This window comes from Phyllostomus hastatus, unplaced genomic scaffold (genome assembly GCF_019186645.2).
Source record: "Phyllostomus hastatus isolate PE091 unplaced genomic scaffold, TTU_PhHast_1.1 phas_contig_80, whole genome shotgun sequence".
NCBI classification, from domain to species: domain Eukaryota; kingdom Metazoa; phylum Chordata; class Mammalia; order Chiroptera; family Phyllostomidae; genus Phyllostomus; species Phyllostomus hastatus.
The window spans coordinates 48,736,223-49,024,580 of NW_025333960.1; the positions used below are offsets into that span (position 1 = coordinate 48,736,223).

Genomic DNA, 288,358 nt, shown 5'->3' on the forward strand with positions numbered 1-288,358 from the left:
AAGCTCAGCAAAGGCACCCCTGGAGCACCTGCAGCTGGCCTGGTGGGGCTGGGAGGCTGGGAACGGAGAGATCAAGTTGAAGACCAAACAGAAGCAGCTGTTGGCTGTGTTGGCCAGCCCTGGGGTGAGGCTCATGCACATTCAGGGGAACAATTACATTCCATCCACCCGCAGGCAAGAATCATTGCTTCCTTCACTCCATAAGCGCTTGAAATTATTGTTTGCCTGTTCAAGTTTTACACTTACTAGGGCTGCCTACGGCCATCAGCCCGAACTTGTATGACAGCCAGCATCAGTACGTGCAGGGACACAGTGTTACTGACCACCCGTTACTCCAGGAATTTCAGTTTTCTGTGGCCCACCATAGACTCATACCCTGTGCCAGGCCCGGGGCTGGGTGCATGGCTTGTTGTATCACTTGTCTTCATGATGACCTTCACATGGTTGCAGGGGTTTTTTTTTTTTCATCTTTTTTCCTCTCTTTTTATTTTATTTTAATCGTTGTTCAAGTACAGTTTTCTGTCCTTTACTCCCAGCCCAGCCCACCCACCCATCCCTCCCTCCCTCCCATTTCCATTCCCCCCCTTAGTTTTTGTCCATATGTCCTTTATACTTGTTCCTGTACATTGTTGCAGTTTTAAAGGCATGAAACCTGGGGCTCCAGAGGGAGCAGTCCTTTCTCCAGGGCCTCACAGACTGTCGGTGGCAGGGCCAAAGTTCAAGTCCGTGTCTGCCAGCCTGATTCGCAATATCAGAATCACACCTGATTCCGGTGTGCTTGTAATAAAAGTCCCTACGTGTTGCCTTGGAACCAGACACACACACACACACACACACACACACACACACACACACACAGGGCCCAGAGGTGTCGGGGACCTGTCCCAGGCTGACAGTCACCAACGGCACAGTGGAGCCCTGCCCAGCCTCCGAGCCCTTCTCCCCGCTTCTTTGACACGAACGGCGCCTGCGTGACAGATGTCCGGCGCGCTGCGGCAGCTAAGCTCCACTTGTCGTCAGAGATGGGCACTGTGTGCTAACGCTGACGGGCGAGACATGTCATCAACCACATTCAGGTTTTTACTTTCAGATGAAGAAACGAACAGCTTTGTAAATACTCCCGCCATCTTTGTAAATGCGAGGAGTTGGGGGAGCTCGGCAGGACCCGGCTCCAGACACACTCCGTGTCACGAGTTTGCTGAAAACCCAACGCAAGGGAACGTGTCTTTAAATCCATCCTCACAGGCTTTCTCCTGCTTCTCGGAGGAACCAGTCAGGAGGCCAGGGACCCACTCCTCTGCCGCCTGTCCCCGCCGTTGTCATCTGTCCCGCAGGGAAGCCTTCTCTGACCCGCCTCTCGCAAGGAGATGCCTGCCCCAGCACAACTGGGGTCGGCCTCGGTGTGGCAGGCCAACTGGGACAGGACCCGCCCTCCGGCAGCGCACAGCTGGAACGCTGGACAAAGCACATGAAATCACTGTTCAGAAGTCGGGCAAAAGGCAGCACGAGACGGTGATCCCCAAGAGATGGGTCTCACGATGCGCTTTCTGACCTTGGCTCTTTGCAGACCGTGGCTAGGGGGGCAGGCAGCACAGAGAGGGTTCAGGGTCCCTGCTGAGCTGGCGAGGCAGAAATGGGGAGTTTGGGCCCAGATCACTGTCCCAACGAGACCGACGTCAAATATCACATCTGTGAGATGTCCCCAACCCCGCCACCGTGTCGGAGCCACCGGTTTCCCTTCTGAGCTGCTCTGCCCCATGGGGCACAGGCGTCGAGCACACGCACCACAGCAGCCCGATCATCCGCCTGTGTGTCTCCGTCATTCCGTCCGCGTGAGCGGCGCACAGTGAGAATGCAGTCAACCTTTGGGAAAGGAACCAACGAAAGAATTACGCAGCCTCCTCAGAGCATCAGGAAGAGCACTCCAGGCTCCAGAAACGTGAATATGAAGACGTACATGACAGAATAAGATTGATGTTATTATGTCCTTTTTCAGTAGACAATTTAAAAGTAGGCAGAGAAATAAAACACAATAAAACTAAAGGTCTGAGCAGCCCATCTGCACAGACCCGGGACGACCGATCCCAAAGAACAGCTCACGCCGAAGGGATGCCAGCCCTCCCGGAATTTCAGGAGCAGTGGGAGGTTCCCCTGTGTCTCATCACTACAGGCGCGGTGGCCCCAAGAACGAACCAATGACTTTATACGGACCCTGGCACAAGAGCAAAGATGAAAACCAAACCTTTCCCGCTGGAGAGGAACCTGCTTTTAAAATGTCTTGGGTAACAGTTACATCAAGTTGATTGCCTTCAATGCCTGTTATGACTTGAAAATGTGGCGAACAAGCTTTGCTCACATGGCGACTCCCAACGACTCCATAGCCCTGGGTCTGTCATGGCCACTGTCAAAGACCTTCTGGGAGGCGTCTGCCCCACCTGGGGACAGGGCAGGCACGTCTGAAGTTGCCAGAGAAGTAGGAAGGAGATGACCCTTTGCCATCACAGACCACCACGGGACCCTCGCTGTTGTAAATGTGCTGACCAGTGTGGCCTGAGAAGGAACTTCCCCCAAGGGATGAGCTTTTAAAAAGACAGGAAGATGATAAATGGCGGTTTCTATTTAAATAGACCCCCCACCACCCCCCACCCCTGCCGGCAGCACAAGTCTCATTCCAGTGGCATCACTTGATCTGCTCTGCAGGCTGCGGCTCCCAGGGGACTCCCCGACCCATGGAGGGATCCTGCTGGACAGCTGGGAGTCACTTCCAACTCTTGCCCCTTGCTCCTAGCTGTGACAATGACGGCGATGACAACAATACCGGACAGGTTTTAGGTGCTGCATGCCTGTGTGTCCCTGGTCCTCCTGGGGGAGGGGGGTCTCTCTTGGCCAGTTGTGACAGCAGAGATTCACGGCAGCGCCGGGCCAGCAGAGGCAGGGCCCTGACTGCATCCTCCTCCTGAGGTGTCAGCAGCTCTGGAAGAGTAAGTCAAACCACCTTAGGGACAGGCTTAGAACAGCCGGGCCTTCTGCTCTAGAAAGAAATGGAAGGAATTCAAGGACTTGACATTATTTGGGTGGTAGTAGCCGGCAAAAAAATAGCCTTGACAAAGCTTCAGATATTTTCTGCTTAGAAGTTTTAGAAGCAAGTCATGATTCTAAAGATTCAAACGGAAAAGCATTGTGCAGGAAAGGACAACAATTCTGAACAACAGGCCATTTTGAAAACGAGCTCCATGAAAACCTATCAAGTCACTGGCATTGTCACTGTCCCTTTTACAGCCACTGCCTGATCCTGTTCTCTTAGCTCCTTAGAATACGGAGCAGGCAAGGCCAAGGTCTCAGGTTTGCTCCCCGAGTAAGGCAGGGACCCCCAGAGGGAGAGGGGAGAACTGTCTTTGTTGACTGCAGCGTACCTCGTTCCTGAAAAAGCAAGCCCACGTGCTTGCCTCTGGACCAAGGGACCAGCTCCCTCATCTCTCTCCAGGCGACAGCAGCACAGATGTGACTCAGCTCTGTGACTCGGTCGCCGGAGGCAAGGGCCATGAAGAAAGAGCTCAGGCACCGCAGGCAGGGACAAGCCACAGAGGGGGCCCATGGGGGCTGCCGGTGGCCCAGCCAAGGTCACGTCCATGGGCCGCCTGCATGTTTGTATCATTCCCCCATGGTGTGTTCCCCCGCGGTGTGCTCCCCCGCGGTCCCTCCTTGTTGACCGGACAGGAAGGGGCAGTAGGAAGCGCCTGAGGGAGGAGAGGAATGTTTTGCTCTCCTGGTGGCCTGAGGCCATTTTTCCTTTTTCTCTGGCCCTTTTGAGTAAACGGATCCAGAGCAGCCTTCGGACTCAAGCATGTTTTCCTTCTTTCTCCCCATACCCTCACTGCCCTCTCTGCCCACCTGCCAAGCCCAAGGAGGTGACTGTAAATGGAGGGGGGGGGGGGGTAGGATCTCTAGCATTTCAGGTTCCTTAAACTAGCCTCGGGGAGGACACGCAAGGGCTCAGCGAAGGCAGAAGGAGAGGGAGGGGGGAGGGGAGGATGGTTGGGTAGATAAATGCATGAAAGGAAGTGACTTTTCTAGAAGGAAAATGCACGTGCTTTGTGGACAGCCAGTTGAACTGGCTCTGTCTGGAAAAGGTGAATGTGATGAGGTGGGAAATGGGGTGTTACCTTTGGGGACTGCTGCACCCCTGGACATTATCAAGAGCAAGGCCAGAGCCTCAAAGTCCCGGTCAAAGCTGAGTGGTGAGAAGGGGTGGGGGCAACCAGGACTGGGAAGGGAGCAGCGTCCTCTGCAGGAAATGTACTGGCTGGCGTTTCATTAAACATCCAACACAACGACAGTGCAGGTCACCGCACGGGGCCGAACTCATGAAGCCGGATCCCAGCCTCAGCAGCCTGGGGGACAACTTGGCAGCCCCCTGGGGGAGTGGGTCCACTAGATGAATGAAGGGGGCCCGTGAACCTCCAGCCACACAAGCTCTCAAATGCAGGGGACCCAGGGGATGGCCAAAGGCTCCCACCTCATTATTCTTCCGCCTCTGACCCCAGGGAGCGTGGTCGGCACCGAGGTCCTGGACAGCAGCTCCGCCATCAGACTGGCCGGGGAGAAGACCTCGGAAAGCACCAAGTCCGCCAACATGATACAAGACTCGTGGCTTCACCGGGAAGCCTTGACCCTGGGTTCCCTGGGACGGGGCCAGGCCCTGCCAGGGGCACGTGGCGGCATGTCTCGTTTATGTCAAGTCTGGACCAAGACAAGCGTGGATGTGGGTGGGGGGCTCCTGTGGGGGATCCCCCCCCATTCAGCATCTGGCCACAGGCCCCTCGGGACAACACTTAAAGGACAGCCAGACTTAACACAAGCTTTCGGCTTTCTCATTTCCATCCAGTCCCTTCACATAAACACCAAAAACATTCAAGGGAAAAAGAAAGTCTGAGGATCTCCTTACCACTTCCAAAAAACCCCCAATAAAGCATGGCAGGAATGTTTCAGAAAAGCCAAAGCATCAGCAATCTTGGCATTAAAGAGAAATTAATGCCACCTCCAGGGTTACGTGCTAGTGTCTGTCTGTTCATAGCGGGGTGGACTACGGTCCTCAGACTCGTGACCTGGTAAGTTACGGGTTAGCCACGCAGTCAGAAACGTCGCTGATGATTCTGTAGAATTCCCCTCCCCAGATGGATGTCTCCTAGAAGTGTCGTAACAAGTGATCACGAACGGGATATCTACAACGGAAGTTCAGCTTCTCACGGTGCTGGAGGACAGAAGTCCTAAGTCGAGGTGTTGGCAGGGCCGTGTTCCTGGGGGAGGATCCTTCTGGCCTCTTCCGGTTTCTGGAGGCTCCAGATTCCTTGGCAACTTGTGGCCGCACCACTCCCCCTGTGCCTCTGCCTTCACCTGGCCTCCTCCTCCTCCCGTCTCTTCTAAGGACACCTGCCACTGAGCGTATGGCTCCCTGGACACTCCAGGACAATCTCATGTCAAGATCTTTAACTTACTTATATCATCTGCAATGACCCTTTTCCCAAATAAGGTCAAGTTCACAGGTTCTGGGGTGAGGGTGTGGACATACCCTTTGGAAGCCACAATTCAACCCACTATACTAAGAGTACTCTAGACTTCTAGGTCTTTATGACACTTCAAGGGCTTAAAGAATCGACAGCTGATATTCACTTCCTTCCTTTGAAAAGGGAGGAAACTCTTTTTGCTTTACACACCATTTGGGAGAGAGCTGACACATGCCTCCAAGTGAATGTTGTGGATCTGGTGCCAGCGTGCCCCATGCCATTTGCACACGCGTAGGCAACCACAAAAGCATATTTTCCTAATCATACGATTTACACTGGTTATCTATCTGCACACCACTGAAAAGGCTAGTGTTCACATCAGATGCTTAGGCAAAGTGACTACACTTTCAGAAGCAAAAATCTACAAATGTTTTTATGTACCTTTCAGAATAGTGTTTAGGGGGAAACTATCCATGTATAAAAAGAAAAAAATCTCATGCTAGTGGTGGGGTCTTGGGCAAGTTCTTTAAAATTATTCTGTGATTCAGTCTTCCCATCTGCAAAATGGTATAACCTGCCTCACAGGTTCGTTAGGAGGATTGAATCGGTTAGTACTGGCTAAGCATTCAGAACAATGCCTGGCACATCATGAGGTCTGTATGTGTTATCACAAATACTTAAAACCAGAATGAGAAATTGCAGTAAACATCGAAGTGATGTATTTACACATTCAAAGTGTGCACATTAAGTAAAGGTCTTGATGGCAAGTAATGGAGATGCTGACCAAATTTTTTAGGGAATGCATTCATTCCCTAAATGAATGGAATGACTTGTGGAATACCTGGGGAGGGGTACAGACAAGTGGGAAGGAACCAAGGGAAAATGGGCAACAGAGGAGGTGGCCACGGGACCTGCAAGGAACGTCCTGAGCCGTTCTGTCCCGCTGATTCCAATTTAAAAGCATACACGACAAACATTTTCAGTTGAGCTCTGGGCTCGTCGTTGTCCTGTGGTCTTAGACATACCAATGAAATGAACCCTCTCTTTATTGGCCAAGTATGTGATGGAAGGGGACTGGAGTATCTCAATCTAACTGAGTCATCAATGGCTCCTCCATCTCAGAAATTTTTTGTTCCAGCTTGAAAATCTTGCCAAGATCTCCGGCTGGACAGGGTTGGGTCAGATGTGCACCCCTCAACTAGTCAGCGGTTGTGAGGGACCCAATGAAACACCCGTGGGCACCCGTCAGAGACACGGCATGGGCCTGCAGAACCGACCCCACGCAGACGCTGGCCCAGCTGAACGCCATGCACTCACACCGTCCCAGCCCTGAACTTGAGAACTGACGGTGCCTGCTTCATGAAGACGAAGACATTCACCTACGGACCAGTTCTAGCATGGCTAAGGGGGAGGAGGGACCCGAGGGGGAGGAAACAGGGGCAGAGAGAAGTGAGTGAAACAGAGAACCAAGGGATGCACAAAAACTCAACTGGGAATCCCCATCTCTAGAAGCGAGTCACGAGAAAACAAGGCAATACTGGTTGTGAATTTACTTTTCTGGTGAAGGGTGTAGAAGTATGAAGACAGCCCCCACTCTGACGGGGCTGCGGCTGCTGTGTGATGCCAGGGATGACCACCGGGTAGCATCGGAGGTCCCCGCGGGAATGACCGAAGGATGACAGGCGTCGTGTATAACGGAGGCAAGGAAAATTGCTGGTGCATATTCAAGTTTTCCCACATTAAGGGTAAAGATGAAAATGGTTTTCCAGCTCTCGGGAAAACAAGATTCAGTCAAGCACCCAACACCCTCTTCCCGTGACAGAGTGAGGAGTTACGTGCAAAAGTACGCGGGGACATCTCTGAAGTATGCTGACCTTTCAGGAGGGAGACTCTGAGACAGGTCCTGTGGTCAGGCCAGTGGACATTTCCAGCACCCTGCTACCTACCTCCCTCCCTCCACAACGCCCATACCAAGCTAAACTCCTAAGTACTGCGATAAATACACCTGTTGAACTTTGACGAGGTGCGGCTCCAATGTTTGACCGGGAAACCCTTCGTACTATGACAACTATTTGGTAAATTACAGACAGGCTGCAGTTACTTCCCTAAGTCCTGAGGGTTTTGTTCGTCCAAGGTTTATTCCCGGTCCATGTGGCATAACAAGGCTTTTTTTTTTTTTGTTTTCTTAACTTGACATGCCAGATGCCCACTTCAGTTATTACAGCAATTCCTATTTTAAACCATGTGATTCAGTGAATGTGCTAAGTCTTCATTTGGAAATCTGGTATTCATAGTCAGGATGACAAAGTAAATGCCTTAAACAGAAATGTTTTACTTAAATCCTCTTTATTTTTTTTTTCTGTTACTCAATACAAAAACAAGCATTTTAAAACACTGTAAGGTGTTTGGTGAGCTGAGCAACAGGGAAGGCCCCCGAGCCGTCCAGGTGACTCTGCGGGGCCCGGGCGCAGCGGCAAGGCCGGCCCCCAGCTGCAGGCGCTGACCCGTTGGTTCCGTAAACGCGCACGGACTCAGAACAACATCTGCGGAGCAAAGTAAGGATAAAGCACCGGGCACCTTTGACAGCGCTGTAATGAAATATCCATCAGTTCTTCTGGGTGAAAATTTGGGAAACGATGAAAGGCAAAACTGATCTAAAGGGAGTTAAAAAAGCATTCCTAAAGTCATTGTCTCTGGCTTGTGAAAAAAACTGACCCCAAATCCTTTGAGGCGATGAGCAGGGTCAAGGGTTCTCCGCCAGTGTCCCTGCCCGCCACAGCAGCCTCTCGGCGGCCCACCTGTTTCGTGTCGCAGACTGCTGCGTGAGGTCTCACACTGAGATGGATACGTCTTTCTTTTTTTTTCATACCATAATGCTTTTGCTGGTATACCACAAAGAACTATTACAAGTGAATTATAATTATATTTCATCATAAATAGAAATTTAAAAAGTCCATACTGCCAAATTGATTTTTGAATCTTGTAAATTGTATTTGTTGCAGGGTAAGAGGGGAAAACATGGGGGACATCTGTAATAGTGTCAACAATACATACATACATACATACATAAAAAGCAAAGAAAAGAAATTGCATTTGTTCACTACCCTGACAATCTGAAAAATGTAGTCATTTGCAGAGGGCTTCCATGTCATTAACATGAGTTAGAAATACTATAACCTAATTCAAAAGCAATTGTTTTTTTTTTGCAGTGGGACTCAGACCAGTGCGGCTGAGCATCAGTCACAGTCCACGGGCACGCCCCGGGCACAAGGCCAATGCTATAGTGACGGTAAAGGTCACTTGATGAAAAAGTCAAAGAAAAGTTACTTTCCAAATATTCTGCCCATATGAATTAGTTTACAAATAGGAATGAAATTTCATGAGAGGACTTCAGGCCTTCGGGCTGCCTGAGCCCACACAGCTCAGCGGGCTCACTTCTATTACCTCTGTAACTTTCTAAATAAACTCTGGTTTCTAAAAAATAAATAAAAAAATAAAGAACTATGTAAAAACAATGCCTAATAGAAGCTATGGAGGTTACAGAAACTGAATGTACAATTTAAACACATTTGCAGCTCTCGGGAAGGTAAGATTCAATGACGCACCCAACACCCTCCTCCCGTGACAGAGTGAGGAGTTACGTGGAAAAGTACGTGAGGACATCTCTGAAGTATGCTGACCTTTCAGGAGGCAGGTTCTCAAAGTCCTTTTAAAACGAATCCTTTTAATTTGTTTTTCTTCTGCTCCCAGACAAGATACCAAGCTTTTTTTACTTTTGTATTCCCAGAAATTTCATGAGAATCCAGAAATGAAAAAAGGAAAGGTCAAACCTGCATGTAGGTGGCCGGCCACGAAAACCCTAGAAACAGCACTGAGATACATGTTGCGGCCTGAAGATGACCAGCAACTGCAAACATGTGTCTCTCCAGGGGCCTCTGTGAACCTGAACAACGCCTCCTGGGGGGCTTTCTAGTGAGTGTTTAGTGGTCCGAACCTCTGGCAAAACCAGTCCTGAGACTTGGTAAGGATTTACGGTGCCACCTGGGGACGTCCCTCCAGTTCAGCTGGTCACTTGACTTTGAACGTGACCAGAAATGCCCCCAGGAGCCTTCTGCTCTGCGCACACAGGGAGCCGCGCAGTTGGGGGTGATTGTGGCAGGTGCTCAGAAACGTCAGGGAGGAGGGCTGCCAGCTCAGGGCAAAATGAAAACGGAGAGAGCTTTCCCGCAGACACCATCACTCCCCGGTGCACGCAGAAGCGAAAGAAAACGGAAGCTCCTTTATTCCAGACAACCCGTGAGCTCCTGCTTCCACATGCGATTGTCTTTGCAGGAGCGGAGCACGGCGCACGGCAGTTCCCGTCCTGCTGCTGCGTCCTCGGCGAGCCTCCAGCGGGAGAGGACACGGACAGGCAGGGTCCAGATGCTGGAGGGCGGCTTCAGCGCCATCAGATGAGGTGGCTTTTGGGTTTGCCACACAGTCTGAGTTTTCTGGTCGTGAGCTGCTGGGCCAGGGCGTTGAGGAACATGAGGACAGTGGTCATGGACATGACAATCACGTAGTGGCTGATGCTGCGAAGGAGAGACAAAGGTTATGGGCAGACAGGACACACCTGAGGGCAAGCCTAAGGTCCCTCTAAACGTTTCTCAATGTGCATGCAAAGGCACAGACTTCCAAAGGATGCCAGTGACCTTGAAAGAGGTATTGAAATGTTAAAAACACGTTTGTTAAAGAAACAGTGATGAACATAAGTAAAACTGTAGCATGTTATGAGAATGTCTGATTGGTATGAGCAGTGACTGTGTCTTTGTGACCAATAGAACTGAATTTCAAAATCCAGCTTTTAGAAAAACAAAGAAAAGTTTCCCTAAGTCCTGGGCCCTGAGTCACGTCCAGACTCGACATGCCCACAGGCGAGGCACTCTGACATTTCGGAGCGTGCCGTTCCGCACGCTGACGTCAGTGAGAAGAACGCCGGCAGCACCGCCGGCGTCGCCAAGGAAGAATGTTGCTCAAACTCAAGTTCAGCAAAGTCAAAGGCTTTAGTCAAAGAATCTACGCAAAGGGGGAAGAAGAGCCCACATCTCTTTATTAATCTCAGAGTCAAAGAGACTGTCTCCCTGCCCTTTGGAAACAGACAGGAGAATAATGAATAGTCCGAAAGCTACCCCGCCGCGTTTCTTGTCTATCAGCGACGGTAAACGTTCAGTCGGTCTCTTTAAACACAGAAACTGTACTGTCTGCACACAACATGGTCTGATGATAAACGGAGAAGCCTTGGGAGAAACTGAGGGTGCAGAGCTGACAGACACATAATAAAGCAGCCGCTTCCCGCACCGACACTGGTGCAGACTGGCGCGTTGTTTATTTACAGTGCTGCCCAGAGTTACATTTAGCTGTCTGCCTTTGTGACAGGTTCGCCTGCTTGACACCTTCGGGGAAGGAGGGACAACGAGTGAGCAGGCCTGGAGCCGGGCCGGCTGGCTGGAGGGGGCCCCATTTGCTTCCCTCTCCTGGCCTCCCCCCGCAGCAGACAGCCATGGTGCTGGCGACAGAAGCCTCTTCCCAGGAGTGGCCCCCGGGTCAGGCCCCAGGGGACGTGTCTTCCCACAGGTGACAGGGTGATTGCTGGGTGCCAGTTAAACAGGCTGACTACCTAGAGCCCCTGGGAGACTAAGGGAAAAGGGAGAGGAGGCTAGCAGGTCCCCCTCCCGCCTTTTCAGTAGCTCCAACCCAAACGTCAGTGGCTGGCCCAGGCCCGACCAAGCTGCGCTCTGCGCGCTGTCGGGTGGCGGCCCACAGGCAGACCCCCGCCGCTGGGCCCCCTCCGCGTCCTGGGCCAGGAGAGAGGGCCCCTCACTCCGAGCAGGTTTGGTGTTTGTGTCTGGTGCCGTTACAGTCTTTAAGCCAGAGCCCCAACGGGAAAGTGCTGGTTTGCTCAGCTCGCCCTTGGGAAGGCGCCGGTTAGGTTTGCTTATCTGGGATGTTTCCCTAGGTTCATCTTATAAAGAAAAGTCAAAGGAGATAGGAAGAGTCGGCTAATAAAAACCAGAAACCAGAGCTAGTTATGTCACAAATCGGGGTCTGGTCTAGGGCAGGACTCCTGACCTAAAAAGAAAACAATGAAATCCGATCCTTAATTGCTAAACAAGTAGTAACATTAAGAAAGATTTTTGAAACTTCTGCTTTCACTATAAAAGTAAGGCAACAGGATCCCGGACTTGTGCCCTCTGCCCCCGACCGCCAGGGCCAGGGACGGGGTGACCATCTGTCTTTCCCTCCCCACGGCGCCGCTCGGGGCCACTGCAAGGCCTGGCAGGCCTTCAATTAATATTTGTTAAATGAACTATTAAAGCCAGTCAGGTATAATGAGAGGAAATCAGAGAAACTTCTCTGTTATGTTATCTTGGCAGATTAAATCAGGACTAAAATCAGACTCCCCTAAAACAGAAACCATAAACATATAATCAAAATTAAATGCTTAAAAAAATCCCGAAATGGTTAAAGAAACTGGGAGTCTCTACCACCATGAAGTACAACCAGCCTACAGGACATGGAGGCAGGAGGACGGCTGTCGTGCTGGCATCGGGAGTGGCGGCCGGACCCGTGGGAGGGACAGGAGGCCCCGGCCACATGGACGTGCAGGGACCACCACAGGCGGCTGCTGCTCTGGGGTGGGGGGGGCTCACTTCACACTCGGGCGCAGATGCAACTCGCTTCCTGTCGACCCGTCGGCCCTGACCGCACACCCGCGAGTTAGGGTGCTCTGTCTCCCGGTCAGAGCACGTCCAGTCCTGCCTTCTCCAGGTTCTGTCGTCTTCCTCCCCTCTGCGGAGGTGACCTGACTGGTTTTACTGAGAAAACACTGAGAGAGCAGAGAGAGAGACCCTCTCGCCTCACACCGGCTAACGCGCCCACGTCCAGGTCCAGACCTGCCCCCCCCAACCCCGCCTGCACCCGACACCGCCTCACACAAACCCCTCCCCTTCCGTTCCGGGTCCCACTCCCACTTTCCCACTCAGGGCTTTCCTTCTGCAGCTACCCCCTCCCTCTCCAGAGGGGGCATCTCTTCCACCACACAGGCGCGCCATGTCTCTCATCCTACAGCCAAAAAACTTCCCCAAGCTCCCATGGAACCAGCCGAATGTGAGGCACTTTAAATTTGTCACGTCCAAGCCGAGCTCCTAATCTCCCATGCCTTCTTCCACCCTGGAACCCCCTCCATCTCTGGAAATGGCTTCGCCATCCACCTGGTTATTCAACATACAGAAAACCTGGAGTCGCCCTTGATTGTTTCTGTCTCCCAGCACATCCGGTCCACCGACAAATCCTAGGGACCCTTTTCAGAATGCTTTCACACCCAGCCTCTCGTCACCATTTTGAAAGGTGCCCCCAGGCCCAGCTGCCATCGCCTCTGGCCCAGACACGACCACAGCCTCTGAGCCAGCCTCCCCGCCCCCTCTCTCGGTCCCCGCGACACCTGCGCTACGGTCTTCACGCTAGGGCCGGAGCGCAGCCTCAAAACGCACGGCGCGCCAAACACTTCCCCGCTCAGGGGTCTAACGCTGTCCCTTACGCTTGGAATCAATTCCCAGTTCCTCACAATGGCCTTTGCGGCCGTAAGCGACACCGAAGGCCTGTCTTTCTGAACTCCCCACCACGTTTCCCTCACGCCACCTCTGTGTGTTCAGAAGTGTTGGTGACATGGTGGAAATGGGCATTACAGAAAGCGACCTTAACAAAGAAACCCAAGAAACCCAAACCCCGTACCGTGTGCGTCTGCACATAAATTAGGGCTAGGAGGATGCACACCAACACGCTGGACAGAGGTTCCGAGACACAGAGTCACGGGTGACTTACTTTTCCCCACATGCTTGTGTATTTTCTGTAAGAAGCTTTTAGGCACATTCCTATGTATGTGCTGTTTACAGATTACGGTTGGCTTAGCCAGAGAACTCTTAGGCTGCGTTCATAAATATTCAACTCCGTTCCATTTCTGTTTCTCGCAGGGTATTTCAAAACCTATACTGGTTCCCGAAATCAAAATCCTTAATCCAATAAGCTGGACTCGTGGTCACGACTTCATATTCTAAGAAGGCTCACTCCCCACCCCAGGGGCTGACGCTTGGAGTCCCTGAGGTGTGATGGGTGAGGACGTGCAAGTGGCCCCATCCGGAGCCTGGAGGATCAAATCCAGGAAAGCCACCTGACCTGGGGGAAGACCAGGCCGGGGGTCAGGGGCGGGGTGGATGCAGCGAAGCCATGAGCACTGTGAAAGATCACACGACAGAAAGTAATCAAAACGTGGCAGATCCATATGCTGGGATGCCGTTCGGCAGTGAAAAGGAAGAAGGCACTGATAGATGCGGCACTCAAAATAAATGCCCGAACTCACTACGCTAAGTGAAGCGGCAGCCAGGTGCGAAGGCCTAGGAACCGGCAGACCTGCTGCAGGGACAGAGCGCAGCCCGGCGGGCACCTGGGCGGGGAGTGAGAGCGAGGGGGGGGCAGTGTTCCGGCACGGGGGCATTTTCTGGGGAGATGCAAACGCTCCAGCACTAACTTGCACAACTCCAGAAATTTGCTGAAAATCACTGAATTGATTTTTAAAAATCAGCTAAATCATTCATAACCTTAAAATGATGCATTTTGATAGGTAAATTATACCTCAATAAAGCTTTAAAAAAAAAGACTGTATTCTGCAGATTTTTATTGTTAAATTTGATATTGCTTTTAGGCCTTTTACCACTTTTACTATTTTCAGTTATTTCAGAATATTAAATATCATGATCGCTCAACAAATCAAGTTTTGTAGCACCCGGAGGAGACACGTCCTCAAACCCAGGGGAAGTGTGTTTATCAAAGACACGGTCCCTCGCCTCCTCCGTACACCGGCCTGCAGTGACGGTTCCGGGCTCATTCGTTTACGCCAGCACCGTTGGCAGGGACAGCGGTGAAGCTCGTCATCATCTTCGTGCAACTGAGCCGTGCGGCGTTCAGCTCGTCCTGATTCCCATCAGTCAAGTCCGGTGTCACCTCAGCACGGCCGAGTTGAAGGGGCACCGCATTTCAACTTGAAGTGCGCTCAGCGGTTCCCACGCTCCCCCCCCGCCCCTCCCCCCCGTGACTATCTCACGTCCTTTAAATCAGCAGTTCTCACGGTGCCCACGTGTGACGGCACAGAGACGGGGTGGGCTGTGGAGGGGCCCACGGAGTCACCAGGCGGGCCCTTGGGACCTGCACAACGTGACGAAAGGCTGAGTGCATGTGTGGCCCCCAGTCAGGGGACGGGGCAGCAGAAGCAGCTCGTATTTGTCAGAGCTACTGGGGAAGAAAAGGTTGGGAATCACTGGTTTTAATAAAGCTTAGTATTCACTCTGAGAGTACAGATATTTTATGGTACTTAGTAGTTACGTTTAGGAGGACATCAACATATTACTGAGCACAGCCCTAAGTTTTCATTATGTCTAAAGAGAAGAGACGTTTTAGCTGTCATTTCTATTCTAATAAGGCGTAACAACAGCGACTGTGGAGAACGGGTGAAGTCCAAATCAGCACTGCTACCCATTGAACTGCAGTTCACCTCCTAACAGATGCATTTAGAACACAAATTTAAATATTTTTATAGTTATGAAAATTACCTCAAAGACTTTTTTCCCTAGGTTAAAAAATGCACTTCCCTCAGTGTGCCACATAAAAGGCACGACTCTGTCAAGTTTATGACCTGCTATGAATGAAGACAGTGTAAGATCAAAAGAAAAAAAAACACTCCATTGTAACTCCCTCAGCCCAAGGCGGCTTCGAGGCCTGCCGTTACAAGACGACCCGGGGCCACAGGCTTCTCCAGGGAGCACCGAACCTGCACCCCCGTTTCGGCTGAGCACACCGACTTGCAGACACCGGTTACGAGTCTCAGGTTCATTCTGGAGAAGTCTGCTCTAAGGATGCGTTTGAAGTCTACTGCACTACACCCCTAAAGAGATACGCTGTCTCCTGCCCGGCACTGTGGTCTTTATTTGTAAAGAAACTGCTATTTATAGCTGAAACTAATAGCTGACGGGAGGTGGCGACGCTGCATAGCAACGTGAATGCACTGCCGCTGCGCTGTACATTTTAGAAAGGTTACATTTTAAAGTTTGTATTATGACTATTTCACCACAATTAAAAATAAAAATGTCTCACATGCAAAAACGCTCTATTTTACTAGGTCACTTTCCAAACAAAATTCTGACCTGTGTTTCAAGTGAATATAAATGAAGCCAATTATGGAAAGAGTAAGGAGAGGTATGGCAAGTGCAAGAAACACTATGAAGGACAAAAATAGAACCAGAGAATGATGCCAATAATAGCTTCCATTTATTGAAGCTTATTAAATGCCAAGCACTGTGCTAAGTGCTTTACATGGATTAATTCATTCACAGTGACTACGAGAAGCAGGGGAGAGATTAGAGAGATGAAATCATTTGCTGACGGCCTCGCAGCTCAAGAACAGAAATAGTTCAGTCCCAGGTGCTGGGGTCTAACGCCCACGCCCTGACCCACTACCTGCGTGGACACTGGGATCGGGGCCTGGTGAGGAGACATCAAACCTTGGGAGTAATGAAACCAAAATCTATGACCTACGGAGCACCTTTCAGGTGCCTCACACGTACGGAACGGAAGGGATTCGAGTCAGGCGGGGGCGGCGGACACGGACGTGAATGACACGGCGGTGCAAGCCGAGAGCTTCCCACGAGGTGGGGGGAGACCACGGAGCGTCCAGCGCTGAGGGTCTCCCTCAGACCCACACAGTTCCCGGCAACACAGGCCCTGAATACATACTGACTAAAGGAAGTAAAACGAGTCTACAGAAACATATTCTGTCTTCCAGTGCATCTGAAAACCGAGCGGCGGCAGAACCAGCTGTGCTTTCCTCTCCTTACAGAGAAGACGTGTGTGCCAGGCTGCGGCAGCCGCTGGCATTCACACCACAGCGAAGAGGAACCTGGCTGTGTGTTCCGACCGCCCCGCGCACACACACCCCGTGCACACACCCCGCGCACACAGCGACCGCACGGGCGTCCGTGCTGCAGTGCTCCCACGTCCCGGGCTCTAGGAGGCGGACAAGGGGCACGTGCAACCTGAACAACCGCCACATAAAATTCCCACTGTCACCTGCGTGGTTTCGTTTCTCTACAGCGAGATGGAGAGACGGCGAGGACACAGACTGTGGAGTCCTGTCCTCCGAGCGCCGGGATTCGGGCAACGTCCCTTCCCCCTGTCCTGCAGGCCTCTCCACTAACTAACACCCGGGAACACACCACCCCAAGAAAACACTGGCTAGCGGGTCCATGCCAAGAACTGGAGAGATGGGTCTCGCTGCCAGGGCCTTAAAATAATTGCCACTTGCTAGGCTTACCTCAAAATTCAAACTGGCGTCTTCTTTACTGAGGCATCTATTTACTTTTTTCCTGCACGCTTAAGAATTTCTGGGTGAATATATACTATACCTTGTTCCAATATCAAGCCAGCTGCCATAATCCTTGACCAAGAAGAAAAAATGCTGTAAAAATAAAACAAAATATGGTTCCATGAAAAACAAAGGCTGTTCAGATTCAGTTGAAAAACAATGCTGTTTTAGGGTTACGTTTCAGATTTCTGACCCTCAGAACCACTGTAGTACTGGAATCAGTCAGAATATGCCTTCTAATGAAATTTTTCCTTGGGCTAAAGTGTGCCATAGTCTCAACGCCGGAAATAGCATTACCATTCAATCAAATCAACACACAAGTGAAATTTGTGAATAACTAGAAATAAAGAAAACCAACTTTAAAACAAGGTGTTATACAATGCAAAGGCCTCAGTGAAAAGAAGCCACAGCATCCATTCGTTAGCCAGTGTCTACTGACCTCCCATTGCGTGTCAGTCACTGTGTTAGGTCCTGGTTTCAGGACGTTACAGTCTAACAGACGATCCGTCAAGGTACCAGGCGCACACGCACATGTGTGTCATGAGTGTGCCCCCAGCACACGCCAGCCATTGTGGGGGCCCAGAGGCAGGGGCTCACACCCCGCCTGGATTGTAAGGGAAGGCTGCCCCAATGAAAAGTCTAAAAATCCAAGTGAAAAGCGCGAGTCTGACGAAAGAGCAGACTGGGGAGCTGTGAGAAGTCTGTTTCTGACAGAGGGAGTAAAACTTTATAAACATCGACGGTCCAGGTAGAGCCTGGCAGGCCCCAGGTGTGGCTGGGTAGAGAAACAGGAGGGACAGGTGAGAGATGATGCCAGGCACAGATCACTTTCTAAGTTAAATGAAGCCACCGGACTCTGTACACCAGCTTTGAAATCAGATAATTTAAATTCCCTTCTATTGACATCTTGCCTGTTTGCCACTTTGTGACCAAAACTGAAAGCTGATTTGTCCTAATGTTATGTGTGGTCAATTTCTGAAATATACAGGCATGCCTTGTTTTATTACACTTGGCTTTACTGTGCTTTATCTGTTTATTCACAGATAGTGTGTGTGTTCTTTTCTTACATAAACTGAGGACAAGGGGGCCTCCGCCTGCAAGAGGACTATGACCCACTTGATCGTAATGCTCGCCTTGCGGTGGTGGTCTGGACCGGAACCAACCTGCAGCATGGCTGAGGTCTGCCTGTATTGAACGCCCAGCTCCGTACAACACACAAACGCTCTCATCTAAATCGAACGACTGGGAGCTGGATGTGAGAAGTTGCCATAATTGCTGTCTCTAATTAGTTCTCGCACAGGCTGCTGTGCAGTGAAGAATGAACGGTACCCCCAGAGGGGTCGGTCTTTTGCCCTCAGCTGCTGAGAGGTGATTTCTGGGCCCTTGGACTGCCATGGCTGATAAGGAATGTTCTGCCCAAGGGGCGGTGGTCACTGAACAGTCTAATAATGTGACTTTTGGGGGGGTTTGGACCACACGATATCAGTTCTACCTCTATAAGGACTGGAGATTAAAGGTCAGCCATGGGAATGATATGCTACTGAGCCCCAGTAACGTCTGGACCCCAAGGGCCTGGGGACCCGGGCTGGCAGTACTCTGTCTTGTCACGCGCAGATCCTGGAAGGGTAATGCTGCCCTGGCTCTACAGGGGGAGGTCGACCAGAATTCCGCATCGGGGCCCCTCCTGGCCTCTGCCCTCTAAGTCTCTTCCCATGATGGATCTTAGTCTGCTTCCCTTCTCTGGGAGACACCATATCTGTGAGTGTCACAGTCTCCAGTGAGTTCTGTGAGTGCATCTAGTGAGTTATCAAGCCCAAGGGTGGTTCCGGGAACCCCCTGAACTTGCAGGTATAAAGTTAACATCTTCCCACTTGAAAAGCTCTCCTTCCTCTTTCCTTCTGCCCCTCCTTCCCTACCTTTGTTCCTTCCTTTTTCAATCTGAGAAAAGGGTTCTAAAAAAATTTCAAGTAGGAAAATAATGTATTGCCTAAATCTAAAGTTAGCTTTTCTGTTAACTTCCTATGGAAGTTCATTCCTGAGCCATGCACCACGGAGGACTAGGTATAAAATGACAGATTCAAATAAACCAAGGAAGACGACTTTTGATACCTTAACAAGAGCACTCTTACTGCCCAAGTCCTATAGAAGAAACTCACGTGTATAAATGATTCTAGCACATACAGCTCAATATCTAAAGATTTCACATATAGAAATGTCCTCTTATTTATCTTGATTAAATTAACTCAGCACCTAGCTTCTCAATCTTATTTATACTGAATATCCAAGAATGTCTTACCAAAGCCATGATGTCTGATATGACGAGAACCATGAGAAAAAGACTGGAAAAAGGTAAACAAAAATTACATATGTAATACAACAGGCATATTTTAAAACCACATTAAAATCAAAATGAGCCCTGGCTGGGCAGCTCAGTTGGTTAGGGCACGGTCCCAATACACCAAGGTTGTGGGCTCAACCTCCAGTCAGCGCACATACAAGAAGCAAACAGTGAGTATATAAATAAGTGGAACAGCAAATCGATTTCTCTCTCTTTCTCTCTCTCTCTGTCTCTCTCTCTCTCCTGGAGGCTAAGTCTAAGGTCAAGGCATTGGCATGTACACACACACACACACACACACACACATAAGTACATGTATACATACACAGACACATTTTGATGAGCCTTCTACTCCTCATTCCATATGTCCCCAGCTCTGTTCATTTAAACATTAATTAAAATCTCTTCTAAAAATGCAACCATTAATAAGTGCGAAAGCACCATTAGTTACCAGATTTTTATTGCATCTAGGTATCTTTTATGTGATACTGACAATGTACAAATGCTTTCAATGTTAAATTTATGTAAATATCCTGAACAATACACAAAATTAAACTAAAAGCCAGATTTCTACTATTTTTAAACTGGGAAAAAATCTGTTCCTTATTATGGCACATGCATAATAACATGCTAAACCCAGTTCAAGCTTAAACTCATCAAGAACATGCAAATTTATGATAATATTAGTTACTTTCGGCATTGAATATGCCATTTTGATTCAATTATAACTGAACTTCTAAGAAATTTCATATTTTTCTCAAGTATCTTTCAGAGAGGCTGGTAAGTCCAGTGCTGATGAGGCAGTTTTTTCAGCAGAGGCAACTCTACTAAAAAAAAACAGTAGAGTTGACAGCTTCTCTTCGAGAGGCGCCACTGATTCGGACTGCTCCAGAAATTCCCCCGAACCCAGAAAAAATACTTTCCATTCCATTTGTCAAATGTGTAGAAATCACGACTGGGAAACTACATATATTATTGACATTTAGAATAGCTGATTTTAAACATGCAAAACGAAATAATCTTAACACATTCATCTGATGCATGTTTAGGAAATAAGCCCCCCCGCAACAGTGGGGACGACAGCGCCCGTTTGCTGTGCAGGTGCCAAGGTATCTGCACACGGGAGCTGTTCACTGCGACACTGAATGTCTGTGTTCCACTGTTCTGTAAGGAGCTCGTCACTAGCCTGAATGGCAGTCTGATGACATGTCGAGGTTGGGAAAGCACATTTGTCTCCTAGAGGCCCCGACCGAGTGACTTCCTCCAGTGAAACTGCACCCCGATCAAAGGGTGAAGTATTTTTTCCTAATTTTTATTAACAAACAATCTGTGTAACAGTGCCTTAACGGCAATCACACGAAATGCCCTCAAATGCTTACTCTCATTTCCAAAAAGTGGCCACCCCGATGGTTCTCCCACACTCCTCGTACCTTTTCGACGATAACTGGGTGGTCAGCTGAACAGCTTCCAACGCGCACATCACAAAAACAAAGGGGATTAAAATCTGTCCAAAAGAACAACAAATGATGCCGCGCTGAAGCACTTGAAAAGCCTTTTGAAGTATCATTTCTGTCTGTAGAAATGTGTCAGTTCCTCAAATGAACCTTCCCTCTGCCAGGGAAGAGTAAGTGCTGGAACACAGCCACGACGCCTGTGACGGGTGGAACGGCGCAGCTGCCTCTGGAACCCACAGCATCAGAGCACAGGCAGCATGAGCAGTAAGGCGCATCGACGCCCATTCCAAGTGACACCTATTACAAACCTTTGTCCCTCTAACTCACACTGCTGGCCACGCTCAAATGAGTCCAAGAGGGTGTGAAAGGCACAGAATGCCCAAATCAAATAAATTATGGAGCCTGGCAATTTGATTCACAGAGCCCTGAACCCATCTGGTTATTTGATACTATAACCCCATAAACATGATTTAGCTGCTTTACCATTGCTTTTGGTAGACTTATGCTAATACTAATTTGTTTATAAAATTCATACTCATTGTAAAAATAATTTGTAAAAAAACCCACAAAAAATAAAATAAAATTTATAGTGGTTGAAAATCCATAATCCAGAGCTAACACTGACAATATTTTGCAATACTGCTTTCCAATGACCAATTTAAAAATATATATATATATATATGCTTGAAATTTTTAAAAAGAGGAGAGTGAGAAGACACAGAAGAGAAATGTTCAAGACTGCACAAGGTGCTGGCCCGCGTGGCTCAGTGGGTTGGAGCATCCTCCCGCAAACTGAAAGGCTGCCGGTTCAATTCTTGTTCGCGGCGCAGGCCTGGGGTGCGGGCCGGGCCCCTGGTCTGGAACGTGCGAGAGGCAACTGACCGATGTTTCTCTCCCTGTGTCTCCCTTCCTTCCCCTCTCTCTAAAAATAACTAAGTAAGAATTTTTAAAAAGACCGTGTAAGATTCATCTTCAAGTGAAGGCTACACGACCAGAATCAAGTTCAGGGGGACCCCCACTTCCAGCCACATCAGGCAAAGAAGCATCAAGTATATTGTCAGGAAAGCTCACTGAATTAGGAGAGAGGTTAAAGATCTAGCATTCTAATCAAAACCTTTGTTTTTCTTCCTTTTTTTCTTGTTTTTCATTAAAGACCCACAGTCTTTAATAGACTGAGAAAAAAACTACCACTACAAAAAATGTAAATTGAGATTAAGGAAGCAACACATGTTCTACAATGACCCATTAGCGAATGTAACATGAGATAATAAACATCTTTTTAACATTTCTTAAAATTACATTTATGTCAGTGCAGTAACAAAAAAAGTGGCATGAATCCTATGAAGAGATACATACTTTGAACATCACTTCTGTGATTGGAAGGAAATGCAATCAGTTTTCCGGCAGATACTAGTTACTTTATTCAACAAATACATTCCGCTGGCCCTCTGTACCCCATTTTCAACCAACCCTGGGCTGAAACTACTCTGGGAAAAAAGTTCTGTTATTGCTGATGTGTGCTATGCAGTTGGGCCTACAATGGTGACATCTGTGCAGAAAATGTAGACTTTTTTCTTGTCGTCATTGCCTAAAGAAAACATTAGAACAACATATTGCATAGCATTTCCACTGTATTAGGTGCTATAAATAATCGAGAGATAAATTAATCAAGACGCTGTGTGTGGGCTATACGCAAATATCACACCACGGTCCACACTGCACAAGGGCCGTGGACTTTGGTATCCGCGGTGGGAGGCGGGGGTGTCCTGGAGCCACTCCCCCTCGGATTCCAAGGCAGGACTGAACTGACTACGTAAAATGTGCCAGGCGCTGTGGTGGAGGGGCTAAGACAAGCGTAATGACCCTTGAGAAGAAGGGAAAGCACATGAATTAAATTCCACCGGAGAGTATGAACCACTGATAAGCCGATCATTGGTCCCTGTACTGGTACCCTTAGCACCTAGCTGGTAACTGGCATGTCACTGAATGTAGGCGGTTGACATACTTATTGAATGAATGAGTCAATTCTAGGTACACGGATTATGACAAGAGATGACAGCATGTGCACAGTCTCGTGGCTGGGAACGTGGGTTGGGGGACCTTCACGCAGTTCTGATCGGTACTGCACGCCCCCACAGGCTTCGATCCCCTCTGACAGCACTTCCTGGGGCTGACACAGAACCCCTGCTCTTCTGAAGTCAGTGAGCTTACGAGTAAAGCAAACAGTTTATATTATAGAATAAAGGCTAGACGGTCCCACCTCCCATTCCGCAGTGTCTGAGAAGCTATCTTCTTTCCATGCTATTTGACTTTGTCACCAAGACTATATATAATCTTAATGTCACATAATGTTACATAATCTTAATGCTACAGCGAGTTCATCACATTACCCAGCATCTTAAGAAAATAAGGAAACTGACCTTCCACAACATCAGAGCTCCCATAATGAAAGGATTGAACACGGTCAGAAAACAGTAGACAGAGGCAAGATCAAAGCTAAGGAAGCAACATAAAGAAAAAATTTTAGAATTCACACTAACTTAAAGAGAATGTCTCATAAAAGGGATGTTTACATGAATTTCCTGAAATCTATATTTACCAAAACACAAAGCGTACATTGTATCAAGGAACATTATAAAGCAACTAAAATGAATGAGGTAAGCCCTGGCTGGTGTGGCTCAAGTTGGTTGGAGCGTTGTCCCATAAACCCAAAGGTTGCAGTTCGATTCCTGGTCAGGGCGCATGTCTGTGTTTTATAGGCATGTACCAGAGCAACCGATCGATGTTTCTCTTCCTCTTCCTCTTCCTCCCTCCCCATCTAAGCATGCTCTTGGGTGAGAATAAAAAAAAATAATTAAAGAATAAATAAAATGAAGAGGTAGGTGTATATGTGCCAATACATACCAATCTCCAAAATAAATCCTTCAGAATAAAAAACAAGTACAGAGCCCTGGCTGACGTAGCTCAGTGGATTGAGCATGGGCTGCGAACCAAAGTGTAGCAGGTCTGATTCCCAGTCAGAGTACATGCCTGGGTTGCAGGCCATGAACCCCAGCAACCGCACATTGATGTTTCTCTCTCTATCTCCCTCCCTTCCCTCTCTAAAAATAAATAAATAAAAAACCAACACAAAACAAAAAACAAGTACAAAAATCCCAATTGCATTACTTTTTGGAGAGATATACATACATACATACATACATACATACACTGTTTTTATTTAAAATTACCTGTTAATAGAAGCTATATTTCCAGTTCCAAAAAATGCTGTCACTAAGAAGAAAACCTAAAGAGTTAAGGAAATGCCAAAACAGGACAGAATTTATATAAACTTCTTTTTCACTTAGAAAAGATATGCCTACTCTGCTATGAGGGTGATTTGCTTTCTGACTTGTACGTCTGACCATAAACTGCTATAAATGAATGCCCCATTTATCTCCTTGGAAATGCATCTGGAGAGAACCTGGCTGAGGAAGCAAGGTCCTAAGAACAATGAGGCCTGGGAGGTCATCCGCACTTGCCACCGGTAACTTCGGGAAGACTACTGCCCCCCACTCTCTGACATAATGATGTACCTGGAGTTGGCCGCTAGTGATTTCTGCAAACGGAGAAAGTGGGCCCAGTTCGCGTGGTAGACACTTTCAGTTCACACGTGCTTGCTGTCTGCCCCCACACGAAGAACTACGGTATCGTGTTTTACAGTAACTCAGTAGAGACTGAGACACGAGAAAACGGTGACTGTCTTTTTGACACTTCCTGAATTTCCATTTGTATTAGTACAGAAATAAAAAGTAGCTATGAAGCCTATTGGTGGCCGAGAACTCACTGCTAGTAAAGTACTTACACAGTGCCTGGCCCATGAAAGGGCTTGATAAACGCTAGCTATTTTACTCTTACAGACACATACGCAAAAGTGGTGTGAAGCACTAGAGAGGAAGTATGAACCATGACAACTTTCACTGAAATAGTGGTATTCCAGGTGGTGACTTGAGCCTTAAATGTACCCATGGTTTCATCCATTCAACCAACCAACTACCCAACCAACACTCACTGGCGGGTGTTTGTCAGAGGCGGGGCTTGGCACTAAGAGTGTGCACAGTCTCCAAGAGCCCAGATGGTGACTGAGACTGTGCTGACGGGCAGAAGCGTGTGAGAGGCGCTGTAAGATAAACAGTGGGGAAGTGAATGACATACTCAGGAATTGTAAATAGATGTGATAAAAGCTCAGGGTTCGTTGAAGAATATTCACCGAAAGATGATGAAGCAGGACATATAGACTGGTGGCAAATTTATTAAAAGCCTTGAACGTCATTGTGGAGACCAAGAAGAGCTAGCAAACATTTTAGGTGAATGCTACAGAAATAGTACCAGTGACAGCGTTATCTGCAGCGGAGAGACGGATAATTAAGAGGCAGGGAGTCCAATGAGGAAGCCACTGCAGCGGTCCACGGCAGGGACAGCGAAGGCTGAACGGAACGGTGGGAGTGGACATGGAGAATGAGGAGAGCCAGTGGGACTTCCGAACCGGACAAGGAGCCATTAAAAATGATAGTGAGCTGAATGGCTTGGGTGGTGGGGACCGTGGCAATGCAGGTAGCAGTGAGGCCTGCCAGAGAGCAATGCTGGAAAGGGGGACGGTTATTAGTCAGCGTGGGACACAGATCCGGTGACACCTAGCAGAATGCTGGAAGTATGGCTCTGGAGGTCAGGAGAGGGGTCAAGGCTGGGAAAGTAACAGACCTCAGAGCTGTGTTCACAGGAGCAGCGGTCAAAGTTGGGGAGAGGAGGACGCTATCCAGGCACAGCAGAAGGACAGGGCTGATGATGGAGCTTGGGGAAGAGCATCGTTCAAGGTCAGACAAAGGAAGAGTGAGTTTAAGTGAAGGAGACCAGAGACGATATGAAAAGCTACGAAGAGAACCTGGGTCACGTCCTGGAAGCCAAGGGAAAAGGGAGCGAGAAATCAGTGGAGGGGAACGGCATCGAGTGGTTAAGTGAGACTGAACAGACTAGAGCGCGTGCCCTCGGGGAGCCCTGCCCCCGCTGAGAGGACAGCCTGCGCAGAGACGCCTGACAAACACTCAGAGCGCTAACCTGTGCCACGCCGCCGTGCTCCGGCACCCTGCCGGGCCTGAGGGTACACCCTAGTGCACGAACGGGGAGGACACCCCAGCAGCAGGTACAGATGTTTCTTTCAAGGAGCTTGGAAAGAAACAGAAAAGACAAGATGAAGTGACCATCTAGGGGGATGCAGGGTTCAAGGAAAGAAGCATTCTATTCATATATGCTGAGTGGAGGGAGCCTGCAAAACAAGAGAGTGAGACGGTAACACGGAGAGGGAAAGCCAGAGGCAGGGCAGGGCACGGGCTCACTCATTTTCCGGCCCTGCAGGGTCCGCTCCCGCACCTGCTAGGTCCAAGGGGGACACCTGCCTGTGAGTGCTCAAAGCGGGTCGGCCAGCCTTCCCGGAGAGAGACTTCGCTCTGCCTCACCGTCTCTCAAACTGCTAGTTCCGACAACTCCCACACGGTGCCCCTGAGAAGTGACCCACGCCCTGTGACGCAGCCGCTGCGGCAGGGGTGCAGGGTACGTTCACACACACGAAGGGCGCAACCCGAACCCCCGGCAGCGGTCTCTTCCGGGCGAGGGTGACCAGGCAGGTGCCGGGAGCTGAGACTCTGGCTTTAGCTGAAACGTTCTAATTTTTTTTTTTAAAGTATGACATGCATGACGAAATACTAACTGTTAATATTCTGGATGGTAGAAACATACATATATATTTATGTCGTTATTTATATCATTCTTTATGCTTTTCAGTAGTTTCAAAGTTTTTTACAAATGTGAACTATGAGAAAATTACGGTTGGGGGGGGGTTACATGTCCTCCGAGGAAACACCACTCGCTACTAGGTGACGGGCAGAAACCCCTTCCCCGTGCTCCTACTCCACGAGGGGGGAGGCCGCACGAAGGATACGAGGAAAAAGGCCCTGCGGATGTCGTCCAGACGGAGCTGCCGACACTGGGCCACGTCCGCGCTGCCACAGAACCGGAGGCTGCTGACCTGCGGGCAACAGAAGCACGAGGGTGTGTGTGCTGGCAGCTCACGCGCGCCTGCCCCCGAAGGCAGCCTCCCGTCTATGCTACAACTGCTGGAAAGACACCTTGTGTGTGTTAACCACCACAAAGTCAGCAGTGCGTCTTCTCCTACAGCTTCATCACACCTTGATCAAGTCTGCCAAAAAATAAAATGTGCTGCTAATGAGACACTGAAGTGGGAGTTGAGCTTTTTCTCAGTCTATATAAGTGCCTCACTTTTAAATCCCCGCATCATTCTTCAGTTTCCTAAGGCCTGACCTCTTGGAGGGTCCCGACCTTCTCAAACCCAGGTATGGCAGGAGACTAAAAAGCACGATGAATCTGAATATTCATCTGTTTCTTTGTTCTTCTGCTAGTTCTATTTGTAGAGAATCCTTTCCTCTTTATAAAAAAGCAAAATATTTCTGTCTTTGGTAAAATAGAAAGTCACTCAATTCCAAGATGGGTGCACTCTTGCTTGAACCACCCCCACCCCCAAATGTCATGGGTAAGTTTAAAGGGAGACTGTCCCCACACCCTCTCCCTGTGTGATTCAAGTGTTCAGTGAGTTCTTAGGGCGCTTTAATGCTCTTTTCTAGAAAAAGGAAGACCTGTTTTCAGTTAAAATATAAAACTTAAAAAATGACCTGATGAACCTTACTTTTAAATTTAATATTAAAGTTTTTAATATTTATTTAATGTTAAAGTTTTTAATATTTAATATTGAGGACAGTCTGACCACTTATTTAAATCTGATCAAAATATATTCTTTCAATATTCCAGGAGTGAACATTAAAAACCAGTAATTACTCAATATACTTCAATAAAGTTTCTTTTTATCGAAATACATTATTCCAAATTATCAATTACTCTCTTTAAACTCAACTGGAACCAGTTAAGGACAGATCAATTATGAAAGAGTTTTTCTGTTCATCTTATCTGACCTCAATACAACTGTAAATAGTCTATCACCAGTTTCTCATGATGACCTTGGCCCTGAAACAAAGGCAGGAGACACCCACTTAACTCTGTCTCGGGGTAACGAAGGCATGCTTCCACCGGACTGGCTTTCGGGGTCACGCCGTGGCGACCGGACAGGCCGCGACCTGCTCTGAGGCCACAGTCGCCGAGGTGACAGGACAAGCACTTTGGATTTGGGTGACAACACAGAGGACAGAAATGTCGCCTTATAATCACGTTCACTAACTGACCTGTGACAACATAAATATTCTCAGATGTAAACATAGAGGAAAGTAAAGTGGAGAGCACTCCTTCTCCTCCAGTCCTTCACCTGCAGTGACCTTTTCTACAGCAGCGGCTCTCAAACCATTTCTAAGAAATGCCCATCCCGTACAATGCCTATAAAACAATAAATTGTGCTTTTCTGTTGTAAGTTGAAAAATTCCCCACAAACTGTTTAGCTTAATTATTAACTGAATTACTAATGATTTAAATAGCATAAAATTTTAAGTAGAAGTTTTAATGAAATAACAATGCAGCTTCCTTATGGAATGGAGAATATTTTAATATTCTCAAGTAAATTTTGACAAGCTACCTTCGGCTTACAGGCAACACCAGATTGTTGTAGGCTTTCTTGTTCCATGTGTATCCAGACAAACATCAAACACGACAACACCAATGGGAAGAGAGCTTCATACCTATGGGGAGCATGGGGGTGGGGTGAAAGTGGGAAGGCAGAAATGAAAGGGAAAAACATAAACAAATTAAAAGGCAAATTTACACTGAGAGGGCTTTTTCAAAATTAAAACAATCCTGATAATACTTCTAAGGCACAATATCACAAAATTTAAATTTTCTATGCTTTCCAGAAGAAGAAAGGAGGAAAGAAAAGTAACATTTAAATATCAACTCCAACACCATTTTTTTGAGATGTATAAGGTCTTGAGATCATGATGTGTTTAAGATAGTAGAGATACTTAAAAGTAACACATGAAGTAGATGACAACACACAGAAAGAAAGTATTACGGCGAAGGTAAGAGGGCAGCTCCCAAGTTAAAATCATCACTACGAGCACCAAAACAACAAGGGTCCCAAACTTTTTAAAAAGTGGCTGCCATACAGGAACATAAAACTCTCAAAAACAACAGAAAAAGAGCCAATAGATACAAAAAATTATGTTTGACCTTACTGATAACCAATACAGAAATTAAAACCATAGGGAGATACTATATTCGCTTATCATATTTATCGAAAGTTTAAAAAAAATGACAACAGTGTGCTGAAAGGAGAAACCTCACCGTTTCCGTTTCCGTATAGGCAGAAAACACCTTCTGGGAGGCGATCAAACACCGTGCATTGAGAATCTCAAAAACAGTCATACACTGCAACCCAGTGCTGTCACCTCCAGAAACTCCCTGGGAATGTAACTGGACTCCGCACTACAATCCCCACACGAGTGAGTGCCGAGTGCCGCAGTCCTGTGGCCTGCAGGGAGGGACAGAAGCCACCTCCTCTCCGCAGAGGGGTGTGGAGCACACACCTCTGTCTGCGCTGGGGTGTGACGTGGACTAAGGAGACGTGCTCGGGCCCTAACCCAGTGACAGAAGCCTTTCTCGTCCTTTCCGCCTCCGTCTGGGGCAAGGGTCCCACCTCTGTAATCCCCCAAACACTCCAGGCAGTGCGCACCGCCCAGTTTAATCCCGTTTCATCCTGTTCCCTCTGGTGCACTCCCTGCGGTTCTGTCCGATCTCGGTGTCAGTCCGGCCAAGCCGCAGGCCCAGCTCACAGGCCTTGGTTGAGTGAGTGAGTTACTTACCCAGCTGGAAGTTACAAAACAGTCAAACAAACCAACCCAAACCCAAAAACCTCTATTTCTCTTCCAACTTTTTCAAATGTTAAACTGTATTCCTTCCATATGGTTCCATTTCCCTAACTCAAGAAAGAAAAGAAACAAAATGCTTTAAACTCTACTGTAGGTCACAAAATGAAAACACTCAAGACCGGGCAGAAGGAAAGGTTTAGGTTTGAGAAAGCAACACAATCACTTGTGATATAAGATTCAGAATGCAAGCCCTAGCTGGCGTAGCTCAGTGGATTGAGCGCGGGCTGCGAACCAAAGCATCACAGGTTCGATTCCCAGTCAGGGCACATTCCTGGGTTGCAGGCCACGGCCCCCAGCAACCGCACATTGATGTTTCTCTCTCTCTCTCTTTCTCCCTCCCTTCCCTCTCTAAAAATAAATAAATAATAAATCTTAAAAAAAAAAAAAAAGAACTGAAACTAGTGAACTGATTAAAAAAAAAAAAGATTCAGAATGCCCAAGGATGGAGAGACAATGCACTCATGAGAAAATATCATCAGGTTGACAAGCGCAGAAAGTCATACAAAGCGATAGCGTTTCTGACCTGTTTAAAACAGCACTTGGTATTCCTGTTTTACAACGCGAACACCAAACACCGTGCAGACTGTGCTGCGGCAGGGCCCCGAGCCGGCCATCGGGCGGGTGTCAACTGGCACTGCTCTGAGGACAAGAGTCATCAACGACCCCACGGCCCAGGCTCTACAGCCGGCCTGCACTGCACTAGAGACGCGAACAAAGCGATCCAACGGAGAAAGCTTATGCATGAAACATAATTCAAAATACTATTTATGATAAAAAGTGGAAATAAAAAAATGATAAAAAATAGAGGAATGGCTAGGTAAATCAAGGGGCAACCCCATCACAGAATATTAAATATACATTGAAATGGTTAGGAAGCCTATGAGCCCCATGGGAAAATGTTTCTAAAATCATGTTAAATGGAAAAAAAAAGTTGCAAAATTGCCTATGAACTATGATCAATAGTATGTGAAAAAGACAAATACAGAGTAAGACTGGAAGGAAACATACCAGAGCATTGACAGGAGGAGCAGGAGTAATAAATGATTTTCCCTTTTATCCCTACCTCCAAAATGTAATTATGCTATTTTTACAATGCTTTTTAAAAAATAGTTGAACGACAAAGATTTGGAACACCTGTACCCTAGCCACTCTTTAAACCCGGGCTCAAGTCCCCTCTGAGTCCTCGAAGGCACCAGTGTAGCCCCCCTGCTGTAACCCTTCCTCCGCTCACGATTTACGCCACACGACTCACAGCTGGACTCACAGCCACGTCCCTGCTGCATTCTGTAATTGCCTGACCCTGTGCAATGAGGAGCTTGCTCTGCAGCGGCTTAGGCCTCTCTGGCCCGCCTGGGGGGCCGTCCTCGTGCCGCCCGGAGGTCTGTCTAGTGCTCAGGCCCGGGCCCGGGTGTGAGAGAAAACGACTGCTGAGGAGCGGAATCCAGAAGGTGCAGCCTCCAAGGAAAAGAGGACTCTGCACTTTTACATAGTGGCAGTTACGTGTGCATTTATTCTTCCCCAGTACACAAAAACCTAAATTCCAGAGTTCTAGAAATTGTGCTACAGACTTCTTTCCTCTCAAGAACTATAAACCATGATTACTTCCTTTTGTAAGATGCAGATGAATAAATCCAATGAAGACAACCTTCCCATGGGACTTTATTTCCTCAGACAATTAGTATCTTGTGTATAAAGTCTGCATATCTGAACTAATAAACTGGAACACCAGTAAACTGGCATTGTGGGCTCACGGTGTCCATAATAAAACGACACTGAAGTGGCATCTCCTAGTCCGGTCTCTGTGCAGATGGAACAGGGCTGAAAAGGCATTAGTTTTGTATTATAGCGTGCGTAGGGATGATACAAACAAAACGTCAGAGGGAAATTTTAACCGACTTAGACCTGTTTTCAAGTATTGCAATAGCTTCTATTTGCATAAAAATAATTAAAAATAAATCTTGTTTGTTCATAAAATCAAGGATGCATTGTTAGTAAGAGTTTAGGATTACTTAACTGTATTGCTGTAAAGTAATAAAACTGCATTTCTTTAAAATATCCTATAATTCTGACCATGCACTGGTTTCCACAGAGAACCCGCCAGGCTGCCTAAGGCAGTGACGTGAAATGATGACATGTGGACTATGTTTTGCAAAACTCATTTGACAATAATGAAAAAATGTATTAATTGGAATTATTGGACTGTGCCGTTTTGGGCTGCCTCTGTTGAATGTTTTTGCAAAAGTAAATACACTTTCTAATGCTGAAAATATATTTACTAATAATTCAGTAAGGTCACACTCAGTATTCTGATTTTAGGTGTGAGTTTTCACTTTTTATATTTTCTTAAAATAAATCAAATGTACTTAGTATAATCTGTTTTGGTATCTGTGATGACAATTAAATTGATCACTTAAAACACTAAAATGTTTATCCCTCATGTTAGCTATGTGACTAGCTCACTCTACATTATGAAATACTTTTTCACTCAAAATTCAACTTTAATCATCGATTTTCCCCTCCTTTCTTAACTTTTAATCCAGCAAACCAGATCCATGTTTACGTTTACTTGTATTTTTTAATCTATTACACGTTCCTTTAAATCTATCTAGTGCTTTAAAACTTACGAAGTGACTGCGTAGAATATGCACACATTTCTGAGCTATCTCGAACACCGACTTCCCAAGGCAACCTCTGGGTGAGGTCTCTTAATGAAACTTACGTGTCATCCCAAAATGCCGGGTTAGAATAGAAATGGTTTTACATTCAGATTTCTCATCTAGACTGAAAACTCTGCATGTTCTAACTCATATATACATGTATACACTGATAGATTCTGATCATAAGTAAATTATTTATTCTATAATTTCACCAATAAGTGGAAAATGGTAAAGAGTTTTAAGGTCTCGTTACATTTGTCGCTCTTGAGTAAGAAGAATAAGCCGATAGGCTTCAAGTTTTATTTGGACTTGCAAAATTCTGAGTCAGAAAGCAAGCCCACCCGAAGGCCTTATTATTAGGTAACTGGTGCACTGTGCACGTGGCTCCTACGACCTCTTCGCTGCTGGGTGCCCGGACTGGTGTGCGCAGAGAGAGAGGAAAGGACCGGAGGAGTGGGGAGCTCCGGTCAGAGAAGGAGGTTTCGCACCCACTGGATCGTCTCCCACCTGGGGAGTCTAGGAACTCCTGGCATGTGAGGGTCCACCATGCAGATTTGAGAACATCCCTCTATTTCTGAAAGGGAACCCAAGTCCTGGACCCAAAGTAGCTTTACAAAGTGATCCAACGTGGGAATGATCCGCTGGCAGCACCATGGTCAGCCCCTAGGTTTAGTCTGATTAAAACCAAATCCTCCCTTTGGGCCGAACTACGAGCAGCGGGTACTCGTTTGTCCGTTCTGTTTGGTGTCTGTCACAATGTGCATCTCTCACCCTCATAGGGATTCAAGTACGGACGAGGTGAAACTCAGGAAGAGTGAAGCATTTTCTTCCTCTAAGGGGACAGGAGGACACATGTCACTGTTTCACTGAGTTCAGGGAACGCTTCAGGGCCCACACCAAGTCAGCTGCTGGTTTTTGTTTTTCTTCTGCGAGAAAATTTCAATCTTAAAAATGCATCCTCTGACTTTGGGAAAATAGGCTACAAGTCTTCTGAATCAAAAGGAATATTTGGACTAGGATATAGGTAAGAGAGAAAATAAAAGGAAAATTTTAAATTCAAAGAAGAATGAATAAATCAAAGCATAAAAGAAATGCAACAAAACCTAAAATTCTTCTTGAAAGGGTCAGGTCAGCTCCCCAACCCGCCAGCCTGCTAAGACCCAGTCGGGCCAGTTTTCCACCCGCCGGACTGCCCATGACTCAGTTGTCCTGACTTGCCTGGCAGCCCGAGGCTCCATCGAAACTCTCCCCCACCTCCCACAACAGACAGACACCTGGCACCAGCCACCACGGCCGGTGGTCAGACTGACTGACCCTCCTGTGCCTGGGAACAGCCCGGCCCTTGGCCTGACGCGCTGTCCCGGCTCGCATCCCGGAACCCTGAGGCCCCCGCCTGGAAGTACAAGAGACTAACGCCTCCCCTAGCCCCTCACAAAGCCCGTGCTTTTTCTTTTAAAAACCCCACCCTTGCCTCCCTTCACGGATCAAATAAAGGCACTTGGATCAGATCACTTGGTTCCTCCTGCCCCTATTTCTCGTGCATTTCTAACACTTCTGAGCCATTGTTTTAGACTTAAAATACCTTCATAATCAGAATTTTCTAATACTGAAATAAAATGACATTTTAGCAACTTCATGAAATAAACACAAAGACAAAGACAATAGGTAATTATGAGAAAAGAATAAGATAAAAAACTGAAGATTATGATTCAAGTTATACAGTTCTTATAGAACAGAAAATATTTATGATTTAGTCCTCAAGATTTACACAACATTTTCATTTCCAGAGGTTAAATACTTATGGAGAAATGTCAATACGTCCTTTAAAACTCGCTACTGCAAACGAAATGTTAAAAACAGCGCGTACCCCGTGCTCAGGAGGAGGTAGGTCGACATCCAGGAGAGGAGTATGCTGAACAACCGCTCTGGGAGGCCCCTGGGGCTCAGCAGGGGCAGGACGAAGGAGGAGGCTGCGAGGAGACAGACAGGCAGGCGGGGAGGTCAGTCCGAGGCACCTGGCATTGGTGGGTCTCCCCCAGCTCTAAACAATCCACAGTCCCAAGTGCCCCCGATTGTTTAGCAGAAGGCTATATTCGCTCTCATTATTTCTGCAAGAAACTCCCAATTTCATAGTCTTAATTAAAATTACATTTCATTGTTTTAACCAGATATGGGCTCAGATCTTCTCAACTTATATTCAGCCTCACTCACTGTAATATTAACTCCTAAATGGGTCACTTATGTCCTCATATAAATAATAAAAAGTGTTATTCAAGTTTCATCAACTCTTCTCTTACTTAGGCATTTAGTTCAAAAACCACTCACTCCTCAGAAATTCGTTTTTTCCCTAACCCCTGCCTCCTCCAAGCTTTCCCACAGCAAAACCTCCGCTGAGAGCTGCAGTGCGCTCCTTAGGAAGTCAGAGACTGAGAGTTGTAATGGGGAGCATCCTGACAAACGGGGCAATCGTTCCCTGCAGCGTAAGAAAGCAGGCACTTCAGGGAGAGAAGGACAGGTGAGGGGGAGGGGAATGGAAATGCACGCGGCTCCCTAATCCACTAGTTAGGATGGCCGTGCACCTGGTGTTCAGTTCTCCCAAAAAGGGAGACAGGTGATGGGGGGGGGGCGGCGGTGAGGGGTGGAATCCTGCTGGAACCACTTATTAAGTGTTTGACTTTGGGGCAAGTTCATTAACATGTAAGCAGCACTTCCATCTGTGGAGCAGAGATAGCATAGAAAGGTGGTGGGTGAGGTTTGAAGCAACTTCACCTACACAACGCTCTCTGAGCACAGTGCCCTGGGCACCGTGGGTGCTTGGTAACTGTTAGCTGCTGTTACTGTTACTAGTCAGCATCTACTAAGTTAAATGTGAAGACACTCTCACTCCAAGTCAAGTCACTGCAAAATTTAAGACCATGCAAGTTATATGTATAATACCCTTGCCACAAACAGCTTCTAATATTTTCAGATATGTGGTTCTAATGATACATGTTTTAACACAAAGAAATAACATAATATTTCTTACTTTAAAACCCAGTTCAAATGAGACCTCTTCTGTAAAACTGTATTTTCTATCCTCGTTTTATACTTTTGTCTAAAGGACTGATGAGATGCTAGAAGAGAAATAAGAGTCTCCATTCTGAATGACGAAAGTCAGGACCAGCTTCATAGCACAGAACCTACTTGTGGGTCGGAGCATGTTGGGAAAAATGCTCATCGGAGCTAGCGCTGATGAAACAGCGCCTGCAGGAGGCCTCTGGAAACACTGCTGGCCTACCTGCGAGTCAACGATTTCAGGCCTTGTACCATGCGGTAGGCATCCTCTCGTGCCCAGATCTCCTGATCCCAGGGAGGAAATAGCGTGTTTAAAATACTGTATGTCCAGCCTACAGGAGGAGACCCACTTCAGATCTGAGGACATACATAGGCTCAAAGTAAAGGATGGAAAGAGATGGTCCTTGCAAGTGAAAACCAAAGAAAGCAAAAGGCAGCGAGAGTTTGATCAAATAAAACAGATTATAAGCCAAGAATGGTAAAAAGGTACAAAGAAGGGCATTATGTAATGATAAAGGGGTCAATCAGTAAGATACAACAATCATACATACATATGCACCAAAATATATTAAGCAAATGCTAACAGATCTGAAGGGAAAAACAAACGATACAACAGTAGGAGGAGGAGACTTGAATACACCACTTGCAGCAATGGACAGATTACCCAGAGAGAAAACCCCCGAGGAAACATTAGACTCAACCACATGCCGAAAGATCACCCAGAGAACACTCCACCCACAGCCACAGAACACACGCTCTTCTCAGAGGCGCCTGCAGCGCTCTCCAGGACAGAGCGCTCGTACGACAGGCCACAAACCAAGTCCTAGCAAATTTAAGGTGACTGCTAAAATCACACCAAGTACCTTCACTGATGACAGTGTTATAAAGCTAGAAATCACAACATGAGGAAAGCTGGAAAATCTACAAATGTGTAGACATTAAATAACACACTCCTGAAGAGTCCCTGGGTCATTGAAGAAATCAGGAGAAATTTTTAAAAACTCTCAAAACAAAAGTAGAAACCCAATATACCCAAACCTGTGGGATTCTGTGGAAGCAGCTCTGAAAGGGAAGTTTACAGTGATAAATGCATGCACCAAGATAACAGAAAGATCTCAAGTAAACAACCTAATTCTGTGTATCTCTTGTATTACAGCAATACACAGGGTCCCAAGAGACAACTGAACAATCACATGCCACCATGCTGGACAACCCAAAATAAATGGGTGCATTCCTGGAAACACACAACCTACCAAGGCTGAATCAGTAAGAAATTAAAAAATCTGAACACACTAATAATAAATATGGAGATTGAATCAGTAATCACAAACCTCCCAACACAGAACAGCCTGAGACCAGATGGCTCCATTGGTGAATTCTACCAAACATTTAAAAAATAGTTAATGCCACCCTGGCTGGTATGGCTAAGTGGACTGAGCAACATCCTGCAAACCAAAAAGTCACAGGTTCGATTTCTGACCAGGGCACATGCCTGGTTTGCAGGCCGGATCCCTAGATGTGGGCACGCGAGAGGCAACAGATCGATGTTTCTCTCGCACATTGATGTTTCCCTTCCTCTCTTTCTCCCTCCTTTCCCCTCTCCCTAAAAAATAAATAAAAGAATCTTTAGCCCTGGCTGGCGTAGCTCAGTGGATTGAGCGTGGGCTGTGAACCAGGCATCGCAGGTTCGATTCCCAGTCAGGGTACATGCCTAGGTTGCAGGCCATGGCCCCCAGCAACTGCACACTGATGTCTCTCTCTCTCTCTCTCCCTTCTCTCTCTAAAAGTAAATAAATAAAATCTTTAAAAAAAAAGAATCTTTAAAAGAAATAAAAAACAATTAATGCCAATCCTTCTCAAACTCTTCCAAGAAGAACTGAATAGTAGAGAACAATTCCGAAATGATTCTGGGAGGCCTGCATCACCCTGCCACCAAAGCCAGAGGCCACCATGAGAAAGAAACTGTAGAACAACGTCCCCTTCAACAGAACAACGAAGACAGATGTATACATGCTCCACAAAATAACAGCAGACCAAATTTAACAGCACGCAAAAAGAATCATACACCATAGCAGGGAGGATATAAAGTAAGGCTTATAAAGTATACATCTTCTTAATGCCAGAAGATAAAAAAGTGCTTAAAAAATTGGGGGGCCTATTTACCAGCTAGCCTCCAGGGGCTCTCTCTGACCAAGTCTGGGACAGTTGGAACACCAAAGTATCAACAGTGATGAATTATAAATCTTTGAAAAAACAGGAGCTCATGAGTCCACCATCACAAATAGATGAATGAATGAATGAATGAATGAATGAGTGAAGGAGGACTCTTATGGCAGAATGTCAAGTCTTTCCGTAAATGCGGCAGGAATGCTACAGCTAGAACATCATTTCGTAGCCATCACGACAGAGATGGCACCAGTGAACTTTTACAAATGAACGCCAAGTCTAGGGAGACATTTCAGTGAGAAAGATACTTGATGGTCTTAAGAGTGTCTCTGTAGGGATGGCTTATTATTTGCATGGGAGGGGGAAAACAAAATATAATTTTCTATTCTGGAGACACTTAGATTTTCATCAGATGTTAATAAATGTACAGATTTATTATCAGGTCATACATATTTTAACAAGTAATTCTTATAAATACATGAATGTTCATAAAAGTTCTAATTTTCTTGGTCAAGTGCCAGCAAGAGATAGAAATAATAGCTGATTATTATTATTTTCCTGAAACAAAACTATGTTTTTCAATAATAATTATAAGAATAAGAATAGCAGTAATAATAATAATAATAATAAAAGATGTAAATGGGTCACTTGGAACTAGGACTTGATGTAGTCACCTCACTCGGTCCGACTGTCCGCTCACCTAATATCGCCCAGCTGGCAACCTGGTTGGCGAGAGGAAGTCCTTGTTTCTGCAGCAGACTATTGTAGGTGCTGTACACAACGTACATGGCGAGCGCCGTGCTCAGCATCTGGAGACAAACACACACCGTGCGGATAAGAGAGGAGGTTGGCGAGAGACTGACTCACGTAAGAATACTTCACAAAGTGCTTGAACGGCTGCCATCTGGCAAAACTGCCATTGAAATGGGACCAGCTCACCTTCTCGTGGCAAGGATGGGAGCTAGGACTCGCGTACTAGGCAAAGGTCATTCTTTACAAGCATAAAATGGGGCATTTTACACTTTTAGGGTGTTTTGGCATATGTTATCACGTGGTTTCTACCTGGAAACATTCGTCATTAACCTTGACCTTTTCCTAAGTCGCGGAAATGCAGGGGTGAGGGGTGTGTACAGTTCAGTGCATTGGTTCATGTCTCCCACCTCTGGCCCTCGCCGCCGTCCTACCCACTAATTCAGTCAACACGGGCCTGTGGCCTGAGTACTCCCATGGTGCCGGGAACACAGAGAGCACAGTGTTCTTCAGGGACCACACGTGAACTAGCGGGCAAACGACCGCTTACAGGCCCAGGGCCTGGTTTTTGAAACACTGTCCAGCTGGATCCCAGGCACTCCCGCTCACCTTCGTGTTGTCTGTAGCTCCCTTTGCACCGCAATGGCAGAGATGCAAATTCACAACAGACTCTGCATGGCCCTAAAGCCTAAAACGTTCACAGTCTGACTTTGTGGAGAAATGTCTGCTGACCCCTGGACCAGTGGATTAATTGCCATTTTAAGAAATGAGCTAAGTTGAAGAAATGCCATTTTAAGAAATGGCTGTGGACAAAGTAAAGTTCTTAGAGACCAAATTAGCAACCTCACCACCAAATCCTAGAGCTATATTTAATTTACTCTTACATTTTTGTGTGAATTCGGAAAGAAAAAATGCTATCAATAAAGCTACGACACAATCCTAACTCCTTTCGCATGTAAGACACATTTTGATCTCAGAGATGTTAAAACGTAAAAAGATACGGCCTTGGCATCAACGGAAAATGTAGCATGCAGTACCGGAACCGACAGAAATGAAGGAAGTCAACGCAGAAAGGAACTTTGCAGCAGGTTTACCTCTCGCTGAGGGCATTTCTAACAGAGCCCACGAGAATGTTCGCGCGACACTCCCGGCTCCCGCGGAGCGGGCTCCAGAGGGGCCCACCGTCCCAGTGTGCATCGTCGCGGGTGGGCTCGGGCACAGCGGCGGCGGGCAGCCCTGGAAAGCCCGCCCCGTGCCCTCTCACGTGAAAGACACGCCCCGGCGGCTTCACGGGACCCTCAACAAAAGGTTTCTTCTCCTTTCTTATGCCCCCAGTGGGATCTTAAACCGAAAACTGTCTTCTTAGCTAGTGGGTACCAGGTAGCTTACGCACGGTGGCATCTTAAGAACAGCCTAGTTCAATGCGACCGTAACAGACATTCTGGCATGTCATCAGTGTAAGACAGGGCTGACGACCTGTAACTAACCTGTGATAGATGTAACCACAGCTTTTCATTCACAAAACCGTCTTTCCTCTTTATGAGAGATGTTCCGACAAACAGGGACAGCAGCAGCAGCAGCAGGCCGGCGCACATCCTGTTGGAGAACACAGTCACAACTTCAGGCTTTCTCCAGAGGCTTCCTGGGCACACAGCAGGTGGAAACACCCTGCTCGGGTGGGGCAGCTCTCGGTCGCTCGGTTAGATCAAGAGGAGGTGGTAAAATGCATACACGGGAATAAAAATCTTAGCATAGAGGCACTGTACGGGTAGTGTTATTTGTAACTTCTTACACCTTTTAGATATTTTTACTTTATTTCTAGAATTTGATTTTTAAAACTTTTGTGCAGACCACCTACCACAGCTGTTATCCTGACTTGGACAAATTTGTAGAAAACAATGTAAAGCAGTATTTAAAACACACGTATTTTAACTACGAGCCCTCATACTAAAAGGACCTGCATTTTTAACTCATGGTCGTCCTGGCAGGACAGACCGCTGCTTTACATCACCAACCCGGTGGCTGTCCCGGGCCGTTCCCGGCTACGGTCACGAAGGCAGCACACAGGGGACGCATTGGGACAGTGATGAAACGACAGATTGTGCATCTCCGGGAACATCAGGCACAGGATGGTTCCGGAAGTTGAGGGAAATGTGTCAAGGAAATGGGGCACTGATGTTGAGCTCTATTTCTCACCTCCCAAAAATCTGAGTGACATGGGACAACCAAAATCACGTTGAGGACAGGAGCTGGAGCCTAGCAGTGTAGCAGAACTGAGAGAAAATGAGCAAAAAGGCCATGCTCAGGAGAACGCGGAGCAAGGACTCCCAGGAAAGTGCTTCTTTGTTTTTGGTTTTGCTTTCATTTTCTAACACTCTCTTTGAGAATCATAAGGGAAAAAAGGAGTAATACATTCAACATGAATTACATTCAAACTTGGGAAAAATAGCCATGTATAATCAAGATGATTTGTTTGTTTTTGGTTTTCCTTTCCCTTTTTAAAAAATAATTTGATATTTTAATGCATTGGCAAACATGTGTTTACTGGAGACAACTGGAGTAATGGGGGTATTACAGCTGTGTGTGTACAGTTTTGCTTTTCCCTTTCGTTTTAACCTAAAATGTCTGCATGCCTATCCTAGCATTGTAATTTTCTCAGGAAGTGAGCTGACGTGAGACATCCAGTGGAGAGCAGAAATCTCTCCTCGGACCAGGAGTGGAGGGAGACAAAGGGGCTGCAAACACAGCTGCGAGGAGACCAGCGCCACCTCCATCAGGGGAGTGTGAACGAAGACGTAAACGCAGAGGGAAACACCACGGTCTTTAAAAACACGAGGTCGGGTTCTCATGCTTTAACCACCTGACCTCGTCCGTACTAGAATGTGCAGGTGGGAAATTCCAAGGGAGACCGTTTATACAGTATCTTTTCCTTGCAGCATATGATAAATCCTGCTCACCTGCGTCAGTATTTTTTGAGCAAGACAGGTCGGCAGAGGCTGGTGAGAGGAGGGAACGGGGCTTTAGAGACAACAGAAGGGCTCACGGAGCAAAAGGAAGCAAGGGGTAAATGAAAACATTTTAATTCATCTTCTCACTATAGTTTATGACAGCTGCAAAATGTTCTTACTTTGTAACACTAATAAAGTAAGTCTTAGTATGGTCTTAGAATGCAATACAATTATTTTGGACTTGGCTAATAAACTGACTTCCTAAAATAATTCCTGAACTATTCCATATTTGTATTCTCACAGAAATGAGATTACTGTGTTAATTCATACATATTTTAAAATTAACACGGTACTTAAAAATATCATTTAGTTAATCTTCCTTCAACTAAAAAAAGACATCACCTAGTCTATTAAAGATTATGTTAAAATGCTAAAAATATTGCTTGTACAGAATTCTAAAGAAAGTAACAAAGATGATTACATATTTAGAGAACGAGAGGAAATGTTACAAGAAATAACGATCTTTCAGCTTGCCAGCACACACACGCACACACACAGAGTCAGTCAGATTACTTGATAATAATTTAAAAGGAAACTTTAAAGGAAAGGTAACCAATTACTTCACAGATTTTTTGGGTCTACTGAGAAGAAATAAACATGGCAGCCTCCTGGAGCACTCAGGGCCGGTATACGGGACCTGCTAACAGATACAGCACTAAATGAGGGAAGGCTGCGAAGGGATCCGAAGCTTCCTCCCTCAGAGACCTTGACCTTCGGGTGAGAGGGGGAATCTCCCTTCTCTAGGGCTGAAAGTGTGGACCTGCACCAAGGCAAAGACAGAGACTGCACCAAAGGCTTTTTAACCTTTTTGTTGTGGCAACAGAACATCTTTTCCTATGAAAGCTTTTCCCGATCCCCCAGGAGACGAAGGACAGGGATGCTTCTGCACCTTTGGGGGGGTGCACTGGGGCGGGGCTGGAGGCGGCAGTGTGAGTTACCACTGTTGGGCACAGTGTCCTTCTGGTGAGGGCCCAGAAGCAGCGCCAGGGACGTGAGTGCCTCTCGGGGCCTGGGGCGGAATTATGACCGACGGCTTGATATTAATGTTTTCACCTTCAGTGTGCTCATGCGATTTTAAACTCAGGGTCAGGATTAGGTTCCTATTTCACAGTGCTGATTGAGAAGAACAACTGTATTGAAGAGAAAAGAAGTTAAAACACCGTTCGTACACGAGAAAGACGTCTGGCTCCCGCCCTACCACAGGCATCAGCGGGAACACTGCCAGGAGCAGGCAGAAGAAAATCCAGCTCAGCGAGATGCTCTGAAACGTGAAAACAAGGTATCGTCAGGCAAACATGGAGAAAACGGTCTTCAGCGTTTCACGGACTACGTGGCTGTGAACCAAAAAGGAAAACGCAAAGGCTTGTACCCGTTTACTTTAAAAAGTAATGGAGCTACTATCTGTGAAGGATCAGCTAAGTCGCAGGGAGTTTATTAGGTATGAGCATTATTCAATTCTCACAAACCCGGGAGACAGGCTATATTGTTCACAGGTTTGGATGAGGGAAGTGAGCTCAGACATGTTCCAGGCCAGGAAGCATCAGCCCACGATCAGTAACCGAACAGCCCGCGCTTTAGCCGGGGCCTGAGGTTCCGCAGCAAGTGCTCCTTCCCTTCCTGTTGGGCTGTGTGTGGACTACACCTAGAAGCAATCTGGCCTGCAATCATAAGCAAATGACTGAGCTCGGGAGGAAAATGAGCAAAAATGCTTTTGTAATTAGATTAAACAAAAAATATCAGCAGTCCCATTGAGGAATTTTACAAGTTTTCAGGGTGGGAAGAAAATATTTCTCTCTTCTTGCTACCTCCATCAAAAAGTATCAAAATGGAATGGAAACGTGAATGTATTCCTTGTGGAAGCACACTGTAATTCCCTATCTAGCTGAAAGGAAAAAATCAGGAGTAATTATATTTAAAAGGAATTTATCATGAGTAGACACTTCTCCAGAAAAGAACAGAGGTGGCTCAGGACCAGGGGTGAGGTGGTGCTTCTGCTCAGAGCTCCGGGCATGGCCCTCTGGCCACTGCGCCGCTCGGGGCCTTCCCCTGCTGCTCCACGCTCCACGCTCCGCCGCCACTCAGATACTCGAGGCCAGAGCCATCTGGCGAGAGCTTCAGAGAGGACGCAGCAGCGCTGCTTCCTGAATGTTTCGGCCGCCAAGTGACAGGCTCATTCTGAGACGAGAGTCTACGTGAACCACTGAGACCTTAGAGCAGCCCGGGCCCCCCTGTCCACAGGGCCAGGCTCCCTGGGAGGGCACATTCCACCCTTCTCTTTGAAAATGAACACTTCCCTGATGTAAAGACAGACCAAAACAAAGCAGCGACTGAAGTGTCCGAGGTCAGAATGCGCACTCATACCTTTGCTCGAGTCCACAGCGGAGAGATAAACGGCCAACCCGCAAACACGAGAAGTCCGACGGTAAGCATGTGGCGGTAGAAAAAACTGAGCACCTAGCATTGCATTCCAAAGGAGAAATAAAAGGTGAGGTCATTTCAGAGGAGTTATGTATCTGTGGAAGACACATGAATATGTTGTGACGTGGGAAGTTACTTACTAATACTTCAATTCCCAGGGTACAGGCTAACAGGTATCCAACGAGGTGACTCAGGGGCAAGGTCAACAGTGCTGTGACAAAGTCTTGAATAACTTGGTATCTGTTTAGCAAGATTATTTATAAAAAAATTATTTATACTCTACATTGAACTTAAAATGTAGGCCATATATAGTAAAAAATAAAAACTTTGTACAATATTATAAAATCTGGAAATTTTCAATTCATAGATTACTTTAAAATGAAGGGACTCTCTAATAAATTTGTTTTAATGGCTTTACTGACCTAAATCTTTTTATGAAACCTATAAGTATTTTAGGAAAAGATGTAATTTCTGATAATAATCACAAAAATTTTCTTGTTTTCTAAATTATTAATGATAATAAGTGAGCTTGTTTGATCTTAGTTTAACCATACCTATGTTTATATAATTACGGATAGAATATCAGAAATAAAATATGATGAAACCAAATTAACAAAAACTGAAAAACAATTTTTAGTTCACCAAGGTTAATCTTTTATTGAAATCTCAACTGTCTTAATGAAATAAAGGTAGGTTTTCCCTATCTGAGTAGACTAAACTCCCCCTCCCTTTTTTTTAAAGAGAGGGAGAGAAACATCGATGTGCAAGAGAAACATCAATCAGTTGCCTCAGGCACAGCCCCAACCGGGGACCTAGCCGCAAACCAGGCACGTGCCCTGACTGGGAATCGAACCAGCAACCTTTTGGCTCACAAGCCAATATTCAATCCACTGAACTACACCAGCCAGGGCCGGGGAAAATAAATCTTAATTGCACTTTTTTACTGAGCTAAATAACCTTTTCCAAACCCAATTTAAGATGTCACTAATTATAGTGATTATAATTAAATATGAATTCATAACAATTTAAAATGTATTACATACTTGAGTACATTTTATATTTCACTACTGGAAAAATTTTTTTAGCATTTGGAGTGCATTATTAAGTAGGTAATTATAAAATGTCAGTATCACTGGATTTATGACCTTTTTCCCCGTTTTGAAACAATGGCTGTATAATATCAAAACTATTACAGTGCAGGCAGGAAACAAAGCTAACGCCAGGCAAGAGCAGAATGTTTCTTTTGTTCATAATCGTGAGCAAGCACAGAGAAACAAGAGATTATTTCATAAAATCAGGTAGGAGATCGTTTTTAGTGTCATTTACTCGGTTTAGAAATTTTTAAGATAAAAGGTTTTATTCTCGCAGAACCACTCAGGGTTCTGTAGTAGAACAGAATTTTCTGAGGATAAAAACTTTCATTCTAACAATTTTAAAACACAGTAAATGACACTAAAAAAAATCTGATTTAAATATATATGTCCAGCAGCCCCCTTCCGTTCAGGGGAAGAACTAACAGTACACTCTTTTGCCAGTGCACCCTTGTCTTATCTTCTAAAGTGTGCATGCTTTAAACTCCTTAGTTTTTATGTCTGATAGTTTTGATGTTTGAATATTTTGCACGCCGACTCTCTGTAAAGGATGGAAGGGGCGGTCAGGCCGGAGCCGACCGAAGTGAGAGCGAGAGTGCGCACGGCCTGTGGCAGGACACACGTGCCGGCCGCCCCGGAAACACCCTCGCTCTGGGCTCTCGCTCCCCGTCGGCCCCGTGCGGGGCTGACTCGCTCCGAGGGTGCTCAGGCGCCCGAGACCGAGTTTACATTCCAAATCGCTGTGCAGATACAGAAGTTGTCAGGACCTACAGCTCGGCTCCGGCTGCCGGCGAACGTGAACCAGCCCAGTGGCAGCGGTGAGAACCCCCTGGAGCACAGCTCGTGAGCAGCCACTTAAAGGTGGAACCATAGCACACGTGAACAACACACACTGACCACGTGTGCACACACAGACCTGATGTAATACAAACTTTCCTTTATCTAGGTTTACACGATAGCTGGGAAAGGAGGGGTAAAATGTATGGGAAAACGTGCCAATTTCTTTGTGAAACATGGCCGGACACTAGAAACTGAGATAAGTTCAAAATGTGAGCTACTCCTGGCGTAGCACAACAGACGTTAATTACTTTATTTTTACTCCAGATGTTTCTTATGAAAGATACAGGGAAGGAAACAAGGTGAATGCTTCCCTAAGGAAATAAAGATGAAGTCGCAGGAGAAAGGTAAAACAAAAGAGATACTTACATGCAGCGTTTATGCGGCTACAAATGAAGTGAGAGGATTCGGAAGTCTGAGGGTATTAGAAATATCATTGCTGGCTCACGCTGCAGAAATCCCATGCATTTTAAACACAGACATGTCTGACAGTGAAGTGAAAAACAAGACCGCAAGATGCGTTACTCACTCTCTCGCAACCGCATACCAGATGGGCACTGGCAGCAGGCAGTACACGTAGTAAGTCCACGGGCAGGCTTGGACCAGCAGGAAAAACGCCATTAAAATGCCAACAGCCACAAAACCACATGGCAGGAGACAGCCTGGTTTCTGGAAATCAAACGGAACATCGAAACACTTCCAAACCCATGCTAATTGACAGGCTTTTAGGAGATTTTGTAAAGTGAAGAAAATGCATTTCTTTCAATGGCTCTACAACTAGAGGATTAATCTACAAACGCATTAAACACGTTTGCCATTGGAGCAGCACAGCTCAGAAGAGAAAGCTGGACAGCACGGGGTGGCTTGCCATAAGGCAAGTCTCCATTTGAAAACGACTGTGCTCCCGATGTTTGTTTGCAAGTAAGTTGCTCGGGACTCGGAACACATTTCTCCTGAGTAACAACTTAGTAAGTGTTGGCTGAGTTCTGTGACTAGCTCACGAAAGCCCACCTGACCCACGGTAAGCTGTGGGAACCACTCATTTGGAACCATGCTCCTGTGTGCTCAAGCCCCAACCTGACAGGCTGCCCACGCTTCTCCCTCCGGCCCATCCACAGTGGTTCCTCCAGTCACTTCTCCCCCCCGAACCCCTGCCGAACGAGGAGTGTCTCGGTGTGGGTCACCAGTGAGGGCCCGTGGGGGCTGCCACTCGCTCACTGCATGACTACGGGAGTGAGCAAAGTACACAACTCTTCTGAGGCTTCATTTCACCCCATCTGTGAAACGGGAGCAGCAATTCCATATGTATTTGTCAAGGCAGGCAGTGCTTAAACGAGATTACGTAAAGAGCTCAACCAAATGCCTGGAATGTCACTACTGCTGACTAAATAGTGGGTGCCACTGTTCCCTCCGCTTCCATTCTCTCCTCCTCCACTGCTTCACGGCCGTCCCGCCGTCACCACAGAAACGCATCAGTAACAGCAGCAGAAGTGGAGACGGCACTGGGGGATGGCACTGGGGGTGCCAGTGCAAGGGGGTGGGAGAAGAAGGGGCAACTCTCAGGCAGATGTGGACGGGCAGGGTCGTAAGGCTGCAGCTGGCTGAGGCAGGTGCTCCTCAAGACAGAGCTAGGGCCTGGTTCACATCATTTCGAAACAGTGAAATAATGAGAGAAGGTTAAGAGAGTACCTAAAAAACACTTAAGGGACTTTTCCAGCATCAGTACAATGTGACGTAATTATTTCAGCCGTTGCTGCATAATGTACAATGACAGACAGTACAAATGACAGCTCCATCCAGGAAACTAGAATGCGTGGAATTTGGTTCAGCTGAAGTAAAAAGTGAAAGGATTTTCAATAACAAGAGTGAGGACATTTTCTGCTTCGCCGTGAACTGACAAAGCGTGCCGTGTGCCCTGTGGTCACTCCTTCAGCCAGCAGACATTTCTCCCGTAGCACCCTCTGTTATAGCCTTCATGGGGTATGAACCCTGTGGGCAGAGACTGAGCGTGGGACTTGGCGTGGGGGTTTAATATTTTAGGGTTTTACTAGGTGAGAAAACAAGGGAAAGGCATGGAGCAAGTACGGACAGTTAGTTCTAAAGCGAAAGACACTGGGAGTGGCAAAAGCAAAGGACGGGAGTACAGAGCAACTAAACGCCAAGTTCAGTCAAGGGGAGCGGTGGCAACTTCTGTTCAAACAGAACATTCGAAACAGACCTGCCTGCACTGGTGATGAAGGAGGAACCACCTGTGTAACCCCGGGGACGCTGTCATGCAGAAGTGACACACACTTTGGAGTCAGACCTACCCTTAATCCCAGTGCTGCCATTCTACCTGCCAGGCCAGGTGACTCAGCCATTCGGCTCGTCTGAAGCTGGTTCGCCGCCTGGCCCTGGAGGGTGCTCTCCGTGGCAAGCTCACCCCCACGCCCCACCCCCCGGCAGCCCACTCGCCCGACTGCGGCCAGAGCGGTGACTTCGGCTCTGGCAGGAAGCCGGGCTCCCCCACTCCCCACTGGCCCGTGCTGCCCCCTCGGCACGTCCTCCTCCTTTTCTCCACTGGGCTGTCCTACTCGCCCACCCTCGGGGGTTCCGCTCGCTGGGGCAGAGATCTCTGCAAGGCCTCCCGACACCCACCCGCAAGCAACCCGCCGACGTGCACGGCTGCCACCGCCATGCCCCGACCTACGCCCCGTGCCGCCCTCGGCAATTCTGCAGCCTGCCCGGCGGCACCTCCATCTGCCCTCGGCACTGTTCGCGGGCGGTCCCGGCACTAGGCGGCCACGTTGCGGAAGAGGAGCCAGGGAGCTTTTTGCAAATAGAGACAAGGGGTTCAAAGTCCTTTAGTGACCTCCACTATCGTGGTCAGTTCTATGCATCCACTTGGTAGGCCACGGTCTCCAGTTACTCGGCCCAGTCGAGGTGCTGCTGTGAAAGAACCTTGCAGACGTGATTCGAGTCTACAGTCGGTTGACCTTAAGGAGGGGACAGTACCCTAGACAATCTGATCTGGGGGAGCCTGCCCCAACCAGCTGCGGGGTCAGGAGCAGCAAGGAGGCCTCGCTGCAGAAGACGCTGCACCTGTCGAGGAGGCTCCTGCGTCCAAGTGCCAGTCTGCCCTTCCCCGTGGCCGGCCCTCCCGGCCCCACCGCCCACAGCTGCGTCAGCCCCGGCCTTATCCTGCATCTCCTCGTGGGTGGCCCCGCCGGCTCTGCTTCCCTGGCTCAAACTCAACTGACCACCAGCTCTTCACTAGATAAAGTTCTATCGTCCAGCATTGGAAGCCTTTGATTACTTCAGCCTCCTCTGCACTGTCAGTGCTAGCCCTTGAACAAAGTGAACTGTTCTCCCCAAACTGAACTGTTCATTTTAAAGGCAGCATGGGCACCGAAAGAGCATGGATTTAAAAAACATTAGTTCTGCCACTACACATGGGTGTATCCCTGAAGAGAACACGTCTCTCTCTGAGCCCAAATTCCCCCACAATAATAAAATCCACGTGATGAGAATCATCACCACCAAATTTTGGGCAGTGTTGACCTTAACACGTGTAAAGCACCCAGGACGACCCTGGAACACTGGGGCTCCATAAATACTACTGTTATCCAGCTTAGCCCCTGTGTATACCTTTAATTTGCTTTTTTAAAAAATCCTCACCTGAGGACATGCTTATTGATTGGGCGGGGTGGGGGATGGTAGTAAGGGAGAGAAATATTGATGAGGAGAGAGAAATATCTATCAGTTGCCTCCTGTATGCTCCCTGACCAGGACCAAACCTTCAGCCTAGACTTGTGCCCTGACTGGGAACTGAACCCACTAGGGCCGCTTAGTCTGCTTTAATTCTCATCCTCTCCCTGCAGTCTGACTGTAAAACTCCAACCGAGAGGTACATTTTTCGGTTACCCTCGCCCTGGCTGCAGCGAGCTCTCCCTTATTTAAACTGTGACAGTCTTTGTGTCACACTCAAACACTTAAAACGTGCTGAAGCTGTTAAATGTTCAAGTTGCCTTCCGTGATGCAGCGTAGCGACCTACATCTGACAAGGCAGTCGTGTGTGTGCACGTATTACCTCCTCTGTCTAATTCTAAGCTCTCGAGGGCAGAATCTGAATTTTATACTTCTTTGCATAACCTATGCAGCACAACTAGCATTGTTCTGCACACTCAGTGAAATACTTGCTGCATGATCAGGTGAATGAATGAGGAACTATCAGCCATGAACCCTGCTGACACGCCAATCTAAGGACATGTCGTCTCTCAGCAACCTGAACATCAGGGTAAACGTGAAAAGCAAGTGTGTGCACGAGATTGCTCCAGATTCAAACCTCAGTTCCTCCCCATCCTAGCTGGGTGTCCTTTTGGAAGTGACGTACACAGCCTCAGTTTCCTCTTTTGTAAAGAGGAATTATAATGCTGACTTCTAGCACCATGACAAGTTTAAAGTGGCAAAGTAAATTTCACAGACCCAGCAGAACGCCTAGATATGGTCATTACTAAAACACGGCTGCTTCTGTCTCCCTTCCTACCATATAAGAAACGATTCCTGCTCTAGCCAACTTCATACACATTCAGATAATGAATGCATTGAGGAAATTATTTAAGATGCACTAAAGCACTGTAAGAAACTGGAATCAACACTACTGCTCTTCCTTCCAATACAGAAAAATGTAATGTAAAGTTGGGAAGAGTTACCACTGGAAATCTTGCAGTGCCACTATTACTAATACTCCGTCTGGACACATTACTTTGTAGAAAAGATGCGGTAACAATCATCAGAGGATGAAAAGGAGAAGGAAGTGGCTTATTCTTCCCGCTAAATGACAATTAGCGATACAGTTTAAAAGAATAAAGTGTTTTAACGCAGTAAAATCATATAGGCAGTGTTACATTTTCTCAGTTAATGGGAAGTATTATTAAAAAGGTTTTTTTGGTATTGAAATTATAGTAAACTGGGGATTCATTCTTAAAATGAGGATAAACAGAAAGTTCTGGCTGAAAGTTCAAAAAGCTGAAAGGAGGTAAAAACAGTTCCAGGAAAACATATACTTAAGAAGGGGGCATTCTGAATAAGTGATTTTATTGCTTTCTAGCTCCTAAACTTTAAATGTCACATCAAGTTAAATATATTGCTTCGAAGTAGTTTTCTGGCCACCAGTATTAGAAAGATATGGAATAATTATGACATACTAAATAATTATAAAAGAAGAGAAAATTAACAGTTAATGCCATAGGAGAATTTAAATTATACAGCTATCTTTATAGCCCTCTTAAGTTAGAGAGCTGTTATTACTAATATACCCTTTTCCCACCTAAAGACATAGATAACCCAGGGAACGAAGACCTAGTACAACAAAAGCAAACGAAAGCTAAGTGTTAGCTTAGCACAAAAACTTGCCCATTGCATGAACTCGTTACAGGCGAGGTGACCCGATTTCCCCCCTCAGCCTTAGTGACTTTACACCACCACTCGCACCGGCACGGCACTGTCTAAACGTACCTTCACGGGTGTACCAGCACGCCCGGTAAGGCCGGAGTGAGACTTGACGGTCAACAGGCACGCGTAAGACGCCCATCCCACAAAACCAAGCAGCACATTGGTGCCCAAAAAAAATCTGTCGTAAGTGTGATAGTAAGACAATCCTTTCAATGCGAGATCAATCAGCTCCTTGCAAAGCAAGACCTAAGGAGAAAGAAATATATAACTTGCCACGTGGAATGAATAAGAAACCTAAGACTCAAAGGAAAAAAGTTATTAAAACTGAGTAACTGTAGATAATGGGTCAAAAATAGATTTTAATTGTTTGAGGATCTTCCTGCAAAGTATAAGAAAAATTCTTGAATAAAATAGATTTTTAAATCTTGATAAGAGATGGCATCTTAAACACAAACTATGAGATGTGTAGTGATTCAAAATGATTCAGTTTGTGGAAATTATCTTCAGATAACACTAAAAAAAGGAATAAAGACTCTCTAATTTAGGTCCCAAATAATGGAGACACCAATGTGTACATAATTTTTGACTTTCTCATATCAGATTACCTGAATCAGTGATAAAACATCATTAAAATAGCTTACTATTTCAGAGGAGAAAAGCTGATCATTTTAAAACCATGACAAAAATAAGTATTAGAAATACATGGTATTACTTAGGCAATTTTAGAAACAAAACAGAATTCTTCCCTACTTTAAAGCTATATGACCACCTAACAAAGAGACAATAAATGAAAAGCATGGTGGGGCAGGAGGAGGTGGGAAAAGGCCAGGCTCCCTCATGCGTCAGCAGACCTCTGAGGGTGTGCTGGTGGTCCCAAATGTGCAAACAGATCTCACTCTAAGACACCGTGCACAGGCAGGGAGACAGAAACTGGGATTACACCTTGTCATGGCAGAAAATAGCAACTGCTCATTTCCGACCCTAAGCCCAGAAAGGTCTGCCCACAATGCCGTCTGCAGTGAGACAAGCGTGTCCGTGGCCGAGGCAGCCACTCAGGGAAGTCACCCCTTCCTGGAGGGTTCGGGAAAGCCCCCTGGCCGGCCCACCTGGCCTCGCCCCACACCCAACACAGTGACCAGCTATTTGTATACGCAAGGCCTGCATACTTACAGCTTCATCAAACTCTCTCTGTTTTATGTAAGATCTTGCTTTTCTTAAAATGTCAAACTGTTTAGAATCAGAAAGCAACCTACAAAAGAGAAAATAAAGGTTAGGTTTAAAGTGTTTCCTTCATTTCAATGATATTTTTTTAAATTGAAAATTAAAGGATGGTGAAAATTGAGAAAATAAAAAAAAACAAAGCAAAAAAAGAAAGAAATGAATAACCTTGAGCTACATTGTATTTATTGCTGGTTATCTGAACTCTTCCATGAAACAGCTTAGAGTTAAATTCGGTTTTCTCGACTCCAAGGTTGGACTGCCACACTACACTTAGGGCAGTCGGATGATACATCATTTTGGAGAAGAGGAATACTCTGGCTGACAGAGGACTTCTGACTGACTGAGTAATGAACGGCACAGCAAACAGTGATTGAGTCCCACCACTCAGCCCTCCAGGGCTTGAGGCAGAAACGACGGCGGAGCCAGAGCCATGCCAGCACCTGGGACCTGAGCAGACAGGCGGGCGGGCAGGCGGCGAGTGCACTAATGCAGAGCCCCGGGCAGAGCCTGACCCACGGGGGAAGCCAGTGAACAGGGGGCACCTACTGGCCGTTCTTCTCCTGCACTCACACCTCTCTCAGCCCCCCTGCCTTCCACTTCTCCTCCCATCATTTCCCTGCCCTGCTTTTACACAAGAGAAATACTCCCAATGCTGCATAAACTGGAAGAATCTATAGCTAAAGACGTTAAGTGCGTGGAATGTAGAAACTGAGAAAATATCACCAGAACTCAATGGCCCTACTGAAATAAACACATTTCAACACAAAACCCAACACATTTTCCTTAACTAAAACCTATACTCCTAAACTGAATACCTTTACATTTAAGTACAAAGAAGTTATTTAAGGATACAGCAGGTTAGATCATGTAAAATTGGTACTTTTCTATGTCAGAAGCTACCAAACTAAATCTTGGCGACTTCATACGGTGCAACATAATGGAAACACGCACCTGTCCACCTGGCCCGCGCAGTCTCTGAAGAGGTAAAGTGGAGACTTGCAGGAAGTCAAACTTCCAAGCCATACTATTAATTTGGGTGGGGTCACAGACTGCTTCCAGAAATGGAAGCTGTCCAGAAAATGCTTACAATCTGAAACCTTACATAAAATTTCAGAAAATTCACGAACCCCAGAGGCTCAGCCACCAACCGTCCCGAGTTCTCCAGGAGGCCCCGGGGAAGGCTGTGCCGACATCCCGGGCCCCCAGAGCCCTCAGCCCGGGTGTGCACCGCTCAGCTCTCCGCTCCAGACACCGCTCGCTGGGGGATGTTGTCCTCGGGGTCTTAGACGTGGGATGACTTTTCTTAGACGCAGGACAGAGGACACAGGCTTTCAGTGCTGTATCTAAGTTAAGTTTTCCCAATTTGGATAAAACCCTTCTAGTTACTCTCCTTCCCCGTGTTCCGATCCACTTGGCCTCCGAGCACATGGACCGCATCTTCTAGCTTACATGAAACTGATACAGGCACCTTGCCGTCCACCTCACAGGCTCTCAACTTCCTGGACGCTGGGTGACCATCCCCCTCTCTCCTACTCAACCCCCTGCCCCAGACCTACGCCCCCAGTTACACAAACTCCTCCTCCATCACCAATCTTGCATTTGCATCTGAGTTCTCCTTCATCAAGACCCTCCCCTCGCTGCTTTCCAAAGTCCAATCCTCATCGCCCTTTATGGTCCGCACCAAACCCCACCTCGCTCCATTAGCACTTCGGTGTGGTCTAACGGGCAATTTATCCATCTTCCCTTGACTTTTAACCTCCGTGTGGGCCACTGATTATTTCCGTTAATATCCACAATACTTAGCAAAGTGCTAAGCACATAAAACGAACCAATAAATCTTAATTGATTAAAATGCTATCAAAATATTGCAGGCCTAAAAAAGGAAGAAGAGTAATACACAGTGCCGTTTCTTAACACACCTAATGATTTGCTAAATTAAACAAAAACATGAAAAGAAACCTGGTCCAGAACTAAAGTCCTTTTTAGGACTCAGGGGTCCTAAAAAGAATGAGAGAAAAAAATATTTTAAATGAGAAATACTTGTTACATTAATTATATGACAGTGTATTATATATAAAATGTATTCCATGTGGAGTACTTAAGTAAGGAGACCAGAGTCAGGCTAATTTATATTTTCCTAAATGGACTATTTATAAACTTGGGGACATACCAAGCGTTCAGAATATGTCTGGAATTCAGCATAATGTTCTGTATGAAATGAACAAAATCAAAGAGAAATCTGGTGTATTAGGAGGGGACAGAGGTCAGTAAAATATCCCTTGTGTGAACATGGAGAGCTGAAAGAACTGAAAAGACCATTAAAAAACTCAAGTCATTGTGTGAACAGGATACATTCCAATACATATTCTCCCAGGAGAGAGAATTTGGCAGTAGCATTTTATGATAATGGCAACACATTATCTGCAGAACATTTCTACAGAAATGTAAAAAATTCCTTTATTGACTAAATCTCTTATATTGAAAATATCAGATTTTAAACAAATCTGTTAGCAACACGTTATAGTTAAGTAAAGAAGAACTGAGAAATGAGTATGGGTTGTACACACTTCTTTGCCGTGATTGCTATTAGTCCACCCATTTCCCAGGGTTACTTGAACTTGGTAGAAGAGTAAGCCATTTCTTAAGATTATCAAAAATTTCATCATCAATTATTTAGGGTGACTTAGTGTTTGGAGGACAAAATCTCCTTTAAAATGACATCATTTAAAGTATCATATCTTCTTACTCAGATTATTATTACAAAAATAATTTGCTTGCATAATATTTTAAAGATACTTAGTGATATATATAGTCCATTTCTTTTTAGAATATCTTACATTAAAAAAAGTATTTCAAGAAGATAAAGACAGAGAAAGCAGGATAAAAAATTACTTCTAGACTAACTTGCATTCTTTAGACTGACCAATGATGTACAATCATGTCATTTTTCATGTAGAACTGAGTACATGAGTATTTTTCCATATATGCATGTATGTGATGTGTGAAGTTAACCTGTTTAAGTTTCAAGGCAGTTTTAGGTCAGGAAACTACATTTCTAGCAAACAACCAGTAAATCAGATAGGTGAAGTAGTGGGAAGATTGACATTAAAACCAGTACTTAAATGTGGACCAAGGGAGGAACTTTTAATCACGACAGCCTACACGAAGCAAGTATATTACAAAGAACCAAAGTATTTTTTGCCATTTTAGTAGAAAACAGATTTGTATATTTTGTTAAAGGTTAAATTCTCTGAATTACACAGTGAGGTTTAAATAAAAAACATGTTTTAAATAAAAATATGTTTTTGTTTCTATTGGCAAGGTACAATAATCTTCTTCCCATTTTTTTTCTAAAATCTTTCTTAAGAGACCTTTCTTGTTCCTCTCCCATCTCATGAATTTTTTTCTTCTGAAATTTTTCTTGTCTTCCTTTGACCTCTTTAGTACACACTTCAAAGTGTTTTTCCTCCGTTTTAAGGTGCTTTCACATAGAAGCATTTCATGCTTCTCCTAGTCATGTGGCTCCACCTGCTGGTCATTCCTGGGCATTGCAAGGGGGTCTAACTGGACCCAGTTTTAGCTTTGAGTTTCTTTCTCTTCAGCAGTTCCATTTGTGGGAATGGCTGCTTTGTGAGTTTTGTTCTTTCTCATGGGGTCTTTAAAATATCAAAAATAAAGTGTACTTATTTTTTAAAGAGTAGGGTGAAACAGGGTATACAATTACCATATGCATCCACTGGACCCTTTTATGAGGCTAAGAAACTTCAGCAGTCTTATTTCTCCATTTGACATTTTATCACCCTAGAAATTATTATTCATGAATTATGAATTCTGGAAAAGACTAAGACAACGGAGGGATGGTGGAGAGATACCATTAAACAGATCTAGTAATGCTGGTGAAGTTGATCATGTAGGTAAAATCTCAAGATTATGAATTTTAAGGTGTCAATATCCTAGGTAAATTTTCTCAGACTTAAGAATTGGTGACTGAACAATGTATTTCTAAGAAGAAAAAAAATATAGTGCTTATTCAAAAGGGAAGGGGGTCCTCACACTGTTATTTGTAACAGGAACCTGAGCTGTTTGCAAAAAGGTGTGCAACAACTGTATCCTTTCATCTTCTCTAGTCTTTGTGTGTCAGTGCCTGCCAGCTGCAGTCTCCAAGCAGACAGTGCTCGCATTAGGTGCACCAGTGCCTGCCGGCTGTGGTCTCCAAGCGGACAGTGCTCACATTAGGTGCACATACATAATGGTGACGGAAAGGAAACAGATGGTATAGAAGTGAAAAAAATTCACTGGACTAGAAAAAAGGAAAGAGACCATTGTACTCAGAGAGTAAATGGTGAGAACTGTGTTTTTCTGGTACACTGAGCACATGTAACAGGAAAAAAAAGGATACTACACAAGAACAGAAATAAAATACCCGGGAATAAAACAATGAGAAATGGGTATTGTGGGGAAAACTAAAATCCTACTGAAGGACATAACAGAAGATATAAATAAATACATGTTAGACGGTAATGTTAAAATATTGAGACAATGTCAATTCCCTCCAAATTACTTCCTAAATGGTGTATAATAATGAAAGAACCCTTCATATAACTCAAGATGATGATGATTCTAAAATTTACATGAAAAAATGAATTTTTATTCATGCCCATGATTTTTTATGATTTTTGATTCATGCCAATGATTCAAATACTTTTTGTTTCTTGAAAAATGTTTTTATCAAAGTATATACACATATAATTTTTAAAAGTCAAAAGTAACCCAGGAGGGCATAACGACAACCAACAAATCCCTGCCCCACTCTCCTCATCTCTCGAGTCCCGGAGCCAGGCACAAACACGCTTCAAGGGTCTGTTTTCAGTTACTCCGGTAGTTAGCTCCGTTGGTCTTAACAATACGCTTCCGTCACTACTGCCTGACTTGACGGCCAAGGCACTTTCTGCTGCCTCTCCCCCTTCAGCATGGTGACGTCACTCTTTCCACCTCCTCTGTTGGCCACGCAGTCGCTTCACCCACCTGTCCTCCTCTCTCGGCCCCCACCACTCTGCACATTCTGTCTCGTGAGGACAACTGCCCACCACCATCCTCCGTGCAGTCCTTTCCCCTCTGCCTTCCAACCTGCAATCCCGCACGCTGTCAAGGCTGGTAACGCTTGTATTCTAGTCTGCAATTTTAAGTCGTCCTTACTTTGCCTACCGTTTGACCGTAAAAACTGAAAACCAAGATTTACATCATGATTATTTAAATTCTGTTCACTGAGTAGCAAAGTTCTATGCTATAATTAGATTTCCTTGATCCATGTGCCAATGTTCAAATGAATTCCCTTTCTCTCTCTTTAAAGATTTTTTTTATTTTTAGATAGAGGGGGAGGGAGGGAGAAAGAGGGAAAGAAACATCAATAAACTATAGTCAGTTGCCCCTCACATGCCCCCACCTGGGCCCAGCCTCAACCCAGGCACGTGCTCTGACCCCATACAGGGGATCAAACTGGTGACTTTTTGGTTTGCAGGACAATGCCCAACCCACTGAGCCACACCAGTCAGAGCTGAATTGCCTTTCTCATGCTTGAAGCAACTATTCAAAATCATGTCACTTCTCAGGTTGTTTCATAATCAAAGCATGCCTTCTTGTATACTTTAAAATGTTTTTGTTTCCCTGAAGTTTCTCATTGTCATTGTTTGGGAGGATGAAGAAAGGTATGCCTCCTACGTAAGTCACTGTGCTTCTCCCAGCTCCTTTCTCAATCCATACGTATCACAAAATTCATTTCACTTCATTGAGGTCTACTCACTGCCCACTATGTTCTGTAGGACTTGCCTCCCATTTGGACCATTCTTGCACGGCTTAGCCTTCCCTAAGTTTTTAGATGCATTGTTCTTTTTTTTAAAATGCATCCTGTACTCTTTCTCATTTTGTAAAGCAACTTTATGTTGCTTTTGATTTTATGGATCCAATAATGTCTCAGATATTTCTGAGGTGTTTAATATTTTTAAGTTCTTTCCTGTTCCTTAAATTACCTATTTCCTCAGGAGTCAATCCTTCATGTGACCTTAGCTTTTGTGGTTACATGCAGGCTTCCAACAAATGGTGACTTTCAAGTGCAGGCAGAGCTGGCAGCTTTGCTCCAGGGTGGGTGAGCCAGCGGGTGGGAGTCAACCACCCTGCTGAGCCCCGGGGTGACACAGAGCTAGCAGGCGCTCTGCAGGCAGACACTGAGCGTCAAAGCAGAGCAAGTTCATGGTACATCAGGAGGCCAAGTAAAAGGAGGTGGGCAGCGTGCACCCAGCCCCTTACAGAAGAGTGCTTCCCTGACCAGTCTTTCTGCTGAGTTGGCCAAAGCATTTATTTAGTTTTTTCTGTACAATGGCTCCAACAGTGCTTAGTTGTCTTTAACTTCATTCAAAACAGTTGTTAGGTTGTATTGTTGGCTGTCGTATCAGTGTGCATTTATGAAAAAATTATCAAAATTGGTGAATTTTTGTGCAGCCATTTTAATATTGAAGATGAAAGAAAAATTGCAACATTTTCAGCATATTATGATTTATTATTTCAAGAAAGGTAAAAATGCAACTGAAACACAAGAAAAGATTTGTGCAGTGTATGGAGATTGAACGTGTCAAAAGTGGTTTGCAAAGTTTCTTGATGCTACTGACAATTTGACCAAATAATCCTTTGTTGTGCAGCTGTCTTAGGCATTGGTAATTAACTGTATATGATCGTAATTTACTTTGACTCTTCTCCCCTGCACACACACACAGGGGGAGGTGTTCAGTCACAGTGTTCCCTGCACACACACACGGGGAGGTGTGCCGTCAGTGTTCCCTGCACACACACACAGAGGGAGGTGTGCAGTCACAGTGTTCCCTGCACACACACACAGAGGGAGGCATGCCGTCAGTGTTCCCTGCACAAACACACAGAGAGGGAGGCGTGCAGTCACAGTGTTCCCTGCACACACACACAGAGAGGGAGGCGTGCAGTCACAGTGTTCCCTGCACACACACACAGAGAGGGAGGCGTGCAGTCACAGTGTTCCCTGCACACACACACAGGGGGAGGTGTGCAGTCACAGTGTTCCCTGCACACACACACGGGGAGGTGTGCCGTCAGTGTTCCCTGCACACACACAGAGAGGGAGGCGTGCAGTCACAGTGTTCACAGGGAAATGCAGTATTTAAGCCTTTCTAGTTCATGAACACCACACCCACGTTACATAAGTTGTCAAATGTAATGCCAAGAAGACATTCAATCATGTCCCCAACATCTGGATTTCAAATGATTTCTATTTGTTTTGGTCAAGAGCACAATTCTTCCTAATTAAATGTGAATCCTTGCTAGCCAAAGATGCGTTTCAAGGAGGCTGAATAACCCCGCCCACGTCAGTGCTGCAGAGCCGGGTTTGCGATGCAAACCTCCCCATTCCAGAGTCGGAGCACCACACCTTTCTGGGACGCACGCACGAGAGCAAAGTTGGCTGCCCACCGCAGTCTGCTCCCCTCTCATGCTCCCCGCCCCCCCCCCCGCCATAGGTGTCAGAGCTTCCCAGAACTGTACCATCGACCTTCTCCTGTCACTTCCTACCTTCTGCCTACCTGAGCCTCCAATACCTGTGTCTTCGTCTTCACTGCCATCTTTACGCCGATGGCTCCGAAACCTTCACGATCAACTCTCATCTCTATCTTGAGATCCCTACTTCTAACCAATTCATGATGTCTTCAGTTTTAAGTTGAAATTCATCCTCGCCTCTCAAACCAGCTCTTCTTTCTTTCTTTCTATGACCCTTATGGTACCAGAACCTTCCCCGTCAGCCAAGCCAAGAGCCCTGTTGAATTTATCTCCTTAAAGTGTTCCATTATCTCTCTGCACCCAATACTTCCTCTGCCAGTCACTCCACGACCTCTAGCTTGCATCTGGCTCATTACTTACGAAAACCAGAAATGAGACTTGCATCCTGAAGTTTGCACGGATGCATACAAAAAAGACAAAGTTTCTAAGTAACTAATTTATCCTGTCAGCATTCAAACTCATTGAAAAATTATTTCCTATAAGCTAATAAATAAAAAAATACTTACTTAAATGGTGTAAACAAAAATGGTAAAGTCACTTCTTTTTTCTGAGACATTTTCACCTGGGAATCAAGTAGGAAAATATTTAATTATATTAGAAATGAGGAAAAAATCAACTAATCTCATTTTGAAATACAAACATGCATTAAAATGGGTCTTCAGGGATGGTTAGCTACTTTGAAAATAAATGGAATTTTGTGTTACTACATTATTTCATAAATATTTAAAGAGAAATTTACCACGACCATTCTATTGCAATAAACTGAGAATTAAGGATATCAAATCTGCAGAAGAACATTCTGTAACATAATCAAACTGTACTTTAACTCTTAGAAAACAAAAGCAGCCAGGCTGCGTCAGCCTCATTAGTAACAACAGACTTTCAGTCCAGCGGTCCCCGTTTTAACTCTCGACTGCGCACGCCAGCATGCGTGGGCCGCCAGCGTGCGTGGGACCACACGGAGCGCTGCATCGCCCTTGTGGCCGCTGTGGGGGTGTGGTCTTTAAGCCCCGGAGTCTTACAGTCGGGGAGGCCCCTCAAAGGGAGCGCTGCGCCCTCACACTGACTCACGGGACCTCAGAAATGCGAGACACTCTACGACGCTAGTCAAATACGCAAGCTTTAAGGACACGGATTTATAGGAAATAATTTCTTAAAACAAAACCCAATGTCTTCACGGAGTATACTGAATTTTAGCGCTGCGTGTCGTCTTTTACCTTGAACTGCTCCAGGATCTGCACTGCGTTCGTGAACATGCTCTCGGCTCTGAAGGCGCCCGTGCTGTTGAGGTAGCCCACGGGGAGGACGCCCTGTGTGCGGTAAAGGCTGGTTAGCGTTCGTGTGGACAAGCTCGGGCTGGCCTTACGGCACAAACCAGACTGACAAGGGACGCAGTGAGGAGAAGACACGGGGACAAATAAATCACTGGAATAACAAAGGAATCTTTCCTTAAAGCATAACTGAAGGATGTTCCTTTATTTTTCTCACCAATAAATAGTAAGTAAAGTAAATAAAGCAACAGAAATGAATTAAGTTCAATACAACCGAACACTTACTGAAAATTACCGCGTGCTAGGCAGTGAACTAAGTGCTTTGCTTTGCACACGTGAAACCCCCATGGTGGGCCACAACTAACATGCTTAAAGGGAAAAAACAAGACGGGAAGAAATGTGAGAGTGCACCGTGCGTGTAAGAGTGAGGGTTACTTTGTGGGACTTCTGTGTCGGTGACACAGACACACACACACTCGACTGTGGGCTCACAGTCCTCAGCACTCTGAGTGAGATTTTCGTATTTGTTGGATTTGAAGAACTAATAAAAATAGCTGGGTGGAGTGATTTTTTTATTTGTGTGTTTTTTGGCTTTTCTGGATCCATTTTCCATTCTTCGCGGCCCTGCCGTGCCACGTGGAGAACTCTCCCCGCCCATGGACAGAGGTGCGGGGTCTCTAAGGGGGCCCCGCCTTCCCCTGCTGAAGGGCAGTCAGGTGGCCCAGGCTGGACCACCCAAACGGTCAGCACTGGACTCTGACTGCCAAGGACGAGGGAACAAAGCACATGAGGGGGCAACGCTGCTCCCCTCAGCGCAGACCGCGCTCTGGCCTTCCTCCCGGGTCTGCAGAGCGCTCCTGGTTCCTGCGCACGGCCAGACCTGGATTCGAACACGCCTTTTAGTCAACAAACCACCAATATCTTTGAAATAAATTTCCTTTAGATGGGTTCAGTTTCAACTGCTCGTAAACAAAAATTATGCTTGTTTCCTCAATTGTAACTAAAATACAAATATAAATCTGTATACATTTTGGAAAATTAAAAAAAAAATAAAGAAAAGCTATTAGGCCTGTTCTCCATGTTGTAGGTAACACTATATATGCAGTTATAAGGTATTACAGATTTAGGAAAAATGCGAAGGAAAATACAGTTTTAAATGTAGCCAAAGGTTACTCAGAAACATAAAAAGTGAATTTTACTGCACAACACATACTGTTTCATTCTGAGAGCTGGTGAGAGAATTCTGCTGCTTACCACTGAATTCAGGGGGAAGGGGACCCCGATGAGAGAGGCCATCAGCGGCGCTACGTCGGCCTGCAAGGAGAACGAGTCCGGCTTTACAGAGTCTACAGACATGGACAAAGCTCACTCAACGCAACTATATTCTGTAATCTAAGCAGCATGTTTGTTACCGTCCACTATCTTCAAACATTTATTTAATACACATCAGATACTGATCTCGAAAAATGTCATTTGCTGGAGGTACATGACCTTATGAAAAAAAAATTTGAAAAGAAACCATTAAGAGCTCCAAATGTAAAACATATTAAAACAAAAAGTTACTTATCCTGGCAGCTAAGAACTTGACCACTTCATGTAACAGATTTTCAGTATTAAGAAAAGGATGCCTTCACCAGACAAAAAGATACACACAATGGTAGACTTGACCTGGAGAGATGTGTATGTGAACTAAAGAAAGAATGTGCCGGGAGGAGGGGTGGCCAGACGACAGGCCCTTTCGCGGGAAGACCCCAGACACCCTTTCGGGTAGCTCCTCCTCAAGTGCATTTCCCAGAGCGCTCTCCCTAAGAGGACCGGCAACTTTCGTTTTCCTAAATATCACTGCCTGCTTTTGTATTAGGCCTTCTCATTTTTTAGGCAGTCAAGTACCTGGATGCCAGAACGCCCAGTTTCAAATCCTTGCTTGTGCCCTCTGAGACCTTGCTAGGTCAGTTAACCCCTCCAATGCCTCAGCCTTCTTACCAGCAGTTGAAACCCTCTCAGGGCTTCAGGGCCTGTCTGTGGTCCTCACCACAGCTCTGGCTTCACGCCTGTTTGCGTAATTATTCGATTGGTATCCGTTCTCCCCCCTAAAGAATAAGCTTCCCTGGGCGGGGGCTGCGTCTGCTTTTCCTCACCATCACACCCCCGACACAGTGTTGAATGGTGATGTTTGCGCGGTGTTTAAACAATATTGCAGACACATAATGATGCTGATGGAAGAAACGAATAAAGAAATTCTCATCTAACATAGACCTGAAGTAGGATTGCTGAGAGCGATAGCCGAACCTATATTCAGTTTTTTATTATAACCCAGTCTGGCTATAAACAGAACATGCTTCTGTTTTATGGTCTTCGAGTTATTCCTATCCCACTGACAGGCATCTTTACTGCGAATGAGCACGTTGTTATTCTGATTGTATACACCAGCACTTCACTTATTTGGTAATACACATCCATCCTGAGGAGAGAGCATTCTCGGGGTGCTGAGAAAGACCGGGCTCCCGCGAGTGCAGGCCTGTGAAGGGGAGCCCGGACCTGGGGTCGCCCCCCCCAGGGAGGGTGCCGGCCGGGAGCTGGCCGGAGAAGGCGAGAGATGCCTGCCCCTTCGGACGCCGTGTGTCAGTGCTGCCCCGCTTTCTGCAAACAGTGAAGGTGGCCCTTCACACAGCACATTCTCAGGGATGGGCGTTCTGGGCTTCCCGTTCACAGATGACGTCACCAGCCTCGCGAGAGGAGGCTGGCCACGCATTTTCCTGTAATAATGCAAGCTTCCTAGCTGGGAAATTTATGCTCTTGTCACTGTTCCCCCATTGCATTTGTAAGGGTCCTGGATAGAGTTAAAGATAGACTATGTGTTGACAAAGAGATGGTAACGGGCACACTGCAGGAAAGAAACCTACAATGAGGTTTTAATAGATCTGTGCTTAGAGCACTCAGCAAGGCAACCATGACAAGGAAGCACAGAAATTTAACAGACAGGCAAATGGCAATTTACATATAATTATTTAATTAGCCATTGTTATTTGGAGGGAGTCTTTTCCTTGGAGTTTTACTCGAGGCTCTTAATATTTTGTCAAAAGAAAGATTAGCTGGGTTGAAATATTTGCATTGACAGGACTTCCCTTGGTAACTGAAATGTTCTGAAAGATCATGTATCATCATCATTATTAATGTGTGCTTTTTTCAGGGGTTTTTTTTGTCTGAACGTCTCACGGGAGGTGAAAGTAAATTCGAACGTGATGACATCGAGATGAGTACCTGATTGATGTCTTGCCTCTTGTAGTGTTCCAGCTTCCACTCTGAAAGACAGAAGGCGACACCAAGGCGGATGCTGGGGTTAAAGAGGAGTGGGCCGTTTCATTATCACGAGTGCTCGATGCTTAGTGAAGCACAAACGTCCTGGAAAAGTCTACTTTAAGTCAGTACAAACTCAAAGGATGCTTCAAAGGCAGAGCTGTGTGTTTTAAAAATGAGAATTTTAAAAGAACGGCTAAAAAGCATGTGGTGTTTTCTGCGATGACTTATTAAACTTTCCAAATGCTCATGTGGAGGTAACGGTTTCAAGCACCGGAAAGCTAGCAGATGAACGGGCAGCGGAACTGAAGGCACAACCGTCACCACTGTCAGCAGGACTCCAGCCCAGCCCAACCCTGTTCCAGGGCCCTGTCCGGGCATTTCTCAGCAACGCCAGTGGCTCGCAAAACACCTAAAATTGTAGCTGTGACGGCACCTACCTTCAATAATCCCAAAAGTTCAAAGAGTATAAGAGGTTACTATTGAAACTGCCTTCCAAGAGAACCTCATTCCTCTCTTTCTATAAACTCAGAAAATTTCAATAAACAGTAACCAAAATAATTGAGAACGTGTCTTTAAAAAAAAAGATTTTATTTATTTATTTTTAGAGAGAGAGGAAGGGAGGGAGAAAGAGAGGAAGAGAAACATCAATGTGTGGTTGCCTCTCATACACCCCCAACCGGGGACCTGGCCCTCGACCCAGGCATGTGACCTGACTGGGAATCGAACCTGCGACCTTTTGGTCCACAGGCCAGCACTCAATCCACTAAGCCACATCAACCAGGGCCCATGTCTTGATTTAATGACTTTAAGATATATTACTGAAAGGCTTCTAAGATATTTTATGATGAAATTTCCTTTAATAAGCTAATAAAGTTTAAAATATGTTCCTGCTTCTATTAGTTAGCTACTATACAATTCACGTTAATCACCTGTTGAGGAAAAGAATGTTTCCTTTCTCTGTAACTTATAATATTTAATATTCACATATTCACATAAGAAAAACTACATTCTTTCTGTCATGATTCTCGAAGGCATGCATGTGATTCTAAAACATTAATTCACTGAAAAAAATCAAATGCCAAAATACAGTTCTATCTCCTAACTATAAACATACTATTTAACCGAGCTTCTATTTAGATCTAATCTAATCCATCTACCACAGGGCATAGGAACATAAAATGATGCACCTGCACTGGAAAACAGTTTGGAATTCTGCAAAAATTAAACATAGTTTCATATAACCCATTTAGTCCATTTCTATGAATCCAGACAAGGGAAACTAAAACATATGCCCACACAAAAACTTTCACACAGATCTTCACGGCAATATTATCATAACAGTCACAAATGTGAAAACAACCCAAATGTCTGTAAGATGGCTGTATAAAAAAATGTGGCATATGCGGCAATGAAACATTATTTGACTATAAGAAATAAACTAATACGCGCTACAACCTGGATGAACCGTGAAAACATATTGCCACGTGGGAGAAGGCAGACGTGGCAGACAGTGAATAATCCCATTTGCATGGAAGGTCCAGAACAGGCAAATCCATGGAGACACAAAGTAGATTAATTGCTGCCAGGTGATGGGGAGAGGGAGACACAGGAGTAACTGCTAATAGGTTTTTTGGGGGGAGGGGGGCTGTGAAATACTTTATAAATAGTAGAGGTGATTACACATTCTTGTTAATGTACTCGAAAGGATAAATTGTACAATTTTAAAATGTGAATTTTATGGTATGAGAATTACATCTCCACTAAAAAAAATCCACAAACAGAAAGAAAGCATCTAAAGAAATTTAACACACAAGCCAAACAGAGTCTTCTATGGTGAAAAAACAACTGAATACAACTTGAGTTTGAATCCCTGGAGGAGGATTTTAAAAAAATTCTAGGCCTCACCCAGACTCTGGAATCTAGTCACAAGATCTGGAAATCTGCATTCCTCAAATATCTTTATTTTTAGAAAATAAAGCTTTGGATGAGTCTGATGAAACTAACTCAGAGTAAAGCGTTTGAAAGGAATCTGTTCTGTCTAATCAGGAAAAACTTTGGTGGAACTCTGCAAAAGAACCCTACCTTAATTCTTTCTCTCCAGGGACTGAGAGGCAAGGAAGGCTGGGGCCACACAGAGAGCCTTCAAAAGTACTGGGGTCAGGGCAAAGTCTGGCTGGTTGTGAAACAGCAGCTCCCACACGTGGGAGGTTTATCTGATAATCTCTGCAGATAGGATTTGACTCAGGGCTTAATCTACAGCCCCGTAAAAATAAGGAATGTGAAGGGAAAAAACCCAACAGTATAATTCATACTTGAACCTCCATAAGACAAATGATTAAGACCATATATGCTGAATATTATAAATCAAGTAATAGGAACTATATAAAAGTAATACATAGAAACAGTAATGGCACAATATCAAAAGGAAAACTATTACTTGAAAGGGATTATTTATTTATTTTTAGAGAGAGGGGAAGGGAGGAGGAAAGGGAGGGAGAGAAGGATCCATCGGTTGCCTCTGGCACACACCCCTATCCGGGGACCTGGCCCATCCGTGGCCCAGGCCTGTGCCCTGACTGGGAATCAACCCACTGAGCCACACCAGTCAGGGCTTGGAAAGGATTTTTTAAGATTAAACTTTGGTTTTATTTTAAAATGTGATATTTGTAAAGGCAATGAAGGTAAGTGTTCGTACCTTTCAGAAGTGTGTCATTAAACCGCTGAGCCGCCACTCTTTGGGGAGACTTAATTCCAGCCCCCCACGCGACGAAAGGAGTCAAGGTCTCTGAAGGGTGGCCAGCCCCATGGGAACCTACAAAGAGGACACCAAGAGGAATGAGGCAAGTCCACATGAACTAACTCACACCTAAATGTTTCCTTTTTACATACTGAAAGTGACTCCACCTGCAGCTAATTCTAGCCCCCACACTCCCAAACGCTTGCAACTCTGCATAACCTTTAGTTTTAGAACGTCCCCAGAGCCAGTCCGAGCAGCAACAACCAACAGGCACGAACGAACGAACGGGCAAACAAGAAAGGCGGAATGTCTGCTGAGTGACTCCGGCTGAAAGAGGGACGAGGACACTGACGAGGAGACGCGGAGAAGATGCCGCGGGAGGCAGCACCTCCGAAGGCGGGAAGGACAGGGACAGCTCTGCTGGGGACGGGCCAGCCAGGTCTGGGGAGGCCCAGGCTGCTCTGGAGCGGATGGCGAAGTCTCTAGACGTTTTCCTTCCAGGCCTGTCTGGCCGGTGCAGCCGAAGCCCCTCACAAAGTGGGATGGGCTCACTAGAATTCTAGGTCCGACCTCATCTCTGCCTCACTGCGTTCTCCGGGCACACACGGTGTTTTCGTGGGGACTCCCGCGGGGAGGACGGGATGGCCGAGGGTTGATCTCCAGGAGTAACCCCCTCATCCTCGCCCCCTTTGCCCTCACGCACAGCTAACAACCCTAGGCAGGTACGTCCTGGTGGTTTTTGTTTTCTCCTCCCTACTCTTCCCTAAGTTACATTTTGAGAATACAGTCCTCCTATAGTATAAGATCAGGATTTTCACACTAACATTTTAAGCATACAATTACGTGCTAGGCACTCTGCGTGCCCTAAGACACGGAACCCTCCTCAGCAGGGCGTCTAGAAGCTTTGTTTGCCGCCCTCACTGCAAAGTGCGCACTGCCTGGGGACGACAAACCCACCCCAGTCTGTCATTCCGTGGTCCGAGGTGAAGATAAATGCCGTTTTCTCATCGTTTCCATAAAACTCTTTAAACAGGGACACAAGCTCTTTGACTCCTTCATCAACTATTTTAATATTGTCCTTATATTCCCTGTTTAAAAAGAAACAGAAGAACACGCTAAGTTCCATTAATTTGGAAAAATCAAATTTATTCAAGATGAACTCACAACATTCGAAGTCAGTAACTCCTGAGATACTTTCAGATTTCAACTTCAATATTTTAAAATCGGAGCTCTTTAGATTGTTCAGAATAATGTTTCCTCTGTTTAAAGAAGCCACGGAATGTGGAACAGTTCTCCAAAGTGATTTAAGAGGAGGGTACTCATTAGCGCACACGCTTTAATGAATGCCTTTTAAGTCTCAAATGCAACAGCGACGCCTTTCCGTCCGAGTCTCTCGTAATGCAGACCACACTGTCCTCGCCACTTTGACAGGGAAGTATAACTGTTTCAGGCACAGAACGTTTTCATCCCTGAGACTGTGCGTGGTGCACACCATTATAATGTGATATCATGTCAGGTATGTTCCGCACAAATTACATTCAAGCTTTCTACACCCGCACACTTAAAACCTGCGGGGGCAGCCAGGCTGGCTGAGGAAGGCTGGCTCAGTCGGAACTCCCTGCCCGGTTGGAACTCCCTGCCCGGTAAAACAGTGAGTCACGTGGAAGAAGGGGATGCGGAGCCCGTCGCTGGCAGCTAACCAACAGGCTTGACGGTTAGGCTAATCTAAACCAAATTCGAAATAAATCCAAAGGTATGACATAGAGTCTTCCTCTTTGTTATGGTCTACGAAAGTGAGAGAAATATTTGCCATTCTATATGAGGAATGCTACTGAAGTACAGAATATAAAACTTTATACATCGATTTGCCAGATATAACACTGAATAAATAGAATTAGGTATTTTGTGATATAACACCTTAAAAATGCTTTTTATCTCTAGATTTACTGGATTTCTGAAATATGTAAGTTGCTTCCTTTCCTTGACAAATGAGGAATGCAGGATGGATGTTATTTACATTAATCTGCAGTCTGGCCACAGCACATGTAGCTTTAGCTTCTATATCAATCTACAGTTCATATAATTGAGAATTTACTCTACTTTAGAGTTATTTAAAATATAAATATAAATATAACACTACTTTAGAGTTATTTAAAATACTGTTGTGATAATCACAAAAAAAACCACTATAATACCTCAAAAGTTCAAACAGAATGGTTGTTTCCCACAAATACAAGAAACTAAACACAGAATTAAAATTACCTTGATGTTGGTCGGTGAGCATGTCCATTTGTATCTAATCCTAGTAAGTGTAAGAAAAAAACGACTTTCTCTTCGTTTAGTTGAGAATACAAAGATTGGTTGTTTCTGGCAGCATGAAAGAATTCCTATATGTAACAAATCAGTTAAAAAATTTTAGTGCATTTCTTTTATTTAGAAAATAATTCTGACGAACACATTCAATTAAATTTATACATAATTGTAACATTATCTTATTTTTTAAAGATTTGCCCTTGAGCCTACCCACACAAGGTCCCTGTCGTCACCTGAGACCTCTGTGCTGACCAGGGAGGGAGCTATTTTCTGTGGCAAAAAAAAGGTTATAGGAAGGAGATCTGATTTCATAAAGATCTCATAGTATTGAGTAAAAATAGGAGATCGAGGAAATATTTTGACAAGAGCCAAAAATAAAGCAGTACTAGGGCCTTAAGGGCACACAGAAGAGGGTGACCACCGAGTCGGGTGGGGAGTGGGGCGAAGCAAGGGGAAATCAGGGAAGCCCTCATGGAGAAGGCGATGCATAAGCTGAGTCTTAGAAAGGAAAGAGAGTCAACATGGATGAACCTCAAGGGTATTATGAGAAGTGAAATACACCAGTCAGAAAGAGACAAATACGGTATGAATTCATTTCTATGAGGTAACTGGAGTGATCAAATGCTCAGAAACGGAAAGTAGAATGGTGGCTGCCAGGGGCTGGGGAGCAGGCTGGGGGTGGCGGGGCGGGGGGTTGGGAGGGGTGGCATGAGTAGCTGCTGTTTAATGGGTGTGGAGTTTGTTTGGCCAGAGGAAGACGATGCTCTGGAGACTGGTTGCACGACACCATGAACGTACCTAACCCTACTGAACCTGTACACTTAAAAATGGCTAGGACGGCACATTTTATGTTATACGTATTTTACCCCAGTTTAAAAAAAAGTGAGTAGAACTTTGCATGGATCTGTGAACTGTTTGGCTTAAGCATGAGCCTCTGGCAGGGTGCAGGGTCTGGGTAAAACCCTCGACTTCCTCCCTCTCCACCCTCATCTCGAACACCACTCCCAGCTGGCCAGCCTGCCACTCTAACCTCCCCTGCCTCAGACTTCCTCGGGTCCAGGCTGGCCCTTCCTCCAGGGCCCGAGAGGGGCAGAATGCCACGGGCAAACCAGACCCACGCTTTCCTGTCTCCCGTTTTTCCTGCGAGGTCACCTTGAGATTCTCAGGAAAGCCTTCCCCTAACCGTTCAGTCGAGATCAGAGCGTTCTAAAGACATATTCTCAGTCCCTGCATTTTTCCTTCACACTGTCTACCTCTGCTGAAGGTTTCACATTTTTGTTGCTATGTATACATTTTATGAAGTCACAGGCAAATCTTTTCTTTCTGTTCACCAACACTAGCAATGTTGAAATAAAGAAGGGGGAAAGGCATAAAGTCAGGTCAGCCACCAGCTATATATGCCCGTCTACAAGAAACCAAATCCATGATTTTCAAGCATTTTCAGCTGTGTCAGCCAAGGGCCTTTAAGCAGTGGCTAACATAAGTAGGTAGATTATATTAAACACGATCATTAGCAAAGAAATTCACTAACTATTTTCTTAAAGAAGTTTCATTTAACTTGAAAGTTTTCCCCATTGACAAAAGTCTATGTCACTTGAAAAAAGAAAATTTCAAGGAGAAAGAGCCTGGTAAAAGAAAGTGTTTATCAGAGAAGGCAGAGCACTGAATTCCTGCCGAGTAAACGCAGGGACAAACACAAACACACACCGAGGAATCTGTTGCAAACACGTGAGTAAAAAAGGCTACATCACCGAGAATCGAACACGTACTAAAGAGTCTATCACAAACAAATGAACAAAAACTGACTACATTATGGAGACGTTCACAATGTCAGTTCAAAAGACGTAAGTGGTAAAAAGAAGAACCATTAACGGTTCAATCAATGGAAGCCTTTCAACACATGAATTATAAGTTATAATTTGAAAATGAGAAGCAATGGATTGATAGAAAGGAGAGAGCCAAGAGCCACAATTGAGATTTTCCCACAATTTTTGATAAATTTTAATTGGATGCCTGGTGAAACTGTGATAATTGCTACTATCAAATAGTGAAATAACTCTTAAATGCATAAATATTTTATTGACTAATTTGCTAATTTGTTTTTACTTACCCTAATTTTTACTTAAAGTACAATTTTTAAAAAAAATGTACTTTCTGTGCTACAACTGCATCACATTTAAACAGCGTTTTCAGAAGGCACCCCCCCACCTCACGTGGGCCGCTGAGGCGACAGGGCGGGCAGGTCACACCTGGGACGGTGCGGGTCACACCTGGGACAGCCCACGAGGAACGAGACTCAGGCCGACCCGAGTCCAGCCCAGGGCTTGTTCACGCTCAGAAACGGGTATCACAAAAAGGTTATCTTTTTAGAATTATTTCTTAAACTTCTCTTTAACTGGTTATTGTAGAATGTACAGTTTCTAAGTAGCCAGTCTTTTAAAAAACAGTGTGCTACAACATAGAATTTTTATGCTCAAGTAAGTAGAAAACCACTTAACACGCATTTACTAACAAATCAGTCTCTAGCACTTGAGGTAGAAATACGTGGGCTGCATGTTAACCACTGCACGCACCTTAACATGATCAAAAACCCACGTATCCAGTTTTGATATATCCTGGGCACCAAAATCCTCACTGTCAGCGTCATAACTATATGTAAAAACATGGTTTCCTGTAGCACCTGAAAAGGAAATGTGGGGGGAAAATTTTTACCATCTTTTAAACTGTTATAATAATGAAGTAGTCATTAAAGATTTTTGTGAGTACCCAAAATTTTTCACAAAGCTTTTGTATTATGATGGGGAAGATAAAGATGGGAAGAATAATTAACGTTTATTTCACGTATCCATGGACCATGCTTTGCACACATGCTGTTGCATTTTGCTCTCACAATAACACGTTCTAGTTTTGCAGACACACTACATGTAAGTCAATTACCTTGCCAAAGTGACAATGCTGGCATACAAAACTAAACACCAAAGTTTGTCTCCCTATAAGGATTAGAGTACTCAAAAAAATTTTGTGTATATGTTAGGAGGTTACAACCTAAAACAAATGAAGTAATTTAGTTTAAAAAACTTCCTAAAGCAAGAAAAAAATTCAAATATTCGTTTCTCTTACTCATAGAACATGTGTAAAAGGTCGGGGGGGGGGCAAAAAACCCAGAATTTATTTATTGCAAATTGTGTATTTATTCTTGCATGTTTAAACTTCAGTCACCTTCAAAGTACTCTCCATTTGATGCAATACACCTATTGAGATGTTCTTCCCATGCTCAAAACAGTTTTTGTCGATTTTGAACTTGTCGATTTTCATGCCTTTTAGTGCTTCTGCCATTTATTATTTCACCTCCCACAGTAACAAAATGTTTCCCTTTGAGGACTATTTTCATCCAGGGAAACAAAAAGCAGTTTCTAGGGGAAAGATCAGGTGAGTAGGAAGGGTGGGGCATGGGGTCCTGCTGTTTTTTTGTCAGAAACCACTGAACACTCAGCGCAGTGTGGGCAGGTGTGCTTGTGAATCGCCCACCATGAAATGGGCACATTAAGAGTCTTTGAAAAAACTCCCTGCAGCTGAACACAGCCTCTCACAACAATGCCAGCTGGTGCACTGCCACAGATGGGGTCCTGGAACACTCACCTAGCCAGGGAAGCCTGTACTACAAGGGGCTTGCCCTCTAGAAGATAATTCCATTTTGGGGCAGGGGGTTCCCCCTCATATATTTCTCAATATTAAGGGAATAAATATTGCTTACTGCTAAACAGTTTGACAGAGTAAACAAATATATTAATCTTACACATTTGCAATATTTTACCAAGAATCCAATCAACTTAGTAAATTTCTGAGTTTGACAGGCTCTGCCAGATCATAGGGAAGAGATAAAATAATGATAATCTCTTGCGACATCAGTGTAGCTCTACTAATGCTGGCCGTTCCACTGCTCAGCCATTCTAATCCCCAGGTCCCGAGTACAGATCCGAGTGGGTCTGCTGGTTGCCGCAAGAACCGGAGCACTCCTGTGGAACTGCCCGCGGTCCAGGCGCTGGCCCTGTCCTGTCAACCACAGCCAGAAGCAGGACGCTGTAAACCATAGCAGCTTAACCCATGCTCACCACCGCTGGCACCCCCGAAGCCAAACTGCTGTCCCAAGAAGGGAGTATGTAAATGGAAAGGAGTTTGCAGGTTTTTGGGGGGATTTTTTTTTTGGCATGCCCTACATAATAATGTTCTCTGAATAACATACGTAAAATCCTGAATATGTATTTGCTTTGAAGACATATTAATCTTCAATAATTCCAATTAATTATAATTATACCTGTGGCTAAGTGTCATGTTACAAAACCTTTTCATTAAGTGAGGTGACCATTCTCCCCCACTAAAAGGCATTTAATGACATAAAATTGAAATAAAATCCTAGTGATTTTAGGAAGTAATATTAATTTTGTAATCAAAAGATGTTCTAATAATTGCAGATTCGTACACAGAAACAAACATAACAAATCCAAATGGCAAGATCTTGAATATATAAAAACAGGAATCATAAATATAAATTTTAGTGTTTAAATCTTTATGTGACTATGTACTAACCTCTATTTAAAATTTTTTACCAATGTCTTAATTTACCAACCTAAAATAAACCAGGTATCAACAGCTTCATCATGGGGAGTAATATAGGCACTTTGCTAAATGTTTCATAAGAATCATCTAATTTAATCCTAAAAACCAACCTATGAGATAAAAACTACCATATTTACAAAAAGGCAAACTTAAGTTCAGAGAAGTTCTTTAACTTGCCCAAGATTATAAATAAATGATACGTGGTTAGTGCCACGTATCATTTCACTGAGTCCAAAACACTGACAACTATGTGGTGTGCCGATATTTCAAGTGCGACCCAGAAGGAAAAATCAGGTTGACGTGTCTATTCCCTGCAACACACATCCCTAGTTCAGGAATGTTAGCTATGTTAAAATGTATCTCAAAGTCAGTAAGGCCTAGTATATAAAAAATTACCCACTGGCTTGTTAACCTATTTATTCTCTGAGAACGTGTCGCCGACGACTCTCACCTTTGGCAAACATAGACAGGATATCCGGGCTTCCCCAGCTCCACGTGTACCTGCTCTCATTGAAGAGAGAGTCAAATTCTACAGGGTTTTCTTTCCATCCTTCAGAGGGTTGAGAAAAAAAGGAGCGAATAACAACAACCATAACATATACGTGGTGAGATATTACTATAGCCCCTAAAGAAGTGTTTTTCAAATAATACCAATGAGGACTAATCACACAACTAATGCAAAAGTAAAAACGGATTTTGTTACATATACCATGCTATAATTTTTTTTAAAGCTTACAGCAGATAATTTACTTTTTACTAAAATACGTAATTATTTTGAACTTTTGAAAGTTAATGTCTAGGAAAACCACAGATCCACCTAATCACATTCTTTTATTTATTTTTTTCAATCACATTCCTTTAACAGCACAGGATAATACAAGACTAAAAGCTGAATGCTTGAACTAATACCAGTGTGTGTTTACGTAAGGTCTGCTAAAATATTTATGAAAAGTATCTAGAAACATGCTTCACCCTGTGTCCTGAGTCAGGGTAAACAAGCACTACTGACATAACAAGTTCTCCCGCGCTAGAACTGCCTGAACAGGCGATACCTTTGGCAACTGCGCTGACATCTTCATAAAACCCAGCTATCACGGCCACATGGCCCGGCCGAGACTCCGTTGGTACGCGCGTGTGAGAGACGCCCCAGCTGCCTTCCTGCATCACGACATTCCTGAAAGACACCACCGATGAACAGTTAACGCAGACTGCAAGTACTGCTCTGGGAAGGTCTGGGAAAAATAAGGTGATTACAGAAGGAATCAAAACCAAAAAGGTCAGTCAAAATTTAGGGATGAAAGAAATCCTTTTAACCCCCGCTGAGCCCAGCCCCAGCCCTCGTACCAGTGGATGGACAGAGTACCACCCACCTACCGCATGGAATCGGGACAAAATACACCACTGTTGTTTTAAGCCACGAAGTACTGAAATGGTTTGTTACATAATTAATAATCGACATACACAAGAAAATTCTATCACTGCTCAATTTTTATTAGGTGCGATGATGGTATTATGGTCACGTAGGAGAAAGTCCTTGTTCTTAACAGATACACACTGAAGTGTTTAGGGATGGTGTTGTGTAATATTTTTACAAATTTTTATTCTTTTAAAAAATTTTCCAGCCCTGGTTGGTGTAGCTCAGTGGATTGAGCTTGGGCTGCGAACCAAAGTGTCACAGGTTCAATTCCCAGTCAGGGCACATGCCTAGGTTGCAGGCCATGACCCCCAGCAACCGCACATTGATGTTTCTCTCTCTCTCTTTCTCCCTCCCTTCCCTCTCTAAAAAAAATAAAATCTTTAAAAAAATGAAAAAAAATTTTCCATTATAATTGACATTCCATATTATTTTATATGAGTTTTAAGCGTATGGCACCATGATTAGACATTCATATAGTTCACGAAGGGATCCTCCCCCCGGTAAGTCTAGCGCGCATCTGCCAGCAGCCCCACTGACCACATTCCCTACGCTGTACTCTACAGCCCTGGTTGTAACCACCAATTCGTGCTTCTTAATCCCTTCGGTTTTTCCACCCAGTCCCACACCCCCACTGTATCTGACAGGCATCGGTTTGTTCTCTATATTTAGGAGAATCTGATGTCTTGCCTTCAAATTATTCAGGAAAAAAAAATTAAGCCTCTGTGTGTATGTGTGTGTGTGTGTGTGTGTGTGTGTGTGTGTGTACTGAGAGGATGCAAATATGAAAAAAAGTTAAAAATTGTTATATCTAGGTTATAGGTATACGAATGCTTATTACATACCATATTTTTTGGACTATAAGATGCACGTAGGTTTTAGAGAAAAATAGGAAAAAATTTTGAAGCAAAAAATGTGGTAAAATATTTAATAACATAAATAACATAATATTTCACCAATGTAAATGTAAACAGAACTCAACAGCAGCAATAACAACCATTATTCCTCCCAAATTTGGTGGGGGGGCAGGTAGTGCATCTTATAGTACAAAAAACACAGTAATCTTTCCAAATTTTCCTGTACTTGAAAAATTCTTTAAAAATTAAGGGAAGGGGGAACGACTACACTCCCAAGTAGAAGTTAAAGTATATCTCTAAATTGGAGATTAAAACAGGCAAAAATGTATCAATATTCTTTAAATTGTATCATAGTGATTTGAAAAATTTTGTAAAGCAACGCCCCCAGTAATGCCTTTGCAGGGGAAAGGTCAGCAGAGCAACTAGTTACAGAACACTGCACTGGAACACGTTTCAGGAGATGTGCTTGGCTCTCCGAACCGTCTGTATGAAAGTACCTGTAAGATAGCGGTGCGGTGACAGCCAGAGGGAAAGGGGGCGGGGAAGGGGGTGGTGGAGGGGGGCAAAAGGGGCAAAAATGGGGACAGAAAGAGACTTTTCTCGGAGTGGTGGGTGCACAATGCGGTGTACCCGTGATGTTCTGTTGAGTCACGCACTTGAAATCTGCATGGGTTTGCGAACCAACAGCACCCTAATCTATTCCATTAAAAAAAAAAGTTTAAGTACTGGTTTAGACACTTTTAGTACTGACTTACCTCATAATGAAACAAATTTTGGAAAAAATACACACATAATAAGTAAAAGGCTTGAAAACCACTGAACCACATATTCAGAGAGAAATATTTTTTTTAACTTCTTCAGTTATATAACGAAAACTGAACCTAGAAAGATGAAGGCATAAAGAGATTTGGATACCTCTGCTTAAAAACACTTTGATCAGATCAGATCATCCTTTTTTCCAAGGATGTCTTTGTCTGAGGTGACACGCTCACCTAATAAATGGTGCTCTCGGACTTCCGTCCTCATCGAATTCGTGAAGTGTGTCTGCGCGCAGCCCATCGGCGATGATGAGCACCAGTCTCCGCGCTGGAGGGGGCAGCGGCGTGAACTGGGGGGTCATCCCATGGACCAGAGGAGACGTAAAGTAAATGTCGAAGATGGAGGCGAAGAACACGATATGGACAAACAGTCCCACAACGAAGAAGAGCAGCATATCCAGGGCACCTAATTAACCCTCAAGAAAAGCTGAAAGAGGGAACAAAATTAAATTGGGTAGACCTTAATGCAGTTATACACTTTCACAAAGCTTGATGACCTCGTGGAGTAGAGATATATATCTTACAATACTGCATATCTCACATCTTAATTTGTGGTGGTAACAGTAAACCTTTTTTAATAATGAGGTGACACTGAAATAAAATGCATGATAATATATACTCAAGGAAAAATAAAATGTTCAATAAGCAATTAGCTCCAGTGAACTATTTATAATAAAATTAAATGTATACTAGACTCCTAAAAACTAGTATACAGTAGGATAAAAAAAATAAACAAAGAACTAAATGGGCCCTAAAATGAATTGGGGTACAATTAAATCCAATCCTATATGAAATAGAAAATATAACTCCCGGTGCTCTTGGCTGCCCATATGACAACCACTGCTACTCCCAGAATTTTCACATCATCTATATGTGTGAGAATTTATTTCAATGTTCGCTTATCGGCCCAGGAGACTTCTAGCTTTTCTCCACTGTCACCGAGTTGAGTAGACAACACCCATTTTTGTCCAGTTAGCTAAATTATAGGAAGGAAAAAGTAGTTAAATTTCATCTTTGCTTCAGAAAATGTGTACTCATTAAGGGAACACAGTTTTTTAGTTCCCTGAAGAGCAAAGAAGAAAGCAGAAAGTTACATTTATTCAGTCAATAAAAATGTCCTGTACACATATTAAGGGCATAATTGTGTGCAGGGGTACTATGGAGACCAGAAGAAGGCACAGTCACAGACCTGACAATCTGACGGGCTTACAAGTACTTAGCAAGGGAAAACTAAGCAATGTGAAATGAAACATTTAAATAATTCTGTGAGACAGCATGCAATTGACTGCCAAGGTCAACCTGTCCACGGAAGTGTGTTTCAAGTCAGTCTAAAATTTGCTTTTGTGGATGAGTCTCTGGAGGTTAAGAACAACAAAGCACTCTAACATGTCTTTTTTATAGTGTAAAAAAGGGGTCACATACAGTGACCCTTGGGTGAAAACCCAAGATGAAATAATTTTGATTATAGATACATGTTACTCACCCTGGCCTGAAAAATTACATCATGGAAAGAAAGGGTGACAAAGTACCCTGCAAAGAGCTTAAACATTAGGGAATAAACCTTATCAAAGCCAAGCATATAACAAAAAAAGGAAATAGGGCAAAGGGTCAAATTATGGGCCACTTTTTTTTCCTGAGAAAATCAAGAGCAGCTAAATACCAAAGATTTTTCATAAAGTATAAAAATCCCTTAGTGAGTAGATGCTGTTCTGCAGTCTAACGTAAGACTACCAGAATAAATATTCTGCTTTTTCTAATATATATGAGTTTCAACTAAACAACAAGCACTATCTTAATAATGGCATTCTGAATATAAAAATAAGACAATCACTCTGATAAGTTTAGAAAATATAGAAAAGTTACCCATAATTTGACAACCTAAACAAAAACCTATTACATTTCTTATTTTATCCTACCTACATTTTTAGAGGCTCACAATTTTATGTATTGATTTTTTCCTTCCCTATACATTAGCACTTCTGCTATTAAAAACAAAACCTCTTCCTCTGCATCGTATCTTTATATATCTATTCTGTGGGGTGAATCTTAATTTTCTTGATTACCCCCACATTATGGAGCATTAAGGTTTCTTCCAGTTTTCAGCATTAAAAGCCAGTGTGACGAGTCTAAAGGAAGCCCTGTCCGTCGTTTCTGCGCATCTGGGTGAACACCCTTGAAATGCCTCTCTTCAGACACCTCCTTCTGAATCACGCCCACCTTCAGGAGAACCTGTGATCTTGTGAACTGCTCTGTGATCCGATCCTCACCTCGCTCTTCCCACCTTCGTGCCATCCTCCTTAAATTCCTTCCTTAACTCCAAATGCATAAGAGAAACTGCAAAATGTCCTTCAGAGAAGCATGTTGCCTATGCTGAAATCTTGCAATCTTGCTTCTAGTCATATCGTCTGTTTCGCTCAAATAAATTTTTTAAAAAATTCTCTACAGGTTGGTATGTTCTTATATCAACAATTCATAATGAAATGCTATGGAGCACTGAAAATGAATTAAACCACATCTGTGACAAGGATGCACCTCACAAATATAAGGCTTAATTTTTAAAAAATCTTTTAAAAGCACTGATTGCTCTTTTCTCCCCAACACCACCAAACTTTTTGAAAATATTGAATACAATCTCTTTTTACTTGGCCACCTAATTTCAAACAACTTAAATTGAGCCTTTGTTTTCATTACATCAGAGGAAAAGCTTTCTACTAATGTAGCAAAATCCAATGGCTTTTTTCAGTCATCTTCCATGGCTTACCCAGTCCCTTTGTCTTTGGTAACCATGCCGTCTTTGAAAAACAGCTCTCATTTCTTGGCTTCCTTGAACATTACTTCTTTCGTTTTCCTCCTAAACCTATGACCTGTGTAAAATGGGCACTACAGGTCAGTGACTTTTGGAGTTCCTCAAAAGTTGGTTGTAGGCCCTCTTCTCTCCTCCCTCAATACCTTCTATTTAAACATTTTAAATCATATCTTTGGCTTTAGTTACCACATGTATGCAAAAGCCTCAACAAATTATAGCTCCAACCCCATATATGTAACTCTAACCTTGACACATCCACTTGCATATTTCAAAGAAATGCAGCTGAGTATGTTTTTAGCCAAACTCGTGGCATCACCCCCACCACCCCGGCCCATGCCAAGAGCCCTGTCCTGTTCAGGCAGCAGCCCCCCACAACGCCTAGGGCTCCGGGTCTCAGGTGAAGGCACCACCTTCCATCCCGATATGCAAATCAGAGAGCTAGGAGTCACTCTTCACACCCCGTTCTTCTGCTGTGTAGCAATGTAGTATTTTTTTTGTTTTGCTTTTTTCAACATGTAAATCTGAACAACTCATCCCTTATTAAAACCCTTTAGTGCCTCTCCCCCATCCTAATCAGGACTGAAATCCTTAATGGGACTAACAAGGTCTCACATGGGCTGGCCTCTGCCTCTTTTCCCAGCCTTGTCCCACAGCACCCCCTGCCCCCTTTGCTTCATGGCATCTCACCACACTGGCCTTTTTCTCTTTTCTAAATTTCTTCTCATATGCCATGCTCCCTATTGCTGCAAGGCCTTTGTGGGTACACATCTTCTCCAGAGACTGCACCTCCGACCTCCCCTCCACCCTCTCACCCTGTCTCATAACGTCTCCTCATGCTTTCAAGCACCACCTCCGCTGGGACTCTGCAGTCTGACTCAGAAACTGAAACTTTTACTTTGGTTCATAATGAATGACACAGCTGTCTTTCACTATTACTGTCTGTCTCTATCACGTAACCATAATTTCATCACAGCAAGAGAGGGCTTCTCCAGCACTCATCACAGTCCTCCGCACTTAGCAAACGGTTACTGAATTATTTAGGATTATCATTTCAATGGTACATGTAATATGCACTATTGCCACTAGAGGCCGCTTTGCTTCTCTTTTTATTGCTCCAGAACATAGAGGAAAAACTGTGAAGATTTAGGATACAGAATCGCACTTTATTAGATTTACTGAAAAAAAAAACTTTGTCATGATTCAATTATTTAGAAACCTCTCCAAATAACTGAGTAACTACTAAAAATTTTAAGACACTTATCCATGTACCAATAAAAGTTTTTGCCTGAGAAATGTTTGCTATACAATAAAAAACAATAAAACATTAGATATTTCTAAAACTTTAAGTCAATCAAGACTTGCACTTAAAATTTTATTTGTAGTTACTTTAAAACTTTTAAAGCCAAAAATAATTTTTAGACACAAAAATGATTGAAGTATATGGAAAAAAAGCAATCTGTTACATTTTCATCACTATGATACAAATTGCAATCATCCTCATTATTCAATGAAACACTAGCTGTAAAGACCCATATTAATGCAAATCTTGCTAAGTAGAAAAATATTCCCAACATATTAATAATAAACTATTGTTAAGTAGAGATCAGCAATTATCAATATTCGAATGTGTGCTTCTTAAAATTTTTTAAAAGATTTATTTATTTTTAGAGAGGGAAGGGAGGGAGGGAGGGAGAGAGAGGGAGGGAAACATCAATGTGCGGTTGCTGGGGGTCATGGCCTGCAACCCAGGCATGTGCCCTGACTGGGAATCGAACCTGCGACACTTTGGTTCACAGCCCGAGCTCAATCCACTGAGCTACACCAGCCAGGGCCAAAATTTTAAACTGACACTAAACTTCTGTATAGCAGAAAAGCAAAGTACTCACGGAGAAGACTAGCCAGTTGGTTCGTTATGGGCGTGGAAGGTCACATCAATAAATCCATGAAACTAGGATATCAAGTAGAATCAGGAAACTAGATTTGTATAGGAAGCCAATCATGAAGGTCTTCTACAGCCAACGGCTCTGAAGAAACAAGTTAAATCTATGTTCAACTTATATTCTATAAGTCAGACTCTAAGTTAAAGCTGTGCTTTTTTTGCCCTACAGACTTAATTGCTTTTTCCAGTTGATATTTATTTTTAAAAACCTGCCATATATTTTCAATTTATACTAATCTTGCCTAAATGATAAGCTAATGATATACTAATCTTGCCTTTATGATATGCTAAGGACCAGGCTCCGTGACCGGCACATTCCTAATTCTGTGTACTTTCATCACCCCTCTGACAGATGAACGTGAGGTTAAAGAAGTACCTAACTTTTTGAATGTCTAACAGCAAATAATTGGTACAACTGGGATATGGACTTTAGGCTCTTCCACCTGGTATGAGCAATCCTCTTCAGGAACACTAAGTGCAGGAAATTTCTAAAATTCCTCACTGCAGAAATGGAAAAACTGTATATAAACTACCCATTTCTAATCCTGCCCTTCCCAAGTCATCCCTAATCCCTCTCATTCCTCCATTCTACAGGCTGGTTCCACTTTCAGTCTCTATGGCAAACTCAGAGTAAGGATCAGCAATCCTTTCTGCCAAGAACTATGTAACCGGATACAGCATTAGTTATTTTTAATACTATTTTCCTAACATGAGATTTTTTCATGTTTTTCTTCAATATATGTCACCGAAAAAATATTGAAATTCAAACATCAGATGCTTACTTTCTATAAAAAGTATTTCACATTCTTAGTACTAACAATGTGTCAAAAACTTCTGGCAAAAACAAATTTAAAAAGCCCAAAGCTTCATTCAAATGAAAATTTTAGTTTACTGAGCCCGGGGAAACTGAAATGAAAGCCTACACTTAACTGTTGGCATACGTTTGCATGTAAACCAATAACCTGCCCGAAGGTTATATAAGAATGCTCCATTTTAATTTTTCCACAGAGCTAAAGGAGATACTTTACTTCTGGGATGTAATATGTACCTTACCTGATAACATAATGACTGCTACCTATTTATTTGGGTGCTTAAAGGAAGCTATATAGAAAGAAAGGAAATCTTAAACCTGTGAAAGTAGCAATTTATGTGTGAAGAAAAGAGAAAATCTTAGGAATAGTGCTCTAATACCGTTGGCTAGAAACTAATATCCCCTTGCCCACCTCGCATTGTAATCAAGGAATGATAAAAGATAAACAGTGAACTTCCAAATTTAGTATACTTACTTTATGTGCTAGCATTTGACTAAAAAAAGTAAAAACTATCCAAAGCATCTAAGTTTTAAAATAAGTTTCGCCGTCAATACCTGCATTCCAGCCTAAACGGACAAGTTGCAAGGCATAGTGGGAGAAGAATGGCTTTTTGGACGTTAACAGAACTGCTTTTAGTTCCTTTGAATATTTATGAGTAGAGTTGACTTGAACAGGTCAATGAACGTTGCTAGGCTTAAATTCACCGATCTCTCTACTGGATGGCACTGTATGTGGACTGGATAGGGCTGTATTTGGAAGGGTCCCTGTAGTGCAAATTAAGTATTAAATCCTAAGTGTTTATTGTGCCCCTAACAGTTTGTTATCCAAATTGAAGCTATCAGGGTATTCACAGATCCAAGCAAATCCTTTTCCCATTTACTTTGCACCTCCCACGCCCCACAACCACCTGCCGTTTTGTAGCACTAATTCGAGGGCGAGAAGGCGCTACCCAGAAGTGCAGGCAGTCGGTGCTATTGCCAGGCCTCCAGAGCAACCAGGCACGTGGCTGGGAAGGGAAGGAAGATTTAAAAAAAAGCCAAATTCTAACTCCTGCCTGCGCACTCGCTACACATGCAGGAAAAATGTCACCAATGAGCAGCAAAAAGAAAGAAAAAGTGAAGCGTGCTGGAAAAGCAGCGCGTCTGTGGGCGTGGGGCCAGTTTCGGTGCCTTCGTACCTCTGTGCACCGGTCCCCGGATTTTACCTGGGACTTATCCCGGTCAGGCCTGATCCGGGAATGAGGCCTCCTCAGCTCGAAGGCAGGACCCAACTGTGGCAGAGTTCTCCTCTGCCCCGCGAAAGGAGAGCCAGAAGAACAGGTCCTAAGTCACGGTCATAACCGCATCTCAAGCTCAGAACGCCCCTTGACACTCACCTGGCCATTGACTGCTCTCGCGACAACTCTAGGACCAATCCTATGTAACCTCTCCTCCTCCTCTTTATTCCCCTGGCCAATGAGACAGGAGTGGAGGCGGGGTTTTGCCTTCGAACCTAGAGCAGCTTCGCTCGCGGGTGTGTGAACCTACCGGGCTGGGGCGGGGCGGCGCAGGACGGGGCGGAGAGAGGGGGGCAGACCGCGCCCCATTTCTCGCGAGACTGGAGACCAGGAAGACGCCTGCAGAGCCCAGCTGCTGGTGCAGCAGGGGCTGAGACAACCTGTGCAGCTGCGTCCGGACCGGCTGCCTCTGAGCCTACGCCTGCTTTCCAGGAGGGGAGGCAGGACGTGGCCAGTCCCGGGCTGTGGAGGTGCGCAGTGCCGGCTGAGGATTAGGGGGAATTCAGGCTGCGGCCTGTCAGAGGCAGTCAGGGAGGTACCCACACGCCTGACAGAATAAGATGGCGGCGATGGTGCCTGGAGGTAGTGGCAGTGGTGGCGGTGGCGTGAATCCATTCCTCAGTGATTCGGACGAAGACGACGACGAGGTAGCGACGACCGAGGAGCGGCGGGCAGGACTTCGGCTGGGTTCGCGGGGCGACCTAGATCCTGGCTCTGCAGACTCTCTATCGCCCCAGGATCCCGTGCCCTTAGGGAGCAGTGCACGGTCAGGACTCCCTGGGGAGACGGCGGTGGCGGCTGCGGTGGCCTTGGGGGGCAGTGGGGAGACCCCGGCCCGCTTGTCAATTGATGCAATCGCAGCTCAGCTGCTGCGCGATCAATACTTGCTGACCGCCCTGGAGCTGCACACCGAACTGTTAGAGAGTGGCCGCGAGCTGCCTCGGCTGCGCGACTACTTCTCCAATCCCGGCAACTTCGAGAGGCAGAGTGGGACCCCGCCGGGGATGGGGGCACCGGGGATCCCCGGAGCCGTCGGCGTTGGAGGTGCAGGAGGTCGGGAGCCGAGCATGACGTCGGGCGGGGGACAGCTCAGTAAGTGAACGCGGCCTGCCTCTCCGGCAGGGTTGTTAGGGTTGTGGGGGAGGGCTTTTCTGGGCGGCTGCTGAGTATTAGGAACGTCTTAGAGAGACAGTTGCACCGGGTGGGGGTCCTTGGCGGTGCAAGCCGAAGGATCCGGCAGTGACTGCTCTCTCCGCCTGCCTCCATCCCTTGGCTGAACTCGCACTGGCTCCTGGCTGCCGTGTTGGAGTCGGTATCTATAAAAATACCCAGCGTTTCTAGTTCACTGGCCTCCAGACGGCTCCCTCGCAGACTGGCTAATCGCTTTAATCGTTTTTCCTTTTTCTCCAATTTCCTGAATCGCCACTACCAGGAAAGAGTGTTTCTTAAATTGTTCGCAGTAATTCAGCCAAAGAATTGGAAATGTTGTTCTGTCCTCGAAGTCAGAATCACTAAAAACCCTTTGTCTTTGGGATGGCTTTCTCACTCAAAAAGGCGGGGGGTGGCGGGAGGGCCAACTGCATAAAATGTGTTCTGTTGAAATATAGTCAGCTCAATTTCGATGCCTTCATTTCAGTAGTTTCCAAAATTACAGGAAATCGAAGGAGCGGAGTAGGCAAGTTCTGCCTGCCATCTTTCTGGTGGTCCCACCACACCGCAGCCTTTTCATTCCGCTTGAGTGAGGAATTTAGTTTTCGACCTTGTTAAAATCATTTTTAGCAGCACAGAGTAATCGTTTACCCCATTGTTTATAAGCGCTTCTTAGGGCTTGAAAAGTACTCTCAAGGGTATGTGTATTGGATTCCCAGTGTCTCCTTTTGGGAGGCACCTTAGATTTTCCCTTACGATTGGAAAGAGATATTTCAGTGTGTTACCTGAGAACAACTGGAGTTTACTAACAAATGTTAAACATGCAGTTTTAAAATTGTAGCCTCACTGATTACTTTTTGACTCCATACTTTTGGGTGGTCCCAGAGACTTACATGGCCAAACCTAGGGTGAAGTGGAAAGGGCAAAGGGTGCACTTTCTGTCAAGGTAAATGCTAAGCTGCTGTCCCTCTTGGATGTGGAATTTTCTCGGTTGGTGTAACTTCCTTACTCAATGTGTAGAATGATCTTCCTCTCCAGAGATTTCTCGTGCCTGGCCTTTAAGACTATAAAAGTGTAACAAGGCCGCATAACAAAATTGTTCTGTAGTTGGGGGGGTTTGTCTGTTTGAAGGTTTTTAAGTTACCTAATACTGGTTTGCACCTGACAAGTTCTACTGCGCCCTCCAGACCCACCCAGTTCCAACAACATCTTCGTGAGTGCTTCTCAGATTCCCCACGCGCACCTAGTTGCCGCCTTCTGTCAGACCTCAGCCACAGCTGTTAACACTTTTGTATCTGATTTGCCAGCCATAGCATTTTTCTTATTAGTCACTTCTTCAGGGACATTTTTGTATCCTTACATTTTGTGCAGCCCCTGCGCCTGTTGGACATGACTGAATTACATCAGCTGTGTTTTCTCTTTATTAATATACTGAAATGCCTTATTCTTACTTTATAACTTTAATTTAAAGGAATTTTTCAATCTTTTCAGCCTACCTTATTATGGCTTGATATCACTGTTTATAGTGAAAATTTCTCTTAGAAACTTTTTGTATAGCAATAGTTGTTCATAATTTAGACTAAATATTTTAGAAATGTCTTAGGGTGCGACTTTCTTCTAATTGCCTTTGCATTATATATTTTTATAGTGTTTTGAAATAACTGAAGTCCTGTGGTTTTAAAAAAAATCACAATTTAAGTACAACCAAGTATTCATGTGTACTTCTGCTTTTCTGTTATCCTCATTTATTTGCACCTGTTGTAGGTACTGGAGACACACACATCATACACACACACACACATCATACACACACACACATCACACACATACACACACTCAAGAATGTTTAACAGTATCCCTGGCTTCTCTATCCACTCGATGCTGGTAGTATCCACCACCAACCTCTGCCCTGCAAGCTGTAACAACTAAATGTTGTCCCTAACACTGTCCAGGGAAGGGGAGGCAGAATTTCCTGACTGAGAACCATTTCTATACATAAGTTTTGCCTGTTCTGAAATTGCATATAAGTGGAATCGTGGAATATATATTCTTTTCTGTCTGGCTTCTTTTGCTCAACGTGTTTTTTAAATTTATCCATTTTTCCCCCATGTATATTAGTAGTTTGTTCCTCCTGTGGTTTGTCCATTCCTCTGTTAGACATGTGTGTGTGTGTGTGTGTGTTTTAAGTTTTGGGTTGTATGAATAAAGTTGTCATGAAAGTGCTTGTACAAATCTTGCATGGACATACGTGTTTTGGGGGGCAGGTATAATACCTACGAATAGACTTGTTGGGTTATATAGTTGGTATGTAGTTAAGTTTATAAAAAACTGTCAAACTGTTTTCCAAAGTGGTTGTAGCATTTAAAATTCCCATCACCGATGTATGAAAGTTCAATTTATATACTACATCCCCAAACACTTGGTATTTTCAGGCTTTTAACTTATTCTAGTGTATTTTCAGGCTTTTAACTTATTCTAGTGAGAGTGTGGTGGTATCGCATTGTGGTTTTACTTTTTATTTTTCTGAGCACTGGAGATACTGAGCTCCTCTGAGCTTTATGCTGTTAGTATTTCTGCTTTTGTGAAATGTCTGTTCATGTCTTTTCCCTGACTTTTTAAAGTGTGGGGGTTTTTTTGTTTTTTTTTTTTTAATTTTTTTTGTCTCACTGTTGAGTTGTAGTTATTTATATATTCTGGCCTGAAGTCCTTCATCAATATGTGTTTTGAAAATATTCTTTCTCAGTATGGTTGGCCTTTTCAGTTTTTAAAAGTGTGTCTGTCTTAACAAAGGTTTTTAATTTCACCACGTTGAATTAATTTTTTCTTTAACGATTCCTGCTCTTCATGTCCTAATGTGGTAATTTTCCTTGTGAGCCTACAGTCTTTTTGAGTAACCTTCCTCTTTCACATTTTCTGTTGCGTGGTCCCACCTACCTTTTCTCGGAGTACACATCTCTCCCAGCCCGGTGTTCCTTTTTCACTGCCATCAGCACTAAGCATATCGTAATTACAGTCTTCCCAAGTGCCCGTCTCTTCCGCTTTACAATGTAGTTCCTACCTGTTAGATTGGAGTTGGGTGTAGTGCTTCCTCCGGTTTCTGAGAGAGAAGATGTCGACAATATTTCTGAAAGTTACGAAATTCACTGCTCTTAGCTGAATGAGACTTGCTACTATTGTCTGGGCTATATACTTGTACATTCTTAAATATATCTGTTCTATATTGTCATTTTTCTTGCCTGTGCCTTTCTGGTACTTTCAAAATTATTATTAATCGTTGTGGAAATTTATTCATCTATTTTCACTGCTTAACACGGTGACCTAAACATAGTGTTCAGTCTTTTACATTGATCAATATATTTCTTAAATTGTGTGATCAATTAAGATTGATTATAGAGATCCAGAAGATTTTTTAAATTGATTTTTGAGAGAAGGAGGAAGATGGAGAGAGAGAAAAAGATCAGTTTGTTCTTCCACTTATTTATACATTTGTTGGTTGATTCTTGTATGTGCCCTGACCAGGGATTGAACCTGCAATCTTGGTGTATCAGGATGACACTCTAACTGAGCTACCTGGCCAGGACCAGGATCCAGAATATGTTTAATGCATGTTCTTGATGGAGAGGCCAAACTAACACATGAAAGAACCATAGAATAGTCTTCTGTAGCGCAGATAATAACATAAACACTCAAATACAGAAAAGTCACTATCTGTTAAGCCAATGAAATGGCCCTCGTGGAGAAAGTAAGGCTTAAATTTGATCATCAAGGATGACTGAAATTTTGACTAAATAGTAACTTTATTTTTTGGCTAAATTTAGACTCTTTATTCTGAGCAAGGAAAGGAAAAGGAAGTGAGGTTAAAGAAGAGATATTATTTATGTTATATTCTGCCTGGTTTAAAACATCTTCTGGACACATGCTTACCACTATCTGGCTCCCCACTTGCTGTAGGGTTTCCATTCGGTCGGCTGTCAGAATGCACAGCGGTGTTTGAAGCCGTGGTGGTACTTCGGCTAAATGGAAGCAAGATGGGGGTATTCATCAGGGAAAACAGACCTTATTTCTGTCAGAAATTAAAATGGCACTGTATGATGTCAAATAAGAAAGTTAGGGGTGATCTCCAGAATGCATGCTTGTCTGTTTTTTAAAAAACCTTGGTTGGAATAAAAACTTCCAGAAATTGGTATGCTTGCATTTTGTTTATTAGCATCTTTAGAGCCCAAACTAAATTTGGTTAATTTTTTTTTTATGGCTTTTAACAGTGTCCCTTCCCGTGGTTGTATGATGGTCAACTAAAAAAGAACACTTACTGTGTTTTTAAAATACACCGTTACTCTACAGATACCATTTGAGAAAGGGCTTATACAAGGTGGGGCAAAAGTAGGTTTACAGTTGCTGATGTGGAAACTAATACAATAATTAAAAAATAATACAAGAATAAACTCTATTTTGCATACTCAAACTGTAAACTTACTTTTGCCCCACCCTTATATTAACAGCCTGGTTTTTTTCTTATAGGTAGTTGTTTTTACTGGCTTCTGCCAATAAGTAGAGAATTGATGATCAATTATTGTTTCTAAATATCTTTTTAAGAGATTTTATTTCTTTTTAGTGAGAGGGGAAGAGAGGGAGGTAACCTCAGTTGGTTGCCTCTTGTATGGGTTGCCTCTCCACAAGCACCAACCAGGGCCGAACCTGCAACCCAGGCAGGTGCCCTGACCGGGAATCAACCTGTGACCTTTCACTTTGCGGGATGACGTGTGCCCAACCGAGTGAGCCGCACCAGTTGGGACTGTGGTCTCTAAATTACTGATACGAAAAGCACACTTGTTGATGTTTAAATACTGTTCTGCTATTTAGCCATATTTTGGGTGCAATTTTTTGAAATACAGTCGACATATAACATTGTATTGGTTTTAGGTCTACAACATAGTGATCGATAAATGTATATATTGCAAAATGATTACTACAAGTTTAGTTAACATCCATCACCATACATTGCTGTATTAAATGATAATGGGTATTGTGATTGCCTTTGAGTAGAGAAATATTAGGGACATGAATGTGTTATTTCTTTTTAAATTTTGAAATTGATAAAGCAATTAAAACGATACTTACTGTGCTTTGTCAATATTTGCAAGGAAATTTTGTAATGGGAATTGACCCTACTGTTCCACCATAATTGATACCTAATCCTATAATCCACAGGTGGCAAACACAAGGCCCTCAGGCCAAATCCGGCCTGGCACCTTGTTTCTACCCGGTGGCAGTGTGGAGCTCTCGATTAACTGTTAAGGAGTGGTTACATTTATACTGTCCTAACATTACATTCCGCCCTTTGAAGGCAGCCGTGGGGCTGATGTGGCCCCCCAGTGAAAATGAGTTCGACACCCCTGCAGTATAATCTGTACAGTGAGAACAGAGTTTGGTGTGTTGGGGACATGAAGTACCATCTTCTCTTTGGTATACGAACATAAAGATTACATTTTGCATAAGAAGTTATTTCTTTGTAGGTGCCTGGCTCATGTCCTACTTTTTCTGTTACCTTATATTGAAAATCAGTATCTTATATCTCATCTAGTAAGCATAATTGCAAAAAAAAAAAAGGCAGCAAAAAAACTGTCATTCTTTGCTCACAAACTAGTGGTTCCATACGTACCAGTTTATGGCTTCTAAATCTCCTGTTGCCATTTGTAACCTCGGGAATCAGTTCTGTTTTGGAAGGAAAGTCCTCAGAATAAGCTAATAATGCTTAGTAGTATAATGTTAACACAGATCTCCTTTAGGATATATTTAGCATGTTTCAAGTGAACAAAACAATTTCATACCAGTCGTTTTTTTGTTGCATTGTATAGGTATCTCGTAAATACCTGTTCTGTGTGTGTGTGTGTGTGTGTGTGTGTGTGTGTGTGTGTGTAAGTAGAATTACCATTAGAAAAGCACCTGGCAACAGTCTTAATGTTTCTTACTTTTCCAGTCATGAGTAGAGCTCCTTCTTGCAAGCCTCCTTTTACAATCACGGTGCGGACTGAAGGTTCTTTACTTACCCCTTCAGGGTAGATGTGTAAGGACGGTTGACCAAAGAATGTAAGGTGGAACGATGAGAATTGCAAATGTGCCACGAAAATCTCTAGTCACATTTGATCATTGTTCTTAAAGGTGAATATTTGTATTTTGTACCCTTTAACAAGTCACAATAGTAAGGATACTTATTTTTGTCTACTAAACCCTTAAATAAGATGACCATATCAGAAAGGTAGCCTGTATTGATAGGTGTTTTATGAATCTATATTCTCAATGGACTCTTTAACCTCCAATTTTATTTCTATAATTTGTTATAGATATGCTTGTATACATTGAACCAGTTGGGCCAAGATTTATTAAAATGTCATCTTGAGGTAAAGGCATTAAAGACTGAAAACAACCCAAATGTCCAACAGTAAAGGATTGATTGGTTTAAATAGATAATCTGTGTGCTAATATGGAATGAACACTGAGTAATATTATAAATTGAATAATTTAGGGTTCAGCCATTATGTATATGGTTCTGTTTATGTACAAAGACAGTAATTTGCATATGCCTTGTGTATTTTAAAAGGATACACACAGAAAGAATATAAGCAATTAGTACTCTTGTTGCTGCAGAGGAGGATTGCTGGTTGGGAAAAGGGCCCTTTTATATTGTAGCACATGTCATCTCTTAAGTGGCAGGACTGGGATTCCAACCCAGGTCACCGACTTCAAAGTCTGCCCTGTTTCCATCCCACCACAACTACTGTTTTAGGTCAACTTTGAGCTCAGCAAGAGTTCTCAGATCAGGCAAAGTACTTTTGTAATTCATTCAGAGTACATACATCTTACTAACTCAGAGTAGCCAGTCTTAACGAAGAAGGCAAATGCATTGATTATTTAAAGAAATAAAGTGACAGACTGAACCACCACACTAAGGCAGCTGTGAATAATCTACCTAACGCATGATTTAATTTCATCAAGGCGTCCATACCGTACAGACTCAACTTAATCCAAGTCAGGACATGCACACCCTACCTGACTGCAGGATCAGCTCAGCCTCCAGTTAGAGCTACCATAATTCACCACGTATAATGTGCTCCTTTGTATAAGGTGCACCCACGTTTTTGGCCCAGACTTTCAGGAAAAAAATCCTTTGTTTTAATTTTTTAATTTAATGTTTTATTTATGTGTAAAACCAATTACTGTATTCCAGGATATTATTTTGCATATGGATATCATTATTGCTTCCTAGCATTACACTTTGAATGTGTGAGCATAAATAAAAGAATTAAAAACATTTATATAGATACAGAATTAGTACTACCCATGTATAATGTGCATCCTTATTTTTCCCTCAAAAATTTGGGCAATCCCTGGCTGGCGTAGCTCAGTGGATTGAGTGCGGGCTGCAAACCAAAGTGTCTCAGGTTCGATTCCCAGCCAGGGCACATGCCTGGGTTGCAGGCCATAACCCCCAGCAACCGCACATTGATGTTTCTCTCTCTCTCTCTCTCTCTCTCTCTCTCTCTCTCTCTCTCTCTCTCTCTCTCTCTCTCTCCCCCTCTCCCTCCCTCCCTCCCCTCTCTAAAAGTGAATAAGTTAAAAAAAATTGGGGCAAAAAAGTGCACATTAAGCACAGCAAAAGACAGTAAATGTAGTCGCCAATTGTTCTGAATGAAATAGTTGTACAAGGTGGAATTAGTTGGCCCTCTCCTCTTGCCCCCACCCATCCCATCTCTGTTCCCAGGCGTCCCACAGAGTAGGCCCGTCATCCCGGGGTAACCTTTGCCTGCTCCGAAATTCGTCTCACATCTGCTGTGAGGATTCGGGCGTCACCCAGAATCGTCGTTTTCCTCACCTAGCAGTCTAAGACGTTGTCCTCTCTTTTCCAGTCCTGAAGCTTTGCTGCTCGCTCACACCCACGTTTCTAGCCCAGGGGTGGAGCGTGACTAAGGCTCCTGGTGAAAAGACCACACAGGGCAACCATGGGTGTGGTCTTCTTCCCGAGGTTCTTACCATTGTCTCGGAAACCCCTAGCAGTCGGGAAGGACGTTCCTTTGTCTTTGAAACCAGCCGGTCCTGTGGTAGGCGATGCGATGACTCAGAGTAGTGTCATCTCACTTTTTATGTTATTTCTAACCATCTATCAAGTTGTGCACTCGTGTGCTGCCGTAGTTCAGGCCTTCAGCTCACGTCCGCACCATCAGTGGTGGTCTTATTAACTGGGGTCTTTAAGCTCTCCATCCTTATTCTTACTTGGTTTTAAAAGCCATCTGTTCCTGTCACTCTGACTTTTAAAATTGCTTCCTCCAGTTAGAAGCAACTTATTTTCCAGCCCTTTTTTGTTACTAAAGTTATGTTACAGAAAAAAAGGATATATAAACCTGTTTAGGAGTTTTAATTCTTCCCCATTTTTGTGGAATATATGAAAAACTGCTTTAAAATATTTTATTATGAATATTTATCATAAAGTTCCCCCGATAATTTTGCGTCTTCATGCCTTTTGCACTGTGTTGTCTGTGTACAAAACCTTTGTAGTACTCACAGTTGACTAAATGCCCCTTCAGCATGTTTTACACTCTCCTGCCACGGTGCCTTCATCTGTATTATTTTTTTCCTCTTTGAGTGCTTATTCTCCATCTTCCTTTTCTTTTTTCTAGATCCTGTGTATTCATTCCTAAAGAGAGGTTTCTTCCTCTCCCTGAAGCTTCTCCAGCCATGGTGATCTATCTCTGAGTCCTCTAAACTTTTATATATACATACTTTTTGTCTCTAACACTTACCGAAATTCATTGCATAGAGACTTGTGAATAAATTAGTGTTACTGGATACTTTTTGTGTTAATGTATAGCTGACTAGGTTTTATAAAAAAGACACTAGTTGGAGTTCATGTCTCATATATCTTTGCCTTATAGCACACGTGGTACACATGCCTAAAGTAGAAACTTTATCAATGCTTTTATTTAGCATGAATATAGAAAAGATGGAGCATATTTAATTATCCCTGTATCACCAATGCCTGGCACACACACTTTCAGTGAATGTGGAAATTATGTCAAAGAAATGATCTTTAGATAGTAGATCCTAGAAATATATAAGCTTGAAATGTTCCTCGTGAAAACTACTTTTTTTTTTTCCATTTAACCTGTTTTCTTAGCTCTGTCTGAGCAAAGCTGGGTCAAAGTGGGTCGTTCTGGGACCATTCTCAGTGTCAGGCCCAATTGAGATGTGGGAGGTCTGAACTTGCGTGCCGTTACATATTGTTCAAGGGAACTAGTGGTTTAAAGCTCAGGCTTTGGCACCAGAGAGCTTGAGTCCATGTTTCTGCGCGGACCCTTCCTGGTGGTTGTCCAGCTGCGGACAGTCTGTTTGCTTGACTGTGAAATGCAGGTGGCAGCAACTCCTCTCACAGTGAATTGTTACAAAGGTTAAATGAGGTTATCTGAAAAGTTTCTGGCACAGAAAAAGGGGTAAAAATATTAAGTATCATAATAACTACTGTTATTAATAATAATCCCCCTCTTTACCTGACAACTCTTCACATGGTAAAATCATCCAGCATTATAGAAATTTAACTGAATAGTTTGTCAATAAAATCTGTGTTTAAGGCTCTCCCTAAGTTTAAATCTTTTGGCTCTGAAGTTTAGCTCATTGTGGACTCTTATGACAAAGAAAAGATAGGAGACTTGAATTCTACTCCTCGCTTGCTCACTGATGAATTTAACCTTTAACGTGAGGGGCTCTGACTGAAGCCTTGTTATCTGTGTACATGACTTCACTCCAGCGGTTTGTACGAGTTTACTTAAGGCAAGGACTTGTATCTTTCTGCTTCCCGCTGTGGGTTAGTAAATACTCATTGAATGAACACATAGCCCAGTTTTGCTCAGCTGTAGAAATGAGAGGTTTGGCCTGTCTCCAAGGTTACCTCTCTCAAATATTTTGAATTTAGAGGTCAGTGTAATGACCCCCAGCACTAGGGAAGAATTGAGAATCAGTAAATATAAATGGGAGTTTCGCCATTGACAGATCTCTGAGATATATTTTTAATTTAAGTGGATAATATAATAAAATGTTTATGTACAGCCTCAGGTTTTAAGGTAAGGTAGATTTCTTATCTTTTTATTCATTAAACATTTATACTATGTATTTCTTTATTTTTTGCCATGACATAGTTTTTTAGGTGTGGTTCAATAAATGACTTTTACTGAAAGAATTAGAATTTTAAAGGTAATTAATTGCTTAATATTATTTTTCTTCCTATATTTTAATTGTGAATTGGGTACTTTCAAGATTTTTACAATATAAAGTATCCCTATTATGAAAATTATTAAATGTATTTGGAGGAAAAATATCAAAATACATACAAAAAATTCAAACAGTACAAAATATGTAGTGAAAAATTTTCATTCTCCTGAGTCAATTACTATTAATAACGTACTGTGTATATTTAGAAAACAAGGCATGTATAAGCATACATAACATACCTATGTGAATTTTTATATCTATATCCTTTAAAAATGAATCTTTAATATTTCACTGTACTTTTCTGTCAGTAGCCTGGTACACAGTGGTTATTTTACAGATGTTTCATTGAGTTAACTGATATTCTTTACCTGTCAGCAGCTGGTTAGTTTTTCTGATACACTCAACTTTTAAAGTGCTATATAATTGCAATAAAAGACACCTTTTCAAGGGTCTGAGACTAATTTTTTTAACTATTGTAAATGTTCATTCTGTCATTGGTACTAAAGTATTAGAAATAAATATAAATAAGACTACTTAAGTATGTGATTTATGAAATCAGACAGACTTGCAAACCATGATGAAAGTCCTTGATCATTCAGTTTCTGAGCTGTAAAATGAATTATTATTAAGAATCCTGGAATTTGAAGAAATGCTGGTATATTCACATTAGCATATGGTAGCTTCTTTCTTAATATAAGAGGTTAATTTTTCCAAACTCTTCTTTTATATGAGAGTGTTTGGAAAGGCACTTGTTTGCCCTGGAAAGAAATTATAGCTGCATCTAAAAAGGCATATTTATCTCGGAGCTATAGTATTACCTTATATTAGTTTTAAAATCCAAAGTACATGTTATTTACAAAATCTGTTACAGGTTAGTCCAATAAAAGTTTAAATTACTCCATAAATAATTATTTCTTCTGACATGATGGAATACATTTTAATGAATTAGGATATTCATTTTACTACATCATAGTTATTGTTATTAAAAAAGTATCAGAACTCTTTCTTAGAGAATATAAAGTTATTGGCTTGGAACTAAAAATCTAGAATATATTTTTCAATATATTAAACTGTTTAATAAAATTATTTTCTTTCCCCAAGGACTTTCCCTACTTCATAGATGATTTCTTTCAGAGTGTAATGAAGTGCTAATGTGCAGTGCTCAAAGAGGCTGTGACCTGTGCCTTTGTGTATGATTACAAATATTTCAAGGAGGGAGAGAAATAAATATCAGAAAACTAACAGATGGATACTCAACATAATTAAAAAAATACTTATGTGAAATCAAACGACAACATCAGTACTTCACATTCTGTGAAAATCAGGACTAAAACAGTGAGGTGTGTGTTGTTACAATACCAGAATATTGGCTGATACAAGGTCATCCTATTTGGCGTACATGTTCTAATACACGGGTTAGAGACTTCAGAATAGCTAATGAGTAGCTCAGGCATGTGACTAAGAACAGAGAGTACGGTACTTAAGTGGAGTTTCTGGTTAGGGCAGTAATCGCCAGATAAACTAACATATCAGGAAAGTCAAGATGTTGATACATGGTCGAAGAATGCGAATAGAAAATTCACACACACGCCCAAAAAGGTAGATGGCCGATGTGTTTTTCAAAGAATCAAAGAGATGCCTAATTAAGATACGATTGTATATAGTATGTTAAATGGGTGAGATTAAAAATAATAATTGGCCACTGCTATTGCATGCTGCTGATGAAACTCAGATGCTCTGTAGACTGATTTTGGAAAGGAGTTTACGAAATATGTATCAGTAGCCTTAATGGTATGGCAGATTTTCACTGTTTATGCTTTATTCCTAAAGAAAAAACTACATATGAAAGATACATATTCATTCTGTTTTTATAAGAATATCCATACATACTTGGCAAAAAGAGTTCAAAAAAGAATATCTAAAATTGTTTTAATGATATCTTTTAATGAAAACTTTAATGATATGTGATCATATCCCCAGTTTTAGTGAGATTGGGATAGTTACTTAGTTTTCTGTGCACCTTTGCTTTTTATAATTATTTATAATATGTGTATTATATTAGAGGGAAAGCTCTCATTTATGGTGTGGCATGAAACATTGGAGAAAAGAGGTTAGATTAACATATTTTTGAGGAACTGAACATTTTGGGTACTATATAGTAATCTAGGAGCTCCATTTTATAATAGATCGTATTAGTTATTTACTAGACAGGTGTATGTATATAGGCCCGTGATTTATTTCAGTCTGTCATCTTACATTTTCACCTGTTTAAAAGATGTATAAATAAAAAGCCTCATAGATCTTGTGTTTAGTATGTCTTTCGATCCTTTTTTCTTGTACTTGATTTTGTACAGTAACCTGCTGTACAGGGTTGTAGTCTGGGAGCAGTTACCATCTAGGTTTGCATGTATGTGCTGTAAGATGCTTGCGCAAGTGTAAAATTGCCTAATGACACGTTTTTCAGTTCTAGAATTTCCACTGGTATTTTTTTATAGTCTCTATTTTCCTGCTAAGATTTCATCTCCTTTCGTTCATTGTGTGCATGTATTCCTTTACTTCGCCAGGCATAATTATAATAGTTACTTTTAAATGTTCGTCTACTAATTCTAACATCTGTATTCTTTTGTGATTGATCTCTGTTGACAGTATTTTCTGTTGAAACTGGGTCACATTTTATTAGTTCTTGTATGTCAAGTCGTTTCGGACGGTATGGTGGGCAATGTGAATGTTATGGTTGTGGAGACAGGACTCTGTTCTGTGTTTTCAAGCTTTATTTTTTTTTAGTAAGAAATTATCTTGTTGGACTCAATCTGCAAACCTTTGGGCAGCAGCTCAAAACTTTTATTTTTTCCCTCCCTCCCTCCCTCCTTCCCTTCCTTCCTTCCTTCCTTCCTTCCTTCCTTCTTCTGTGTTTAGGTGGGCTGGTTGCACTAGGCACTGGGTGTGCATTGTTCAGAAGTTACCCAGAAATTTGGGCAGGGAAACATGAGGTTTTTTGTAGTCGTTTAATTGGCATGAGTATTTTTACCTTAGTTTATTGCTTTCATAGAATTCCTATATCTTAGAATCATAGTTTTATTAACTGTAAATAATTGTGAGAAATTGATTTCTACTACTTCATTTTGACAAATCTGTTCATTGTTTTATTTTCCTCTTTATTACAGATAGAGCTGGGAGCATCAGTACTCTCGACTCTTTAGACTTTGCAAGATATTCAGATGATGGTAACAGGGAAACAGATGAGAGAGTGGCAGGTGAGTAAGATTGTAAAGACAGATTTGGATTCTTTGACATTGCAGACATAGTAAAATGACTCGAGGAGTTCTTTTTCTTCTACAGTTTGGTATGTTAATATAATTCTATAATTATGTAGTTATTATACAAAATGACTTGACTAATTTATTGGCTGCAGGGAACATCTCAGCCCCTAACATCCTCTTCCAGCGGTTCTGCGTCTGATTACGCACTCCTGCAGTTTCCTGAGTCCTTACAGCCAGCCGTGTGCAGCCATGTGGTTCTAACACTGCTGCAGAACAGCTTTAAGTTAGCCCGAGTTTAGTACAAAGTTGGTTGGACCTTGCCCTTCACATTCCTGTGATTCTCCAAACCAGGGCTGATATTCAGATGTTGTAGGCCAGTGCAGCTCTATTAAAGTTGATTGAAATACTTTAATGCTGATTGTTGAATAAAACTTTGTCTTGAGTTCCCCAGGTATTCCCTGTCACAGCACCTCTCCAGAAACTTCTGACTTTCCTGTGATCCAGAAAAGAGAGGGTTAATGCTTGGTACAGCAGGGACCTCCAATAAGAAGACTAACAACATTCTGTCTGGTTGCTTGGTTACTCATTCTAGTCTCCTTCCCCTCCCCACCCTCCCACTAGTTCTGCCTTCTGAGCATCACCATTGGGTCTGGAGAGGCTTCAGAAGACCAATGTGTATCCGTATTCTGCCAGTTGTATTCCGCTGGGGTACCCCCTGGAACTACCAGTACAGTGCTGGCTCTCCAAGTGTCAGATGTCTGGAAGCTTTCTGCTGCCTCAGAACTGTGGCTGTCTGTCATTGAAGTCATTCTTGGGGGCCTTGCAGGAATCGTAGGTTCCATAGGACATTACTTAGGGATTTTAGTATGTCTGTTTAGGCTCGGACAGAGATGGGGATCGCAGACAGATACCCGTTAAGTATTTTGATCTCCGTTCCAGTGGTGGGCACTCCTGGAACGAGAGAGATGCCACACGGGGTAGATGGAGCCTGTGGGGTCAGGGCACACACACGATGTGGATTCTTCTCTTGACCAACGCTGTTGGATTTTTCTTCCATTTAGTGGGACCAGTCCGTTGAGACCGACCAACCTGTCACAGTCATTTTGAATAAAAGTGAGTGCTGATTTTCACATGGCACTTACTGCACTCTGAACTCTGTCCTGAGTGTAATGAAATTACCATCGTCCGCTCCAGGACACTGAGGCCCGCAGAGCGACCACTTAGGGCCCCAGTGGCAGAATTAGGAGTGAAATGCCGATAGCCCGGCAGCAGAGCCCACTGCTGGCTGTGCCACGTGCTGTCTCTCGGCACACAGGGTGAGGTTTGACCTGCGCGAGAATGACGCTGCGTTATGTGGCTTTTAGTCATGGCTTGAGAATGAAGCTACTGGATATTAAAAACCTCAGAGAGTATTGTATGAGTTCAAAGTGATGTAATTGGTTTTCGTTCAACAGAAGCTAAGAGAAGATTCAGCAGTATAAGCAATAGCAACACCATTTGAACAGGGACGTCAGTGGAAGAGTTCAGTGTGGTTCTCCGTATCAAATCATGATTTGTCATTTAGCATTATTCATTGACAAGTATTTGAAAACAGCAAATCACATCAGTAATATCTAAAAATTCACAAATCAAATGGAAATTATTTGAATGGCTTTAGGACTGATTTATCCTAATTATTTTAAGTAGCATGTTATATATAATTATATAGCAAATATTAGATATTATATATTTGTTATATATTAAATATTCAATGCATAGCATTTTAGTTTATCAAAAGTAACCAGATATATCTAGTTTTATATATTGTCTTATTGGTCTCATTATTAGAAAATAACTTCTACCCAGAAATTGGCCATCTAAATATTTTCTTTTCTTTTTTGCATTTGAAAATCTAAATTTTAGATGTAATCAAATTTAAGAGACTCATCATTCTCATTATTTAGGTATTTTAGTATTTCTATTTAGGGGAAGCATTATTGATTTAAAAGAAAATGTCATGACCAAGAAACTAAGAGTGAAATATTTTAAATACATTGTAGTTTTCACCATTGTATTTATTTAGTTAGTTATATTCTTTCCGAGCAGTTTGTTGGAAAGAGCTCGTGCACCAGGGAGCTGATCAGAAGCCGGGAGTCGCGCTCCGGGAGGGGTTCTTGTGGACAGTGGCCTCAGGGGCCTGGGGGTGGTGTGGCGCTCGCTCGGGCATGAGGGTGAAGTCAGTTGTTCCACGGTTGTCACCCGGCAGCAGTGGATCCAGGAGTGGTCACCAGGCGTTTGCCATGGTCACTGGGCCCGTGACGTAATGAGCCGCCCGATCTCAGCAGGAGGGTCGGGGCTGGCGGCTGCTTTGTGGTGTGCCGCTTCGGGAGCGTACCTTTTGTTTTTAACCTAGGCGTTCTGCTCAGTCTGTAACGCTGGGGAGGTAAAGTAATGTGTGATCACTCCATGATGCTAGTACAGAAATAGATGCTACCTTTCATCTTCATTGGAAGAGGGAGGAGAAGCAGGTTGTTCTCAGAGAACGGCTTTCAGACTTCTAGTGCTTTTGTACTGTAGCCTGTTACTGAATCAAATGTGTGATATGTAGGTAAACCTGTACAAAACAGTTTTAATTAATCACAATTTCCATAGAGATTTCTGACTCTTTGCTAACCATTGGTAGTAACTTAAAAGCTTATATCAAAAGACCAGTAACCCAAAAAGGTAGTTAATTACCCTGCCTTCAGTCATTGGATCACATGTGTACCTCGCTGGGAAGGAAAGAACAAAAATCTCTTCATTGTTTTTCTGTACCAGTCTTGGGCAGAAGGAGGTCACAGATAATACAAGTCTGGAGTTCACTGGCCCACCACGCAAATGTAGGGTGTGCTCCAACCTTTAATCTTCTATTATTGTTTATCAGATAGTGGATACATTTGTTTTCAGCATCATTCTTACCATCTTTTTCCTAAATTTAAAAGTCTGATTTTTTTCCAAGTCTCTATAGTGTTCTTTCAAAAAGGAGGAGTTCTATAAATGAACAGCTGTTTATTGAGCACCCGCTCTGTGCACCTCTTAAATTTTGAAGTTTTTTTCATAGTATGATGGCCATTCTCTGATTTAGTTTAGGCATTTTGAGCATCTGCAGTGCGTTAGGACTGTCTTATGCACTGGATATAAAAATATGCAATAGATAGTTTTTACCCTTGAGGAACGTCTACTGAAACATGTCTATATATCTCTAGTGCAAATAAATATTCAGTACTTTGGAGGCAGTTATGAGGACCTAAGGTTCACATGATCCATCTTTTAGCATCAGAGTCTCTGATTTTATTTGTTCTCATATCTCCACCTGTTATTGTATTCTCCAGTTCACACCTTAACTCTTTATGTTGGAATCTAGAGAACTCCCAAAACTGCTATCTGATTTGTGGGCAAGACACTCAGTGCTGGTAAGCTCAGTAATGTTTCAGATTTATTATATATGACATCAAGTATTACTATGCTCATTGATTCAACAAATATTTGAGTGCTTACTCTGTATGCAAGGTGTTATGCTGTTCGGGGGACAGCAGTCAACAAAATAGAGAAATGGAGGCTTTATGAAGCTTAAACAGTCTGTTAGACACCCGGAAATAGCATTCGGATTCTTGCCTGTGGGGATAACCTGCCCTGCGTCCTGGGTAAGAAGCAGCATCAGCAGCCCTCTGATTGCTTAGCCACCGGCCTGCAGCCTACGTGTCCAACTTGACCAGGGTTAAATAAGCCTACTTGTCCTTCTATTATATACTTCTCCCCCATAGAGTGATTTTGTTTTTCTTATTTTGAATCTTACTTGAATCTTATTTATGATTTTCTATGATTTAAAATAAAATAACATTTTAAAGGCAACAGCCTTTAATATGGTTGTAGGTTGTTGTGACTTATATTGTAAGTCATAAAGGTCTGAACTAGGATCAGCAGAGACAGCTGAGGTGAATGGTTATGCAGAGGGTCACTCGGGGTTGGAATCGTTATGGTTTGGACATTTAACTGATGCGGGAGGAAGCACAAGGGTAAGTGATGAGCTCACTCCAGGTTTCCTGTTGGAACAGCTGGGTAGGTAGTGGTGCCGTTAATGAGAGAGACTGGAGGGGGCGGAGGGAGAGCAGATTTGACAGGAAGATGGTGAAACTCATTTGGATGGGATTGAATTCAGAACTTAGGAGGCATCCGAGTGGGCCATGTGCAGGTGGTGATGAGGTAGATCTTTATCTTGGGGAAGTGGTTTAAAGATTTCTGAGTCCTCAGAGACTGTGATGGAGAAAATCGTAAGCGTGGCTGTTGTCCCAGTGGAGCATGTGGAGTAGGAAAAGGCCAAGGGTGGTACCCTGACAACCACCAGCTTGGAGACGAGTGATGGAGGGACCTCTAGGAGAGAACCTGGGAAGGGGAACGGTCATGGAAAGGATTTCTTTTTTAAGTTTTGGCGATGATTATTTTCCCCGACTGTAGAAAACTAAGTGTCTCCAGACTGTGGAGACTGCGTCTTGCTTCCATTCATTTGTTTCTCACTATTTCACGGGCCATGTCTGTCTGGATTCTCTAAACCCAGAGGGGTGCTGATGGTACTGTTTTGGGATTTTAATATTATTTTAGGAATAGATTTTTATCCTGATGGTCTTAAGAGAATTTTTCCTTTTCCTAGAAATGTTTGTGGGATAATAAAATAAGTATTAAAGCTGGGGAGGTGGTATTTTATTATGAAGTTAAATTACTTGATATTCAGAAGAAAAACAAAATCCAGTGCTTGAACAAGAAGACGACTTTGTGTCTGACAGGAGATGGCAAGGTTCGTGGCTCCGCCCTGTTGGTTTGAACTCTTCCCAGTGAACAGGGACGGAACGAAAAATGCGTGACTGATCAGTGTTACGAAAAAGGTCTTCCAAAGTAATCTTTTGAGTTTTGTGCCAAAATGAGCTAAGACTAGCAAATATTTCAAGGTACTGTTAGTGGTATAATAAATTAGGGCATCAAGGGATTGATACTCTTTTCTGCCTTGCAATGTAACATTTCACCTTCGGTGCTTCCATGGTCAGTGGTACATCTCCCAGGTCAGGAGAGCGGGATCCATTAGCCCTCAGGCGCCCCTGATACCACACCTGTGCTGTCCAGCCCTGGTTGGGAAATAAGTGTTCAGCTAATCTGGAGTTGCTTGTACTGACTTGCTCATTAATATTTTGGTAAGATTGTAGTATGCGTTACTAGAATATACCTCCATCTTCGCAGTCATTACTTTAGTTCCAGTAAAATTGCATTCAGCAGTGCTGGGCTTTGGTGGGTTGTGGTAGTGGAGTGAGCAGATGGGTCGTTGTTCCTACAGTGTTCTTTAAAAACATCCTCAGACATTTTTAGAAAGAACTATAATATTTTAAAAGTTCTTGAATGTTGTTTGGTACAGTGTATCTTTTTACATGATAGTTAATTTTGAGCTGTAAGCCAATACTTCTGAATAAAGAAGAGACAAATTCATATATGTGTAAATACAGCTGTTCAGACCTTTCTCGTGAAACTTTCTCACGTAACTGCAGTTAAGTGACCATACTGTGCCTTTATAGAGATAATGCTATAGCTTCAAAGATATGCCACTATCTTTTAAAGTCTGTATTGTATATTAAGAAACATGCAGCAGAGTGAATTCATTTTGATAAGCACGATCTTTTTCAAAGCATTGGTAACTTTTAATGACATTTGACAGTGTATATGTAGATGTGCATAAAAATCTAAATTCTTGCCGTCTGACATGGGTTTTTCTGGCTTTCTGTGCCTTAATCATTCAGTGTTTTGCTCTTGGTCACCTCAACTTGCACCAGTTGAATTTCAGTTTTTTCATAGTTTGTGTTTTAACCATTTTTTCCTTTTTTTCCCCCCCCTTCATATTTCTGTCTCTGGTGCAGGGCATTTCTGATCTGCAATTGTTCTATACTATGTATTAGTAAATTGTGATACTGAAAGCATAATATGTATACTCATTTTAGTTAAGGTATAGTTAAGTATTTTTAAATCAAAATCAATTACCTTGTGTTTGAAAATTAAAAAAAAAAGTAAACCTATTCGGTACTTACCTTCCACTCTAAATGTGTGCAGTTTAACTTTTAACACAAATGCTGAAGAGCGTGTACAAGTAGAAGCTTTAGGGAAAATATTTTAACTTTGTTGAACAGAAATGCTTGCAGATCAGCATTGCTGACTACCAAAACAGCAATAGTGCCTCCACGCCATCTGATTTTCAGTTGTGCCTCCATGTGGTCGCAGTGAGATTCTGTGCATCAGCACAGTTGGCCTTCACGTACTACATGCCATTCAGTTATAGCTTCAGTTTTCAATGAAACTACGCAAACTGAGTGAATCCTAATTTTTCCATATATCTTTATAGCTTTGTTGTCTCTGATAGCATCTCATTTGCCATTTTTTTCTGTTTATTAGTCAATCAGGAAAAAAGTGCATATTTAAATGTTTAAATTTGCTAGTTTTCATTCAGAACTATTTAAATACTATCATTTTAAAAAATACTTAGTTGTAACAAAGATGACTTCATTTTCCTAGAGGCTTACTTGACTGCAATGGCTTTATTTATATCTTAGAGCAGTGTTCATATATTTTAAATAAAATTCCCAGTTAAGATACATGCAGTTAAGTCTTGCTCATGATGAAACATTTTTAAAAGCTTATTGAAATGTTTCTTCAGTATTAATGTTTATCTTATAATCAGACTCCACTAAAAGGAGAAATTTTTGCATTTCATTAGTACCTCTTAACATTAAAAAAACACACCTGTTTGAAGAGTTTTAGTTAGTACCTATAGATAACTATACCTTTAGAATTATACTCAAACTTTTGCTTTAGAATTATCTTAATTAGAAATTAAAAGACAAACTATTTATACTCTTTGGCTTAAAATGAAACCTAAAATAAACACTTAGGAACTTTTTAAAAAAGATATATAGTTAACTTATCTATACTTGTTTGTAAATATCATATGCTTTTGTGTAGAAAAATTTATAGGCTTCCCAACATTTGTTAAATATTTAAACTATTCCTTCAACAATTTGATGAAGGGATATACTCACTCATATTTTTGTATATTAATTTATAATACTATTTAAATAATGGTTTTAAAAATACGTTTTACTTTTGAATCCTAAAACTTTCTTTAAGTGTATTTGCTTGGACTTCATCTAATTTTTATCTTTTCCCCTAAAGTTATATTACCTGAGAGCACTTCATTGCATTTCCTTTTCTAGAGTGTAACAGAAGCACCCAGATTACTAATATTTTCATTTACCTAGATGAGAGTATGCCACAGATTTTATTTTTAAATAGAGCTATTCCTTGTCAGACAGCTAGAACGTTTTATCAGTAATCCCCTGAATTCTAAAACTATGGAAAACATTCACCAGTTTGCTTGCAAATCAACTCTGCTGCATGCGTTCACAAGTTTCATAAAGATTGCATGCTTTCTGTTTTCAATACAAATTGTATTTTTTTTTCATACCCATCCTTGCTTTTTATTTTTTTATTTTTGTTTCCCTTTTCTTGGTTGGATGCCTGTGTGTGTTTATTCCAAATCCCTGTCCAGTCCTGGAGTTTGAACTACGGAAAGCCAAGGAGACCATTCAGGCCCTCCGAGCCAACCTGACAAAGGCTGCAGGTGGTATACATAAAATTTTTTTGAGACTTTTCCTTCTTTGACAATGTAGAAGTAGCTGAGATATTTTCAAATGTAAAGTAGTAAAATATTATTTATATTTTCTTCCACCAGAACATGAAGTTCCTTTACAGGAACGAAAAAATTACAAATCAAGTCCTGAAATTCAGGTAGGTGAAGGACAGATACAAAAGTATCTTCCACGTAAAATGGCAGCATATGTATCAAAGGAGGAAAACGTAACGGTGTTTTATTTTGCTTCCAGGAGCCAATCAAACCTCTTGAAAAGAGAGCTCTAAACTTCTTAGTCAATGAGTTTTTATTGAAGAATAACTACAAGCTTACATCAATAACCTTTTCAGATGAAAATGATGACCAGGTACAGTTACGTTTTTAACAGAAATTTATTTCCTTCTTAACTTAAAATGTATTTAATTTCTTTTTTATTTTATTTCTTTAACTTTTTAAAGTTGTACTAAACTTCTGTAAGGCTAGTTACCACACAGTATTTCCATGCCTACCCAGTTCAGTGTTCTGTTGACTTACAGATCTCTTCTTTCTCCATAAAAACTTCTCGTTCTTTTTAGGTAGCTTTTTACAACTACCTAGTAACTACCTATATAATCTACTCACATTTTCACGTATTTATAGGATGTGCTAGGCTTTTTCCCTTTAAGTATACTTAATGTATAGTTATAAAAACCTCTTTAAAAGCACTATAATAGTTAAGATGATAAATACATAATAGTAAGTGTGAGAATAGTTTGAATAAGAGTGTGAATATAAGTAGTATCTGTTTTAATATGAGCCAGCTTTAGGACCTCGTTATTTTTCTGATAAAATCTTTTTTTATTGTTATTCTGTTACCATTATCCCAATTTTTTCCCTGTTTGCCCTCCTCCGCCCAGCTTACCACCCTCCCCGCCCTTGCTCCCGTAGCCAATCCCCTCACTGTTGTCCATGTCCACAGGTCATTCATACATGTTCTCTGACTAGTCCCTTCCCCTTCTTTCCACCATTATCCCCCTCCCGCCTCCCCTCTGGTCACTGTCAGCCTGTTCCTTGTTTCCGTGTCTCTGGTTCTGTTTTGCTTGTTGGTTTATTTTGTTCGTTAGACTCTAGTTATAAGCGAGGTCGTAGGGTATTTGTCTTTCACCAACTGGCTTATTTCACTTAGCGTAATGCCCTCCAGTTCCACCCATGCTGTTGCAAAACGTAGGAGTTCCTTCTTTCTGTTGCATAGCATTCCACTGTGTGAATGTCCCGCAGTTTTTTCTGATCAGATCTCACAAGCAAAGAAATGATGGCTTGTTTTAGTGTTCTCTCTCAACTCCATAATATTTTGACTTTTCAGTGCTAATGGATTAGTTTGAATCTTGCACCTTAGGAAAGTAAATAACAGAGTTTGTTATTTAGAAATCAGGAGGCCATCATTTTAAATCAGGTATATTCCATTATTATGAAATAGCCCATGCATAGTTTAACAAAAATAGACATTCTCAGAGGGAGATAGCAATTCAGTTACTTCCTCAGTTATTCTACATAACATTTTACAGCAATTCTACATAACATTTTACCATATCAAATCCAACAACATGTAAAGTACTGACAAAGATTTACCTGACTTCAAGATATTGTAGTCAAGACCGTCTTAGTGGCATAAAGGTAGACAAACGGACCAATGGAACCTAATGGAGAGTGAAGAGATTGACTTATGTTTAGGTGATCTTTTGATTTCTGACAAAATGCAAAGTAAATTCAATGCAGAAAGCATAGTCTTTTTTAACAATTGATGCTGAAACACTTTTATATTTATATGCCCACCAAAAGTGAACTTCAAACCATACCTCACAACATATACAAAAATTAATTCACACAGATCATAGATTTAAAATGTAAATTCTAAAGCTTTAAGACTTCTAGAGGAAAACAGGAAAAATTTATTGCAACCTTGGAAGGTAGACCATTCTTTCCAGATGAAACACCAAAACCATGGCATTTTTCAACAAATTTGCTCTCATCAAAATTAATAACTTCTGCTTTTTGAAAGCTACTCTGAAACAAATGAAAAGATAAGTCATCGATTGGGTGAAATATTTGCAAGTAACTCACCTGATAAAGGACTTATATCTAGAATGCATAAGGAACTCTATAAACTCAGTAAGAACCCAACTTTTAAAAGATTGGACAACATATTTAAACAGGTGCTCCCACAGAGAACATATATAGATGGCAAGTACAAGCTTTATCATTAGGGAAATGCAAATTACATCACTGTGAGATTCCACAGCACACTAATTAGCATGCCTAAGACTGCATCAGGCCTTGGCAAGGATGTTAAGCAACTGGAAATCTCATTGCTAGTGGGAGTGCAAAAGAGTACCGTCACTTTGGAACCCAGTGGCAGTTTCTTTCAAAAGTTAAAGTATCTACCACCTGTATGAACTAATCATTCCTAGTTACTACAGTCCAAGAGAAATGAAAGCGTGTGTTCATACAAAGACTATACAGCATTAATAGCAGCTTTATTTATAATTGCACAAATCTGGGAAACAACCCAAATATCCGAGAGCACGTGATTGGATAAAAAATTCTCATATCCTTACAGTGGAATACTACTCATTAATAAAAAGGTGTGAACTCCTGATTGATACAACATGGATCAACCTGAAAATCATTAATCTGAATGAAAGAAAACAACAGGGTGCTTACTGTGTGATTCCATTCATATAAAATTCTAAGAAATGTAAAGGAAACAGAACAGTATTTGCCTAGGAACAGGGCAGGTGTGAGGAATAAGAGGGAAGGATGGCAAAGGGGTCCGGGAAAACTTTGGGAGCGGACAAGTTCATTTTCTTGATTGTGGTGATCTGTTCAGGGGTGCATACATGTCACAATTTAGCAAACTGTATATTTTAAATTAGCTTGTGGATTTATTTAACTTGGGCAGTTTATGTATGTTAATTATACCTCAGTGATGCTGTTTTGTAAGAAAGGCAATGGACATGTTTATCAGTAACCTGTCCTTGAACCATTAAGCAGCGTTTAGTGCTAATTTCAGCTGGCCTGAAGCCAGTGCTGTCTAAAGCCCTCACTCCTGCCGTGTTCAGACCCGGCCGGATTTTAAGACTTCTCACCCTGTTTCATTTCCTATCACGTTCCCCCGTTTTATCCTTGTAGTGCCGCTCATTGTGACCCGGAATTATCTCACATTTCCCTGGCTGGGCTATAAGCTCCTTGAGGTTAAAAAGAAGAATCTTCTTTTCTTCTTCAAGTTTGTATTATTGATTTGAGAGAGAGGGAGAGAGAGAGAAACATCAATTTGTTGTTCCGGTCGTCAGTGCATTCATTGGTTGATCCTGTACGTGCTCTGCTGGGATCAAGCCCACAACCATGGAGCGTCAGGATAACGATCTAGCCAGCTGTGCCCTGCCCAGCCCGGCCAGGGCTGAAATAATCTCCTGTTCATCTCGGTGTCTGCATATATAACACACTCAGTACATATTCATTGGTAGTTTTTCATACTCTTATCTGGGTATAATCATTGTCATACTGCTCTTTGCTTCTCCTGCCAGTTCTTTCTTTCACGACTGATTTACCTCCCATCCTGTCTTTCTCTTAACGCTATTTGGAACTTTTATTTGATCATAAGTAAGCTTAGTGTATTTTCAGCTTCTCTTCAGTATGTCCTTTTTGCCCCAAATCAAACCTGCCTGTTCCCTGAGGACCCTGTTTCCTCTATTTCCCAAGTAGATGACGGCACATTTCCCCGGCTCCTAGCAACACTGCTTGTCCCCCACTGCAGGGCATTGTCACCCCAGTGCCACCTCTGCACTTCGTCTCCCACTCCCCCTGCATCTGTGTTTACACCTCCGTGCCCGCCTTCCTCCTCTCTCCCTGTCTTTCACACCAGTCACTTCTCCTGCCTTCCGTTTTTTCTTCCTTACCAAATCTAAAATTTTAAGTACCCTCGGCTTTCTTTTTAGCTTTTCTTCCTTCCTCTTCATGTTCCCTTTGCCTCCTCATTATAATCACATATAAACAGAAGGGCGTGCATCGCCCTGAACACTTTTGGTTCCTTCAGAGCTTTGTGTTTTTGCTCAGTCCTCGCCTTGCTCCTGCAGTAATTAGCTCCCCGATGCCTTTGCGCCATCTGCCTCGTCAGTGCCCCCGCCTTTCCCCAGAGAGGGCACAGGGCGTCAGCTCCCAGAAGCCTTCCCTCACCCTCGCCCCCAGGCAGAACGGACTCCTCTCTCTGGGTTCCAGACGGTCCTTCAGCTGCACTGTGTGTGGTTCTTAGACTCTGCTTCTGTCTCTGTGTCCCTACGCTTATCTGTCAGATTCCCTGAGCGGTGACAGCATTTTTCCCCGGGTCCCAGGGAAGGGTAGATAGCTAATAAATAATGAGTATAGATGGATAAATGGTCATTTGAATAATAGTGTAATATGCATTTCATAACTTTTTTAAAAGATTAAATTTGTTTAGTAGTTGGCGTAAGCCAAGGTTTGTGTTATAGCCTTAGGTAAGCATTATACCCATCTTACAGATACGTTGTTTAAGTTTGAAATTAATTTATAACAATAATAATAAGTGGAGACAGATAGGAATTTTATACTCGGGTCTGATTTTCTCCAAAGCTCCCATTTTTAATACCTATCTTATATCTGTCTCACATTTAACCCTCAGTCATAGCTATTCCCACCGTTCCTCAACCCGCAAAGGATTGGGAGTATCACATGTGTCACTTTCAGGTGGATGCAAATTATGACTAAGTTATAAGATATCAGTTAATACTAAATTCTCATGTATTAATGGACAAGAGAATGATAGGACACTGTATTTGCATGTAATTAATTGATTACTATGGAACTCTATAAAGCTCTTTGTAACACGTAACAAAATTATGATTATGTTCAGTTTTTAAGACATTACCAATGAAGAGTAAAATAAACCTCAAAATTGCAGGATGAAATCGCCTTGGAGTTAAAAATTATTATTATTATTATTATTACTGTTTAGGATTTTGAACTATGGGATGATGTAGGATTAAACATTCCAAAACCTCCAGATTTATTGCAACTCTACCGAGACTTCGGAAACCATCAGGTGACTGGGAAAGACCTTGTGGACGTGGCCAGTGGAGTGGAAGAGGATGAACTGGAGGCCCTCACACCAGTTACAGGCGACCTTCCTCCGACCCCTGAAACCCCTCATACTGTAGAGGTGAGCGCTGCTTACTAACTCAGAAAGTATTTAAGACACATAAAAGCATACTATGAGATCTTGAGTTTCTTGTTTTCTCCTATTTTTCTTTTAGAACTCTCTGCTAGTACAGAAATTAGAAGATAAAATTAGTTTATTAAGTAGTGAGAAATGGTCTTTGATGGAACAAATCAGAAGACTTGAAAGGTTAGTACTTCATAATCATTTCTAAAAAACTTAATTTTATCATACGAGATTATAAATGTAAAAAATAACATTTCAGTTATCAGACAAAATTTTTAACATTGTAATACTTCTGAATGAAAATCTTATAATTGCTTTACATATTAATGTGTCCTGATACCCCTTAAAAAGTTATTAAACCAATGTAGTGACCTAATAATCAATGATGTCTTAGAACCACAGAATTATTTATTTTCTACTTCTCCTGAGTTCTGTCAATATCAATAAAATAATTCCTTCACATTTGTGTTACACACATTTCTCATTTATTGTTTCATTTCTTACAATAATCCTGTGGGTTAGATAGAATTACCCGTATTTTGCAACTGAAGAATCAAAGTTAAGTGTTAATCCAGAGCAGTTTCTTTGGCAAAAGTCTGTAGCTTTTAGGTACATGAAGCATCAGTATATATACTATGGAAAAGACTGATCAGTGCCAAACCACTTCTATTATGTTACACTTTTAAGGAATTAAACTCATTATGAGGTTTATGCTATTGTCTAAGTTTTTAAAAGAACAGTTATCTGATAATTTTTCTTTCTTTCTACAGTGAAATGGACTTTCTCAAAAATGAACACTTTGCTATCCCAGTAATTTCTGACTCTCTTCAACCTTCTTTGGATCAGTCTCTTCACAAAGACTCTGAAGACAGTGGGCAGAAACCAGTTATAAATAGTTCCAATGAGGGAAAAAACGAGGATATCCATCTTTCAAAACCCGATGAAGTTGATTCCACTGTTCCTAAAGAGCATTTCCCAAACTCTTTACCCAGGAGAGAAAGAGAAGGAATACCATCTTCTCCAGCAAGTAACAACACAGTTCATTTTGATAAACCCAACAGGTGAGTGTGCACCCTGTGGTCAGAAATGTGCCTTTCGGCTGCTTGGTACGTTGTCAGAGTGGAAAAGCTTCTGTTCTTCTTTGAACTGCTTTTGCAGATCAGATGCATCAGTTTTTACATTGGTATTAACACATAGCAAAGTACGTGTCACAAAAAGGGATACTCAGTAATGACTGAGTTAAATTACACTCAAGAGGCATAAACAGTAAATGAGGTAGGTCCTATCTTAGCTAAGTGCTTCAACCCATAAATAATATGCATGTTGCTAGGTACTGCAGGCACTTTTACCCCGTGCTTTTTACCTTTTCTCTATTCCTCAGTTGTCGTCAGACTCAGAAGAGGCTGTGGTAGTGTATCATTGCCTGTGATAAAGAGGGAGTAGTTTTTCCTCCTAGTCCTTTTCCTGTGTCTTCTTCCATTTTAGTAATGGAAGAAGTAATGTATCATCAATAGTAATGTATCATCAATAGTCTTTTAATTCGTTTATTTAATTTTTAATAGCCCTTAGTGATTGAACTCAGATGGCAAAAGCCTGGTCCCAACTGTTTTCTAGTGAAGGAGACAAAATATAATTTAAAAAAAGTTTAGATTATAATATGAAAAATAATTGTATTTTTCCATATGGAAAATTATTTCATAAAATAATTTATTTAATGAACCTTTTTTAATCTGTCAGGCACAGTTCTACGTGTTTTATGTATACTAACTTATTTATTAAAGATTTTATTTATTTATTTTAGAGAGGGGAAGGGATGGGGAAAGAGAGGAAAAGAAACATCAGTGTGTGGTTACCTCTCACACGCCCCCTACTGGGGACCTGGCCCGCAACCCAGTCCTGTGTCCCAACTGGGAATCAGCCGTTTGGTTTGCAGGCCAGTGCTCAATCCACTGAGCCACACCAGCTAGGGCTTTATACTAACTTACTTAATCCTCACAAATATCTTTTGCTGCCTTGTGAGCTACAAAGCCATGCTTCCTCCAGCTAAACAGAGGGATATTATACCCAGTGTTGGGATATAGTAGGAAAGCACAGTTCATAGGTACTCATTGTTAGTGAGAAGTGTTTGGTTGGTTGGTTTTTAAGCAAAGCTCTCCATCCATGAACCGCAACTTTTTTTTTTAAAAGATTTTATTTATTTATTTTAGGAAGAAGAGAAGGGAGGGAGAAAGAGAGGGAGAGAAACATCAATGTGTGGTTGCCTCTCACTGGGGACCTCACCAGCGACCCTTTGGTTCACAGCCCCCACTCAATCCACTGAGCTACACCAGCCAGGGCTGAACCGCAACTTTTTGTGTACCTCTAAAGTATATTTTTTCTTTAGGTGTTACGGAGCTTACATAGTTGAAATGCAGCATTTATTTTAATATGGGTAAGATATAGTGATAAAAAAAATCTGTGTTCTGATACTCAACAACAATGGCACTTGTAGTATAGTAGTTCTTTAATCTTAGGAGTACTTCCATATACATCCTTTGATATTCAAAAGCCACTCTCTAGAGAAAGATGTTTGTTAAGTTTGTTCAACTATTGTTTTAGTTCTTAACTATGTGCCAGACAGTGATAACAAGGAATAGCATGGTAAGTGAAGTATGTGGAAACCTGTCCGTCACACACCTTGCAGTATGAGAGAGACTGGCAATCAGGCAATCGTACTAAAGTATGAGAAGTGGTAATACAAGAGAAGTTCAGCTTCTTTGGGAGCACACAGTCAGTGCACCTAAGCTAGTCATCAGCAGGAAAGGTTTCGGGGAAGAACCATTACCCATCCTGAGCCCTGATGAGTCTGTAAGTTGACCAAGCAAAGAGGTAAGAGGAAGAATATTCCCACCAGGGGAGAACAGCATGTGCAAGAAGATGGTGCGTGTGGGGAACTAAGAAGAATCGAGTGAGGGTTAAGAAGGAATGCAGGTGAGAAGAATGACAGGAGATGAAGTTGGAGAATTAAGCAAAGGCTAAGTCATAGAAGACATGCTAACTCATCTTCGAGAGCTAGGACATCCCGGTGTCTCAGTTTTAGACAAAGTCCTCCAGGGGAGAGGCAGCTGGGGGGCAGCAAGACGGCAGGGAAGGAGGCTAAGGAAGAGCATCTGTCGGAAGGATCCAAGTGAAACATGATTGAGGCCTGTCCTGTGCTGGTAGGAAGTGGATAGGTCTGCCAAGTAGTTACATGGTAAAGACTGCTGTAATTTGGGGTTAAAGAAAGTATAAAGGCTGATTTGAAGTCTCTGGCGTGGGCAGTTGTGTGGATTGTGGTGGTCCTCTTTGCTGCAGAAGTACGAGAAGGAATGTAAATGAGCAAACAAGCTCAAGCTTGGGCACGCTGCTCTAACTCACTCTGTGGTCATGAGCATGTAAAGTACAAATCACAGTTATAATTTCACAGATACTACGTAGAGAGACCAGGATTTTAGAAACGTAATTAGGTTAATATTTTTAATTACAAAAAAATATATTAAAATAGGCCATGAATGCTGAATGAGCTTCTCCTTCACTTACCTTAAATTTTACTTCTTGTGTGTGGATCTCTTAACAGTAAAGTTTATCGTTATTATGTAGATCTGCAAAACTTTAATTCTCTCAGCCACTTACCAGCTCAACCTTTGTACCCATTGTTTACCTTCCTGGGACCATAAAGAACTGGAGAGAAAAAAGTTCTCATTGCAGATTTTGCAGGTACTTTCTGTCTATAGTCGGTGACCTGCTCTACTACTTCTCGTTCGACCCACTAGCATTTACTGGCTAATCATTCATATACCATCAAGCTGTTTTAAGATCAGCAGTTATTGCTGGTTTTTCCCCCCTGGATAATTCTGCAGTGAGGTGTCCTCCAAGTCATCAGCGGCTGAGAAATCCAGTTAACATTCGCAGGGTAATATCAGTGCAGGAATGGGAATTGTAACATGTAACTTACTATCTCCTTAAATACCAGTGGCAACTGTTCAGTGTTGTCATTTTCTTCCAGGAAATTGTCTCCTGCTTTCCACCAAGCACTACTTTCTTTCTGTCGAATGTCTGCAGACAGTCGTTTAGGATCAGAGGTAAATAATACCAGATATTCTCACAACTTTCTTAAAAAATTCGTGTGGTGTTTTTTTAGCATGTCATCCAAAAACAGCTGTGCTAACACTGTTTTAAATCCAAGTCTGTTATTTAAAATAATGCTCTAAGAAATAGTTCCTAAAATATTTAACTTTTAAGGAAGGTAGTTGATTATTTCTGTTCTTTGGATTAAAGCTTTGTTTAGTATTAAAGTGACTTTTCACAGTCTTTTTTATTTGTTATGTCTGCTAACATGGTTATGTGCCTTTTGTGGGTATAATTCAGAAAACCAGTGTAAGTGCACATGTTCTTTATATTTCAGTTAGTTTTAGATTACTCCATTATTTTAATTTTATTAGGAATGGTTGTCTTCACTGAATTTGTTAGCTCTCAGATTAGCTTTCCTCGGGTGCTTTATAATTAGTTGTTCTTGCACTCATCTTGACAGGGCATTTTATATTATTTTCTTCTCCTATCTTTATACCTACCCCTCCCTTTCTCGCTGTTTTCTGGTAGATTCCACTTGCTGGGCTGCTGTCCTGCAGCGCAGTTGAGAATATGTATGAAAGAGCTAGAGGGTGGTGTGGATGCACTTCTGCCAATCCTCCCTGTAAGACTAGGTCAGCCCCCTTGGGCCTCCCCTTGCATGCAGCTGCACAACACAAACTCCCCTTAGGCAAAGATTGTGGCTTTGTGGGCATCTTCTCAAGAGCAAAAGGAAAACTACTGAAGCTGCCCAAGCCCTGCATCATCCTTAGTTCAGTTCAGAACATTCAGTTCTCGTTCCCAGAACTGAAGCATAGTAGGCCTCCCTGTCTAACTCCTTGCTTCTTACTGGTTTTTAATTCATTTTTGGCCTAGAGAAATCTTGTTTGGTAACACTTGTTGTTGTTGTTACCATTGTCGTCATCCTAAGTTGTGGTTGTGGGCATGTGTTTGGAGCAGAGGTGGTAGGGTTTAAAGCTTGCACCTTAAGTACCACCGTGCACAGGAGGTCTCCACCATCAGCGTTTACTCCCCGGTTTCCCAGGTGTCGCGTATTGCGGACAGCGAGAAAAGTGTCATGCTGATGCTGGGACGCTGCCTGCCACACATCGTTCCCAACGTGCTGCTGGCCAAGAGAGAGGTGAGACACGCAGAGCGTTTCATCACAGTGATCTCATCATGTTGTCCATTCTTTGTCATTTTAAAATTTAGTGTTACGTTTTTATTTTGTTAAAGTCTATTACTTGCAATCATATTCTTACTTTTGTGCATGCATCTCTGCTCCTAGAGAATGGTTTTACACCTCTGTCAGGTGAGTTCAGTAAAACTGCATGGTATTCATGTTGTTTCAGTTTTGCTTAAAGCATCATTAGCTTCTGCAACACTAACTATTACTGTAGGTCCATTTATGTGCCATGAACACTGTCCGTTTTTACATTACCAGTTAACTAACTTATTTTATCTCTGCTCTTGATAAGATGTGTTTGTGATGTCTACAGAAATAGACACCCTGTCTTGAAAATTAACAGGGACTAAAAATGTAACTCTTTTCTTAAGTGTACTTTTATAGTAACTATTATAAATGTTAGTTTTATTATTTTGTTGGCAATAACCACACTTGTCTTATGATGATAGAATAGTTATAATATTGACTGCAATAACTTCTGAAAGTACCTGTTTTGTTTTTCTTATAGCTAGCCTCTTACTGACAGATGCTTTAAATATCCAAAATACCAGAGCAAATATACTTTAATATAGCCTATGTTATGAGCCTAAGTACTGTAGAATATTATCTTTACAGTTATATTTAACTAATAAAAAATGAATGAAAAGTTACTTGTAACCTCACTTAAATGACAGTGGGTGATTTATTTGCAAACAAATTTAATTATTTGAATTACGAAGTTTATAAAGTCCATTTCCAGTTTACAAAATTTTTTGTGAAAAATGGGTTAGGAATATTTTAGAATGTACCATGTAAGTTTCTTCTGTTATATTCCTAATATAAACAATAGTAAACCACTGATTTCAATCATAATTCATGGGACCTACAGTATGATAGGTACACAATGCATTGGCAAACCCAATATAAAGCTTATTCTTATCTGTTTAGCATAAGAAATTTATACTGATCCTCAAGAAAAGTTATTTGTAGAGCTTCAGAAATTTTTATTCCTATAAATATTTTTCATTAAAAAATGTAAAAATGACCTTTCTTACTGATGGTTATATATTGCCTGTTATTTAAATATAGTTGTGAGATATTAATAAGTATAGAATGTTTTCTGTCTCTTGAAGGATCAGTGTCCAATTTCAGATTGTTTTGCAGTTCTGCCTGGCAGAATGGTGTTTGAGCTTCTTTTTCTTTTTCAGCTTGTAACATAATCCATGCAATGCATTAATGTTTGTGTTCCTTTTACTATGTTTCCTTAAAATAATCTTTAAAATATGACAGGAACCTAATTGTTATGAGATGCAATGTAAGCTTTTTTATATTTTAATTTTTCCATTTTCTATCATAAAAACTCTACCACTAAAACCTGATTGTACTGCATGAAGTATTTATAAACATGCATCCTCAGTAATCAGATACATTATATATATAAATATATATAAAAACATATGCACACAATACATATACATACACAAACATATTTTATTTATGGAATGATGTTTACTTTTCTGGCTGATTTTAAGTTTTTTATATTTAAAAAATATTTATATACTTATAATTTCATGAAGAATTGATCATTCATTTTTGTTTGTTGAATTATTTGTACCTTATTCTATTTTATCAGAAAATTTGCCATTTATAGTAGACCAAAGTTGTATTCCCTCAAAATCAAATTGGTAAATGATGAAGTATAACTTGGTTTACCTTGAAACTAATGTCAGGGCATAAAAGGACAAAACTTTTACTTCACTTCATCCCTTGATATTAGATTACTTTTATTTAATATCTTACCTCAGCTCTTTAAATTTATATTTTTTAAAAGGTCTTGTGGTTGAAGGATTAATATTTTGGTTTCTAAAAAAATTTCTCAAGTTTTATGTATTCTGTTATCAGTATAAACCTTTTATTGGTATGTAAATACGACTGAAATATCCTTCAGTAAACTGGTCATAGTAATGTCCTAGCTAAAGAAATACATAGAACATTGGAAATAGGGTTTTAAGTTTTGATTAAGTAATATGTTCACAAGGTTTAACATTTTTTAAATATAAAAAGACATACAACAAAACTTGATTCTTCTGTCCCTGCAGCACCGTCCCCCATGCATTCAATTTTATTAGCTTCTGGTGCAGTCTTATCAGTCCTTCGCCTGTTTTTTAAATTGGATTGTCTTTGGTTTTGAGTTGTAAGAATTCTTCCAATTCCAGGTGTTAAACCCATAGCACACATATGATTTGCAGAGAGTGTGCGCCCTCCTCTAGGTTGTCTTTTCACATTTTTTTGTTTTTGTTGCTTGTGTTCTTCGATGTCACATCTAAAATTTATCGCCAAATCTGAGGTCAGAAATATTTACCTTATTTTATGTTTTATTCTAATAGTATTATAGCGTTAGCTCTCATATTTAGGTCATTGATCCGTTTTGAGTTGGGGGTTGTTTTTTGTTGTTGTTTTGTTTTTGTACATGGAGTAAGACAGGAGTCCACCTTTATTCTCTTTATGTGGTTATCCAGTTGTCCCAACACCATTTGTTGAAGAGAAAATTGTTTCTCTATCTGATGATCTTGGCACCATTGTCAAAAATCAGCTGGCTTGGTCCTGGCTAGGTAGCTCAGCTGGTTAGAATGGCTTGCTGATATGCCAGGGTTGCAGGTTCAATCCCGTCAGGGCACATACAAGAATCAACCAATGACTGCATAAATAAGTTAAATAACAAAGCGATGTCTCTCTCTGTCTCTTCCCCCTCCCCCTCTCTTTAAAATCAATGAATAAGAATTTTTAAGAAATCAGTTGGCTGGCCCTGGCTGGCATGGCTTGGTTAGGTGTCATCCCACACACTGAAAGATCACTGGTTCAATTCCCGGTCAGAACACATGCCTAGGTCTTGGGCTCTGTGCTCTGTCCCTGGTTGAGGTACTTTCAAAAGGCAGCCAGCTCCTGTTTCTATCTCACATAGGTGTTTCTCTCCCTCCCTTCCTCTCTCTGTAAAATGAAGACAAAAAAGTCAGTTGGCTGTGCATGTTTGGATTTATTTCTGGATTGTCAGTTCTGTTCCACTGGTCTTGATGGTTATCCCTGTGCCTGTACCACACTTCATTGGCTATTGCTTTGTGGTAAGTTTTGAAATTGGGAAGTACGAGTCCTCCAACTTTGTTTTCTTTTTCAACATTGTTGAGCTCTTCAGGGCCACTTACAATTCCATATGAATTTGATGTTCAGCTTTCATTTTTGCAAGAAAGGTCACTGGAATTCTGATAACAGATTTTTGTACTAAATCTGTAGATCACTTTGGAGAGTATTGCCATTCTAACAACATTAAGTGAACATGGGATTTTTTTTTTCATTTATTAATGTCATTAGCTTTTTTGGGGCAATGTTCAATGTACAAGTTTTTCACTTTCTTGTTTTAATTTATTCCTAGGTATGTTATTCTCTTGGATGCTATTGTAAATGGAATTACTTTTTTAACTTCTTTTTCAGGTTCATTGCTGGTATATAGAAACAAAATTGATAATTGTATATTAATCTTGTATCTTGCAACTTTGTTGAATTTGTGTATAAATTCTAGTTGTTTATTTTATGGACCCTATGAGATTTTCTATGTGTATACAATCATGTTATCTGCAAATAGAGGTAGTTTTGCTTCTTCCTTTCCAGTCTGGAATGTTTTTTTCCTTTCTCTCGCGTACCTGGTGTGGATAGGACTTCCAGTCCAGTGTTGAGTTAGCAGTGTCTTGAGAAAGCGGATATCCTTATCCTGCTCCTGATCTTAGGAAAGAAGCTTTTTGGTCTTTCACCACTAGCTGTGGGTTTTTCATAAATGCCCTTTACTATATTAGGGAAGTTTCTTTTATTCTTTGTTTGCTGAGCGTTTTTATCATGAAAGGGTGTTGAATTTTGTCAAATGTTTTTCTGTGTTGATTAATGATGGTTTTTCTCCTTTCGTTCCTGGTAATGTGGTATAGATGGGTTTGTCATATGTTGAACCACCCGTGCATTTGTGGGGTAAATCCCACTTGGTCACGGTGTATAATCCTTTTAATGTGTTGTTGGATTTGACAATATTTTGTTGCAAACTTTATATCTAAATTCATAAGGGATATTGGTCTTTCATTTTCTTTTGTTGTGCTATCTTTGCTAGTCTCGATAACGGCTAAAGACAGCCTCTTAGATTATGTTTGGAATTGTTCATCCTCTTCTATTTTCTTGGAAGAGTTTGAGTAGGACCAGTATTTCCCCTTTAAATGTGTTTTAGAATGCACTAATGAAGCTATCTGATCCTGGAAATTTTCTTTGTTGGGAAGATTTTTATTAATGATTCACTCTCATTGATCATTGTCCGTCTGTTGATACTCTGCTTCTTCTTGATGGTTTCGGTAATTTATGTGATTCTAGGAATTAGTTCATTTCATCTCGATTTATCTGTTTATTGGTGAACTGTTATTTGTGGCGCTCACTTGGAATCCTTATTTTTATAAGGTTGGTACTAGTGTCTCCTCCTTCATTTCTGCTTATAATTATTTGTATTTTCTCCCTTTTTTTTAGCTAAAAGTTTGTTAATTTTGTTGATCTTTTTAAACACTTTTGATTTTATTGATTTTCTCTATAGTTTTTTATTAACCTCTGCTCTGATCTTTATATTTTATTTCCTTCTTTTTGCTGGCCTTGGGTTATTATGCTCCTTATCTAGTTTCTCCATTTAAAAAGCAAGGTCATTGACTTGGGATCTTGCTTCTTTTTAATGTAGGCATTTATAGCATAAATTTCCCTCAGAGTACTGCTTTTGCTGCATCTTATAAATTCTGGTATGTTGTGTTTTTCATTTTCATTCATCTCGAAATATTTTCTAATTTCCTTACTGGTTTTGTTTTTGACTCATTGGTTGTTTAAGTGTGTTGTTTAATATCCACATATTTGTGAATTTTCAAGTTTCCCTTTTGTTATTGATTTTTAACCTAATTTCATTGTGGTTGGAAAAGATACTTTGTATGATTTCAGTCTTTTAAAAAATGTATGAGAACTGCCTGTGGCTTGACAAGTAGGCTGTCCTTGAACATCCCGTGTGCACTTGAGCAGACTGTACATTCTGCTGTTGTCGAGTGCAGTGTTCCGTGTATACATGTCTACTGATTCCAGTTGTTTTACGGTGTGCGACTCCCTACTTCCCTACTGATCTGCTTTCTGCATGCTCTACGCATCACTGAGAACGGGATGTTGAAGTCGGCAAGTGTTACGGCAGAACCGTAGTATTTGCAGAGCCACACTGTGCGGATGCGAACAAACTCGAACACCTGATCCTGTTTCCATGGCCTTGCACACACGATACCACACTGTGTGCTGGCTCCCCATTTTACATTTTTCCATGTAGCACTATGCTTTTGCATCCTTCTGGATGAGTATATGAAGACCATTCTCATTCTCTTAAGAGTGCATAACAGCTGGACTTTTAATAGGCTTTTAGCATGTTTTAAATTAGTGTTTTTTCAAACTTTATTGACCATATATACTCTTATGATGAAAGACATTTTGCTTCATGTGACAGTGTATAATTACATATGTAATTAATATAAAAGTTTTACAAATCATTTTCACTAATTACAAAAAGTTAAAAGATAATATCAAAGAGTTTATGAATCTTTTAAAACAATAAAGAATATACCTAAAAAACAATAAAAATGCTTTTCATGAACTATTCAATTGAATTTGTGACCCACTGTTTTAAAGGGAATGATGTAAAGGTTAATTAAAACTGCCTAATAAGTTCAATGTTTTATTTTTTATAAAAGTGAAAAGCACAGTGAATATGTAGATATTAGTGTTATTGGTTTTTGTTTTTGTTTTTTAAAGAAGTAACAACCTCACCTAACTGTTAGGTCACAATTATAGCACTTTCTAAATTCAGCGTACCATATTACAAATCTAAGATGCCATTGATTGTAACATTGATGTACCTTTAAGAAAAAAGAATTTTGAATAAATTAGGACATATTCTCCATTTTTAACATACCAATTTCAGAGATGATAAAAAGTGAAAAAAATCCTTTTATGTTTAAAGTAATTATAGTCACTTTTTACCAGCTTGTATTTAAAAAGACTTCCTTACCTATTCATTTTGGAAGAAAAAAACAATAGGATGAACTAGTTTTCTATATGTAGCTTATAGAGTAGTTCATTTTCCTGGGGTGGATGAGGAGCTTGAATCTTTCAAACCAAATTACAGAATAAATATATTTGTCATTTGATCTATATACATAGTAAATAGGCTAAATAAGTTGATTTTTTTTTTTTACAATCTCTGCTATAAATGTGTTTGAAGGGGAGATTGTGTAATTTAAATGGAAGATTTCATAAAGGATTCCTTCTAAAGCGTTTTTCTAGTGATGTATCTAAATTTAACTCACTTGCATTCTATGCCAGGAAGATACATGCCGTCAGCTGGCTCAGGTGGGAAAGCAATGAAGGAGGCCAGTGCCTTGAGCGGGGGTGGGGCGCGAGGGAGCGGGGACCGAGTCCAGGCTTTCCTTTCAGGGTGCGGAAAGTGTTTCCAAGTCAGATCAGTGATGGTTGTCCAGCTGTGAGTGCGCTAAAAATTGCTGGATGTATACTTGCAATGGATGAATTTTATGATATACAAAATACATATATTTCACTCGTTAAAGCTGTACAAGAAGAAGAAAGGAAAGGAGAGAACCAGTTCTGTAAAGGTTTTTAAAGTAGAACCTCTGAAGACCTGCTCATATTCTGGGAAACCAAACTTTGTTCTTTTCCATTGTCACTCATATTTGCCCCAGGGTTAACACTTAACTTAGGAGTAATAATGGCCCCAGATAGTTATAAAGTAGGTAAACTTGGTTCATCTTCTTACCCGTTTAGTGTGTGTGTGTGTGTGTGTGTGTGTGTGTGTGTGTGTGTATGCGCGCACGTGAGAATTTTGGGAGTAAGTCACATGCTGTTTAGCAGTATCAGCTTTTAAGTTATCTAAGTATTTCAGTTAGGCCTCCTAGAGGTTGAGCTTCAGGAATTATAGACATTAATAATTCTAAGAATAGATGTTTTAACAGCCCTTGAAGTGTAGAGCTTTTCCAGAGGTGAGTAATCTTGTTTTTTCTTATGTGAGTCTTTTCAATGTTCTGTTTTCTCATTACTTGTTACCATCAACATCCCCGCAAGTTTCAGTGGAAAATCTAAATCAGAGGGTGTCAGTACTGGATTTTAAACTACAATTAATTCCTGCTTAATTCCTAGGCAGAAGACTAGATGCAAGCATTTTAAATGACAACTATCTAACATTTTTTACCAAAGCTTGAGTTGTCAGAAATAATTTTAGTAGAACAGTGAGGGCAAGCAATGGACCATAATTTATTGGATTAATGTGCTACCTTTCCAGAACTGGAGCATTTTGCCTCTCGACCTGAAACACTCAAAACATTTATTTCCTTTTGGCATTTGAGCCAAATGGAATGTTTTCTGTTTTAGATTCCTTTCAGATCTTGGAGCCATTATCTTATCAACATTTCCTTGCTTTTATTTTTTTTAATGTTAAAATTTGCTTGATCTCATTTCCTACTTTATTTCTCCCACCTTAACATCTAACTGCATTGTTTTAGGTTCTTTAGGGTTAGGGTTTTCCTTCTGTTTTCGTAGTCTGAGCACATACTAATCTTGATAAGACTAAGGAAGTTGAGCAAAAATATTCATTAAATCAAATCTAATGACATTGACTATCTCTAAAATGATTTCTTTCTTTTTTTAAAAGATTTTACTTACTTTCAGAGAGAGGGGAAGTCAGGGAGAAAGAGAGGGAAAGAAACATCAACGTGTGGTTGCCTCTTGGGTGCCCCGGTTTCCCGCACTGGGGAACCAGCTCGCAGCCCAGGCCTGTGCCCTGACTGGGAATCAGACCAGCGACCCTTTGGTTGGCAGGCCAATGCTCAGTCCACTGAGCCGCACCAGCCAGGGCTGATTTCTTTATTATCATTAGGAGTTATTTTGCTTCTTTTTTTTTTTTCTTGTGAAACTGAGAAGAGAATTAACATGCACATCTGTAGCCATATTTCAGTTATAAGATTCTCTGTATTCATGTATGATATAAACTTGTTCTTTGATTAAGGATCACTAAGCCTGATGATTAAACAAAAAAAAAAAAAAAGAAAATATAAGTCACAAAGAACAAACAGCAACACAGTTATTTTGATATGCTTGTTTTTTAAAAAATATTTATTAATTTTTAGACAGAGGGGAAGGGAGGGAAAAAAAGGGAGAGAAACATCAGTGGGTGGTTGCCTCTCTGAGCCCCCTGCTGGGGACCTGGCCCACAACCCAGGCATGTGCCCTGACTGAAAATCAGACCAGTGACCTTTTGGTTCACAAACCAGCACTCACTGAGCCACACCAGCCAGTGTTGATATGCTTGTTTTTGAGTAGAAGAAGCTAAGTATTATAGTATGTATTTTAAACTGTGTGTATGTGTATATTTGTAATTATTTTAAATATCTTACCTACGTGTCATAACTTTATTTTTAAAGAGGAATACAATTGGAAGAAAATGGATTACAATAATGTAAGAGTATATACAAAGTGGGGAAAAGGTAGGTTTACAGTTTGTATGGAAAATAATATAATTAATAAATAATAAACAAGAATAAACTGTGTTTCACATTGTCACAACTATAGACCTACTTTTGCCCCACCCTGTAGTTGAGATAATAGGAAAGGAAGAAAAAGAGTTAAGAAGAAGCAAGAAAACCATCAGGAGAGAAAGATCTGATGTGAGGGGAAAGTACAAATATAATTATTTAGGGCCTTACTTGATTTTTAGTCATTAAAATGTTTTATCCACCTGGGAGTGCCTTCTAGAATAACTACATTCTCATCGTCAAGGTTCTCCTCTCAGTGGGATGTTCGGAGGGTGGGTGCAGTGCCTTAGTCCCCTCGGTAGTGTCACTGACTCTGAGCAGCCTAAACGGGGTCCCTAGGATTAGGGTCGTTCTTAGAGTACAGTCTCCTACCCTAGTATTTTATCAAATGTTGTTTATTTTCTCCTACAAAGTTCAGAGTCATCCTTCAAGAGTCAGTCATATTAAGCCTCTGGTGAAGACATTACCTAACGATATAAGATGTATATACTCTTCCATTCCCAGTGCAAAGTTATTTTTCCTAATTATTCATTTATTTTGCTTTTCATTACTCACTAATCTGAAACACATGGAAGTGCCTAAATAAATTTACTCTTAGCTACCTTTGTAGTAGTCTACATCTTTGTACCTTCAATTTGAGATTTATACCAGGTCATTATAATTTCAAAGTAATGTGTAAAAAGAATTTAGAAATAATGGAAAGAGACTGTTAGTCGTGACTTAAAGCTTCAGCCTAACCTCAAAAAGTCATATTATCTGTTTCTAAAGGAGCATCTCCCAAATAGGAAGATACTTCTCCTCAAGTATAGACTTTTCTTCAGGGTGTCAAGCATTTTTACATAGTGACCAATTCCTGTTTTAACTCTGCTGACACTCCTTGGTAGGCAGGGAGGCAGATGGGAAAAAGAAATGGACTAGGAATCATTGTGCCCTTCTTCCTACATCAGAGTGATTTGTTTTGAAATCTGCAACATACTGTATTTATACTGTGGAGGATTTCTCTCCAAAAATACTGTATCACTTTTGGGCTTTCATTCTCATTCGATTTGAAAATCTGTTCCAAAATGAGAAACATTAATATCTTTTGAGTATATTTTAGAAGTTAATCTTATTTTAATTAAAACGTGAAATAACTTTAATTTTCAAATATTTCTTTGAAAGAGAACAATACATTTTTGTGTATGACTTTCTAGAAAATACTGAATTTACCTCTGCATGTTGAAGGTGCCACAAACAAAACAGTGTTTGAAATTTTCATTTCAACGGGAAGCATTCCTCCTGATAATCGGTAGTACTGCTGGGCGCGCTCAGCCGTGAGGGAAATGCTCGTCTTTTTTTTTTTTTTTCCCAACTGGCCACCAGTTAGGTGCTAAGGATACAAAATTAGGAATTATACATAATTTTAATGAAGACAGATTATATTATACTCATGAAATGAGAAGAGTTGTCTTTATTTTCTTTTACCTTTTTAAGTTATTTTAGAATATAGTAAACTTTTGCAAGTTTTGTTTAAAAGTACTTTGAAACTTAAAATTACTTTATCAGGTCGCATGGTAGTAAGACAGAGGGTTATCTGGTGTAAAAAGTAGTGGACCCTCGGGGAATGTCTGGCTCAGAGAAGAAGGTTAGTTGACTCCTAAGGAACTTCATTACATTGTGATTTGCACCTTCTGCACAACCCACACATAAATATACGAGTGATTTGTTTCATTGTTTTCTGTTGAATATCCACCTTACAGAACGAAAATTTGCTCCTTTGTAGACTGAGGTTTGTTTTACTCTAAGTGTCCATTTACGAACAGTAAGAACAGTCTGGGGACAAGAGCGCGTGCTGGGCAGTGCATGTTCACTTTGACCTTTCCCGCCTCGCCTTTCTGTAGGAGCTGATCCCGCTCATCCTGTGCACGGCGTGCCTGCATCCTGAGCCCAAAGAGAGGGACCAGCTTCTCCACATACTTTTCAACTTGATCAAGAGGCCAGATGACGAGCAAAGGTCGGTATGTCTCCTCCTTTGGGAAATAAATAAAATCAACTCTGCTCATTTGGCATCAGAGGTCGCCCTTCAGGCCGAAGGCCTTCTCCCCCGCGCCTGTCGCAGTGGCCCGGGAACGCGGGCCCTGCTCGCGGTGCCCTGCGGCTGTCACTCTCTCGTCAGCCCGGGCCCTCCTGCCGAAGGGTGCGTGTCTGTGTCAGCTGCCTTAGGGCTTCTAATTCACATACTTCTCTGCCTTTGTTTTCACATCTGATTTCTAAGAAGGCCTAAATACCTACCCTATGGCCTCTTAATAGTTATGCTTTACCAGAAATAAAATACTTACTGTATGAATTTTCACAACACTGGGCTCTCTGTAAACCAGTGACAGCGTGGCGAAAGGGATACAGTATCTTTTTTTGTTTGTTTGCTTGCTCGTTTTGTTCTGAGACGAGCATCCACAACCAGGGATGCCTGCGTGGAGAAATGAGCAATGCCTGAGTGTGGTGAGGGGGAGGTGCACGCGTCAGGGCGACTCGCCAGAAGCAAGGGGGCGGGGCTTGACCAAGTGTCAGTGGCGGAGGCCCGCCTCGGAGGGTGAGCCTGCAGGTGGAAGGCGGAGCCGTGCCAGTGTGGACGCGACAAAACCCCCTGCTGCTGCTGGTGGGTGGGCTGCGCACCAGGGGACGAAATTCAGCAATTGCAGTATTTTTCTGCTACAGTTTTCTTTCTTAATTGAAAAAGGATTTTCGCCTACACTTTTCCAAAACAGTGGAATTACATTTTAGGATTAGGTAAGTTTATGTAATTTCAGTGCTTGTTTTTACCTCCTCTGAGAATGTTGGAGAACTGCAAGCATGAACTATAAAGCAAATCAAGCTTAAAATTTCAAGTACAAGGAATCTCTCAATGGAAGAGTTATAACTAAAATAGAATGAAATAGTTATATAGACTTTAAAACTCTGTAAGTATACATCTGTTTCCTGCTCTTTCCAAAATACATCTGAGCAAGTAGAGAATCATGTCCTTTATAGGATCCAGTCAGGGTGCAAGTGAAATAGAAATAAGGAAAATTAAATCACTGTATTAGGATTATTCGTTGCAAACTGAAAGTGTTCTAAGGACAGTTCGATGGTGCTATACAGAGGAATTAATATTATATTTTTCTCCTTGAAAAATACTACTCTCTATCTTGGTAACAAAGGGCCAGACCTCTAGGTGGGTAGTCCATTTTCGTGCTCTGCGTGTGCGGCTGAGTGCTGCCACCTGGTGGCCAAACGTACCTCGGTGGAAAAAGGCAGGGATCAGTTAAGCGCTTGGGTCCACCCTTAAATCTGTAGCTTACAGAAACGTAAGTGTTCATTTAAAGTAGTCTCATTAATTGATCAACTATGTATAATGTGAATAAGAAATTTAAAAAGCAAAATTTTTAAGTTGGCATAATATGTCTGACATATAATCAGTTGTCACTTTTCATGACTTAATGAATCTCAGGCATCCTTGATCAGATCCTAAGAAAAACTTAATTTTATGCTCAGTAACGGTGCCTTCGGCCCGTCCTTTGCTAACAACTGTAATTGACACCACGTTTTGAGCTTTGTCAAATACAAGGCAAACGGTCTCTGTCCTAAGGTTTTCTACAAGTAGGAACATCTGTTTCTAACGCTGTTAATAATCTGTAAGCCATCTGACTTTCTATTTTCAACTGTGTTTCAAAGCTGTCATGACTTTTAGAATTTTGAATCTGCACTGTGCTGTGCTAAGAAGTTTGTTTTAAGGGGCCTGACATTGTTTCAATAGTTTGTATATCTCTAGCATAGTGATGGGAACTCATTGCTTAAACTTCACCAGAGTTCATTTACTATAATTCCCAGACATTTATGGAGCCTCTGTGTACTCCTCCTCATTTTAAGACACTGGTGGGGAAAAACGATCAGATATTAGGAAATTTTCATTGGGGAGCAGACAGCTAAAGTAATGTGTGTGAAGCTTGGGAATTTCTTTTTACACTTTCCCTTTATTTATTTGCCCTCCTAAAATACAAGGAAATAAAAAAGCAGAGGGAAGTCGAGCACTAGGCATAGAAGAGAATGGGACAGATGTACAGGGAATCAGATCATCACAAGGTTGTGGTGAGAAGCAGCTGCCCCGTGCCCCGAAGACGTGTGGCCCAGCCTTCCTCTCGCTGCTGTCCGGGCGCCCTCTCACCACTCTCCCCGTCCGAGAGCTGCAGCCGGTCTGGTAAACGGAGCAGGAGTTTAGTCATCCTGCAGTCTGAGTTAAATCGACATGGTTTGAGAAACAGCAGTGAACAACGTGTGGGCTTAGTGTGCGGATTTCATAGTTGACGTGAGTTAAACATTCTATTTCGGTTTTCCTCAAAGTGGGATACTTAAACTATCTATGGAAAACATACTTCCCCACCCCCCAATCAGGTTATACTGTTTTGAAAGCTTAGACAAAGTGGAAAAACTCACAATTTTTCATTTCAAGTCATTTTAAATGGAACTTCATTCTGAAGAGAAAAATCTTAAAGTTTTATACTCTTTAAGTTCAAATGAAGTTATTGGATTAGTTATTTGTATGTTAAAACTTACTCCAAAAGAAAAGGTCGATAACAAACTCATTTTTATAGTAGGACTTATGTGGTTCAGTGGATTTGGGTCCTCCGCCCCGGGGTGGAACCTCTCACGAGGCTGTGACCGAGGTGCTGTTGGCTGGGGCCGGCGTCATCTCCATCCCCACCCAGGGAACAGCTTGCTCCTCAGCCCCCACACTGGACGGGCCGTGGTCAGGTTCCGTTTCTCATGGGTCTGGGGCAGAGGGCCTCAGCTCCTCGTGCCTTTCGGTCGGAGGCTGCCTTCAGTCCCTTGCCACGTAGGCCTCCCAGTGGCATCACGCTGCATCGAAGCGTATGAGCTAAGAAGGCACTGGAGAGTCCCCCAGAACAGACGGACGTCACAGACTTGTGTGCGGCCTGATCTCAGAAGTGATGCCCATCACCTTGGCCGTCATTCTGTCCCTTAAAAGCAGATCCCTAGGCACAGTCTGCACTCACGGAGTTACACAAGGACGTGGACATCAGGAGATGGACCTCGTTGGGAGGTGGCTAGTGCCCTTTTACTAAGCTGACACCACGGTTCGTAGTTATAGAAGGACAGGGGTAGTCGTCACTGATCGTGTTAGTGGCTGCAAACAGAAGTTCGGCAGGAGCGGAGGCACTGGGCGTACACACGCCCTCAGAATGCACGTGTGGGAAGTTGAAGTAGGAGGTTGTGAGTTTCAGCCTCACGCCAGCAGAGATTCCCTGCGTCACAGGTGTCACCGACGGAGCTGCCCCGCTGGGGGAACTCATCGCGAGGAGTTCGCTCTCTTGGTGGAGCCTAGTCCATCGTTGGAAGTGTTTTGCTTGTGCGAAAATTTCGTACTTTGTGTGAATCACAGAGCTGACTCTTTGTAACCCTTAGTCCCAGCTGTGCTTTCTAAGCGAATGCAAGTCCTTACGCATTTGTATCCCTTTCAGGCAGATGATACTGACGGGCTGTGTGGCGTTTGCACGTCATGTCGGACCAACACGTGTAGAAGCTGAGCTTTTGCCGCAGTGCTGGGAACAGGTGAGTTACTGTCAGGTTTGCCCCTAGTTGTTGTTCTGTTCTACGTTATCGTAAACGTTCACATCTTTTTTAAAATGCCACTAGGAAATATATGGGGTATGAATTACGCTGCTGTTTGTGTAGCCCAGCAGTGTGATTTAATAGTGCTTCCGAATGCTCAGGGATGCTTTACATTATTCATTCTTCCAACCAAAACTTAAGAAACATTAGTTCCATTGCCAGGTACTAGGTGTACAGTGGGGAATAAAACACAAAGACATCCCAGCGGGAAGATAAGAGAAAGCAAATCAGTGTTTTCTCGGTGTTGCGGGAAGAAAATAAAGCAGGTCAGGGGAAGGGAGTGATGAGGAATGCTGTTTGGAGCGGGTGTTCAGAGGAGGAGTCTCTGAGGAGGGAGGGGTGTTCAGGCGAGGATGTGAGTGAAGTGAGACACTGCAAGTACGAAAGCCACGAGATGGGAGAGTGCCTGGTGAGGTCAGGGGAGAGCAAGAAGGGGTGTGTGTGTGTGTGTGTGTGTGTGTGTGTGGGCGGGTGTGTTTGTGGGTGGGTGGGTAGGAAGGTAATAGAAATAATATCTTGTATGTATTACATCCTTCTATATATTAAGATACAGAGAGAACATAAAGTGTAAACCTTTGATGTAGGAGGTTCTGGTATTTAATTCAACTCGTTATTTATGAATAACACTTGGGGTTTTATATTGAATTTTAATATTCCAGTTCACTCTAGAACTGAGAATCTCGACTTTCTAGACGTGATGTTTAGGTCATTGAGGAGCTTATTTTTTTCATCTTATAAAGATGGATTTCTTCTTACTTATGAAGATAAATTTCATGACCTTATTTATAATAGTATGGTCACTTATTCTTAAAAAATGTATTGGTATCTGGAATATCACTAAAGTATGTGGTCCTTTAGAATTCTGTTACAATTTTCTTGAGTATTCTTTAAAATTTACTGGAGTCATCTGGATTAAGTATGTAAACATTATATATAGCCATACTTACCTCTGACAGTTCTTAATGTTATCTGTAGATTATGGTACACACTAACTTAGGGTGAGATTTTAATCACTGGAAGTCAAATTAACTTGAAAACAACACATACAATTCTGCAGTTATTCATACGTACACTTAAATTTTTAATAATTATTTTACATCTTTTAAACTTTATTGAGGTACAAATCATATATAATCCACCCATTTGAAGTATACAATTCAGTAGTTTTTAGAGTATTCACAGAGCGTCACAACTGTCACCACAGTCAATCTTAGAATAGTTTTGTCACCCCAAGTACAAACCCCAACCCCTCAAGCTTGGTTCTCATAGTTATTGTTTTGGCTGTTCTGAGTCCCTTTAATTTTTATATGAATTTTAGGATCAGCGTGTCAATTTCTGCAAAGAATCCAGCTGGAACTTTCCTGACGGTTGCATTCAATCTGTAGATCATTTTGGAGAGTGTTGCCATCGTAACCATAGAGAGACATCCAGTCCGTGAATCCAGGATGTCTTTCCATTTATTTAGGCCTTTTAAATTTTTTTGACAATGTTTTTATGGTTTTCAGAATATACTTTATGTATATTTTTGTTTCATTTATTCCTAAGTATTGTCTGTTTGTTGGTTGGTAATATATAGAAATAACATTTGGTTTTTGCGGGTACATTTAATTTTGAGACTCACTGGGCCAGACTACTTATGTAGAGCATACTTTGACACTCAAACCTTTCTACTTTGCAGTTACTATTTCTGAATTTAACTCAGAGATGGCCGTTTTAAACATCTCTGCCACCACCTCTTCTGTAACATGAATGAACATGGGTATTGGGGGTCTGTCTAGCTGCCCACCTCCAGGATATTGCCCAGTAGATTGCTATATAATTTCTTTTCTTAATTGTAGGCATCCAGTACTTTAATGAATTATGTCACCTTTTCATATGGGAATGTGAGAACAGATATACTTCTTTTCCAGTCAAAGAAAGATTTTTATTCTGTGAAGAAGACATATGGGAACAAAACCCAGTATGTGTCATTTTTGTTTTGTTATTTTTTTTTTTGTTGTGGTTCAGCGTAGTCATCCCAGTAGCAGAGCCCCTTCATGGTGCACACGCAGACACGAATGGACGGAAGTCTGCCTGCTTTAGAAACAGAGTCTCACCCCTCGTCAGGGCCTCTGCTGAACTCATTGATGAACTCACTTCCTAATCCCTTCGGTAAAAATGAGTGCCGATGAGTCATTCCTGCCGTGTATTACAAACCACACCTCTAATATGCAAAACCTGGGTTTTCTAAGTGCAAAAACATACCCGTGTTTCTACGGAAGGAGAAAGTTGTCCCCAGTAGTCAGGAAAGCCAAGTCTTAGGCAAGGCCCACGGTGGACACCTGGCCCAGTTTTCATCTTTGCTTCACCCTTTCTTCTTCGACAGATGACCCCCGTGAGCTCGTGTTTGGGGGCTCCCCTGGTTTCCTTATGCCCGATCCGGGTGCACACGGGGGTCCTCAGAAGTGGAAAAGAAAGCAGCTTTATTGCATTCTTGACTGGATTTGCGGTGAAAAAATAACGTCCTTTCGGAGGAAGAGAGACTATGTTGTTGACGCTTGATTCCCTTTCTACTCCAGATCAATCACAAATACCCAGAGAGGCGACTGCTCGTGGCCGAATCCTGTGGAGCCTTGGCACCCTACCTTCCTGTAAGAACAGTCTTTTTTTCTTAAAACCTTTTTTCTTTCTGATGGTAGAGAAACCTTTTTTCAAGTGTCTTACACATTTTAACCCAACTCTCCCATGGCCTTGCTGTCCCAATAAAATAAAAAGATGAGTCGAAAGAAAGCGGCCCCACTGATACAACACGGCGTTGCAGACGTTAACCACGGATCCTGCACGAGTGTAAATGCGCGAATCAGATTGTACCAGCGGTTCTCCAGGTGTGGCCTGAGCACCCTGAGAGGTCCCTTGACGTTCTCTGAAAGAGGTCCATCAAGTGAAAATAGTTTTCATAACAACATTAAAACAGTGTTTGTCTATTTCTCTGTGTTGACCTTTACACTGTTGGTGTGAGAGCTGTAACGGGAACTGGTGCCGGCGCACTGACACCAGGCAGGGCAGGGACTCGCACGCGTGCCCCGTGACCCCGCTGTCCTCTCCAGAGATGCCCGCCTGGTGTCAGCAGTCCTTAATGCGTGCAGGGAGGAAGCATCTGTGCTCCTGCCAGTTCGCGTTGTTACATTCTTTAAAGTTTTCTTGCCTTTCTATGATGCATCGTGTTCTGTATCTCCAACAGTAAATTCTAGTTACGGGTTCTCTTTTGGGTGTCTATTTTAAAAATTTCTCATACTGTTAATGCCTCTATAGCTTGCTTCCTTCAGCGCTTGCATTTTTTATTTTGGTAGCGTTAAACTACCCCCCACCAGGGTAGCATGGACTTCTACTTTTATCAGTAGTACCTTGGAGCTCTTATTTTCTCACCTTCACCAGAAACTGGACATGACATGAAGAAAAATTTTTAATGTGGTTTCTAATAGGAAAAAACTGGTATATTATGGTTATTATAAAGCCTGCATGTAGATACGCATGAGCAAGTTTGAGCATCCTGTGGTTCATTGTTCCGGGACGGAGACGAACATCACACGCTGACAAAGGATACGTGAGCTGCCCCCCACTGCTCCTAGTACTGGAATGCTGAGCAGCATTAACCACAGACTTAACGTCTCCTCCGTGGGTCTCCAGGTGCCCCGTAGCCCACTGTAGCTGGCAGTAGTAAAATCTCAGTGTCGCCGTGGCTTAGATGGACTAATCCCTCCCAGCTTGTCCTGTGGGTTCCTTGTGGCACACTGACCCTAACGGCCACAGTCGACTCAGCCCAGGTCAGAGTGAAGGGCGTGTCTAGCTGAAGTGGGGACGTACCTCTGTCCTGTGACCCGTGTTGACGCCAAGTAAGAAACTAGTGTTTAAACCAGTATTTAAACAGATATCTAAAACATCTTAGAGGTTAAGTACTTCAAAGCATTTGAAGGGAGGGGGCAGTTTTGAGCCTAAACGATAAATAAACGAGGCTGTACCTAAAAGCACACTCACCAGCCTAAATGTGACTAAAATTTGCTAAAGCTACACATATTTTTTGTTTCTAAAAAGTCAAAACAAAAACTAGGTAACGTAACAATGTCAGACCTCTGCATACCAAATCACACTGTGCATTTATGAAAACGATTGCATCTTTTTATTTTTATTTCATTCTAACCATCGTGTGTAAAAAGGACCTCAACAAGTTTTGGTTTAAAGAATTGTTATAAAGTAATCAAGTTACAATAATAGTACAAAGAAGGAAAAGGAGGGCAAGACTCTGTGAAATGATAACTCTTTATTCCGACTTCAGCCATCAGTCAGGCTAAGCCATCGACATTCTTTACCGTGGAAAAAATTGTGTGAAATTAAGACACAACAGTGGGTGACATCATATTAAATAGTAGCATCTGAAAATGCCAGTGCAGTTCTTGTTAAAGTACTTTCCAAGTTTACTGTCATATTTTACCATCCTTACTGAATTTTTTTTAAGTTCTTCAAGAAATAGAAACAGTAGGATTTTATAATGTGTCCACACTCTTACTTGAGGCAAATGCTTTGGTCGCCAGAGTGCCCTTTGTGGCCCCCTGTTGTTCCACCTCTGAGCGCCCTTCTCTGAGCACACAGGCGGCGGGACAGAGAGTCACTGTGCAGTTACGGCAGCAGAGTGTTGACTCTGGTGACCGGCCAGAAGCGCCCGCTCCTGTGCCTGTGAGGGTTCGCGCATACGCAGCAAAGATGTAAACGTGCTGGGAGGTGATGAATACCGAATGCAGCGTAGAGGTGATTGCCTCTAGAGGGGAGGCTGGAAACGGGTGGGAGAGGGTGGGAGAGAGCGGTGGGATACTTCAGCTCTACTTGTAGTGTCCTGTCTTTGGAAAATGAGGACGTGAGGCAAACATAGGGAAATGTTCATGTGTATTTAATCTGCATTTTGAATACGTGGATGTCTGTCACGCTTTCTGTGTTTTTCTGCTGGTGGTGTAAATAAACAGCAAAAAAACTTTTCTTATTTTCAGAAAGAAATCCGTAGCTCCTTGGTTCTTTCAATGTTGCAACAGATGTTGATGGAAGATAAGGCAGATTTGGTACGGGAAGCTGTGATCAAAAGCCTCGGTATCATTATGGGGTACATTGACGACCCAGACAAATACCAACAGGTGTGTTTTTCAGAAGGAGCCCCATTCACCTCATGTTAAAATTCCAGGTGACATTCCAGATCTGATTCAGATAGCCTACACTCTCTAGTAGAGAAAGCTTCACTTCATGCTAAAATTCCAGGTGGTGTTCCAGATCTGATTCAGATAGCCCGCACTCTCTCGCAGGGATGGCGGTTGGGTCAGCTAAACCAGCTGGAGTTGGCCGCCTGGTTTCAATTCTGCAATTCAGAAGCGAGGGCACGGTGACTCACTCGCACAGGAAGCTGGCGGCAGGCCTGCATGTTTGCCCCCCTTTCTCCCTGTTTCCTCACCAGTTTCTGCGTGACCTTTGGAGAAAACAGGAAGGGCAGGATTATAGATGGCTTGCTTTCTTAAATTGTTTTCTGAAGGTGCCACAATTGTGTATGTATTGTTTTTTACTGCATTTTTAAAGCTTATTCTCTTAAAAGTTTACATTTTGCCTGATGTTTTGTTTTTTGTTTTTGTCATTGTTGCTGTTTCGGCAGGGTTTTGAACTGTTGCTGTCAGCCTTGGGTGATCCCTCGGAAAGAGTGGTTAGTGCAACACATCAAGTATTTTTACCAGCTTATGCTGCCTGGACCACAGAACTTGGGAATTTACAGTCTCATCTTATCCCCACGTTGCTGAACAAGATTGAAAAACTTCTCAGGGTAAATGCTTCCTCTGTTTATATAGCTTATAGAAATTTAAAATGTGTGCTCCAGGGCATCTGAACAGAATATCGGGGAGCAAAGACAGAAAGTACCGCTTACTTAGCTGAGCGTCCTAGCACATTACCAAAAAGGATCCCGTTGGGCTGGAGCCCAGGGAGGTTTGGGGAAGCCCCGCCCTGCCAAGGCTGGAGGAGGAAGGTCGTGGGTCTGCGCCTGCCCGCCGAAACGGCGCCTCTGTGGGGCTGCTCCTCGGGCATTGTTCGCAAAGCTAGTTTGAGCCTTTTCTGAAGACTTAAGTTTATTTCAGATAAAGTGTCAGCCGCAATCATGTGGAAACTAGTGTTTCAGCATCTTGGGGTCCCGCAGCTGTCAGCTGGCGGAACCGGGACGGGATCTGATGCCCGTCTCTGACTTCAAGCTCTTGCTCTTTCTGCACCCAAATCTGAAAGGCTGTGTAAGGCTCTTAAGTAAAGCATCGTAACAGCTCTGCCCGTGGATATGTACACATATTAAAATCCAACTGTTTTTTTCTGTAGATTTCTGAATGAGTATTAAAGAAAAACTATTAATAGACAACTAGAGTAAAATACTCCTTTTTATGAAACCCAGGGAACTTTTTGAAGTACTTTTTAAAAAAATGTTTGCTAAGAGTTATCCATACCTGGGTTTTCTTGTTCCGATTTATAACGTGGCTAATGCCACATTGCTCCTAAACATACCTGCAGTTTTCCTAATGGACAGTGGCTTTTCAATGAAGACATTAATTTGGAACTTGGTAGTAAATGACTCATCTATCTGACAGAGTTGTTATTTTATAATATAGGAATGGCATCTCAGTGGATTTGAATAGCAGTAAATGCTTTCATCTCTAATAGTTCTAATTTTACTTAAACATTTGGTTAAATATTATATACTGAACCTCCTCACCCTTTTTTTCTTTCTCTTAGCTCTTTCTTTTGTTTCCCTTTGCAATTTCTTCTCCATTTTATCTCTGTGTTCCGTTGTCTTCAAGTGCTTTCTGGCCGTCAACTAGAGATGTCGCCAACTCTGTGTAGGGCTACGTGGGACGCAGGGGAGGGGAAGCAGCAAGCCCTGCGGCTGGTGTGGCCCTCGAGCGTTGGAAACGATTCCTGTGGCTCACGTCAGTTTCTTTATCCCAACTTGGGAGGAGTTCCAGACATTTCAGTGGGAGCGATCGATGGTCCCCCTGACGCTCGCTCTCCGTGTGAAAGATTCTAGCACCTTACTGCTTCTGCACGTTTTCACGTGCTGAGCGAGATCAAGATTCGCGGGCATCCCAGCTAGGTGTTACACTGTGAGCCTAACATGCAGATCCTCAGATGTTTTACTGTGTGCCGCAGAAAGGAAGAGCATTATAAACACCGCATTTCCAAAGACTAAAACGAGCTTCCACCTCCTTGTGTTTCAGGAAGGAGAACATGGGCTGGACGAACATAAGCTCCACATGTACCTTTCTGCCTTGCAGTCTCTGATCCCGTCCCTCTTTGCATTAGTGCTGCAGAACGCACCTTTCTCCGGCAAAGCCAAGCTTCAGGGTGAAGTGCCACAGATAGAAGGTACTGACCTGCAACTGGGGAGGGACGGTGCAGAGCACGAGCAGCTTAGCTTCCCAGAGAATGGCTTTTGATTCGAATTTTTAAAATCACTTTCCATGGCAGCGTGATTACTAAAATGTATCATACATATGTGGAACTTTGTGGTCGTGGACCTGACATAAATTGTATGCCTTCATCTTTTTATCCATTATTACCATGGTATTACTTTATAGTTTTATACTTTTTATTCTTAACCTATAATTTTTTTTTTGCAACCTTTTTTTCAGTGGCAGAAGTGTTTTCTTTCATTGACAGAGCTGAATCAATAAAAAGATCTGCTTAATAGTTACTGGTGCCAGTTTATGAAGCTTTTCATTTCCGCTTTCTTTATCTTTTTCCTTCCCCAGCTGTTTCATCTTCTTTAGGGGAAGGTGCATGTATTACCATGTCCTTGGAAAGAATATGAGCACATGTGGCAGAATTTTCTTTTCTTCTCCCCAGAGAAAGAATAGGACTTATTTTTAGAAATATGTGAAATTGATAGCAAAAGCCACTGTTTTCTTATGGCAGTATCCGGCTAATCAGTAGGTGTCTGGCTAATCAGTAAGCGACCTTTGACCCACGGCACTTGGTAACCCACTGACCCTCTCCCCAGGGTAAATGGTCATGACAAGCTGTCAGTGTGTATGAGGCCGCTGTGCAGCTTTTTCATATTTGTGAAGTTATCCGTGCCTCCTACTGCCTTCGGGGTCACCAAGGAATTATAACATTGGGAACATCAACAGACACTTGATTTTTGTAGAATTGCCGCTTTCATATAAACAAAAAAGAAAACAACTGTGGGATACCTGTGCTGTTAGGGATGGGAAGCAGTGTGTCCAGTATGCACAAAACCCAGCTGACAGCGGTGTGTGCTGTTTGAATGTCAGTTTTACATAGGAAAGTGAATGTGGGTGAGGTAGACTTGCGTGTTTGAAAGGGACATGGTCGAGGAGAAGGAACGTGCCCACGCCACGGTGAGTGTGCCATGAGCGCCCGCAGCTGGCCCCTGCAGGTCCTGCCCCCATGCACGAAGCCACTTCATCTGCTTAGGGGCTTTCCTGCCCTTCTCGTTTCCTCTTTTTCTTTCTTCCTGCAGGAGGTCTCGACACACCTATTTTACTTTTAACCATCCCATTATTTTTTAATAATTTGTCGCTGTTTTTGAAGGGACAGCATTCATTTTACCACAGTGTAGCAGATTGTGGCCAATAGTTTGGAATTATGCCAGACCCGTTTTGACATGATATAGAAATATGAAGTACAGATATTCTACACCACCCAAATCTGAGGGATTCCTGGGGTGAGGTAGTAAGGGTTCAAGCAGAAGCCTCAGATCCTGAGGAATACCATGGTACTCAGATTTCTTTCTTTATGTCTTACAATAGCAGATGGGCAAGTTCATCTAGCAAGGATAACCTTTGTCTGTTCAGACAGACAATACAAACAATGTATTGTTTAGACCCTTGCACAGCATAGGAAAACCATCACATCTTAATACTGTCTTGGAGCATTTTAAAATTTTGTATATTTCATGTTTTCTTAATTTTTAGTTATCATTAACCATTAATACGTTTTGAGAAAATGCAGCCCCTGGCTGGTGTAGCTCAGTGGATTGAGTGCCAGCTTATGAACCAAAGGGTTACTGGTTCGATTCCCAGTCACAGCACATACCTGGGTTGCGGGCCAGGTCCCCAGTAGGGGGCACGTGAGAGGCAACCACACACTGATGTTTCTCTCCCTCTTTCTCCTTCCCTTCCCCCTTTTCTAAAAATAAATAAATAAAATCTTTTTAAAAAGAGAGAGAGAGCAAGTGCTACATCTTTATTTGTGTGTTTGTAGGGTGTTAGTCTCTATGCAGGAGTAGTTGGGGCCATTAGGAGTTTCAGACCAACAGGTAAGGAGCTGTTGGCATGCACTGTTCACTACATAGCCTTCCAAGAAATGTTTCCTTGGTCACCTGGGATCAGATAATGATCTATAGGATCATAAGTGTGAACTTTAAAATACACTGATATACATTGATGTTTTATTTACATAGTTTAAGAAATAATTTTAAAAGTATACACATGAGACTCTAGTTATAATATTTTTTAAAATACTGATTTTAGAGAGAGAGGAGGGGGAGAGAGAGAAAGACAGAGAACCATCGATTTGTTGTTCCATTTATTTATGCATTTGTTGGTTGATTCTTGGCTGTTCCCTGACCACGTATCAAACCTGCAACCTTGGCATGTTAGGATGATGGTCTCACCAACTGAGCTACCTGGCCAGGGCCTTAGTTGTGATATTCATAGTAATTATGTCTTAATCTTACTGGTTAGTTACTGGTTTTAGTACTTTATATTACCTTAATGTTTATCAAGTGCGAAATTTTTTTTAAATAAAGCATTTAGTATTAGAGATTAAATACTTAGATCTGTTCAGCTCAAGCTTTATTGTATTTTACATCATTATTCTTTGGTATTAAACAGTTTTTTTCCCTGCTCTTCGCCTATTAATTTATTACTCCCCAAAAGAAACATTTTAACATATTTACTCTTTCATTGACATAAACAGTCTGGTGGAATTACAGGTGTATCTACTTTTCAAAACCAGATTTAAGTCTATATTTACCTAAGATCTTATCTCTGGGCCAATTTTCATCTACACTAAATAAAATTTTGCTCTTCGTTGGCAAACTAGTTCATTATAGCATTCATTTATAACTAAATTTAGTCTCATAAATCTTAATTTTTGAGATTTTTATTTTTTCATTTTTTTAAATTTGTGATTTTTTTTAAGATTTCATTTATTTATTTTTAGAGAGAGGGGAAGGGAGGGAGAAAGAGAGAGAAACAACAATGTGTGGTTGCCTTACACATTGCCCTACACGTGTCTCCTGCCCTACAGGGGACCTGGCCTGCAACCAGGCATGTGCCCTGGACTGGGAATCGAACTGGTGACCCTTTAATTCACAAGCTGGCACTCAACCCCTGAGCCACACCAGGCAGGGAAATTTTTGAAATTTTTAAATGAAACAAAAATTTATTTTGTTTTTTTCTGAAAATGATTTGGTTAATGTATCTCAGTGTTATATTGAAAGTGTATAATAAGCTAAATAAAATGTTAGGAGACAAACTTTGTTTTCCTTTTGACAAAACAGATAACTTTCCAAACTGCCATCTTCTGCATGACGGATTTTGTCTTTATCATTCATAGTGACGAGGTTCCCCCGGCCTATGTCACCCCTTCAAGATGTGTCTACTATTATTGGAAGTCGTGAGCAATTGGCAGTGCTCCTGCAGCTTTATGAGTACCAGCTGGAACACGAGGGGACCACCGGCTGGGAGAGTTTACTGTGGGTTGTCAATCAATTGTAAGTTCCTGCCTCCATCATTATCTGGTTCAGTTGAGTGGAAGATAGCTCACTAGATTTAGCCTGGCCCCGAGGGAGAAAATACAACAAAATAGAAAAAAATAGAACCGAACCTAACTCGGCACACCCCTGGTCAGTTTGCTTAGGAGCGGAGGGTCGCACCACGGGACGTGCAGTGGTTTGTTGACGGAGGCGGTGCGGCTGGGTACGGGAGGAGAATCCGTCTGCTGCCTCGTTGATTAACAGTGACGGTGGGCTTGCATCCTCATCCCGACCTCTCGCTCTGAGGCTACAGTGGAGGCTGTGGATTAGCCCAGCTCTTTTGCGAAGCATAAAAATCCATCGTTTTCAGTCTCATGAACTCCATGCTCAGAGTCCTACCATTAAAGTTCCATATATTTTATGGCAAACAGTTAAAATTTATATTAAGAAGTTCAGAGAGTAGAGTGTAAACTTGAGATCTTTTCACAGGGGCTCAAACAGCTCCTTTGCTTTATAATTGTACTGTCTATGAGAAACAAAACGGTAGATATTGTTAGGGTTGCGTTGTTCCAGCAGTTGGCAAGGAAGCAGTAATCTGTATGTGCCCCTGCCTGTTTTTCTTTCCTTTCACATTCAGGCTGCCACAACTTATAGAAGTAGTCGGCAAAATCAATGTCACTTCAAGTGCTTGTGTCCATGAATTCTCCAGATTTTTCTGGCGCCTTTGCCGGACCTTTGGCAAAATTTTCACAAACACTAAGGTAAGTAAGTACTTGTATTCCATGTTTTCTGGTATGCAAGATCCATAAAAATGTAACATGTTAATCTGTGCTGTAACAGTAAGTGAGCGCATGAGCCTTTCCTTTACTCTGATTACCTTTTAATATCTCAGAAGATGGGGACAGTAAATGAAAACTGTGGTCGGTAATATTTTTATCTTCATACCTGATTTCCAGAGGATGATGGAGCCTCAGTTTACTTTGTGTCCAGATCTGGATTTAAGACCCAGTCGCTGTTTCAGCGTAGAAAGTGTCAGCCAGGGAAGTCAGCTGCAGGCCTCGAAGGCGCTGCCGGTACTAACACCCCAACCCCGTCCACACAAACCGGGGAGTGGTGGTTTGCTCAGTACACGGCAGTCAGGACCTCGGGGGACGGTGGGACCAAAGCCGCCTGTGTAGACGTGCTTCTCGGACCCCAGCTCCCAGCCTGGCGAGGACGCTTGAGACAAATGCTGCACGTTCCAGTCACCGCTGAAAGTGCCGTGCGCCCCCTGTGCCTGTCCCAGTTATGTTGCAGTTTTGGGTGTTGAAACTTCAGTGTCCTTATAACTCAGTTTCTTATTTAATCCTGTTCCTTCGTCTGTCTCCGTGGCATATCGTTAAGCCAGTTCTTTAGAGACCTACTAAAAACGTAAAAATGTGTCATTGCTGTAATCAAATGTTAATCAAGACATTTAAAAGCCAAGAATTTTGTGCAGCTCCTTCCTGTTAAATCTGTAGTTTCTGAAACACTCGGAGCAAAACAGTTCGGTGTAGTGGACTAGGCAAAGTTCAGAAAATGGGTTACAGCTCTGCTTTGTCTGTGACCTACACAGTATCGTTTATTGGGGCTTTGTCTTTTCGTGTGTGAAATGAAGAAATTGCTTCCATGTCTTACCGTTCTTTAAGTATGACTCTGCATCTGTAAACAGTGATGTTCACCTCAGTTTAACTTGAACATGTAGATTAACATGCACAGCCTGCCCAGAGGAGGGGACAGCCAGGCCTTGATGTTACTGCAGAAGAAACAAGAACACTTTACACTTTTCACTGACATCTCATTATTAGACAAATATAATTTGGTTTTACTGTTATCGGTAGTGGCAAAAATTGTTTGGCATCTCCAAAGTAGCTACTTTTTTTTTCTTAACTAAACTAAGTAGGTGTTCCCTCTAGCACTCACCAATAAGTGGTTGACTTCAGTGGTCCAAAAACTGGAGTCTGTGATGACGTTAATAAATAAATATTGAAACCAGCATTAGCTCTAACTTCAAATATTTGAGTGAAATTCAGTATTTGACATTTACATTTAAACTTTAAGAAATTTAAAATTAAAAACTAATCTAAACAAATGATATCACATAATATGTTACTTATTGCATACTCTGAATGAATACCATTTCCTTTTCATTTCTTTAAATACAGCAAATGTTTTTTTTTTTTTCAATAATTTTGATCATATAATATCTACCTAAATAACCTTTTCTATCATCAGGTTTGGTTTTAGGAGGTAATGATTTTAAGCCTTTAAAATCATCTTGGAAATTAATTTAGTGAAAGAAACCAAAGGCTCTTCAGAAAATACTTGGTGACCTGAATTGATTTTTAAAATATTTTATCTCTTAAAGTATTATTTTTAGTCACTTGAATTCTCTTTTATCCTAAGCCACTTAGGAGCTATTACATTTCTAAACACTTGAATCAATGGCCTAAAGCAAAATAAATGAATATATATGTAGTGGCAGTAAACATTGTATTTATTTACTCATCAGTTGGTCCATGAACCTGAGACTGTTTGGATCTCTCTTTGGGTTCTTAGGTAAAACCTCAGTTCCAGGAAATTTTAAGATTATCTGAAGAGAACATCGGTAAGTTTATTACTTTTAAAAGCCATTGAATCTCTTTATTCATGAAAAGTACTATTTTCATTATACGCAAACTGTATAAATTAACTAGCACGGACGGTTGAAAAGGAAGCTGACACTGCAGAGCGCCTGCCTGTACAGCGTGTCGCATCTGGTGGCCTCCTCGTGAGGGGCCGGCGAGGCCGACCTGCGGTTTTTCCCCTGTTTTAGGGAGTCTGGTTACAGCCCCTTGGGCCTAAGAGCTTGTACACTTGAGCATCTGGTGTCCCTGTGTATTTTTCTAGTTTTTAGGGATAAACTGTGGGAAGTGTTGGGGGAAAAGTGTGTATAGCATCCCCCCTCTTTTTTTTTTAATGTACAGATCAGTGATTTTTAACCTTTTTAATGTCATGGCACATATAAACTAATTACTAAAATTCTGTGCTACACCAAAAAGTACATATTTTGCTGATCTGACAAAAAGAATTATGTACCATATTTTGCTATGTATAACACTCAGGTTTTTGGCCCAAACTTTCAGGGAAAAAAATCTTTTGTTTTAATTTTTTAATTAGTTATTAATTTATATTTAGAAACAATACCGATTATTGTATTCCAGGGTATTTTTTTTTGCATATTGATATCATTTTTGCTTTCTAGAATTACACTTTCAATGCTTAAGCATAAATAAAAGAATTGAAAACACATATAGAGATATGGAATTGGTACTACCCATGCATAATGTGCATCCTTATTTTGGGTAAAAAAGTATGCATTGTATACAGCAAAATATGGTATAATTTCAGTTCATTCATACCAGACTATTGTTGTTGTCAATTTTTCATTTGACAGTCTAAAGAAAAAGAGGTTGGTGCCCCTGACTAAATTGTCAAGTATTGCATGTTTTAAAAAGTCTCGTGGCACACTGATTGAAAATCCCTGATATAGATCATTCTTATCTTAGTACTACATTATTGATTTGATATGAGTGATTTGGAAAACTCTATCTTCAGCTCTCTCAGCTGTAGTTACAAAATGAGTAAGTCCTTTTCTTTTACACTTGAAACATTGATGAGATATTCTTTTTGACAAATGCTTCCCCAAGTTTATATTTAATAGTTTCATAAAGGGTTAACTTGGAATGCATAATAGTTGGTGTTTCTTTTAGTTAATTATTAATTCTGATGATAAATTAAAAAGAATATTTACATATTTTAGAAACTGACAATTTTTATAATTATTAGTTAGCTATGAATGTTCAGTTATTCAGATAGGAAGTGATTACTAACCCCTGTAAACATAGTCCATAACTGTGAATTCGACTAAAGGTCATGTTCCTAGCCTCAGATTTACCTCGTAACTACCATATTCACACTCAAGTAACACCAGCAGTCCCTCAAAGGGAAAAAATCACCCTTACCAAGAGAGTAAACAAACCTCAAATACTAATTGAGATGAAATTGGAACTTTCTTTTTCCTGCTAAAATTCCTTCAGGGCAGTTAGGCAATACACCTTTTCCAACTCAGTTTCTTTCTGAAGAGAATTTAAAACCATGGGAAAATAGGAAATAGCGTAATGAAAATACTTTTAGCACATAAAAGAAAATATAAAGCATTTGAAACCATGCCTGCCGAACGGTCCGTAAGCTGGAGCTGCTGGTGCCGCACAAGTAGGAGCTGTCACATTGTCCCTGGAGCCTTTCTCCTGAAGTCACCTGCAGACGATGCACTAGGGCATCTGACTCCCCAGGAGCCACGAGGCATTCATCTGGGGTTGGATGCTTTCCCCTCCCCCTGCTTTACGTGGCCCGGCCGAAAATCCCTGGAGAGGACGCAGGAGGGGCCTCTGGGTAATGATTTATACCTAGGCACCTCATTTACATTTTATTGAACACTACCGATAGAAAGCATAAACATTTAGGAAGACCTGCTTATATGGGCACTTGAGGGGGGCGGGGGCTCGTAAAGGAAGCTCTGATTTCTGATTATGGAAATAGGAGTACAGCATCTCAGTTTGGTTTTTAAAGTTTTTTCCCCATCTATCAAAAATGTTTATGCTCACAGCTTTGTAAAAAGTATTGTTATAATTTTGTAACTAGTAGACATGTGTTTTAATCAGTTATTTTTCAAAGTAATGATTATATTTATTCATAAGCCTTGTCACCAGTTATAATTTTAAATTAATTTGCACTGTGACTTTTTGCTTTGCATTTAAAATATACTTGAATTTTAAAAATTATTTTAATAATTTTAGATTCCTCAGCAGGAAATGGGGTCCTCACTAAAGCCACCGTCCCCATTTATGCAACAGGAGTCCTTACGTGTTATATCCAGGTAAGGGGAAAATCCTTTGAGTAGAAAATGTAAAGGTGCTTTCTATTTAGAAAGATACCTAATATTGTCATGTCTTTTTATCATGTGTATAAATGAAAGTGTTACCCATAAAGAAAACAAAGTTTATTTATTCTTTTTTTATGCCTTTCTTTTTAAAGATTTCATTTATTTTTAGAGAGAGGGAGGAAGAAAGAGAGGAAGAGAAACATCAGTGTGTGGTTACCTCTTGTGTGCCCCCCTTTGGGGGCCGTGGCCTGCAACCCAGGCGTGTGCCCTGACTGGGAATCGAACCAGTGACCCTTTGGTTCACAGGCCTGTGCCCAATCCACTGAGCCACATCAGTCAGGGCATATTTAGTCATTTTATTCTATCAAGGATTTATAGTGGAGAACATATTTGAATAATAAATTTCTGAGTAAAATCTCCATTGAACAAATAAATTTAGAGACGGTGTACTTCTTAAGACTTTGTTAGAAGTGGTAGATTGCACTTATTTAGCAGTTTCCTTGGGTTTCATGATGAATTTTTTTATAAACAAGGAAAGCACACGCGTTAGGTGAAGCAGACGCAAAATGCTGTAGAATACTTCCATCATTTTTAGCAAAGTACTTTTTTTTAAGATTTTTTTTTTTTAGAGAGGGAAGGGAGGGGTGTAGAGAGAGAGGGAGAGGGAGAGGGAGAAACATCAATGTGTGGTTGCTGGGGGCCGTGGCCTGCAACCCAGGCATGTACCCTGACTGGGAATCGAACCTGTGACACTTTGGCTCGCAGCCCGTGCTCAATCCAGTGAGCTATGCCAGCCAGGGCAGCAAAGTACTTTTTAATCATACTTTATTTTTCTTAATTGTTAGTGCATGATAAATTATCCCAAAACACAATGGCTTGTTATAACCCATTTATTTGCTCATGGGCTTTGCTCCGCTAGGTGTCTCTTCCGGTGGTCTTGCTGGTGGTCACTCGTGTTGCTGCCTTCAGCTGGTGGCTGGCAGGATGGCTCACCAGGCTCCGTGTGATCTTAGGGTCTCTCACTCTCTTCCCTGAGCCTCTGGAACAGCAGGGCCAGGCATTACGTGGTGGCTCAGAACACCCAAGAGCGCAGAAGCAGAGTCTGCTAGGCTAAGGCTTAGGCCTAGGATTGGCACATCACCACTACTGTGTTATATCAATTGAAGCAGGTCACAGGCCGGGCCAGGGTTTAGCCAGGAGAGAGCTAAATAAACAAGGACGTGGATGAGGAGGTATGACTCACTGGGGTCCCCAAAGTAACAGACTACCGCTCTCCGTGTAACATTGGGTAAATAATGTATGACATGTATTAAGGCATATTAGTCATTTTCATTCTGAGGCAAGTCCCACCAGTAAGGTGGAAATACTGACTCATGATAAAAGCTATTTTGGAAATTAGAATGTGAGAATCAAAAAGGAAGACCCTTTTTCCTGAATTTTCCCCCATTTTTAGTAACGTTTCTTTTACCCTTTGAAGTCAAAGTATAGCAATTCCTATTTATTGTACTCTTCTTCCAAAACAGATTTGAACCATCACATAATATTAAAATATAGTTCTGAAGTGTCACACAATACCTTGCAACAGAAGCTCCAGCTCTGTTAAAGTAGCACAGTATTCTTGTAAACGTTTCTACACTAGTTTCTAAGGCGACCTCATAACGTGGTCTCGATTGTTGGACTCGCGGAGATTAAGTGGTGGCACGTGCCAGGCGCAGTAGTACGCGCACCGTTTCCCTTTCCCTTGGGCTGCGGCAGCCGTTCCGGTGCATGACAGCAACACACGTAGTCTCCACATTCTTCTCTCTTGCTTCACCCCTGCAAGTTTGTTAACTTTGACCACATGCAGTGTTGCATAGCGTAATAAAGTACCAAGTACAAGGTTTGCCTCGTAGCAGGCCCTCAGGATAGATTTCTCAAATAAATGAATAAGGATTTGTCTTTTGCGTCACTGTATGAAGTCCAGCTATCTAAAGATGACTTTTTAGTTTACTGAAACACGTGAATTGAGGTAGCTATCGTAGATGGCCAGTGTTACTTGTTTTAGGAAACACATTCCAGCAACAGTTAATATGTTTCTTACCAAACATTTTCTGTTAGTATAAATCACTGCTCTATTTCCTTTGGTCAACAGTGACTACTTTTGAATCAAATACATAAGCAGTGTTTCTTGTCTTGAGACTTCAGAAATTATAAAAAAGATTGTAGTAAATTTCAAGTTTAAAAAACATCCATGCTCATTTAGAAGTGTATTTTACAGCTCTTATTTCACAGTTTTTTTAGCTTTTTAATTTGTTTAACACATTTATATATACTCTTGCCTGACCTCGTAGGCAGTGGAAATGGGTGGACTCACTGTGTCATTGCAGCTCTGATGCTGACTTGTCAGTGTCTAAGCTTCTCACTAAGGGGACCGGCAGGATCTAAACCACAGGTGGCAAACACACGGCCTGCAGGCTGGATCCGGCCCTCCACCTTGTTTTATCAGCCCGGCACCTTGTTTCTACCCGGCAGTGGCACCCAGCTCCTTGCCCCTAGTTAAGGAGTAGTTACAATTACACAGTCTAAAAATCACATTGGCCCTTTGAAGGCAACCGTGAGGCTGATGTGGTCCCTGGTGAAAATGAGTTTGACACCCCTGATCTAAATTAAAACTACTGTGGCTGTCTTTATTCATGCCGATCTTTCCTTTTGTCAGTTCTTTATCACTACCTCATTCTCAGTTTGTGCAGAAAACACAGTAGGTGGTCATCTAATCTTGCTCATGGAGGCTATTTATTGTTGACCTAATATACGCCTAATGACAAGAGTCTTGACTCTAATTTCTTCTATATTTTCTGATAGAATGTCAGATCCCTTTTAGATACAGGTTAATTTAACATACAGGGTTATTTATTCTTTTACAAAGTTATTTAACTTTAATTTAGCAGACTTTTTAAAGCACGCATTTCTTAACATGTAAAAATAGCTATGTAAAAAAAGGACAGTTTTCTCATTATGAAAATAATGGTTCGTTAAAGAAAGTCTGAAAAATATAGATTATTTTTCAATCAAAAGAAATCAACTATTTCTTTTAAGAACACAGTTGTCTATATTTCAGCAAGCATGCAGTTTCTCACCACTAACCTGTTGCAGATATAATTTCTTACACATCAATTTTCTACTATTAGGGGGATAACCGTTTTAGTACTTTGTATTTAAGTATTTAGAGCTAAAATGAATGAGAAGTAAAATTGGTAAAATGAAACTTAGTTAGAAACTATACCGTTTTATATTCTGAACCTGGGCTGTCTGATGAAACATCCTGCAGTGATGGAAATCGTCTAACCATCCAGAAGGGGGCTGCCAGCCACATGCGGCCGTTAAGCACTTGAATGAATAGTCACTCATGCAACCAAAGAACTGAATCTCCTGTTCTAGTTAATTTGTAATTTAAACGTAAATACAAGTAATCACATGTGGCATTGGGCTACCATATCGGACAGTACAGGTCTAAAGCTATGAATTCAGGTAAGACAGTCTTTGTCCTCATACCATTGTGCTTAATAAACACCTTTAATTAAAATGCTTCCAAATTAAGATGTTTTCTCCTTATTTGGTGAAATTTTGTAGTGACGGGTAAGAAGTTACGGTTTTAGTTCTGCCTGATCGCTTGGAAACTCATGACCCGTCTCGTCCCTCTGCAGGAAGAAGACCGCAAACTGTTGGTCGGGTTCTTGGAAGACGTCATGACCCTGCTCTCGCTGTCGCACGCGCCTCTGGACAGCCTGAAGGCTTCTTTCGTGGAGCTGGGGTAAGGTCACAGCCGTCGCTTTCAAAAAGTCACATAAGGTTTTCCTGTTGGATGTGTAGGGTGCCTGTTTTCGGTCCAAAAAGATTGGCACACGAGCCAGCTCTCTTGGTTTTGAGATTTGTTTTTGTTTATTTATACGTTCTTAAGATTTTGTAAACAATACATGATAATAAGAGAGTGGGGAAAGGGTGCAGACTCACGTTTTATTTAAAGCATTTGAAGAGATAACATCAAATGCAGATTTGAAGAAAACTTAGTTTCCCCCCAGATGACAAAGGAGCCCAAGTGAAAGCCAGGTCATGAGGCTCCCATTCTAGTCCGTCTGGTTTGCCTGGCCCCACCCGGAATCCCATCGCCTGCTCCTGCAGCAGTGTTACCCCGGTCTGCACTGAACACTGAGTCCGCCTTGTCAGTGCTGTCTTGCATGACGCTGGGTTTCACAGCCAACTTGCCCTTCCGTGTGGATGATCGGAATTGGTGTTACTGGATCCTACAGCCACCACATGACATAGATAGGGCATGGATTGCTTCTCCGCTTTTGCTAGATGTAGAAATTTAGATCCACGGAGACTGTAAATGACCTGTCTGGCTCTTAGTTCAGCATTCTTTCTTTTTTTCCTCATAGGAACATTTTCTTTTTCTTTTTGTTTAAATAGTTTTCACTTTTATGCTATTAAAGATTGGCATTTCTGTCATCATTTTAGCTTAGAGAAGCTAAAAGTATAATTTTTGAGTACTCTAAAAGGTTGTAGGGTGACTTTTTCAAAGAATCTTAGACATAACCCATTGAACTATACAAAGTAATTCCATATTTTACAAATACTTTTATCACCAGTGCTCCTTATAAATGTAGTGTTTCTCAGTGCACCCAGAAGGCCTGTGGCCGTCCCGTTTAACCCCGACCTTCCCTCTTGCAGTGCGAACCCGGCCTACCACGAGTTACTGCTGACGGTCCTGTGGTACGGCGTCGTCCACACGTCAGCCCTGGTGAGGTGCACCGCCGCCAGGATGTTCGAGGTACGCGCGCAAAGGCTCTGCTGGTTCAGGCTGTAGTGGCGGTCTCTGGAAGAGGGAGAAGGGAGAGTTGACCCGAAAAAGGCTTTGCATGCTACGTTGTGTCGATGCGTATTTTATGGTATTGAATAGTGTCTAGTTGTGCACTGTGTGATGGAGCAGAAGTTCAGCTTTAACATGTGTAAGGAAGTTGTCTAGCCTTAATGGGTTCCTTGGATGCTATTCTGTTACCACTTTCATTTCTCAAATTTTCTTTAAATCTTACTTTAATTTTCGTCCTATGTAAATCTTTCTGACTACACCTTTATTTACTGAGGTACATGGCTACTAAAATAAACTAAAGCAATATAGGGTATTTTCAAAGTCGTGAAATGTAGTTATATTCGTGAGTAGCATGAAAAAATCAATTGTCACAGTTATAGAAATATTTATGTTGATTACTCCTACCTCACTACTCCCTCACATGTCCTATAGAGAATAAAACCTCCCTATAGAGTATCAGCCCATATGTTTATGAGAACAGACTGTTCGTATAGTTTAACTACATAGCTTTAAATTGCCACCTACCTAAGTTAACTGTGACAGCTGAGATACCTATCTTTTGTACCTATCGTAGAAGAGATTATCTTACCACTTAGAAATATACACATATATAGGGTCTGGCACAAAAAAAGCTGCGTTTTTATTACAGAATCTTTTATTACAAAATCATAAGCATGGAATTCTGTAACATGACAATATCACACTCACACACAGCATGTGACATTTTAGGTGAAATGTTCGGGTTAAAACTATGAATATTTACACCTGTATTATTACCCTGCCAGTCACACTCAAGCAGGCGATACTGCTGCCGGAACACAGAATTTGAATACTAAAATTGGTTTAGAGTATTGTGTATTGCTGTTGAGTCTTGGCATAGAGCCAGACCCCCTGGGTTCAGTGTCTGTCTCTGCCGCTTGGTGGCAAGTTCAAATGTCTCTGTGCCTTAGTTTCCTCATCTACAAAATGAAGATGATAGTAAGTATCCATCCCAAAGGATTTTTGTTAATATTAAGAATTAAAACTTGTAAAGCCTTTAAAACAGTGTTTGGCACATAATAAGAGCTTAATAAATGTTAACTATCATTACCATTATTTTTTTTTAGCTCATGCTATTATTTCACAAAATAATATAATAGTTTAGGAAACCTATTTATCCAAACTAAAATGTCCCAAATATGCATTTTATTCTGAAAATATCTTAAACCATTTATTTCCATAAGTAAAGGTGGATAATTCAGTTTTTCCTGAATTTCAGAATTTTTCCACAATTTAAGATAAATTGCAATTGAAGGATAGAGCTCTGATATATTTAAAATATTTACCTTCCGAAACTTTTAAATATATAAAATATATTTGTGCAATTTAAAGAAAATGTTTTTGTTATACAGAGGTTGAAAATTCTCTGTCCGTGTTATTCCCTCAGTTATTATACATGTTTGACCAAGAAAACTATGCTCAGGTGTCCTTTGTCGAGGTGAGCGCCAAATTAAAAATTCCATTTGATGTCCTTCTGGGCGTAAATAAGTGTTGATCATGCAGTATGCTGAAACAGAGTAATTACCACAAAAGAATCAAAGTCTTTCTTCAACCCCTTCCTTCCCCTAAAGAAGAAAACATCCTTTTAAATGAAGAGCTATTTCTTTAGCAGTTTATTCTAAGAGTCTAAAAACTACTGCTTTTAAACCATTTGTTTCTAAAATGTATGTATGCACTGGCAAAGCAAATTATGTAGGTGGAAATAATTTAAATAAATAACATGAAGCATTCTCCCTTTTTAATTTGTTTTGGAGTTTTTTTCCTGCCTTGTTTCTCACATGCGGCTTTGCCGGGTCTGGTTTCCACATTCAGGGTCAGTGCTGGTCCGGAACCCGTGTTTGTGTGGAGGCAGTTTGCACTGCCTTCCCAGGCTGCTCATGAGCTTCCTTCATCAGACTCCTCTGTGGTCAGACATGGTCCCTGAGCATGCTGGTAGAAGTCATCCGTAGGGAAAATCATTTGCGTTTTGGTCAATGACCCTTATTTTGAACAAAAGCATATTAAAGTAAATATATTTACAACATTTCTTTTGACACTAATAGTTTATCATTTATAACTAAGCCCCCTTCCCCTGCAGAATAAGTTTATTTGAATTAAAACATGAAAAACAGGACAACTTTAAATACTTAAAAAGACTTCAGTGTGAGACTAGAAACTGTTGAGAATGCAAGAGTTCTGCAGAAACTGCTGAGAGACTTGAGTGAAATTGAACACTAAATTTAGCTCTTGGGTTTGCAGACAGCAGTACAAAAAGGGGAAATCCAATCTGTCCTGTTATCCTCACTGTTAAACGAAAGGCAGTACGTTAGTCCTAGAAGTAGCCAATGATTACTGAAATTGGTTTATAAGGTGACTTGATCATGTGACTCCCAGTGTGACATAATGGATTTCCCACACGATGCAGGAAAGAACTTCGCTTAATGATATCTCATATCAATCGTGAGGGAACGAAGCATGTAACCAACATTGGGCCACAGCTCATGGAAGACTGGAGCTTTAGCACAGATGTGATGGAGTCATTTTCTGGCCTCACTTCCCAAACCATGGACGAGTTATTCAACTTCTCTAAGGCCCATTTCCTCATCTGTTAAAACATCCATCTTACTTGTACTTACCTCATCAGGTTTAAAGATCCAACGAGATAGTGTATGTAGTGTAATAATTGACAGCTCTTAAATTTTGCTTTCTGATATTCCAGCTCAATAAAGAAATTAGACTTAAAAACCCCAGAGCAGTGAAAAATTAACTAAATTATCCTTTCTTTTTTTTTTGTAATGCTTTTTGTCTGGCACAAGAGAGCAGACATTTCAAGATACACTGAAGTGATTCAAATCTAAGCTACCTTATTTATAAAATGGTACAGAGATAGGAGTTTTATTTAACAGGATTTGAACTTTTGTCCCTGTCTCTTTGTATTGCTACCTGATATCATAGTGTTTAAGGTAGCAACAGAAGTTCTTACGTCATTTTAATCCTGCATAATTATCCATGTTTTGGGAGGGGTAAAAATTTTGAGGCAGAGGCTAAATGTGGATCCGTTGTTAAAAGGTAGCTGCTTACTGTAAAATGAAGGCTCTTCCCGCGAAGGGGACTCCGCCCCTCTGGGGCGCGGTGTCGGAGGGAGGGCCGCGGTGCGCGTGCCTGCGCCCTTGGGTCCTTGCGACTGAGAAGTCCACGCCTCTTTTGTCTTCCGGGAGGACTCATTCATTCCCTCACAAGAGGACAGATTGGCCAGCATTTGGACTAGTTGGTGTTTACATTCTGACGTTGAGAATGTAGGACCCAGAAATTGCCCTTCTCTGTTGAACTCATAAAATTGAGCACTTTTAAAAAACAAGATGCATATTTTTGTAATATCATCCTCTTGATTATAGAGATGGGTCTGAAAGTGCTCATCGTATATACTTTGGGGGGCGTTTTGTTTGGTTTTGTTTTTCATTCACCATGTATTTTGTTCCTTTTGAATTTTCCAAGTGCAATACAATGTTTATATTTGCTACTGATAAACAAAATAACATTACAGCTAACAGCACAACCATCCACTTCCCATTTAGGATTCTGTCAAGAGACTGAACTGAGTATCTGTCAGTGACTAGTGGAATGCCACCAAAAGGCACTCCCTTAAAAAAATGAAACTATCCTTTATGTGTAAAAACATCACAGGAAGTGACAGGCTATTTTAAATCTACACATGTTCCGCCCTAGCTGGCGTAGCTCAGTGGATTGAGTGCGGGCTGGGAACCAAAGCATCGCAGGTTCGACTCCCAGTCAGGGCACATGCCTGGGTTGCAGGCCAAGGCCCCCAGCAACCACACATTGATGTTTCTCTCTCTCTCTCTTTCTCCCTCCCTTCCCTCTCTAAAAAATAAAAATAAATAAAAACTTAAAAAAAAGAGTTTCCTTTAAAAAATAAAAATAAATCTACACATGTTCCTTGGGCATTTGGAAGCCTTGCTGTTCATACACTTGAGAGAAATATGAAACAGAGAACTCTTTGTAAATGTTAACTACTTGAACCAGTCAAAAAATCTTTTTATTTTTTAAATGTATCTGTTACTGCAGTAACATTGGTTTATAACATTTTAGGTGCAGCAGCATTATACAGTGACATCTTAGGTACTACATCCTGCTCACCACCAAAAGTCTAGTTTCCATCTGCCACCATGCAATAAAAAAAAATTTAATTTTTTTCTAATATATCACACATGTTAGATCCTTGGAGTACTCATCATATTGATAATTAAACTCATGTTTCTTGAGTGCTTAGTCTTGATCAGGCACAGTCTTTAGGCGTATCATGTGTGATCAGTTGCATAACTGTCCTTGAAGGTAGATGACAGTGTCACCATTTTCAGATGAGAAAACTGAGTTTCAGGAGACTGCGTAATAACGCGTGTAACGCCACTGGGCCAGCAAGTGCAGAGCTAGAGTCTGAACCCAGTTCTCATCCCCGTGTTCCATCCTTTCCACCAGGCTGTCTTGTCTCTCTCTACCTCAAAAGAGAAAGCTGTGTGATAGAAAAGGTTGGGGGTTTTACTCTGCAGTTTTTAAATTAACTAGCTATGGCACAGTCAGAAGCAACTTAGTGGTGGCTGCTAGCCTATATGAGTTTTGTCTAAAAACAGTCCAGTTTGTAACTTGTTGGTCATAGTAAGATCACCAAATTTACTTAAAGAATTGTAACCATAGAACCCAGTATGTGTCTTCTAGGTAGCTTATTTTTTCTAGTAAAGCTTTCTTTTAAATTGCATTTTAATTGAATGTGAAAATTGCATAGACTGTTTGACCAAAAGTACAAACTGCCATTGAGTTGGTGACAGACCCTTTCTGTGGACTGCCAGGCTACGGAAGCTTTGTTCTCCGCCTAAGCGCTCTCTGCCTTCGTAATGCACTCTAGTAGCAGTATTTGCTTAGCTTCTAATTTTGTTTTTGCTTTTGTGTTTTCTCTCTTTCTCTTGGTTATTCCTTCCTTCCTCCGCGGCATTGTGTTTGCTCTTAACATGCGTCACCTGTGAATACCCCCTGCGCCGGCCGCTCAGCTGTTGGTGAAGGGGGTGAATGAGACTCTGGTAGCTCAGAGGGTGGTTCCTGCTCTCATTACTCTCTCCAGTGACCCCGAAATGTAAGTGTGGTCCCTGCCTTCTCCATTCAGCATCCCTTCCCAAATGCGCCTGTCAAGAAGCGACCATCGGCTCTCAAAGTCGACGACAGCTGTATTTGGCTCTTTCAAGTAATACCGTTGGAGTATGCTCATTGGCTTTAAACTTCATCATAAGACATTTATGTATCCTCAAGTCAGCCTTCACAGTGAGCCTAATCTGGAGGCCGTATATTTAAAAGCGTATATTAGTCGCGTTCTCAAAACATTGCCAAAACTGAAAACATGCTGATGGACTGTTTCTTCCAAGCCAAGAAGGGATGCTCTGCTAATCTCACTAACACTTTGTTACCAGTAAGTGTAGTGGCATGCACCAAAGGCTTAACATTTTAATGTCTCGAGTGGGTGACTAAACCAAGAGAGGCCAATCAGTCTGCCTGCCCATCCTCAGTCACAGCTAACCCAGTTCTCATTCCAGTTTACCAAACCATTTTTTATTGCATGTTGACTGGTTTACAGCTGACTCTTCGAGGCATGAGTGAAGCGTTAGTTGACAAGCGGGTTGCTCCGGCCCTTGTTACCTTGTCCAGTGATCCTGAATTGTGAGTTTCACAGACTGCGACCTTAAGTTATCCTGTCCTGCCTTTTTGAGCATTCTTCTCGGTCTGCTTTTTTAAAATTTAATTTGTCATTGCTAGAGACTGATACAGTATGTTTACATTGTACTTACTTTGATAGAACTTCTAATAATAGTGTTTCGTCTCAAAGAAAGCTTCAGTTTATTTCTCTTTCGATTCCAACAGATCCGTCAGGATTGCCACGATTCCAGCTTTTGGTACTATTATGGAAACGGTTATTCAAAGAGAGGTAGGAGGTGATTGAAATTTATTTCTGTGTATTGTCGAGGCGATGATAATACGTTACCACATGTGTACCCAGTGGGGGCAGGCAGGGCACCATACCTTTCATTTTATTTCTTAGTGTGGCCAGAGGAGGACCTGAGTATTTGAAAACATGCTAGCCTGCCCAAAGTATATTTTCCCAAGGAAGCCTCTAGTCTCTCTGCTCAGTTAGAAAACTGACTATAAGCCAACTCTCAGATGTTCTATTTTAAGCCTAGCTGGGTGTTGCAGTTTTGGATAATCAATCCTTCTAACCAGATCTAGTTCCAAAGCCTTCGACTGTCCACTGGACTTCAGGCCAGTCTGCCTTAGTTCCTGACTGCCAGTCTGAACGGACTTGAAGACTGTTTGTCCGATAACTTTAGGAACACAAACCTATGTTGGTGTCACAAACGGAGGCTAGAGGGCACCTCTGTGCCCCTAAGTGTGTCACTGATACCAAGCGGCAAGCCCTCCAGCAGTGCAGCACCTCACGGCAGCACACACCGTCGTGACAGTCCCGCGCTGTGCCTGCTGCAGATTACCACAGTCTTCCTCCCCAGAGTTTTATTTTGACTTAACATCAAGTTTATTAGGTTCCATTTGCAGCATTAACTGGAAGACACTTCTCAAAGCTGGTGTCAGAACTTCATTATTTGTTATCAAATTGGACATGTCCTCATCCAAACCAGTATTATATGAAATGTTACAGTCTTCTTTAAGAAGATCACAAATATGAACAATAAAACAGCAGTAAATACATAGCTATCAACAATTGAATCTAAAAAAAAAAACAAAATAAACAAGCAGAACAGAAACAGGATCATACATGCAGAGAATGTTTTGATGGTTGCCAGATGGGAGGGGATTTGGGGGCACAGGCAAAACCAGTGAAAGGAAGAAGAAGTACAAATTGGTTATTACAGAACAGTCATGGGGATGTAACATGCAGCATGGGGAATGCGGTAGCCAAAGAGCATAAAATATATGCGTGACCCACGGGTGTGGGCCACAGTGTGGGGACTGCCTGAGGCAGTGCAGGTCGGGCCTGGTAGAAGCCAGCACAGGGGGGCGAATCGGGACAATTGTGGTAGCATAATCAAGAAAATATTTTTTTAAAAACCCTGTAGATTAGAAGATAAATTATTTGTGAGCATACTACTACTTAGCCATTGAAGTGTAAAACAAGATTGTATCTAATAGACATTTACCAAAAAAGAAACACTATGTTGTAAAATTCCTTTGTCATGTAGATTTTTCATAACAAAAATTAAATAACTTTGTTGGTTACGGAAAAAATGTTCTGTTCTTCACTTATATATTGCACTGGTGAAGGAACATAAAATAGATCATTCTGCCAAGCTTGCAGTTTTGGCAGAATTTCAACATATTCTTAAATCTTAAAATAAAAACGTCTTTTAGGGAAATGTGAGTAAGATGTAAGTCATTAGTGACTCACTGCTTTCGGAAGGTGAATAATTGGGTAACTTGCACTGTGATTTGTTTTAAGAATTCTAATTTAGATACAAAATATCATCTACCTCTTTTTTCCTAAATATTGTGGGGTCTTTTCATTTGTTTTAATGGTTTTTCAGGTAATAGTTTTTTTTATTTTCTAAAACAAAAAAAATGAGGAATTAACATGCATAAAAATGTAAAACACCTTCTGAACCAAGAAACTAAATAAGCACTTACTTAACTTGGAACTTTTACTGCCACTTGGATGCAGAGCATTTGAATCCAAAGCTGCCAGCCCCATGTGATGTGATGTGTGTGTCTGTCTTTAACAACCTGCAATGTTTAACGTTCCATGAAATGACTGTCTGATGTCCGATTTTAAGTTGCTGGAGAGAGTGAAAATGCAGTTGGCTTCTTTCCTGGAAGATCCTCAGTATCAAGACCAGTATTCTCTGCATACAGAGATCATAAAAACCTTTGGCAGAGTGGGGCCTAATGCAGAACCAAGGTTCCGAGATGAGTGTAAGTTGCATTTTTCTTCCTTTTTTCCTGAATTGTAGTGTCAGATCACAGCCAGGCATGTCTCTTAGCATTTGTCATGTGCCGAAAAGCCTTTCTCCACTTTGTCTTCCACGTACCGAAAGCTGAAAGTGAAACAAGTTGGTGATTGTGGATTGATCAGTATTGCTTTTACTGGACGGTGTCTTACACTGCATACTGACTGCTGTAACCCATGTGACAAGGAGCTCAAGCAGTTGCAAGTTATTTTAAAAACATTTCTTAATCACTTAATTTTAAAATACTGTGCTGCCTTATATTTAGAGCTTAGTATTTAATTCTTATTTTTAAAGACATTTTTTTTTCCTAGATATATTATTATGAAAAGTATGCATTTCTTCCACATGGTGTGGCATTCGGCTATGATACACTACTTTAATTCACAGCTTGGTAAATGATCTCCAGGGTGATCCGCAGAAACAGTTTCTCGTGTTGCTATAGCGTCTCCTGACCCAGCGCCTCAGCCTCCAGGCGTCTCGATTTATGGCATCAGAGCTTCCAGCCGTCCTCACTGCAAATGCACGGCAGTTATCGCTGCCGCACTTCCGTCCTGTTACTCTTAGCAATTTGACATGCTCTGAAGAGGAGCATGCGTTTGGCCTCTCAAGCCATTTTGCTTTCTAGTACAAGATCAGGCTTTCCCACTGACCAGTTACTGCACATCCAGCCTGGTATTTTTAAGGCGAGAGCCGTCAACAGAAAGTGTTGTCAGGATTTGGACTGCGGTGTGCACAGGGTCCGTCGAGGTCATGAACACTTACTGAGCTACAGAAACACAATCGTGAGATGATTTTCCAAGGGGCAACACGAAGAGAAAATAACAATATTTCATAATGAGTTAACAGAAAAAGGGTTGGTATTTTAGTTAGCAATAGGAATAGTTCCACGGGTGGAACAGATTTACAGGTGACCTCAGTGAAAACTCAGAAGGTGCTTTGACGGACGTGGTAGAGGCCGTAATTCCTCGGAATCCAGGAGACTAAGTCTCAGCTCCGGGATCAAGCAGTAGTCCCGGCTGAATAAGCAGTGAGTCGTTGGTGCGCGGCGTGTTGTTGAGTTAATGAGTCTCTGAACATGATCTAACCTTTGAGCATATGCAAAAGAGATTCATGTGTCACAGAGAAGAGGGAAAATTTTTTTTTTTTTCATAAACAGGTTGAGGGTAAAAGTCTCTATTGCTTGAATAGGTGGATCAAACCCTTATCCTTGAAGCCTTCTACAACTTGCTGTATACCCAACAAGTATATCTTACGGTCTGTTTTCACATTCTGGCACAACCAGACTTTTTTTTTTTTTTTTGAGACAAAATTATTTTTTCTTTTGTACATACCATCTAGCCAGATGGCTTCCCTTTTACTTTAAAACTTTACCTGGAGGAATGTAGTGTCCTGTGTTCACATGATTAGTGGTAGGTAGAGATAAAAGTAGATATTGGCAAGGGTGCTGTATTGTTATCCATCTGTGTTTATAAACAGTTCCTTTTGGAAGCTTAGAGGGAGGATGTTGAGTTGCTGAGTGGTAATGTCTTCGCTGGAGTGGCTTTTCGTGTATTTGTTTCTCTCTTTCTTAGGGGACATTGGTTCTTCCAGGGGCCCTTTTCCTTTCCCAACCCTTAGTTATCACAGGACCTATTGGTCTTGATTTTATTTCAGGAGCCATTGGTTTTATCTGGAGCATGATACAGATTTTTGTTCATTTGTTTTCAGCTCTTTAGAAAGCTCTCTGAAAACATCATACACAGGAGGCTTTCTAACCTGGCAATGGTACATACATTTCAGGTTAGTTTTTTTCTAAGGTTTTTTATTTCAGATCTGAGCCCATTTATGAAAGACAGGACAAGATTACCTTAACTTTGGCTGTGGGATCTATCCTGGAATATTTTTTGAAAGTTTACTTCTATTTTTATGAAGTCTCCTATTGATTTATCATTATTTTATTTGCAGTTTTCAATGTTTGTCCAATCTGCCCTTAAAAGAAAGACTTCTGCATTAGCCTTGTATTGTGCATTTCCTGCTGCCCACTGAAGGTCAGTTGTAGAATTATGCACATCTAGGTTATCAGTTTTTAACATCTCCATCTGAGGGGTCAAAAAGTGAATTAATTGGTACAGATGGAGTAGTCCAGGACCATACATGTATAACGAAATGCTGAATTCTACAGTAAAGTTCTGCCTCTCTTCTGAGGTATGGGAAGAGTCTTTTTTTTTTTTTCCCACATCCTCACCCAAGGATATGCTTGTTGATTTTAAACAGAGAGGAGTAGGGGGAGAGAGAGAGAACCATTGATCGGTTGCCTCCCGCCCACACCCTGACCAGTGACTGAAACTGCAGCCTAGGTACGTGCCCTGACCGGGGATTGAACCCACAGCGTTTTCCTGTGTGGGACGATGCTCCAGCGGGGCCACTCAGCCAGGCCTTGAGGAAGACCCTTAATCCCAGCTTTCACGGGCTCTGCCCCGGAGTTTAAAGTAGCTTCCGTACATCTGGTTTCAAGTTGAGCAGTTGCAGGAGGACATTGTGTAGTGCGGTTGCCGAGTTCCTAAGAAGAGTGTTTAGGAAAGGACCACTGTGTGGTTGGTCAGCGAAGGGGCGGAGGGAGTAAAGAGGCCGCGTGCCAGCAGATGAAGAAGAGCAAGGTAAGCTCCGCAAGGCCTGGGCAGAAGCGGAGTGGACAGTCTTCGAGAGAGACTGCCTTAGAGCCCCGCTGGGCCGCTGCTCTGTTCGTGGGGTGGCCTCGGCATGCCAGTGAGGGAATTGGGGTTTAAACAACGTCACTGAGAAATCATGACTGTTTGGAGTTTTTGTCTCCTGAGCTTTTCTAGAGCTCCTCTTAAGTACATTGTTACTAATTTTCACAAGTCAAAAAGTCCCCCAGGCCCTGGCTGGGCCACTCAGTGGGTTAGAGTGCCACCCAGATACACCAAGGTTTCGGGTTTGATCCCCCGTCAGGGCACACACGGGAAACAACTAATGGGTGCATGGAACAAAAAATCGATGTCTCCCTCTCTCTCTCTCTCTCTCTCTCTCTCTCTGTCTCTCTGTCTCTCTGTCTCTCTCTCTCCCCCCTCCCCTTCCTCCCCTCTTCCTCTCTCTAAAATCAGTTGTTTTAAAAGTCCCCTAAAAATGGCCATTGTTATCCCAAGTTTGTATGTGGTTTGTCATTTACTAAGGTAAGCACAGAGGTTGTGTTTATAGTACCTGGTTATTGAGGAAGCAGGAGGCTTTTCTAGGAGGAGGTGGTGGCTTTAATGTACACAAACTCAGTGCAAACATACGAGAAGTCAGCACAGTTGGTCAGAAGTGTGTGCTTATTATGAACGGTGTTTCGGGTTCCCCAACCAAGCCAAGAGTAGAAAGGGGCCGTGTGAACAGCTATTTGATGCTCGAAGACCCTGGAGCCATCTCTCCAAGGAGCCCTGGTTCCAGTGGGAAGCGACATGTATTTAGAAGACACAGTCTTAGGCAGTAGGGGCACTCACCGCTGCTGAACTGGTGACTGGCTCTGGGGCCATCACTTTTATTTTAGCAGTGAGTCGCCTGCATTTTGGAAGTTTTACATTATTCATCGAGGTATAAGATACTGTGCCCGTTGAGTGACTTAAAAACTCAGCCTCCAGTGCTATTTGACCTCAGTCTTTGCTAAGAATCTGAAAAACTAGAATAATAATTTTATGAAGGAGTGAAATAACTTGATGTTGAAAAAGAACATATATACCGTATCGTTTGTTTAATAGCACCGGTAATGCCTGATTTTAGTAAAGAAACGTATTTGTAAAGATAGTAACACAAAGCGCCGATTGCTCACACTTGGTGACTCAGTCTTCACTTCTCACACGGGGAAGCTGGGGGAAGCTGGTCGCGGTCCGGCCGCACAGCCGCGGCGGAGTGCGGGGCGGAGTGCGGGGCGGTCGTCCGTCGCTCCCAGACCCAGAGCACGCTCGTTCTGAAAAACACGCGCTCTTTTTAGTGAAAGGAAGCAAGCACAGGGTGAGGCTAATCTTTTGAAAATCATCTAGAATGAGAATGAAATTTTATAAATTAAAATGAAAAAAATATTTTTTAAGATGTATGAGTGCTGTGTATGTTGGATAAAAATGTAACAATTTCCGTTTCTTTTTTTTTTTTTTTCAGTTGTTATACCGCACTTGCATAAGTTAGCCTTGGTGAACAACTTACAAATTGTGGATTCTAAAAGACTGGATATCGCTACCCATCTTTTCGAAGCCTACAGTGCACTTTCCTGCTGCTGTATCCTTGACTGATGCGATCTGTATTTATATAACCAACCTTACGGTGAGCCAACTCAGGGTTTAAAGGTTAGGATGTAGAATTTTTTCCTCCAACTCACATACGTGAGGATTGCAGAAAACTAAAAACTTGATCTGATTTGCCCCACTCCTTAATCTAGCCACCTCATAATTTCACAAGATAGTTTTAAGTCCTCTGGGCTTACATATTAAAAATACTGGCTAAAGTGTATGTATGCTGATCAACTGTGTAACTGAGCTAGAAGTGAATTATAGCTGAGGGTCCTGTTAATCAAAAGAAAATCTTGTGTGTGTCCTGGTGTCGGGGTTCTTCCGTGAATGTTTCGCCGTCTGCATCCAGTGGGGTGCAGTGAACCCCTCCAGAGAGAGACCACAGGTTGGAAGAGCGCAGTGTCCATGCGGCCGACTGTCCCCAGAGCTGGCGGAAGCGGCAGAAGACTCAGACACGGTCTGACCTGTGCCAGCCACTGCGTTTTATAAATGGCTGAAATAAAACCTACATTCATGACTTCCGTTTTTCATAACTAAAAAGCAAAACTGTGACTGCTGCAAAGAACTTCAGCTACTTTCCAGAATGTTCTCTTTACTCTGGTAAGCCTAGTAAAACAGAACAAAGAAGGCAGTAGAGATGAAAGTGAGCCGAGCGAACTCCAGCTCCTCCCTCGGCTCCCCCAGTGAACAGCGGGTGAGTTCGCGACCGGGGAAACGAGATGCTGAAAAAGGAGTGCGAGGCCGGATGCTCGAGCAGAGCTGTGAACGCGCGTGCTGGACGACGCCACCGGAGAACTGGACCTCGACGAAAAGAAATGACAGCGGAGAGACGTTTCTAGTGATTCACAGGAGCAAGCAGAGGACAAAGGGGGAGTTTCAGGAGTAAAAGTTATCTTTTCACATTGTTACATAGCAGTGTGGAGTCATAAAGTGAACAGATGATTGTAAATATGACAGATACGTTCCAAAGGGAACCTAGTTTTGTTCAGAATAAATCAAATGGATAAAGTAGAAACTTAGAGCTATCTGCTAAGGAGCTGTTTGTACTTTTGGAAGTGTTACAGCCTGAAGTTGGATGTGTGATTCAGTGTTTTACTTTAGGGATCCACTACAGATTATCCACCTGCATGGTGTAAGCCATGTTTTTTAAACTGTAGATTGTAAAGGGGGTGGAGATACCATATTTTGATGATTTTGTGCCTCAGCTATCCATGAGTCCATCTTCTAAGTTTAATTCCACTAAAAAAGAGAACTTATTATCCTTTCTGATTTATCTTGTTGGCATTTTCAACGTATTAAAGATAGAGGAAGCCAAAAGAGGAAGCGACATCCTGAATTAACAAGGAAGAACTCTGCAGCAATGGAGAAGTGGCAGGACCCTTACGAGAAAGGAATGATGGCGTGTCAGAGTTTGCATTTCAGAGAAAGAAAATACGGGTTACACCTGTCCCCTCGACTTCGTGTAAGCAGATGTTTAAAAACTGAAGCAATGCCATTCACGTTCTTTAGTAACAGAGTTTCTAGAGGAATACGCCTCAAGGAACACGGAAAAGTCCAAAGATCAAACATGTAAGCCCTGTAGAGCTCACTTTTCCGAGGGGGCGAGGCAGGGGCTCCTGGAGAGCATGGGCGTCTGCAGGGGCAGGGGCTCTGGTGTGGGTTCAGGTGTGCACCAGCACTACCAGAGTAAGCGCAGTGAGAAGCCTGCGCACCAGCGCAGTGGGGGGAGGGGCCATCCGCAGCGTGCCCTGTCCGAGGACAAAAGGGTGAGTTCTGCATGAGTTACAGCTCATCCTTGTGTCAGCAGGCTGGCGTGGCTGCTAACAAACGCACACTGTCCACACCGGCTCTGCCGTCCCACGGCGCTGTGAGCTGCGAGAACACACAGTATTCCTTTCAACACAAGGACATCGGGAAGCTGTGACGTTTAACATTCGGTACAGTAGTAGATCCAGATGACATATTTTTAAAAATTGTGAAGAAGTTTAAAAACGTTTAACTTGGCAAAGAGATGGCTTGGGGGTGAAAAGGTAACTTAGAAACTATTTTGAAGGTGGTTGTTACAGAAGAAAGGTTAGGCGTGCTGTAACTCAGGTGCAGCACTACCACCCCCACCAAGCAGAGGTCACCGAGAAGCCGATCGTGTGTGTCAGGAAGACTTTCTGACCGAGCTCCCTAAAAACGCAGTCGTCGGTCTCACGAAACTCCGGACGTTCTGTCATCGGTGGCAGTTGGAGGATCTGTGGCCATCGTTCAAGGATGAGGCAGACGCGATTCCCGGGAGGAGACTGGACCAACTGGCCTCTGTAAGCCTTAGCAAACATTTGCTAAGGTCACCCCTTAGCAAAGGTGGTTTGATTCCACGGGGAACAGGGAGAACCAAACAATGAGTAGAAAAGAGGAAGAGAGTGAATTCCCTCTCACCTCCAAATAGGGCCAGCTCCGGCTTCTCAATCCAGGCTCGTTTCTAGGTCACGGGCTCCACTGCTAGTACAAAGGTCACCTACCTTCCCCACACCTAGGAGACCAGATTGCACGGCCAGCAGCTTGCAGCCCTCTCTGCATCTGGAGGGGGTGGGGTTCTTCCTTATATACAGGAGACTTGTTTTAAAAATTTTTATTTATAACTACTTTTAAGGCCGTAATTATATATTATGTATATAAAACACTGTTTTTTCTAACTGAATGAAATTACAATTTTTTTTCCAAAAAGACTGATGTACTCATCTTCGTAAGGGAACTCATTTATTGGCATTTTTCACTTTTAATACTGGTATATTAAAAGGGACTATTTTAAAATTTTTAAAAGGCTTTATTTATTTTAGAGAAAGGGGAAGGGAGAAAGAGAGGGACAGAAACGTTTATGTGGGAGAGAAACATTGATCAGTTGCCTCTTGTGTACCCCCAACTGAGGGCCTGGCCTGCGACCCAGGCATGTACCCAGACCAGGAATCAAACTGGCAGCCTTTCAGTTAGTGGCCCAGTTCACTGAGCCACACCAGTCCTAAGTTCTAAGAACTATTTTAAAAAGCTAACAATTATGGTGTGGTGAGAGTACGTCAGAATCAATGTGAACAAGCAAGGTGAATTGTTTTCTCAAAACATGCATCTGCTTTTCTGATTCCTTTTAATGTCAAAATAATCAAAAGCAACTAAATCTCAAAAATGACCAGGAAATATACTAATATTACAATAAAAATTCTCTTACCCAATTCAATTATGACCAATAGTAGATCAATTTGATAGGACTGTTAAACCAAGAAATCAAAAAATGTTATATACCAAAGATAAGTTATTTTAACATGAAATGAGAGAATGCATTTTCTTTTTATCAATCTTTTGATGTAGGACTGAGGAACTTCCTTCATGAGTGTTGGTTACAGCCAAACACCGTCTTTGCTAGACCACATCTGTAACGTAGTTGTCTATGACTTCCAGCTTTTCTCAAAACAAGGGTCAGGAAACATTTCTGGTACCGGATATAGAATTTTTTCTAGGGTTTATATTTTTACTACTCTTTTACAGTCCTCATACACATGTAATTAAACAGCAATGTTTAAAGCAAGTGGCCTTCAGCAATTTTTTCTAAAGCTTTCAACTTAATTGTCATGAAAACATCAATTCTCTTTTCACATTCACTTCACTCATTTAAACATCAAATAAGTTACATGATTTAATTTCCACATTCATCATTTCATATGTTTATGAAACATGTCATTACACGCTGTCCCAGTCATGAATACCACTGACAGAGATGGGAGGGAATGGAAGCAGTGGACTCTTGGTAAGTAACGAACTCGACCAATGAGACTCGTGCTTGAGGAAGCCTGTTTACGCTCGGCCGTCTGCGTGCCGTAGGCACTGTTCAAGGGAGCTGCTTTTATATTACCCTGCTGTTCTGTTGGACATACCAGCTTCTTCTTTGTTTGTTTGTTTTAATTCCCTTAACTCTGTTGTCTCAAGTCATTTCAGAGGACTTAATGGTTAATCACTTCCTGCCGGGTCTCAGATGTCTGCGCACTGACATGGAGCACCTCTCTCCGGAGCACGAGGTAAGCTCCTGCGGTGGGTGAGCCACTGTGGTCATCGGTGGCTTGTCCGTGCGTGTGTTTTAAGATCCCCCTGCAGAGTTCTCTCCTCACGTGAGGCCTGATCATCACACGCTGCACTTCATGTGTTCCGTGTCGGTCAGCGTCACGCTGTGGGTTTGCTTACCGTTGAGGAGGCCTTGAGCAACTCCTTTAACATCTTCACCCGTCTCTTTCTCTAAAGCAGGGGCAACTTACTCTCCTTCACTGAATGTCATTAGAATTTAGTAAGATAACGTGCGCGAAATGCTTTTAATCTGTGACGTGCGATGCAGTGTTCTCTCTGTCAAATTTCTTAGAAGATAGATTTCTGTTTTCTGTCTCCTTCTCCTCATAACTCTTTCATTCTATTTGTCTTCCTGTTTCCCCCCAAACTCCGTCTTATTTCTTATTCTGTATCTTCAGCACATCTTTCTACAGCTTTTCTTTCATCTGTTACCATAATTGACTCTCCCCTCTTAAAGGAAGCAAAACAAGGCAAAAACAGAAGCATTCCTTCATTCCCACCTGTATTGTTGTTCCTTTTTCACTTCTGATATTGTTAACTTGTTTCATGCTTTCTTTTTAAAATAGTTTCGATAGGGATTTATTGATTTCATTAATCTTTTCTAATATTGAACTTTTGGCCATGTGGATTTTTCTCTATTCATTTCCTGTTTCATTGATTTCTACTTTCATCTTTTTTTCTTTTTGCTTTCTTTGGGCTTTTTTTTTTTTTTTACATTTTTCTAATTTCTTAAGGAGGAAGGTTAGATTTACTTTTAACTTTTCATATTTATTTAACTTACTTTTTAACTTTTCTTTATTTCTAACACATGAATTAAAGGCTGTTCAGAAGATCTTCACGCACACTGTAGCATTCTTCCCCTCGGCCTGCTGGTACCCCGTCCCTAACTCAGTGTTCTCTCCAAAGCCCTCATCACCTTCTCGTGTGCAGTCTAACCTCTCCGTTCTCTTGTGTCCATCGTCTGGAACACAGGGACACGTGTTCCCCAGGAGGGAATGTTGTTTGTTGTTGCTGCATTCTCCACGTTTAAAAAGGTGCCGGGCACATAGCAGGTGACAGGTATTTGCTGTTTAGGGACCTCCGGGCCCAAACATAGGCCAGACTGTCCAGGAATGCCCTTCGTTCCTGGTCTGGCTGCTGGCCACAGGAGCAGCAGCTCCGCAGCCCCCTCTGCCCTGTCTCCATCACTCAGTCTCCCTGCGGAGATGCAGCACCTCAGGCTGGCCCTGGTCTCTGCTGCAAACATTGAAATAGTGCACCTTGCTTTTTGCGCCCTGGGGGAAGCAAGAGTATATGGGGCAGAGCAGCTTTTCCTGAGAAAATATGTTTGTGGCCATGGTGTGTGTGTGTGTGTTACATGTATGGATGTATACCAGTTGGACTTTTAACACCAGATGGTGGGGAAAGCTAAGGGAGAATGGGAATCGGGTTCAGAAGGAAGGTTAGTGAAAATGAAAAAATGCTATTTCTGCACCTGAGGTAGCAATCTAATGTGAATTCCTTTAACAAAGTAACTGTCAAAACTTTGTTTTTAATTAACGTACTAGTTTATGGGAATATTGAAAATTAAAAGCTTTAACCATAGCATTTCCCTATGTCAGCTGTATTTCACCAAAGTTTCTTTTTTAATCAGGTTATTTTAACGTCCATGATAAAAGAATGTGAACAAAAAATAGAGAATAAGACCGTCCAGGAGCCTCAAGGGTGAGACATTCATTCTGTGTTTAAAACCCCAGGTTAACCTTAGTTTCTCTAAATTCTCTGTACGTGGTGATGGTGTTTTATTTTGTGTGATTTTGTAGTCATGTATCTGGTAGACAAGAAAATTCCTTAAATCAGCTGTCTCCAAATGCTAGTCCGTAAACCACCTGCATTAGAATCATCTGGGGAAGTGGAAACTCAGAACGGGGCACAGACCCCACTCTCTGTCCCCGCCGCCCCGCATCCTGACTCAGCCCGGAGATCCGTGTGTTTAAAGCCCCCAGAGAGACTGTGACATGTACAGGATTTGGGAATTCTTGGCAAACTAGCTTCTTGTGACAGGAGTTTGTAAGCTGTAAGTGGACACACTGCATAAAGGGTTGTAAATTTGTGAGTGTTGTACTCACGGGCTTCTGACCAAACTAATCAGAATTTAGAGATCCAATGACATTAAAACACACAGATGTGAAAGAGTGAAGTTGGGCGTGGAGGAGAGGAAGTAATTGCAAACAGACTGTGCATTCTTAGCTCTTGCTGAGGTAACCTTGAACAGTTAATCTTAAGTGGAGTCAGTTACATAATAGGCTCAAAGGTGTTTCCTTTGTCAAGCTGACTGCCAGGAATAAGGGCTTCATCCTATCAGGCTAGGTCCACCCCCACCCTCAGCACACACACACACACACTCACCCCTCCACCCCAGCACACACACACACACACTCACCCCTCCCACCCCCAGCACACACACACACACTCACCCCTGGCACACACACACACACTCACCCCTCCACCCCCAGCACACACACACACTCACCCCTCCACCCCAGCACACACACACACACACACTCACCCTCCACCCCCCGGCACACACACACACACTCACCCCTCCCACCCCCGCACACACACACTCACCCCCCCCCCACCCCAGGACACACACACACTCACCCCCCCCCCACCCCCCCAGCACACACACACTCACCCCCCCCCCACCCCCAGCACACACACACACTCACCCCCCCCCCACCCCCCCAGCACACACACACTCACCCTTCCACCCCCAGCACACACACACACTCACCCCCCCCCCACCCCTGGCACACACACACACACCCCTCCCACCCCCAGCACACACACACACTCACCCCCCCCCCACCCCCAGCACACACACACTCACCCCCCCACCCCCAGCACACACACACACTCACCCTTCCACCCCAGCACGCACACACACGCTCACCCCTCCCACCCCAGCACACACACACACACACACTCACCCCTCCCACCCCAGCACACACACACTCACCCCCCCCACCCCCAGCACACACACACACACTCACCTCTCCCACCCCCAGCACACACACACACACACTCACCCCCCCCACCCCAGCACACACACACTCACCCCCCCCCCACCCCCCCAGCACACACACACACTCACCCTTCCACCCCAGCACACACACACACTCACCCCCCCCCCACCCCTGGCACACACACGCTCACCCCTCCCACCCCAGCACACACACACACACACACACACACTCACCCCTCCCACCCCAGCACACACACACACACTCACCCCCCCCCCACCCCAGCACGCGCGCACACACACTCACCCCCCCCCCACCCCAGCACACACACACACTCACCCTTCCACCCCAGCACACACACACACACGCTCACCCCTCCCACCCCAGCACACACACACCCCTCCCACCCCAGCACACACACACACACACTCACCCCCCCACCCCCGGCACACACACACACTCACCCTTCCACCCCAGCACACACACACACTCACCCCTCCCACCCCAGCACACACACACACACCCAGCACACACACTCTCTTCCACCCCAGCACACACACACTCACACTCACCCCCCCCCCACCCCAGCACACACACACACACTCACCCCCCCACCCCCAGCACACACACACATTCACCCTTCCACCCAAGCACACACACACACACACTCACCCCCCCACCCCTGGCACACACACACTCACCCCCCCACCCCAGCACACACACACACACACACTCACCCCCCCACCCCCGGCACACACACACACTCACCCCTCCCACCCCAGCGCACACACACACACACACTCACCCCTCCCACCCCAGCGCACACACACACACCCCCCCCCCACCCCAGCACACACACACACTCACCCCCCCCCCACCCCCCAGCACACACACACTCACCCTTCCACCCCAGCACACACACACACACTCACCCCCCCACCCCTGGCACACACACACTCACCCCTCCCACCCCCGCACACACACACACACACTCACCCCTCCCACCCCAGCACGCACACACACACTCACCCCCCCCCCACCCCCGGCACACACACACACACACACACTCACCCCTCCCACCCCCGGCACACACACACTCACCCCCCCCCCCCCCCCCAGCACACACACACACACTCACCCCCCCACCCCCAGCACACCTATACACATGCCCCCCAGCACACACATACACACTCCTCCACAGGCCCAGAACACACACACACACACACACAAGTAGCCCGATGAATTAGGTACTAGACTTATTTTCACTTTACAGACGAGGACTGTATCACAGGTGAGGCTGAGTAACTCGCCCGGGGTCACACCACCGGTAGGTGACGGAGCCAGGGTTCAGGGTCACTCCTGACTTGCTCCCGACACCGCTTCCCCCGCTGTGGAGCATGGCCGTGACAGCGCCCGCCCTGGTGCGGCGCACAGGTCTCCCTGTAAATGTGAGCTTCCCTTTTGTGGTAGCAGGTCAGAATGCATCTACTGAAGAAGTGAAAACATGGGTATTTTCGGTTTTTTTGATTGCTTTACTTGAGTTTTAAATTTTCTTCTCCAGCTCAATGTCCATTGCTGCCAGCCTAGTGAGCGAAGACACGAAGACCAAGTTCTTGAACAAGATGGGCCAGCTGACCACCTCGGGCGCCATGCTGGCCAACGTGTTTCAGAGGAAGAAGTAGACGCAGGAGGGAAGCCCCCAGGAGACACTACGATGGACCTCAAGCAGACTGGTTCCTTGTACTTGAAGTACTTGCCTTTTTTATTTCTTTGTTTTGTGTTCTTGAATTATACTTTTATCCTAACCTCCAAAGATATTTGCACTGCTTTCGATTATTGCTGTATATCTGTTCATTATGGAGTTCTAACTGTGGTGACAGGAGGTTGCGTCTGTACCGGGTCAGTCCCTCTTCTGTGTTCTTGTCTTTCAGAATATTTTTTATACATATATAGCGAAGAGGTTTTTTTTCATGGGATGATAGCAAATATCTGTATTATACACTAAGCTATTACAATGGTACTTAAAAATAATGTAAATTTGAAGTCATTGTTATAAAGTAATTAAAGTGGAGATTACTTAAGTATTTAAATTATGAAAGAATAATGCAGACTTTTTATTGTTTCTTAACTGACTGGAAAGAGCCACCAGCATTACTCTGTGCCTTTCGGACTTCGGTTTGCGCCTGTGGGAACCATGTGCGTTGCGCTCGCACGGCGCCTGTGGTGCCGCGATGACCCTGAAGCACAGGTCCCGCAGGGAGTAGATAGTCATGACACTTTCGGCATTTCAGAGCCCTCTCGGGTATCCTCTAAGTGCCATGTCAATCTCCCCAGCACTCACACGCACCCGGCGGACTCACCTGAGGAAGGACAGCACCCACACGCGGGGAGTGGTGACCACGGGGAGTTTTCACACTGCTGTGTATTCGACCCAGGTAGTCAAAAATAAATGTAAGTAAGAAGAGCGAATAATGGTGGACATTTTTTTCCAAATTGAAATGCACGAGAAAAAATGGTTCCAATCTGAAATTTAGCATTTGTGTAAAACAGTTATTCAAGATATTTTCTAGATGCCCCTTTCATTCTGCACGTTCCAGAGAAGCACCTGCAGGTTACGGACACCTGGGGGCCGCTCTCTTGCCTCTGACCTAAAACCGACAGTGGCTGTGTTGTCATTGGGTAGTCCACTCCGCGGCCCTGAAAGTCCACGGCCGTTCTTGTGTTGCGCGCATGCTCCGTAGAGTCCTGAGTCGTGCTCAGCCTGCCGGAGCTGGAGCCGGAGCCGGAGCCGGAGCCGGAGCCGGAGCCGGAGCTGTAGCAGGCCGCCTGCGAAGGAACCAGCTGCAGCTGCAGCGGGAGAGTGCGGTGCTGGGCCTGGGGGCGGGGGCGTTCAGGGGTTCATGTGAGGCCTTTTTGGAAAACGGATACTTTAATCAAGAGAACCCTGGTTGGAGCACAGTCAGTGCACACAGGTGACTCTTCTGCGTGTCGTGTGGACTAGTTCCCTTGGCCTGGGACACGGCCGGACGCCGTTCGCTGCCCGAGAGAGCCGCCTTTCCTCACCCTCGCGCTTGTACAATAAGTTGCCGCAGGCAAAGCCATTTTTAAAAGTTCATTCTGAATTGTTAACAGACTCGTCTCTGGAAACTGTTGGATTCTAGGCATTCCTGAGGAATCGAAAGTGGCTACCTTTCATGTCAAAAATGTTGATCTACTATAAATAAAATGTTTTTGCAGACTTGTTTTGGTTTTGTTCTTGTCTCTGTGTATTTACTTTCATTTTGAAATGCTTTATCTATATCCAAGCAAAAGGAAATGACAAAGCATATATTCATTAAAATGCACTAATACATTATTTTAGGAATATAATCTATACGAATTACTTATTTTACTAGAAAAGTGTTGCTATAAAATTAATACGGTTTCAGAGATGATTTAAAGAAAAGTGATTAAACTGTCATTAGCTTTGAACTACAGTGGAATAAATGTTTGTTACCAGGTAAATGATTCTAATGTATTTTTATTGTGATAATTTTTATTACTTTGCAAATCCATTTATCTAATTGCTAATGATTTTTTAATGGTGAACAGCTAGCAAGATACACAATATCTAAATGTCAGTAAGACTTCACTTTTATTTTCATTTTGATTTTTATTCTAAATTATGGGTTCTTTTTTTTTTTTAATTCTCACCCAAGGATATGCTTTTTGGTATTTAGACAGAGAAAAAGAAACATCAGTGTAAGAGAGAAACATTGATCTGTTGCCTCCTGTATTTGCCCCTCCGGGGATCGAACCCAACTTGGGTATATGCCCTGACCAGGAATTGAACCCTCAGTCTTTGAGTGTCTGGGACCATGCTCCAGTCAACTGCCCAGCCAGGGCCAAGAAAATCTTTAAATAAAAATTCCTTTTCACTATAAGACCAACCTATACACCACAGTTAATATCAACTTCACACAATATAAAAAACTTTTTTTGATAGTATATAAATTGCTTCTGTTCGATGTGGTAAAGAATGTAAGTTATTTGCTTTTTTTCCCAAAGAGTCTTTGATAATATCTGGAAAATTCCAAATCATATCTGTATAGAAGACTATATTAAACTGTTTTAGTTCCTTTTACCTGGCTGGCGTAGGTCAGTGGATTGAGCGCGGGCTGCGAATCAAAGTGTCGCAGGTTCGATTCCCAGTCAGGGCACACGCCTGGGTTGCAGGCTACGGCCCCCAGCAACCGCGCATTGATGTTTCTCTCTCTCTCTTTCTCCCTCCCTTCCCTCTGTAAAAATAAATAAAATCTTTTAAAAAACTATTTTAGTTCCTTTTATTCTATCAAAGACTAACCCATTATATTTCATTTAGATCATTGTATAGATTTCTTGATGTGTATAAACTGACATTTCAAGTTATGTGTTTTAGATATTAAATTCCTTGTCAGTGATGTTTTTTATGGTTATTTATTGATAGCAGTCAAATTTAAAATTTTAACTACTATCTTATGGAAAGGTAACTGTTTCTTGAACTGTTAGCATTTACAACCTTAGCTATTTTAGGATATGCATTTTCAGGGAAGCTGAAAATATTACATATTTCTCTATAAAATATACATGCTAAGTAGTATAAATCTAATTGACTCTTTTATTTCATAGTTGCTTTATCTTTATTTCTGATAATTCCTTGACAGTTTTTTAAGATTTGCCTTTGTTCATAAGCCTTCCTGTCACGTATTAAATATTGAACCTTAGGGGAATACCTCTCGTATTGTAAGTCATTTTCTAATTTATTTTGATATGCATTTCACAAACATAATCACCCTTCTAACATTATTTCTCTCACCATCAGAGAGCATAGAAAAAAACAATGTGCTCACTATTCCTCATAGGACTTTAGAAAAATTACATAACAGTAAACCTGAAAGTGTTGTAGCATTTAGACAGCATTATGAAAGTTCAAAGTGGAATTACGATTTTGCAATCATTGAATAGCTAACGCGTGGGTCACTGGATAACCCCGCCCCACAGTTTTGTTTTCTAGTAAGGGAGTCGCTGAGCGTGCCAGGCACGAGTTCCCTAGAATTGCAGTGGAAAGCAGTGGGGTGAGGGTGGGAGGCCACGCAGCAGCCATCCCAGGCGGTAGCCGGGAGGGGAATCCTTGGGGAAGGCGAGGGGCTGAGATCCCGAGCTCAAGGGGAGGGAGGGAGGGAGGGAGCAGACGCCTGTCACAGGGGAGAAAGCAGAGAATAGAGACGTTTGGAGGTACGTTGGTCAACTTAGTGGTGGGAAGATTAGGGGGTTTCCATTTGATTCCTCGTATGTGTTCTCAGTGAACGGTGAAGCAAAGACACTCACTGGGCCGGCATCTGGAAAGTATTGGAGGTTGGAGGAGAAAGAAGGTGGATAAGGTTGCCTTCAAGAATGGCAGAGGGCATTATTGAGTGACTTGTAAGGTTGCCCGGCAATTGTGAAAGCCCAACTGGGAACCGTAATTATGAATCTAGAGAGAGCCAGTTCACATGATCCCCGCCCCCCCCCCCCCCAGTCCAGCTAGGATCAGCTCTTCAGGAGCAGGTGGGAAGTACCCAGAGAACCAAGGATAACCAGGGCTGCGTTTTCTCCAGACGCTTCAGAGGAGAGGACCAGGACCATAAAGCTACTAGCAAAGGAATGGTTATAGCGATGGACCATAGAATCTAAACAGGACAAGAGGAAAAGGATGCTGAAGTGAGCAGGGACTAGTCTGAGGGATGGGTCTCAGTCCAGTCGCAGATACGTTTCGGTGGGAGTATTCCAGTCAGTGAACTGGAAAGATACTTTCCTCGGGAGTAGCAGTGAAGAAAGCAGATCCCTGCCCCGCCCCCCGGCTCTAAGGTACAGAGGTTTGTGAGAACAAAACTAAAACCCTCCGCTTAAGAGCTCAGCAGGGAAAGCCATGTGGGGGGTAGCCGGGACCCAATCAGTGTGAGCTGAAGACCAGCTGAAAAGGCTGTGATACAGAGGAGACGCCTAAGGACACACCACGAGTTCCCATGGGCCAGTGGGTGGTGAGGAAGGGTTCAGGGTCAAGTTCCATTAAGGGGTGTTCAGAGGCGCTGGAGGGTGAGAGCTCAGGTGAGAAAAGCGTGGGCCCCTGGTGTGGGAGGGGAAGGGCCGTGATCGTGGCTTCGCCTGACCCTCTGAGTGAGCGGGTGGTGCTCTAAACCAGAGGTATGGGGGGCCCAGGGTGTCTGTTCTCTGCAAGTCAAAATCTTACTGATCCCAGCGGAAAAGGGTCGAGTTTCTCACAAGGGCGATTTTAGCTGTAAGGTTTTTGTTAGGTACTCCTTATCGATGGAGGGTGTTCTCTATTCCTAGTTAACCAGGAGTTTGTATCATGAGTGGGGGTTGGCTTTTGTCCAATGCTGTGTCCGCATCTGTGGATATGGTCATGGTCTTTCTTCTTCAGCCTGCTGGTGTACTGCATTAACTGATTTTTGGATGCCGAACCAGCCTCACACACCGAGGAAGAATCCTGCCTGGTCATGCATATGAGTCTTTTTATACATTGTTGGATTCCATTTGCCATTATATTGTTGAGGATTTTTGCATCTATGTTCATGAAAAATATTGATCTTTAGTTTTCTTCTAATAGCTTTGTCTGGCTTTGGTATTTAGGGTAATGAAATCCTATAGAAGATGTTCTCTGACCACCATGAAATGACAAACATACAAAAAAGCAACTAGGAAATATGTTGGAAATGAGGCAATGTGCTTCTAAGAGAAACCACAGGTTATGGAAAAAGGGACAACAAAAATTAGAAAACTTTTTTATCAAATAATAGACATTCAGACATTCCAACACTTGTTAGATGACTCTAAAGCCACACTCAGCGGGAGCTGCACATACAGGTTCAAGTGCACAGAGCAGAAAGGCTGAAGGTCAGCTGTGTAATGCTCGTTTCAAGAAGTCTGGAAAGAAGCGCAAAGTAAGAAGCAGCAGCAACATCAGAAATTAATAGAACTCAGCATACAATGGAGAAGATCAAGAAAGCTGGAAACTTCATTCTAATTGTACTAATAAACTTGATTAAACCCCAGTAAGACTCAACCAAGAAAAAGGCATAAATTACCAATGTTAGAAATAAAAAATAAATCTCTACAAACCCTATGGTATTAAAAATATAGGATATGATGAAGAACTACTAGAATAATAGAGTAAAAGTTTAGATCAGGGGTATCAAACTCATTGTCACCGGCAGCCACATCAGCCTCACGGTTTCCTTCAAAGGGCCGAATGTAATTCTAGGACTGTAGAAATGTAACTACTCCTTAACTAGGGGCAAGGAGCTCAGTGCTGCCTCCGGGTAGAAACAAGGTGCTGGGCAGATAAAACAAGGTGGAGGTCCGGATTTGGTCCATGGGCCTTGTGTTTGCCACCTGTGGTTTAGATGGAATGGACATAATCCTATTTTTTTTAAAAAAATAACTACAAAACAAACTACCAAAACCAACAGGAGAAATACCAAAATCCCTGTAGTTCTGTGTCAGACAAATTGAACTTGTCATCTAAAACCACGCCACAGAGAAACCCAAGGCCCAGGTGGTTGCATCTTGGAATTCCACCAAATACAAGTCCTCGCCGTGTATCCCGTCTTGCCCAGCAAAACCCTGACACCGAAGCCTGCCAGGACCCAGTTCCGAAAAGTGAACAAACACAGACGTGAACATTCAAACTGAATGTTAGCAATCCGAATCCACAAACATAACCTTAATACCCTTCTAACGAAGGTAAGGTGTTAAATACATTGGGATATGCTAATGCAATGGAGCACTGTTCAGTGATGACATGGATGACTCATCAACGTAATACTGAAAAAAACATACACAAAATAATACCCACTCCATGTAGACTATTTACATAAAGTCCAGAAACCAAACTGATCAGTGGTGTTGTAATTAAATCTATCAAGAAGGTGAAGGGTAGTGACTAGAAGAGAGTATTAGGGGCTTCTGTGGTGCAGGTAGTGCTCTCCTCCATGATTTGGGCGCTGGCTACGTGTATATTTTCATTTTATGTAGGTTATACTTCCATAAATATCTTTTAAAAGAAATCGCTTGGTCTGGGCAGCAGCAGCAGGTCCGTCGAGGCCAGCCTGAACCGGGCTGTTCGGAAAGGAACACTTTCCATCAGTCAGCATGGGACAGTGCCTGTTCTGCAGCTCAGGAATGTATGTACTTGGAATACTGAATCTGTAGACCTCAAAAAGTTCTTGTCTTTCAAAGCAGGTAAGATAGGTTTCCATGTCCACAGTTCGAACGTTTTCATAAAGGTTCGCATTGTTTTTGGATGTCATTAGGAGATAGTGTTGAAACCTTAATTTATCTCCGGATGAACACTGCTTTAGCAATGCTTCACTTTTGTTTCAAAAGTAGTTCATAGGCAAGAGGAGGGAAAGAGCTAAACACAAAAGGATATGCAATAAAAACATTGTAAGTTTTCACTGAGAGATTTGTAAAGCCTTGTGTTCAGTTAAAAACTTGACATTTAGCCCTGGCTGGCGTAGGTCAGTGGATTGAGCATGAGCTGTGAACCAAAGCATCACAGGTTTCATTCCCAGTCAGGGCACATGTCTGGGTTGCAGGCCACGGCCCCCTGCAACCGCACATTGATGTTTCTCTTTCTCTCTCTTTCTCCCTTCCCTCTCTAAAAATAAATAAATAAAATCTTTTAAAAAAATGACATTTTTGGGTATTCTCTTTCAAGCTCTGCCCAGTGGCAGTAACTATTCTTACATCACCAGGTGAAGAAAAAATTACATAAATTGATTAGTTCTTGCGCTTACTGACATTAGCATTTCATTAATGAGATTGTGCCTCTGTTTTGGGTGCTTAAATGAAGACTGGTAAAATGCAATATAATATAAGCTGTTCAGTAGAACCAAAAATGATTGCCACACTTGTATTTTACCTTTTTAATGCTGAAAACTGGAGTTCATGCAGAAGAGGGGAGTGGTGGGGATTTCCAAGGTGAGGTGCACACTAAACATGTAAAAGGGTTTTTTTTTTTAATAAACCTGTAATTCCTGTGTTTGTGCCATGCTTTGTTTTAGCCCAGTGCAAATAACTCATGATCCGTGGAGTACTCTTTATGAAACTGAAAACTCATAACTTCAAACAATAAATACTACCGTTGGAAATGTATTTTGCAGTTATCACACATAACCAAATTTAATTACACATGTGCTCATAAGTGTGGCTGGGTTTTTCATCGTAAGTAACATTTAAACTAGTTTCCCTAAAGGACAGGTTTAGCTACTGTGTGTTCATCCTTCAGTTCAGGGAGAAAAACTAATTTTTTAAAGTTGAGCTTTTTTAAAAAAGGTAGATTTAATATGTTGACACAGGCATTCTGTTTCTCCAAGTGCTTCTAAAACCGGCGCGCTCACCTCTGGGGCTTTCCAAGCAGAAGTTTTAAATCCCCTGATCTTTTTTTAACAGAGAAGGGGGTGATGTTGGAAGTGTGCCAGGAGCAGGCCGTGGCATTTTCACGAAGGGCCACGGTGAGCGTCCAGTTCCCGTTAGCGAAGGCACGGCCGCGCCTACCTCTCCTCCGCGCGCCAGGTGAAGGCCGGCCGGCTCACCGCACATCCTGCCGCCCGCGCACACAACCGCCCCTTCCCTTCTTTCGTTCGCCGAGTTTTCCCCCCTGGGCCGTTTACACAGCTGCCCGTTAAAATGCGAAAGTACTTTTTCCTCCATGCAAGTGAAATTTAGAAACATCAAGAGCAAAAAATTAGTAGTTTCTCCTTTCCCGTCTGCAACGCACCTGATACTGAAATGTCTGGTGTTTCGTGAGGCAAGACGCACGCCGCAGAGCCAGACAGCCAGCCAGGGCCTGCCTCCCAGCCCTGCCGCCGACTGCCAGGCGGCCCTGGGCAGGCCGCTCGCCTCTGCGCCTCAGTTTCCTCCTGTGTACAATGGGACTCAAGCAGTATACCTTGCGAGGCCACTGTAAGGATGAAATGAACTTATAAGTGTGCCAATAGAGTTTACTATTATGACTGTCCTTCCAGAAATTTCTATTCATGACTACTGTTCCCAAGCATGGGGCGATATTATTCTGTGACTCGCTGCTTCTACTCAATATGCAGGGTTGGGCAAACGTAGGTTTACAGTTGTATGTGAACAGTTTATTCTTGTTATTAATTATATATATATTATTTGTGTTGTTATTATTTTATATCCCTGCAATTTCCCTTTAGGTAATGATGGCTTGTAATTTAACCTACTTTTGCCCTCTGCATCCTTCCCAAACTACTTAACCTTCTTTCAATAGCTGCACTGTAGTCTCTGTTATGAGAGACCACATTTTCCCACCATTTCTATATTAACAAACATTCACGTTTTTCCTTGTGTGGCTTTCCAGAAATGCTAAGGTATTTTAGATTTCAAGGTATGGAATTGCTCTGTCAAAGGAGATGGGCACGTAGAACGTTTCTCATCAACACCACCAGACTGCCTTCCAAAATGCGCCACAGCAAGTGGGCAGTGTGTGCCCCAGGCTGCACGGCGCGGAGTTACTTCACAAAGAGCAGCAGGCAGTGTGACCCACGCGGCACCAGGTGGGGGGCGGGGGCGGAGGAGTCCAAGGTTCTCACAGGCCCAGTGAAGTGGCAGAATTTTATCTGAAGGTAGACTGTGATAATTTATAGGTGCAGACTTATTATAATCCTGGCGCTAAAAACAAAAACAAACAAACAAACAAAAAAACAAGGAGGTATATAAGATGACAGCGAAGAGAGAATGGAATGCTAAAAAATTCTCCATCGGAAAGATGAAAAAAGGAACAAAGACGGAACAGGAACAAGTAGCAAGACAGACTGAAACTTCGCCGCATCCACAGTCGCAGGGAATGTGAATGGTCCCAGCAGGGCAAAGGCAGAGCAGGTCACACTGAGTACAATGAAAAAACAAGACCAGTTACCTGCCGCCACTTTAGGGCAGGCGTAGGCAACAAAGTGACGGGCCGAGAAGTCCAGGGTGCCGCTCGTGAGAACGGAGCAGTGGCTGTATAACAGACCAATCTGGGCTTCAGAAACATGGGGGTGGGGGGTGGGGGCTGGGAACAACTACAAGGAAAAATGGGCGGATCCACGACCATTGTTGGAAACTTCCAGTTTTCTCAGGGCAGAAAAATCAATGTGGGTATTTCAACCAATTTAACCTACATGACATTTATGAACCACGTCACCCTTCAACAGGGAAAGCAGTGTCCCCAAGCGCTCAGGGACTGTTGGTTCACTAAGATACGCTGAGTGCTGAGCCGGTAAGGTGAGGCATGTAGGTAGGTAGGTAGACAGACCTGGCACTTCGGGAATTCAATGCATCCTGTTGACATGAGACAAGTATTTTCACTCCAAAAGTTAACTGTACAAATGAGTGGGCGTGCGCGTGCGTCCAGCATCGGCCTGGACCGTGAGCGAGGACACACTCCTAAGGAAGGAATTACACGTGCCCCGCACGGCAGGTGCTGTGTCCCAGACACCCGCTTCGTGGCCAGGAAAGAGGCCAAGCCAAGACGAGGGCCTTAACCAGGGCGGAGACGGGGCAGGCAGGGCACCTGGAGCAGAGAACGTGGCCAGGGACTTTGAAGGAGGATTTCAGGAAGCATGCTGTACGGATACCGTGGTGATCTTTTCGCTCAGTCCACGAAGACCCTCTTCTCGTTAATTCCCGCCGCGGGGAGGCCCCGCCTGGAAGCCCTGAGCGTGCGGGCTCGAGGCGGACGGGGCGGGGGCCGGGGCCAGGCTGCCGGCTGCCTCCCCCCGACCGGGGAAGCCTGGGGCGCAGCAGGCTGGCCCGTATCTATGAACTCAAGAGACACCCCGGTCAGGGGGCAGGCAAACCGCGTGCAAAGTGAAGAGCCAAGGGGAGGGACCTGCAGGGCCAAGTCCCGCGCCCCCTGCGGCGGCGGACGTAGATGGTCCCGCTGCCCTCACCCCTGGATGCCCCGGTCCCTCCGTACACCCAGGCGGCAGACGCTGAGTGGGCCGCCGCTCCACGCCACGCGCCAAGGCACCACCTGGCGGGCACGGCCCGGCCGGAAGGGGGCGCCGCGAGGGCGGGAGGGGACAGGTGCGCGGGCAGGGCGGGGCTCGGCGCCGGGGCGGAGCGGGCGGATCCGAGGCCCCAGGCAGCCTGTCGCGCGGTCCCGGCCGCAGAGGCCGCAGAGCGCGGCGCCCGGCCCGCTACTCCGCGCCATGGCCCCGCGCGCCCGCCGGCGCCGCGCGCTGCCCGCGCTGCTCGCGCTCTGTGCGCTCCTCGGCTCGCTGCAGGTAAGGAGGACGCCCGCGCCCCGCGCCTTCTCGGGAGCTGGGGAGGCGAGGGGGCGCGGGGGCTGCGAGACCAGAGGCGAGAGCTGAGGATTTGGAGACAGAAACGGCGCAATCCTGGGGAGGAGGTTACGCGGGTCGGACGGTGGAGAGAGGGAGAAGGCGAGTGAATGGGCTATTGGGGGCCTGCGGGACCCCAGCACGCGACGCGGGCGCTTGCTCGGAAAAGCCCACTTGCTGTCGGGCTTTCATGTCATTCATTCCCCCGACGTTTCTGGGGCACCGAAGGTCCCACGCACAGTCGCCGTGCGTAGACGCAGCCCCTTCCCACGCGAGCAGAATACGCGAGGGAGAAGCCCGAGGCGCAGACCACACCCACGTTAGGGAAGCGCTCCTAAATCGGGCGCTGGGCCGTTCCGAGTCCCCCCGGGAGCGCCGGGTCGGTCCCTCCCCCTGGGCGTCGGTCGCGCCATCCTCAGTTTCCCTGCTCGTCTGAAGGCTAGAGCCGCGCTCGCCGCGCGTGCCGCCGAAGCGAACTGGGCAGTTTCTGCAGAAAAGCCGACCCTCTCTCCCCGCTTTCTCCTGGCTCCCTGGCCCTCTCCGACTTCCCCCCACACGCAGGTGAAGGTCCACCTTTTCAGGTTCTGACCCCGAATAACTTTAGACTCACTAGTCCTCAGAACCCCTCGGGGACGTTAGGACAAAATACTGTTTGCGGTGGGAGAAACCAAGGCGCACGCGGGGCTTCCAGCCCGTGGGGGGAGCCAGAAACGGCCCTGCGGTCCCGGAGCTCAGTCGGATGGGGCTGGGACGCGCAGGCACCGCGGGGCCGTGGTTCGTGCCACTGGTGCCAGGCCCTCCCCCCCGCCCCGCCCCAGTGTCTGGCGGAGGGTTTCAGAGTGCTGGGGGTGCCCCCAAATAAACTCCTTCTCAGTGTGTCGCGGTCCTCCGGGAGAAACGTCCTCTACAGGATCGCCCAGCCCAGTTGCATGTAAATAAAGTCAGTTACTGGTTTTCTGCCTTCGCGGAGGGGCGCTCTCGGGCGCAAGCCCCACACCCGGAGCGCTACGAAAACCTTGTCGGCTTGGGCATTCCTCGGAAGGAAGCGTGAGGGGGTGGGGGGGGCGCTTTCCTTGGTTTCGGCAGTTTCAGATTTCCCCTCTCTGGAATCGGCTGAGGCTTTGTGGCACCCCGGCGCAGAAGGGCTCAGAGCCCCGTGCGGACTCGGAGTGGCATTTGCAGAACCAGCTGGTTTTGGGTGAAGACGCGGGGGGAAAGCCAGCCTGGGCCTCAGGCCGTGACAAAAATAGCACGGGTGTGCTCGAGCCTGGAGCAGAAAATGCTCGCGGGGATCCCGGCTCCGTCCTCGCTCCTGGCGTGGGTCACTCAGAACGGCTGAGGGAGGAGTTTAGTAGGTCGGGCAGGGCGCTACCGTGTTTGAATTAAAAAAAAATCGGGGATCCCACGAACAGCTAGCCGCTGGTGGAAAACCTGCCAGCTACACGGATTTAAAAAGCATCTCACATTTTATTACAAAACTACCCACATATGCATAAAATGCAGCCGGTTGTAGTAGTAACAGCAAATGCTGTCAAAACAAGGTTGTTTTTCAGACAGATCTTTCAATAAGGGCTGTTTCCCCTCCCTTTCCCTTTTGGCCACTTGAGTTGCATGCATTTTTAAATCGTACCTCAACGGAAAACAGGCAAATGATACGGGCTTCTAATCGAATGATATCCTTTATGCCTAACCGTGACAATGGAAATCCAGCATCAACCCCCAAAGACACTGTGGTCACCAGGGCCCTGCGTGTTCAATTACTGCTTCTTTGGCCAACCTGTTAGTTAAAAAGAGAGAGAGAAAAAAAAGGAAGTGGGTTGGCTAGCCATCGGTGGTGGTCATCGGGCACGGGCAAGGCTGGGCACAGTGCTGTGCATGGTTGGGGGCGGGGCGTGGGTTTTGTAAAATAGTTGGCAAAAACATCTTCTAGAAAGTGCTTTATCTGCAACTATGGCACTTGGTTTCATTCACACTAATTCAATGGGTTTAAACTTACCTGGAAGGCTGGAAGTGTGGCCTTCGAAAACATCTCTGCGGTTCTCTCTCTGCCTGCCTGTCTTTGGGAGGGAATTTGTTCTCAGACAAAAGAAGAGTGTTTGCGTACAGATAAAAAAAAAATTATAAGTTTTTATGCTGATAGTTCTGTTGTTTCTTGCAAGTAAGAACATATAGAAGCACACTGTTTTCGATAAGGTAACTGGTTATATACACAACTGTGTTTATTCCCAGTGATCCCAGACCTAAGCGTACATTCATTCACACCCCGGCCAAATGTGTGGGGTGTAACACATTGGGCTGGTGAGAAACAAGACAGACATGGCTGTGTCCTCGCAAGGTCACACAGCACAGGGGAGAGGACAAGATGGGGGGGGGGGGCTCTGTAACAATAAGAGAGCGGCTGTGACAAGAGACCCAGGGAGGGTGGCGAGCCCGTGGGAGTGAGTGTAGCCAGAGGAATCAGGGAGGGCTTCAGGAGGGAGGTGTTTCTAAAGTGGGCTTTGGAGGATGGGTAGAAAATCAAGAGACGGTGCGATTCCAAGAGGCAGCTGAGGAAGAAAGCTTCCTAGTCTAGAGGATGGCAGGAATGGTTTAGGCTTAAAGGCAACTTGCCAAAAAAAAAAAAAAAACCCTCACAGTTTTATGACTTTACAGATAGCACAAAGCACTTAATTCAGGAAACCTCACCAACAGACAGGGCGTGAAACATTTATAGTTCTCGAGATAACTCTTGTATGGCCCTCATTGACGAGGGAAGGACACTAATCAGAAACAGGCTACAAGCGCCCTGGAGAGCCTGTGGGGAGACCCTGTAGAGGAATTCCCCCAGGGTGGGGCCCTGTCTGGGCTATAGGATCGGTGGGTGCCCAGCACCCCCATGGCCTGTCTCCCTATCTCCCTTCCCACCCTAGAGAGGAAGCTGGGTGCACGTTAACTCTTTGTTGGGAGAACCACACACACATAGATCATGGCATTTTGTCAGTAACAAATATTTCAAATGCCTCCCCCTTTATTTCCTTCCCACCAGTGCCCCCTCACCGCCCCCCCCAACCTGCCGCCGAAAATGGCCAGTCTGTAACATGAATGCATTCCCAGTGTTGATAAGGAAATAGGAGCCTACTTTTTTCAGTTATCTACCAGAAACTGTCACACCAGGAAAACTGAAACAATAAAGGTGAATCTTGGAAGGTCAGTAAATCGATATTTTATGAGGCCACAGAAAGGGGAGTTCCAAGCCAGGGTCTCCTTTGCCGCGAGTGTTGTTTTAAGAAGGTGCTGCAGGAACTCTATCTGCCAGGTCAGTGTTAACATTTCCCCCGCTGTATTTTCCTATTTTTCAAGTTCATGGAAAAAAATACCCGTGTTTTTCCCACACTGTGTGTCCAGTGTCCTGGGAATGCTGGCTGAGCCGTTCTGGTGGCCGCCGTGGGTCTGCATCCGCCCCGGTGTCGTCAGCTCCACAGGTGGTGATCCACTTCCTAGGGCGTCCACCCTCTGGCCCTGCAGAAAATCCCGCGGGTCTGTCTCCCTGCAACATCCTGAACCCCACCCCCACCACCACCCTCCCGGAGCGCACAGCACCCCCACCCATCTCCATGCATGCAGAGCTGGCCCACACGGGACTCTGCCTGCGGTGACTTTCCCTCCCAGCACCTCTAGGTTCTCCACCTGGAGTGTAGGACGTCGTCCGCCTTGGCTGTGTCCCTGGGTTGCCGTGTGTGGGCCTCCCACAGGGCCCACTGCTAGGAAGACAGTTTGAGGTCAGCTCATCCCTTCTGCCCCAAATCACTGAGCCTGAAGAAACCAAGCTTGAGACAGTGAAACAGAAGACTTGGCCCGTTTGAAGCTCTGAGTGAGCTTTTGAGGTTGAGTGCGAGTGGGTGGCGAGCGAGACTACGCAGCGTCCCATATCTCTGTCCCCATTCTGAGAGCGGCCGTCAGTCAGTCTGCTTCCTGCCAGCGGCGCTCCCCACCCCGCAGGCCTCCCCCTGTCTCCGCCGGTTGTCCGGGACCTGGCTGGCGCTGCAGTTGTCACGGCAGCATCCGTCGCAGAGTGAAGCACTTTCTTTCTGAATGCGTGCTGGTAACTTCGTATCCGTGTTTGTTTTGTGGGCCACGGCTGACTTCCTGCGGGGCTTGACTTCTGTGGCCTGCCCCAGGTGGGGCATGGCCCCCAACCGTGAGAAATAACACGGAATTTGTTTATGTCAACAAAGTGAGTGCCTACTACACGTGGCACAGTCTGCGCCAGGCTGGGGAGCGCACAGTGTAGACACGTGCGGACAGTAGGATCTCAGGACGGGGCCTGTATGACTGGGGGCGTTTGCAGAGTAGGGTGCGTGCCCAGGACAAGGGGGTGCTTTAACCTGCACTGAAGTATCCAGAAAAATACCCCATTCTTCCGACTGCGCGGCCTCGTGCGTCTGAAGCACATAACAATGTGAGAAAGCAGCGTTGGGGCCGGGAGTTCAAGGTGGCGAGTGCTATGTCGGGTGGGGACACCGGCGGGGGCGTGGGGGGCGGTGCCTGACGGTGTGTTCAGGGATCTCCGACGAGGACAGCATCCTGGACTCCATGGGCCTGTGTGCAAGCAGAACAGTGGAGGTTTTATCTGGGTGTGTTGTGGGCTAAGGGGTTGGGGGGGCATGATTAGATTGTGCATCATGGGGAAGTGTCGGGGTGGGGGGGGTCCTCGGTGGGGGAGCAGTAAGGAGACCACTGCCCTGGTTGTGGAAGAGCTTAGTGAAGGCTCGAATCAGGTCAGCGCGGTGGCGAAAGGCCGGGTGGAGTGCAGGAGCCTTCACAGCCGCCGGCGGGGCTGTGCTGAGGCCGACAGTGCAGGGGCCAGAGGATGTGGGCTGGTGGGACCTACTGTTAAAAAAAAAAAAAAAACAGATGTGGTTGATGTCAGACCAAACAGCCGACGATTTGGATTGTTTCTTTTCACAGTGTGTGGAGGAAATTTCTGTCTTAGTCCCAATCAAAGTGTTGTTCAGGCTCAAGTAAAGAGGGATTTTTTTTTCCCTAAAGAAGTATTATAATCATGAAGGATGAAGTTTAGGCTGTTGGACCCCAGCTGCTTTGGATTGTTTTACTGGGGCGGGCAAAGTTTCTCAAATTCTGCAGAGGTAAACAAGCTAAAAGCTTGGGATCTGCAGGAAATCGGTGCACATTGGAATGCAGAGCCATTTCCTGACCCAAGCGTGTCTTGACTCAAAAGCTCAGGATGTGGGCAGCGCCCTACAGTGCAGGACCCAGGAGAGATAAGCAGCCAGGGATCCCCCGAGGGTCCAGCAGCGGCGCAGGTGTGACCTGACCCGCGGTCCCCCCACACTGGCCTCCGATAGGTCCCCTGCCCCCAGCAGGAGCGGTGTTTACCTTGGACCCATAACTTGGCAGAAAGCTCCGCTTGCGTAAAGTACGGTTTTCCTGGTAGAGTGCGTTTCCCCTCCTCTGGGCCCGGCCCCCTCACGCCTCCCCCACCCAGAGGAGCCCGAGCCTAGCAGGGGACGCAGCGGCCCCTCGGCCAGGCTCCCAGCGGCAGGAAGAGCTGACGGCAAAAGGCACCCTTTCGGTGCGTCGGAATAATAATAATAACTTATTACATTTCCTGTTCAGTGTCGGCAGGACAAGGGCCACTTCCCCCGGCCACCAGAAATCTGAAGACTTTCCATTAAAAATGAGGAAGAAAAACTTTTTGCAAGGGTGATAGTTAAACCTGGCAAATGGGAAGAGGGGATGTGTGGTGTTGCACAGATCCTATTCGCGGCCACAGTGCTGCCTGCCTCGGGTTCTCATGACAGCCGCCAAATCGGAAAGGAGCCACGTCCCCAAGGTATCGGTTTTTAAAAAAATCTTCAGCCGAGGATACATTTGCTGATTCTAGAGAGAGAGAGGAGGGGAGGAGGGAGGGAGGGAGAGAGACAGACAGACAGACGTCAGTGTGAGAGAGAAACACTGACCAGTTGCCTCCCATACGCGAACCTGCAACCTTTTGTGTATAGGACTACGCTCCAACCAGCTGAGTCAGCTGGCCAGGGCAGGTACGATTAAAAAAAAAAAAAGAAAACACTTGTTATTCTTTGTAACATTGTTCGCAACTAACTTAAAACTATATCCTTAAGTAGCACAAACTGCCAAACTCATACCCAGTTAAGAGAAACCTGCAAAAGGGCCCTTCCCTCCTCTCGACTTTGTACGCAGGGCATGAAAGCAGGGTATAAAAAAGACCGAGGTGGAAGACCTCTGGAACGTTCACGGCGGTTGAGGTTATCAGTTTCATTAGTAAAGTGCAGCCGAGGTTTTTCTCATCTGCCCTTGCTAACCCTGGTTGATCTTAATGATTCTCAATATTAGGAACTTGCCCAGAGCAGACCTTAACCTAACATGTCGCAATTTGACCCCATTTCCTCAAATTTGTTCCCTCATAGGGGTAAAGATCCGTTTGTCAGTGTCATCTTTATTTTAATGGTTCTATTGTTGAAGATTGCTTGCCCACAACTTCCCTTTGCCCGGGCTTATTCATTCTAGTTCCTTAAGCTCTCTGTCAGCTTTTGTTTCCCTCAATTCACTGGATACTCACGGCATTTACTAGGAAAAGCCCATAAGGCACAGCAGAAAGCCTGGACCTTTGCCCCGACCCAGAAAGCTCCCTGTCTGGCAGGGAAGAGCAGACCCACGGTCTTCCTGGCCTGCAGCTCGGTGGGCCTAGGCCGCTGCAAAACAGGAGCAAGAGAGATGCCCGGCAGCCAACACAGGGCAGGGCCGGACCAGTGTGGAGGGCTGGGCAGGCAGTGCGTGCTCTGGCACTGCACGGACAGGGGAGGGGCCCAGGTGGGGGACCCGCAGAGCATGCAGGACGAGACTGTGTCCCGTCCCGGTGGCTGGAGTCCAGGGCCTGCTCGAGGGACCCGGGGAGGACTCGGCCAGCTGGGGCGGTGCTGGGTCTGAGTCATGAGGGGCTGGGCAAATGAGCTGCAGGAACCAGGACCCTGCCCCGTGCAGAGCAGGGTCCCTGGACCCGGCATCTGAAGTGCCTGGGGACTTGTTACAGATGCACGTTCTCGGGTCCCACCCCGCACCCACTGAATCGGAAACTCTAGGGAGGGTCCCAGCAGTCAGGTTCAACGGCAGGGTAATTCGGACACACACTCGAGTTTGAGAGGCGCTGCTGGCAACCACGGGATTCCATCGCAAGGGTCTGAGCTCTGCTCTAAGTTCCTAACAGGTGGGGAACGTGTATTAAAAGTGCCTGCTGTGCGTTTAATCCCTCCTGTAGGCCAGTCCCGTGCTCATGCTTTGCAGAGATGATCTCTAATCCTCACCCCTCCTGGCCAGGAAGACACACAAACTGAGGCCCAGAGAGGCTAAGCGACTTGCCCATGTTTGCACAGCTCCTAAGTAGCAGAGCCGGCCTTTCTCCATGGTGCCCGCTCCGGGGGCATGATCTTAACCCCTCACGGAATCTTCTTCGATGGTGAACCGTATGGCGGCGTGGGGAGCAGAGAGAGGGGCCTCCAGGGATGGTGGCACATGTGCGAGTTGCTGTGCCGCTGGGGAAATCACGTGACCGGTGTGCCCGGGGGGAGGTCTGCGCGAGGGTGCCCGCTCACTGAGGGCTTTCCATCCATTCCTCCCTCGAGTTACGCAGAAAGAAAAAGGCTGTGGCTTTAAGGCTAGTCACCTTTGAAGTGGCCCCCCGGGTGCTCTCAGCACAAGGTCCGTGTGCCGTGTGCCGGTTAGTTGACCCCTGAGTCAGGGGGAAGAGGAATGTGACGGGTTGAATCATCTCTGCCACTTCCTGAAGCGAAGGCCTCTCTGAACCCGCTCTGCACCCCCCACTCACCGGTCTGAGCCGCAGACGGGCCTGTGTCTGTCCCCGGCCTGTCCCCTGCCAGGCTCTGTGCTGCATGGGGGTTGGGGGGGGGTGACAGGCCCATGAACCCCGGGGCCGTGTCTAGTGAGTGGGTGACTGTGGTTCTGTTATATGTGTAAAGGTTCCTTCTGTCTTAGTATCACCATAATTACAGGGCATCTGGGGACTCCTCCCTTGGCCCAGGGACTTGGGATTCTATTCTGATGTGTCACAAATCTAAACAGTTTCTATTACCAATGTTTGCTTCTCCGCGCCCCCCCCCCCAATCCTTGCAAAGGCACTCCCCTAAGTAGTAGGAGAAAAGCTGGGATAAGACAGAGGGGCCATGGCCAGTGTGGCTCCTTTTGTTGGGGCGTCTTCCGTAGACCAAAAAGTCACAGGTTCAAGTTCCGGTCAGGGCACCTACCTGGGCTGCAGGTTCAATCCCGGTCAGGGAGCCCACGAGAAGGCAGTCGATTGATCTCGCTGTCTCTCTCTCTCTCCCTCTCTCTCTCTCTCTCTCTCTGTCTCTCTCTCTCTCTCTCTCTCTCTCTCTCTCTCTCTTTCTCTCTTTCTCCCTCTCTGCCCCCTCCCTCCCTCTCCCTCTCCCCCTCTCTCTCTCTCCCTCTCTCTCTCTCCTTTCTGTCTCTCTAAAAGCAATAAAAAAAAAATGCCCCCGGTGAGGATTAAAAAAAGAAGACGGAGGGTCAGAACATAGCCAGCCTGTGGCTCACTGCCAGGCCTCGAGCTGTTCCCCGGAGCGAGACAGGCAGGTGCCAGGGCCTTTGCATGGAGGGCAGTGCGCGGCAGCCAGAGGTCTAGAAACAGACGCCCACCTCCACGGCAGTGGGGGTGACACTTACAGCCAGAGTCTTGGGCCTGCACTTTAACCCATTAATATCCAATGGTCTCAAGGTTTCCTAATTTAACAACGCAACCATTAGAAAGTCCCTTTCTGATGGGCTTGGGTTTTCCTTGGCCCAGCTGGGGCCCCTGTAGCCCGGCCATGGGGGGGTCCTATTTATGTATAAAAGGACCAGCGATCAGAGCCCCTCATGCATACCCAGCTGGTTGTCACCAGCTGTGAGGGGTGCAGACGTGGGGGGAGCCAGCCCAGAGTGGCCTCACTCATACCAGGAGAAGTGGCCCTCATCCAGCACGACAGGCGCCCGCCCCATTCCCGGGTGTGAGTGACAGGCCTCAGAGGCCGGCGCAATGGTGTTGTGTGTTCCTGAGGGAGCCCGTACTCTGTCCCGATTAGAAACAGGATTTGAGCCTGGAAAGAGGTTTCTCATCCTCCCCCCACCCCCCACCCCCAGCGACCTTTAATTTTGCACACGGTTGGGAGAGTCTCTCCAAGTCCAAGTCCGTGCTTCAGAACTAGTACGAGGAAACTATTATACTCTTCTGTGAAGGGAAGTCATGAGGTCAAAGTCGTCCTTCGGGAAGAATTGTTTGTTGACTGAACAAGAGTGGGAGCACCTGCTACATGCCTAGCCCTGTCCAGTCTACCCGTCACTGACCATTTGGGCATGTGTGAGGACTCAGGGAGGTAGGGAAAGTCGAGTCTCAGCCCAGTGCCCGGCGGGCATGCAGCAGGTGCTTCCCAAGGGCCAGTCCTTTCTCCATGCCTGCTCAGGATAGACGGTGGCTGGACCCAGCAACGGGAGAGGCGATTCCCTCTGTGTGGCGTTTGCGAGTGGGAGGGAGTTCCGGCTCATGGTCCTTCATGTCACCTCACAGACCATCAGCGTCACCCGGCAGCTTGATAAAAATGCAGCATCCCAGACCTCACCCCAGACCTACCAAATCAGGTCTGCATTTTAGCAAGATTTCCAGGCGGTACTTGTGCATGGTATGGACTGCGTAGCACTGGTCTGGGAACCTGGGAGAGGAGGAGAAGCCTCAGACTCCCAGACCTGGCCCAGTACCTGCTTTGCTCACAGGTACTGACTAAACTTGGGTGGATTGAGTTTACTTTTAAAGGATGTTTAGGTCAGTTGTGGCCAAGACAAGAGGAGGTAAAGATCAACGGTGTTAAAGAAAAAAAGGCAAGATGAGAGACAAGTTCAAAAGCATCCAAGGGGAGCACTGGATGTGATGTGTTACAGTCTTGAAAATCAAGGTAGATGGAGCATGCCTACCACGGTCACGGTCACAGTGGAGGCGGGGGCCAGGGTGTATCGTCTCCCCACCCCAGCCACCACTGGTGGGGCGTGCTCCCAGTCCTCTGCCCAGGTCCTGTGTCCATGCGCACTGACTTGGTCCTTCAGAGAACCTGGACACCGACATCATTCCCTCCCAGGAGCTCCTAATCTGGTTGGAGTCCCTGGGTGGGGCCACGTGGGGACACTGGAAGATATAAAGATATGGGATAGTGGCGTGCAAAATAGGAAGTCAGGGAGGGTAGAGTCCTTTGTGGGTCAGAGTCCCCAGCAAAGCTGCTTGGGAGGGGCTGGACATGGGTCCCGCCGGGAGGGAGGGCTGGCCTTTGGACTGGCAATGCAGACAGGGCAAGGGGCCATGAACAGAGCCCAGGGTCAGTAGACTGGCGAGTGGGCAAGCAGTGGGTGGACAGCAGGTGTGGGTAAGGCAAAACGAGGCTCCGGGGTGCCAGTGAGCAGAGCTAACTGAGGATAAAAGCAGGGCACGATCCACAGAACAGCATAGGGACAGCTAACGACAAGTGTGGGAGACAGGTTACAGGTGAGTTCAGGAAGAAGGGCAGCATGCTGAAGTCCTCGTTGCAAGCTCACAGTCTAGAAGAAAGAGCAAATAAACAAAACATAACCAGAGAGCATCAAAGGGACAAGGGAGGAGGGAGTCCAGGTGACAGGAGACTGCAAGGGTCTCTCCAGTCTCCATATGAGGGAGAGGGGAGGTGAACCCACATGGCCAGTGTCACTGGTTTTGCACGGCAGCCTATGACTTACACAGCCTCAGGGCTCAGCAGGACCACAAGAGGCGGCTGGAGGAAGTGGGGGGCAGGGGCTGCTCAGGGGAGGGCGGGAGACCTGGATGGAGGTGAGACTGGGCAGGCAGGCAGGCAGCCTGGGGCCTCACTGAGGGGCGGGACATCATCTGTGTCCTTGAGGCTCCAAGACCAGCAGTGTGACATCACTGGGAGCTTGTTAGAAATGCAGAACCTCAGGCCCCACCCCAGACCTGAATCACAATGTGCGTTGGAATAAGATTTCCAGGTGATTCCATGCATGTTGAGGAGCACTGGGCATTACTCTGAGGGCCAGGGGTGGTCTAGCCTCTTCCCTGGTCACTCTGGGGGCTCATGGCCTCATTGGCTTGGTGCACCCCCAGAATGGAGACAAAGCGTAGTGGGGTGCTGGGTCTCCAGCAGACCAGGGTGCTCTTGTGAGCCCAGGGTTCACTGACATCTTGCTACAGGAAAGAAGAGAAAGTAACTCTCGTTTCAAGTGAATGAAAGTTAAAAAAAAAAACAACCTCAGAATGGCGGGGAGAAAAGCCTTAGACCCTGGGAGAAGAAAGGGACACTCACGGGCGCCTCGGGAAACCCAGCTGAGTCACAAAGCGGGGTCAAGTCCCAGCCGCCCTCCCTGCTGTTCGCGGGAAACCAGGCAGCCTTGCACTTCCACTTCAGGGGCTGCAGCTGCCAGCCTTTTAAACTCCCCGTCTCTGCGGAAGACAAAAACCTGCAGAGTTTTGACATGCAGGGTTATTTCATCACCTTCCCTTGGGCCGGCCACACGTTTTCTCCCTGGGGAGCAGAGAGAGTAAACGCTCTGTGGGGAGAGTGAGGAAGGGCTGGGCTGAGAGCCACAGACCTTTGAGAGGCTCCGCCTCAGTGGGAGCGCGGGGTGGCGGGGGCGGGGGGGGGGGCGCTTCTTCCCTTTGAGGACGCTTCGGGGGTCCAGGCGGAAGGGAAAACTGGCTTCACGTTCACTAAGCCAACGCAGTGGCTGCATCCGGATGGCTAACTGGCCATCGTTACTCCACGTTTTTAAGGTGGGTTTTTTTTTTTAATCAACCCTGGCCTACGTCAGAATTTTTTTTTCTGTGCATAATATCTACTCCAAAAATGTCTGTGGCAAAATGGCTAGGACAATTTTATAGGATGTGCATTTTATCACAATGAAAAATAAAATAAAAAAAAAATAGTCTATGGCACATGTAATTCCTGCCTGGTAGTGAAAATGGCGTGGGGAACTTATTATGTAAACCTTTAGGGCAGGGGTGTCAGACTCACGTTCCCCGGGGACCCCATCAGCCTTGCGGTTGCCTTCAATGGGCCGAATGTAATTTCAACTCCTTAACTGCTAAAGAGTAGTTACATTTTTACACTTCTAAAATTATTTCTGCCCTTCGAGGGCAACCGCGAGGCTGATGGGGTCCCCGGGAAAACGAGTTTGACAGCCCTGCTTTATGGAGTAAGCGCAATGTCCGATGTGAACCTGAAGTGGACGTCACACGGTCCCGGTGCGGGGGGGCTATGACGTCATAGCGCGGCTCAATCACGTGGTCAGTAGTGTGACCCATGGCGCCCCCTCGCTGCCCGAGGCACAGGTGCCTTCTTGCTGTCCCTGACCACGCCGCACATGCGCCCTGCAGGCCTTTCACCGCCGCCTTTTGTGCACTCACCTGGAATCTCCCCGCACCTGGCTCTCCCTTTGACCTCTGCCCTCCAGCACGCAGGTCCCCGCTGCACGTCATCTTTCCAGGGAGGCCCCCACCACAGTCCCAGCACACAGTCCCGTCGTCTTACGATCCGGAGTTTCATCGTTTTCACAATTATTACCCCCAGATCTCACGGTGTGTTTCTTGACTGTCACTCTTCTCCCGGGGCCCTGCGCAAGGAGGGCGCTCTGCGTCCGGCGTCCGCCTCCTGCGCCCACAGCCCCGAGCTCGTCGCTGGCACGTGGTACTCGTGCAGTTTGTATGTGAGACGCGAATGACTCGGTGTAACCGGTCCCGCTCTCCGGCGGAACGTGTGTTACCTAAATGTTGAACCTCCGCGGTTGCTTCCTAGAGAGCCATGTGGTGCCGCTGTGTGGAGGGAGAGCGTTTTTCCCAAACAGGAAAGTCGAGGGCGTCTCTCCCAATGATGAAAATGAACCTGGGAGTCCTCCAGCCCCCTCTCTGACAGCATTCCCGTCCGGTGGAATCCGCGCCGTTAGGAGCTAAACCCAGTCCTGGGGACAGATCCAGGCAACATGAAATCACCCCACAAAAAATTGCAAAGGGCTTGAGGGGACATTTCGCCAATGAAGGTATATACAAGTGGCCAGAAGGCATGGGAAAAGACGTGTAACATTCTTAGTGATTAGGGAAATGCAATCAAACCCACAATGAGAGGTCACTATTACTAAAAACCCAGGAAATCCCAAGTGTTGGCAAGATGTGGAGAAACTGAAACTCTTGCATTGCTGGTGGGATTGTGTTGCACAGGTGTAGTTTCTACTACAGAAAACAGTTTGGTGGTTCCTCAAAGAGCCAAGCATAGAATTACCACACGACTCAGCTAGAGACTCCAAAGAATTAAAAACAGGGATGTAAACAGATACTTGTGTGTCAGTGTTTATTGCAGCACTATTCACAATATCCAAATGGTAGAAACAACCCAGGTATCCAGGAACAGATGAATGGGTAAACAGAATGTGGTGAACTCACCTGCTGGAATATTACTCTGCCAGAAACAAGGAGTGGAGTTCTGACACAGGCTACAACAGGGGCGAACCTTGGAGACATTGTGCCAAGGGAAATAAGTGCAACACGAAAGGACAAATACTGTGTGATTCCACTTATAAGAGTTACCTAGAGTAGTCAAATTCATAGACACAAAGTGGAGTAGGGTTACCAGGGGCCAGACGGAGGAGGAAATGGGGGGTTATTGTTTATTGGGAAGAAGTTTCTGTTCGGGGTGATGAAAATGTTCTGGGAAAAGAGTCTGGTGATGGTTACACAGCATGGTGAGTGTAAGTAATGCCACTGAATTGTGCACTAAAATGTGGTTAAAAGGGTAAATTTTGATATGCAGATTGTGTCACAATAAAAAGGTGTTCAAAGTACCCCCCCAATTTTGTTTCAGTGGCATTCAAAGGACAGACCTGGAAAGAACCAAATCTGATTTTTCATGCAAAGAGATAGCAGGTTCTCACGTCCTTGATATGAGCTTTCTTTCCCTCCGACAACAATCCAGAATCGCTACTTCGTTGTAATAATGTATTATTATCTACCTTTCCTCTCTCTCAGTGCAAAGATCCAGAGTCACTACTTTGTTATAATAATCTACTACTATCTGAGCCTTTCCTCTCTGGCTCTGTGGCTGCCCTCCAATGCTCAGTGCTTTGAGAGGGCCAGGCCAGGCTCATTTCTTTAGTCCTGGGCTAAGGCAGTCCCTTGCGCAATTACATATGAGACGTAGCCAAAGGTGTGAAGATAGCAGAGCTTTGAAGAGACTGATGCTGTCTATTGTTAATCCCTAGACTAGACAAATACCTATCTTCTGTTCATCATTATGTGAAAAATCATTTTACAAGGTAAAGGCGAATGACTCAGACAAAGGAATGACTGGCCGTTCTGCGTCGTCTTAGCAACGCACAAGCCCTTTATGGGGGCGGGAGCTGGTTCATACTTGTGAGTTTCAGCAAGACCAGGAACACCCGACGAGCTGTGATGAGTACCTTTGAGCTGGAGTTTCGAATACTCTTTTTCAGTGGAAACATTCATGAAATGCACTGCAGAGTGCCCCAAATCTTTTAGTAGCAGGTCGATTATAATACTGTTTGTGAGAGTCATCATTTTCTTCACCATCTTCTCACACTAGCCACATGGCTTCATATTCTGCCAATCAGAGAGTGCTTGAACCTCACTTTTGGCAGCAGAACTCTTTTTTCAAGAGCTGTGTGTGGAATGTATTTCTGTGAAGTGAATTCTATTTTAAACACTCCGAGTTTTCTTTTTAAACCCCACCCCGATTCTCTGTATCCATTTCCATTATGACTTAAGCCAAGGTCCTAGCTGGTATCACTCAGGCTCTTCAGGGTTTTAATGTGTTTCACTGTTCAGTGCATTCCCAGGTGGGGTGAACACGCCCTAGGAGCGTACCAGGTGCTCCATTGGTGTGCCTGGGAGATCCCCAAAGTTACCCCTGAGTCTCTCTGTGTCTTCCATCTATAAGATACTATCTTTATTATTGCCCCTGTAATATTCGGAAGCATGAAATGTGAAGCTTTGGTTTGTACAAAAGAAAACTGAGTCTGATATGTTCTCTGTAAACCTGTAAGCTCAAAATTCTATCTATCAGGTTGATTTAAAATGAAAATGTCTAGAAGGGAATCCAGTCATAGCTCGATTGTGTCCTTGTTAACAGAATCCCCGGCAGATAGGATCTCGCAGCGCTTTATCTGCAAACACCCTGAGTAAGCCGTCTCTACCCCGACCCCAGGCTGGCTTACGTCACTGACGGGAGCCCCAGACACAAGGCCACCAAAATGACTTGGGCCCCTTGTCATGGCTGCAGTTCTATCAGAAAGCATTTCTTTTTTTGCATTTCTTTTTTTTTAAGATTTTATTTATTTTATTTTTAGAGAGGAAGGGGAGGGAGGGAGAGAGAGAGAGAGAAACATCAGTGTGCAGTTGCTGAGGGCCGTGGCCTGCAACCCAGGCATGTGCCCTGACTGGGAACTGAATCTCCGATGCTTTGGTTCGCAGCCCCGCGCTCAATCCACTGAGCTACGCCAGCCAGGGCCAGAAAGCATGTCTTTAGGTGAAGACAAGTGTGCCTTTCCCAAAGTAAGTCTCTCTGATTCAAAACCGATTCTCCCAGTCACCCAGCTGACAGCGCTCGGTGGTCCTGGCCACTCGGCCAGGGGACGACTCAGCGAGGTGAGGTGTCGGGAACCTTGTCTGCCTTCAGAATTTTCCTGCAGGGCCCCCCCTTTCTTTTCCACCCTCTTTCTCTTTTCGGGTGTCACTCTTTCTCCTGTACCCCCTCGGGAAATTATCTAGCTGATGCTTCCCACCTCTGCTCAGGTGTGCACATGCGCAGCCCCCTCCCCCGACTGCAGGCCAGGTGTGCACCTCTGTGCTGAGTGATTCACCTGATCGCTTCATTCCCCCAGCAGCCTCCCAGAAGGGTCTTGAGCTTCAAAGGGAGGAAGCAAGCCTAATTTTCATCCAGCACTGCTGCTTGCCAACACTACATCATCCGCATGAATCACCGTATCTGATCCTCAATAGGGTAAGGTGAGCACAAGTATTAGGCCCATTTTACAGGTGAGCAGACTAAGGTAGCTTAGCGTTGGCTCCCCCACCCCTTGCCCTCCAATTGTAAAAGTGTGGACAGGTTTATTAAGAAATGTCGGGCACTCTTCTGTCCAGGCCAAACTGGAAGCTGGGTGCTGAGAGTTGCCATGGGTAGAAAAATCGTCCTGCCCTGGAGCCCACGGGCCGGAACTGGGGGTGCCCCTGGCCAGGCTCCTCCCTCCCACTTCACCCACACTCGGGGTACCGCACCCCCCTCATCGACCCCTGGAGTCCCAGCCCCTACCTCTGCTCCATGAAATTCCCACAGCTCGGCCACGTCAGACTCTGTTTGTGTTGGCCTTTCATTTTTCGTTTCTCTAGAAACCTGCCTTATCTGATTTCCTAGCAACCACCAACTCCGAGCTAGTTTCCAGGTCCAGTTACGAACTTAGAACCGAGCGGCGTGACGGTGGGGTGCTCGTGCCCACTAACAGACTCGTGACGGGGCCGCGATGGAAAATGGAAAGCTAGATAAAACAGAGAAGGCCATCTGGAAGTGTCTGGGGAACAGGCACTAGGAAAGGGACCAAACCGAAAAGGGTCCCCGGAACAGGCCCATGGGAAGGGTCGGCGCTTTGGCTCGGAACCGAAACGCATGAGTGGGGAGACACTCAGAGTCTCTCTGGCTGGTTTGCTCCGCCAGCTGAGAATAAAGGCGTTTAGTGCCATGGACAAGAAGTGACAGCATTTCTTGGTAGGTTACGCTATTTATTCCCGTTTTCTTGGTATGCTTCTAAAAACAAAAGCCTTCAGAGAGAAACAATTTTCTGGCATGAGACCATCCATAGTAAAGTAGCTGTCTCGGTGTTCCTGAGAGACAGGCACTAGAAATTTATTTGTGTTCTCTTCTGGGTGGGTGCAGTTTCAATCATGACATTCATTAAGCTTTTTTTTTTTTTTTCAAGAGCAGCAGGACTATGAAGTAAGGTGTCATGTTCACATTTAATAGTTTCTGTCTTAACAAAAACCACATCTTTCAGTTCTGTAATATTCAGAAATTTGATATCATCTTTACTTAAATTAGAGCCAAATTCTCAAATATAGTCACAGATGATGCTTTACAAAATGAAATCTATGGAAAATCCCTCTCTCGTTCTCCTGGGTTGGGTTCTTTTCTCCTTGCTTTGGCAGAAGGGGCCATTCAGCACGGATTTTCAGTAGAGCAAGAAAGTAATTTTAGTATCTGTAATAACTTTCACTGCACTTGGGTTGATAAATAGCATGAAAAAGAGATATTTCAGCCCTAGCTGGTGTGGCTTAGTGGATTAAGAGCTGGCCTGTGAGGTGAAAGCTCGCTGGTTCGATTCCCAGTCAGGGCACATGCCTGGGTCTTGGGCCAGGTCCCCAGAGGGGGACGTGTGAGAAGCAACCGATCGATGTATCTCTCACACATCAATGTTTCTCTCCCTCCCTTTCTCTATCCCTTCTCCTCTCCCCGAAAATAAATAATTTTTTTTAAAAAGAAATATTTCCGTTCACCTTTCCTACAGGGTCCTAAATACAGACCCATGGGTCTCCCTAGCTCCACCAGCAGAAATGCTGGGTTTCTTCAGCTCAGGGCTTTTCAGAGTTAGGCCCATCTTGGCCACGCACCAGGAAATAAATCCACGGAGCTTTATAAAGACAATTTTGATTTACAGTATATCATCTCCCTCCCACTTCCCAAAGCTTTGCACACACCGTGGACATACTTACCCCCGAAGAGTCTGTCAGCAGTTAAAATAAACTCGGGGCTGTGGGCCCCAAGACAAACACACGCACAAAACAAAACCCGCCGGGAAGTGGGGCAGCAGGAGACCAACACATGAGAGGCATCCCCGTGCCACCTTAACTCCTGCAAAAGAACAAGGGCTTTTCGAGGAATTCAGGTGGAAAAGGGGGGTGTGAAGGGTATTGGTTATAAACAGATTCTGTGTTCCTTATTCCTTCAGGGCCAGTCCATCAGAAAACAAGCGCTACTTGATGGAAACTCTGTGGCCAAACGTTGCTATAGATGACGGGTTGAGAGTTGTAGCAGGGCCCTGGCGGTCACGGCTGTGATTGACAAGACTCCTAAGTGCCACACACCAACCTGCACTCCCCAGCACACAGGCGTGGCAAACAGACTCGATCCCAGCTGGCCACCAGGGCTGCTGTGTGATACCCAGTAGTCCCCCAAATGGGTCGCAGATCAGTCCTTCTTTCTACCTGCAGAAAGATGCCCCAGAGATGGTGGCACTGGTTACCTGTGGCGCAGGCTGCCCTGGAGGGAGACTTCCCAATAGCCTGTGGGACCTGTTACATTTTGTTTCAGGTGACTATATTCTTTCTTCAACAAATAAAGAGTTTTAGCCCTGGCCAGTGTGGCTCAGTTGGTCGGCGGGTGATCCTGAGCACCAGAAGGTTTGGGGTTTGTTTCCCGGTCAGGGCACGGACTTAGGTTGGAGGTTCGGTCCCTCACTGGGGCGCATAGGAGAGGCAACTCTTTGATGTTTCTCTTTCTCTTCAGGTGAGGATCAAAAGCAATTTCTTAAAGTGATTCTGCTTTATTTGCTTGATGAAAGCAACTATGGTTCAAAAGCTCTATTGTTTCAGAAGGAACAATGAAGGCAAACTAGGAAAAAAATCTAGGTAACTAAAACTCGGACACCTCGACTCACTCACCAAGGCCTTCCATTGCGGCACACGGGGCGAGGAGAAGGGAATGGAGGCAGCTGACAAAATCACCCCATTTAACAGAAAACCCGCAGACTGAGGCTAGATTGCCCGTTCCCCAGAGCACCCTTCCATACCGCTTAAGCAGGAGCACGCTTTCTGTCAGATCACGGCCTTACCAGGATGGCTACCAGTAGCAAGAACCACCACCTTGCAACTACTGGGAGCTTGATCTTGGAGGCTGGAGCCAGGGAAGGCCCAGAGGACCGGGAGGGGTTGGGGCAGCCTTGGACTCTCCCCAGCTGCCAGTGACATTGTAGACATTGAACTAGAACTCCTTAGGGAAAACAAGAGGCCAGACTGGGAGAGGCTGAAGGCCGTTCTTCATTCGCCCAAGAAAATGCCTTGCAGAGGATACACGTGGCGAGCCAGCCGGGGAGACTGGCACAGACGAGATCTAGCACAAGCTGCCTCGAAACCGAGCCCGAGCGGGTGTGTCCCTGGGACTCGGAATCTGGGAGTCAGGCAGCAGGGCCCGTCCAGGCTGTAGCATCAAGGGACAAGTCCCCAGGGGGGTCAGCAAAAGCCAGACAGGCCAGGAAGTCCGATCTGGATTTCCAAACACAAGGACCGGCGTGTAGATGGCAGAGCGGGAGGGCTGTTTCTTTCTGGGGGTGGGTGCGGGATCAGGGTGGGAGCAGGGGCCTGGGGAGCTGCGTGGTCCTCTAACAGCTGCTTCCTCCTCCAGCCGGGCTCTGCACTCACAGGGAGAGAAAGTGGGGAGCGGACAGCCAGGACCGGGGACGGGAGAGGACAACAAAGGCCCATTCCCCTGAATTCCAGCCTCTCTTCATTGACCCCAAAACCATACTTCCTTCAATGTAGCTCTGCATGCACGTTGCCTTTCAAGCTGTGTACTTACTGCTGTTTTTCAAGGTCGAAGGTGGACTGCAAAGGATAAATGGCAACCAGAGAACAAAGTCGGGTTCTGTGTAAGCTGCACTTGAACTTAGATGAATGCCGCAAAACTGCTGCTGCTCTTTAAGAGCCCTGTAGTCCTGTGGGTCTGTTAGGTACACGGGCCAGGTTGGGGGTTTTGAGAATGCTCTGGAATTAGGTAGCCGTGGTCTTTGCCCAACGACCACTGAACATATTTAAAATAAAACGACACCGAGTTGTGCCCCGTTAAAGAGTGCATTTTATGCCACGTGCATTGTATCTCAAATGAACAAAAAGAAGACACGTCCAGCTGTGAAGCCACAGTGCGCGTAGGAGACAGAAATGCGTTCTAAGAATAACCTGTGAAAATCTGGTTTGGAGCTAGGACCGCTGGTCACTGTGGCATCGGCGACTTCCCCATTTTCCCCAGGAGGTGGCGAGTGGGTTGAGTGAATCACAGCCGCACTCCCGGGCGTGAGAGTGCACTGTCCACACGCTGAACAGCTACCGCGATCTGGAGCCCGGGGGCCGGCCACGAGCACCTCACGGGGCTCCTAAGCAGCTGCCTCGGGGGGAGCCCTGTGCCAAATTCCCCTAAAAAGAACCTTCCCGTGTACGTAACACACAGCATGCACTTATCTCACAGAGATGGTTGCAGCTCTCTGATGGGTCAGACGCCATTGATAACCTTTCTCCTCTGAAATGCGCCTGACCGCACGGTTATCTGCCTTAACTCTGCCATCAGCACGGCCGCAGCGTTCGCAGCTCGTTCGGCTCCGATGAATCCCATTCGACAAAAGTGCACTGACCTCATTCGGCGTTACCGCGGTGCCTCTGCTCCTCTGCCTTCCACAGGCACACGAGGCTGTGCTAGACACAGAGGCGGCGGGTGCAGCCGCCTGCAGAGGAAGGATTCCTAGGAGAGCAAAGAGAGAGGGAGAGAGGCCAGAGAGGAGCCGTGGGGCGCTTTGCATTGCGTCATTCTTCCCAGGTCCCACCGGGCGCACGGTGCTCCCCTGGAGCCGCTGTCAGGCGGTGACTGGGTGGGGAGCGTCGAATTCACGTTATCCCTCTGACGTTATCTGGTGCCCAGGGGCGTGCTAGCTGGGTGGAACAAGCAAGTCCGGGTACGACGTTCCTGGCACACCTGCCTCCAGGAACACGTTGGACTTCCTCACGGACTGACCTCAAAGTAACCACCCTGGACCCCCTCCCTCCTGTGAGCCCTTGGCCTGGGCAGGGTGAGGTCAGAGAGGTCCTCGTGGGCTGCCTCCCACCCCACCCCCTGCCCTCGCCCACTCAGCCAGCCTAGGGCTTCCTGGGCGCGGGCTCTCTCTACGAAACTCCCTTCCACCTCCGAGGTGTATTCTGAGGGTGCACGGCTGTGTTATTTCTGCACCTTCCATCCTCGTGCAGAGGGAGCCCCCTGTGTCACTGCACTCATTGCCCGCCCCCCCCCCCCCCGCCGTGCTCACGGTCTCTGTCACTACCTGCCCCCCCCCACCTGTCTTCTTTACCTCTGTCCCTACTGCCACCTACCAGTTAGTTCCCTTTTCCTCATCTGGCCAGTTCCTGTTTACCCTGCAAGGTGGAGCTCACACGTCTCCTCCCCCAGGGAAGCAGCCCCCCCCTTCTCCAGTGAGGCGGGGCCCCTCGGCCTCCCCCAGAGCCCCCTCTCCCCGGGGGCGTGTAAGCTCCCAGAGGGCTGGGCCTGTAACTTCGGTCCGGGGATGCTGCGGGAACTTGACCCCTGTCTGTGCAGCCGAACCTGGCTCTCCAGGTGCGTGACTGCCTGTCCCCAAGAGCTGGTTTTTCTTACACTAAGAAGGCTGTGAGGAAAAGAGCTTTTCCGCAGCACACCGATAAGCATCTCTAAGTGAATGTTAAGAAGCTTGGTTTTTTGTTTTGTTTCCCTCAGATGGGCAGATGCGGAAATCCACGTTTATGTTAGAATCATGCAGCAAGGAAACAGTGACTCAAAACGCTCAAGCAGCTTGTCCCGGGTTCCTGGGCCGGCAGGCGGTCGGGACTCCGGGGTCCCAGCCCCAGCACACACTTCCTTTCGCAGCTTGCTGTCCCACTTGTAAGGTTCTCTGCATGTTTAACATTTTAAAAAGTAAGCAGCGTTAAACATCTTTTAGAAATCAGATATAGCTTGGAAGACCAAGTTCCACATCCCCTGGTATAATGTACAGCGGCGAGCAAAAGTGCATGTACACTTGTGAGCACAGGACACAGAGTTTGTTCTTGTATTATTATGATTGCGTCATTTTCCACACGAACTCTTGCCCACCTGTGCATGGGAAGGGCCTCCTTGCATTCTCCTGCAGTTTGCAACCAAAGGTGACAGCATGGTGACCCGCAGAAGTGGGGCCAGTTTTGTGTGTTGCTTGTGCAACACGGTTTTCAAACTTCCGCACCCCATTTGTGAACTTTCCTTGAGTTCACCATATCGTCGTGAGCATAACCAAAACATGCGTGAATGGCGACGCGACTTCTCCTGCAGGATTGGTGGGGTGCACACATTCTCGGGGGGGAGATGGGCTAGAATGGGGAAGTGACATTTTGGGGAAGGAGAATACTACACAGGAGAGTTTCGGGACTGTTGGTGGTGTTCTGCTTTGCCAAAATGTAATCTGATGGTCCATGCTTTTTGTCTGGTTCAGGAAGAACTTGTGCATAATCTCTGCCTGTGTCAACTTTCTTCCAGGTGACGTTTCAGGTCGCCCCTCCGTGCGCCAGCGAGAGGCATTACGAGCACGCGGGACGGTGCTGCCGCAAGTGTGAGCCAGGTGTGTACGGACGGGCCGCCCGGCACCGTGCACCCAGAGGGGGTGGGACTTCGGTTCTGCATTTCTTTAATCTGAGGAACGATTTCTGTCTGCCAGATGAAAACCGAAATTGGATGGGTTTTTTATGGTAGTGGCAGGTGGTAATGTCTGTCACGCTGAGGACAAAATCCTTTCTCTGGGGAGATAAAATCCCTTAAACCTCAAAACCCACTTCAGAAACCGGTGCTGACTGTGTGCCGGAATATCGTTTCCCAAAACGCTGTTTCCAGATAGGAAATTCAGCTCTTACTGAGAAGCATTACGACAGAAGAACTGGTGGGGAGGACAACCTCACCGGAACTCTGCTGCTGAAAGTGCCTAAACGCTGTCGCTACAGCTTCTCCCCACGCCCTCGCCTGCTGCGGGGCAGGAGGTGGGCTGGGGACCACGTCCCCACCACCGTTCTGCGGGAACGTGGCCTCATTGCTACAGGGACCAGGGAACTCCCTAGTCCACAGGGTCCCCATTCACTCATTGCCCGGGGGAGTGGGGCATTTCTCTAAGGAAAAGGTGGCCACCTTAGAACAAGACCCTTGAGATATTTCCGCTACCAATATTTCTTGACTGTGCCGAACCACAATCCACGGTGTGTGTGCGTGTGATCAGACTAAGTGAACCATGAGCTCACAGTGCGTGCAAGGCAGAAGGAGGGACTCGTCCAGATTGGCCGTAGGGGAATTTTGAAGCTGGGGCGGGAGGGGTGAAATGAAGTCCCTCTAGCGTAACCCCCAGGGGGCCCCTCACATCCTACAGGCACTGGTCCGGACACCACTGTTCTTCCCCTCAGTCAGGGGGGTCAGGTGGGCAGAGCCTTTTTCACGTGGAAGGGCTGGGGGGCCGCCGGGACACAGGGCAGCGGGCGAGGAGAGGCCGTCTTAGCGGCTGGGGTCCTGCGGGTCTCTGTGTCTTTGGGGACTTCCTGGGATCGTGGTCACGTTCCGGGAGATCGGTGCTGTCCCGTTGCTTTGGTGTTCGGGTGTTTCTGATCAGGGCACCTGTCCCCTCCTCGTTGAAGGAACGTACATGTCTTCCAAGTGCACTGCCACCTCCGACAGTGTGTGTCTGCCCTGCGGCCGGGACGAGTACCTGGACACCTGGAACGAGGAAGACAAGTGCTTGCTGCACAAAGTGTGCGACACAGGTGAGCCGCCCGCGGCGGTGCAAGGTGTGGATAAGTGGTCTTTTCAGATACGGCGGTGCCGATCCTCCTGGGGGGGGGCGGGGCAGAGGGGGGCGTTTGGACCACCGATCACGCACAGCGGCGCTTTGGACCCCAGAAGCACCATGTGTCACAATCCTTCTGGCGAACTTGTTGGTCTGGAACGCTCGTGTTGCAGCTTAGTTGGGGGACACACCTTAGAGCCGACTAAATACTCACGCAGTGCTCCCCTGCGTGCTGTTATTTAATCCTCGGGAAAACCCTGTGAGGTAGCCGTGATGATCCCATTTTAGAGATGAGGAAAACTGAGGCTGAGAGGGGCTGAATGACTTCCTCAGAGTTAATCAGTGAGGACCAGGGCTCAAGGTCAGATCTTCTGACTCTCAGGTCTTTTCCCTGAAGGAAAATGTTTTATTAACTCTTCAGTTAATAAAACTGTTGTATTATTTGTTTCAAATTTTTTCTTCTTAAAAAAAATTTTTTTTAAGCCCTGGCTGGTGTAGCTCAGTGGATTGAGTGCAGGCTGTGAACCAAAGCATCGCAGGTTCGATTCCCAGTCAGGGCACATGCCTGGGTTGTGGGCCAGGTCTTCAGTGGGAGCCACATGAGAGGCAACCACACCTTGATGTTTCTCTCTCTCTTTCTTCCTCCCTTCCCAACTCTAAAAAGAAATAAATAAAATACTTAAAAAATTTTTTGTCCTTATCTGAGAACACTTTCCCATTGCCTTGAAAGAGAGAGGAAGGGGAGAGGGAGAAAGGGAAATGTCGATGCAAGAGAGAAGCATCGACTGGTTGCCTTCCATATGTGCCCGGACTGGGGATCGAACCCACAACCTAGGTATGTGCCCTGACTGGAAATCATAGCTATAGCCTTCTGGTTATGGGACAGCACTCCAACCAACTGAGCCACGCTGGCCAGGGCATCACATTTTTTAAAATTGTAGTTTATTTGCAGGAATCAGGATCAAAATAACATCTGTTGTCTCCACTTAGAGGTTCCTTTCCTTTTTTTTTTTCTTTTCCTTTTTCCATTCAGTTTATCTGTGGGAGAACCCTTGCTGTTACTCCTGTGGAGTTTCTGCAGCCTGATTTTTGTTGGTTGCATTCCCTGGTTGTCATTTAACGTATTCTTTCATCTCCTACCTTTCTTTTTCTCTTTTCATCTCCTACATTCCTTGTAAAGTCGTTGTTAGATCCAGAAGGCTGCTCAGATTCTGGTTTGTTTTTTTGTTTTGTTTTTGGCAAAACTCCCTGGTAGTTGTTACAATGTAGTTACGCCGGGAACCATATCATAGTTGCGTTTTTCTCGTCCTGTGTTGTTAGCAGCTGTTGACAATCAAAGCCTAGATCCATTCCCATCAGGTGGTGTTCCAATGCTGTCATTCCTTCTTCATTTCTTGGCGGGAATGCCTTATAAAGGGAAACTCCCCCCACCAACTCCCCGTTACCCTGAAGTACACCACACACAGGAGAGGCAGAGTGAATGCTCGTAACTTTGTTACCACTTTTCAAAATAATGACTCAATCTCCAAGCTTGCTCCAAAGGATTCCTATGAATATTACAGACTCCTGCATGTAGACATATGTGGGGGTTTGCAACCTATTTCAGGGACTCGTTTCACTGGCGCTCAGATGCTCCCACCTCCTCCAGGCGGCCCCCATCCCACACAGCCCCTGGGGTCTCTAAGAGTTCCCTGGCTTCCCGGCTCCTCCTGGACACACCTACCCTGCGCCCGGAACCAGCCATTTCTTCAGGGATTCCTGACCACTTTCGGCAAAACATCCTATTTATCGACCTCCATCTGAATGCCAGGGAGGCGCATTGCTTCTGGGTTGATTTTTACCTATAGGTCCCTTCCCCGCCACCCCCGCGTGGGGAGAACTAGGAAATAAGTATTTTTTAAAAAACCATAATTTTTCTAGCATGTTAGAGACAGCTGGCAGGTTTTGGTTGGAGAAGATAACGTGGAAACTCCACCAGCAGAGGCATCTGATCAAGTCTTCTTTCCCACTGCTTAGTAATGACCTTGACTCATTGCTGTCTCTCGGAAATAGAGAATCACTGTGTCTGCTGCCACTACCACAGCTGATGGGAGCGCCAGGCCTGGCTCCCTCAGGCACTGAAGGACATGTCAGGTTCCATTCACTGGCATTTATTTATGTGGGATGCTGGGGTCAGACTCTTCCGAGGGAGCGACAGTGTCCTGGGGCGTCCGGGCATCGTGCGCATGTTCCTACACACTGGCCTTGGGGCCGCCCGGCTGACCTGGGCCTCGGAGGGTGGGCACAGAAGGGGACGGAGATTTCTCCAGGTTCGCCATGCTTGGGCCTCAAAGAACCGAGGACAAGAAATGCCGAAACTTGGGCTGAGGCCTGACACAGGGAAGGAGGGAGCAGGTTTCCAGTTTGTTTGTTTGTTTCCCCCTGGAACTGCGTTCCAGTCGGTTCAGGTTGCTGTAGCAGAAACCCGCAGACTGAGGGGCTTCAGCAACAGGAATGCACACCTCACAGGTCTGGAGGCTGGACGTCTGGGGTCAGGGGCCAGCACCGCCTGGTTCGCGGTGAGGGTCCTCTCCCAGGCTTCCTGACAGACGCTTCCTCGGTGCGTCCTCACACGGCGGGGAGCGGAGAGAGGACGCAAGCTTTCTCTTGTTTTTCTCCATATGCTTTTATTCTTTAATTTAATTAATTTTTTATAGAGAGGGAAAGGCGGGGAGAAAGAGAGGGAAACATTGATTGATTCCCTCTTGCGCATGCCCTGACCCAGGCAGGTGCCCTGCCCTGCCTCCTTTTGCTTCACAGGGGAATGCCCAACCCACTGAGCCACACCGGTCCGAGGTCTCGGATGTCTTTCTCATAAGGACACTCACTAGGGCTGCACCCTTGTGACCCAATCAGCGCCCACAGGCCCCACCTCCTAACACCACCACATTCAGGGCCAGGAGCTCAACGTAGAATTTTGAGGGACGCCACCGTCAGCCCATAACGAACTCCGCTGTGTGTTCAGGAACGTACAGTACAGGGCCGTTCAGACAGCCCAGGTGAGGCGGGTCTCGCAGGGGTGGAAGGTCTGTGTAAACAACGTCACTGTGCTGCACCGTGCGTGTGCAGTTGACGCTCACTGTCCCGCGTGGCGACGTACAGTCGCCGCCAACACTGAACGAGCAAACACGGAGCCTCTGGACCGCTCCTCCCGGGGGAGATAAGGTCCCTGCGCGCCTCTGGTCCCAGTCTTGTTGTCAGCCTGTCTGCCCATAACCCTCTGTCGTGCGTGTTTCCACTTAAGGACACCTTATATTTTTTTAAAGATTTTTAAAAGATTTTATTTTTCTAGTTTTAGAGAGGGAATGGAGGGAGATAGAGAGAGAGAAACATCAATGTGCGGTTGCTGGGGGCCATGGCCTGCAACCCAGGCATGTGCCCTGACTGGGAATCGAACCTGCGACACTTTGGTTCACAGCCCGCGCTCAATCCACTGAGCTTCGCCAGCCAGGGCTAAGGACGCCTTATTTAATAAATGCTTTTTATTCGTTAATATGTGATTCATGCACAACCAACAGCGCTGTGACTCACGACCAAACCAAGTCTATCTAGCACACACGTTCTCTCCCTGAGACGCATCGCAGCCGCCTGGGGCCCAGGGAGCGAAGGGCAGCGCCTCGGCATGGCGCATGGAGGCCGTTTTTAACAGGGACGTCGCCGACCAAAGACAAAAATGCCAAAAACAGGGCTCTAGAAAAACAGACCACAGGAAAGACGCTTGTTTCCAGCGTGAGAGCCGCAGCAATCCGGCAGAACGTGTCAGCCCGTTCCCCTCACCCGGGAACACGCACGTCCGTGGAGCGGCTGAGCGTTTTCCTAATTCCGCCACAGGGCCAGCCGTGCTGATTTCGGGGCGACGAGGACATTTCTGTGGGCAGGTGAAACTGCAAGCACGAATTAGTGGAGAACAGCAAAAACCCTGTGGAGCACTCGCCTCTCCTCCCCAAGACCTGGGCAGGGCCAGGGTAGCAACAGATCCCTTGCTTTGCGCTGTGAGGAAAGACAGACTTGTTATCCTGCACAGGGAGAGACGAATTTCCAAGCATGCCTCCAGGCCCAGCCTCGGACTGGGCCGCTTCCCAGTTACACAGGGACCCTGGTCTTCTGACCCTGAACACTGGTGGCTCTGCAGGATCTCTGGAGGAATCCCCAACCTCTGGAAACTCCATTCTCTTAGGCCCTGTCTAGCTTTCGTGTTAAGACTGTTTATCGCTTTTGAATTTACTAGAAATCAGGAAACTGTGAAGTCTATTTTGCATTAGCTGAAGTAATCAGTACTCATCAACACCCCAGTCCTTAATCTCCCTGCTAACACGAAAACTGACTTTTTAAAAAGCCACATGCCTCTTAATTATTGCGAGAGAAAACCCCCACTGGGATGATTTAGAGCCAGCACAGGAAGCCGACAGGGGACTCGGTGTCCTGAATGAGTCAGTGTCCGGGAGGCGGCGGGGCGCTGCGTCGGGGTGGGTGGGGGGCGGGGAGTTGGCCTGGGGAGCTGCGTGAGGTGGACTGCGTGCGCCCCGCGGTGCGAGCGTCCTTGCGCTGCCTCTCCGCCCTGTCTCTGTCGCCCGCAGGCAAGGCCCTGGTGGCGGTGGTGCCCGGCAACCGGACGGCCCCGCGGCGCTGCGCCTGCACGGCCGGCTACCACTGGAGCGAGGACTGCGACTGCTGCCGCCGCAACGCCGAGTGCGCGCCCGGCTTCGGCGCCCGGCACCCGGGTACGGGGTTGCTTCCTGCGCTGTCTGCTCTCTCCGAGGCCGGCAGCCGATCACACCGAGGCCAAAGCCGGCTCCGAGAGCCTTCCCTGCCTCGTGCACGCTCTGCGGGCCAGGTGGCGCTGGAGGAGCTTGAGGGCCCCCTGGGAACGGAGCCCAGGTTCGGTTCCAACGGGGCATGTGAGAGCTTGGTCCACGTGTTGTCTCCAGGCTCCTCTGTCTGTGAAGACTTAGGCTCCCCCTTTAGGAGGGAACCCGACAATGCAGGGTTATCCAACTTACACAAACAAACAAACAAACAAACAAACAAACTTGTGCAGCCCTTAGCAGAATTCTGAAAAATATCATGCACCCCCCCAGCATATTTTTAAGCTGACAGCTTAAATTTTTTATTACGTGTTTAAAGAACTGCTGAGGACTTCATTTCCAAGAAAGAGCAATAGTAACACTTTCTAAAGTATTCAATGGATGTCACTTCACCGCGGTTGGATGCCTACCACCGTCTACTTTAAAAGGCACTCCTCGCGGGGATGGTGGGACATGTCTCATAGTCCTTTTCCCTCCTTTGGTCTGTACTCATTTCTCCTTCCCCACAGAACTTTATCCGAACGTACTTTTGTGCTTGGAGGGTTTTTACTAATGACCTGTCATGCTCTTTCATATTTAAAAATAGGTACCTATTTGAAATCTTACTTTTAAAAAAATTTCCTGTGACTCAAGGTTCTAAGGGTTAAAAACACTCCTGGGCTAGGTTGTTACTACAGTTATTACACAATAGGTCAAAAATGAATCTATTTTGCTTTATTATCATTCAAAAAGTAAAGGCTTTATGAGCTTCATAATGAATGAAGGGTGTTTTTTTTTTTTTTCAATTAGCTCGTGTCATCATGGTTAAGTACAACTTACTGCAAAAACGCAACAGAATTCCACATTAGTTCTATTGCCACCAAGTGCTAAGAAACTTGTTCACATCAGTAACTAAATAGCTAAGGAAGGAATTCTGCGACTGGAGTGGCACTCAATCCTGGGTTCTCGTCCAGGGTCACACCGTGGTGATGTGACATCAAAGTGGTGTTTAGTGACTGCTCACCTAAGAGCTGTGTCCTTCGACTCTCTTGAAAGTGAAGAAAAAGAAATCTCTTTGACTCGGAAAAGTGTTCGCTTACTTCCTGACTTCTAGGAAGTAGACCAAAGCAGTGTCTTCGAGACTTGACACATTAGTTGCAACTGCGAGTCCTTCCCTTGGAGGCTCGTTGTTTTAACCCAGAACACTGGGACAAGGGTTAGCAGAATTAAAGTATTATTGCTTTCAGTTCATACAGAGGAAAATGTCCATCACAGAATCTAACTTGGACCATTGGTCTTGGTTATCAAATGTTTCAACTAAACCAGACAAGCTTTCTCTAAGAAAAAGCCTGACTTGACTTTTTAAAAATAATTTTTTTTTAATCTTTCAACTACGGTTGACATACAGTATTCCAGTCATTTCAGGCATACCACTGATTCAACATTTATGAAACTTATAAAGTGATCGTCCAGATATTGACTTGATTTTTCACTTTTAAAATAAATCTCCCTGTGACAGCCAGTTCCCTTCTGAAATCTGATTCTCAGACAAGGCCCAGAACCTTTCCGCAAGTTTGTCGCCTGCATGGAAAAAGGTGCTGTCACCTTTTCTGCATTTTTCCTGATCGATGTTCTCTCTGCTTTGCTCCTTTGGGGACGGTTTGTTCTTGGGCAACAGGTGGAGGACAGAGGGGGTGACACGGAGGGTGTGTGTGAAAATTTCACTCCTGCCCTACCTTGCACTACACCGTTGGCCTGTTGACCTTGACCAACGTGTGTTGAACTGTGAGGGTCCCCTTACATGCAGATTTTTAAAAACTTGCTGTATGGATGAATAGCGTGCGGTATTTTCTCTTATTATTTTCTTCAGAACACTTTATTTTCCCTAGCTGGCTTTATTGTAAGAATGCAGTGTATAACCCACAAAAGAAATGTGTTCATTGTTTGTTATTGGTAAGGCTTCCGGTCCACAGGAGGCTATTGGTAGTTAAGTTTTTGGTGAGCCGAAAGTTATATGCGGGTATTGGACCGCAGGCAGCAGGGGGCAGTCAAAGCCCCTAAACTCCATATTGTTCAGGCGTCGACTGTGTTTGAACTCAGAACCACGTAGCCTGGTCCCAGTTCCCTTGCTTCTGTTGTCGCGCTTCTGCTCCGGAGGGACAGACGCTGTACCCAGGTGCTCTGAACGCAGGCGCTTGGCCGAGTGCTTCAGTGCTTCGACTTGTTGCTTCGTTTGGCGTCTCAGAGGTCTGGCACCGTAGCCAGGTTTGCAGTGGGTAGGAAGCGTGCCTTCTTCTGTAAAGTGGGAGCAGTGTGGCTACGAAAGGGAACAGGGTCACCTGCAGCGGGGCACGCCCAGGAAGTCCATTACAGAGAGCAGCCACGGCAGCCCAGTGTCGGGAGAGCAATGCGCTTCAAGCTCCGCTGCCTTGCGACCCTGTAAGAAGTCTCTTTGTCTTTAAGGGTTACTCTTCTTGAGTGCGTTGATCTTTTTAAAAGCTGTCTGAATTTATGTGAGTGACTAGATGTTTACTGGGCTTTTGTTCGTATCCTTTTTAAGGCTAATCCGATAGATGAAAGGGGCAGGCACCCTACCTGCCCCTTTGAGGCCATTGCAGAAATCAAGAATAGACGTGCTTTGACTCTGGACAAAGAACATGCAATTCCTTATTTTAGTGTCTTATTCACGTCAATCAATCAAAGGAGTGCTACTCATTTCAAGAGTAATTTGTGGTTTGGGTGTCAGTAGCAGTAAAGGAAAGAGACACAGAAAATCTGAGACATTTCCTACTTCAATAACACGGTTTACGAGGAATGCGCGCGAGTCGAAGAATGCTTACTAGGCAGGATCAATTCCTGCTTTCAGGGTTGTGGCTCCCGGCCGGGTCCAGAAGCTCTCCCGACACTCGTGTTTGTGTCAATAGTTTTAGTGGAACACGGCCACATCCGTTTTGTTTTTGTTTTTGTTTTTGACATATTCTCTACGGCTGCTTTCATGCTACAAGTGTCCGTGGCAGAGGCCAGAAGATCTACAAAGGATCCTTACTGTATGGTCCTTTATAGAAGAAGTTTGCTCCCAACCCTTGGTTAAAGAGCAAGAAAGAGACCTGTAGGAGTTTGTTTGTTTGTTTGTTTGTTTAGAAAGCTGTGGCCATTCCCATACTTGGACTGGAGAGATTAAGCTGGTCAGCAGAGGGCAGGGCAAGAAGTTGTCTTTCCAAGCAATAAAGGAAATAAAGGACTGTCACTGTCTGGAGACCGAGGCTGATATAAGCCCCAAAGCCCGAGAGGGGAGATCCGACAGGTGTTCGGTTAGAGCAAGGCGGACAGCGGGGTCCTGGCCAGGGGACTGTCCTGGTGGCCAGGACAGTGCCTCTGAACAGCAGAGGGTCGGGACCTCACTCGGACATGGCACTAGTGTGACAGACAGTCAGGGAGGGGGAGTTCATACGGAGGCACTTTTACTAGACCTGACACTGAGCCAGCCAGCTACCCACCAGAGCTTAATAACTCTGCCCCTTCCGCTGGGGCTGCCGGCCTGGGAAGCTGTGGGGGTGGAAGCAATGGGGGGCGTTGGGTGGCGAGGGCAGGGACGGTCGGGGAGGCAGAGGGGCAAGCTGCCGAGAGCTGTCCTCTGGACCCCCGTCCTGGCTGATCTCTAAGTGTCCTTGTTTGGTTTTTCTTTGTTTCGTTTGTTTGTGTGTGTGTGTGTTTGTTTTTGACAGTGCAGCTCAACAGAGACACGGTGTGCGAGCCCTGCCTGGCGGGCTATTTCTCCGACACCCTTTCTTCCGCAGAGAGATGCAAACCCTGGACCAAGTAAGTGACGGCCAAGGGGCCCGGAGAGTTTGTTGATGTCGAAACACTCAACCCGCGTGGGCTCCTGTGTGAGAAAACAGACTCATTGGGCCTGACGAGGCTTCCTCTCAATTCTGTCTTCAAAACGGAAAAAGCCCGTCAACTCAGTGTGGGCAAAATAACACCCGTCCAGCCGCTCCCCAGCCTGCCGCGACGGGCCCCGTGTGTCACTCTTTAAAGTCACCTTCGTTCAGTCTCTGGCCTCGAGTTGCAGCTTCTTTTTTTCTCGTTTCTAACCTTGTTTAGTTGAAAATGATCGATGATGTTTAGCATTTACTCATCCTCCCCACTTCTCCCAGAGATTTGTGTGTGTGCCTAAAGAAGCCTCATGTTTACATAAGTGGGGTTTTTTTTTATGTTTTTTTTTCTTTTACCCTCACCTGAGGACATTGTTTTGTCGCTTTTAGAGAGGGAGGAAGGGAGAGAGAGAAACATTCATGCAAGAGAGAAGCATGAATGGTTTGCATCTCATGTGCATTCAGACCTACAGCTGTACCCACAGCCTAGGCATGTGCCCTGACCGGGAATCCAGCCCGCACCCTTTTGGTTATGGGATGATGCTCCAACCAACCGAGTCGCACCGGCTACGCAAATATTTGCATACACTGAACACTGTGGGGTTTTTTGTCACATGATGTGTCTTGAAGGAAGCTCATTCCATATTAGTTCATTAGATCTTCATGGCATTTTATAGGTGCACAATATTTCATTGTAGAGATGTGCCGTACTTGTGTCAACAAGTTTCCTATTGAGAGTCATTTAGGTTGTTCCCAGTCTTGTGCAACAAATAATCGTTTTGAATGAATCATCTCATGGATACCATTTCCCATTTATGTTAGTGCATCAGCAGTGGGACCCAGACCCTTTCCGTGTGTGCTTGTTAAAGATTAATGATCAATATAATGATTCCTTCAGTTCCCAATATATTAACTCCCATTAAGTACTTATTTTCTGATCCACTTATTCAAGTTTTACGTCGAAAAGCTTTTCTGCACTTTCAGCTTCAAAAGAGCGCTCACCAAAAGTGTATCGCTTAGCAGCTGAAGCATTTGGAGTCTTCTTTGCTGAAGGCGCCCACCTGCTATGGTCTCGGAGGAGCTCTGGGAAACCAGGGGCAGCGCTCACTGCTGCTCACTCGTTTATCCTGTGCGACGCGTGGGTAACCGCTGGGAACCCGAACGTCCAGGAAGACCTGGGCTCCTCTCCTGAAGGAGCGAGCAGTCTAGTGGAGAAGTGCCTTTTTCTAGCTTTTCTTAAAAAGTGAGAACATAAAACTGAAGCACGTAACTAATTCCCTTCCCCCGCACAGCTGTACCAGTCTCGGAGCGACAGAGGCACGTCCTGGAACCAATAAGTCAGATGTGGTTTGTAGTTCTTCTCTGCAGTCTCCAAAACGTTCAGACGGTATGTCTCCAGAGAGCGGACTGGCTGGTTGGTGATGTGCCCAGACTCGTCAGCCCCTCCAAGTCCCCCCACTAAATTACACGCCCTGGCTGGAGGGTCACCTCTCCCTTTGCATCTCATCCCATCCGTGGTCCTTTTAGTGGTTCACTTCCGTCAGTATTTTAATACCAGATATGGTGTCTACTTGACTATTTCCTACTCTGGAATGGATAACTAACAGTGTGTGTGTGTGTGTGTGTGTGTGGATGGACAAGCAGCATGTCGCTTTTAAGCGTAGAGAATAAAACAAAATCACCTTTAATACCATTTTCTCACCTGCCTCTGCCACAGAGCCCCAGGTGTACCTGCCCAGTTTGGTCATCCTGCTTCTCTTCATATCCGTGGCGCTGGTCGCTGCTGTCATCTCTGGCGTTTACTACAGGAAAAAAGGGAAAGCACTAACAGGTATCGTGGTTTTGGAAAATGAATCTTTAAAAAAAAAATAGATACCTTTCTGGGTCTATGCTTCGGAAGATGCGTGTGGCACCCACTGACCGCCTGCGGCGACCTGCTTAGAATAAGTGCTTTGAGGTGGCTGTGCTTAAACTAAGGTGACACACCCTTTATTCCTAATTCGTCATTCTCTGGCAGGACAAACAAAGTCCAATGTGCCTATTTTCGGATAAGCAAACAAAAAAGATCTGCAGGGTCAGGACGCCAATGTCTCCTAGACCAGTTGTTTTGTTGTACAGGTGACAGTGTGTCAGGTAGATGGGGGTTGTTGCCTTTATCCTAAAATGCAACATTTTCAGTGCACCCAGTTAAAACAGAGACAAAATGTTCAGGTCAATGGTGGAGGAAAAGTTTTGGTTGGGTTGTTACCTGGAAATACGAGTCTAAAATTATGAAAACAAGTTCTCTTGTGTTCAGTAAAATTTAGGTGCTCATTTTGGGAATGAATAACCAAGTGTTATCTTGTTTATTGCGAATAACTTTTATACCAAAGAATTATTTGATAGTGTCTTTTTGTATCACACCATGTTTGACTGTTATACTCTAAAGCTAAAAAGTGTAATTTTTAAAAAAAGATTTTATTTATATACTTTTTTAGAGAGGGAGAGGGAGAAAGAGAAGGAGAGAAACTTCAATGTGTGGTTGCCTCTTGTGCGCCCCCTACTGGGGACCTGGTCCTCAACCCAGGGATGTGCCCTGACTGGGAATTGAACTGGGGACCCTTTGGTTTGCAGGCCGACACTGAATCCATTGAGCCACACCAGCCATGGCAAAAAAAGTGTAATTTTTCAGAAAGGCTTCAATAAGTCTCCTGAAGCTATTTCTCAGTGCTTTGATAGTCACTTCATTCTCCGTTGAGGCTCTGCTGTCTCCCCATCCTTGTCCATTGTCAGTTGCTCACTCGTTCGCCTTGCCCACCCCTGCTTTGCCGTGATTTGCTCAGTTCTCTCACATTACATCCGAGGGCCGCATGAAACCCTGCTCATCATGCCGTTTCCATTAACATTACCACGACCTACCGGCACACTAGGGCAATCCAAAGATTCATTAAAGGGGGAAGATGATGACTGGAGATACCAGAGTTAAGCAGAAAGCAATGTTAATCCAATTTTTAAAAGTCTGTTTATTATTGAGATTTTGTTTTTAGATTTTATTTATTTATTTAATTTAGAGAGGGAAGGGAGGGGAAAAGAGAGAGAGAGAAAAACAGCAATGTGTGGTTGCTGGGGGCCGTGACCCACAACCCAGGCATGTGCCCTGAGTGGGAATCGAACCTGCGATGCTTTGGTTCGCAGCCCCGTGCTCAATCCACTGAGCTACGTCAGCCAGGGCTGAGATCTTTTTTATTGATTGATTTGAGAGGGAGACAGGAAGGGGACAAGGGAGGAGAGAGACAGACAGACAGACGTTGATTTGTTGTTCCACTTCTTTATGCCTTCACTGGTTGATTCTTCTAAGTGTCCTGACCGGGCTCTAACCCGCAGAGCTACCTGGCCAGGGCCTTGCATATTTGTTACTTAATGCAGCTTCACTTCCCTCACGACCTTGACTTCCTAACGAGGCATTTGAGTAATACGCTGTTGTCGGGTGCTGCGGACCACTCGTATTGTCGCGTTTATGTGAGACAGACAGACTTCTGCTGCTTGTTCTTTCGTTTCTGCCTCTGTGATAAGTCTCTCCCCGCCGACTCATCAGCGTGGAGGAAAGCAGGCCCAGTGGTCAGTGCGTCGGGATTTACCAGTGTTGGCTTTCTCTTCATCCCTTCATGCAGCACATGCTTGCTGGCTCCCGGGGGTGGGCCTGGCCCTGGGGTCTCAGTACTGGGCAACACACAGGCAGCGAGTGCCTTCCTGGAGGAGGCGCCCTGGTGGGCAGGGCAGGCGCGGGCCCACACAAGGAGGCTGAGTATAGACGGGGCAGTGATGAGAGAGCTCCAAGTGGCCAGGTAACACCGGAGAGTACCCAGTCTTGGGCTCAGCCAGCGCCTCCCGGAGGAAGAGACAGGGCAGCCGAGATCTGTGACACACTGCACTTCGCTAGCCCGAGGGGGTCGGGCCAGATGCAGAGCCTTCCATGCAGAGAGAATCCCAGGCTTCGGGGGGCGGTGAGCCAGGGGACCGGAAGGCTGGCACAGTGGGAGCAGAAGGTGTGAGCATGCAAGATGGCACCGGAGCGGGAGGCTGGGCCAGAGGGAACAGCCCTGCAGACCTCGCCGGCGATGTCGCTCTTGTCTGTAGTGAAGGGAAGCAAAGACAACCCTCTGGTTTAGTGTGGAAACCAAATGTGGGGATGCAGCAGGAGTGGATGCAAGCACGCCAATTAGGAGGTCTTTGGCAATCATCTAGGACAGAGATTACCGTAGTGATTATTTATGAGCATCACCTCTGTGTACAAATATTATTTTTTAGCGCCATCTGTAATTGTCCAGGCTGATCCCTACCAGGACAGAGCTGCAGTGTTCCTTACATTTGGAGTATCTCAATTTGTATGTAATTTTTAAATTGTAGGAGCAAGAATAATAATGATGAGGGTAGCAATAGTTAACATGTATTGAATATTTATTCAGTAAATGCATGCACCGCTGTGTGCATTTTAATGTACTAACTGAATCTCCACAACAGCACTAGGAGGTAGGCACTGTTATTTGCCTCGTTTTCTGATGGGGAAACTGAGGCTCAGAGAAGTTAAATAAACTGGACCAGGTCACATTATAGGTATCATCAGCTATTATGATGTGGCTATCTTCCCACAGAAAATTGACAACCATGAATCCAACAGTAAAATTCACTGGCGGTGGGATAAAATTTTATTTTTGTGTGATATAATTTTACATATTTTTTAAAAAAATGGATTTGACTTTTTAAGTTTTATCGCTTTTATTTTAAAAAGATATAATATGTATATGCCACAGGACAGTCTTCTTTTTTTTTGAGAATGACAGGGTCTAGCTGAAAAGGATTTGGGGCCCATTGGAACTCTGTGATGCCTGCTGCAGCCTTCTGTCATGGCCTTGACCTCTCTTGTACATGTGTTTGAGCTAGTTCACTGGAGAGCCAGTTTCCATTCCCCTATGATGCCCAGTCTAGTCCCTTGTAGTCAAGTGTGGGGGGGGGGCTCCGCTCTCAGGCCCCCCCCGCCCCAGCTCCCACGGATGAGAATAAGTCTACCAAGACATGATCTAGTTGGGGAGGAAAGGTCCGATCTCTCGAAGGAGAAGGACCAAGAGCCTTTTCCTCAATGGCTTTTATTGGGTTCGTTTGCATAAGAATTCAGGTAAAGCTCATTACTCATTTCCAGGAAGTAAGGATCAAACAATAGATAACAAGGAAGTCTGAGGGCCTGTTTTTAGTCAGGGTCAAAGAGCTCTAAAACTCTGAGGAACAAACTTACTTCTTCCTTGGACCCTTATTTAATTGAGAGCATTCTAAACAAAGCAGGTTTCACAGGATTTTACATATTCTTTCTTAGGCCTGATTGCCCAGGGAACCCACCCTTTCCAGCACAGGGCTGCACCACCCTCTGTCATTGTTTCAGGCTTAGGTGGAGCAAGGGAAGTAAGGCAGCCAGGAGATTAGGAGATTTTCTCGCAGACAGTGAGGACTCAGGCTATGTCAAAGCTGAGGGGCAAGGGTCCATCACCCCCTTTTGCTGTAGCCCCCAAAGTCCTTCCTTGGGGGCCTCCCATGTGATCGTGCCTGTCTTAGGTCATTCCCCCCTTGGGGAATCTTACCCGTCATTGGCTAACCAGCCAAGCACTGGGGCCAGGCAGGGTGAAGTAAAAGGAGAAGTGGTGCTCCTGCCAGGGAGATAAGCTTTTGTCTCCTTGCTGGCTTACGGTCCAAGGTCATTCCTTCAGCCTTAGCCTTGGCGGGGGTTACAGCTTCTGATACCAGGCAGGGCGGTTCCCAACAGTCAAGGAAAAATTGCTAAGGAACTGGGATTGTCTGTTGCCCCAACTGCAGCTGTGACACCCTCAGATGTGCCTGTATTCAGTGGGACATATTTGGTATCACACGGGTCAGAAAGTTCTGTTTTTGCTGGGAGGAGGAGGAGGAAGATGTCTTTATAGTCTTTGGATTGGCTGGTTTTCTTTTGCATGTGTTCACTCTTAGGAACTTTTCCTGACAGACACGCAGAAGGTTATGTTTAAAGATAGTGTTGAACTGAAATCGCGGTCAGTGATACTAAATTAGAAAGAGGAAATAATAATGCAGAGACCTTACCTTGCTTTGTTTTTCTAGCTAATTTGTGGCGCTGGGTCAATGAGACATGCGGCCGCCTAAGTGGAAATAAGGTAAATTTAAAGCACTTCTCACAGTCGGGCTGGGATGTTGTTAGTCCAGTGCTGAGCCCCGCTGTGTAAGTGGTGCTTCCTCAAAGGGATGGGACCCCAGATCCCAGGGCTGACCCCTTCAGAATAACCCAAAGCCTGGACCAGTGTTCAGCCTGAGTGCTGCCTCCTTGCATTGCAGTTCGTTTCTGACTTCTGTCACCTCTGGGCACAAGTACTAATTATAGATTTTTTTTAAGTGCCAGTCTTGATTGCCTAGTAGAGATTTCTAGAAGGAAAGAGCTCCCGTTGTCCTTATTTTGGTAACTACTAATTTTGATAACTGCTTTGGTAATTATTTTGGTGCCTCCTAATTTCAGTATGCTCTCGCACCACGGGGAAGTCGTGAGGATGGCACAGAGAACTCCCTCGTGCCCTGTTCTCGCGGCTGCCTGTTGCTCACACTTCGTCACATCGCCTCACTATTTGCTCTCCCTTTCTCTGTGTGGATGTATGTGTGTGTGTGTGTGTGTGTGTGGTTTCTGGAGCCATTTCAGGGTGAACTGGCAGACACTGTGCTTCAATACCCTTAGATACGTTGTTGCAAATTTCTGAAGAACCAGGACATTCACTCATCTAACCACAGTTCATTTATCAAAATCAAGAAATGTCATAGTGGCATAATACTATTATCTAATCCCCATTTGACATGAACATTTCACTGGTTATCCCACTGTGTCCTTTAGATCAGTTTTTCTTCAGGGTAAACCACACGGTTGCACTGATCTCTCCAGTTCCTGCCCCGGCAGCACGTTCCCACCGTCCCTGGTTCCCTGTGTGAATGGTCTCCTCTCCCACAGCAGGAGATCTGCCCCCCACCATTCTCACTGTCTTGACTGAGTTGCTCAATTCCAGAATACATAGAAAGTGGTTTCAGAATTACTACACCCTCCCACAGCAAAAAAACAAAGCTACTAACTAGAGTGCAGTATCTCTTTAGAGGTGTTTTGTTTTTTTTTTTAACTTAGATTGAGAGTTTATCGTCACAATTCTGTGTGACGAAGTTATTGGGGTTGGCCCTGGCCCTTGCGTCCGTGCCATTCGCACGAACTGCAGTTAGTTTCGTTCGTGTGTGGTTGTATTCCCCGTTAGGGGGCGTCCCCGCCCTGTCGTTTACAATACCACCTCGTGCTACGGAGCGAGGGAGTCCCCCGGCCTTCTCACGGTAGAAGTCCGCACTCTGCGCACCATGGTCGGTGTGCGTTTAGCAGAGCCAGGCTCTAACAGCTGGGAACTGACGCCCCTGCCTCCCCCCCGCCCCCCGCCCCCCGAATTTCCCCCAGCAGGCGTCCCCGGGCAGCAGTTTCGGCAGCGCTCCCGCGGAGGCCTGCAGTCTGCGGCGCGAACGCCGCGAGGGCGTCTTCCAGCTGACCCTGGAAGAGAAGGTGTTCCCTGAAGACCTGTGCTGTCCCGACGGTGGTGGCGGCGGTGGCCACGGGGCGGTCTGCCCGTGCACCGTCGGGGGCCCCTGCGCCAGCGCGGAAGACGCCACGCTGCTCACCTTGGTGAGCGAGACGGAGGGGGACCCGCTCAAGCAGATTCCCACCGAAGACGAGTACGTGGACAGGCCCCTCCAGACCCCGGACTCTTCGCTGTCCCTCGCTCAGCCTGGGAGCAAACCCGCACCCCCTTTCTCGGAGCCGCTGGAGGTCGGGGAGAACGACAGCCTGAGCCAGTGCTTCACTGGGGCCGAGAGCCTGGCGGACTCCGAAACCTGCCGCTTGGCCGAGGCCCCGGGCAGGACAGACTGGGTGGCCTTGTCCTGCGAAAAGTACTTGCAGAAAGAAGTGGAGGGCGCCAACTGTCCCCACTGGGCAGCCTCCAGCCCGGCCGATGGCTGCCCAGGCTGCGGGAACCCTCCTGGGGAGGACCGGGAGCCCCTTCTGGGTTCCCCCCAAACTGGACACTTGCCCCAGTGCGCCTACGGCATGGGCCTGCCGCCGGAAGAGGCCGCGGACGGGGAAGAGGCCGGTGGCCCGCCCGGCGATGGGGATGACGTCACGCCTCCCAGCTCCAGCAGGGGTGGCCCTGGGCCCGGGAGCCCTTCCAGCGACCAGCCACCTGCATCTGGTAAGTGACTCTCTTGGTCTCTCCCGTCCTGTTGTCCTGTTCGTGGTGCAGCTTGGGGGCAGGTGCCACAGACTGTTTAGGGAAAAGTGCAGCTAAGTGGGAAATACTCGGCTCGGGCATTTTCTCCAGCGGAGCCTCTTTGTAGGGTGCACTACGGTTCAGTCCGCACGTTGGGTTTGTGGGTTGTGCCCACTGTCCTGGGACGCTATCCTCTACCCCTGGGGCTGTCCCTTTATGTCCCCTTTTGTGCTCCTGGCCTCTCGTGGTGGGATTAGACTTCAAAGCCCAACACTGACCCCCGAACACAAAGTCAACATTGACCTCAGGGCTGGCTGACATTTACGAATGCCCTCAGATTTCTAGGGTTTTTGTTGCGTGTTTTTTCTTAAAGCAACCTAGGCCTCAAACCACCATCCTCCCGCCCCCACCCCCCTCCACCACCTCCCAGGAAAGTTCTGACACATTTCAGGAGAACAAACAAAAGGGTTTCGTTAATCTTTCATTAGTCAGTATTCGTCAAGAGTGGCTTGCTGGTTCTACACCAGGTCAGCGATGCAGACGAGTGTCTAACACCTTCCGAGAGCAGGTGCTTCCGTGACCACTGCGTGTGGCATACTCACGGCCGCTGGAGGCTAAGGTTACAGTTACAAATGGCCGTACAGTTTTATCGCTGCACTGCCTTTGGGGCACGAGTAGCCCAGCAATTATTATATTAAAACTTTGGGGGGGAGAGGGTACACCACCCTCTGTCTTTTCATGTAGTTATAAGGAACTGGGTGGTTGGTGATGAGGGCTTCCCCTGGCCCACTGTGTGTCGGGGGGTGGCATGGGGGGGTCAAGGGACCCCTGAGAATTTTCTGGAAGCTATAGACACTCTCCAGAAAAATGAATATATGGATATATACTATTGAAGGGGCTTCCCAGAATTCTCCGACTCTCTCCCCACTCCAGCCTAAAATTCTCATCCATGGCCCAGCTTTATCCTGGGATGTTTTTCTTTTCCTTTCCTGCCCCTTTATTTACTTCAAGCGGTGCTGACCGCTGGTCTGTGAATTATTTCATCACTCTGCGGGGCGGAGCCCTGCCGGGGACACAGAGGCACCTGCCTCTTGCTGACAAGGGCTCCCGGCTTATTTGGTAGAACCGTGGACTTGAATGTGTTTCCTAAGCATTGGGATTTTGCTACAACTTCACACATTCAGATGTGCGAATTCTATCATAACGATCCTTAGTCAGACCCGGCAGAGGAGGTATTTCTGTCTGGGGCTATTTTTCAAAGAACTGATGTGTCGTTTTTCCTTCAGAACACCCCACCGTTGTTCTAAAGCGTTGAAGGAATGTCCATGAGTAACAGTTTAGCTCTATCGTTCTGTTTCTTTTGAGCGTTGACTTTTCTTCCCGTCGGCCGTGGAGACACGCAGAGCACTATTTTAGGGGGCCGAGGAGTGCAGGGTGGCAGCCGCTCCATGTGGCGGAGGCCACATCTCGGTCACCCTGCCAGGGTCGGACCGGTTTGTCCACTGGTGACACCAGGAAGCTGACGCTGGCCACGGTGGGAAAATCACTGGCCGTTCCTGGAAGAACAGTGTTAGCCATGCTTAAGGAGATTTTTTTTTTCCCTTGGGGTCACGAAACCAGAAGCCACATCCGCGCCGTCCCTTGACGTGAAGAGCTAAGACAGCGCCCGCGTCCCGTCTCCCGGGTCTTTCACTCCTCCGGCTCCAAATACCCGGGCGCGGGGCAAAGGGCAACAAAACAAAACGTGCACCACCCACTCGGTGGTGATCATTTGCAAAAAGTTTACCTGGCTTTTTCTGTCCCGTCTGGCGCTGAGCCACGCAAAAACGTCCACTGGAGATTCTGCCTGCGGAGGCCAGCAAGCAGGCCACGTTCGTTTTTGCCTGAGAAGCAGCAGCAGCAGCAGCAGCCAGGTTGATCTGGGAGGCTGTTCCCTCCATGGTGACTTCTACACGCGAACAGGCCTTCTGCTTTCTGGTCAGGATAGCACGTTCTCATTATTGCTTCTTTTTTTGGGGGGGTCATCACTTATGTTCTATAAAATGTGTGAAAGAGGGTGAGCTTCGGGGGCCTCATCCTCTTTGACCTTCTAAAAGCCACTGTGCTTTCAGGACTTGAAGTGGCTTTTTTTTTTTTTTAATGGGTGTTGGGTTTTTCTGTGTGGGTGTTTTAAAAACTTACAACCGAGTGAAGTGGTTTGTAGAGAAACAACAGTGCCTTGTCCCTTACTCGGTGGGGAAGAGCCCCTTCTTCACACCCGGCATCCTTTCGGGGACGATGGTTCTTCCCAGAGCTCTACAAGGCTGTCCTTTAAAAACAACGCCCAATGTCAAGGTTATTTTAGCACTGCTATAACTCTTATTAAAGACCAGTGAGAAGTATTAGCAAAGGCCAATGAAAGCGGAAAACATACTTTTGTTTAGGTCGTACGCAACCGTGTCTTAAATTTACATGCTACGTTATTAGCCTTTTGCCATAGTGATGGTTACCTTGGTGACAAGCCCTTTCCCCTGGAATGTACAGAATTGCCACCATATCTAGAAAATTATTTCCTGTCCAAAAAAAAGCAACTTATAATTAATATGTCTAGTGTTGGCCGGTGGCTGGTTTTTGGCTCCTGAAACCGGTAGTTGGCTCAGCCACTTCTAAGCTGGAGAGAATGGTTTCCCTACAGGGCCCTCCAATGACTCTTAAGGAATACCAACTACATATTTGTTTTGCTACCAAATCTTTATTGAGGATCCACTGAGCCTTGGAAAGGCTTGGGAAACAAGTAGGGTTGAGGTCAGGGAAGGGACAACACAGGAAGCATTAATAATGTGAGAAGACGAAGCCTTCCACTGCCCGTCTCTCTAACCTCCGGTGTGGTGTTCCCTGTCACCGGCTCGCCCACCCGCGTCTCGGCCAGTGCCCGCCCCGTTCGGCAGGAACAGTTCTCGCTGTCTGCATGTCGTCCCTCTTTCCAGAGTGTGCAGTCCCTCCCATCCGTCAAGTCCCAGCTCAAATGCTACTTCCTAAACCAGGGATGGCAGGCACGCCACGGTGGGGCCACTGTCCCCTCCTGCCCTGGGCAGCCCTTCGAGATTTGTCCCGGAGCCTTTCTCCCCAGCCTGGGTGCACCCTTGCACCTTTATCAGCAGCCCACCTCCCGGCAGGCACAAGCCATCCAAGGAATTGCCATGACCTTCGCCACTCCTGGTCTTTCCCGTCTCTCCCAAGGTGGCTGGGCCACCGTGTGTTCTGAGAGTAAGTATTCCTTGGTGCAGGCGTTCATTCGCCCAGTCATGAGACACTAGAGGAACCCAACGAGCGCTCCCAGCTTGCTCCCTAACTCCCTCTCTGCTCCCCACTTCCTCAGGCCATCCTGGGGTGTGCGGGACCGCGCAGGGGACGGAAGGGCTGGTGCTAGCTGTTCTGGGCAGACTTGCGTGTCCTGGATAGAGGACACAGAGACCCAAGTGGCACAGGGTCAGGGCCGATGCCTGGCAGCCAAAGGCACTGGGGATGGCGGGCACATGCCTGGCCCCCACATGTCCCCCACCCGCAGTCTCCCATCCCGGGGTCCCCCCCCTCTCTTAAAGTGACTGTTCTTGACCATCCATTTCCATCCTCAAAGGGCAGATAAAGATTTTCCTACCCCGGTTCTCTTCCCTTTTCTCCCCCTCCCCCCAAGGCACAGACAGTCCTCCCTTTCTTTCGTCTGTCTCCTGTCGGAAGGCGGGCCACGAACTTGCAGCTAAGTATTGTAAGGGCTCACTGACCCCACACGTTCAACGTATTTTACAATTTGGCTATTTGGTAAGAATGCTGAGCACCCGCTGATGCTAAAAGTCAATGCACTATTTCAAAATATGTGAGAACTCCATCCACTGCCTGCTTTGGTGAATTTAGCGCTGCTGGCCTCCTCCCTGTTCTAACGGGTCTCGTCTGGGAAGGGTGTCAGCCATGCGCCACTGTAAGTCCTTTTTTAGCACGATTCTGAACGCAGCTACTAAATCCTACTGCTCGGCCCTGATCATCCTCCGCCCCCCCCCCTTCTCCCAGACACCTAAGACAGAGCTCGCATTGCCACAAAAAGGAAGATCACATGACAAGCATATGGATCAAGTCCAAAAGCCGTTCTTGAGAAATTCCGGAAGCTCCCAGCGGAGACCCGGCAGCGGGAGCGGGTTTGTGAATATTTTTAGTTCTCTTCCTTGGGAGAGTATCTGAATGACGGTTGGGTGGTCCCGCGGGCTCCGGTTCTTGTGATTTAATATTCATCCACTGTGCATTTCAAAAAACACGATGAGCTTTGGAGAAGAGGCCTGTGCGTTCCATGGCTGAGAAAGGAAACTTCTGTCGGGGACTGAGTTCTTAAAAGTGAAGCGGCTTCTTTCTACCCGAGAGAGGGGCTCCCTGGAGCCCCCTTGTGCAGCCAGAGCCCCGCCTCCTGCTCCTAGGGGGCCGCTTTCTTCGGCCCTTGTTTCTGTGGAATTTAATGCTGCTTTTCACTTTCCCCAGTTACCTGAACATTCTTCTAGCTAAGTCACGTTAAATATTCCTGTGAAGCCAGCGAACCCATTTTGAAGGTTAGAAACTCTTCAAAATTTCTAATTGAGTAGATATCCTCACGCCCTGCTGGCTCCCAAATCACGCTTTGGGTCGTCTTCAGGCATGGTTCGATCTGTCGCCTGGTGACTGTTGTGATATCCTGCTTATCTGACCCGGGGGCCCGAAACCACGGCCCCCTCCCCTTCAACCACTCCTGGAGATCCTGGTGCCCTGTGACCTCTGTGTGGTGCAGAATCTTCGTTGTGCCACAGACTGAGGGCTGCCACAGGCCTGCGAGGGCTGGCCAGTCTGCTGAGCGAGAGGCGGTGCCCAGGCCAGGCCCAGAAGGTTCCACAGGAGAGACCGCCAGGGTCTGCGCAGTCGGTGACGGCTCCCTTGGCCTCGGAGCCCCCTCTCCTCCAGAGTTGTCTCAGAAAGTCACTGTTTGCTCTCACTGATTCTTTTCTGAGGAAAGCTCTTTCTTTCATATGCCTCCAACCTTGAGTTTTTTTGCAAGTGAACTGAAGTTAAAGTAAGTGCCTTGCCGGGGGGTGGCGGTGCACGGGGAGTAAGGGAGAGGCCCTTGCTTGGCTTGTATTCCCAGAGGCCCCACAGACTAACCGCCTCAGGTCTCAGTAAGGCATCTCGGGTAAGCCTCATCCACACCACCTGTCCCTTTCACATCCCCCCCTTACCAGCTACCAACCTGGGAGGAGTCCCCCCCAACAGCAGGACATTCTGGGGTTCCCTTGGGGCCCTGTGTCAACTGCAGAGACCATGGCAACCGTGTAGAACCCGAGGCCCCGCAGCACCCACCTGCCTACCTGGTCACACAGCTTGCCGGCATGGTGACCGACTGATGGGCCACCCAGGGTATTGCCCTCTGGGGTCGGCTTTGCATAACCCTGTGAAACCTTTCTGTTCTGAAAGGTGGGCCACGCATCTTAAGGTGTTATTTTTTTTTAAGAATGTATTTATTTATTTTTAGAGAGGGAAGGGAGGGAGAGAGAGAGAGAGAGAAACATCAATGTGCGGTTGCTGGGGGCTGTGACCTGCAACCCAGGCATGTGCCCTGACTGGGAATCGAACCTGCGATGCTTTGGTTTGCAGCCCGCGCTCAATCCACTGAGCTACGCCAGCCAGGGCTCAAGGCGTTATTTCTTTTAAGCGAGGACAACTCAGGACAGGGTCATCACAGGATCAGGGCACGACCACTCCCTCTACGCCGACCTGCCCGTGCTGCGTTCACCTCGCAGCCGACTGGCCGACGAGACACAAGATCACGGGCTTTGGTGTAGGGTTAGACAGACGAGTGTTCAAACCAGAGACGGTCAGAAGGATGAATTAGTCCTGCAAAGACAGTAAAAGTCAGTTAGATTTCTAGAGGAAAGTGCCCTTTCAACCTTCAACAGGTGTTGAGAGCCCCTAACAAGACAGGGATGGAAAGACAGCGTTACGGCTCAGTACCTTTCCCGCACCTCGGTTTCCGTGGGAGGTCAAGGGCACCAGTACTATCTGGGAGTAGTAATGCCATCGTTGTACCTGTGACTCATTCTTTGCTGTTCCCCAAGTACTTTCAAAATCCGTCATCTCATTTGACCCTCATGCTGTCCTGCCAGGTGATCACACGGTCATTTATTTGTTCATTTAACGGTCGTCGGATTCCTTCTCGTGGCCCCGCGCCCTGGGGGACTAGCAGGGCTCCAAGACTGACGCTCATTTCCTAGAGGAGCAGACAGAGGTCTGGACAGTGGGAAGGCGGTCCGTCCCACATTCCACAGCCAGTGGGGACCCAGCCGGGCCGAGACCAAATTGCTTTCAGACCAGACTGCTGCAGCCGCCTCTGTCCCCACCCACCCACCACCTCACACCCTGTCCTCAGCCAACCACCAAAACCTCCAGCCCTTTGATCACCAGGCCTGCCCCTTCTGCTCTCTGGAGACCGCAACACCAGGATGACATCGATGTCATTCGATTACTTGCGCATGAATTTGCATTATGACAAGCCATGAAAAAAACGTGTCCATCACGACAGGGGAAAAGCAGCAAACCTGAGTGAGTGCTCACCAGGGAAGTCCCCAGGAGTGGGTGTGTGCGGTGCGGCCAGCCCCGCCTGAAGGGGGTGCTCAGTGAGTCCTGGGTCCGGGCGGTGTTTCTGCCACTGTTATTACTAGTGTGACGGGTGCTCTGTGTCTCTCCATGTAACCCATGGGTGGGCCCCCACTCCTCTTGCCCTCAGTAAGCAAGCTGACGGAAGCCCACGGCAGGCACCCTGGTTACTCGCCCCGAAGGGGTCACCCAGGAATGCCCAGCCCCTTCTGCTCGCGCCCGGGGAGCAGCCATGCTTACTAAACCCCAGTCCTGAGCGTGTGAGCTCAGCCTGTGGTAACCCCAAACCTTACCCATCACATTCACTGGTAAAAAGTGAGGTGGGCGAGACATGCAAATTTGGTTCTGTGAAAATTGTTAAATACTTCAGGACAATTCAGGAAGGAATTGCTAACCATCCTTGCTACTGAGGTTGAGGAGCACGAGACAACATCAAGATCTGAGGGGATGAAACTCTTGGAGGACCCTGCATTTACACTGCTTGGCCACGGCTCAGTTCCTGTTCCGCTTGAGAAAAAAACAAAACAAAAAAAAAGCAGACATTGTAGGCAAAGCATTAAAGGTGTAATAGGTGTAGTCAGTAGACCGTTTCTCAGGCCTCCGTTCAACATCAGAAACTTGTCGTTGAGTTTTATGGCAAGTGACAGGTGGCTGGAACATCAGGGATACATACGATAGGATCTGTGTTGGAAGGGCACGGGTGGATAGCCTCTGCACCTCGGCGTTCCCCAGAATGGCTCTTTATTGGCGGGGACAATCAGGTTGGCAGGCACTTCTGCGACATTGAAACGCGTCGGCATGGTGAGATGTTACCTCCGAAAGGAGTGAGGCTAAGTTAAAGCATCAGCGGGGGAAACCCAGAGCGTCGCTCCTGAGAGCTGCCCGCCACTCAGGACAGGCCACAGACCTCCTGGAGCCCAGTGAAAACTGAGAACGGCAGGCCCCTTGTGCAGGGTTAGTAAGAGTTTCCGGAGGAGCCCAGCAGCACATTAGAGCAGCTGTGGGGCCCTTCCAGCGCAAGGCCCTAGGTGCCTACTCAGCGCGCTCGCCCACGAGGGTGGCTCTGCCGCCACTGACGGGTACTAGCAGCAAATCAGAGCGTTGAAAAGAAGTCTGGTCTGTACTGGTTCCACTGCTCTCATAAACGTCCGCGTGGATGGAATGGACTTGGACTTGATCAGATTATTTGAGAAGCTCATACTCTTTCTAGGTAGATTTTCTTTACGTCCTGATCATCAGGAATTTGGAGGCCTTGTTGTTATCCTTCCCCCCCATGCCCCACCCGAGAATAATATTCTCGATCCAACCTGTGGATCAAAGGATTCTGAAATGTTCAAATACATCTCTTCGGCAAAGGGTTGAGTTCCACCTCGGGGTGGGGGGAGAAAACAAGAGCATAGACCCTGTAGGGTGGATCAAAGATATTGCTTGCCAGGAGGCGGTGGCACGGCATGACATCCTTAAGGTGAAAACTGTGACACAGAATCTCAATATGTAAGACGATGGCAGTAAAACACGGGTTTCTACCTGAGCTCAGACACACGGAAGGTGCTGGCGAGGAGGAAGGCCAGCCAGCAGCAGTGGGTTCGCGGTGATGACCTGTTGGAGAGTCAAATTCCAAGTGAGGGGGAACTCACGGGCAGCGTGACGTAGACAGATAAATCTCAGGAGGAAGAGGACGAAGAAGAGATGAGGTTAACAAAATGCAGGTCGACCACACAGTGGCTGGGGTCAGAGAACAACAGAACCAGCGGTCAAGGACGTCGTAATAATGCAAAACTAGAGGAACTGAGCTGTGAAATACTCATGTCTAAGCAACTGAACGTGACCGGTTTTATTACATAAACATGGTAGATTTTAAATGAGACTGGCATGTCTAGGGCACATGCGTGATTTGGGTTTCTCACTCTGACGTTTTCTGTTAACTCACTAGTGATCTCTGAACCAGGGGGGCTTCTGTGTTACCTACTCCGTCTGCTTCTGCTACGGAAGCCCCTGTCACAGTCCTGGGCAGGAGTTGCTGAGCTACTTGAGAAGTCATTGACAAGTTCCTATCTTCACCAGCTTTTTAAGTTTGAAACGTATATATAACGTACTAGAATAGGGCCATGTGTATTGGGTGATCATAGCTTCCGGGGCCTTGATTCACATAACCACGGCTCCTCAACTCCCAGTTTCTATTTCTTTAGTGTGGAAAGAGAAGTTACAGGCATTTGCAGAACAAACCAGCGTGCAAAGTTCTTCTGGGATTTTACTGTTTCTTGGCCGTGTTTTCTTTTTTTGACGGTTGCCCGGCCCACACCGCCACCCCAGCTCAGCCGTTTGTGGATGTATTCTTTGGTTCTGTGTTGAGCGATTCACTTTTCACTGGATCTCCTCATGAGTTTGGCTGGTGAAAACATCCTTGAGAACTAACGTGGTAACTGGTGGGAGCAGAAAGGCCCAGATATGCTAGAGCGCAGACCCCCCCGCCCCCACCCCGGCTTCGAGGTCAGCATGTGTTAGGAGCCCGGTCGGTCTGCTGTAGAGGGAATGGGGCGCGTGGTTCCACCTGGCTAGTTCCAAATACTAGCTGGCCTCCCCCATGTGGCTTGGGGCGTTCTTAGGCAAATAAATCCCCCCACTACCCCTCTTGGAATACACCCCCTACAACTGCCTCAGGAAGAAATAGCGTGAGTCACACCCCTTCCCGTGTGACTTTCTGTTGGTTGCCCGCCTTTGAAATCCCTGCGTTTTCCCGGGCCACTCTGCCTCCGTCCCAGCTTCTCTGCAGGTAGTCCCGTGGGTGAAGCAAAGGCTCCCCAGAGCAATATTCTGTATGCCGTCCGTATTTTAGACCATCCAGAACATGTCTTCCAAATCTGGACAGGACATCTTCGTGTGGAGTGGCAACAGGCACAGTTTTATTTGTGTAAATTATTACTGAGCTCTGTCACAACAGAGCAGACCAGAGATGAGGGCATTCGTGACCGGGAACCACACTGGTGTCCATCCTCCTCCCCCCACCCCCCCAAGCCAGACGAAGGTTCTGTTTGTGAGGCTGAGTGTTGCGGGCACTTCTGCATCTGCTTGGATTGTGCCTCTATTTCCAGTTCTCAGGTGGGACGGTTCTCCAGCATCAGTCTATAAGAGAGAAGACTAATGAGAGGTAGCAGGTTTCCTAGCATTTGTTGAACTTCCTGTTTGTTTTCCAATGAATGAAATACTGGCAAAGTCCAGTCACCCACGAAGAAGTGATGATAGAAACCCCTAGAGACAGAACACTCCTCAGGGTTCAGAAGGAAAGAGTGATTTATAGGATTGATTTTTTTTTTCTATTTTAGTCTTCTGAATCCCTCCCCATCTCCCACCCCCCCCCCTTTCCAGGACTTAAAAAAAAAAAGTAATGTTAAGGGAAGAAAATTGGTTAACCTTTGCTAAACACTGAGCCCAGGTGGCCCCCCGCCAGGGCTGAGCTTTTAGGAACCTCCTGGGAAGGTGGGAGGCACAAAGGCACTCAGGGTGGCAGAGGCCTTAGATGTGAGGTGGGTCTGAGAGGGGGCTGGGCGAGGTGGGCTGCAGGGTCCTGCAGACAGGCCACGCCCTTCCTGCCAGCCTTCAGTCCCCGTCCTGATACACAGGACCACAGCTGGGCCACTGCTGTCCTGCCCGTGGGTCACCCATGGGCGCACGCTTGGAAAGTCTTCTCTGTGACTCTACAGTCCCGGGGGCTCCCCCAGCACCCCCAGAGTCCCATGCGGCCAAGGACAAAGTCTGATCGGGCCCATCACCGGGCTGGTCTCCTCCTGTCTTCTCCCCTCTCTTCCCTCTGGTTCTCCTGTCTTCTCTCTCCCACCCTTCTTCCGAGCCAGGCCTCGGAAGAGAACCGAGGGAAGAGCCCCTGGGTGTGCCCGACTCCTTTAGGAGACGTGGGGACGAAGGGGGGCCGCCGTCGCCCCTCCGGCCCAGGGGAAACTTCTGTCTCACGAGACCCAGCTCTCACCAGGAACGGGTGACTCACCTTCCGTGTGTTCTCTCTTCCTCTCCCCTGCAGGGAATGTGACTGGAAACAGTAACTCCACGTTTATTTCCAGCGGGCAGGTGATGAATTTCAAGGGCGACATCATCGTGGTCTACGTCAGCCAGAACTCCCAGGAGGGCCCGGCGGGGTCCGGCGGCGGCGCGGGGGAGCCGGTGGGCCACCCGGTGCAGGAGGAGAGCCCGCCCAGCTGTGACTCCTTCGCCGGGCTCGGGCCCCGCTTCCCGGACGCCTGCGGCGGCAGCGTGCCGGAGCCCGACAAGGCCTCGCGGCCGGTGCAGGAGCAGGGCGAGGCCGAGGCCTGTGCGCCCGGGGCGCAGCGCTGAGCGGCCCTCGGACCCAGGACGCCACCGGACCGGCCGCGACTTCCCGGCCATCAGCGCACCGTCCACGCCCTTACGCGCCCCGGGGGGCACGTACCCACCTGGCGGCGAGGCCACGTGGGCCGAGAGCGCCTGCGCCTGGACCGGGCCCAGATCAGCGCCCGCACGCTGCTCCTCCATTCGGTACATCTGCCTCTAATGCCGGACACGCTCCGCCTGCCGAGCTCTGTAGACATCAGGGGCTTTTTAAAAACGTGACTGTGTCGGCACCCCTCTGACACCCAGTCACATACCAACCAATGCCTCAGGTACACGCCGTTCCTCCCCCCCACTTGGCCCCCTTGTACGGGGGCCCCCTTGTGCGGGTTGCTCCCCCCTTGGCCCCCTTATACGGTTTTCCTCCCTCCCTCCCACCTGCCATGGCCGGCTCCCCAGTGGTCGTCTCTCCCCGGCCTCTGGGTGTAGGGCGGTCCTGTTCTCTCCGGGGCTGTGTTCTTTCCCTCCTGTGTGTGTGTTCCCCTTTCTCTGCTAACATTTCTGTGATCTCCCTCTACACATGTGCACGCGTGCACACACACACACACACACACACACACTTTTTTACCGTTTAAGGGTTTTCCGTGAATTCTCCCAAGGGCAATGGTTTTTACCGATCACCTGTGGCGCCCCCTTCTCACGAGCAGGTGCCCGTGTTTAGGTGATCGCTGGGGGGTGGAGGGGGTTGGTCTGTAAGCACTTGGGGGTGGTGGGGTGGGGAAGGCTAGAAATGTGACGCCTGCAGGGAGGCTCAGGGGACAAGGGGACAGACTTTCAGGGTGTGAGAACATTTCTGTGTTCCCATTTTTCTACAAGAAGGAAAGAGGGAAACCCCGTCTCTCCCTCCGAAAGGGTTTTTACGTCGTTGTGCGTCGGGCTGAACTTAGGGGCAGCGCGTGTCCTCCTCCCTTGCACTGCCCCCTGGTGGTCATCCCCGGGGTGAACTGGTTTCCCCTCCAGCAGACGCAGTCCGGTTCTCTGGTAAAGAAATCGCTACAAACGCTCTTGGCTGCCGCGTGTCGTTCTTATTCCCGATGTCTCTGGGGTAAAGGTGCGGGCAAATGAACAGGGCTCAGGGGCAGCCGGCACACCGAGTGAAGAGGAGGAGCCCGGGAAGTTCAAGAAACAAAGAACAAAGTTGAATCATTAACATGCATTTTCTCTCTCCGCATAAGAGTGGCCTAAATGTGTTGAGGCCATAGGCCCTGTTTTCCTCCGAAACCGTCATGCTCCTGTAACTCAGCCTCGTAGAAGTAGAAAATGTTCCTCTGTCTTCCAGTGCATTTAAGTTAAAAACCAAATCCTCCTGCTGGGGACTGAAGGAAAATCCATCACCGGAGTGCTTTTCTCGTAGCACCAGGCCTCCTATGAGGGAGCAGACAGGGCGAGTCAGGCTGGAAGGCATTAGCTGGGTCCTTCCATCTGCTGTAGTTGGCGAGCCTCTGCTCTCCTCAAACACTAGAGAAAAAGTTAAAATCCCTAAAATTAATTTTTGCAGGCCTGGTAGGTTTGAAGGGTGCTTACGATGACCACTGTCCCCCCTCTAATGGCCACAGATGCCCAACTGAAGGGAGTGGCCATTGACCCCTGGTTTCTCCCGACTGGTTGCAGTGCTCCTGGACACGCTGCAACGTAGCGGTCAGTCACCGTGTTTGAACGGAGACGCAGAGGGCGGCTTTATAATTTATGGGGGTCCTTAGCCGACATAAAAAAAAATCTCCAGCAATAACAGCATTGCCAGGGTGATCAGCCGGTGAGAATTTACTGTCTGCTCGGCCCTTGTTGCTAACATTTATGCAAAGAGATGTTATAAAAAATGGGAGAAGCCACCATACCTTTTGAGGTGGAACATACAAAACAGACTGGCATTCATGCAGTAGAACGCTGAGCCAAAAAACCCAGTTTCTACGGGGGCCGTCGTCATCTCGTGGACTTGACTTTGCATTTCTGTGCTTCCATTTTCCTTCCTATGAAAAGGCACCGATGGTCATTTTGGGCACCGTCCCTGCCCAATGATAAATAAAGGATGAGCTCCTTCCAAAGAGGGAGCCCAACAAATAATCTACGTCCAGAAAAAGGTTGTAGTCTTACTCTTCCCCATGCCGACCCTACTCATTCTGTACAGACCCAAAGACAACGAATGACAGGACACACGGAGCCATCGCGGGTCTGGGTACGTAGGCTACAGAGACGCGTGTGGCCAGTGGAAACAACAACAGGAAGACAATGGTGAGAACTCATTTGAGGGGATGCGATCAACAAGCTACTGAATGCATATTTGACCATAAAAGGCTGTGTTTCATGGTTTGCTTATGGAGGGCCCTTTGTAAAACAGCGACCTGTCTTGTGCCTGGTCTCTGTGGTGTGCGGTGGTGTCAAGTGTCGGTTGCATTGCATCTCATTGGTGGAGCCCCGGACATTGGTGGGGACGGAACATGACTTGCTTGCATCGATGATATATCTGCTGTTGATCTCATAGGAAATTTTTTTTAAAAACACAGAGTTGAAAGGGAAATGGAGTCCAATAGTTCCTACCGATGTTTAAGTCAACCACCAGAAGAAGGAAACGCCAATTTTTTTCTCTACTTGTTAGTGCAAAGAGCAATTCGAATGTGCTGTACTAGACCCTGCTTATACGGTGCGGGAGAAAGGGCTCTTGCTGTGAAATAAACCATCCAACACATAGTGGCTTAAAATGCTGCTGTTTATTTACTTCGCAAGTCTGGATTGGCTCGGCTTGGTCGGCTCCTCAGACCCGGGTCAGCCCAGTGGGCTTGCTCCCCCGTGCAGACTGCAGGCTGGCTGGGGGCCAGCCGGGCCAGACTGGGTCCTCTCCACATGGACCTTCGTCCTCCCGGCAGACTGGCCTGGCCTGGCCTTGCACAGATCGTGGTGGCAGGGTGCCAAGAGAGCAGGCAAAACGTGCCAGGGTGTTGAGGCCTAGGCTCAAGCTGACACCGTCCCTCTGCCACATTTTCTGGGCCAAAGTAAGACCCAAGGGCAGCCCAGATTCAAGGGGTGGGGAGACAGAGCCCCACCTCTTTAGACAGAGGGGAAGGGAGGGAGGAAGAGAGGCAGAGAAACATCGATGTGAGAGAGAAACATCGATCAGCTGCCTCTTGCGCACCCTCCAACTGAGGACCGAACCCACAACCTAGGCATCTGCCCCAACCAGGAATCGACCTGATGACCCTGCGCTTTGTGGGAAGACACCCAACCCACTGAGCCACACTGGTCAGGGCCAGAGCCGCCCCACCTTGGTGGGAAAAGTTGCACAGTGCCATTGGGAGAGAGGGTGGATACAGGAGGGGAAGAGTGGGGTCCTTCTGGCCACCCGTCTAGCACTGGTGCATGGTGTAGAAGAAAATGGTGCAGGGAAGTGGTGTGCCCCGGGAGGGGCCAGAGGGGCAGAGGGGCCTCCACTAAGCACCCCCTTCCCTGGTGATGCAGAGCACAAGGGGTTCCAGCAACCGAGAGGCACCACGTTCATGTCTAAGCATTGAAATTCCTCCCAAAGCCAAGTACATATGGTTGGGGAGCCGGCTGCACTGCACCATGGTGCCCCTGGTAATCACTGAAAAGCGCCTGTATTTGTAAAATCGAGGAGATTGATGAGATACTTTGGGTAGAGGAACCTGTCACATAAATGAAGGATGTCGTTCTACTGTTCATGCTGATTCAACAGCCAAACCCCATGTGGTTAGGTGCTGGGCAAAAGGGTGAGCTCGGGCAAAGGCGCTGTCTTTGGTGGAAGAGGCGGACTTTGCAAAGTCTCAGCACCGGTCTCCCCTTGGCCGTCCGTTCTGCAGAGCTATGGGAACAAGTCGCACAAACCCCTGCTGGAGCAGGACAAAGCATTCAAAGCCCTACCATTCGATTGGTGAGTTGCTGTTTTTACTGATTGTGCTTTTGATGCCTGGATCCTGAGCATCCCTGAGAAAGGAGACAAAGATAGATGAGCGTCCTTGGCAGCCTGGGGATGTCCCGGAGAATTGAGAAAGACTGTGGGTGTTGCTCTGCTCCAGGGCACCGGATGAGACTGCTTCCGAGGGCTTAGCTGTGGAATTCCTGCCCCCGCAAGGCTGCGCTCTGAGCTGACTACCTTGCAACTACTAAAGCCTTGCCAAAAAGAGGCGGGCACCTGGACTTGAGCTCGGGTGGGGCCAGCAGCAGGCACAAGCATGCCAGGTGGTGTCCCTGAAGACAGGCCCACAGGTGTCAGGGGCCACAGGTGCAGGAAACCCTGGACCAACATTCCCACGTCAGTATCCCTGATGTCTCTCTCCCAAAAGTCTGGGAAGGATAATATATTGGTCACCAGCTTAGAAAAAGTGGCATTAGTGGCCCAAGCCCTTTTTGGTGGGGCCTGGGGCCCAGTGAAAGCCTTCACTGTGACGCAGGCTCTTGATTTCTCACGGGCAGACGTAGCCCTGGAAACAAGGCTACGTGGCCGGAAAAGTCACGAGGAAAACCACATTCCCATGATGAGACTCTCCTGCTGCCTTAAATTAGGCAGAGGCAGTAAAACATCTTATCCTAGAATGGAAAAGAAAATTCGTATTTACTGGCTTTTATGGCCCTTTTATTTCAATGGCACAGTCACAATGAAAGGAAAGCACATAATTAAAGCTCTTAAAAGAGCTTTTTCTAAACACTGTATCAGTGGAAAAATACACATAATTTCTTTCATCAGGTTTATTAAGTTTCTGATTCATATCTAGTAAGAGTCGGCCTTTTGGGGTATGCAGTTTTACTGTGAGTTATAACACAGATATGTTTGTTGTTGTGTGACCACCACCACCATTGAGATCAGGCTGTTTTCAGCACCCCCGATTTCCCCTGTTTTGTTTTGTAGTCAGTCCCCTTCCCGCTCTGCCCAGCCACTGGCAACAGCTATCTGTTCTCCATCCTCATTACAGTTTTGCCTTTTCCAAAACATTGTGTGAATGGAATCGTTCAGTTGGTAGCCATTTGAGTTCAGCTTCTCCCAGCACAATGCCCTGGAGATCCATGCAAGCTGTTGGGAAATCAGGAGTTCGCTCCTTTTTACTGCTGCATAGTATTCCACGGTGAGCATGTTTATGGGCTCACCAACAGTTGGATGCTATCCAGCTTGGGTAATTACAAATAAAACTGCTCTGAAAACTTGTGTGGGCATGTGTTTTCATTTCTCTTAAAAATGAAATTGTGGGGACATATGGTAAATATGTAACTCTAAGAGAAACCACAAAATTGTTTTCCAAAGTGACTGTACCATTTTGCATTCCCATCTGCAATGAATAAGAACTCCAGCCATTCCATATCCTTGCTAGCATTTGGTATTGTCAACTGTGTAATTTTAGCCATTCTAACAGATGCATAGTATCTCATTTTAATATGCAGTGCATGACTGAGCATCTTTTTATATGCTCATTTGGCCATCTGTATCTCTTATTTGGTGAACTGTGTGTTCAAATCCTTTGCCCCTTTTTTAATTGGTGGTTTACTTTTTATTACATTTTGAGAGTTCCTTATATGTTCTGGATATGAAAATGTATAGGTTTTTAGAGTCTTTCTATTTCAATGATAAAGAAGCCATAGGAAAATAACGTATTTAAAGCTTCTGGAGCATTCTGGAAGTATTTACCACTATCACTGAAAAATTAAGATACAAATGTTCATTCTTCGAACATGAAGTCTCAGGAGCTGTAAACCAGTAACAGACCACTGTTCATAGGTTGTGTGGGTCGGTCCCGTCATTGACCGCGGAGGGCCACTGACGGAACACAAGGCCACTCAGGACAGTGGGCCTGTGGCCAGCAATGTGTCCACGGGTAGCCCCAGAATGCTGGGGTCTGCCGACAGGTGCAAACACAGTGAGGATGACATCATCAGGGGACCTTTTTTCTCTTCCAGTTTAGGCTGTTTGGGTCATGACTGAAGAAAAGATGCATTTTTTTCTAGTCGGAAGCCATGATAAGAAGCAGTCACAACTTAAGGTTCTGCTCCCCCAAAAAAGTTGGGGCGGGGAGTGGACTATTTAAATAAGCACTCTGTGTGTGCCCTCCTCCCTGTTTAAAATACAGTGTTTATGCAGCAGAGCTGGCTGTGGTTCAGAAGGTGCAGGAGACATAGAGCGGTGATTTCTGATGACATAGCATTTGCCCGTTAAAAAAAGGAAATCCTGCCATTTGCAAAGCGCGGATGGACCTGGAGGGCATTGTCTGTATGATGAACAGAAACCTACTGGGGTGGAATCGGACAGACAGTGACAAATACTGTAGGATCTCACTTGTGTGTAGAATCTGGAAAAGCCAGACTCATAGGAACAGTAGGCCGGTGGTTGCCGGGGCTGGGATGGGGGCTGGGGAGATGCTGGCCACAGGGGGCACACTCCTAGTTACGAGAGGAGTAAGTCCTGGAGACCGGATGTGCGGCATGGCGTCTGCGGTTCCCACCGCTGTAGGAAACACTTGAAAGTTCTAAGATAGTACCTGCTAAACGCTCTCACCACACACACAAAAGTAATCATGGTACATAATGCAGGTGTTAACTAACCTGACTCCGGTAATAATACACTATGTGTATCAACTCATCACATTGTACACCCTAAACTTGCAGAATATGTCCATTGTATTTCAGTAAATCTGGGGGGAAATAGTTCCTGAAGATAAAAAGGAACGGACCTCAGGCCTTGCAAGAGTCCAGGTGTCAGTATTTGGGGGAGCTGTGACGGCAGAGCCAGGGTTCCCGAGCTCTGGCCAGGACCTGGCCTGATGCTGAGCTGTCATTTGTCACTGAGCTTGGGCCTCTCGCAATGCCAGCAGCCTCTGTCCTTGACCTTCCATTCCTGTCGTAAACAAATCCACTGTGGCTGCCTGCGGGGAAGGAGCAGTCTCGGCCATCAGTAGCAATTCTATCACAGGAAGAAGCCAGGAATGGGAGTCTGACTCCAGCCAAAGAAAGAGCCTCACTTCCCATCAGCTGGTTACCACGAAGGCAAGCAGCTACCACGTGTAGAAGCAGCCTGCAGAGGGGTTTACATACATGTTATCCCATGTAATCATCACAGCAAACCCACCAGGGGGCTCTTGTTATCTTTGCAGAAGAGGAAACAGGGGCAGCGAGACTGATGAACAAAGCTAGCGTGTGGAGTCCTCCCTCGAGCTCCAGAGTTGGCGGTCCTGCCCCGCCACCGTGACTTGGTGGAGAGCCGGCCACGTCCGGATGCCTGCTTCCTCTTTCCTTCTGTTTCCAGCCGTAGCCACATGACGCTGAACTGGAGTTGAACTGATGTGACGTGGATGGAAATATTTTAAAGATTTTACTTATTTATTTTTAGAGAGAGAAGGGAAGGAGAAAGAGAGAGAGAGAGAGAAGCATCAATGTGCGGTTGCTGGGGGTCATGGCCTGCAACCCAGGCATGTGCCCTGACTGGGAATCGAACCTGCGACACTTTGGTTCGCAGCCCGCGCTCAATCCACTGAGCTACGCCAGCCAGGGCCTGGATGGGAATATTTTAAAAATGACTCCAAGCCTTTTTTATTATAATCTGACTTAGTGTCCCAACTTCAATAGGGAACCCCAAAACTTGGCATTAGACACTTTCTGTCCTAAGCACACAGTCTGTCGGCCCCATGCCCCCAAAGAGCTTCTGTCCTGTGAATGAGATGGTTCTGGCTACCCTTTGCAGCACCTGGGGCAAGTGCGGGTTCACGTGCAATGGCAGGAGCAGCAGCAACCCCTCTCGGGGGAGCTGACGGGTGTTCGTCCTGCTGGCTGTATGCCTCGGGGTCTGTGTCGGTGCCTGCGCATTCGTTACAGGGCTCATTATAAGTGACGAAGCAGCCATCGTGACATGGATGAGGGCTCTTTAAAGTGAAGCAGCCAGACGCAGACCCAGCAGTTTCTGGACATCTCACGTCCCGGCATTCGTGGACGGCAGGGGCGATGCACAGCGGGCATGGGGTGGAGGATGTTCTCCGGGATGGACGATGGTGGCCACTGTTCTTCAGGACCCTCAGCTCACAGACCCTGCCCACTGAGCACATCTGTCTCTTGCCCAGACGGGCACCTGAAGCACAGCCTCCGGGCTCGTTATGCGAAGAGCAAAGAACCAGCTCACCTTCCCCGCACTTGTTCGCACCAACGGTGTTCGCGAGAACGCACTTGGCGTCAGCATGATAGTTAGGGAGTCAGAAAGTGACGGGTTTTTACATCAGTCTCACAGAGTCAGTAGCATTCACAGGCACCCGTCCTCGGCCCGCAGTTCTGTGGATTCTCACGCACGGAGTCGGGCAACCACCACGACACTCAGGTCCTAGGCTGTTCCCATCCGTGCAGGAGTTTCTTCCTGTTCCTCCCCAGTCCATCTCCTCCCATTGGCCACAGCCCCCCGGCGACCCCCGACCCTGTTCTCCATCCCTCCAGCGTTGCCTCTTCCACGGTGCAGGGGCTCCCCTGGTGTGGGGCTCCCCCCGTGTGCAGCCCTGCGGGGCTGGCCGCCTTCACTGAGCGCAGTGCTGGTTGTTGGGCGCATCAGCATCCGCTCCTTTACATTGCGCACGGCAGTCTTTTGTCCTCATGTACTGTCCTATGTTTACCGCCAGGCGAGCAGCCTTTGGGGTATTTCCAGTTTGGGCAGTTGCACAGTGATTGTAAGTAGAACCGCTGTGAACCTTCTCCTCCCAGTTCTTGGGCGGACACGGCTTTATGCTGGATGGTACGGTCCGTGTGTGCTCACCCAATGACAGCATGAGAGAGAGCCCGCTGCCCCCTCCTCGCCAGCAGTTGGTATTGTCCACAAACTGACTCTAAATAAACACTTGAAAATTGTGGCTAAGGTTGTGCAGAGTTGTTTTGTTTTCTAAAAGCAAGGCTTCCATAAGCTTTAGATCTATCCAGAGAGGTTACTAACGAGATACAGTCTTCTTCTGGGTAATTGCACTCTTAAATTATGGCTTTTGCCTTCTTATTATTTAATTAAAACTTTTATAACCAACATCCTTGGAACCTGAGCTATAAGTAAGATAGCAATTGGTCCTATGCTCACGGGATATTTTTAAACATTGAAATGAGGTTATATTTTCTTTAAAAGGAAGCTTTCGACTTCCTTCTTGCTGTTTTGAAAAGAATGTGAAGATTCCTGCATTCTGGGGGAAACCGAAACTGTAATTAGAACAATGGCAACCATGGACCGTTCTCATTTCTCTCGCAGGAAATGGCGCTTTTTTTTTTTTAAGTTACCCATCTGTAGTTACACAGATTGTCTACTTCCAGAATTATGCACAGCAGCTGAGAACACTGAGTTGCTCCAGTTTGCCTCTGATTCCCTCCACTGCTTCAGTCAACTGACTGGTTTTTCTCCCCCGTCAATCCAGGCCTGCTACAAGCTAATGTGAACTGATAAGCATTAGTCCAAATGGAACATAAATAGAGAATTCTGTCATCAAAATGATTGTATGAAGCAGTATTAAGACAAACACAGCTTGCAGTAGTCACTGTCTTTGGAGAGGGGAATTGGTTGGTCTGCCCCATTACCCCGGGAAATGGAGAGTAAAGTGTGTATGTGTGGGCCCCAGGGTGACGGGGCCAGACGCCGCCGAGAGGCACCTGGGCGGGACTCCCCCTCCCTCCCCGGCCCATTTTCCCACAGCCCGTCACAAGCCAAGGGAACGTTATTTGTAGATTCAGCCCCTCACAAATAGAACATAGAGGCTCCTGTGGGGATTCGAGCTGATGGTCCCTGAAAGAGTCACTGAATGTCTGCATCCCCAGGTAGACGAGGGTACTGGTTCAGTTTCACCAGAATGGTTCCTAGAAGTGTCTCTTGAGGTCTTTGGGCCAATGGTCAGTCAGGTCCTGATGCTGAACTGCCAACAAGTGCATTTGTAGTATTTGTATGTCCCAAATACTGCATGGGACACGCAGGTACTAAAAAGTATTCCTTGTCGATCTGCTGTGCAAATTTAACTGGATATCCTGTGTTTTTATTTGCCAAACCCAGCAGCGCAGGCCCTCGGGAATGCTTCCTGGTCACATGATGGAGGTGACAGTGTCGTGCCGGTGGTTCTCCCTCATTGGATCATTGCGAAAGGGCTCCTCCTCGTTGAGTATTTTGGGTGGTGCAGTGAGGAGGAAGGACTCCAGGGAAAGTTCTCTGTGTGAGTCCAATTTGTGCAGGAAAACCACAGGTGTTTCCTTTCAGGATCCCTGGACTGTGAGCGGGGCTGGAAAATGCCGGCCAGGTCGATGCCCCGGGGCCCACGTGTCTAGTTTCGAACTTTCCAAAGTCTGTTGTGGTGGAGCCCTCGCCCCTGCACTGCTCCGAGGACAGGTGACTGGGAAATGCTGCAGACGGCACATTGGGTCACAGAGGGTCTTGGGGAAGCCCAGGAAAGACTGCTGTGGACTTTTTTTTTAAAGATTTTATTTATTTATTTTTAGAGAGGGAAGGGAAGGAGAAAGAGAGAGAGAGAAACATCAATGTGTGGTTGCTGGGGGTCATGGCCTACAACCCAGGCATGTGCCCTGACTGGGAACCGAACCTGCAACACTTTGGTTCGCAGCCCACGCTCAATCCACTGAGCTACGCCAGCCAGGGTTTGCTGTTGACTTTCTGGAGCAAAGACATGGCCCGTCTCTCTGAAGACACGATGTGGAGCCCCTGCCTGTGGAATGACTGGAAACCCAGTCCTTTCTCAGGTTCCCTTCTGAGACTCTTTCTAGAACTCTCCTTCCCTGCTTACATATTCGTCTTTATTTGGGGGGACCCCAGAATGGAGTTGAAACAACAGCACTCAGTTGCCAGCCCCGAGCTGACAGGGTCTATAAATTCTTCGAAAATTTATAGCTGCCTGGGCTGGACTGTGCTCCATCTACATGTCCCCTCTTGTCACTCCGTCACCTGCCTGCCCAGGCTACCAGGCTCTCCCCCATCGACTTGCCCACGCACAGGCACTAGCCCGCTGCCCAGTTCCCCTCTTCCAGGACAGAAGGGACAGGATCCTCTCCCCCAGCCCCGCTGGTGGCGTGCCGGCAGATGTCTCACGGCTGGCTGGCGGGAGCCGATTCTGTGCGTTGGCGCTTCCCGCGTGTAAATGCTCCCACCGTGGCTGACTTCAGGCTGCCAGCGGTGGGGTCATCAGATGGGAGTTGGGCCCAGAGGCGCAGGAGCACGCCCCCCACAAAATTCCCACCCACCGACACGCAGGTTTCAAGGACACAGATGATAAAGCAGCGATATCATTATGAAGCGATGAGCTCTAGTATTTTTCAACTTTGTGTTTAATTTAATGTATTTAATTGCAAGTCTGCATAACTTACATTTTTCATGATGGCCGTGTTTGTCGACCAGCTTGCAAAATCGCTGAGAATGTTTATACGACCATCGATGGCGAGTCCATACAGCCAGCTCCAGCTTCGGGGCTACCTTCCCCTCCAACCTCAGCCTGGACCCAGAGAGTACCACCTGTAACTCCCACCCCTCAGCCATGCCTCCCACCCCCACCCAAGCAAAGGAATGCACGTGAAGCCATGTAGCTCCTACCCGGAGTCCAGGCCCAGCGGCTTCCCCCAGAAACACCCTGCCGATTTAGTAAAGACAGGACTTCGTGTGACTAGAGAAGCCCCTGCGCCTAGAGCTGCCTTATTTTGGAACAGGATATTTGCCTTACTTTCTGTGTACATAAGGACAGTCAGTGTGTTTCCCCAAAGCAAAAGAAGCGTCTGCTCCCAACAAGCACGTACAGCCCCTACCCGGCAGCCAGCGCAGCGGAGAACCGCTGAAGCTTTGGAAGCTGGGGGGTCGTCTCTCCCCCAGGATTTGAAGGGCTTCAGGACCAAACCTTCGCTGGGTCTCCAAGTCTCTCAGTCAAGCACTCCTTCCCTCCGTGTGGCCTCGGGCAGGTGCTGTGGGTCGAATTGTTCCCCCCACCCCGAAATGTGCTGAAGTCCTAACCCCTGGTACCTACAAATGGCTCCTTATTTTAAGGCCTTGTCTTCCTGTTGGGGACTGTCCTGCTCGGAAGAACCCGGAAGCCTGCCCAGCAGCAAACAGTCCCCTCTCCCGAATGACCCTCCCGGTTGCTCCGTCCTGACCCTACCTGATCCTGGGTCTGACCCCAGCAAACATGAACTCACCCCTACTCCAAAGGGTTCTCAGTAACCATGGCGACCCTCCTTCCCAACTACATCACTGCCCTGATGGGGCCTGAGGGTTCCAGAAGCCCCAGGCATGGAAGCAGTTTACCTTGGCGATTCTCAACTCAGTCCATTGTTCCCTCCTAGCAGGTGTTGTATATAAGCACTTGATGACTGACACTATTGTCAGTCTGCTTAAATGTTTACACCACGTTAAAGGAGATGGGTAGAGAAGTGATGTAATTACTGCCAACTGGTTTTACTCATCGCTCAAGCCTGACACAATTAGTGAAAGGAGGGGTGAGGGCCATTCCGTGCACGTGGGGCACTGCTTTGGCTGGTGCCTGGACGGCACAGAGCACCCCCACACACACACTCCCAGGCTGCAAACAGAGGACATCCACAGGTAAGCATCTCCCTTAGTCGGGAGAAATGTATGTCCTATGTCTTTTATGCAAATCAGGCTTCGTTTTGTCTTCCCAGAGTGACATTTTATATTTCTAAGGGATATGAAAACTATGCTCTACTTTTCTCATAAAAACTTCAGGCAGTCATGCGGTCAAGACAGGTGTATCAGTCCCCATTGCGGATGTAACAAATGAGCACAGACTTAGCCTCTCAAGGAACAAATGGGCTCTCTCGCAGTTCAGGAGGGGAGAGATCTGAAGCCAGTCTTCCTGCGCTAGGACCTAGGTGTCCGCAGCTCCCCGGGAGGCCCCGGGAGGACGCCTGTGCTTTTCTCGGTTTCCAGATGCCGACACGTTCCTGGGCTCTCGGCTCTCCATTGCTTCCAAAGCCAGCAGCCTCGCCGTCCCCACCTCTGCTCCTGCGGCCCCATCTCCTTCTCCGACTGTCCTGCGTCCCTCTTTTACTTCCGAGGACCTTTGTGGGTGCACTGAGCCCACCTGGGCAGTGCAGGATGCTCTCCCCGCTTTAGATCCCTAACTTAATCACAACTGCAGAGTCCTCTGTGCCGTGTGAGGTGATACCTTTGCATGCTCCAGGGATTAGCCCCAGGAAACTCTGGCCCGGAGTGTGCCTTTACGGCGGAGGTCAGCCAGCTCATGTACACCTGCTTGCCTCTCGTGCCTGTGGCCAGCACACACGCCTGTTTGCCCTAGCTTTGGCCTCTCAGTACACGGAGAACACACTGGACAACTGGACCCATCTGTCTTCCCTGTTGGAATGCTGGAAAATATGACATTGCAAAAATGGCAAGTTGGAAGGTTGTTTCATATTGACGGTCTGACCCTCTCAGTGTATTTTCTCAACCGTGATCGGCAGGCTCCACCGCGGCCTCTGTCCAGATCTCCTCGTTGCCACGCTGGTCCTATTTCCAACTGTTGACTTACATCCGTAAGGCACGCTGGCACCTGCCCGCACGAGATGATGGGGAATAACTCAGTCGGGTCTGGCCAGCACGCGCTGTCCTGTCAGGCCCATGCCAAGAACGTCCAGCGGTCACCTTTCAGGAAATTCTAGGTGTCTGAGCAGAACGTTCAAAGAGCTCCATCTTCAAGGGAAAAAAGGCCAAGAAGCGACCCCCATGGGCCCCTCCAGGAGTCACCTGGGCAGGAACAATACCTCTAGGTCACTGACTGAAACGCATCTCACAAAGGAACCAGTCAGGTAGTCCGAAGGTGTGTCTCAGGGGAGGAGGGTTGGTCCCCCTCCGCCGAAGATCACCTGGGGAAGGCAACTGCTGCAGTCAGGGGACTTCGCTAGGGATCCTCAGCATAGGCGGACACAGAAAAGAAGGCGTTGCTGTGAGTACCTTCCACCAGGACCACGCATTTGCCCGTCTAGACCGAGACCTCACACGGGCGTGGCTTCCTCAGCTACCAGTCTCTTTGACCATCAAGCCACGAAGGCGTTGAAATCAGTTCTGTTGGTTGTAGTGATGGGTGTGTAGCAAGTCAAGGCTGGCATATCGTGGCTGCTTGTAACCCTGGCTGCCACCATCTCTGGGTCATGGAGGGGACCCTCATTAATGACCCGACTCGTCCCCAAGTCTACCTGACCGCCCATCGGCAGGAGTCCGCCAGCACCCACGCCTCCAGCTAGCCCCTCTCCCTCATGGTTCTCCTCAGTTTCTCTACGCTTTCCTCCAAACTCTGACAAGTTTTCATTCACCACTCTGACTGAGAAAAGGAATTATGATGCATAAAATGTAAAATCGGCAAAAATGTAAGAAAATCCACCACCTACGAAAATGAAGCTTGCCCTGGCTGGGTGGTGCAGTTGGTTGGAGGGTTGTCCATATGCTGAAAGGTTGTGGGTTCGATTCCCCGTCAGGGCACATATGTAGGTTGTGGGTTCGACCCCTCGTCGGGGCACACTTGGAAGGCAACCAATTGATGTTTCTCTCTCACCTCTCTCTCTCTCTCTCTTTCCCTCTCTCTCTCCCTCTCTCATCAGTAAACATATCTGATGTTGACAGTATTTAAACAGATTCAACCTCCAACAAGCCCAGATACAGAGACAGTTTGTGTGACGTCAACAGGATTTCAATTCTAGAGGCTGAAGAAGGAGGTCACCTCCCTAGGGCACCTTTGAAAAATCAGCAAGGCTGTTACGGTTGGAAGTGCAACCTCCTAAATGACAGCTGTCCTACAGAACTTTCTGAGGTGGTGGAAGTGTGCACTCCAATTTTTTTGTACTTTCAGAGAGTTGTGCAACCAACACCACAACTTTAAAACATGTGCATGCCCTCCAGAAAGAAACCCAACACCCATTATCAGTCACTCCTCATTTTCCCGCAACCTCCCCCCGCCCCCGCCCCAGGTCCTAAGCAACCACTAATCTTTCTGTGTCCGAAGATTTGCCTGTCATGGACAGTTCATGCAAGGACATGGAGATGAAGGGACGCGACAGGCAGTCTTTTGTGCCGTCTTCCTTCACCGAGCGTGATGTCTGCAAGCTCGTTAATGTTGCGGAGTGTCCGAGGGCCTCGTTCCCATTCATTTTTTGGCAAATACTTTTCCATTGTGGATATACCATGTTTTTGTGTGGGTGGTGTTTACTGTTCTTTTATTTAGGTGGTGTTTGTGTACAGTGAAACGTACACATCTTAAGTGTGGCTATACAGCATTTTGTTGTCCATGTACCCGTTGATGGACGTTGGGGTTTTCTCCCACGTTGGGGGTAAGTATGATGTTATCTGGAAGGTTCGTGTGCAGGTGTTGGAGGGGGCACCGACTGGAATTGCTGGGGTTAAGGAAGAAATGCATCTTTGTATTCTCAGTGCCGAGTTCAATAGTAGAAATGAACGAAGTTATCAGCTTCCTCCTCGAAATGGGCACCCTGTCCCTTTTGCTGTGTTTGGGATTGGGAGGGGCCATGCCATCAGCTGGCTGCACCCTCGGCCAGGTGGTTGTCCATCCAGCTCCAGGTGATGGGCTGTCACCCAACTCCCCTTTCTCTGCCATGTTTACGTGGTGCCTTTGCCAGAGTCCACCCCCACAAGCTCCCGGGACTTTCCCTGATTTGCTTACATAATAGCGATCCTATAGAACAGGAAAGTGTGGTTAGTTTGGCACCACATTTGTTCTCAGTGCTCAGGCCTAGCGCTGAAGAATGACTACTGAATGATAGATTCTAATCTTCGGCCAGGAATTAACACTTATCTGTCCATCCAGCCCAGATCCCACCTCTCCCCGTCTCCTTGAAGACACCGGGTCTGTCCTGGGATTCCTCATTTCCTCTCCTCGCTCTGGTCCCTCAGACGCCAGCCCCGCAAGGACTCCCAGCCCCGGGGCCCTGAGGATGTCAGCTCTCCCATCTCCCGCCCTGGGCCACACGGCTCCTCCCACCCTGGGTTTCAAGTCTCTAAGCTTATTTTCATTTTACACTTCCGAGTAGAAAGATCATTCTCCGTGATAGGGAAACAAAGGCACTATTGAGTCGTCCTGAGTGGTTCTGGAGTCCTTCCGGCTGGTATTTACACTCCACTCTCCCCTGGGCCTGCGAGGTGTCTTCCTTGTTCCTTGGCTGGGTTAGATCAACAAAGCCGTCTGGGCTGGCCAGAGCCTTTTCCACAAGCCCCGATGGCTGCAGTCTTCAGCTCTTCCTGGCACCGTCCTTAAAGGTCCAGGCTCCTCTGGGGTGGTTGGCCGTAGAGAAGTCACTCAAGGAGGGTGACCTGTGCGTGCTGGGGATGCCCCAGCTTCCCTTCACAGCGGGTCCCGGGGGCTGGCTGGCTGGCTGGCTGGCTGGCTGGCTGGCTGCCTGCCACCGTCTGCTTCTCCCCAGGCTCCTGTCTCCCACGTGGGCTCCGCAAGAAGGAACACAGCTGCACATCCTCCCCGCTCCCCGTCAGCTCTGAACAAGGTCAGAAATTCCTTTGAAGCCACCCAAGGCAATGTAACGCTGCGAAGGGCAGGAAAACAGAGGGGAAGATTAAAAATAACAGGGAAGCTGTAAGAAGGCGCTCAGGTCTGTAACGTTCGTCCCTGGAGCCCCTCGACAGGATTCAATCTAGATCTGCTCTTTGCGGGGGAACCTCATGGGATCAGCGAGTCTGCTTTCCCCGGCCCCTCCACCCCCTGCCAACTGCAGGCACACACACACACTTTCCTATGTGCCCCCCCTCCCCCCTCCTCCCCCTCCTCCCCCCTCCTCCCCCCTCCTCCCCCCTCCTCCCCCCTCCTCCCCCCTCCTCCCCCCTCCCTCCCCCCTCCTCCCCCCTCCTCCTCCTCCTCCTCCTCCTCCTCCTCCACGCCTTCCCGCCTTAAATGAACGATGCGAAGATCAGGCAGCTTGGCCCACAGATGAGCAGTCCTCTGGAAAGCCCACAACGTCGTTTTCACCTGGTGCCGGCACCTTGATCCGTGCAATCCTCCTCCCAGTGCGCATGCGACTCAGCTGAGGCTCGCTGAGCAGCCGCACTGATCTCGTGGACGCCCGTCCTGATCGGGACTGAGTGGGATTCTAGTAACACTTCACCTAACTGTGTGTGTGCGTGTGTGCATGCGTGTGTGTGGTCACTTCTGGTTCTTCACAGCAGTTAAGGTCTCTGCCGCCGCCGTGAGCTCTGAATGGGTGAATCCTGCAGCTCTGCTCCCAGGGAGACCGCAGGGTTACGGCCTTCACGCTCTGGGTCACATTTTCTTGCATCACCCGGTGGAGACACGTCCTTGCTGTGTGCGTGGCCCTGTTTAGAGATGCCGTATTGAATATCTGTGGTTAATTAGCTGCACGGAACTCACGACGGCCGCGCCGTAAGTCCTGTCCGAGGGAGCGGATCTAACGCCGCGTTCTCGGGAGGCACGTGCAGGCTTCCGAGCTCAGGAACTCCAGAGAGCGCCTCAGCGCTGCTGCGCTCAGGGGCCGTTTTAAACAGTGACGTCGACACAAAGCACGGCCATGAGAAAAACGTGACACTAAGTCACTCGCGTCCAGTAGGACAGCTGAAGCGAGAAGGGAGAGCGCCACCTCGTCCGCCCTCAGCCAGGAACGTGTCACATCGAGGGAGGCAACATGTTTGCCTACTCTGCACATCTCAGCAGAGGGCCACAAAAGCACTACAAGTATTGATCATGGGGTTATAAATATATTCTAGTGAGTCAGTGAATCTGCAACTACCAATCCGTGAATAGTGAGGATCAGCTCAGCTCTGTACGTACACGTGCACACACACCCGTACACACTCTCACACACACACATAGCTCCCCGGGCGGCTCCCATCTGCCTGTGAGGCTCCTACCAGTGTATTCACTGCACCTTGTACAGGACCTGGTACGTTGCCCGGTAAGGCCAACCACAGAGAGACTGCACTCCGATTACCTTCTACTCCAGGTGCATAGTCCATACGCATTAGATGTAATTTTATAAAACCTGCCAAGGCCAATTTAAAGTTGCTCATCATGTCTTTGCCTTCATTACATACATACATCTTACTTTTAGGATTATAACATTGGTGTAATTCCTTATGGATCACAAACACACTCATGTGCCTTCTAAGCCTGCAGTGTCCATGCATGTATGTGGACTGATGATCCAACGATCATCTGGAATCACTGTGGATTTTTTTTTCTTTTTGCTTTTAATAAAGCCTAGAGAAACACTGTGATGAGAGGGTAGTCCACGGGCTCAGTTTCATATTTTTACTCATCAGTAATTGGTTCTCTTTCTATAGCACTTGGATGTCGGGGGCCTAGGGTGGAGACCTGTGTACTATGCATGTGGTTGGGAGTTCAAGATCTAGTACTTGGCAATTGTAAATTGTGCTGCTATGAACATTGGTGTCTCAGGGTTCATAGTGCATAATCCCAGGAGTGGAATTGCCAGGTCAAAAGGCAGCTCTATTTTTAGTTTTTTGAGGAAGTTCTGTACTGTTTTCCACAGTGGCTGCACCAGTCTGCACTCCCACCAACAGTGCACCAGGGTTCCCTTTGCTCCACAGCCTCTCCAACACTTGTTGTTTGTTGACTTGTTTGTGATGGTCATTCTGACCAGTGTGAAGTGGTATCTCGTTGTGGTTTTAATCTGTATTCTGGAAATAGCCTAAATGCTCACCAGCAAATGAGTGGATCAAAAAAACTGTGGTACATTTACACAATGGAATACTATGCAACAGGAAAAAAGAAGGAACTCTTACCTTTCACGACAGCATGGGTAGATCTGGAGGGCATTATGCTAAGTGAAATAAACCAGGTGGTGAAAGACAAATACCATAGGATCTCACCTATAAGTGGAACCTAATCAACAAAACAAGAGAGCAAAACAGAACCAGAGACACTGAAATAAAGAACAAATGGACAGTAACGGGAGGGGCGGGGGGAGGGGGATAACAGGGGAAAGAAGGGGAAGGGTCACCAAGGAACATGTATAAAGGACCCGTGGACAAAGCCAATGGGGGGAAGGACTGAATATGGGAGGTGGGGGTTGTGCAGAGCAGGGGAGAGTAAAGGGGGAAAATGGGAACAACTGTAATTGAACAACAATACAAAAAAAAAAAAAACAGTTCAAGATCTTTTGGAGGAGAGAAAATAGGCATGTCTCCACCTAGTGGTCAAAGACAAAATGTGGGGATGTTGACATGGGTTTCGACCTTTAGGTACTGGTCTATGCACTTCAATCTGGTGCTCTTCTTGTGAGTCACAGGTTGCGGAGACAAAAAGAAGAACTAGATTGGTCAAGAAGAATCCACCAAGATCACTGTGGAAAGTTTCATAAAGATACTCCAGTATGAGCTTCGGACTCATAAACGCGAATCTAAATTCCAGCCCCACCAATAAAGAGCTATGTGATTTGGGACCAGAGAGTTACCCGCATCTCAGCCCCATCACCTGTAAAATGGGAATGGTAGTACTTCTGGCGTGTGCATTGAGTAGTTAAGAAAATAACGCCTATGAGCCAATTAGCACAGTGTCTGGCACAGAGAAGGCAGCCAGTGACAGGCACCACGGTTACGTTTGTTTGGAAGGAGAGGCAGCGTATTTCCTATAAGGGCAGCACTTCAGAGGGATAGAAATAGAAAAAGCAAATGGAATTCCATTTATTTTTATCACTCCGGTGACAAAAATAAAAAGAAGTAAATGGAATTCCAGCTATGAGGCTGGGAGATAGCCTCCCTCAATCAACATCAGCCCTGTTTAAATCCATGATCGGGTAACTCGGCTTATTTGGATTTAGGAAGTGCCGGGTCGCCCTGTTGACACATTGCCTAAAATAAGCAGCAAATGCCAGTCCCCTTACACAGAGGGACAGCCCTGGCAGCATCATGCTTGCACTTGAAGACAATTCCACTAGGGGGAGCCCCACTGAAGGTTGGCCCTGGGTCCTCGCACTTCCCTCCGAGCTCCAGAGTTAAGGGAAGCCATCTGGGATGAAAGAGGAGCTCAAGGAGGCAGACCCGCATGGCTCTGGCAGCACTTATCCTTGATCTTCTGATGAGACGGAATCTCTGACTGCTTGCCTGGTGAACAGCCTCATCCAGGATCAAGTTCCTCCCCTCTCCCTCCCTGGATCAACACACACCCGAGCCGTGGCAGGGTCAGCTGGGGGAAAGGCAAGGCGGCTCTCAGGGCTGTGGGGCTTCACAGTGGAGGCACCTGTGTTCAGATAGCTGGCGCCCAGCCTGGAGGTGGTCGGGGTGGGCAGAGGAGGCACTGTCAGCATCTCTGCGGTGGATGCCCTCTGGTGCCAGCCAGACCGAGCAAAGGACCACACACAATGACCACTCCCTGCCGGTGAACAGCTTCTGGAAGGGTGGGGTAGTCTGACACGACAGGATTGCGTGCCTCTCCAGGGGGAGAGAAGAAAGGGCCTGAGCCAAGTTCTCCCATCAGGATCGCCGCCAGTATTTGAACTTGGGGGCACTGACGGGCATCAGGCTAGAAACAACAGGGACTGAAGGGTAATGCCGCTCCAAGAAGAGCTCTCTGGCCACCACACTGTGCACCTGGAAAAAGCCTTCCCCTTTGTATTGGTTATAGAAGAATCTGCTTTTACCTTAACAAAATTTCTTTTATTGATTGATTTTTAGAGAGAGAGAAAGAGAGAGAAACACTAATTTGTTTTTACCCTTACTAATAGCTTCATTGGTTGCTTCTTGTATTTGCCCTGACCAGGAATTGAACCCACAACCTTGGCGTATCAGGACAATGCTCTAACCAACTGAGTACCCAGCCAGGGCAAAGAGCTTGCTTTTTTCTAACTGACAAAGGTCCTATTCAACACCAGCTTCATGACATTTCCCAATCCTCAATTTCCTTAACTGAGATTTGGGAAGAATAGTTCTTTGTTTTTTAAGATTTTATTTATTTATTTTTAGAGAGAGGGGGAAGGAAGAGAAAGAGAGGGAAACAGCAATGTATGGTTGCCTCTCGCACACCCCCCACTGGGGGACCTGGCGCACAGCCCAGGCATGTGCCCGGACTGGGAATCGAACAGGCGACCCTTTGGTTCTCAGGCCGGCGCTCAATCTACTGAGCCACACCTGCCACGTCAGGAGAAATAGTGCTTTCTTTGTCGTGCTATGATGAGGCTTGGAAAGAAAACAGGGCACTTCTTAGCAAAGGACACATAGCAGGTCCTCGGTAAGTAACTTCTTCTCTTCCTGCTGCCCTTCTGAGGACTCTGGAGGAAGGGGGCTCATAAACACGAGAGATTGGCATAATCATTACACAGGAATCAGCGAAGCAGAGCTGCTAAATACCTTGGTGCGGAGTTTTGCCATCGGCACAGCTGGGAGAAGCCTGCCATCTCCACCTTCCCCCAGTTGCAATGTCGGTTATTGGTTTATGGATGGCGGGGAGGGGAGCATGAGGCTTCCCTCTGCCCTCCGATGTGCCGGCTCCGTGGCTGTGAGGAAGGGCCCAGAAAGACAAAGCCAAGGGCGCTGACTCCCCCGGGATAACCCGGGCACTGGGGGCTCGGTGGCAGGCTGCACAGTCTGAGCTACCCCACGGGCTTCGGGAGACGGACGGATCTGATATTGGGTGCCTTCCGTTTCTCCTCCATACCTTTCTCTCCTCTCCCATCAAAGGTGCAGGCTCCCCACTGCTTGCCTTTTCTCCTCCAAAAAAACTTGATCTCAGGAAAAAAAAAAAAAAAGAAAGATTCTCAGTAACTCGAAGTTCCAGGCATTGTGCACGGCTCTATCTCGCCCTCGGATGATACCACCAAGAAGGTGGCGGGCGTGGTTTGGGAGGTAGGGGTCTTCTGGTATCGCCGAGATCGCCCCGAAAGAACCTTCCACTCTGCACTCCATCTACGCTGTTGGAGGCGTGAGTGCATTTCAGAAGCCCCTTCTCCGTCACGGGTAGAGGTTTGGAATCGTTGGGTACTTGCTACGGGGATTCCTGAAAAATGCCCATGAATAAACATTGGGAATGAAATGCGGACGGCTTGGCATTGAACGTATTTTAAAAACATTGCTTGCCCATTTCTTTCCTCGTCGCCGTCGCCTGCTGTTAGGGTAGCCAAGCAGCTCTTTGAGGTTCGGCCGGGCCCCGCCTCTCCAATGACGGCCCCGCCTCCGGGAAATCACGGTCGGCGCTCAGACAGGCCGAGCGTGCGTCTGCGCTGGGGTCACTGCTCGGCCTCAGCTTCTGGGTTCTCAGGGAGCGGGGACCAGGCCTCGTAGTCCTTCTCAGGGCGGCTGTTCGAGCGTGGGCGCCCAGACGGAACCGCTCAGACCTGAACGCGGGCCCCTAGTGGGAGGGCCACAGCAGCTGTGGACTGTTCAGTTCTTCAAGACAGACAGCACAGAGTAGGTCTTTGCAAAGAAACAACTGATGATCACCCCTAACACTCCTCCCCGCTTGAGGGCTATGTCCCCAGTAGGGGGCGCGCGAGAGGCAACCAATGGCTGTTTCTCTTCTTCCTCCCTTCCCTTCTCCCTAAAGATAAATAAATTAAAAAATTTATTTAAAAAATACAACAAAACTCCTCCCAGCTCCCCTCTTAGCTAATAATAATGCCTAAAATCCTGTCATTCGAACACCTGTCCCTGGAGCCCAGAGCCCTGGTGCCTGTGGGCAGACCTGGTGCTAAATCCCTTATACGTGTTTACTCATTGAATTTTCTTTACCTGCTACTATCCCCATTTTACAGATTAAAAAATCGAGGCTCAGAGAATGACTTGCCCCAGGTCATACACCGCGTAGGTGGCAGAGCCCAGATTATCTAAGCCAGGTCAGCTCCCCCCCTTGTATTGGGCAGACTCCCGTGGGTGAGGATTTGGGGAGGAGCCAGGGGACGGGGGGCGGGGCAGTGGAATTAAATTGCTGAAGAAGAAAGAAGGCTGCAGAAATAAGAACACCTGAGAGTGGAAGCCGGCATCCGCCCCGGATCAAGGTGCATTCGGCAGGATCCGGCAAGCTCCCCCTTTGCTCGGCCGAGAAGAGAAGCAGAGCGCTGGCGCCTGCTGTGCGATAAAAGCAGCCGCAGAGATGGAAGTCCCAGCTTCGCTGCTGTCGTCGCTGTCGCAGAAATCACAGCAGGGCAAGAAATGCAAACCACGAAAATGCTTCTGTCATCAAACCTCAACTATATACTCACGGCAGTGAAGTAAACTAAATAAGTAAATAAAAAGGTCATTGTCAAAAAAGAGGAAAAGTAAATACTCTTAAGTTCATCTTTTTTTAAGAAAATGGGAAACCCTTTTGCCTACATGTCAGTAACAAATAGAACATAACAGTTTTGCTCTTGAGATTTCTGCGACTGTGTTGGTTTCATCCACATCGATCTTCCTGGAATACTCACACACAGTACGCAGCACAGCCAGACTCGCCAGTCTATCTCATAGCTGACTGAGGAATATTTTCCATCCACTTTAATTTCTGAATTTTCTTTCACCTGCAACAAGAGACGCAAAAGTGGTTAAGGAGAACTGTAAGCATAAAACCAAATTTGGCAGCCACCCATACCAATCCATGTCGGCAAACTGCTGAAACAGCTACACGGTCCGTGTCTTTCTTTCTTCAGGATCAATCCTAGCAGCTCTCAAACGTCCCCACAGTTGAAATTGTCTCATACACACACCCCATCATTAGGAAACATCACAAATCTCTATTGCGTTTGGGTTCTCTGCAAAAATCGGAGAGCATGGCTATATAACAGCAAACGGCCTTATTTGAGCCAGTGCATTCTTGTCAGTGCACTCTTGCTGAAAGTGACCTGGCCTTCGAACACAGCCCCTGTAATGTCACCTGGCCACCTGGGACCAGCACCTATGTGCAACACTTCTTCCCTGAATGTGATTCTCTTTTCCATGCAACTATCCATTTACCCACTTTTTTTTTTATCAGGAGTAACAGCCCTCTCCACCATTTCTTTGCACCAAAGACCAGTGCCTTGTCCAAGGCGGGTTCTGACCATTTGCAAATACTTCCGTCTGCCTACATGCAACAACGGACTGGAAGTTCCTCAAGTCCCTTTGTCTCCGCTCGCTCCCACTGCTTGCCTCTCCTGCACTGCTTGGAAACAAAAGCACGTAGCTGAGGCTTGCGAGCCGACAGCCAAATTAACTTCCATGTGGAATACAATATTCATTAAAGGATAAACAAACAATAGGAATGTGCTAGTTCAGGCTTCAGTAGACAAGATTAAACTCAGCAGTAACCACAGCTGGTTCAAACGCAGGCCGACAAGACTATTCAGGGAGGAACACTACAAATGACTTACGTCACGTTGCCTGTGCAAGGCGAAAACTCCTGGATGGTTTAAGTTCTTCTACAGACAAAGCCCCTCCCCTTATTCCTGCCTGAGTCATTCTGCCGCCGCCACTCACTTTAACCCACAACCCTCAACTAGAATATTCACTGGCCTCAGCGCTGGGGGCTAGATCTCAGGAAGGCCCCCTTCTGCCCCCATGACCCCCACCCCTTCTTACTCTCCAGCTGTTCTCATTACACAGGATTTAAAAATTTAAAAACTGAAACCCCACCAGTGATTTTCTCCCACTCAAGCTACAACCCTTCTCCCTGGGAAGGGACCCACCAATGTCGGAGTCCAGCTCCATCCTTCAAGTCGCAAGGCCCAGGTTCAGGGGCAGTCAGGCACAGGGACCACAGGCCTCCGTCTGGCCTCCCCTTCCTGTGTGCTCTATTCTCCTTGCCCCCTGAAAGTGGGGTTTGTCCTCTTTCAGCCGCTAATTCGCTTTGGGATCCTGGAGGAAATGACTTTTCCTCCTGCTCCCTGAGTAATTCCCAAGAACCCTTCTGACATCCTCAGGGCCTGGCGATGAGGCCAAGTGACCTTGGCTGCCAGCCTGGGCTCCTGCAATGGCACCCATGCCGTGAAAGGTCAGCTCCTGGCACGGCATCTCTCAGCCTCTTCCTGGTACCCGGTCCAGGGGCACCGCTGGCTTTTCAGATGCCCATGTTTCCTTGCTGGGCCTCTCCAGGATGGTCGGGCCCTGGAGACTTCCAGATGCCTCCTTTCAGACGGAGCCGGATTTCCTAGGCAGCGCCCTCCTCTTGCAAATGTCCTTATGTGTCATGGCGCTGCCCCCGGAACCCGCAGGAATGATTTCCAAAGACTGCCCCGTCTGTCCGGGCCCACCCCACTGCTCCACCAGGTCTGCCTCCCACTAGCCTGTTCACCGTCGCCACGGTTCCCTCACGAGGCGGGCGTGCTTTGTGAAAGCCCCCACACCCAGGTGGTCCCCAGTGCCCACCCCCTTGAGCATCACAATGGAAAAAGATCTCTCAGAGCTTTTCGCCTTTTCTGCAGGACTGGGCCGTGGAGGTTGAGTCGAATTGCGTGGACACGGTCCCTGGGGAAATTTCAGCCGCAGGAGTAAGGGTGAGGGAGGTCCTGAACCCCAACTCTGGTCTTTGTCGGGCTGTCATGACGTCCGTCCACTCTCCCTGTCCTTTCGGGTCAGTCCCACTGTGGACATTAGGTGGCTCCGGAACTAAAGACGTGAAAGGGGCCTCAAGCCCCGAGCTGGGAATATTCCCCCCAAATTCCATGTCCACCCAGACCTCAACATGGATTAAGGTAAGGATTAGGATGAGAGTCAGCTGGGCCCTGAACCCAATGCGAGTGTCCTTATAAGAGACAAAAGGGGCCCTGACCAGGTGGTTCAGTTAGTCGGAGCACCATCCCGTGCACCGAAGTTTGTGGGTTCGATCCCTGCTCGTTGGGACATATGCGGGAGGCAATCAATGGATGTTTCTCCCTCTCTCCCTTCCTCTCACTCTAAAATCAACAAACATATCCTCAGGTGAGGGTTAAAGGGAGAAAACGAGACTGTAGACCACAGGTGGCCAACACAAGGCCCTCGGGCTGAATCCCGCCCTCCGCTTTGTTTTATCCAACCCAGCACCTTGATTCTGCCCGGCGGCAGCGCTGAGCTCTCGCTTAACTGTTAAGGCGTAGTTACATTTGTACAGTCCTAACATTGCATTCGGCCCTTTGAAGGCAACCGCGGGGCTGATGTGTCCTCCGGTGGAAATGAGTCTTACATCCCCTGATGTAGAGGACACACACACACACACACACACACACACAGGAAGGCACGTGATGTGGAAGCAGAGATCAGAGTGATGCCGTAGACCAGGGCGACTGCCAGGAGCCAGGAAGGATTTCCCCCTCCGACCTTGACTTTGGACTTCGGGCCTCTTGCCTGTGTTCAAGTCACCCTGCTTTACCGAACGGTGGCCCCAAAGCCCAGGAGTCATGATGCCAGTAGCTTGGATTCTCCACAGGGAAGCTGCGAGGCACTTCCTGGATGTGGGAAGGTGAGTGGAAGTTGTCAACTTGGTAAGGAAACAAAAATATCGTATGCTGAGGCTGCTAAGATCTACAGTAAGAACAAATCTTCTATCCGTGAATTTGTGAAGAAGGAAAAAGACATTCCTGCTAGTTTTCCTACCGCACCTCAAACTGCAGAAATTATGGACACGGTGCATGACAAGGGCATGATTAAGACGAAAAAGGCATTATTACCTCTGCAGGTGGAAGAGTGAGTGAGAGAACACGTGTGCCACCTGATGGCAACAGTTGCGCCAGAATGCTAAGCCTGCAGCAAGGGGTCCCCAGAAACAAGGGGCACCAGGCCATGTACTGCGAGTGAGGTGTGGCTATGCAGATGCAGGACCGGGTTTGTCATTTTGTCATCTCACATCGTCACAAGAAGGAGGGTGAGTGCGGAACAACAGGAACGTTAGTGAGAGAGACCATATTCACATAACTTGTTATCGTATATTGTTTTCATTGTTCTATCATTGGCCACTGTTGTTAATCTCTTACTGTGACTGATTTATGACTTACGCTTCATTATAGGTGTGTATGTATAGTACCTACAGACAGGGTTCGATAGAATCTATGGTTGGGGCATCCCCTGGGGGGGGTTGGGAGGTACCCCTGTAGACAAGGGAGGACTACTCTGTCTTAAGATGTGCACCAAACATGGGCTTTATTTATTTGCATGATTCCTGAACCATATCCTGATAAACCAGAGTGATTTACAGGATTTATTCCACATAGAAGTCAAGTCCCCCACCCTCCCAGGCATCACCTGTCTCAGGATGCTGTGTAGAAATTCAGTCACTGCAGAAAAGTGACACTGTCCAAAAGCCAGAAGAGACCCACAGAGCTGCCTGGGAAACTGCCATAATGTGGGGTGGGGACAGGGCTCAGGAGCCCCATGGGACAGGGACCACAACCTGGTCCCTGGATCTAGACACAGCTCTTCCACTAACCAGTTTTAACTATGAACTGGCTCCCACCTGTGGAAATGTCCTTCTCTTGGTCTCTGGTTAGCTCACCTGCAGGACGGGCACGTACGTTGTCTTCTGTGACTCACTTGGTCCCCTCTATCCTCAGTGTTTCCTGATCGTGAAACCCGCTGAGCATCCAGGCTGTGCTCAGACCGCTGGACAGATGACCACCGGGTCTCCTGGATGATTCGAAATCTTTCCCCAGCCCCGAAAAGCTCATGCCTGAAAAGGGAAAGCCCTTGAAGCTAGCTGGTCTCCCCTTTCCAAAGAGTAAGCTGGGAAACAGCCCCCTTTCCCAAGGTGCAGGGAAAATGCAGCCGGTAGAAATAAGGGGGTGATGGTTGGGGCCAGGAGAGGATGGGCAAGGGGCACCTCCAGGAGGGCTGATCGAGAAGAGGCCTGCGGTTTGCCTCTCCATAAACTGTCACAAGACGGGGGAAGCCCCAGGGCCGTGCCAACCGCAGCTGTGGAGGGGCGAGGAGCGAAAATGCTGCCCTCAGCCTCCAATTACGCTGTGATCACTGTTTAAGTTTTATTGAATAAATAATTATCTCTGTGGGTTTAACACGAGAAACAAAAAAGACAGCGTAACACCCATTAGTCATCTGTCTGGGGGAAGGCTTAAATACATATTTAGCACACGTGTGTTTGGATTCAGCGCCCTGATTCAGAGCCAGGCCTGCGAGATTCGTACCTCCAGGGGGTAAATGACTAGGTCTTTCGGTAAATTAGGTTTTGTTTTTCGTCTCTCATTAGAATCTTTGTTTTCAGCTTTTAATTTACTTGGAACCCACAGCAAGAGGGGAGTGAATGATGCAGGTTTCTCATCCCGAGCTCTGTGAGGACTGAGTGTATGTTATAGGAGGGTGTGAGGCCAGCGGGGTGTCTGCCAGCCCAGCTCCCGAGGACCCAGGGGGTCCATGAATATCGTTTAAAACAAGAAGGGAGGCAGACGGCAGAGCTTTGGACACACTGGTTTGTCTTTAAAAGAAGGGTTGTCGGTAAGCCCTCTTTTCCAATGTCTGTGCTGGAACAAACACGAAGGGCAATGATAGCAGATGCAACATTGGAATAAAACGGAGAGGTGAGTGGTGTTCTCCCTTCTGATTATAAGTCACATCAGAGCCTTATGTGTCGAATCAGACGGCAGTTCTCTGTAGTTAAAAAGTGAAGACATGGCCCTGGCCAGGTGGCTCAGTTGGTTGGAATGCCATCCCATCCATACACCAAAAGGCTGTGGGTTCGGTTCCCAGTCAGGACACACACCTAGGTTGTGGGTTCGATCCCTGGTCAGGGCACGTACCAGAGACCACAGATCGATGTTTCTCTCTTTCTCTTTCTTTCTTTCACTCTCTCCCCCCTCTTCTTTCCAATAAATAAATAAATAAATAAATGCACATTTATAAAGTATGTCTTCATGTGAGGGTTTAAAAAAATGAAGAAATAGGTCATCTTATGGGATTCTTGGCCTCTGAGGTCAGGTTTCCTCCTCTGAAGTCTCTCTTCATTACTGCATGTGGTCATGATTGCATCTAGATTTTCTTGTTCACTGGGTGCAGGTTTAGGGAGTTGAAATTGCCAGGGGTGGAGCCCTGGCTGGTGTGGCTCAGTGGACTGAGTGCCAGCCTGCAAAGCAAGGGGTTGCTGGTTTGATTCCCAGTCAGGGCACATGCCTTGGTTGTGGGCCAGGTCCCCAGCAGGGGGCGTGTGAGAGGCAACCACACATTGATGTTTCTCTTCCTCTCTCTCTACTTCTCTGCCCCTCTCCAAAATAAATAAAATCTTAAGAAGGAAGGAAGGGAGAAAGAGAGAAAGAAAGAAAAGAAAAGGAAAGAAATTGCCATGGGTGGAAATGGGGGTGATGATGGGGAACTTGGGGCTGAATAGTGGAGCTCCATCTAACACGGTGGGAGGCTATGGAGACTCTGGCAAAGGGATGCCAGAGAACTCAGGGTGGGAACCCTCAGTGAATACGGGAAATATATGAACTGTCATGCTTTGGACAAGTTTAGCTAAGGCTGAGCCATCTGGTAGAACTTTAATGAAAAGTTTGGGCTACATGTGGATTTTCTCACCATCAGGCACCCCTTCCCGAAGAACCCTTTTGTCTTGGATTGGTACTAAGCCCAGTTCCTAGTGGGAAAAGAAGAAAAAATAGATTTTGTGCTTGCTTCATCTTTGTTGGCTAAGCCATCTTGTTCTAGCTTGAATCTCCTGGAAGCACTGACCCGTTGCTGCGGGTGCCTGCCCGGGTGCTGTCATCTGGCCAGCACACCTGTTCCCGGTTGCTCCGAGCTGATTACCTGGAGGACTGGCCTGGCCCACGGGAGCTGCCTTGCCTGACCTCTGGTTGGCTGGCCACTAGGGTACAATAACAGGGGTACAAAACACTGGTCCCCTCACATCAGGATGGGTCACCTCTGCCATGCAATGAGCGTCCCAGAGCTTTCTTCAAGTTGAGTGACCTTAGGTCCCGATGATCCCTTGGAGAGTTTTGTGGAAGAGGGCGTGGTGGCCTAGAGAACACATCACGGCCTTCTGGCTAGATTCCAGCATTGAGGCGTGGAGGCCCGATTCTCCCATTGGTGAGAGAGGTGCTGAAGATTCACCGAGGCCGAGGGTGGTGTCTGCCCTCCTTACCCAGCTTGCCCCACCGTGCAGCTTTGTAGGAGAAGGGTGCTGGGCGTCGACTGAGGCCGCCGACACCAGGGAAACAGCCACGGCCTCCAACAAAGGACGTGCTGCCAGAGCTTAAGGCAGTGATAACAACCTTAATTTATACCGAGAACTATTTGTACGTAATTACTAAAATATTGATTGCACATTCAGCAGTGTGCTTAAATTAAAGACAAACCAAATCTGGTCACAGTGCCAGGAGAACCTTATTGCGAGCATTCACCATTTCAGCTTTTTCCTGCGCTAATCGGGTGGGGTTTAGAGAGCTCAGTCCCGCTGATCGAGCACTGGGTTCGAAGGCGGTGGCTCATCGCTGTCCTTACAGAGCTCCTGGGTGCAGACATAAGACAGAAACCACGAGGCAGTGTCAGTTCTGTATGTGCAGAGTGCGACAGAATCAGGGGTGGGGATGCAAAGCAATTCAACAGACAGGGTGGGAAACACACCCAGGGTGAAGGGCCAGGGAAGAGAGGACTCCATGTGCAGGGGAAGAAGGCCTGGTAAGCCAGGATGGAAAGAGCTGTGCAGATCTCCTCGAAGGCCCCGTTTATAACACATTCAAATTTAAACGTATAACCAGGAACTTCACATGGGCCTTTAAAATGGGATTGCTGCCTGGCGTCATCCCTTATCATCCTGTGAGACCCCCAGGACCTGCCCCCGCCCCGTGACCTTTTAGGCCTTTCCACCCTCATGGCTTCTCTGCCAGGAGCTCCAATTTATCGCATGTATCCCCTTCTCTGGGCCACTGGATTTGCTGTTCCCTTCACCCAAAATGCTTTTCCCTGAATATTTTCACGGGTTGCCTTTTCATCTCCTTCAGGTCTTTACCCAATGTCAGTGTCTCAGCAAGGCCTTTTCTGTTCTTCCTTCTTAACATATAGCTCTGCCCACACCCCTTTTCTGATTTACGGTTTTCAAACCCTTACGCCATGCATTTCATTACTTGCTATAATCTCTTTTGTAACCTGTGTGCCAGCAGGAATTTCTGTCTGTGTTGTTTACGGCTGTATTTCACCGCACTGGCCTAGAACAGCAGTTGACTCGTGGTAAAGAGTCAGTAAATATTTGTTCGAGGAGTAAACAAAATGACCGTACCAACTACATCTACCTTGCTGTTTTATCCACTCATGCAGGTGTATTTTTTCTAACTTTTACAATTCTATTTTTCATTTTTTGAATTTTTTATTTTTCCAAGATCTTCCTGGTCCGTTTCTAGAGGCTCTAACTGCTTGCTTATTTTTGTGATTCCTGTTTTTAGTCTTTAAACATTGGACACATTATTATTTTTATGTTTTTGAGTCATGTTCTTTCATCACCTGGAGGATGAGGGATGAACTCTGCGGTTCGTAGTTTCTGCTCATTCTCACTCGTGGTGGCCTCTCTGCTTGTATTTCCATGTCCTGACCCTGCGCGCATCGGTTGATCCCAATTTCTGGGCATCGGAGGGCCTAAGATGGGGAAGGCTTTCCCCAGAGATGACTTTTGCTTTTACCGAGGACCGGGGGCCTACTCCAAAAGTCCTGGCTGCTGGTGCCCACCCACTGGGCTGCGGCTGGCGGCTTAGACAAACCATCCCAGTGCTGGCCCTGGTGGCCAAGCACAGGGCCACTGTCCTTCCGTGTTTACTTGTTCCCCGGTCTTCCCACTCTGAGTTCATCTCCCATGTTTTTCTCTCCTTATTTCACAGGAGCCCAACAATGCAATAAAAAACTCTCTTTCATACAGGGTCAGTTGTGGGACAGTATACAATACTGCTAGAATAAACCCAGGTTTTCCTCTGGCTTCCATGCACGTCCCTGTAGCTGTAAGCTCAGGAGGGGGGCAGGGGGTGCTGGAATGTGCTTGTGGCTCTTGGTTATCCCTCAACATGGTGCTTCATAAGTAGGAAGTGTCCAGCATAGAACTCCTGACTGGCTGCTTAATATTTAAACATCAAATCAGGCAAATTCACATGCTTCCTAGTTGCACCCCTTTAAGTCGGCGCTCCAGCCGCCGGTGGTATGGCCTTATCTAATTACTGGAGCGTGCATTGTGCTCCAGAGCTTCCTCCTGTCACTCACAGGGATTAATGCCATGTTGTTGGTACGGTTGCCCACCACCGCCTCCCAGCCTGCGGCCAGCTGTGGCTTGGCGGGGCCGGGCTGGCCTTCCGGTGGCCCGCTTGTTTGTCCCAGCATTCCTTCCTGCTTGGCTGCCCTCCCGACTGCTGCCAGTGCGGAGTTATTTAAAGCCAATCCCAGCAGCCTGGGGGAGCTCTGCTGAGATCCCTCACACCCTCGGAACGTCTTGCCTCCCCAAACGCTTCACACTGTGGTGTCCTCACGGGAAGCCCTTCCCCGCCGCCGCCGGGGAGAAGAAACTCCCGCTTCCCCGGACAGGGGCCGCCGCTCCGTCCATCTGCTTGGCTGATAAGGCGTTTGCATTTGGGTTGGGAGCCTGGCCCACAAAACACGCATGGCCTGGACCGTGCCCAGAGAGGTCGTGACAGCTGAGTCACAGAGAATCGCGTTGGAACTGCAGTCCTGGGGGCAGGAGGGCGCCTCTCTGCCCAGCGTTACTCGCTGTGCGTTATCAGCAGGCCGCGCACCTTAAACCTACACAATGTTATGTGTCCATTACATCTCCATTAAAACAATAAATTCAGTCCCGGCTGGGTGGCTCAGCTGGTGGAGCACTGCCCTGTGTACAAAATGGTTACAGGTTCATTCGATCCCTCTTCAGGGTGCCTGCAGGAGGCAACTGATCAAATTTGCCTCTCAGATCAATGTTTCTCTCTCTCTCTCTGTCTCTCTCTCTCTCTCCCTCCCTCCCTCCCTTCCTTCCTCTCTCTCAAATCAATGAACATACACTGGGGTGAGAACTAAAGATAATATTAATTAAAAAATTAATTACCTAATTTAAATTTTTTTTAAAAACTTCCAGAAGCACCAGCCACTGTCAGGGAGCCACCCATCTTCCCACTCCCAGGCCTGCTTCGTGTCCTCTGCAGTGCTGAGACCCACGTGCCCCTCCTCGGGGTGACTGCCCGTCATCGGGGCCACTCTCTGGCTGTGATTCACCAGCTCTCATTTCTGCACCCCATGTAATTTCATTGCAGCCCGCACTTCACCGCGAGACACAGGTTAGCGGCAAACGGAGACCACCTGATGCTCTGGCAGCGCTGGGGCTCAATTAACAAATTAACCTGCGTCTGTGGGCACAGGTCTCTGAAGGAATCAGATCACCTGCAAAAGGGGTGGGGGCGGGGCGGGGCGGGGAGGCACTCAGGTTAAATGAAGCGGAACAAATCATTGGTAGTCAAAGCCACACTCTGGCTGGTGCTGGCAGAAAGCAGTGTCTGAGAGACACCACGCTGGGGGTGGGGCCAAAGACAAAACTCACGGCCTGGTGAAGTTTTGTGCTGGAAATAACTATTCAGATCAAGCGAATGTGCCGGGCCGTCGCACGCTCTCAAACCCTTGTGCGGGGAGGCCGCTCCCAGGAAGCCTGGCCTACCCCACGGCCGCTGGGAAGGAGCAGCTGCCAGAGGAACAGGAGCATTGCACCACTAGGCCAGTGTTGAAATGCACGGGTGCAGGGAGGTGGCGAGTGTGGGCGGTAAGTTTCAAAACATTCATTTTGAAACACCCACTGTGCTTGGCATGCTCACAGGCTCTGCGTCAGGCGGAGCCGTCTTCTCTGTGGACTCATCCGCAGACGGTTACTCGGGGGGCCCGCGTCAGATGCCGGCCCGTTTCCAGTTCTCAGGCAGTGAAACTGGCTGCGTCTGGGTTTGTCTCCTGTCCTCTTACACGCTGCGCTTACCACCCCAGCGAAAACGTTCCCTTTGCTCTGAAAGGTTCTTGTCTCTCCCTCTGAAGGCTGGTCAGGATAAATATTACAACTTGGACTTCAAGCTTAGGGCAAGCTGCTGTTGCCTTCTCTGCCACTTTCATTTCTGGAGAAAGGTCAATCGATCGTGCTTTCCAGAACGGGAGGGTGTTCTCTGATACAGAGACTGTTCTTGTGGACCGGCTGGTCACCCCAAAGACAAAACAACACACAATAAACACTCACTCCCGCCGTTGTTCGTTAGTGCACCTTTTAGAGACGTTTTCCCCCACTTGGTTTTTATCATAGGACACCAAAAAGCCAGGAATATTGAAAAAAACTTTGAATTTTGATTTAGGTTACAGCTCTTTCTCTGCTGTTCTCACGCCTTCACCTCGTCCCCCCTTTTGATTATTGGCAATTGATCTTATGTCCCCCAGAGAGTGGAAGGACCTGGAAAAGAACTTCTGCGTCCCACCTGCCCAGTCCGCCAGGCTCCCTGTGTCCGTTCCCATCGGCTTCACTCCGTTACTCCAGGGACCTGCCCTCCCTTCCTGTCCCACCTACTCGAAGACTACCCCCATGACTAACCGTTCTCGTTCTGGCCCTGGGTCCCTCCCATGAGGATACAGACGTGCGTCACGTTTCCCGTCCCGAGAAACCCTCTCGACCCCATGTTCCATTCACCGCCCCTGCCCTGGCTCTAGCCACAGCCTCATTTCTCTGCTTCCCCCTGCAGGGACTTCTTCAGTCAGGGCCGCTTCCACCTCCTTTTCTCCCCTTCTCTCCCGAGCTCACTTGGACCAGCCCCCATGTGGTTCCCAATGCCAAGGTCAGTGGCGGTGTCCAGTGTCTCCGCCAGACCAGTTCTGTGAATTGCTCTGGGGACATCCTTCCTGTTTCAGAAGCCCTTGTCCAAGTCTGGTTCTTGAACCCTCTCAATATTGTTGGCGCCCTTTCCATACGCTCCGTTTTGGCTTAAATTGGCTAGAGCTGGTTTCTGATGCTTTCAGGAAGAGCCCTGAGCTGATTCACGGGGGAGCCAGACTGGCGTGGTTCTGAAAAGTCATTCCTAAAATACAACAAGCTGGGAGATTTCTCCAAGCCCTGAACACCGGGGGTGGGGGTGGGGGGAGCGTTGTGCTTCCATCTGCTGGTGGTTGAGCAATGACCAGATACCGCCACCTGGACACACCTCCTTCCCTCCCAACGCTCCCCTTAGGGATGGCTCTCCCCCTTTGGCAGTTGACCAGGATGCTCAATCCGTCCAGATTTGTTTGTTCAAAAAGGAGGCAAACAGTATGAACAAGAAGGGGTTCATAGAAGCAGCACCGTTAGCCAATAACTGCTGGAACTCTCTAGTAACTAGGGGCATGCAGGCTGAAACGCATGAGGTGCACCAGACTTGACGTCTGGCGCTGTGGGGTTATGAGGCTGTGGGGCAATAGGAGCTGGAAGACACCGCTCTCTGGCAGAGCAGTGGGCGACACCTAGAGAAGTTCACACTGTATGGGCCTTTTGACCGCAGCTGTACACAAACCCAAAGGGATCTGCACAAGATTATGTACAAGAGTCTACGTAGCATGACTTTTTCAATAATGAAACACCAGAAGCCACCTGAATACTTGTCATTGCAACTTTGGATAAATAAATGGTGTGTACACACAACCAAGCACTAAACAGCAGCAACAATGATTGAACTTGCGCTACCTGTTAAGCATGAATATAATGTTTTATTTAACAAGCTGGGGTGTGGGTACACCTTTTCCCACCTCTAAGATAGAGTAAAATATTGTAGTAAAAACTTAATGAAACAAGGGGATTCATGAAACAAGTTGCTCAGTGGCATCTGTGAGTCCTGCAAATGCTGACTTTTCCAGCTGTGGCCTCAGGAATCAACCTTGGCACTTCCCGGCCAACATTTCCACCAATACCGCCCAGTGTCCTGGTTCATGAACGAATGATTCTGTTGATTTTCAATGTCTGCCTCCAATGGCTTATATTCCATGGTTTGTTAGGAGGGAACATGAACAGCTAACGATCCATCTGGTTTGCTCCATCTCCTCCTTTCCCATTTCCTTCCTGTTGTGGATTGGGTTTAAATTAGGGGAAAAGCACAGGTAACTCGTTTTTGGCAATGCTTTCTTCTCTTTGCAATCTTTTTGGTCTTGGGTTCACCAGCCTTCTACCCAGCAGTGGGAAAAATGATCAAAGCCTTTGCATTAAAGAAAAAGGGCGCTATTACTGTGGGCTTAGCGACACTGCTGTATCACAGTGAAAATGATGAGAAGGTCAGTTCCACAGCCCAGGTACCCGAGGGCACGGATTGGCGGCCTCTGACTCCATGAAGAATTGTCTACCCGTATGCTGGGCAGCTGCAATACACAGGTAAGTCAATGCGAAGAGGTGGAAGGGGCACAGGCAGGAAGTTTGGGGGGAATAAATCAGTGGTATTCGTCAAGATCCTTTCAAATGCCTACACCCTTTAGCCAAGCAACTCGACTTTTAGGACACCAACCAGAGGAAATAATCTAATGTCATCACACATTTCTGCCCCCAAATTACAAAACAAACCCCAAGTTCCCAGACGAGGGACCAATTCATAAAATGATAGAAATCTAAACAATGTATGATAATGCTACCACTGAGCATGATGGGTATAAGCGTTTTAAGTGACATGAAGAAATATTCATCATAGCACTTTAGCTGGAACAAGCCGAGTATGAAACTGGGATCTATAATATGAGCTCTGTTCTCTACGTGTTTCTACCATCTGTCTATCTACTCAGATGCAAAGGGGATAATCACAAACAAAATATACAGGAACATTAGCAGGAGTGAAATCTGGGTTATAAAGAAGGATTACATAATTTTTATTTACATTATTTTAAAAATATATTTTCTGATTTTCTCTAAGTTTTATGTGGTTATATATTACTTTTTAAAATTAGGGTAAAAGCGACAAAAAGAAAAGCACATTTGGATTGAGAAACAGGTGTACCGAGTGGGTGAGAGAGTGTTCTCCCACGATCCTCCTCTGCGTGTCCTTGTCCCTGGCTGGAAGCAGAGACCGTGTCTCTTCCCTGCGCAGTGACTGACCAGTTGCTGGTGGCTCAGCGTGGACAAGTCTGAGAGGTGGGCACTTCAGAGGGACCCTGTGGCATTTCCTCCAGAAGCTCACCTCGGTACATACTGGGGTGGGGGGCATCCCCTCGGCTTCCAGCAGGGGGCGGGGAAAAGGAACCATTCTGAAATAAGCTAGAGCCCTGTTCGTTTTAACAAGGCCTGTCCTCAGAGGACCGCATTGCCCAGAACCTCCCCTAACTAACCTGCAGGGAGGTAAGTACCCAACGCAGCCTGCTCCAGCCATCCCGCCCCGCCTGAGGCGGGGGGGACAACAATGGAGAGACACTTGGCGGGTTCACGGTCCAGAGGCGCGGACTGGCTAAAAAACCAAGACCGATCGTAGGACTAGAGAGTGCTTCCCTCCCCCCACGACAGCCATGCACTGAATAACAGCCGGTCAGCCACAAACCTTGTGCACAATGGTGGCCCCATGAGATGGTGATGGAGCTGAAAACTCCCTATGGCGTCTCGGCGTCGTGGACGAGAGCAATGCATCACCCACACATTCACCGTCGCGTTACGACTCTCTGCAGGGCTCGGGACAGTGGCACGCTGCACAGGCTTGTAGCCTGGGAGCCGCAGGGGAACACATTGCGTCACGCCGAAATAGGTCTCTTGGGCACGAGGATTATTTTAGGCTGGCTAATTTTAAGAAACAGCAGACATTGGAGCCGCTCTGAATAGCAACAGAAGTCCCCCTTTGTCAGAGACGTTTGTGTTTGTAAGGGCATCTGCCTCCCCGATTTCCCTCCTGCTGATGTTCCTGTGTATGTTGTTTGTGATTATCTCTTTGCATCTGAGCAGCTGGACAGATAGATGGTAGAAAAATGTACGAGGAAGCGGAGGGGGGACCTTATCTCTAGAAATTCCTCCTGATGCAGAGGGCAGAGACTTCAGTCTGCACCACAACCTTGCCCTTGTTTACTGTGCTCTTCCCGGTCCCCTCCCATGGCTGACACCCGCCCCCCGCCGCGTCGTCATTTGTCTTCACGTAGACGAGGTATTTAAGGCGGAGACTTCTGCCCTTGGGTGAGTTACTCAGTTTTCCTGGGTGTCTCCCGTGTAACCCAGGGGGCGTACGTGGTGTTCAGCTTTTGTCTGTGAGGTTCGTGCGGTGTCGACACCGCCTGGTGCTGCACTGCCCAGCACGTCTGCCTGGTGTTCAGTGGCACGTGAGTCTCTTAAAGGCGTGTTCCCATCGGTTACTTCAACGCCGTACATCACATCTGGCTATCAAGAAAAAATGTACGAGGCATACCAGAAGGCAAATAACATCCTTTGAAGAGGCAGAATGAGTACACAACCAGACATGGCAGAGATATCGGGCTAGGAATTTTAAACAACTGTGATGAATAAATTAAGGGCTCTGGTGGTTAAAGGAGAGAGCAGGAGAGAACAGATGGGCAACGTAAACAGAGAGAGGAAATCCTAAGGAGTAAAACCAAAGGAAATGCTAGAGATCAAAAGCCCTGTAACAGACACAAAGAATACCTTTGGTGGTACTATTAGCCGACTGGACATGGCTGAGGAAAAAGATCTCTGAGGCACAGGATACATCAGTAGACTTTCCTGAAACTTAAAAGAAAATGAAGACTGAAAAAAATCCAAAACACCCCAGAACAGAACCTCAAAGGGCTATGGGACAACTACGAGAGGTATGGCACATGCCTAATGGGACTCTGGGAAGGGAAGAAAGCCAGAAAGGAGTAGAAAACATATTTGAAAGAATAAGGCCCTGGCTGGCATAGCTCAGGGGATTGAGCGCGGACTGGGAACCAAAGTGTCGCAGGTTCGATTCCCAGCCAGGGTACATGCCTGGGTTGCAGGCCATAACCCCCAGCAACCTCTGATGTTTCTCTCTCTCTCTGTCTATCTCCCTCCCTCCCCCTCTAAAAATAAACAAATAAAATAAAAAAAAGAATAACTGAGAATTTCCCCCCAGTTCATGTCAGACGCCAAACCACAGATCCCAGAAGATCCAAGAAGCTAAGAGAACACCAAGCAGGAAAAAGGGGGAAAAAAAGAAAACAAAAACAAAAACAAACCTATGCCTAGGCATATCATTTCAAATTATTGATAATCAAAAATTAAGGGAAAAAATCCCAACAAAGCATAAGAAAGAAACACCTTATTTATAGAGAAACAAAAATAAAAATTTTGTCTAACTTCTCAGAAACCATGTAAGCAAGAAGATAATGAGCTGGAAATATTTTAAGTGGTGAGAGAAAAACAACCAACACAGAATTCTGTAATCTGAAAAATTATCCTTCAAAAGAGAATGAGAAATAGACTTTCTCAGACAAACAAAAATTGAGGAACTTTGTTCTTAGGAAATCTGCCAGAAATTTGGATCTACGTAAACACAGGAAGAACAATGAAGAAGGAATAAGTGAAGAAAAAAATTATTTTTTAAATTTTAATTGACCTAACATGTTCAAAATAGTAATAGTAGCAATGTATTCAATTGTGTCTGCTTATGGACATATCTTCTATATGTAGTCACATGCACAAGAGAAGGACAGCAGTGATGCAAGGGATGGAAGGAAGAGATTGGGATTGTTATGTTATAAAGTAGTCACACTACCTGTGAAATGATACAGTGTTATGTGAAAGTGAACATGGATTAGTTGTAAATTATATTGCAACTTCTAGGGCAACCATGAAAAAAATTTAAGAAGTATTACTGAATTGCTAAGAAAGGAGAGAAAATGGAATCATAAAATGGGATTAATGTAATGTGATAAAATGTAATTAAAACCACAAAAGGAAGAAAAAGTGGAAGACAAACATAAGAACAAAGCTCCAGGGCAACGAATAGAAAATAGTAATAAATACGGTAAATATTAATCCAACGATATCAATAATCACCAGCAATATCCCTTCCTGATGCAGGTGGAGGAGGAGGTAAATGTACCAAGTACTGAGAGCTCCCCTCCAACAGTGGGGGGAGCTCAGGCCCTCGTCTCCCGGGTCCTGAATATCAGGATCAGTGGATGTGGGGGTGACTGTTGGTGGAGACTAGGGTCCCCATGTCAGCTTCCAGGTGATTCTGGGATTCTCATCCACTCAAGGTGGGGGGCCCCTTTTCAGAAGGAAACCCAACCCTCGGTGGACAGGAAGGGTTAACAGAAACTCCCGCCACACGGGGACCTTCTGTGGGGACAGCATCTATTTAACTGTCTTGTCCATTGTTGGTTCCCGAGGACACACCATCATACAAGTGACTCATAAAACTGGATATAAACGGAGGGCAATATTGTTTTTAATCCCTCTAATGCAATGCACTAGGAAAATGAATCAGTTATTGCAGCGCATGATTGAAAGCCACTCAGAACGAGTGTTCTTGAAACTTGGCAGCGGAAGGCTCCCTTCCCGTGGTTTTCTGAAACCTTGGCATCTATTGTTTTTTTGTAAAGCTTCTTCCTTCAAGAAGGCCCTGACAAACTGAAAACCAGGCATGCAGGTCTTTCTCAGGTGTCAGCACTCTGGGATCTCATCGCCACGTGAAAAAGGAATAAACAATCAGCGAGCCACCCAGGAGAGAAGACCAGGTCTCCTTCATTACCCACACTTAACCATCACTCTCTCATCTCCACTGAGAACCTCGAAATGTTTGCAGAGGGAATTGAAACTTCACAGTGCCCCACGGGATAGACATATTTCAGCCAAATTTGCAACAAAGTAGGGTAAAAGAACTTCCATATGGAGCCCGTGCTGGCGGAGCCAGCTGGGCCACCCAGATTGGCCAGGCTCCTGGTCCAGCGCCTCCCACACCAGCTCGGCCGCAGCAACCACCCAGCAGGTGCTCAGCGCAAGCGCAGCAGATATTCCTACCCCGAGAACACGCCGATCATCTCTTTAGGGCCCCGACGAACCCACACCGGTCCCCTCGCTGCTCTGGCTCAGCCCAGAGAGACACAGCCAAACAGAGGCCGAGGTTGACAGCCACCACACGGTCTGCAGGAACACAGTCAAGGTGACACTGTGGCATGTGGCCACAGGCTGCCGAGATTGACGCCATCGGTGTCACTTAGAAGGGCCCTGCCGCTCTGATGTGCAAATCACCAAGCTCACCACATGAGGACGTTGGCTCTGTGTCAGGCAAACCTAAAACACCAAAAACTAACAAACGACCACCACCAAGGGCAGTTGTTAAAGCAACTGAAAAAAGAAAAGTCTCTGGCCTTGTTACTGTACCACAGATTCAAAGGGCAAAGCACGGGAATGTCTCCAAAGGATTTTCGATGCCAGGACAGAGAGTGGTTCCAAGAATCAGGCCCTTCAGCATCTCCACGGAGGGCGCGTCCACGAAGGAATGCAGCTAACAGACGCGGCTGCACGAAACCAGAGGCTCTTTCCCGAGCCTCCTCCTGCCACCTCCCGTTGACCCGGCTGTGAAAATTGGGGGAAGGCCCCGGAGCGGCGTGCTCAGCCTCCAGCAGCTCCGGGGCCACTCACAGCTCGGTGGAGAGGGCCTTGAAGGACTGTGTCCTCCCAGGCCCCTGGTCCTCAGCTCCCTGTCCTTCCCGCCTCCCGCTGTGGGACGCCTGTTGCTGTGGGGAACATGGCCCGCCCCTTCCACAGGTGTCAGCTGTGCGGTACAATTCGATTCCTTCTCTGCTCCCCATCGGCATCTTCTTGGGTGTCTGCCGTGGGCCCCGTCCCAGACGCTGTGAGGGGCTTGCGTATGGTCAGTTCTGAAAAGCGTCTTCTGTTACCTGGACCCACAGGTTTCGTAGAGAAGCAGCCTCAGTCTACTTCGGATCTTGTCAGCCTTGGAAAGGGATCGCAAGACCGGTAGCCACGGGTGCTCTTGTCCGAACAGCTCTCTGGCAGGATTTTAAGCTAAACGCTTCCGTTCCTGAGTCGTGAGGACGGGAACATCAGGCACAGGGACAGTGGGTAAGATGCTTCCAGAAGAACTAACGAACTGACATCCCAACACAATGTTTATTTCCAGCTTTTAAAAATCCTAGTTTGACACGGAGTTCCTCCCAGAAATAGATTTTATTTTATATATATATCTATATATATATATATTTAAATGTTTCATTGTTTGAAATACTACAACAAAAATACTAAATCTTTAAAAAGAATGCAGCGTTTTCCTGCCCCAACAAATCGACCATTTCGTTTGCCACAGTTGCTTCTAGTCTTTTTTAATGTATTGATATTTTATACACAATCGCACAACATAGATGGAAATGTCCTATTTCCTCCATTTTTACCTTAAATCACAAACAAGTTCCCCATTTTTATTTCAAAGCATAAGCATCTATAAAATTTCCGCACTGACTGATGTTTACTGGTCCAAGATACTCGCCAGCACCATGAACTTGAAAGAAGTCTAAGTAAACACGTCCGAGTGGACTGCTGTAATCCGCCGTTACAGGTGGCTGCGGCAAAGACCTTCATGAGCCCATTGTTTTATCCCTCCGATGGAATAATTCCTTAGGAAAATTCCTAGGATTAGGATGGTTTGTCTGAAGGGCACTTTTGATGGTATTTCCTTGTTTTTGGTAAATTGAAATGTGTTGCTGGGTTTGGAAAATTTCACAACAGCTTCTGAGGTCACGGAGGCAGGGGCGCGTTACAAAACCAGAGCCGGCCATGCCTGGACCTGGCACCACGTCTGCTCACGCCATGTCCCTGGTGCGGGGACCCGCCGGGCGCACGGCCTGTGCGCGCGAGGAGGGACTGTAAGGAGCCGACGGTAAAGGAGACTTCGCGTCTCAGACGATACAGCTATGGCACACAGATGACCAGACTAGGAAAATGACCTTTTTTTTTTTTTGCCTCCATTGATTTTTTTTTTCTTGTGTTGCATAGCCTGTTCTGAAAATGCAGTTCCCAGCTTTCGCTTATCTGTGACTCATCAGAAAGTCTTTTCAACGATACCCTGGGCCAGCTGTGGGCCTTGTAGTAACAGGCACTCAACAAATATTTGTGGAGTTCACTGGAGGGGCACTAAAGTGTTTTCAGACTTCTTCCCACTTTGGCAGGGGGCACAGGGCACAGGCTAAACAGAGCCCACTGTCGTCGGCACAGAGCCTGGGGCTTGTCTGTTACTGCAGCACAACCTGCACTCTCCATGCTGCAGGACCACCTGCCCTCTGAGAAACAGCTAAACGCACTGAGGCATTTCCTGCGGCATTGTTTATCACTGCAAAAGGGAAGAGCCGGGAATTACTAAGTAAATGCAATTCTGCTCAAGTCATTAAAGTTAACATTTACAAAGACCTTGAAGTTACGTGGAAAATTCTGATACGGTATGGTTAGTTTTAAAAGGAAGACAATTCCTGGCTGACGTAGCTCAGTGGATTGAGCACAGGCTGTGAACCAAAGGGTCGCAGGTTCGATTCCCAGTCAGGGCACATGCCTGGGTTGCAGGCCACGGCCCCCAGCAACCACACATTGATGTTTCTCTCTCTCTCTCTTTCTCCTTCCCTTCCCTCTCTAAAAAATAAATAAATAAAATCTTTAAAACATTTTTTTTAAAGGGAAGACAATTGTATATATAGATGGTGTATATTACATTAAAAATTATGCATATAGAAAAAATGAAAAATGCAACAAAATGATAGCTTTAAATTTGAGAAAACAAAGTTGATTTTTGTTTCTTTCAACTTCTCTTAGTTTTCTAGGTATTTTTAAGAGTGTGTACATCATTCTTATAATTAGCAAAAATGTTTTACAAAAGACAACTGTCCCTGTGGACTAGTTTTTTCCTATCTATTTCTCTTATTCAGTCAACAAATATTTATTACTGAGCACCTACTATGTGCCCTTTACAGTTCTCCATGCCGGGACCCAATCGTCAACAATATAGACAATGATATTCATCTTCTCACAGAGCTTACATTCTAATGGAAATTTATGAGCAGAAAAATTTCCATGATAATCAGTTATTTAAATGATTTTGAGACATTTTAGAAGAGAACAGCGTCTCACTGGGAAATGTGGCCTTGTTCTTTTAATCAAATATTTAAAGATCTAGGTGATTTACTTTGTTTTAATTAATTTGCTAACACTTTAAAAATCTGTGATCAGCCTTGGCTGGTGTGGCTCAGTGGATTGAGCACCAGCCTGCAAAGCAAAGATTCACCAGTTCGATTCCCAGTCAGGGCACATGCCTGGGTTGCAGGCCAGGTCCCCAGTAGGGGGTACGCAAGAGGCAATCACACATTGATGTTTCTCTCCTTCTCTTTCTCCCTCCCTTCCCATCTCTCTAAAAACAAATCAGTGAATTCTTTAAAAAAATAAAAAAATCTTTAATCAGCGTTAGAGGTGTGTGTGTGTTGCAGTTTTAGCTAATATTAATAATGGTTATTAAAATATAGGAAAAAAGTCTCAGTAGAATACAGCTAGGTATCAGCCAGTATTCTCCTAAAGATGGTGACTGTGGCCCTGACCAAGGTGGCTCAGTTGTCTGAGCATCGTTCCGCAAACTGAAAGGTCACAGGTTCAATTCCCGGTCAGGAAACATGCCTGGGTTGCAGGTTTGGTCCTCGGTCAGGGGCACATATGAGAAGCAACTGATTGATGTTCCTCTCCCTGTCTTTCTCCCTTCCTTCCCCTGTCTCTAAAAGAAGTAAAATCTTTTTTTTAAAAAAAGATGGTGATTGTGGGCACGTACAGTATGTGACAGGCACACATTTTCTGGAATCCAAGTTCTATAGAAAGGTTCAGCTTGACGCCCTGAGCTTGGGATCAAAAGCCCGACTCATGAAAGAGCAGAAAAGCACAGTCCCTCCGGTGCTGGAAATGGGGGAGCAGATTTGCTCCGTAGCACCGACTGATGTGACTGTGTTCTCCGAGCCAGCAAAGAAGCTTGCTCCGATGAACAAGCCTTTTCCTGAAAAGGGCATATGAAACCCTTAGAAATTAAAAACTAAAAAGAATTAGGGCCATGCGCCACCCGGTTTTTAATGATGTTTATTGTTTTACTGATTATGAAAGTGTTCTTTGCCGAAAACATGAATAATGCAGAAAATGAAGAAGGGCGTGAAGCTCATCTGTCATCCTGCCCCACGAAGGTAACCCCGGCTATTATCATGGCGAACCTCGACGCAGTCTTCCAGAGTGAGGCTTGGCAGGCCTCCTCGGCCCGGGGCCAGACAGTAAATAGTTTAGCTTCTGCAGGCTTTGCCCGCCGCAGCTCCCCAGCCCCTGCACCGTGAGAGAGCGGCCATGCGCCGCAGCACCTCAATGAAAGCGCTTGGCTTTGTTCCTGTGAAACTGCATGTACGGAGACAGGTGGCCAGCCCGACGCGGCCCCCTCTGCAGTGGGCTGCCCTCCTCATCTTGAGCCTCCAGTTTGGAGAGGGGCACGCATGGGCTTCTGCACTGGTATTTCCCCTCCCCTCCTTGTCGTTCTCATGGGCATCCTCCCCCTGGAAGGACGTCCTCACGGTTCGCCACGTTCATCGGCCGACAGGTCTTTACGGAAAGCCTGCTGCTATGCATTTGAACCTGGGGAGTGGTAGGTGAGCCCACCGCATCCCTGCCCTCTCAGGGTTGCCGGCAGTAAGAAAATCATTGCAAATACGTGCATCACGGCAAGTGCGCCCTGGGGAACTGTAGGCTGCTCTGGGAGCGTGGAACTGGAGGACCTAACCTGACTGGAGGCTCGGGGCAGCCTCCGTGGTGAGGTGGGGTAGCGTGGGGTGGGGTGGGGGGTTGGTGAAGCTGCGATCTGGATGATGAGCCGGGGTTACCTGGGCCATGCACTGCAGGGACGGTGTCAGGGAGAGAGACAGCAGGCAGGAAGTCTGCAATGGGGGGCAGCCCAATAGCTGAGGAGCCGAAGGGAGGCCCATGTGGCCAGAGCAGAGATGCCGCACGGCTGGGGAGAGGCGTAGGCAGGGCTCTCACACCACTGAGAGCATGCCGGACTGGACCCTGTGGGCAGCCAGAAGCCACTTGAAGCGTGTGAAGCAGGGGACTCATGGGATCAGCATTATTTCATGACCTCAGTGCCCACGCCGCCGGCCACTGGGAGATCTCCCTGTTGGTCCTTTCTGTGCACGGCTGCAGAATGAGCTTCTGAGTGTCCACGGCTGTGCGGAAACCCCCTGACTCAGCACCCTGGAGGCCGTGCAAGAAAGCCCGGACCCCTAGGGCGGGGTGTACAGCTGCAGGGGGTCCCAGCCCTCTCCTTGTTTTTTTCTCCTCTTCAAACTGCTAACGTTTTAATGAAAAAAGTATTTACAAAGAATGTTGAAACTTTTAAAATACCTAAAATCTTGCCATCCAGAGGTGATCATTGTTAATATACAGGCCTTTTCTTACAATTTGTGTTTTAGCAACATTCGACTGGGAAGGTCAAAATAGGAACAACCCGAGAGCAACAATGCTTCTTAGGGGAAACGAGTGGTAGTTTCCTCTCCGTCCCTGAGCCCCTTACAAGGAAAAGGACAGCAATCATAAATGCACGTTGATGGGTTTCGGAAAAGTAAACGTGCTAGTGAACCACCACCCAGAACAGGAAATGGGACATTCTTAGCACCCCCAAATCTTCCACTTCACTCCCTGTTCTCCCGGTCACGACCCCTGTGAAGGTCGCCACTCCCCTGACTTCTAGGTAATGGATTAGTTTTGCCCGTGTGTTTTCAGACCTTGTATATGCGTTATGTATACATTAAATGAGATGATACCACATATGGTCTTTGGGGTCTGCTGCTTTTGCCCAAGAGTGTGCTCAGAGATATGTCAGTGTTGCTGTGAGTGGCAATACGTCATTTTCATTGTCATCACACTTCTTTGCATACATATTCAACATCCCTCTGACTCGGATAGACGTTTCTCCAAAGATACATAAATGGCCAAGAGGCACATGAAAAGAAGCTCAACATCATTAGTCAATACAAAAATGTAAATCAAAACCTCAAGGAGATACCACCTCACACCAACCAGGGTGGCTATTACTTAAAAATCAACACAAGAAAACAAAAACCAGAAAATAACAAGGGGTGGCAAGCACATCACTGAAGCGTAACAGCGCACCCTCTGTGGAAACCAGCGTGGCAGCTCCTCAAACAAGCAAATGCAGAATTGCCATACAACCCAGAAATTCTACTCCTAGGTACATACTCAGAAGAATTGAAAAAATGTATTCAAAAGAGCCCTGGCTGGTGCAGCTCAGTGGGTTGAGTGCCAGCCTGCAAACTGAAAGGTTGCCTGTTGGATTCCTGGGCAGGGCACATGCCTGGGTTGCGGGCCAGGTCCCCAATGGGGTGGATGTGTGAGAGGCAACCAGTCGATGTATCGCTCACACGTTGATATTTCTTTCCCTCTTTCTCCCTCCCTTCCCTTCCCTCTAAAAATAAATAAATGCAATGTGTTAAAAAAATATTCAAATGAATATATTTGTACATTTATGTTCATAGCAGTATACACCATAGGCAGAAACAATTCAAATGGATACACAGAATGTGGTATACGTACGCATGGGAATATATTCAGCTGTAAAGAACAGTGGCTGCACAGGTCTGTGAGTGTGCTAGAAACGCTGACTCGTACGCTTCAGAAGCTCATACTGAGGACCAGCATTGGGGCCCATTCACTAACCACCATGCAATCGGTCCACAGCTTCTGTGGTACTGTCGTGTGTGGGAGAGAGTGAATGAAACAGCGGTGGGGAGGGAGGGTGCATTTACCAGGGAGCAGAGCCTGAAGAGGGAGCCCCGAAGCTGTGGGTGCATCTCCAGCATCAACCATGAGCCTGAAGGGAGGGCCGGGGTCTTCTAGAATAGCATCTGGCTAAGTCCGGGAAGGGAAGGCTTATCGGCTTTGCTTAACACCGTGATAATTTGCTTTCAAACTTACTCCTCTGGTTAGGAAAGTCTTGCAGTAAACAAGCCTGACTGTGAAATATTTATAAGCCGAATATAGCATTTGCACTTCTGCTAAGATATGTGGGTAATGTGGAGACCGGCTCAGGGCAGTGCTGCGTCACCAGGGCCGTGACAGATTTCATACATATAAGGGTTTTCTCATCTCCCTCCCAGTGTCCCTTCTGCCTTTTAAAGTAAGCATGGCCCCAGGCATTCTTTCCTTCTTTCCCCTGGCCTCCCCACCACAGTCTCTCCGCTGAACTCCGCTCCCTCCTCCGGCTCAAGGCCATTCCTTCTGTGTGTGAGGAGACCTCAGAGGTTTAGAAAGGCGGTTCCTGGAATGCCGTCTGGAGAGCCCTGGGGTGTGTCCAGACAGACACCTCCTCGAGGGTTATCTCCAGAGAGGGACAAAGATAGGAGAGCGTCTCAGGACTAGTTACAGGAACCCTGTGCAGGCTTGGGCCTGGGAGATAAGAAAGGAGGGCTTCGAGGTATTGGGTTGTGTTTCTTCTTTCCTGTGTTTCGTGATACTTAAATTCTAACCGTCTGCTGGATAAGGTATAAAAATCCTGATCTCCGTCATCTTCCACGTTAACAGAAGACTGACCCTCTGGAGAACCTCGCATTAACAGAGGTGCTCAGTAACAACTGTGCTGAAATCACAGTGTAAAAGAAGCGGCAGGCGACATCACGTTACCCAGCTGCCCCGTTTGCTTCTTGGGTCCCGTGAGGACAGGGGCATCGTTCTCCAAAATGCATCTTCGCCTGCGGACGTCTGCCTGCGGACTGACACTGGTGTCCCCCTTTCTGCTTGTTTAACGGTGGTACCGAGGATGGCGATGGTTGTGACCCAAAGCTCTCTGTCCCCTCCTTCTTATCAGAGACGATGAAATGGCCTTGGGTTGCTTCTTTGGTTTATCTTGAGTTCTCAAACTATCCCCTGTCCATTCCTGGTAGACTCAAAGGTATTTCTCTCTTGGTGATGAATTTAATTTGCTTTTATTGTTAGGGCCTACAAGACGCCGTGGGTGTGAGAACCACTCTGACATTCACTAGCTCAGTGAGTCTTGTCCCATTGTCCCCACGGTCCCCGCCCCCAACTCAGAAGGTAACCCTCGGCACCTGTTCGATAGGCTGGGGGCAAAGGTGCCACAATGGCTGCCTAAAAGGCCTTTTCTGTGGCATCGAGAGGGTCCCCAAGTCCCTGTCAGCTCATGTGCTAGAGTCCGATCTCCTCTCTCGGTAGGCTTTCCCCATTTTTCTCTCGGAAGCCCTTGCTTGTCTTCCTCCCACGAATACACCTTCACGGCACATCCACTGTTTTCTAGGCCCCGTGCTGGGTACCACAGACACTGAGATAAACAAAACCTGGTATTTATGCCCGAGTAACCGAGATCTAATGTAGCACGAGCCACGTGAACAAACACCTACGCCACGATCAGAGCTCCACGGAGAGGCGTGGAGTGGTGTGGAGGAGGAATGATTCATAAACTGCAAAATCTTATTTTTTCCCTTCTACCGCGTACACTTCTCTAGTATTTGATGGTGAATGTATTTTTATTTTAATATGTCATATGCCTTTGACATCTCTGTGTTCTCAAGACTTACGTTTTTCATCTTCTTTTATTACAACTCTCTGCCTTCTGTGGGTCTCCCAGATAAGCACCGCCTGTTACGGCATCACGTGGATGTTACGTGGGATCTAGGAACCACGGACAGAGGAGGACATGAAGGGCATGGTAATGTGCACTTTTTGGCAAAAAGGCTCGCAGGCGCTCCTGAGCACCCAGGGCCGGGGTGCAGTTTCTGGCCCCCACCCTGGTCCGTGTGCCTCTCCCTTGGGGGGAGGGGGTGGCAACATGAGCCTGAGGGCCTGAGGACCGGCAACCTCTGTGCAGCCTCAGGGAAGAGAAAGAGAAAGCTTGGAAGGCCAGCAAGCGGCCCCTCCTGTGTCTTTCAGGAGAGGAAGTAACCATTGACCGACGGCCTCACTGTCCAAGTGAAGCCTTCCTAAGAACTAAAACTAAAACTAAGTGAGATCCATTCGGTACATGATTCCTTCCTGTTGGGACCCTAAACCCATGAGGGGCCCCAAACCAGCTTCTGAGAACTCAGCGTAAACCAAACAAAACAAAATGTTAAGTGGTTGGTTACCTGGGAGCCGAGAAAACAGAGAAGTATATTACCTGAGAACAATGAGAGAACATAAACGCTCTTTGTACCTGGAAAAGGGAATCATGTTCTTGCATAAGAGGCGTAGTGAACAGCTTCCTGGGAGGGAAACAGAATGAAAGGAATATTAGAAAGAATTTTCTGGAAAGCTTTTAAGGCCTCAAGGGAACTAACAAGGTGATTCACCCCCAGGGTGAAATACAGAGTTCTGGTCGCCCAAGGGTACCCGAGGGGGCGTTGGCTTGAGAAGGATTCTTTGCACCGAGGGGCAAGTCTGACTGCAGCGAGCCGCCTGCCCCTTGGGGCTGACCGACGCCAGAGTGCTACTGGCAGTCCCCAAAGTGTGTCCCCATGACCGACCAGGGCCACTGCAGCTGGCTGGGGATGCTCTCTAGGGACTGGAAAGGCCAGCGGTCATTTGCCTGTGTCACTGAGGGCTCGTGGGCCTCGGCGGTGTGCCCAGCCCGGCCTGGGGCCTCTGCAGTCTCCCCGGCCGGCCCCCAGGGGCATCAGCAGGGTGAGGCCCTGTGGGACAGCGGACCTCGAGAAGTCTTTGTCCCGTGACTAAAGATGGCAAAGCCTGGGGAAGGATGCCACTGTGTCAGCCCTCATGCAGTGTGACGGGGGCTGGGGCTGGAACTGGGGGAGGGCAGCTAGTACCAGGCGTTTCCAAGCAGTGGAAATAGGGGGGCAGCTACATCCCCGCAAGCCGGTGACTTCCAGCAAAGCATCAGGCAGTGCGTTGAGGGGACAGGCCATGTTCAAGACAGCAGAGCTCCTGAGGACGGCCCTCCCGAAAGAGCACGGCCCCGAGGACGGACGGGTCAGCAGATGGTCTGCTGCTAGCGTCCTGCACGCCCGGGACGTTACCTGGCCTGTTCCGTTCATTGGGCTAGGTCTCGACCTTGGAAACATTCCGTGTGATGAAACGGAAGGTGCACGCCACTCACCTCGGCTGCCACCAGGGCCACCCTCGGGAGAGGCACTAGTGGGTTTGCTGACCTTGTGAACCGAGCTCCCTGCATGCTGGCCGGAGCGCCTTTCACCTGAGAGAGCAGGTGGCAGCGGTGGTGGTTCAGACCCGACAGCTTGGGGCCGTTTTCTTGAAAAGGAATCGGATGAGCTTGTTGCACCGAGGAAAAGCAGTCAAGAGTATTTGTTTCTTTTGAGCTTTTAAGCAAAAATTCGATTTTAAAAAGTCTTCTATGAGGCATCATCAGCTTGGCAGCTTCCCAAGACGTAAAGGCTTTTCAGATGAGATTGGTGCTGACGTGAATGAATGTGTGCGGGTTTTTTTATATTATATAGTGAAATGCGCCAACGTGTGGAAGATCTCCACTATTCAGTTAATGACCATTTTCCAAATAGTCAATGTGTGATTTTATGAGGTTATGCGTGGGCACGGATGAAAAGTTCCACTCGAAGGGCAAGAGAGAGCAATGGATTAATGCCAATGAGCGGGCAGATTTCACAGGGACAGTTTCTGATTCCACACCGTACTACACTTAAAGGACGGTTACTTGTCTGCCTGTGGTGAGATTTCAAAGGTCCACAATTTTATGAAAAGGCTATGAAAAGTGTTCTCTTTCCCAAATGCATTATCTATCTGTACGAGGCCAGACTTTTTTTTTCTCACGAACTTGAACCAAAACGACATATTACAACAGAGCGAGTCTCTACAGAAGTAGGCAGGAGCACCTGGCTGTCTAATATTAAAGAGATAGTCAGCCCTATATGAAAGAGATTTGCAGAAATGCAAAATAATGCCACATTTCTCACTGTTTTTCGTTTTGGAAAATATAGTTATTCTTCATTAAAAATATGCAATTTATGTTAACAAGTGTAGATCTTTTGTTGCTTTTAAATGATTTAGTAACCTGTTTAGAAATGTATAATAGAGTAAACAACTGTGGTGCTGTGACTGACATGAACCAAAGCCCTTGGGAGTTCCAACAATTTTGAAGTGTACGCAGAGGTCTGAAGGCCAAAAACGTTTCAGAGCCGCCACTGTGAGATGCAGTTCCCGCCGCTGAGGCACCCTGCGGGGCGTGTGGAGATGGCGGCAGCAGAGGAGCTGGAAGGACAAGGCATTGAACTGAGCAAAGGCATCAGACAGGCTGCCATTGGGCACAGCTGCCCACGGGCATGGCCCCAGTAACCGTGAACCTCGCGGCGAGGGCCTGCTCAGATGTGTTTGCACTGTTTTAAAACAACAGACTCACCACGCAGACTCGACAGAATGTGTTGTGTAAGCTGAGAGGACTCTACATTACACAGGTGGACGAGGACAAGTGATCTTGAACCTGTGCTCCAACGGGGCAGGAGAACAGGTGTGCTTTGCTGACGGGTGCCCCCTTTTGCCTGGGACAATGCCGGTCTTATCATAGGCTCTCAGTAAACATGTATTGGGTGAACAAATAAATAAGTGTCATGCTAACTTTTATATAGGATGACTAACAATCAATCAGCTATCAAGTATTTATTGCACAGCTCTTATGCAATCAAAACTGGGCTAGAAACTATGAAACAGCTGTGCTATAGACTAAAAGTTGGTGTCCTCCCAAAATTCAGATGTTGAAACCTACTCCCCAGATTGTATTTGGAGGTGGGGCCTTCGGGAGGTGATTTGATAGGCGCTCCTGCCCTCAAGATGGGGATTAATATCTGTATTACGAAGACCCCAAAGGTCTCCCTCACACGCTCCTCCACGTGAGGACACAGCAGGACTGCCGTCTGTGGACCAGGCTCTCAGTGGACACAGAATCCGCCAGGGCCTTGATCTTGGACGTCCCAGCCTCCACAACTGTGCGAAGTAAGTTCCTGGTGTTTAAAAGCCACCCGGTCTCTGTGTTTTTGTGAGACCAGCCCAAGTGGACCAAGACAATATATTCGAATCACAGAGTGTGATCACTGTCATCAGGTTAACTGAACTCTAAGTGGGGAACAGTGATGATTACACACAGGGAATAACCCAGCATTAAGAAAGGCTGTATCATGAGTGCTGACGCAATGAAGGACCTGAGCTTTGAGCAAGGTTGAGAAAGAGAAGCGAAGGGAGGCCCCAAACCTCCGCAGTGAGAAGTAGAAGATACTTGTGATGAAAGAGACTAGGATGAAACTATGAAAGACCCTCAAAATTAAGTGACTAAACAAAAAAAGAATATTGTCTTAAAATTTGAGCTGGAAGACAACTTCCTACTATCCAGTCTCATGTAGAGATATGGAAACTCATGACATGTAGAGATAAGGAAACTCAGACCCAGGGGTCAGGGGACTTGCCCA

At 45.9% G+C, this 288,358-nt stretch overlaps 3 protein-coding genes across 16 annotated transcripts; 2 read left to right on the forward strand and 1 right to left on the reverse strand.

The window, feature by feature from the left end:
- Window positions 1–7,831: 7,831 nt before the first annotated feature.
- PIGN (phosphatidylinositol glycan anchor biosynthesis class N) lies at window positions 7,832–84,113 on the reverse strand. 7 transcript variants are annotated; one of them, XM_045850197.1, is made up of 30 exons: window positions 83,962–84,113; window positions 81,893–82,030; window positions 77,375–77,627; window positions 75,164–75,285; window positions 74,563–74,661; window positions 72,068–72,174; window positions 69,444–69,568; window positions 68,139–68,269; window positions 67,140–67,256; window positions 64,406–64,446; window positions 62,399–62,458; window positions 61,091–61,183; window positions 60,380–60,435; window positions 52,248–52,326; window positions 51,141–51,323; window positions 46,174–46,313; window positions 43,857–43,956; window positions 43,660–43,752; window positions 42,468–42,559; window positions 39,778–39,886; window positions 38,241–38,349; window positions 34,188–34,290; window positions 28,376–28,478; window positions 26,720–26,806; window positions 23,976–24,031; window positions 23,166–23,241; window positions 20,722–20,795; window positions 19,250–19,292; window positions 16,994–17,046; window positions 9,814–10,075 (listed from the first exon to the last, which is right to left on the reverse strand). In XM_045850197.1, exons 3-30 carry the CDS (start codon window positions 77,593–77,595, stop codon window positions 9,952–9,954), a joined length of 2,796 nt encoding a protein of 931 aa, XP_045706153.1. In that variant the 5' UTR covers window positions 77,596–77,627; window positions 81,893–82,030; window positions 83,962–84,113; the 3' UTR covers window positions 9,814–9,951. The 7 variants fall into 7 exon arrangements, with proteins under 7 accessions (XP_045706155.1, XP_045706156.1, XP_045706153.1 ...); XM_045850198.1 differs by having other exon boundaries at window positions 83,935–84,113; XM_045850199.1 differs by lacking the exons at window positions 16,994–17,046; window positions 19,250–19,292; window positions 20,722–20,795 and having other exon boundaries at window positions 7,832–10,075.
- A 254-nt stretch (window positions 84,114–84,367) lies between these two features.
- Window positions 84,368–174,317, forward strand: RELCH (RAB11 binding and LisH domain, coiled-coil and HEAT repeat containing). 8 transcript variants are annotated; one of them, XR_006786991.1, is made up of 30 exons: window positions 84,368–85,125; window positions 98,604–98,693; window positions 106,297–106,368; window positions 106,480–106,535; window positions 106,631–106,744; window positions 111,386–111,589; window positions 111,684–111,775; window positions 112,363–112,653; window positions 115,617–115,692; window positions 116,724–116,819; window positions 127,366–127,478; window positions 130,981–131,071; window positions 133,690–133,761; window positions 136,150–136,290; window positions 136,797–136,961; window positions 138,394–138,541; window positions 141,761–141,917; window positions 142,537–142,660; window positions 144,477–144,525; window positions 146,756–146,835; window positions 150,525–150,631; window positions 151,549–151,648; window positions 156,766–156,848; window positions 157,628–157,691; window positions 159,547–159,685; window positions 163,852–163,968; window positions 167,943–168,031; window positions 169,708–169,778; window positions 172,641–172,828; window positions 173,414–174,317. XR_006786991.1 is itself a non-coding variant. In XM_045849766.1 (29 exons), the coding sequence occupies exons 1-29, from the start codon at window positions 84,594–84,596 to the stop codon at window positions 172,759–172,761; spliced, it is 3,654 nt and encodes a 1,217-aa protein (XP_045705722.1). In that variant the 5' UTR covers window positions 84,368–84,593; the 3' UTR covers window positions 172,762–174,317. The 8 variants fall into 8 exon arrangements, 7 of the variants coding, with proteins under 7 accessions (XP_045705722.1, XP_045705723.1, XP_045705724.1 ...); XM_045849766.1 differs by having other exon boundaries at window positions 172,641–174,317; XM_045849767.1 differs by lacking the exon at window positions 156,766–156,848 and adding an exon at window positions 157,344–157,426 and having other exon boundaries at window positions 172,641–174,317.
- Window positions 174,318–183,312: 8,995 nt separating this feature from the next.
- Window positions 183,313–235,824, forward strand: TNFRSF11A (TNF receptor superfamily member 11a). Its single transcript, XM_045849642.1, has 10 exons — window positions 183,313–183,387; window positions 205,860–205,941; window positions 206,996–207,121; window positions 211,761–211,904; window positions 215,693–215,786; window positions 217,135–217,229; window positions 217,560–217,673; window positions 221,963–222,015; window positions 223,335–224,121; window positions 234,815–235,824. The coding sequence occupies exons 1-10, from the start codon at window positions 183,313–183,315 to the stop codon at window positions 235,123–235,125; spliced, it is 1,881 nt and encodes a 626-aa protein (XP_045705598.1). The 3' UTR covers window positions 235,126–235,824.
- The last annotated feature ends 52,534 nt before the right edge of the window (window positions 235,825–288,358 follow it).

Excerpts from the sequence above, each read along its gene's own strand:
- PIGN (XM_045850197.1), bottom strand. The coding sequence starts at position 77,595 with ATGCTGCTCTTCTTCGTTGTGGGACTGTTTGTCCATATCGTGTTCTTC. Across the intron at positions 67,257-68,138 it reads CCACGGAATGACAGACTGGG|GTTCCCATGGGGCTGGCCAC; the intron begins GTGGGTTTGTCG and ends TCCTCTTTGTAG. Across the intron at positions 39,887-42,467 it reads GAGCCAGACGTCTTTCTCGT|GATGTGCGCCGGCCTGCTGC; the intron begins GTACGAACGGTG and ends GTTCTCCAACAG.
- RELCH (XM_045849766.1), top strand. The coding sequence starts at position 84,594 with ATGGCGGCGATGGTGCCTGGAGGTAGTGGCAGTGGTGGCGGTGGCGTG. Across the intron at positions 112,654-115,616 it reads CATTTTGATAAACCCAACAG|GAAATTGTCTCCTGCTTTCC; the intron begins GTGAGTGTGCAC and ends ATTTTCTTCCAG. Across the intron at positions 138,542-141,760 it reads TGAAGTGCCACAGATAGAAG|TGACGAGGTTCCCCCGGCCT; the intron begins GTACTGACCTGC and ends TATCATTCATAG.
- TNFRSF11A (XM_045849642.1), top strand. The coding sequence starts at position 183,313 with ATGGCCCCGCGCGCCCGCCGGCGCCGCGCGCTGCCCGCGCTGCTCGCG. Across the intron at positions 215,787-217,134 it reads AGATGCAAACCCTGGACCAA|CTGTACCAGTCTCGGAGCGA; the intron begins GTAAGTGACGGC and ends TCCCCCGCACAG. Across the intron at positions 224,122-234,814 it reads CGACCAGCCACCTGCATCTG|GGAATGTGACTGGAAACAGT; the intron begins GTAAGTGACTCT and ends TCTCCCCTGCAG.